This window comes from Pseudorasbora parva, chromosome 3 (genome assembly GCF_024679245.1).
Source record: "Pseudorasbora parva isolate DD20220531a chromosome 3, ASM2467924v1, whole genome shotgun sequence".
NCBI classification, from domain to species: Eukaryota; Metazoa; Chordata; class Actinopteri; order Cypriniformes; family Gobionidae; genus Pseudorasbora; species Pseudorasbora parva.
The window spans coordinates 4,540,256-4,783,349 of record NC_090174.1 but is presented as its reverse complement, the minus strand read 5'-3'; the positions used below and the strand labels follow the sequence as shown (position 1 = coordinate 4,783,349).

General features: G+C 37.7%; 16 protein-coding genes across 20 annotated transcripts in view; 6 read left to right on the top strand and 10 right to left on the bottom strand.

Annotated features, from left to right (window-relative positions):
* The window catches only part of tmem116 (transmembrane protein 116), a 34,890-nt gene extending 8,033 nt beyond the window's left edge, over nt 1-26,857 (bottom strand). The window contains exons 1-9 of the mRNA XM_067437603.1: nt 26,608-26,857; nt 26,274-26,320; nt 26,051-26,114; nt 25,835-25,963; nt 12,961-13,065; nt 12,806-12,855; nt 9,993-10,076; nt 4,027-4,162; nt 755-899 (exon numbers count right to left, since the gene is read on the bottom strand). Coding sequence (XP_067293704.1) covers nt 755-899; nt 4,027-4,162; nt 9,993-10,076; nt 12,806-12,855; nt 12,961-13,065; nt 25,835-25,963; nt 26,051-26,114; nt 26,274-26,320; nt 26,608-26,673 — 826 coding nt within the window. The 5' untranslated portion in view covers nt 26,674-26,857. The remainder of the gene's footprint in view (nt 1-754; nt 900-4,026; nt 4,163-9,992; nt 10,077-12,805; nt 12,856-12,960; nt 13,066-25,834; nt 25,964-26,050; nt 26,115-26,273; nt 26,321-26,607) is intronic.
* LOC137072155 (E3 SUMO-protein ligase ZBED1) lies at nt 5,111-7,186 on the bottom strand. The gene is made up of 6 exons (XM_067440372.1): nt 6,643-7,186; nt 6,402-6,546; nt 6,039-6,270; nt 5,778-5,900; nt 5,645-5,704; nt 5,111-5,482 (listed from the first exon to the last, which is right to left on the bottom strand). The coding sequence occupies exons 1-6, from the start codon at nt 7,184-7,186 to the stop codon at nt 5,111-5,113; spliced, it is 1,476 nt and encodes a 491-aa protein (XP_067296473.1).
* A 14,203-nt stretch (nt 26,858-41,060) lies between the features above and the next one.
* Nucleotides 41,061-49,293, bottom strand: zgc:153044 (uncharacterized protein LOC751678 homolog). 2 transcript variants are annotated; one of them, XM_067437601.1, is made up of 2 exons: nt 49,109-49,293; nt 41,061-41,766 (listed from the first exon to the last, which is right to left on the bottom strand). In XM_067437601.1, exons 1-2 carry the CDS (start codon nt 49,291-49,293, stop codon nt 41,217-41,219), a joined length of 735 nt encoding a protein of 244 aa, XP_067293702.1. In that variant the 3' UTR covers nt 41,061-41,216. The 2 variants fall into 2 exon arrangements, with proteins under 2 accessions (XP_067293702.1, XP_067293703.1); XM_067437602.1 differs by lacking the exon at nt 49,109-49,293 and adding an exon at nt 43,763-43,893.
* Nucleotides 49,294-50,807: 1,514 nt separating this feature from the next.
* Nucleotides 50,808-56,368, bottom strand: kiss1rb (KISS1 receptor b). Its single transcript, XM_067437600.1, has 5 exons — nt 55,853-56,368; nt 55,649-55,773; nt 54,540-54,675; nt 53,616-53,854; nt 50,808-51,162 (listed from the first exon to the last, which is right to left on the bottom strand). Exons 1-5 carry the CDS (start codon nt 56,136-56,138, stop codon nt 50,812-50,814), a joined length of 1,137 nt encoding a protein of 378 aa, XP_067293701.1. The 5' UTR covers nt 56,139-56,368; the 3' UTR covers nt 50,808-50,811.
* Nucleotides 56,369-65,000: 8,632 nt separating this feature from the next.
* On the bottom strand, nt 65,001-104,751 carry mapkapk5 (MAPK activated protein kinase 5). Its single transcript, XM_067437599.1, has 14 exons — nt 104,085-104,751; nt 92,455-92,528; nt 90,160-90,235; nt 89,847-89,944; nt 89,641-89,749; nt 88,535-88,624; nt 87,994-88,089; nt 84,960-85,040; nt 80,073-80,260; nt 78,070-78,190; nt 74,353-74,483; nt 69,795-69,910; nt 67,114-67,218; nt 65,001-65,857 (listed from the first exon to the last, which is right to left on the bottom strand). Exons 1-14 carry the CDS (start codon nt 104,118-104,120, stop codon nt 65,763-65,765), a joined length of 1,416 nt encoding a protein of 471 aa, XP_067293700.1. The 5' UTR covers nt 104,121-104,751; the 3' UTR covers nt 65,001-65,762.
* Nucleotides 104,752-106,348: 1,597 nt separating this feature from the next.
* On the bottom strand, nt 106,349-129,242 carry LOC137070452 (aldehyde dehydrogenase, mitochondrial-like). Its single transcript, XM_067437598.1, has 13 exons — nt 128,975-129,242; nt 127,513-127,617; nt 121,815-121,955; nt 119,906-119,985; nt 116,767-116,878; nt 116,539-116,667; nt 110,284-110,397; nt 109,585-109,687; nt 108,695-108,879; nt 108,004-108,168; nt 107,563-107,720; nt 106,986-107,100; nt 106,349-106,673 (listed from the first exon to the last, which is right to left on the bottom strand). The coding sequence occupies exons 1-13, from the start codon at nt 129,083-129,085 to the stop codon at nt 106,641-106,643; spliced, it is 1,551 nt and encodes a 516-aa protein (XP_067293699.1). The 5' UTR covers nt 129,086-129,242; the 3' UTR covers nt 106,349-106,640.
* Nucleotides 129,243-129,536: 294 nt separating this feature from the next.
* vps33a (VPS33A core subunit of CORVET and HOPS complexes) lies at nt 129,537-140,467 on the top strand. Its single transcript, XM_067437596.1, has 13 exons — nt 129,537-129,663; nt 129,897-129,962; nt 131,028-131,155; nt 131,442-131,625; nt 132,131-132,247; nt 132,467-132,638; nt 132,755-132,948; nt 134,013-134,139; nt 136,172-136,239; nt 136,391-136,528; nt 136,682-136,819; nt 138,044-138,212; nt 139,388-140,467. Exons 1-13 carry the CDS (start codon nt 129,562-129,564, stop codon nt 139,579-139,581), a joined length of 1,797 nt encoding a protein of 598 aa, XP_067293697.1. The 5' UTR covers nt 129,537-129,561; the 3' UTR covers nt 139,582-140,467.
* Nucleotides 140,468-140,933: 466 nt separating this feature from the next.
* eif2b1 (eukaryotic translation initiation factor 2B, subunit 1 alpha) lies at nt 140,934-149,584 on the bottom strand. Its single transcript, XM_067437597.1, has 9 exons — nt 149,307-149,584; nt 148,758-148,859; nt 148,136-148,272; nt 145,467-145,583; nt 145,277-145,389; nt 143,396-143,464; nt 143,110-143,185; nt 142,284-142,409; nt 140,934-141,233 (listed from the first exon to the last, which is right to left on the bottom strand). Exons 1-9 carry the CDS (start codon nt 149,317-149,319, stop codon nt 141,081-141,083), a joined length of 906 nt encoding a protein of 301 aa, XP_067293698.1. The 5' UTR covers nt 149,320-149,584; the 3' UTR covers nt 140,934-141,080.
* Nucleotides 149,585-150,447: 863 nt separating this feature from the next.
* gtf2h3 (general transcription factor IIH, polypeptide 3) lies at nt 150,448-159,360 on the top strand. 2 transcript variants are annotated; one of them, XM_067437606.1, is made up of 13 exons: nt 150,448-150,588; nt 150,715-150,794; nt 150,880-150,986; nt 151,196-151,326; nt 151,519-151,578; nt 153,656-153,685; nt 153,888-153,916; nt 153,993-154,067; nt 154,165-154,218; nt 156,007-156,075; nt 156,165-156,300; nt 159,016-159,052; nt 159,153-159,360. In XM_067437606.1, exons 1-13 carry the CDS (start codon nt 150,579-150,581, stop codon nt 159,220-159,222), a joined length of 888 nt encoding a protein of 295 aa, XP_067293707.1. In that variant the 5' UTR covers nt 150,448-150,578; the 3' UTR covers nt 159,223-159,360. The 2 variants fall into 2 exon arrangements, with proteins under 2 accessions (XP_067293707.1, XP_067293706.1); XM_067437605.1 differs by having other exon boundaries at nt 151,516-151,578; nt 159,153-159,357.
* A 100-nt stretch (nt 159,361-159,460) lies between these two features.
* Nucleotides 159,461-175,353, bottom strand: dguok (deoxyguanosine kinase). 3 transcript variants are annotated; one of them, XM_067437608.1, is made up of 8 exons: nt 175,306-175,353; nt 174,428-174,618; nt 174,095-174,201; nt 170,919-171,094; nt 168,872-169,019; nt 166,281-166,396; nt 163,203-163,302; nt 159,461-159,832 (listed from the first exon to the last, which is right to left on the bottom strand). In XM_067437608.1, the coding sequence occupies exons 2-8, from the start codon at nt 174,549-174,551 to the stop codon at nt 159,806-159,808; spliced, it is 798 nt and encodes a 265-aa protein (XP_067293709.1). In that variant the 5' UTR covers nt 174,552-174,618; nt 175,306-175,353; the 3' UTR covers nt 159,461-159,805. The 3 variants fall into 3 exon arrangements, with proteins under 3 accessions (XP_067293709.1, XP_067293710.1, XP_067293711.1); XM_067437609.1 differs by lacking the exon at nt 175,306-175,353 and having other exon boundaries at nt 174,428-174,946; XM_067437610.1 differs by lacking the exon at nt 175,306-175,353 and having other exon boundaries at nt 174,095-174,237; nt 174,428-174,943.
* Nucleotides 175,354-179,659, bottom strand: mob1a (MOB kinase activator 1A). Its single transcript, XM_067437611.1, has 6 exons — nt 179,467-179,659; nt 178,356-178,522; nt 178,179-178,272; nt 176,603-176,736; nt 176,353-176,516; nt 175,354-176,258 (listed from the first exon to the last, which is right to left on the bottom strand). Exons 1-6 carry the CDS (start codon nt 179,478-179,480, stop codon nt 176,181-176,183), a joined length of 651 nt encoding a protein of 216 aa, XP_067293712.1. The 5' UTR covers nt 179,481-179,659; the 3' UTR covers nt 175,354-176,180.
* An 814-nt stretch (nt 179,660-180,473) lies between these two features.
* Nucleotides 180,474-195,458, top strand: mthfd2 (methylenetetrahydrofolate dehydrogenase (NADP+ dependent) 2, methenyltetrahydrofolate cyclohydrolase). Its single transcript, XM_067439884.1, has 8 exons — nt 180,474-180,752; nt 184,512-184,696; nt 189,053-189,175; nt 190,581-190,733; nt 191,709-191,816; nt 192,146-192,238; nt 192,338-192,463; nt 194,535-195,458. The coding sequence occupies exons 1-8, from the start codon at nt 180,676-180,678 to the stop codon at nt 194,681-194,683; spliced, it is 1,014 nt and encodes a 337-aa protein (XP_067295985.1). The 5' UTR covers nt 180,474-180,675; the 3' UTR covers nt 194,684-195,458.
* An 865-nt stretch (nt 195,459-196,323) lies between these two features.
* arl6ip4 (ADP-ribosylation factor-like 6 interacting protein 4) lies at nt 196,324-209,425 on the top strand. The gene is made up of 6 exons (XM_067437595.1): nt 196,324-196,452; nt 198,093-198,244; nt 203,365-203,655; nt 205,743-205,860; nt 205,944-206,013; nt 208,932-209,425. The coding sequence occupies exons 2-6, from the start codon at nt 198,115-198,117 to the stop codon at nt 208,986-208,988; spliced, it is 666 nt and encodes a 221-aa protein (XP_067293696.1). The 5' UTR covers nt 196,324-196,452; nt 198,093-198,114; the 3' UTR covers nt 208,989-209,425.
* A 1,664-nt stretch (nt 209,426-211,089) lies between these two features.
* mtrfr (mitochondrial translation release factor in rescue) lies at nt 211,090-218,285 on the top strand. Its single transcript, XM_067437594.1, has 2 exons — nt 211,090-211,512; nt 213,812-218,285. The coding sequence occupies exons 1-2, from the start codon at nt 211,228-211,230 to the stop codon at nt 214,034-214,036; spliced, it is 510 nt and encodes a 169-aa protein (XP_067293695.1). The 5' UTR covers nt 211,090-211,227; the 3' UTR covers nt 214,037-218,285.
* A 149-nt stretch (nt 218,286-218,434) lies between these two features.
* On the top strand, nt 218,435-229,076 carry kmt5ab (lysine methyltransferase 5Ab). The gene is made up of 8 exons (XM_067437593.1): nt 218,435-218,575; nt 218,797-218,873; nt 219,480-219,600; nt 219,684-219,846; nt 219,938-220,028; nt 222,188-222,247; nt 222,319-222,509; nt 228,302-229,076. Exons 1-8 carry the CDS (start codon nt 218,566-218,568, stop codon nt 228,510-228,512), a joined length of 924 nt encoding a protein of 307 aa, XP_067293694.1. The 5' UTR covers nt 218,435-218,565; the 3' UTR covers nt 228,513-229,076.
* Nucleotides 229,077-233,013: 3,937 nt separating this feature from the next.
* On the bottom strand, nt 233,014-242,061 carry rilpl2 (Rab interacting lysosomal protein-like 2). Its single transcript, XM_067439883.1, has 4 exons — nt 241,626-242,061; nt 237,602-237,753; nt 237,287-237,409; nt 233,014-234,454 (listed from the first exon to the last, which is right to left on the bottom strand). The coding sequence occupies exons 1-4, from the start codon at nt 241,920-241,922 to the stop codon at nt 234,433-234,435; spliced, it is 594 nt and encodes a 197-aa protein (XP_067295984.1). The 5' UTR covers nt 241,923-242,061; the 3' UTR covers nt 233,014-234,432.
* Nucleotides 242,062-243,094: the final 1,033 nt, after the last annotated feature.

Here is a 243,094-nt window from a genome sequence, read left to right as displayed (position 1 = left end):
GTCATCAAAACTTTAGCCGTAGTTTCCATCAGAGCATCCTCCAGAGTAAACCATTATATTGACAAAATGACTAAACAACTTGACTGTCTTATCCGTACACAGTGACACAAGGACTCGTCATTCTGACGGCACTGACATGTTCATGAAGATGAACTAAGGATTTTGAGTAAGAGAGTGGCTTTATCATGGTGTTTTGCTATTTGTACAAATTGTTTGAGAAATGCACTTACTGTTTTGCAAATTGTGAGTTTGATTCGAGAAATGTACCAAAGTGACTGAGAAAAACTGTAATGTTATGTGTACAGGTGTTAAAAGGTAAAAATAATAAATTGTGATTAATCTCTTTATGTTTTTAGTAAATGTACTGACAAATACGATTCTTTGTTTAGGAAATTAGAAAAGTTTCCTCATTGGCTGCCTCTGTAAAGTTGTATTAACTTTACAGAAAAGTGTTTAACTTTTCAATTTTAACTTTTAAACCCCTGTTTCACAGACTAGATTTAAGATAGTCCCAGACTAAAATGCCTGTTTAAGCTGTTTTAACTGACTGAAAGCAACTTGCACTAAGATATCTTAAAATATGCCAGTGCCATTGTTTTGTCTCAAGATGCACACCAGTAATGTTTTTTTCTAAGGCACGTTTATATATGTTACTTAAATGTCCTAATTGAACTAAGGCCTAAACCTGGCCTAAGCTCAGTCTGTGAACCCAGGCCTCAATGTTTTAGCGTTTTGAGGTGTATTGTGTGCTCACCCGGGCCCCAGCAGAAGAAGAAGGCAGAGGGATACAGCAGCATCCGGCGCTTCAGGAGGCGCAGAGTCGCCCAATGATGGTCACCGAAAAAACCCTGAGACGTCACGACACGCTTGTACAGGGAGCAAGCTTTACACATCAGAGTCTGAAAGTCAAAGGTGGAATACAGTGAGACAATGATTGAGTCACGTGTTTTTGAGAACGGTTATACTGTATAAACTGTGAAATATTATTTCTATGTGAATATATCATAAAATGAAATTTATTCTTGAATTTTCAGTCTACAGTGTCACATGATCCTTCAGAAATCATTCTAATATGATGATTTAATGTTCAAGAAACATTTATGATTATTAAAGTTGAAAAGAGTTGGTTCATATTTTTCTGGATAGTTTTTTTCAGGATTATTTGTTGAAACGAAAGAACACATATTTTAAATGTGTAACTGTCACTTTTGATCAGTTAAATGTGTCCTTGCTGAATAAAAGTATTAATTAAAAAAATAAACTCAAACTTTTAGTGTAACTGAAAATACTCTGCATTAAATCTTTAGGAAACACTTTACAATGTGCATGGTTCAATTTCAAATTTCAATTATACGAGTTAATATATAATCAAAACACATTATAAACTAATAAACAACATATATATTAATGTCTTAATCTAGGATTATTTTAATTTATTCATGCAATTTGTTCATGTTCAATGTTAACTTGATATATCAACGATCATTTAAATTATAATTAATTTAAATGAACTTGAAATGTTCAAATATATGTAGAAATTAAAATGAACTAATTTAAAGTATAATGAAGACTAATAAACAATATAAAAGTATTGTACATTGAAATTTCATGATTGTGTCCACTCTCGTCAATCCTAATGTTTATACCGGCCGCGCCACAGCACAGAGACGAAACAAAACCTCGGAGCCGGGATGCGCTGCAGACGTGTGCAGTGTAAATATGGGGTGAGCGTCCAAACCCACATAGATAGAAAAGATGTGTAAAATATCAAATGTGTGGCTATATTTCACCAGGCTCGATGCCAACAGCAGGCAATGCAATATTCACAACAAGATAATCGCTACTACAACGCAAGACATCTGAAGCACTTGACATTGCATGGAATAAACTAAAGAGCAGAAAGTTTCTCTGTATTTGACTGCAAGAAAAACTGATCCGAATCTCAGCATATACTTTCCTCACAGACATGAGAAAGAGGCCTATAGAAAGCTTGAAATATTTATTTTGATATCTAAATATCTATAAACAAATCAAAAACATATACTTTATGTAATCCAAATGAAAGGTGCATTATTCTCTATCGGCGCGGGTGCGTTCACTACTGCGATGATTTCGAGTCAGCATCGCCAACTTCATCTTTGCAGCCCAACACGGACTCAAAAAACACTAGTTTATTAATAAACGATTAAAATTAAAGTCTCTTTGCTATATCTATACATATTAGGCAACTTTTGCCAGTGCTTTGCGGCAAGCTTTGTGTGTGCGTTTGAGCGCGAGGCATATACACTATTCTGCCCCCCAGTACTAACCTCTTTATGAGTCTTTGAGTCTGTATAAAAAGTCAACAAACTGAAAAAATAAAACCAAAGTTTTTTTTGAGGTAATGTAATCTTCTTAAAACATAAAAATAAATTTGGTATTGAAAAAAGTATCGTTCAGGAACCGTTATCGAAGTCAAGGTATCGGTATAATTTTTGAACGATACCCAGCCCTAAGCGCTGGACTGCATTTACTACGTCAACCGTAACAGACTGACACAGACGAGAAGAAACTGTTGAATAAAGTCGTTATTTTTGTTTGTTTTTGCGCTCAAAAAGTGTTCTGGTCGCTCACTATTTTAACGATGTCTTTACTACCTTTCTGGGCCTTGAAAGTGTTAATTAAAAAGCTCTCGTATTTCAACAAAAAGATCTTAATTTGTGTTCTGAAGATGAACGGATGTCTTACGGTTTGGAACGACATGAGAATAAGTAATTAATGACAGAATTTACCTTTTTGGGTGAACTAACCCTTTAACCCCTTAAGTGTCACTGGCCCACCTGTGGGCCCATTTGCCACTGCATGTTTAAAACAATTATATCCTATATTTATCCTGATCTAATGTTAACAAACTATATATCATTCGAAAGCTTACGAAATCAAGATTCATCCTGTGAATAATAATATAATAAATAAATTATTTTATAATAAACCACTTTATAATAAAAACCTTTTCTAATCTTGAGAAAACGCATATCGTCGGAAAGGTCTCACGGTTCTATATCTGCAAACTGTTTTGTGATATTTACACAAAAATATATACATTTGACACAGGAAATCGCATTTAAAAATATCAATGGAATTTCAATGACACCCGGTGGCTATTTGTGGTACAACGCCTAAACAAAACCTCAATTTTTGTGATATCAACTTCATATTTTGAACACAAAATTAGACATATGGCTTTGATTTGATAGTAATTTTAGAGTGCACATTATTTTGTAACATATATATTTATATTAAATATTAAGTATATTAGTACAGTATATTTGATTTACAGTACATTTAAACTTCCATAACTTTTTTAAACTTAAATTCTTTGAAGTGATTTCACTTGAGCAATACTCTGCTGACTGTCTTCTTTAAAATGAGACCAAACTTATGTCTATATTCCAAAGCATTCTTGAATTGCAACCATTTAAGTTTGGATAGTGAATTTTCATGTATATTTTTTAAAAAGGGGGGTGAAACTTAAGGGGGTCGCACACCGGACGCGGAGCTCGGCGGCGCGCCACGTCTTTAAAATTCGAACACATTGTTTTCAATGAGTGTACGCACACCGGTGGCGGCATTCGGCGCCTGTCCGCGGCGACTCAGGAAGTTGTTCTAAATCCTGCCATTTCAAGGCTTTATATTAAAAGTGTATTATCGTTAAGGTATACTGATTTCACCCTTTGCTACAAGACACATTTGTTTTACATTCTGAGTTCAACAGCTTGAATAAAGTCTAAACATATTTTGGGGAAATGTATAATAAACGTAGCCTTTTAAAATCCTTTTAGAATGTGCTCGTATGGTGTGCGATACCTGAGACGCTGCGCGGCGCGCTGCCGAGCTCCGCGTCCGGTGTGCGACCCCCTTTAAGAGGTTAAGTTATAAGCTATTTAAAATTGCAATAATATTCTACAATATTTCTGTTGAAATATTTGAACAGAGTGTACATTTAAATCATAAACTGCTCAGCTAATCATAAACTTATCATCTCACCATGATGGCGATGAAGGTGAAGAGGAAGGTCGCGAGGAAAATGGCCATGCAGTACTTCTGAATGACGAGACATGCGGTGACTTCTGTTGTCATATATGAGGTGAGATAAACAGCCCCTGTGTGCATCAGCAAACATCTGGAAGACAGTCGGCAACATATCAAACATCTGCTGGATTCTGATTGGTCAGTCGCATCATTCAGGCTATATTGTACACACAGACCCACACAAACAACTAAACTATACAGGAACTGGTCATATAATCAGAATATCATCATAAAGTTGATTTATTTCACTAATTCCATTCAAAAAGTGAAACGTGAATATTATATTCATTCATTACACAAAGACTGATATATTTCAAATGTTTATTTCTCTTCATTTTGATTATTATAACTGACAACTAAGGAATATCCCAAATTCAGTATCAGAAAATTTGAATATTGTGAAAAGGTTCAATACTGAAGACACCTGGTGGCACACGCTAATCAGCTAATTAACTCAACACACCTGCAAAGGCCTTTAAATGGTCTCTCATGCTGCGTCCCAATTCGCGTACTTATACTACGTCCTAAAAGTATGTACTCTTTTTGTGAAGAAAAGGTATACTTTTGAGTGTGTAGCAGAAAGTATGCAAGCTTTGGGACATACTACTTCACCTTCTTTAACGGACTCTGTCGATTAGTTACGTGCATCCCGTCATCACCGTTTATCTGCCCTGTCAATCATCATCAGATTCGTCACAGTTCAAATCCTCCACATTCAGATTAATCTCCTACCGTATCGGTAGGGTTGGGAATCGTCAGAAATTTTCCGGTTCCGGTTCCGATTCCGCCTAACGATTCCGGTTCCGATTCCGGTTCCATTAAAATTATTAAACAAATAGTGGTAAAGGAAAAAGGCACAATACGCCACTCAAACAATCTTTTTTGTGTTTATTACTTGCTCTGAAATTAAATTACAGGTTGGCAATGTCAAAAAAGTACTGCACTGTACATATATTAAAGTGTTAATTAAGCCTTTCTTGCAACAACAAAAGTACTGTACTGTAAATATTAATTAAGCCATTCTTGCAACAACAAAAAATTAACAATTTTTCTGCAGGAAAATCAACATGTCTGCTTTCTCTGGTAGAATTCGGGACCTCTCCTGGCTTATTGTATCTCCAGCAGTGGAGAATACCCTCTCTGAAGGGGTAGAAGAGGCTTGGACAGACATGTAAGATTCAGACAGGTGAAACAGAATAGGCAACGCCTCTCTCTTCTCCCACCACCAAAGAGCAGGGTCTTCATAGGTGGGGATTGAGGACATGTCTTTGTAGAAAATAAGTTCTCTGTCAACTCTCTCACCAACTGACAAGCCAGTAGCATTTGGAAGCACAATCCCCTGCAAAGCTTTATCCTCCTTTTCAAACAGAACTGCTAATGGACATGTTTTTACTTTCTTGCAAGGCACTTCCTAAAAAACAAGAAAATGTGGGTATTAGTTATATATATATATATATATATATATATATATATATATATATATATATATATATATATATATATATATATATATATATATATATATTTAAGAAAAGACAATGTCTCATCCTTTTGATTGCCAGTGTGCATTCACCTTTGAAGTGTTGTCTTGTTCTTGCTCTTGGCCTTTCTCCCTCTCCTGTTCTTCTGACACCTTTACAGAGAGCTTGCCATTAGAAGTGGATATTTATACATATCTCTTTGTATCTGTGTGGGAAAAAAAATACCTTGTTTTGTGCAATTAATGCAGCCATTCTCACCCTCTCCCAAATGTTGTCTGCAAGTAATTTATTTTTGAAGCGTGGATCCATCAATGTGGCCTCTTCAAGGAAGTGCCTGATGTCCTCATTCTGTAAGAAAATCAATTCAAAACAATTAATCTGTAAAGCAGTAATCTGTACTGGGTATTTCATGATTATTTATCATCATCATGAAATACCAAGTTGTAGCTAGCTGGGTAGTGTCTTTTACTGTTTGCTGTACTGTACCTGGTACCGCTTGGACAGATCTTCCCAAACCTTTTTCTTGATTCCAGCCACAAAGAGGGTGTCATTCTCTTGAACTTGAAAGTGTTCTTCAAGTTTCTGGAGGATAGGAAGGACTTGGCCACAGGTTGGAGTACTGTCACTCGATACACATAGAGTGGAAGTGTACATTACACTCATAAGCTTTGTAAACTCCTCTGCCTTTTTGAGGTCTTCATCAGTGATGCGCTCCAATCTGAAATTTGCAAACATTATATCTGGCATCAAATAAATATTGTGTGGGGCTGGGGTATTTGATAAATTGTCCATTATGCAATGAATCAGATTCATTATTAGTTATACTGCAGCCACATTAATTCATTCTACCTGTCCCTCTCCATTGGGCCTCTCAGCCTTGGGTCCATGGAAGCTGCTTGGATGGCAGGATACTGCTCAAGAAATCTGTCTATCATTAGATAGAGGGAATTCCACCGAGTTCGGACATCCAGGATGACCGTATGCTGTGGCAGGTCTGAAAAACAACAAATGACAATTTCTACTGCTGTATGTTTCTTTACATACAAGTACCAGAATTTTTTTTATCATTTAATAATATTAAATGACTTACTAAGGAGATGTTGCTTCTCTAGCAAAACAGTCTTCGCCATTGAAGATCTCTTCAGCCATACAATGACACTTCTGATCCGTGCACACCATCGAGAAACAGAGTCTATCGAATAGATTTTCTGTGCTGCAATGTTCAGTGTATGCGCAAAGCATCCCATTTTTTTAAGCTGAAGTCTACTAACAGCTACATTCATGTTTGCAGCATTGTCCACTGTGACGGCAACTATTTTCTCCCTAACTCCAAACTCTTCCAAAATTGTCTCTATTTCTTGGGCAACATTAGGGCCTGTCTGAACATCATAGACTGCTTTACTTTTTAGGACTGTTTGTTTCATTTTCCCCTCACTGACAAAATGTAATGTGACTGTAAGGTAGTGGTCCTGAGTAATGCTGGTCCATCCATCACTTGTAATTGCTGCACTGTTGATTTTTTTCAGAGCCTCGATAACATTCTGCTTTTCAATGTCATACCAAGCAGGAATAAGCTGGTTGGCTAAACTGTCCCTTGAGGGTGGGTGGTATTTGGGGTTAAGACACTTGGTCATCTCCCTAAAAGAAGAAAATATGGAACTTATGCTAATTAAAATTAAATATGTTCAAATGAACACCTCTAAACTGGTCAATTACATTTTCTGTCTCTGAATAAAGCCAAGTTATACATTATATTTATTAGTTATATTTAATTAGTTGTATATTAGTAATTTAATAGTAATTCAGTTATTCAGTGAACTTGTAAATAATACATGGTAAATCAGCATTTCAAACGTAATTGTGCCTAAACACTTACCTAAACCATGGTGACTCAACGGTGGAAAAAGGATGTAAGCCTTTTACTATAAATCTGGTAACAGCCCTGTGGCACTCATCTGTTCTCTCTGTCGTCATTTTCCCTTTACTTGCTAACGTAAACGGAGTTACCGTTTCCGACGTTCCAGGAGTGGCACATTGTTTTACATCTGAAAAAAACCCCGTAAATAATATTTTTATATAGCCTATATTAATGGTCTATAGTTTATTACTACTAAAATAATCTATTTACCCGTTTATTAATTCATACCTGGCGATGGGGAAGTGCAAGGTGCAGCGTTCCTCAAACAGTTGAAAACATTGCATGTTTTGAGATTTACTCCGTGCTGTAGCAAATGTTTAGACAAATTGCTAGTGCAGCCTCCTTTGCATGTTATTGTCTTTTCACATGCGTTACATTTGGCTTCATCATTATTCATTTTTTGGAAATGAATCCATACTTGTGACTTTTTCTTCGACATGGTGGTGGTCTGGTCAAGAAGAAAATATCTGACGCAAAACCGCAAATGTGTAGCGCGAGGGCTTTCAGTGCTGAACTGCTTTAATTGGTTGCTCTCCTAGAAGCGGCAGGCAACGTAATTAATATTCATGATGATGAGATGAGCGTTGCTCGCTATTAAAGGACACGCTCCGAGCGCTTCGCACACACATTGAACCAGAACCGTTTTTGGAACCGAAACTTATGAACTTCGTGCGGTTCCGGTATTTTTCAAAATACGTTTTCGGTTCTGCATAAGAACCGGTTCTCGGTTCCCAACCCTACGTATCGGAGAGAAATGTAGCCGCTCGTTGATCTGCCATGTGTTGGGCTTTAATGCAGAGACTCTCCTCGTGTGTTTGCAGTTTAAATATAATGACGCATTTAAAAGTTAATGGCCTAACGTGTCATTAAAAAAGTTCACAATGCTGCTGCAGGTGAAATATAATGTGGCCAACACTGAATAAATATATTTTTGTTAGGTTAAATATTGATAGGGTCACTCAAACCCCTTTATCTAAACTTCTCTACTTAACCGCCGGACTCGCACATCCGTCATGTTTGTAGTTTTTTAACGCTTTTTATCTGCGTTTATAGTTCTAATCGAATCCTCGTCCAACTCGCAATGGGTTGTGGTCAATATCAGCCGTTAGAGAGCCCATCGATCCATACTGTGAATTCGGACCGGCAAGACACAAAAGGTCATTGCAAAGGAAGCTTGCTGCTCACAGAGCTCTGTGTCCAAGCACAATAATAGAGAAGTGAAGGGAATGAAAAGATGCGGTAGAAAAAAAGTGTACAAGTAATATGCATAACCGCAACCTAGAGAGGATTGTGAAATAAAACCCATTCAAAAATGTGGAGGATATTTACAAAGAGTGGACTGCAGCTGGAGTCAGTGCTTCAAGAACCACTACACACAGACATATGCAAGACATGGGTTTTAGCTGTTGCATTCCTTGTGTCAAGCCACTCTTGAACAACAGACAGTGTCAGAAGTGTCTCACCTGGGCTAAAGACGAAAAGGACTGCTGAGTGGGCCAAAGTTATGTTCTCTGATGAAAGTAAATGTTGCATTTCCTTAGGAGGAAGAGAGGAGATGCACACAATCCACGTTGCTTGAAGTCCAGTGTAAAGTTTCCACAGTCAGTGATGGTTTGGGATGGTTTCATTTTCCTGTTGGAATATTAAATCTGCATCTCCATAAAGTTGGTCAGAAAACACAGTGGACCAACACCAGCAGATAATGCCATCTGCTGATGTAGGTCCACTGTGTTTTCTGAGGTCCAAGGTCAACACAGCCGTATACCAGGAAGTTTTAGAGCACTTCATGCTTCCTGCAGCTGACCAACTTTCAGATCCAGATTTCATTTTCCAACAGGACTTGGCACCTGCACACAGTGCCAAAACAAGAAGTACCTGGTTTAAGGACCATGGTATCCCTGTTCTTAATTGGCCAGCAAACTCACCTGACCTTAACCCTATAGAAAATCTATGGGGTATTGTAAAAAGGAAGATGCGATATGCCAAACCCAACACTGCAGAAGAGCTGAAGGCCACTATCAGAGCAACCTGGGCTCTCATAACACCTGAGCAGAGCCACAGACTGATCGACTCCATGCCACGCCGCATTAATTCAGGCAAAAGGAGCTCCGACTAAGTATTGAGTACTGGTCATACTTTCATGTTCATACTTTTCAGTTGGCCAAGATTTCTAAAAATCCTTTCTTTATATTGGTCTTAAGTAATATTCTAATTTTCTGAGATACTGAATTTGGGACTTTCCTTAGTTATAATCAACACAATTAAAAGAAATAAACATTTGAAATATATCAGTCTGTGTAAATATAATATACAAGTTTCCCTTTTTAATTGAATTAGTGAAATAAATCAACTTTTTCATGATATTCTAACTATATGACCAGCTAAATATAACTACTGAACTGAATGAAATGTTTTTTAATAACAATAAGCTCTTTCAAATAAGACTGAATGAGTTATGATGATGAAGTAATAAGAAAGTACAGTTTATTAATCAGTACATGAGGGAATACAGTTGGACTGACCTGTAGGGCTGGGTGAAGTTTGTGTAACAGTGAAACATATTTCCTGCCACAAAGACGGGCACCGTGAGCATTAAAGGCAAAAGACTGTGGAGAGATCAGGACAGACCAAAATACATTTTAATCATTAAATATGCTAATATCACATTTAATATCACAGAAACATAATAGTTAAATTGTGTAAGCAACAAGTTAGCGATGAGCTAAATAATTCTAGAAACATGCTAAAACATGGGAGCAATGTGCTAATTCATGCTAGCAATATATTAAAGCATGCTAGCAATGTGCTAATTAATGCTAGAAAAATGCAAACAACATGTTTAATCATGTTAGCAAACATGTTAAAACATGACAGCAATATGTTAATTCAAGCTAGAAACATGCTTGCAACATGCTATTCATGCTAGCAATACGTTGAAACATGCTAACAAAGTGCTTATTCATGCTACATGCTAAAACATGTTAGCAAACATGCTAATTCATGTTAGCAATATGTTGACACATGCTACCAATTTGTTAATCCACAATAGCAATAGCAATTTGCTATCAACATGCTAAAACATTTTAGCTATACAATAAGTCATGCTACCATAATGCTAAAACATTTTAGCTATATACTAAATCATGCTAACAACATGCTAAAACATATTAGAAATCTGCTATTTAATGCTAGCAACATGTTAAAATGTGGTATGTGTGCTAATTTATGGTAAAACATGCTTACAATATGTTCTAACATGTTAGTAATGTGGTTATTCTGCTATAAAAATGTTAATGTTTTGTTAATTTACGCCAGGAACATGTTAGCAAAACATGCTATCTTTTGATAGACTATATTGCCTTCAAAACCTTTAAACTTAAAGCTTTAAAACTACTTTAAATCACTTCAAACTGAACACCTTCAAACGTCACGCTTTTAAAAAGTCTTTAAACTTTCTGGTCAGGCTTTCTCAAATCATAATTAACTTTTTAATCTAGTACTACTTAATATTGTCTAATAGGGATAGTTCACCAAAAAAATGAAAATTATGTTAATATTTCCTCAGCCTTAAGTTGTTCCTAACCTGTAACATTGCTTTGTTCTGTTGAACACAAAGGGAGATATTTTGAAGAATGTGGGAAACTGAACAGTTATTTGGCACCATTGAAATCAATAGTTTTGAATCAAACGTTTATATTTTCCTTTGTGTTCAGCAGAACAAAGAAATTCATACAGGTTTGGAAAATCTTTAGGGTGAGTAAATAATGACAGAATTTTTTTTTATTTTTGGGTGAATTATCCCTTTAACTATGTACAAGTAAGCGCACTTACTGTAAAATAAAGTGCAATCAAACTTAAGCCCTATTTGCACGGGATTAGTATTATCTAGGGAACTCTGTGATTTAGAAGTTACTCCCCCACATCTGAGTTGCGTGGGACATTCGCACGGGATAAGCAAAGCCTGTGATTTTACTCGAATTTACTCCCGGATATGATGTCAAGACTTGTAAATGTTTTTTTCATTTTAGATATAGCTGTATGAAATCATAAATGTATCAATATCGTTTTGATTGTTTTATAGTAATAAAAATGATTTCATTGAAAAATGATTTCACAGTAATAATAATAATAATAATAATAATAATAATGCGTTCAATTTATATAGCGCTTTTCAAGGCACTCAAATCGCTTTACATTGAAGGGGGGGAATCTCCTCAACCACCACCAATGTGCAGCATCCACCTGGATGATGCGACGGCAGCCATATTGCGCCAGAACGCCCACCACACACCAGCTGATTGGAGGAGAGGAGACAGAGTGATGAAGCCAATCAGGATATGGGGATTATTAGTAGGCCATGATGGACAGGGGCCAATGGGCAAATTTGGCCAGGATGCCGGGGTTACACCCCTACTCTTTTTCCGAAAGACATCCTGGGATTTTTAACGACCACAGAGAGTCAGGACCTCGGTTTAACGTCTCATCTGAAAGACGGTGCTCTTTTGTCAGTATAGTGTCCCCAGCAATATACTGGGGCATTAGGACCCACACAGACCACAGGATGAGCGCCCCCTGCTGGCCTCACTAACGCCTCTACCAGCATCTACCTGGTTTTCTCAGTTGTTCTACCATCCAGGTACTGACCAGGATCAGCCCTGCTTAGCTTCAGTGGGAAACCAGTCTTGGGCTACAGGGTGATATGGCTGCTGGCCAATACAGTTAAAAACTGAACTGAGCTCAGACCAGCGGCAGGAGTCAGAGTTCATTCATCACGAGTGAGAAGCTAAATGTAAAAGCACCCATTTAAGCGAGCTGTCATTCTACTGTTCTGTTCTGTTTTTCATTAAGAATAGTATTGATATTAATATTAAACACACCATTCAAGCAATTTGCTCCCAAATTGGTACTCATTATAAAGTTAAAGTATAATCCGTGCAGGAATTCATAACATAATGCAGCCTCCATTCTTCATGAAAGATAAAGATAAAAATGTGCACAGTAAACAAAAACCTTGCAAAAATTATATACGATCCGCCTGATCCTGGCCAAATCACAGAGATGCCGATTCGCACGGGACTACTATTATCACAGGACTCGGTGTTCAGCGAAATATGGCAGGTCATTTGCGGAGGAATTTTAACTTTACAAATCACAGACTTCGCACGGGATTAAGATAACAGACATTCTCTGAAATTATAACAAATCACCAGAGGTCCCCAGATAATACTAATCCCGTGCGAATAGGGCTTTATTTTATAATTTCAGTACATGAATTATGTAGCTCCATCAATATTTAATATCACTTTCAGTGATGTTTTTGTTTCAGTGGACTTACCATGACAGTACCGGAGTCAGACATCTGCAACTTCTTGCTCTTGCTGGATTCTGAAATGAACAGGCTAGTCAGTATTGCCAGCATTTACAGTAAAATGATGATATTGTGCTGCTTTATTTCCATCATCAGCCTGTTGATAATGATGAACTGAGTACCTCGGCTGGCTGCCCATTTAGTCTCCTGTGATATTTCCGGCTCAGTCCGGCGTACAGCACCCAAACATAGTGCAGCGTGTAAAAGAAGGAGGCCATGTACAGCGTCTGCGGGATATGATAGTCAAAAGTTAATGAAGTTTATACATTCTAGTCTCAGAAAAGGCTAACCATGTTGTCGCAATACCGTAACCCATGTCTCTCACATTTATTGTGTGATGGCAGTGATTCCTAACCCATATGAAAAATATAAATGTCACGGTCTAATCACGGCAGTCGCTTTATTTAACAATACAAACATGCAGAAGAACAGAATAAACACAGGAGTAACACAACCAACTAAACAGACAAGAACAGACAAAGAAACCATGAAAATGAGGCCTATAAATACACAGACTCCGTCCACACGAAGCCAGAGCTTTCAAGAAATATCTGCGTACACACGAGAGCAATGAAACCGACTCAAAACGATGCAGTATACATGCCAGGCCAGTGTGTGGCGCTGAAATTCTGCCACAGAAATACACTAATAACGGAGAAGAAGAGTTGTGGCTAGAAGGGGTATAGCAGTGGTAGGAGGTGAAGCAAAATCTCACAATAAAATAACAATAAATGCATTTGCTACTTAACAGATGTGTTTTATTAACGCCTACACCTACCCCAAACCTACCCTTACAATAATGCAGATACGGTTATTAAATGACACGATATTGATGTGCGCATGCCCAATGCCCGTAGTTGTATCCCTTTTACTCTTTCACCATGCCGGACGTAGTGTGATGACATCACAGTTTCAGAAAATATACGGATTGGCTGTACACACGAAAACGTAAGAATGTAGTTTTCAGATTTATTCACTTTGGGACCCGGTTTCAGAAAATATCAGATTCATGCTTCTAAAACGCCGCATCCGTGTGGACGAAACGCTGATACGGTACAAAATGTATACGTGTACAGCTAAACGCGTCTCCGTGTGGACGGGGCCTCAGTGAAGGGAGGAAACAAAGAACAGGTGGAGTTAATCAATTAACAAATGAGTAACCATGGAAACAAATGGGAACATGCCTAGAACATTTACATTTATGCATTTGGCAGACGCTTTTATCCAAAGCAACTTACATTGCATTCAAGGTACACATTTTTACATTATTGTCAGTTCTTGCTTTCCCTGGGAATCGAACCAGGAAACCATGACAACTAATAATGAATGATGAAAAAAACAAGGACTGAATGGGAAATTGCCCCCTATATCCTCAAATAGGCCATCATTTGAAGGGACAGCCATTTGTAGTGGTGTCTGAAACCATAGTGGACGTTATTGAGTGCACTCATTCAATCCCATAATGCACCGCAATACACAACGGCTGTCCGAATTCATTCGCTTGTTTTCATTCACTCCTTCAAGTGAACTGTATTAGTGGACTAAAGAAGGGAATAGTGATTGAGAGTTTAGGAGGCGATTTTGGATTTAGCCAAGAACTAACACAGGTAAAACTGAAACCTCAGGTGACTGACAATGTATACTTTAGCATCCTTTGGAAAAAAAAACCAATATGCTTATTTGCAAACTAAATGCAATGTTTTCGGAAACTTTAAATACATCACCATATGTAATTTCATAATTTCATCATATTAATGCAGTCTCTGAAATATGGTTAAAGTGTACAGCTAAATGTACTGACACACATTTATGGAAAACTAAAATAAATCTAATGTCATTTCTTCATTCATGTCATTAAAACTTGTGTGTCTTGTGTGTAAAAAAAATAAAAAATCTGTTATATATATATATGTGTGTGTGTGTGTAATTATATATATATATATATATATATATATATATATATATATATATATATATATATATATATATACACTGTAAAAAATTTGTGGTGGTTTTTGTTAGTTTAACTTAAAAAAGTAAGTAACCTGGTTGCCTTAAAATTTTGAGTTTATTGAAATTAAAAATTTGAGTTGATACAATGAAGGAAATTAGTTTAATAAATAGAAACTCAAAATATTTTTGTATCTGAACCACATAAAAAATGTGATAAATCATGAAAATAGCACTATTTGGCATGTTTCACTGCGTCACCAGAAATAACACACACATTATTACCCAATATGCTTCCAAATCTTTTAATAATCTTTTAATAAAGGTTGTCGAATCTCAAAAAAAATTCATTGTATTAACTCAAAATTTTAATTTCAATGAAATTTTAAGGCAACCAGGTAACTTTTTTTCTAAATATTTTTTACAGTGTATATATATATATATAATTACACATTTCTTACATATTATGTAACAAATTATTATTTATATAACACATTTATTATATATTTATGTACTTTAATCGCATCCAAAATAAAAGTGTGTTTACATAATATATGTGTGTGTACTGTGAATAATTATTATGTATATATAAATACACACTCATTCATGTATATATATATATATATATATATATATATATATATATATATATATATATATATTATATTATCTGCAAGTATATATATATATATATATATATATATATATATATATATATATATATATATATATTTATATATATTGTATATATATATATATATATATATATATATATTGTATATACATATCATTTATATGATATATAAATATAACAATATTTCTTAAATATATACATGATTACAAAGTGCACGTTAAAGTGTACTTGTGTGTTAAGAAACAGTCATGAAAGTTCACTCTCTTTGAGTACACATACTTGGCCTTATTATATTATATTATCTGCAAGTAAAGTTTTTTTTAAATATACTTCTAAGATTTGAATTACACCACAAGTAAACATTCAATACAATTAAGCACATTTTTTTACACAAGTAACTAGGGTTGGAAAACACAGCGTTTGATGACATTCATGTCGAAGCATTCCTGAACGTCATTCCAGGATTGAGCAACTTCTTTATGTTAAAGTTAGCATATCGTTCTTCTAGAAAAGCCCTTTGAGCTCAGTTGACTGAAAGAGGATTATAGTTGTTAGTTATATTTGATCAAGGTGTGTTTCGGCTGATTTTAACAGTCACAAATCTATGTACACGATTGCACTATTCCACAATGCCTCAGCGTGCTTAAGTAGAGCCCTGTGTCATATCTGTGAGGGAAACACTTAAAGCTCATGCAAAGGTGAATGTGAATGGATGCTATTATACTCCAAAACTGACAAAACAGCAACATAAAAACACTATAAAAGAGTTCATACAACATACAACAAAATACGTCTTAATCCTGCTCACTTGATCTTGCATTGCGGTATGGTATGATCAGTAAGTCATGGAAAGTTTTTACATTACTTTAGCTCATCAAAATAATTAAAGCAATTTCAGCTTTTTTTAAATAAGTTATACAGGATTCAATTTTCAACTTGATTTATAAGTGAGTTTAAAATCATGTATTGGATTGCGTGTCAAACTGCTGAAATCAGGTGACATTGGCGATCCGAATCATGAATCAATACGCTGATTCATAACCGTTCGAATCTTTATTTGAGGTTCAAAAACAAACGCGGAAGAGAAGACAATGCTGAATAAAGTAGTTTTTGTTATTTTTGGACCAAAATGTATTTCCAATGCTTCAAGAGACTCTAATTACCCCACTGATGTCTCATTTGGACTACTTTGATGATGTTTTTATTGCCTTTCTGGACATGGACAGTATAGTGTGCATACACTTGCATACGCTTTCGGACTAAATATAAAATATCTTAAACTGAAGATGAACGGAGGTCTTACGGGTGTGGAACGACATTAGGGTTAATTAATGACACTCATTTCATTTTTGGGTGAACTAACCCTTTAAGAGTCTAGTCTTAGAATTTAAGAAAGTCATCACCAGTCCTCCTAACAACGCCTTCTAGTTTAATATTTTAATATTTGTGTCTGATGAAGCCAGTGATCATGCGTGGATGACCTCGCTGTTTCCTTGGAGACTGTATCCGTCACGGTGCCATCAAGATCGTAAACAAGCACAGAAATGGTGTCAAAAAAAAGTTTGCAACTTAAAAATACATTGGATAACTGGTATGGAGGAAAAACTGATTGAACTATACAATATAGCGTCGAAGGAATACCACAATAGAAACGATAAGGAAAGATTAAAATCTGCTCCAGTCTATAAGTGTGTTCATTTCAGTCAGCTGGTTGTTAAATGTGTCCCCGGCTTTACTGAAATACTACTATAAATCAGCTGTGGGCTACTAAAACTGTGTCTATTTGTCTGTCATTCACTACTTTAAGTAACGATAAAGGATGGAGCAATTGGAGGATATTGGAGCTTTAACTGTTTATTTCACACCAACATAATGAGTTGTTCTGCATCTGCGAGAATGTGGATGGGCTTTTGATATCGTGGCTCTACTTCCTGCTCTTTACTGCACAGACTCTGTCCCAAATCAGCACAAGATGTCAGAGCCATATTCAAATCTCCGGAGGCTTTACTTTTCTTCAGCAGAAGAGAATGGAGTCGCATCGTCCATAATTTCTTACGGTCTATGAGGTAAACCTGTTGTTGGAGACCTCCAAAACTAAATTAGGAAACTTTAAAATAGCATAATAGGGGCACTTTAGTAAAGTTTTACATATTTTTACACTTCTAGTGGTTCCCTAAGGATGAAGAAAACATGAAGACCAGATGATTTTGATAAGTCACTATGAGCTGTAAAACTTTAAATGATTAAAGTAAACTCATCCGGTCAGATGTGACTCATCGGTGAGTGTCACATGACCTCAGGCAGGGTTTTCCAAAACTCAGGGCGTTTCTCTGTATGGCGGATTGGCAAACACTGTAAAAAATATATATATATGTATATATTTACGTAACAATGTTGAATTGTTTGCTTGACAAATGCAGCCAACACTACAATATATGAAAAACTTGAGAAATTGTAATGAGATTATTTACTGAACTGTACAAATTTTGGTTGTTTTTTGTTGGTTTAACTTAAAAAAAGTAAGTAACCTGGTTGCCTTAAAATTTTGAGTTTATTGAAATTAAAAATTTGAGTTGATACAATGAAGGAAATTTGTTTAATAAATAGAAACTCAAAATATTTTTGTATCTGAACCACATAAAAAATTTGATAAATCATGAAAATAGCACTATTTGGCATGTTTCACTGCGTCATCAGAAATAAACACACACAATTACCCAATATGCTTAAAAAATATTTTAATAATATTTTAATAAAGGTTGTCAAATCTCAAAAAATGTTCATTGTATTAACTCAAAATTTCAATTTTAATGAACTCAAAATTTTAAGGCAACCAGGTGATTTTTTTTCTAAATAATTTTTTACAGTGTGTATATGGGGTAAAATTAAAGCACATCTAAAGGGACATGGTAATGGAAAATATTATAGGAGGAAAAAGTATATTTCAAAGCTTTTGCGTTCCCCGAGAAACGTATGCTTGCAAAGAAACTCAGAAGACATATGCGAGAAAACACATTCACTGCATTCATGCACTGACACTTTTTGTTTAAGAGTAAAACAGGTTTTAAAAAAATATTTATTTCATATATTCATATTTTTTTTCATAATAATAAACATGAAAGTGTCTTCTTTAAAGAGAGACAAAACTTGAGTCTGTGCTCCAAAGCAATATTTCCAATAGTTTAAGTTGGAAATTTCATTATTAGGTTTATGCTTAAAAAATATTATATATATATATAATTTAGTAATTAATGACAATAATTTATAACATAACAAGTACATCGGTTGCACATGTTTATTTTATGTTTTCTCATCAACATAATTAAAAGGATTTGTGCTTATAAATAAAAGGATTTGTGCTTATAATGCCTTAAAAGAAGATCTGCACGATTCTGGATCAATTGTGAATAATGATTTTTTGGTTTAAAATAGAGATCACGATTCTCACACGATTCTAAATAGACAGCTAAATAAAATAACATGCATTTTACTACAGATTCTGACAAAATGTTAATTGCTGCAGTCTATTTTTAATGCTTTTAAAAATCAGGGTGAATGAATGATTCAATGACTCACTCATAAATACTTAATTGTTTCATTACTGGATGAATCAGTGTTTTTGGCCGAATCTCTTGAGTGAATGATTCAATGACTCACTCACAAATAGTTCACTTGTTCCATTATTGGATGAATCAGCGTTTTTGAATGAATATCAAGAATAAATGATTCAATGACACAAAAATACTTAATTGTTTCATTACTGGATGAATCAGTGTTTTTGAACAAATCTGTTGAGTTAATGATTCAATGACTCACTCATAAATAGTTAACTTGTTCAATTACTGGACAAATCAGCGTTTTTGAACAAATCTGTTGAGTTAATGATTCAATGACTCACTCATAAAGAGTTAACTTGTTCAATTACTGGACGAATCAGTGTTTTTGAACAAATCTGTTGAGTGAATGATTCAATGACTCACTCATAAATAGTTAACTTGTTCAATTACTGGACGAATCAGCGTTTTTGAACAAATCTGTTGAGTGAATGATTCAATGACTCAGTCATAAATAGTTAACTTGTTCAATTACTGGACGAATCAGCGTTTTTGAACAAATCTTGCCACCTACTAGTGTAATGATGTAATTGAAATTATCAGTATTTGAAGCATCAAGTTACATGCAAAAGGAGATTTACTCTGTTTTGATCACTGCCACAGACGTCAGTGTTTTTATCCAATCTATAAACTTTTATCCCAGTACTTCTGTGATCATTTGAATTATTGTATAATGATACTGTGTGGTGTGTGAAGCTTTTCCATACCTAAACATGATAACGGCTCTCTCTGGATAAGAATGCAGATCTGAATGTTCACACGTACTTGTCAAAAGTGTAAAAGACGGAGCCCGAATCGCTGTCATTTAGGAATAAGAGCACGTGTGTTTGAATCCAGATCACGATTGTTCAGCAATTAATCATGCAGCTTTATAGTCCAGCCAATTCCAAACTACAGACTGAACTTTGCCTCCACGCATTACTGAGCAGTGACGACAATTCACCACTATAAACAAGATTGTGTGGAGTTAAAAGTGGGGCAGAACTAATTATATCTGGCAAAAGAATATGAACCAAATTTGCTGCTCCAGTTCCTTTTCAGATTCGTCCCAGTTCTGTATTTGTATTGTGATTTAGAACATAACGCTTTTAATGTCTGAGCTGAGAGCATCTCATCTTTGAAGTGAAACTGTCTAGCACAAATGCTTTTCTTCTCTGTCATATTTTTGCTAGATGCTAAACAAACAGACTTCAATAATGAGAGACACATGTTTGGACCTGCGGTGCACTGGCAGAGTCGAGAGAGGAATCACAGATTTAAAATGGACCCTCCCTCACTGGTGTTTCCTCAAACTTTTTTAGCAACATTTTATTGGCTAAAGACTGAGCATTTTTATGGTAATCTAGAAATCTTCAAAATATATCATATTACACGTCCAATAAACCATAGAGGCATATCCAGGAAACATGGTATTTTCGGTAACATGCTTTTACTTCCTCCAAATGTAAAAAATACCAGTCTGTTAAAACATTCCTTGAATTAAAAGGGACCAGAGAAAACAATGCAAGACTTGTTCAAATGCTTTCCCTTTAATGCAGTGCTGTTTGCGAATGTAAAAGGTCTGCAAAGTTAGGGGTGGGCGATATGATTAAAATCTTATATCACAATATAAGTAATTCATTAATTACGATAACAATGTACCGGTATATCACGATAGTTATTTTTGCTTTAATGCATCACTAGGTAACTTTTCAACCTTCATAATATATTTTCAAGACTCTTGTGATGATACATCGACTTACAATAGGTTGAATGACACGTCTGCCATAGCCTGATGGGGTCTGTATCGTTTTTAATCGTACTTTTAAACTTCGTGTTTTGGGTAGTAACCCGAGAAAAATAAGAACTACAAAATTCGACTGCTTTACGGCATATACGTCACTTCCACCAACACCCACACTTCCTTACATTCGGACGTTCAAGCCCAACTTTGTTCGTCAGATAATATAGTCATGTCCGAAGCAGCACAGACAATTAAGAAAGAAAAGGTTTTGTTGGAGGAAAGCAATAAGAGGAAACGAAAAAGTGATGGGATTAAAGGCAGGACGAGGATCAACATGTGACCAGCGTTTGCTCGTCGGCGTGAGCTGAAGGAGGCGTGCCCGACCGATGCTGTCCTGCTGGTTATGGTGATTATCTACCACTCAAACATTGAACTGAAGTATCATATAGATTCTGTAAAACGGTAACCAATAGACTACTATAATGACGCTGGCTTGTAAACGTGAGCATCGTGATTATTTGGCGTTTGAACAAAATAAAACCCATGAAATTATATTCATATGACATGCTGAAACATGCCACTGACTGTAACGTGACCTGGGATAAAGACATTTCACACGCGACGCCAGAAGAACACCTGCATGTGAACTCCTCTTGCAGTGTTCAGGGGAACTGTTAGTGCTGCACCGACCCGCGGGACGCTTTTATGAAGTTATTTGGCCCACCCCGCACCACTGTATATATTTTTACAACCCGCCGCGCACCCGCGACCATTAAATAGACATACGGAGTCCGCGGGTTATGAGACGAACCGCGCATCACTAGTTCAGGGCTATCAGGGCTGTCATGTCAACAAATGCACGCGCGATGGCATCCCCTGTTGTAGGATGACAGATCTTACGACAGTAGTTGAGGACATTATTTTTTCCCAACTGTAGGGGGACCCTGAGAGCAAAAGTTACCCAGAGCTGCTTTAAATAAGGTTTTTATGATATCAAACATTTTGATACCATTGAAATTTCAAAATCATTTAAAAATAAAAAAAACACTAATAAGCCTAAAAAAAAACTCTCAAGCTTACTGAAGACAAGTAAACTGGGATAAAGAAAGAGCAAAGAAAGCAAACTATAGAACAAAGACACAAATGAAATAGACCAACCGGAAAAATTCAAGAACTAGAAATACTACATAAAATGTATAAAGTAATCAAATGTATAAAAAAATAAAAAATTCGTAGTCTTTACTTTGTAAATTTAGGAATTTTAGGTAAATTTAGGAACTTTAATAATATTTATTCTTATTAAAGTAACAAAAGTGATTCAGTCAAGAGCAGTGAGAGATTTTCAGTCTTGTTGTTGTTTGATTAGCATTAATAATGACATCAGGTAAATTAGGCTGCTATCACTTTAAGACATCTAATATACTTGTGCGTTTTCTTTCTCAACGGTTTATGTTCACTTAAGACAAAAATGACTGGATTTACATGCAAATGCATGGTTACTTTGACTCACAGGTATGTGTATTTAACGTTCAAGCCCAATTAGGCTAGCCTGACAAGCCAGACCTACATCAAGATGTTTGGTCTGGAAACTCACCATAGACAGCTCAATCCGAGGGGCGGGATAAACGGTTGTCTTTCAAACTCCCTCTGCACGCGATAGGATAGCGCTACACCAACCAGAGCAACGAAGGTGAAGCAGAGCTCGCTGACAGATTAAACATTCACCATATCCGGTCGGGAAACCTCCGAACACATCTTCCCTTTTTAGGAATGACTTCAGTGCCGTTCTTTGTTCTTTTCTCAGAGAAAAGCTTAACTCCAAGTCTTCCAGAGTCGCGGTCAAAGCCGAATCGAAAGACCGCCGCCGTTCGCCAGTTTCTGTGTTTACTAGAAGCACGCAAACGCAACTCGGCCATCGTCCTAATGGCCCCGCCCGCCGACTCTATACACGATGTGATTGGCCTGGCAAGAGTTTGGCGAATACAGCTCAGAAGGGTATTGAGAGTTGCTAGACGACACTCGCGGGCAGATTAAATTTGCTGCCGCTAGGGTGCGTCTAGATTTCTAGGCTACAATTAGGCGGCAAAAGAACTCAGTTCAGTTCTCACACACTCTCTCAGAGAGTGTGCGTATATATACAGAAATGACTTGTCTTTTACTGCTAATTGCACTTCAACAGTTTAAAATCACCTGTTTTTAAACCACAATGCTTAAAAACACAAAACACGCACTTCTATGACACGCACTGCACTGTAAGTGGTAGACCAGTCACAACACACTGGGCCGTCTGACCAATCAGAGCAGACTTTTGGAAAGGAAGGTTTACAGACCAAATCCTTGATTGAGCTAATTCAGACACTAGAGAAAAGAGCTGATGCTGCAATGGATATTATGAGAAAATTAAAGTGTTTTTTGACCTTGGATGCATGTAAACCTGTTGTAGGAGACCTGCAAAATTAAATTAGAACCCTTTAAAATTGCATAAAAGGAGCACTTTAAACGTTTGAAAAGGATGCTAATCTTAGCAATATGATTGTTTTTTGATCCCAGATGCAGTCAACAGGGCCGGTGCTAGCCATTTGGGTGCCCTAAGCACAAATGCTTGGCGGTGCCCCCCCAATCCTGTTCTGAGCGGGGCTCGAACTCGCGGCCGTAACGTCATTAGCGCCATTCCGGCTGCCTTTATGTAAACAACATAACGGTGCATTTACGGCAAACACATTTAGCTTGCGAATGTACAACAAAGCATATAGCACTCATGGTAAATAATATATGTAAACATGTCTTGTAAATAATTATAGTACAGAGGAATACTCATTCTCCATCAGAATTGTCTATGCACGATTGTGATAGATAAGGATCTATGCTACTAATACTTTCAGTTCGCGGTAAACTATGATTTTAAACAATCATAGTACATTATTATGTACACATGACAGTCCTTAATATCAGCCTATATTACTTTTGTATATTAACATGCTTTTAGAAATATTTTATTTGTTATTTATACTGTAGCCTATTATGATGATTTTTTAACGACCCAGATTTTTTGGTGCCCCCCCAAGCACTTGGTGCCCTACGCGCAGTGCGTGATGTGCGTGTGCGGAGCGCCGGCCCTGGCAGTCAATCAAATATGACTGCTTCATTGTGGCTTTATTTGTGGAAGTATGCATTGTCAAAGGCATAAAGAGGAAGTATTGCTCTTTCACCTATGATGAGCATTATTTTAGCATGATTGTGTGTCAGTTTTATTAAAGTAACAGAAGTGATTCAGTCAAGAGCAGTGAGAGATTTTCAGTTTAGTAGTTGTTTGATTTGCATTAATAATGACATCAGGTAAATTAGGCTGCTGTCACTTTAAGACAGACTGCACAGATCCAGTATACTTGTGTGTTTTCTTTCTCATCTGTTTATGTTCACTTAAGACACAAACTACTGGGTTTACTTGCAGATGGATGGTCACTTTGACTCATAGGTATGTGCATTTAACCGTTCAAGCTCATATATGCGGCAAAAGCACTCAGTTCAGTTCTCACACACTCTCTATGAGCAGCGGCTTCATGTCGTGTGTCTCTCAGAGAGTGTGCGTATATACTGAAATGACTTGTCTTTCACTGCTAATTGCACTTCATCGCCTTAAAATCTCCTGTTTTTAAACTGCAATGCTTAAAAACACAAACGATAAGCTTTCGGTAAGCAAACTCACATGAACGTAACTGCGATAGAGACGGTAGTCCAAAATCTACGGAAGAGGATTAGGGCCAAGCAAAAAATAATAAAAAATAATAGCATCTCGAGATTAAAGTCATTATAATGCGAGATTAAACTTGTTAAATTTCACGAAAAAAGTCTAAATAAAATCTTGAGAATAAACTCATTAAATATCGAGAATAAAATCGTTGTGTTTCGAGAAAAAACTTGTTATATTTTGAGAAAAAAAGTCTAAATAAAATCTTGAGAATAACGCATTCGATCAGTGTTCATTGCATAGCATACTGATAGAGGACATTAATACAATTTTGTCATAATTAGCTAAAGTTGATAGTATTTTCTTTGTTACTGAAAGAAAGTCTGAAATATAGCTTGACTAAGTGATATCAGTATGCTATGCAATGAACACTGATCGAATGCGCTATTCTCAAGATTTTATTTCGACTTTTTCTCTCGAAACAGACCGACTTTATTCTCGATATTTAATGAGTTTATTCTCAAGATTTTATTTCGACTTTTTTCTCTAAATATAACGAGTTTTTTCTCTCGAAACAGACCGACTTTATTCTCGATATTTAATGAGTTTATTCTCAAGATTTTATTTCGACTTTTTTCTCTAAATATAACGAGTTTTTTCTCTCGAAACAGACCGACTTTATTCTCGATATTTAATGAGTTTATTCTCAAGATTGTATCTCGACTTTTTTTCTCGAAATTTAACGAGTTTAATTTCGCATTATAATGACTTTAATCTCGAAATGCTTTTTTTTTTTTTTTTTTTTTTGCTTGGCCCTAATCCTCTTCCGTAAAAATCTCTACCGGTTGGCAAATTTTTAGCAGTTAATCATGTTTACTGATATATTGACCACAACTACAACATGCACAGTAAGCGGTAGACCAATCACAACAGTCTGGGCCATCTGACCAATCAGAGCAGAGCAGAACAATCACAACAGACTGACCAATCAGAGCAGAGCAGGCTCTCGGAGAGTGAGTTTAGAGACAGAATCCTTGATCAAGCTGTTTCAGACACTGAGTGAAAAGAGCTGATGCTACAATAAATATTATGAGAAAATTGAAGTGTTTTGACCCGGGATGCAAGTAAACCTGTTGTAGGAGACCTGCAAAACTAATCTAGGATCCTTTAAAATAGCATAATAGGAGCATTTTTTTAAAAGAATGCTCATCTTAGTATTATTTTGTTCTTTTGATCCCAGATGCAGTCGACTGCTCCAATGTGGGTTTTTTTGTGGAAGTGCAAGTATGATGCAAAAACATTGCATGAACAAAGGCATAGAGAGGAAGTAGTGCTCTTTCGCCTATGATAAGCATTATTTTAGCATAATATTGAGTCAGTTCTGTACCTGTTCCACTATGTGAAGGTTGTAGCAGATGTTGTAAGAGTCGCAGTTCTGGGTGAAGAGAAGACCACCAACCATCCAACTCAAAGCTAACAGCAGGTCTGTCAAACTTAACAAGAACAACGGCAGCACCTGAAACATAGGGTTGTTTCTGTGGTCAAAATTACATTTCTATGAACATGTTATATTGTTAATAATTCAATAGCTATGGAGGCTTACCTCTGGTTTCTTTACTAGTTTTGTATAAATGGCATATCCGATTATGGAGCCAGCACCTACAATGCTGAGAGGCAAATTATCAACACATATTAATAAGTAGGCTATACAAGACATAAAACACGTGTCTATTTATCAAATGACTGTACATAAATAAATAAATAAATAAATAAATAAATAAATAAATAAATAAATAAATAAATAAATAAATAAATAAAATAGATACCTTAGCATGGCCATTGTCATTTGAATACATCGAACTGTAGAGTATACCTTTGAACAGAAAAGAAAAACAAAGGAAGAATAGTGCATTTATTTGGTGTGTTTATTACCATGGAGACTCATATTTTTATGAGTTTATGACAATGCATGACCTAGATACGAGGTGTCTGGATATACGTTACGGAAGTCAGTGATTAGTTTACTTGCTAAATAAGTTAGTGTTTGAATGTATTATTACTTCTCAAATGCCGTGTCATTTAAAAAGATAATTTAAAGAAAATCTTTTCCATGCGCGCCCGAAGCTTAACTATGCTGTAAAATGTTGCAAAACTACTTACATATGTCAAGTTGTCAGTCGGAGTAGTGGTGTTCATCTGTGAATTATTTTGTCCAAAATAGTCCATATTGCAATAATAAATAGCCAAGTAGGACTATTTAGTGGTCAATTAATTCAACTTCAGCCCTTTATTCCACTCGAAATCCTTTCTTGTGTAACAAAAGCAAATATCAGTTCTAATAAATGTATATGTGCTACCAAAACATGCCAAAATAATCATTTAATCACACACACCAGAGTTACAAAGTAACAAAAATGTGCTTTCGAACTCGAGTACTGTAAATAAAAACTGCGCGCCCCGCCCACGGCAGCAGAGCGCGATTTCGATTGGCTACCATCCGATTGCGTCACACATTCGTCATGTTTCAATGTACATACGGAGCTCAAAGGAAGCGACAGGCGCGCGTGCTTCACTAGGCACATGGCGAGATAGTGGCGCTTTGTTTTGGCTCGCACAATCATCTGTATTTGCAAAGACGTCCCTTTGTCTGTTGTACGTGAAAATGCTGTGTGAAAATCGAAAATAGGGTTGTAGTCAAGACCACCTAATCCGAGACCAAGACCAGACACTCCTTAAATTCATAAAGATCAGAAATGACTTATCTTTGATCAATACATATTACTATGAGAAACTATATAAAGCTGTTACCAATCAAATAAAAATCAATCAATACAATTCATTGCACTGCAGAGGTGGTACAGTAGATGCATATGAATTGGTAAATTACACAAACGCATGAATAATGTTGAGAATAATGTTTTTTTTTTAAATATATTGAATGCTTGTAAGGCAATATCATGTTTACAGTCATGCTTCACATTTGTAAAAACAGCTCTCTTGCTCTTGTGATATTGCTTAATTATCACATTATAATATAAAATTCCAGATCAAGTACTGTTTTTGCAACAATATCTTGAATTTTGTGAGGATTTGTATTAATAGTGGTGACCTTCTTGACACAATCCCTCATTCATTTCTGAACCGACACAATAAATAAATCAGTAGAAATAAATATTTATAGCATCTGAAGCAGTGAGTTTATATAAATAAATCAGACAATGCTCTGGCAGCAGTGATATCCCAGCAGTTGTGATCTTGACCGGTCTTGAAACTAAATCCGACGTCCTCTTGACCAAGACAAGACTTTCAAAAACTGGTCTTAAGACCGGTCTCAAGTACTACAACACTTTTTTTGGCATTAACAAATCATGCAACAAAACTGAAAGTTCCAGTAACTAACGCGTTATTTTATAAGCTATAAAGATGTTAAAATATGAGTTACTCCTATTTGTTAAAAAAAAGGCTTTACCATGAACTAATTTGCTTGCAGTGTGGCCTTATTATCAAAGGCTGCTGTTTAAGAATAATCTTTTAGACACAGACTTATGAAATATGAATTACAAGATCCACATACACTCTAAAAATTGCTGGGTTAAAAACAACCCAAGTGGGGTTGAAAATGGATATTGGGTTGTTTGAACCCCAGACAGTGAATGGACCCATTCAAACAACCCAATTTCTGGGTTTGTCCATTTTAAATTCTAGTTTTTAACCCAGCATTTTTTTTAGAGTGTAGATCAGTGTCTAATCTGAATCCAGGTTGGTTGTGCATCTATTTTCTGTGACATAAATATGCACATTGATTGCTCGGTATTTAACCTATCCCACAATACAATACAAGAGATTATCATTTCAAACATGTTCAGTTTTGTCCGGTTGGTAGGAATAGTTAGATCTGACTGATGTGCATTATGCACTGGCCTGTCAGTTCCCATGACCATTAGAGCACTACTTCTCTCACCATGTCTGGCTTCATTAACGGCAGTATGCGTGAGAACAATGAACACAAGGACTGCCTACGAAGGCTGTCTAATAGAGTTTACGTCATTTCTTCATATCAGTCACTGTGCTTCACATGGAGGTTAAATATGGCAGTGCACATACACTAGGGCTATAACCTTTTGACTTTTTTTCAAATAAAAGATGTCATAAATTGACAAATCGGTCCTATTATGTTTTTTCAACTTTAGTTAGTGTGTAATGTTGCTGTCTGCGCATAAAAAAGATCTGCAAGGTAACAAAGCTCAAAGTCCACTCTAAAGGGAGATATACACTATATTGCCAAATGTTTTGGGACGTCTGCCTTTACATGCACATGAACTTTAATGACATCCCATTCATAATCCGTAGGGTTTAATATGGAGTTTGCTGACTGTTTGCAGCACTAACAGCTTCTTCTGGGAAGGCTTTCCACAAGGTTTAGGAGTGTCTTTATGGGAATTTTTGACACTTCTTCTAAAAGCGCATTTTTGAGGTCAGGCACTAATGTTGGACGAGAAGGCCTTAAGCGCTCAGTCTCCACTCTAATTCATCCCAAAGCTGTTCGATCGGGTTGAGGTCAGGACTGTGCAGGCCAGTAAAGTTCCTCCACACCAAACTCACTCATCCATGTCTTTATGGACCGACGCTTTGAGCACTGGTGCGCAGTCATGTTGGAACAGGAAGGGGCCATCCCCAAACTGTTCCCACAAAGTTGGGAGCATGAAATTGTCCAAAATGTATTGGCATTAAGAGTTCCTTTCACTGGAACTAAGGGCCCAAGCCCAACCCCTAAAAAAACCCAACAACAACCAAACACCATAATCCCCCTCCACCAAACTTTACACTTGGCGCAATGCAGTCAGGCAAGTACCGTTCTTCTAGCAACCGCCAAATCCAGGCTCGTCCATCGACTTGCCAGACAGAGAAGCATGATTGGTCACTCCAGAGAAGATGTCTACACTGCTCTAGAGTCCAGTGGCGGCTGCTTTACACTAGCCTGGCTCCGCCCTCCTATGTTCTTCCGCTCAATTTTCATTTTCCTTCAGTACTAAGTCTGGGATTGCAGTATATTCTCTGTTTTTTTCCGGTCAAATTTTAACCGGTCCAATCAGTGAACAGAGGGAGTTGCTGAGAATGATGATGTTAATGTCGTGCGCTACAGTCTATGGTTTGAGATGACATACGTCACAACCAAATGTTAGTGATTGGTAATGGCAGATCTAGAGTGGCTCTGGGCAGATCCAATAGTTTTAAACTTGAACAGAGTTCCCGCCTTCAAGAATGTTAACCCTTGTCAATGGAGAGTGGCCAGACTCTCGGTACAAATGAAATGTAGGAGAGTCTGGTAGGACCAGGCTAGCTTTACTCCACTGCATCCCACGCTTTGCAATGCACTTGGTGATGTAAGGCTTGGATGAGCTGCTCGGCCATGGAAACCCATTCCATGAAGCTCTCTACACACTGTTCTTGAGCTCATCTGAAGGCCACATGAAGTTTGGAGGTCTGTAGCTATTGACTCTGCAGAAAGTTGGTGACTTCTGTGCACTGTGACCCCATTCTGTGCTCGTTTCCCATTCAAAGAGATAGGAGCTGCACTTCCATGCCCGAGAGGCGTTTTAAAGATGGCCGCCGAATGACTTAGTTCACTTGAAAATTTCCTGATAATTTACTCACACCCCCCATCTCATCCAATCCATGTTCATGTCTTTCTTTCTTCAGTTAAAAAGATATTACGTTTTTTAAGGTAAACATTCTAGGATTTTTCTCCATATAATGGACTTCAGTGGGAAGCAACGGGTTGACGGTTTAAATCAATGCAGTTTGCAGCTCCTATCTCTTCGAATGGGGAAATATCAAATTCTCCAAAATTGCTCACCAAACTTACGGTTAAATATCATATTTGAAATCACCAATGAAATCTGAGAACAACTGTCTCATAAATTTTATTTCTAAAGGCTTGAATCAGGACAAAAAAATAGCGTTTTTCAGCCTGGACAAAGCTAATGCGCATGAGCAATCCTAAACAAGCATCTCAGAACACTGCCTGTTCGCACCTTCTTCCATTCATAAGTGGAACGTCTTCATATATATAAGTCTTTGATATTGTTGAGTTGAGTTGTTTGCTCATAAAGCGCTCTCTCTCTCTCTCTCTCTCTCTCTCTCTCTCTCTCTCTCTCTCTCTCTCTCTCTCTCTCTCTCTCTCTCTCTCTCTCTAAATATATATATATATGCCAAGATTAGGATTATTCTGGAAAGTTCCAGAAAGTTCTCAACAGTTCTAGAAAGTTTTAGGAAGTTGTACTTACCTATAAGTAGTAACCTTTGTTCCCATTTTGAAACTTTAAGGAACTAGAGCCTTTTTATTGTTGTTTTGAGCAAAAGTTCATCAATTTATGATCCTATAAGAAATTGATTATTTGAAAAATAGTCAAAAGTTATAACTCTAACATACACATGATGCTAATGGAGTCCAGGCTGCATCATCACTTTCCTCTCTTTCTTCCACTGCACCCCTCTCTCTGTGCACTGTCTTATCCAATAAAACACACACACAAACATGCTCATTTGAGCTCATTTGAGCGTTCATGCAAACAAATGTATAGAAATATAAACAGTAAACTGGAGGGGAAAAAAGTATGGTTATAGTTGTCTATGACAAGGTGAACATGGTTCAGTGCTCTGCCACAATATAGCTTTCAGTCTGTGATTTACACTTTCATGTGCTTGCATACTGTTTTTGTGTGTGTGTGTGTGTGTGTGTGTGTGTGTGTGTGTGTGTGACAGAAATGAATACTTTATTTCAGCAAAGATACATTAAACTGATGTAAAGTGACAGTAAAGACATTTATAATGTCACAAAAGATTATATTTCAAATAAATGCTGTTCTTTTAAACTTTATTCATCAAATAATCCTGCAATATGAAGCAATCTAACCCAACATTGATAGGCTAATAATCATAAATGTTTCTTGAGCAGCAAATCATCATATTAGACTTTATGAAGGATCGTGACACTGAAGACTGGAGAAATGATGCAGAAAATACAGATTTGATCACAGGAATAAATTCAAAATCATATTTATCAATGCAAGATTGCAAAGTATTTGTCTTTCACCATCCACCAAACATAATTTTGATTCAGGGAAAAGATTCAGGGAATCCAGAGAAATCACAGTGTGTGTAGAGGGAGGCAGGAAACATGCTGAATGTGCCTGACCTTTGACCCCTTAGAAGGCATTGCATGAAAAACCGTCAAGCTACTGTGCTAAATACAGACACATGTGCTCACCTAACACAATCTACACCTGCAGTCCAGATCTGTCTATTATTGAACATGTACAGCCCATCATGAAAAATACGACCACACACTGTTGAGTAGCTGCGCTGTACAAGTGTATTTTCAAACATTAGAAATCTTTTCTTTGTACTTTTGCTAGTTAAATCAACGTAAAAGAGAATTAACAAATCAGAGTCTTGATTTTAATGCTTTGTACAAAATGTTTTTCTGGAAATGGTGTTGTACAGAAACAAAACATTTATTGAAAACAGGTATTTGAAATTATAATACTATTTTCACAATATTACAGTTTTAATGAAAGCTTATTTCATTTTTATGGAAAGCTTTGGTAAATCATAATTATGATATAAAATGTCTAAATTATGGCATACTAAGCTGGAATCATGATTTTTATTTAAAGTCAAAATTATGACTTTAAAAGTCAACTATATGATTAAAATCTCAAAATTAAGACTTAAAAACTAGAAATTATGACTAGAAATTGACATACTATGTCAAAGTTATAGCATAAATCGAAATTATGCCAAAAAAATTAAATATGACATTCTAAGTAAAATTATGACTTAAAAAATCATAATTATGACATAAAAGTTGAAATAACGACATACTAAAGGGAAATATTGGTTTAAAAATCCAATTTCTTTTATTTAAAGTCAAAATGATGGCTTCAAAAGTCATAATTATACAATAAAAAGTTGGAATTATGACATACTAAATCAAAATTACAACTAGAAATTGACATACTAAATCAGTTATAGCATAAATCGAAATTATGCCAATAAAAATTTTAATATGACATTCTAAGTCATATTTTGACTTAAAAATCCTAATTACGACATAAAAAGTCTAAATTACATAATAATTTTACCTTTTTATCTTATAATAATGACTTTTTAAATTATGATTTTGACATAGTGTGATAATTTTGACTTTTAAGGTCATAATAAAGACCTTTTACAAACATGACTTAAAAAAATCATATTTATAAAATGTCTTTATTATAACCTTTATAATTTCTATTCATAATTTCTTTTTGTGTCATAATTATGACTTAGTATATCATAACTTCCACCTTTTTATGTCATAATAATGATTCACCATGACTTTTTCTTGCATAAAAAAGTCCAATCAACTTAAATTGCATTAAACTGACTTATCTTATATAACATAAAAATAGTTGAAAATTGCTTAACTTATTTTGATGAAGTAAAGCAATGTAAAAACATATGTTGCCATAACTTATTGATCATATATAATTTTTACAGTGTGTGTCAGAAATGGGCTTTCACAGTTTTCACAAGATCTTTGATCAAATAAATGCAGCCATGAGAGTCCACCTGTGAACAGGAGTGTGCATGGACACATGCAGTCCCGGTCCCACTGACTGGCTCTTTTCTTTGAGTAATGACTTCTGTTCTTGATATGGTTGAGTAACTGCTACACATTTTGAGCTCTTTCAGAGCCCTCACTGGCCTCGCTGTTGCTTCTCTCACAAGTCTTCTCGTTTGTTTAGAGTCAGTCCAGTCTGTCCGAGTGATTTGATGCATCCTCTCCTTCCAGGTAAATGAGCCAAATGTGCTCAATGGATCAAGGGGGTTCATTCAGAAGTTCATATCAGACTTGTGCCTATCTTCTTTAAAAAATAAGTCAGCAATAAGGTTAAACTGCTATATTTGGCCTTGAGCAGTGGGGCATTATTGTGACATTTAGAATCCAAAACAGTTGACAGTGTGTATGAAACAGCAATACAAAACCCCCTTTTCTCTCTTCCCTTTTCAGTTTCCAGTTAAATAATTGTGCTGGACTCTCACAGCTTGTGGCCTAGGATATGTGGAAGCTTAAAGTATATAAGCAAAATAAAGTTTATTGGATGCTCTGAATAATAATTGTGCTCACTATTTCAGGTAGAACTAAGATTTGCAATGAAATATATACACCGATTAGGCATAACATTATTCCTAATATTGTTTTGTCCCCCTTTGGCTGCCAAAACAGCCCTGACCTGTCGAGAGATGGACTCCACTAGACCCCTGAAGGTGTGCTGTGGGATTTGGCACCAAGATGTTAGCAGCAGATCCTTGAAGTCCTGTAAGTTGTGAGGTGTGGCCTTTATAAATCAGACTTGTTTGTTCAGCACATCCCACAGGTGCTCAGTTTCCCAGCAGAACATTGGCCAAAGCATCACACTCCCTCCACTGGCTTACCTTCTTCCCATAGTGCATCCTGGTGCCATGTGTTCCCCAGGTCAGCCACACACACACACACACACCCGGCCATCCACGTGATGTAAAAGAAAACATTATTCATCAGACCAGGCCACCTTCTTCCATTGCTCTGTGGTCCAGTTCTGATGCTCACGTGCCACCGATAGCTCTTTCGGCGGTGGACAGGAGTCAGCATGGGCACCCTGACTGCTCTGCGGCTGTGCCGCCCCATACGCAACAAATTGAGATGCTCTGTGTATTCTGACACCTTTCTGTCAGAATCAGCATTAACTTCTTGAGTAATTTGAGCTCCAGTAGCTCCTCTGTTTGATCGGACCACACGGGCCAGCCTTCACTCCCCACGTGCATCAATGAGCCTTGGCCGCCCATGACCCTGTGGCCGGTTCTCCACTGTTCCTTCCTTGGAGCACTTTTGATAGATACTGACCACTGCAGACCGGGAACAGCCCACAAGAGCTGCAGTTTTGGAGATGATCTGACCCAGGCGTATAGCCATCACAATTTGGCCCTTGTCAAACTCACTCAAATCCTTACACTTGGCCATTTTTCCTGCTTCTAACACATCAACTTTGAGGACAAATGTCCACTTGCTGCCTAATATATCCCACCCACTAACAGGTGCCGTGATGAAGAGATATTCACTTCACCTGTCATAATGTTTTGCCTGATCATTATATTAAATGCACAGACCTCTTTTTTGTTTATAGATAAATTAGGCTATACTTAATGGAAGCTTTTTTCCTCAACATTAGACAAAAAACAAATTTTAGTAAAACACAATTATGATTTAGCGTTTGTAATCTCATCATTTGTTTTTTTATGTCACATTTTTTTCTTATGTGGCAGAAATGGACTTTCATATATAAACATAAAATTTGATAATAATTCATTATTTGCAAGCACTCCAAAACAATGCCAACAAGTTTCATAACTTTCACAATATAACTTTCAGTTCTGAGTGTGTTTTTCTGGTACAGGAAACCAGCCGCTATAAAAGTACATTGGACATTAATAATTCAGGAAGACGGAAAGCCCCATACAGCCTCAGGGGCTGGACTGCGGCCCTTTCCAGGTCAGACGTGGAATATTTGTCCAATGCCCAGGTCACGTGACCATATTTAAAAAAAAATAATAATAATAAAAAAAACAAGGAAGCAATCTTCATGCCGTTGTCACACGAACTATTGCCACATATCAAATATTTACCAGCAGGGTGTGTGTGAACTTCCACACGTGTCTCTAAAAATGCTGGTGGAAATACACACATTCCAATGCTAATAAAACAGTTTAGTTATATATAGTCACCAAAGGACATTTTTAAGATTTCAAAAATTAAAAATACGTAAATGTTTCAAATTGAGGCACCAAACAAGCAAATATCAGAACCAAAGCAAAACAAACAAACAAACAAACAAACAGACAAACAAAACACTGCAGTTCTCACGTTTTTTTACTTCAAACCGTTCTTCATTCACTGGTCTTTGGGGAAAGTATTGTGGTGTGATTACAGCATGTGGATAAGATGGTGAAGCGCATTTAGTTCAACCAGACAAAAACAATTGAGACAAGGCAGGGTCCAAAGCTGCATGAGACACAAGTAAATGTTTCATTAAATTTCAAGCAACAACAAATATCAAATTTGTAACACGCTGAGGAGCCGTGCCGATGCACAACCCACATAAAGACAGTAGTATATTCCTGCACAACCGGAGGCTGCAGTTTCAGGACCCCAGTTTCAGGACCGCAATTCTAGGACCCTCGTTTTTTGTGACAGCGCCACCTACAGAACTGGATGATATAGCGGTGTGCTGCAGTTTCAGGACCTCAGTTCTATGACCCATGTGGTTTAGTTAGTAGCCTACATAGTATCAAAATATTTAATCTCAGGAGTATATTTTGTGATTTTTTTTTTAATTCAAAATGCATCAGAGGTTAATTACAAAGTGTGTAATAATTGCTTTGAGTCACATTTTTAAATTTAAACTAAATACTTTACACAAAAAATAAATGGAAAAATGTATATAAATCTTTAAAAAAAAGTTGAGTACCTTAAAAATCTATAGAATTATACTGTATATTGATTAACCTCCTTAAGTTTAACTAATTAGTTCATTATCAGGTAAAATAAAGATTAAATAAGTATATGCAGTCACTTAATTACAGCCAGATATTTTAAAGGTTGTAGAGAGGCAAGACAAGACTCGAGAATGATTGAAGAATATATATTTATATGTCATTTTTGCAATAACAACAGCACCAAAAAGACCCCTTTTTTCATCAGTTGCTGCACAAACGGAATGGCTGGCTTCACCTCTGAAGAGAGAGAGAGAGAGAGAGAGAGAGAGAGAGAGAGAGAGAGAGAGAGAGAGAGAGAGAGAGAGAGAGAGAGAGAGAGAGAGAGAGAGAGAGAGAGAGAGAGAGAGAGAGAGAGAGAGAGAGAGAGATTATTTAGAGAATTAAATAAGAAACATTTGTTTAACATGTTTAACTGAAATATATATCTCTGATTTAACACTTATTGGAGTTGTAGAGAGAGAAAGCCAAACAGAATATTCATGTTACTCATGTCTAATTCCAAACTCCAAATTTGTAAGCATATATAAGAGCAATGCCCAATTGAGACCATGGTGCTATACAGTTGAAGCCAACTATTGTAAACATTTCCTATATACCTTACTTAGCTAAATGGATGACAAATGACAGTCATTATACTAATCTGGTGAACATGGTAATCTAAAAAAAATAAGTCAAGGAACAAAATTAACTGTAGATGAAACATCAAAAAGAAAAAATGTAATAAAAAACAGCACAAGGTATTAAAACCAGCAAGTGTTACAGAGAAAAATACAAATATATATTATGTAATACCCTTCTATTTTGTAGCGCTCCATCAGAAAAAGACACTTCCAGTTTTCAATGAAAGGCACGTCCAGCTGAAAGATGTGTGACAGTGACAGATACTATAGTATTATATACTTGGCAAAAAAAAACAAAAAACACTGAGACTTACCATAGCATGAAAATCCACCAATTTCCACAGTGATGGCGTGGCAATCCCTAAAAGCAACAAAAAAGGTAACATACATGTCAAAAGCCATTGCCATCTCGGTTACATTATGACATCTACATGATATGCAGAATGGAAAATATGCATTTATTAATCACGGCAATATCATGCCCAGTCTTTTCAGTCCAGCTCCAAGGATTTGTGCAAGATTCATACAGAAAAATAATAAAACCAATATATCAGCACAGGCTATAAGAACATAGCCACAGTATATATTTCTGAACTTGTCAAACATTATGCATCATTTAGACAGACTAATATTATAGTGCAACCAGGCAGTCAGCGCAGATGAAAGATATTTTATTCTTAACTATGGTAAAACAATGAGTATTCAGCAAGTTTGCCCACTAATACAGTAAGCTACAGGTAAATCTTACACACCCTTACTTCAACATGCTTTTGTCATCTTTTTAAGTTTATTTAATGTGCTGGCTAGATGTATTATAGTCATTAAAAATCAACAAGGATTTAATAAATCATATGGCCACGCCACGATCAAGAACATCATAGTAGTTAATAAAACTATTACACAAATTCTTTATTCGTCTGAATTAATTATTAATTCATAGTTATCAGCTCTCACTTTGGCTATTTTGTTTCGTTTAAATGTTATAAAATACAACTTAATTGAACATCGGTACTCACAGTCTGATCGGTGTCCATCGTCCATCTTAAATGAGTGTTTTGGTGATTCAATTCGGTAGGTGGTGCTGTTGTCACAAAAAACTAGGGTCCTAGAACTGCGGTCTTAGAACTGGGGTCCTGAAACTGCAGCCTCCGGTTGTGCAGGAATACCCTTCTCCATAAAGATGATGATAACTGCAATTGCAGGTTTCAAACAGAGATGGCGACAACGAGGTAAAATGTATGGACTGCAGCTTTAATGCAGTAAGGAATCTGATAGCATCGCAAATCGTAAGTAAACAATTTAATATGTCTTACATTTGGTAAATTATTGTTTTATATGGATAAAGTTTACAAAATACTTAGACACATGCAATGGACAAGTTGCACGAGTTGGCGTTTCTATATTGCCGCTTTCTTGAATGTATGCTTGTACACTTCCGGTTCCAAGATATGACAAGAGGGGAGATATGAATGATGGCGCTCTTCTACACAAGATGGAAGGTCAATCCCCTTTCTTTAACCCTGAATCCACTCATTTTACTTGCTTGATCTCAGTGACAATGTCAAAACTAGCAGTGCTGCTTAGCAGTGTGGGAAAGATTAAAGCCGAGGTACTGATCCGCACACTCAAATCCCGGAAGTTGATCGACGCCATCTTGTGCACCTAGTCCATAGCGAGTAGGCGTTGATACTGTTTTCTATGCAGTGACATTAGCCAATCATAACAGTGGCCGTTTACTGACGAGCCTTAAAGGAGCCGCACTTATTTCTAGAGGTTGGACAGTTAGCCTGACAAGCCAGACCCAGATCAAGATGTTTGGTCTGGAAACTCACCATTGACGGCTCAATCCGAGGGGCGGATAAACGGTTGTCTTTCAAACTCCCTCTGCACGCGATAGGATATCGCTACAACCAACCAGAGCAACGAAGGTGAAACAGAGCTAGTTGACCGATTAAACTTTCGCCGTATCTGGTCGGCTAAACTCCGAACACATCTTCCCCTTTTAAGAATGAATTCAGTGCAAGTCTTTTTAACTCCAAGTCTTCCAGTGTTGCGGTAAAAGCCGAATCGAAAGACCGCCGTTCGCCAGTTTCTGTGTTTACTAGAAGCACGCAAACGCGACTCGGCTGTCATTCTGTTAAGCCCCACCCACCGACTCTATACACGATGTCATTGGACCGACCAGAGTTTGGCTTTTACAGCTCAGAAGAGTATTGAGAGTTGCTAGACGACACTCGCGGCAGATTAGATTTGCTGCCGCTAGGGTGCGTCTAGATTTCTAGGCTAGTGGACAGTAGTATTTTTACTTTCTACTCAACTACATTAGTCAAGTATATGTACTTTGTCAGTGTTTTTCTTTGTAAAACTTTTACTTCACTACATTCCACGCATAATGTGGTACTTTTTACTGCACTACATTTCATAAATAAGTTTTTTTTTGTTTTTTTACCTTTAATATGTTGTAATTTCTTACTTGTTCTCAAGTAATTATTTATCAAAATATTATTTTTTAAATGTAATTAGGTATTAAATGATATTCAATATGAAACGTATTGCAGTATTAAAGTATGACATTATGGAATTTTGTGAAGTAAACGTTTTCCAAAGAAAACCACTGATAAAGTACATACACTTGGAAAATTTACTTAAGCAGAGTAAAAATACTCCACTACTATCCACCTCAGGTCATTCAGACTGCGTCTGAAATCTCATACTCTTGAGTAGGCACTTACTTTAAACAAGTAATTATTTCACGACCGCTTGAAAAGCATTATCTAAATAGTATGAATGTGTTTAGTATGAATGTAATTCGGATTTGTCATTATCATGTGACCTACCTGCGTCAGTTGCGTCGCTTCACTGCCGTTCACAGATCCTCTCCCGTGGCTTCATGGGATAGTAAAGTGTCTATTGCATGCACACTTCAGACTCGGAAGTAGGTCATATAGGTCCTTTTTTGCCGACTCTAGTACTATGAATACACTTTTGTCACATACTGTTTTTTGCCTACTGTAGGGAAGTGTGCGATTTCTGATGCAGCCAGAGGGTTGAAAATCTTGTTTTTCCGAATATATTTATTCTTGTGTGTGCAAACAACGTTTTTAACATTATAAGTTAACCTTAAGAAACATATATAAAAATAAAAAGAATTGACCCCATTTAAGTTACACACATCACTGACTGAACATTTTTGGAGGTAATAATTTTCTCTCTCAAAGCAATGATTGAAGTAGACAGGCTACATTTTCTTATTGTTTAATTTTTCATGTGAGGAATTTGCCTTCAGGCCTTGCAAAAGAACTTTATAGTTGACGGATATTGTTGGTACAAAAATCTTACATAACTTTTCAAACTTAATCCATATTGCAATGTCTGAATGCCATTGCACTGGCCAACAAATAGACTGAACCAGATGGCATCTGCAAGCAAGTGATGCTAGAGCTTTATCTGAACTAACATAATTTTTCTGAACCATTTTTGCATTGATTTTAATAAGCTGGTCCCAATATCGTTTTAGAGTATGTATGAAGTCAGTTCACACAGATGTGTAATTTGCAAGTCTGCTTTGCTAGAGAAGTGTGTGATTTCTCCTTAAAATCGACATGAAGCGGAAACCGCGTTAGTCTTTTCTTGGCCATTGTGATGTAAATGGAGTAAGTGGCTTTTCAAACAAGAACAAATGTAGAGCGGAGCTTGATTTTGACTTTGGGGGATTGATTGGATGGTTGAGAATTGCTATTGGTTGATCTCATGTGAGTGACAGGTGGCCCCGCCCTCGTCATCCTACACTGCAAAAAAGGCTTTTCTTACTTAGTATTTTTGTCTTGTTTCTTGTTCCAAACATCTAAAAATTCTTAAAATAAGAAGTATTTACTAGGCAAGCAAAAGTAATTGTCTTGTTTGGGGAAAAGATAACTCAAAATTAAGAAAGTTTTTGCTTAAAATAAGCTAAATAATCTGTCAGTGGGGTAAGATAAATAATCTTAAAACAAGATTATTTTGCTTATTTTAAGCAAAAACCTCTCTTAATTTTGAGTTTCTTTCCCCAAAACAAGACAATAATTTTTACTTGTCTAGTAAATCTTTCTTAATGTAAGAAATTTCTGAAATTTTGACTAGAAACAAATCAAAAAAACTAAGTGAGAAAAGCATTTTTTGTAGTGTAGAAGAGATGTCCCTGCAAGAGAGAGGGGAAGTTATTTAAGATAATGAGGGCACTACATTAAAAAAAATTATGATAAGCACAATAAAATATAAGAATAGTCAATTTAATATCATGGTGACTTTAAAATAAATAGTACTAGGCTTAATGTTTTGTTCTCCAATGCTATGTCATTCATTTTTAAGCATGGTTTAAATACACAAATATTTTGTGGGGTCACTGTACTTTAATCTACATGTGCCAAACTAAGATTTATTCTGCCATCTTCTGGTTGTTTATTGCATAACACGTCACAAACACTTCATTATAAAGAACATAAGTCACATATAATATTGAAACACTCTACAATATTTAAAAAAAAAAATCATTCAAATATGAATGAAATAACAAGAAACAACTTTCACATCCTAAAGTGGAATCAATCCCCTTGTTTCACGCTCATATAAATCTGGAATGTGTCCAACAGGCGAGTTTATCATTCTGACTGTATTTTTCCCATGTAATTTCCACTCATACTCGATCAGCTGCCTCCAGAAGCCGCTGTTGGGTCTGACGATGGGTCTCTGAGCTTTGAGCCGCAAATGTGCCTCCGCTAGTGTTAGATGGCAGTGCTTCATCAGGTACGCCAGACACAGCGTGGCAGAGCGACTGACGCCTGCATTACAGTGAACCAGGACACGTCCATGTTCGTCAGAGACCTGCTGTATCTTATCAGCAACTGTGTCAAAATGCTCAGTGAGTCTGGATTCAGGATCATCAGAGACAGACACGTGCATATAATCAATAGTGGGAATGTTTAAGTTCCTTATGTCCTGAGTTGCATTAATAATACATGTAATGTTGAGAGAGCTTATGACCGAAGAGTTGTTTGCTGTTTTGCCGTTGCCGATGTACAAACAGTCCGTAATCTGAGCAAACCCGCCAAGTCCCCCTCCTCTTTCTGGCATGGTATAAACACTAGGAACAAATGTGCATGGATTAATAGTGCAAACATCACAACTAAATAAATGATACTTTGTCAAGATAAACTTTAATGTTGGCTTGCCTGAAAGTAAAAGATTGACAGACAGACAGACTCTAGCTACTGAAAGAGATGCTTCCAGAGGTCATAGATCCTCTTCTTAATATCATTAATTAATCTTTATCATTAGGATATGTACCAAAAACTTTGGAATATTAACTTTGGCTATTATTAAACCGCTTATTAAAAAAACGCAACTTGATCCTACAGAATTAGTTAACTACAGACTGATCTTAAATCTACCTTTTCTGTCAAAGATACTAGAAAAGGCAGTGTCCTCACAACTATGTTCCTTTTTTAAGAAATAAATGGTGTCTGTGAGGATTTCCAGTCAGGATTTAGACTGTATGATAGTACTGAGACTGCTCTCATCAGAGTTACAAATTATTTGCTCTTATCATCTGATCGTGGTTGTATCTCTCTATTAGTTACTGGATCTAGACCTCAAGGCTAGATTATTGTAATGCTCTACTGGGTGGTTGCCCCGCACGCTAAATAAACAAACTCTAGCTGGTCCAAAACACAGCAGCTCGAGTTCTTACTAGTACCAGGAAGAATGACCATATTAGCCCAGTTCTGTAAACACTGCATTGGCTACCATTAAACATCACATACATTTTAAAATCTTGCCAATTACTAACAAAGCACTTTTAAATGGTTTGGGACCGGGAACACTTCTTGTAACATGAGATATGCAATGGCATACTTGAAATGAAGAATGGCACCCACGCAAATATTAGTCTCTCTGTTTATTCCGAGGTTTACCGAACTCAGCTATCTGTATTCAGATCAGATGGTGGATCTACACCTAGACACGACCACATCGCAACCCTGAATGTCAGCAGAGATTATGTCTACTCTTCCCTGTAAAGGCCTCCTCTACATGACAAAAGTTTTTCCTCTGTAGAGATGAAAACGTTATCAAAATGATTCCCGTTCACACGAATCCGTGGGAACGACTAAAAATACTGTAGGCTATTATGCATGCTAGACAAGTAGGCAATGTCACTTTGTAAAGAAAGACTACGTGCATGCGGTCAACGTTACTTATCACAGATTCACTTTTGGAAGTTTACACAGAAATTATAATAGTAGTTTTTTAAAACAAATTTTCAAAACTTGCACTTTGTAATTAACCCATTTCAGTTTGTGTTCCCAGGCCACCAAAACTACTGTTGTGTAAATTAACGGCCGGCCAGAATGCAGTAAGTTTTCCGGTTTTAGTTGAAAATTGTGTTGTGTAAGAGGCCCCTTTGCTAATAACTAATGTCATTTTATGGAAACGAATCCATCAGAAACGTAGGTAAGCTGGACAATGACACTTTCTTCTAAATCTGCTGTAGCTAACCCTACTTGATACATTATCTCCCGTATCACACTAAAGTTGCTTTGTAAAAAACGTTCAAAAAACGTTCGCATGTAACAAAGGCTCATTCACGTTTGCAGTTTTTATTAAGACTGAATAATTATCTTTTCAACACATGCACTAAGAGGAATTTTGATGATTTTTTTTAAACGCTATTAACAAGAAGGAGTTTTTCAACATGCACCAATGCTACATTTATTTTCTATATATCCTCATCATTGTTAACTCTTTACTTCCAAATGTCTCTGCCTTAAATTATTACATTGTTTATAATACATTGTTAGCTAACTGTGTGATTTGAATATGTAGGTTACTATTCTGAAATCCATAACTTGGACTCTCCTCTGATAACAAATCACTCTAATTTAAAGTAGACGCATGCATTTTCTGTAAAGCAGTTTCAAACGATATTGTGAAAAGCGCCATCCAAATAAATGTGAATTGAATTTTTAATCATCTATAATCTGCGACGTAAGTGTAGTTGTGGATATTTTACACACTGCATTGTAAAAGAGTTATCTTTGATTGTCTCTAACGCACTTATAAGGGTATACGACCACACACACCTGCGCGCGGCTGCTGTCATCTCGCCTGGAGATGGAGAGAGAGCTCTTCTTCTGCTCACTGCGGCTGCTCGGACAGTGAGCGCGCACAGCGACACCTATCGCTGGCCTGAGACTCTACAGCAGTGGTTTTCAAACCTGTCCTGGAGGATCCCCAGCCCTGCACATTTTGAATATCTCCTTCATCTAACACACCTGATTCAACTCATGAGCTCATTAGAAGAGACTGCAAGACCTGAAGTGGGTGTGCCAAATATGGGAGACATATAAAATGTGCAGGGCTGGGGGTCCTCCAGGACAGGTTTGAAAACCACTGCTCTACAGCACAACAAAACAACCTCCGAATCTGTCAATAATGACCATAAAGGGCTAGTTCTCCAAAAAATGAAATTTGATGTTTATCTGCTTATCCCTAGTGCATCCAACATGTAGCTGTGTTTTTTTCATCAGTAGAACACAAATGAAGATTTTTAACTCAAACCGTTGCTGTGTGACTGTCATATACTGAATGGGTAACAAATCTATGAGAGCAAAAAAAAAAAAAACATGCCTAAATAAGATTCACAAAGAGCCCTGTGGCTCTGTGTGAGAAATCAAGCCGTATTCATATCATTTTTTTTTTACCTCAAATACAACACTATAGCCTATATCCAACAGCCAAGTGTCACTTCCGGTAAGGTCAAAATACACACTCTGGCTCGTATATCTGCTCGAGCTACAGTATGGATACTGACCTTACCAGAAGTGAATTCACAGATCCTCTCCCATGTCTTCATGGGATAGTAAAGTGTCCATTGCATGGAGCAGATTTATGAGCCAGATCATGCATATTGACCTTCTTTACCAGAAGTGAAGCGCATTCCAGGCTGTTGGAATTAGCGCTGTATTTGAGGTAAAAAATTATATAATACGGCTCGATTTCTCACACAAACTGATTGTTTTGTGTCTTAAGATATAATGTGTCGTCATGAGCCACAGGGCTGTCTAAGCATGTTTTGCTCTCATAGAATTGTTACCCATTCACATGCATTACATGACTGTCACACAGCAACGGTTGGAGTTAAAAATCTTCATTTGTGTTCTACTGAAGAAACAAACACACCTCCATGTTGGATGCACTGGGTGTAAGCAGATAAACATCACATTTTCATTTTTGGGTGAACAATCCCTTTAACAACCAGCTAGAATAATACACTAGCAATGATTTGCAACCAGGAAGAAAACCAAACTTTATTAATGGTGATACAGCATTAAAAACATCAATCGGACTATAGTTGATAAACATGCTCTTAAAGGTGCAATATGTAAGATTTTTGTATTAAGTGTCGAAAAACCACTATAGGGCTAGGCCAATGTTATATATTTTGTAGGGCTGGATAATCGATATCTCGTTAATATAATATATATCACAATATAAAAATGTGACGATATGTATCGTTGATGTAAACTATATGATTTGCTATATATAGATATTTTACCCACACTGTAAACTTTTAGTGACTGATCACATCTAAATTTTTCAGTTGGGCGAATTGAATTTCTGTGTATTCAATTGCATCCATTCACAGAAGTTCAGTTTGGCCAAATGAAAAATTTATATGTGATCAGTCACTAGAAAATTTTCAACTGGAGATTGTTACAGTGCAAGGTTCAACTTACTGTTTTTATAAGGTATAATTCACCCAAAAATGCACATCTTATTTTGATGTGTTGACTAACAAAGTTTAATTACATTTAAAGTTAATATGTTAAACTTCATCATAACATCAATGTGTAATTACAAATATAAACACATGACACACAAGTATCAATATAATAACAGCACTGAAGTATATTTTACTTTACTATACTATAATTGTTTTGTAAGTACAGTCTTGTTCAATATAATAGCAGTACAATGTGACTAACCAGAATAATCAAGGTTTTTAGTATATTTTTTATTGCTACGTGGCAAACAAGTTACCAGTAGGTTCAGTAGATTGTCAGAAAACAAACAAGACCCAGCATTCATGATATGCACGCTCTTAAGGCTGTGCAATTGGGCAATTAGTTGAATTAGTTGAAAGGGGTGTGTTCAAAAAAATAGCAGTGTGGCATTCAATCACTGAGGTCATCAATTTTGTGAAGAAACAGGTGTGAATCAGGTGGCCCCTATTTAAGGATAAAGCCAACACTTGTTGAGCATGCATTTGAAAGCTGAGGAAAATGGGTCGTTCAAGACATTGTTCAGAAGAACAGCGTACTTTGATTAAAAAGTTGATTAGAGAGGGGAAAACCTATAAAGAGGTGCAAAAAATGATAGGCTGTTCAGCTAAAATGATCTCCAATGCCTTAAAATGGAGAGCAAAACCAGAGAGACGTGGAAGAAAACGGAAGACAACCATCAAAATGGATAGAAGAATAACCAGAATGGCAAAGGCTCAGCCAATGATCACCTCCAGGATGATCAAAGACAGTCTGGAGTTACCTGTAAGTACTGTGACAGTTAGAAGACGTCTGTGTGAAGCTAATCTATTTTCAAGAATCCCCCGCAAAGTCCCTCTGTTAAAAAAAAGGCATGTGCAGAAGAGGTTACAATTTGCCAAAGAACACATCAACTGGCCTAAAGAGAAATGGTGGAACATTTTGTGGACTGATGAGAGTAAAATTGTTCTTTTTGGGTCCAAGGGCCACAGGCAGTTTGTGAGACGACCCCCAAACTCTGAATTCAAGCCACAGTACACAGTGAAGACAGTGAAGCATGGAGGTGCAAGCATCATGATATGGGCATGTTTCTCCTACTATGGTGTTGGGCCTATTTATCGCATACCAGGGATCATGGATCAGTTTGCATATGTTAAAATACTTGAAGAGGTCATGTTGCCCTATGCTGAAGAGGACATGCCCTTGAAACGGTTGTTTCAACAAGACAATGACCCAAAACACACTAGTAAACGGGCAAAGTCTTGGTTCCAAACCAACAAAATTAATGTTATGGAGTGGCCAGCCCAATCTCCAGACCTTAATCCAATTGAGAACTTGTGGGGTGATATCAAAAATGCTGAAGCAAAACCAAGAAATGTGAATGAATTGTGGAATGTTGTTAAAGAATCATGGAGTGGAATAACAGCTGAGAGGTGCCACAAGTTGGTTGACTCCATGCCACACAGATGTCAAGCAGTTTTAAAAAACTGTGGTCATACAACTAAATATTAGTTTAGTGATTCACAGGATTGCTAAATCCCAGAAAAAAAAATGTTTGTACAAAATAGTTTTGAGTTTGTACAGTCAAAGGTAGACACTGCTATTTTTTTGAACACACCCCTTTCAACTAATTGCCCAATTGCACAGCCTTAAGAGCGTGCATATCATGAATGCTGGTCTTGTTTGTTTTCTGACAATCTACTGAACCTACTGGTAACTTGTTTGCCACGTAGCAATAAAAAATATACTAAAAACCTTGATTATTCTGGTTAGTCACATTGTACTGCTATTATTTTGAACAAGACTGTACATTCAGCATTACACTTTAACCATATTTCTAACATGTTATGAAGTTACATATAAAGTAAAAAAGCGCAATAATTAATTTCAGATATTTGCACTTAATATACATTTGAACACTTTGATTTAATTGCGATTAACATGACACAATTAAGTGTCTGAAAACAGTACATTCAGTTACACACCTAAGCATATTCTGTAAGTGTTCGTGTGCTATTAAAACACATCATTTTGTCCCTTTTACCTTTAAAGATTGCTCGGAAGGCATCTTCATCAAGGGCTATTGATTTGGTCCTTAAAGGGTCATGAAACCCTAAACCAAATTTTCTGAGATTTTAACAGAATTATGTGTGTTGAACATCATGGAAGACAATGTTACCATCTGTTAGTTTTGAATGTGGGAGAAAACTAGTTCATTTTAAACCAATTTGCTCTAATTTCAACTTCCTGTTTTAAATTCATCCTTATGTCAACATTATAGGCTGTGACGCTTTCTTGTACTATAATACGGCAATGACTCATCGGTGTCTCATAATTATTCATGAGACTGCGTATCTTTATCCTATGAGAAGCCCTGTTGTTTAAATCATGACAGCACGCGCTTAATTATTCATGACAGCACACGGATAGGCATTTTCCTCTGACTGGCGCTTCAAACAGTGATATCACATAAGTGAGAGATGCATTACTGGATCAAAAATGAGTGTTTTTTTTCCGCTTCGAATGAGTGTCTGGGTTGCCTACGTTCTCTTGTCTTGAGTCTTCATACAAACGCGATTCTTCCGCACTGAGTGTAATCGCTCTTCACGGCTATTTAACCGGCCAAACGGCACATATAACTCCACAAAATAAGCCTCAAAAGTTATTAAAGTTATGCAACATGTTCATATATATTTTCAAAGCAGAGAACAAATTGTGAACAGTTGTGCATTTAATTATAGCTGTCATGATATATGTCTTTGTGTTATGGTGAGTTTACAAAACCATGTGTACATTGTGTTGCCTGTAACTTAAAGGTTGGGTTGGTAAGAATTGGTTAAAAAACGTTTTTCCAAATTTGTTTTAACGTTCTTTATATATCAATACATAATTAAAATGTAAGTACTCTAAAAAAGAAAGTATAAAAATTTAGTGTCTGTAGACCTCTCCCTTCTGGGCTCTTTCCAAAGCCACACCCCCAAAACACATGAACGCGCCTCACCGACCAATCAGCTGGAAGACGCATTATTTACCTGAGAGGAGCGGTGTGTATGTAGTGACATCATGTCAGAATCACATGTAATAAAAAATCGAACTTTATCAGTATGAATATAAACAAATAAGATGTCTTTTAGTACTCACTATCAAGCTAGAATACCGATACTGGTAAAGTTTAAGATATAATTTTAATAAGCTAGTTATATTTATAAGGCAAAGCTAAAAACGGGTAGCATCGATACATGTTTTTCCAATAACATCAGTTATACTGTGATGAAGATGAATTTCGTGTAAGATCCATAACATATACTGTGTTTTGCCTGTAAGAGTTTCCATGATGAAAGCATTGTTGATTAGCAGGAGCTAAAGCTAACTTAGCTCTAAAAAAAAGTTCCTGGATGCAGTGTACTAGCTTTTACACATGCATTTTATTATCTAAAGTTAAATTTTCCGAAATTCAACACGACAGCGATCAACCTGAGCTAAACATATTGAGTATTTATCATCTCTACTAATGGCTAAGTGTATAACATTGTAACTTTATGCTAAGTAATGTTATGTTAGCTATATTAGGCAGCTACATGTGCTAGCGATACATGCTTCATTAAACCTTAAACCGAAAAAATGTTTAAGAAATGTTTATTTCATATAATCAAAATGAAAGATTACCTTTCCAGCAGAAATACAGCAGCAATGAGTCGTTTTTGAGGCCCTTTAGGTCCCTCAGTTCTCCATCGTTGGAAAGCCACGCCCATATTTACTCGCGTTTGATTTCTTTGTTTATCCAAAGACTTCTTGTGCATTGCCTTTACATGTAGGCCTACTGTCTTCCTTTTGTTTGCATTGTTTGCCATCACTGACTGCAAAACCAGGCACCGTGCATTTTGAATGCTTTTGCTCTTCCTAGGGGTGCGCGCATGTGGGCGGATCCTGTAGCGAAAGCGGTGGTTGCCATGGTAGCGAGAGAGAGTGACAGTCGTCCAAGCCAATCACTTGTTTCGTCCCGAATGAAAATAATGAGCAGTGTTTATTGCAGATTAAACAGTCTAGATTCACTCGGTTTTTATACTCTCCTTTTCAGAGTACTTACATTTGAATTATGTATTGACATATAAAGGAAGTGTAAACAAGTTTAGACAAAAGTGTTTTAGATCATTCCTACCTACCCCACCTTTAATGGTAATTTGCAGTGTCGTTTGTGGGAAGCTTTGATGTTTTTAATGAGATCGAAAGAAGATTGTCTGAATCAGAAGCCGTTGATGTAGAAAATAAACATAAACATCTGTACAAAGTCCTTTTAAATCTGTTTGAAAGCTGGGTGGTACTGTGTCTCGTTATTGTGAGGATTAAATTTGCTGTTACTATTATTAAGGTTACTTGCCTGAATGAACTAGCCTGACAAGCCAGACCCACATCAAGATGTTTTGTCTGGAAACTCAACATTAAAAGCTCAATCTGAGGGGCGGATAAACGGTTGTCTTTCCGTTAATAACTCCCTCTGCACGCGATAGGATAGCGCTACAACAACCAGAGCAACGAAGGTGAAGCAGAGCTCGCTGACAGATTAAACATTCGCCGTATCCGGTCGGCAAAACTCTGAACACATCTTCCCTTCTTAAGAATGACTTCAGTGCCGTTCTTTGTTCTTTTCTCAGAGAAAAGCTTAACTCCAAGTATTCCAGAGTCGCGGTCAGAGCTGATTCGAAAGACCGCCGCCGTTCGCCAGTTTCTGTCTTTACTAGAAGCACGCAAAAGCAACTCGGCGGTCGTCATTATGGCCCCGCCCACCGACTCTATACACGATGTGATTGGCCCGGCAAGAGTTATGCGTTTACAGGTCAGAAGGGTATTGAGAGTTGCTAGACGACACTCGCGGGCAGATTAGATTTGCTGCCGCTAGGGTGCGTCTAGATTTCTAGGCTACCGTTGATGTGCTTTCAGTCTCCACTCCACCACTAAACTACGCCCACTTTCATAATAATAATAATAATAATAATAGATTTTATTTATAACGCACTTTTCATTCCAAAGATTTCAAAGTGCAACAATGGAAAAGGGAAAAATAACAAAAATTAATAAAAGGTAAAAATATAGAATAATACAAACAATCAACACATAAAATATTTCTGAACAGAAACAGCAGATGGTGGAAGTCTCTGTAAGCTCCACAGTACACTGTGGTCCCCTCCATATTTTACATTTCTCCCAGCGCTAGAGGATAATAGCAAAAATATATAGAATTATTAATAAAATAATAAGCGTTATAGCATTTTTCAAGCCTGGTGTGAGAACTGACTGCTGCTGAAACAGGGGGTTTCATGACCCTTTAAAGATTATAATTATGCATAACCTGTCCAAAACATCCTTTGAGGTCAGGATGAAAGAAAGTTCATCTCCCTGTTATATGTGGGCAGCGGCTCGGTGGTTCTTGCGTTTCTTTTGAAGATCAGAGGGAACACACTTCTGAAGGCCTTTCTAAAGTTGGCTCCCATGAAGGCATAGATCACGGGATTTATGGAGGAATTGGAATAGGACATGCAGTGAGCCCAGATCTTTAGCTTGTAGAGTGTATAACTGTGACTGACATCTTCAGGACAGAACGCTTGCAGGAGAATCAGGATCTGAATTGGACCCCAGCAGACTATAAACAGCAGCACCATTACAACCACCATTCTGGACACTCTTGTTCGCACGGCTTCGACCCGTTCTGCTGGTGTCTGCAGCTGGAAAACAAACCTTCATTATGGATTATATATAACATTTTCTTCTATACCAAAAACCGAATCAGTTGACTGCATTCATTCGATGGAGTAAACCTGTTCCCTCTATTTAACCGAGGAATGGTTTAGGTTAAGTTCACTTTACTTGGTGTTCACATAGTGTACTTACAGCATTAGGTTCACTTTGTGCTTTTTTAGACTCTCCTTAAATTGCTAAGTTCACTTAACTTGGTGTTCATATACCCCCGGTTTTACAAACAAGGCTTAAAGGGATAGTTCACCCAAAAACGAAAATTTTATTTTTACCTTATTACTTCTGCCGAAGAAGGTCAATCTAACGGCGCGGTCATAGATGTGTGTACATAGATTCCTCATTCGACCGATCCAATGAGGCACTAATGAGGAATCTATCTATCTATCTATCTATCTATCTATCTATCTATCTATCTATCTATCTATCTATCTATCTATCTATCTATCTATCTATCTATCTATCTATCTATCTATCTATCTATCTATCTATCTATCTATCTATCTATCTATCTATCTATCATATATATTTATGATCACAGCAGGTTTTGACCGTACTTGGCGGAAGTAATGGCGCTGGGAATACTGGATGAGATTAGTCTGATAATAAATACTGTTGGGTTTCTCACAGAAACTGATCGTTTCGTAGCCTGGATGACAGCCGAATTTAGCCCCGCCCACAATATTTTTAGGTCTGGCAATTCGGTCTGGCCTCGCTCCATAGAGAAGTAATTATCTCCGAACAGAAACTGTTCGGACCAATGAAATCATCAGGGCGAGCTTTAGACGATGACGGACAGATGATCAACAGTTACGTAATCATCACGTCATCAAAGGAGCTTGGATTATATTTACTCGAATCCTAAACGGAGAGCTTGTTTGTATATGCATTCAACCTTCCTAATTTCTCTCAAAGATGATGGTCATGTTGGGTAAGTACTCTGTGTATCAATAAATTCTTTTATTTTTTTACAACACCGGCAAAGATCGTTTATTCCATCGCGTGTGCAGACAGGGTTGCCAAGTTTTTACAACAAAACCCGCCAACTACCAGCCCTAAACAATAGCTTCTCGGGGGGTTCTCCGTGGGAAAAAATGGTGTTTGGAGGGTAAAGTGTGTGTTATTTTGGCATGGTTGCCTGCTAAAATTCACACTCATGGGTCTATATATCACATAATAGTCGCTTCAACCCTTGGACATACATAACCGCGGAAAAAAAACGCGGACTTTGCAACACATTGCATTTAAGCTCTGTCTGTTGACATTTGACAATGCGTTGCTTTGTTGCTCTGATTGGTTTGCTCCATTGGGCTGCGATTATGAGGTGTGTTTCAACCGAACCAGGAAAGACATCAATTGGATAGACCTACAAAGGTAGACCTATCCATTTTTTTTTTTTTTTACCATGTTTAGCGGTTTTCCACTGTTGTAGCTTATTGCATTAAACTGCTAGCCTGACGTGGTCATACTCAATTCTAGTCAGAATATGAGTCTGAAACTGCTCCATTGGGCTGTGATTATGGGGCGTGTTTCAACCGAACCAGGAAAGACATCAGTTGGATAGACCTTTGTAGGTCTATCCAATTGATGTCTTTCCTGATTGTATTCTTTTTCTAATGCATTTGTTATCCCTATTTTAATTCATTTCTATGTAAAGCACTTTGAATTGCCATTGTGTATGAAATGTGCTATATAAATAAACTTGCCTTGCCATATACTGTACTTAAACAATTACCGGTAAGTTCACTTAACTTGGTGTCAATTGCTGCGTCCCAGTTCGCCTACTTATAATACGTCCTAAAAGTATGTACTTATTTTGTGAAGAAAAATCATTTAAACTGCTCTGTCAGTTCAGTTTAATTTCCTACTGTATGGGAGAGAAATGTAGCCGCTCGTTGATCTGCCATTTGTGGATCTTTAATGCAGAGACTCTCCTCATGTGTTTGCAGTTTAGAAATAATGACGCATTTAAAAGTTAATGGCCAAACGTATCATTACAAAAGTTCACAATGCTGCTGCAGGTGAAATGTGGTCAACACTGAATAACTATATTTTCATCAGGTTAAATACTGATAATTGATCACTCAAAACCCTTTATCTAAACCTCTCTACTTAACCGCCGGACTCGCACATCCGTCATGTTTGTAGTTTTTTAACACTTTATACGCGTTTGTAGTTCTAATCGAATCCTCGTCCAACTGGCAATGGGTTGTGGGCAATATCAGCCGTTAGAGTGCCCATCGATCCACACTTCGAATTCGGACCGGAAATAGTAAACCATCCGGGTATCTTTAGAATACTCTTTTCAGCATACTACGATTTGGGACATACTAATTCTATTCTCGAATACTATTTAGTATGGATAGCGTGCGAATTGGGACGCAGGGAATGTCAACTGTACTTAAATTGCCAGTAACACCTGTACCTGGTTACAGCCGTGAACAGGTCCCACTGTGGCTTGGCCCATGCGTTTGAGCATGAACGTATAACACATGCAGATGGTGATCAGAGGCAGCAGATAAACAGCCAAGAAGGAGTAAAGGATGTAAGCCCGCTTATGAATGTGCGAGGGAAAGGCCTCGGTGCAGTACGTCTGTGGACCAAACCAGAACGAAGACTCTGTTCGCTGATACAAAACGATCGGCACTGAAAGCAGCAGAGAACCTGAGTGAAAAGATATAAATATAATCATTTGTTTTACCACAGCCAATAAAAAGTATGAAAATAAAAGCCATTCAAACCAAAATAACCCAAACGGGTGCAGTACAAAAGTAATCATGAACTCCAAGAAATTACAATAATGTACTACGCTGTAAAAAAATGTTGTTGGTTTAACTTAAAAAAGTAAGTAACCTTGTTGCCTTAATTTTTAGTTTATTGAAATTAAACAATTTACAATGAAAAATGGTTTAAAATATAGAAACTCAAAATATTATTGTATCTGACCCACATAAAAAAAAAGATAAATCATGAAAATAGCACTATTTGGTATGTTTCACTGCATCATCACAAATAAAACACACAATTACCCAATATGCTTACAAAATCTTTGAATAATATTTGAAAAAAGGTTGTCGATTCTCAAAAATGTTCATTGCATTAACTCAATTTTTTAATTTCAATACCTCAAAAATTTAAGGCAACCAGGCAACTTATTTTTTAAATATTTTTTACAGTGTATTCCTGCTCACTTTAGCTTAGACTCTTAACAGTAAAGGTTCTTAACTGGACTCGATGGAAACGGAAAATGGATCTTCATGGCAGCTCTGTGAAAATCTCCTTTATTTTTAAGAGTGTATAACTTCATTAAGATGAGATGTACTTAAACTGATTGGAAAGATTTTCATACATATCCAAATAGTGGTGCATACAGTCAGAGCCATCTGTGGTGTGCGATGATGGAGAGACTGGAGTGGGTAGACGGTCACATAAAATCGATCGACACTCATTGCAGACAAAGTGATGCATGTTGCCTGTGCAGTTACCTGTGAGTTCATTCAAAGACACTTAAAGGACAAAACTAGATTCACATTCAGCATACTGTAGGTGTAGAATATAACAGTTTTGTGGCCATTCATCTCATTCAGTTATAAATGCCTTTTTTTAAACTAAGTTCCATTTTGACTTAAAGGGTTAGTTCAAAAATGAAAATTCTGTCATTAATGACTCAATCTCATTTCGTTCTACACGCGTAAGACTTTCGTTCATCTTCAGAACACGAATGAAGATCTTTTTGATGAAATCTGAGAGATTTCTGTCCCTCTATTGACAGTTACGCAACTAAATATAGAGTATAAAGAGTAAAACTAATCCATTTGAATTAACAGATTTAGCCTTTTTTCACATATAGAAACTGATCACCAAACATGAACAGAAGCTAAAACGTGATGCGTAACACGAGAATGAACCTCATTGGTTCTGCTGAAGCTCAAACGTGATGCGTAACACGAGAATGAACCTCATTGGTTCTCGCTGAAGCTCAACCGTGATGCGTAACAAGAGAATGAACCTCATTGGTTCTCGCTGAAGCTCAACCGTGATGCGTAACACGAAAATTAACCTCATTGGTTTATATAAAGTGTCCCTTCAGATTTTTTTACTAAACCGCTCAATTTATATGGATTATTTTTACGATCTCTTTTTGAAGTGTCACAGTGGTAATTGCGTAGCTGTCAGTGAGAGACAGAAAGCTCTCAGATTTCATCAAAAATATCTTCATTTGTGTTAAGAAGATTAACGAAAGTCTTACAGGTTTGGAATGACATCAGCGTGAATAATTAATAAAAGGATTTTAAATCGCTTTAAGGCTGAATCACATGACTTTTGCCCAGATTACTGCCCAAATTATATGTTGTAATAAATCATCTTATTAGTCTTTATTTACAATTTGGCATTTCATGCATGTAATTTGTCCTCTCTCCTACATAGAAAAATGAAACAGAGTAAAAATGCTTTCACCTGTTGCAGATAATTGACCAGCCGACACATGAAGTCCCCAAATATCCAGCTAGGAAGAGTGTATAAAGTGGCAGTGAAAGGAACACAACAAACCAGGAAAAGTATATCTGTGGTGGCAAGATTAACTGAAGAGAAAAAATATTGTTTATTACAAAAATGCGAACAGCACTTTGCATGATATTCTGAGAAACAAATCTTTCATACTTATGTAGAGGTTTGTAACCGTTTTCATCTGCTGGTTTTTGATGACGACATAGATGACCAATACGTTTCCCACCAAGCCTACAAACATAATAAGGGTGAAAAACACTGGGACCAGCCAGGCGTCCGTCAGCAGCATCGGGCTCTGAGATCTCATGGGATCGGATTGATTGCAATCATAAATCTCTGCTTCGTTATTACACAAGATGAGTTCTGCAACCGCATTGGTCCTGTTACTTTCTGCCATTAGATATAAATGCGTCACCATGCTAGTAATAACCTGAAACATAAAAACACATTCCAGTTAATTTTCTGAATAAATGTGTTCATCTTCATTATGCTATTTGCATATAATGTAAAACATGTCACAATTACACAGATTACCTCACAGTTTTTTTAATTTTTATTTACATGAACTTGGTTTTTAGTTCAATTGCATTGGATGGCATGCATTGAAATAATAGCATGTAGACTTTACTTAAGTTCACTTAACGTGGTGCTCATATGGACTGTATTTAAATTGCTAAGTTCACTTAGTTTCATGTTCAAAAAGTGTACTTAAATTGTTTGGTGTTCATATAGTGAACTTAAATTGCCAACTTCACTTAGTTTGGTGTTCATATAGTGAACTTAAATTGCCAAGTTCGCTTAGTTTGGTGTTCATATGGTGAACTTAAATTGCCAAGTTCACTTAGTTTGGTGTTCATATAGTGAACTTAAATTGTTTGGTGTTCATATAGTGAACTTAAATTGTTTGGTGTTCATATGGTGAACTTAAATTGCCAAGTTCACTTAGTTTGGTGTTCATATGGTGAACTTAAATTGCCAAGTTCACTTAGTTTGGTGTTCATATGGTGAACTTAAATTGCCAAGTTCACTTAGTTTGGTGTTCATATAGTGAACTTAAATTGTTTGGTGTTCATATAGTGAACTTAAATTGCCAAGTTCACTTAGTTTGGTGTTCATATGGTGAACTTAAATTTCTAAGTTCACTTAGTTTCATGTTCATAAAGTGTACTTAAATGGTTTGGTGTTCATATGGTGAACTTAAATTGCCAAGTTCGCTTAGTTTGGTGTTCATATAGTGAACTTAAATTGCCAAGTTCACTTAGTTTGGTGTTCATATGGTGAACTTAAATTGCCAAGTTCACTTAGTTTGGTGTTCATATGGTGAACTTAAATTGCCAAGTTCACTTAGTTTGGTGTTCATATAGTGAACTTAAATTGTTTGGTGTTCATATAGTGAACTTAAATTGCCAAGTTCACTTAGTTTGGTGTTCATATGGTGAACTTAAATTGCCAAGTTCACTTAGTTTGGTGTTCATATGGTGAACTTAAATTGTTTGGTGTTCATATGGTGAACTTAAATTGCCAAGTTCACTTAGTTTGGTGTTCATATGGTGAACTTAAATTGCCAAGTTCACTTAGTTTGGTGTTCATATAGTGAACTTAAATTGTTTGGTGTTCATATAGTGAACTTAAATTGCCAAGTTCGCTTAGTTTGGTGTTCATATGGTGAACTTAAATTGCCAAGTTCACTTAGTTTGGTGTTCATATGGTGAACTTAAATTGCCAAGTTCACTTAGTTTGGTGTTCATATGGTGAACTTAAATTGCCAAGTTCACTTAGTTTGGTGTTCATATGGTGAACTTAAATTGCCAAGTTCACTTAGTTTGGTGTTCATATAGTGAACTTAAATTGTTTGGTGTTCATATAGTGAACTTAAATTGCCAAGTTCACTTAGTTTGGTGTTCATATGGTGAACTTAAATTTCTAAGTTCACTTAGTTTCATGTTCATAAAGTGTACTTAAATGGTTTGGTGTTCATATGGTGAACTTAAATTGCCAAGTTCACTTAGTTTGGTGTTCATATGGTGAACTTAAATTGCCAAGTTCACTTAGTTTGGTGTTCATATGGTGAACTTAAATTGCCAAGTTCACTTAGTTTGGTGTTCATATAGTGAACTTAAATTGCCAAGTTCACTTAGTTTGGTGTTCATATGGTGAACTTAAATTGCCAAGTTCACTTAGTTTGGTGTTCATATGGTGAACTTAAATTGCCAAGTTCACTTAGTTTGGTGTTCATATGGTGAACTTAAATTGTTTGGTGTTCATATGGTGAACTTAAATTGCCAAGTTCACTTAGTTTGGTGTTCATATGGTGAACTTAAATTGCCAAGTTCACTTAGTCTGGTGTTCATATAGTGAACTTAAATTGTTTGGTGTTCATATAGTGAACTTAAATTGCCAAGTTCGCTTAGTTTGGTGTTCATATGGTGAACTTAAATTGCCAAGTTCACTTAGTTTGGTGTTCATATGGTGAACTTAAATTGCCAAGTTCGCTTAGTTTGGTGTTCATATGGTGAACTTAAATTGCCAAGTTCACTTAGTTTGGTGTTCATATGGTGAACTTAAATTGCCAAGTTCACTTAGTTTGGTGTTCATATAGTGAACTTAAATTGTTTGGTGTTCATATAGTGAACTTAAATTGCCAAGTTCACTTAGTTTGGTGTTCATATGGTGAACTTAAATTTCTAAGTTCACTTAGTTTCATGTTCATAAAGTGTACTTAAATGGTTTGGTGTTCATATGGTGAACTTAAATTGCCAAGTTCACTTAGTTTGGTGTTCATATGGTGAACTTAAATTGCCAAGTTCACTTAGTTTGGTGTTCATATAGTGAACTTAAATTGCCAAGTTCACTTAGTTTGGTGTTCATATAGTGAACTTAAATTGCCAAGTTCACTTAGTTTGGTGTTCATATAGTGAACTTAAATTGCCAAGTTCACTTAGTTTGGTGTTCATATGGTGAACTTAAATTGCCAAGTTCACTTAGTTTGGTGTTCATATGGTGAACTTAAATTGCCAAGTTCACTTAGTTTGGTGTTCATATACACTGCTCAAAAAAAGTAAAGGAACACTTTGAAAACACATCAGATCTCAATGGGGAAAAATATCATGCTGGATATCTATACTAATATGGACTAGGTAATGTATTATGAACAAAAGGATGCCACATCATTTAATGGAAATGAAAATGATCAACCTACAGAGGACTGAATTCAAAGACACCCTGAAAATCAAAGTAAAAAAATGATGCAGCAGGCTAGTCCATTTTGCTGAAATTTCATTGCAGCAGCTCAAAATGGCACTCAGTAGTTTGTATGGCTCCATGCATGCCTGACAATGTTGGGCCACGCTCCTAATGAGACAACTGATCACTGAGCTCCTGGACAGTCTGAGGTGCAACCTAGCACTGTCGGATGGACAGGAACACAATGTCCCAGAGTTAGGATTTAGGTCAGGTGAGAATGGTGGCCATTCAATGTCATCAATTCCTTCATCCTCCAGGAACTGCTTGTATAACTCTTGCCACATGAGGCCGGGCATTGTTGTGCACCAGGAGGAACCCAGGACCCACTGCACCAGCATTTGGTCTGACAATGGATCCAAGGATTTCATTCCCATACCTAATGGCTGTCAGGGTGCCATTGTCTAGCCTGTAGAGGTCTGTACGTCCCTCATTGGATATGCCTCCCCAGACCATCACTGACCCACCACCAAACCAGTCATGCTGAACGATGTTACAGGCAGCATAACCCCACTGCTTCCTGCTCATTTTATGTACACTACTTTCTTAACAAGGTTAGGTTTCTGCTTTTGACTTTTCACCTCGCAATTGCAATGTTACAATGCAATAGTTTTAAATTATTTTTGTTAATGTATATTGTTTATAACAATTAAACTTATTAACTTATTTGTAAGTTATTTCTATTGTTAATTCCATCTTATTTGGTTATTTATATTGTTAATTTAATATATTTTAATATAGTTTTATATTCTCAGCAAGAGTGTCAAGTCTTAGGATGTTATTAAACTTGATAGATTATGGATTAACTTGATAATGAAAAGGGTTTAACAAAAAAATACCAGCATGGTTTGTATAACAGCATGTCAAAATAAATAGTTTATTGTACACACACACACACACACACACACACACACACACACACACACACACACACACACACACACACACACGTTGTCCTATGTGGTTTACAGGGACTCTCCATAGGCGTAATGGTTTTTATAACGTACAAACCATATTTTCTATCCCCTTACACTGCCCCTGCCCCTAAACCTACCCATCACAGGAAACATTCTGCATTTTTACTTTCTCAAAAAAACATAATTTAGTATGTTTATAAGGCCATTTGAATTATGAGGACATTTGATATGTCCTCATAAACCACATTTATAGTGTAATACCAGTGTAATACCCATGTAGTTATACAAATTTGTGTCCTCATAAACCACATAAACAGGCTCACACACACACACACACACACACACACACACACACACACACACACACACACACACACACACACACACACACACACACACACACACACACACACACACACACACAGCCTCTCTATAATTCAATTCAAGGAGCTTTTGGGATGACAAAAAAAACATTCTATATTGTCAAAGTATTGAAACGTGTGTAATGTATGTATTGCGTCTGAACTCCGTGTTTCTCTACTGTCCACCACAGTGACCCTCAGCTCAGCTCAGTGTGTGTGTGTATATATGTATGTGTATATATATACACTGTAAAAAAATATTCTGAAAATAAGTTGCCTGGTTGCCTTAAAATTTTGAGTTCATTGAAATTAAAATTTTGAGTTAATACAATGAACATTGTTTGAGATTCGACAACCTTTATTAAAATATTTTGTAAGCATATTGGGTAATTGGGTGTGTTTTATTTGTGATGACGCAGTGAAACATGCCAAATAGTGCTATTTTCATGATTTATCCAATGTTTTATGTGTTTCAGATACAACAATATTTTGAGTTTCTATTTATTAAACAAAATTCCTTCATTGTATAAACTCAAATTTTTAATTCCAATAAACTCAAAATTTTAAGGCAACCAGGTTACTTACTTTTTAAGTTAAACCAACAAAAACCAACAATTTTTTTTACAGTGTATATATATATATACTGTAAAAAATTATATGTTCAATAAGTTATGACAACATATGTTTTTACATTGTTTTAACTCATCAAAATAAGTTAAGAAATGTGAATCTTGTTTTTATTAATTATACAAGATGTAACTCATTTTTTAAAGTCAGTTTAACATAATTTACACTGTAACAACGTCAGCTTAAAATAAAGTGTCATTTTTTGCACATTAAATAGTCACATTACTAAACAAACCTAAATACACCATACAGAAAAGTCTACAATTTCTTAAACAGTGCTCTTTTTACATTATTTCCCAAACTTTGAAGAAAAAAAACAATATATATAAAAACATGCAATATTAGCTTACCTCTTTTAAAAACCTTTGCTCTTTTTAGAGATCCTTTGTAAAACATCCTTGGGTCCTTTGTGAAGCTAAACCTTTCATTCAGTGAAGGTCTCACTCCAGCGCTGACAGGGGAGGAGCAAAACGGCAAGGGCTGTCAATCACTGCAAAAGGGCTTTTGAGATTCATTTGCATTATATTTTTAAAAAAGTTAAAAGTTCAACTTTATTGTCATGCTACCAATCCAGTAACACACATACTAAATCTTATTTAGCTTATTGTCTGTTCTGCAGCAGTCACTAGAAACATATTTCTATAAGTGATGTGTCTAGTTAACATTGTGCTTGCAGATATATCCAATGCAAGGGCTCAAGAATAAAGGTCGATCACAGCCTTATATGAAACCTAAATTCATTCAAAATCTTGCCTGATAGCCAGAGTCATCAGTTCTGTCAGACGCTTTATAGCCCAGTTCTCATCATGGATTAAGTTTGAATTAAATTCAATTATTTAAAGATGTTATGCATTAAACAGCTCATAAACATACTTAACTAGAAAGAGAAACTTAAATAACCTGTTAAAACTGTAATAAAATTATGATGCAATAATTTAAGACATTTCTCCTTATATCCAGCAGTCATATCACCCTGCAGCTTGTTAGGGGTTTATGTTTATGACCCAAGACCAGTAGTGAAAAATGAAGACCAAGAGTCCGGAGTGCAATTAATTGAAAGAAAGAATTTACTAGTTGATAGTTTGCAGTTTCATCAGCAGAAGCCAGCTTCAGGTCTCACAAGGAGTTCGTAGGCTGCGCTCCAGCTCTCACCGTCTGGTCCCCCCGCCTATCGTACATACAATTGTCTCAACAGTTATACCGTTTTCAAGGTCTATCCATGTCATTACTGCCATGTGAATGCTTCTGATTGGCTCAGAGAAAATGCACAGTCATGGTAAATGTCCACACATTGTCAGTTAATCTGATGCACGTCTCCATAGATCACCTGTTGAAGCTTTCACCCCGGGAATTAGGCTTGTAGCGACCTTTCAAATCTGGAGCAGGCGCCACGGTTGGAGCTGATTGAGCTCCAGTTCTGACCAGAAAGCTTCCCAAAACATACTGATAACGCTTGCTCTCAGTGAGAGATAAAGAAATATAAAATTAATAAAATATAATAAATTAAATGAAAGACTATTGATTAAGTAAAATCATAACTGGAAAGAATCATAATAATATAAGAAGATAAATATTGTTTAAGGCTTTGATTATGAATTTACTTAGGATATTTACAGGTATATTGAAGCAGCAGTGGATTTCAGAATCCACCTTTCAATCCCAAGACTGGTTTCCCACTGCAGGGCTGAGCCTGGTCAGTACCTGGATGGGAAACCAACTGGGAAATCAGGTAGCTGCTGGTAGAGGTGTTAGTGAGGCCAGCAGGGGGTGCTCAACCTGTGGCTTGTGTGGGTCCTAAAGCCCCAGTATAGCCATGGGGACACTATAACAACTGTAACAAGCACCGTCCTTCAGATGAGACGTTAAACCGAGGTCCTGACTCTCTGTGGTCGTTAAAAATCCCAGGATGTCCTTCGTTAACGAGTAGGGGTGTAACCCCGGCATCCTGGCCAAATTTGCCCATTGGCCCCTGTCCATCATGGCCTCCGAATCATCCCCCTCTCCTGATTGGCTTCATCACTCGGTCTCCTCTCCACCAATCAGCTGGTGAGAGGTGAGCGTTCTGGCGCAATATGGCTGCCGTCGCATCATCCAGGTGGATGCTGCACATTAGTGGTTTAGAAGATTCCCCCTTCTATATGTAAATCGCTTTGAGTGCCAAGAAAAGCGCTATATAAATGTAACAAATTATAACCTGACGTGTTCTTTAAAACTGAGGCAAGAACCCTTAGGTTCTATACAGCAACAGACCTGATTCAGATCATCGTCACACATCACAAACTCTCGAGTAGGTACTTATTTTGAACAAGTAATTACATCACGACTGCTAAAAAAGTATGTTTCTTTTCTAGTATGAATGTAATCTAGATGTAGGCCTACTATATCCGCCATGTTGTCATTATCATGTGATCTACAGCGTCAGTTGTGTTGCTTCACTGCCATTTATAAATCCTCTCCCGTGGCCTCATGGGATAGTAAAGTGTCAATCATATGCACACTTCAGACTCTCGTCGGAAGTAGGTCATCTAGGCACTTCTTGCCTACTATTTTATGACTACTGAGAATTCGGACATACTTTTGTCACCTACTGTTTTTCAGAAGTATGTATTTCAGATGAAGCCTCTATAGAGTGGTGCTGGTATGACTGGTATGTGCTGGTATGAATAGCTAAATATGTTAGCATTTTGGCACTTGTGGTTCCTACGTCCCGAAGTCAATGTTTTTTTTGAATGGGCTTTTGGTTAAATGGCTGAAATAAGGTCTGTGGTGAACAGAAGCTCAAGACACTTTCACGTTTTACTCTACAACATAAAATACTGAAATATTACCCCATTCGTGATTTTTTTTGAAGCTGTTGCATGTCTTGAAAAAGCTGTTTGCTAACCAGTGGCTAATGGGACTATATAGAGGCTGTCGGGGAGATTAAACATCATCACGCCAAACAGTCCGCTTTTACAGCCTCATTATGCTCATAACTGTGCTTTTATAAACTATTCTGACTCAAAGGTTATGGGAAAATGTTTTAGATAGAAACTAAGAGTTGAAGTTGAGCGACCGTGGTCAGTTTATAGCCTTTAGCCTTTTCCTTCCACCGACTGCACTTAAGCTTAAAAATTAATAAAAGTTGTGTTGATCTGTGATAATCATCATGATGGACAAAACGTGTAAGTATCATAAACTTTTGTTGACCACAGCTTGTTATTTTGGGATAATTTAAAGCCCATGGGAAAATCCTATTGGGTCTTTCGAGGAGCCAGTGATGCTAACAGCCGGTTGGCCTTCAAAGTCAGGCTTACCTGCACTGCTCTATAAAATCTCCCTGGTTTTCCCAGTGCATTATGGGACTTTTTAGGTAGCAAACGTTTCAGTGCACTGGAATGATTATGGTATTGTAGTACTCGAGACAAATGTCTTGGTCTTGTCTCGGTCTCAGAAATTGAAGACAATGGATTTTGTTTCAAGACCACAACTGCTGGGATATCTTTAAATTGCCGGTGCATTGTATGGTTTATTTATTAACAGCATTCATTAATGTGATTGATGTAAAACTCACATGCTTCAATGCTATCAATAACTTATTTATATTTTGATTTATTTATTGTGTAGGTTCAGAAATTAATGATGGATCGTTCAAAAATGTCACCAAAAATGAATACAAACACTTCCAAAATTCAAGATATTGTTGCAAAAAAAGTACTTTGGATATATCTGGATTTTTATATTATAACATGATATAATTAACCAATATCACAAGTATAAGAATGATTTAAAAATAATTTTTTAAACATTATCCTCAACATTATTTATGAATTTGTAATTCACCAATTTAGATGCATCACCTCTGTAGCGCAAAGACTTTTGTTGTTAATGATTTCATTCTTTGAAAAATTGGTAACAGCTCTATGTATAGTGTCTTATTCTAATTTTATTTATTATAAGTTCTGTCATTTTCCAGGTGATAATGTGGATCTCTCTTTATGAATTTAATGAGTGCTGGTGTTGTCTTGGTCTCAGCACACATTGGTCTTGTGAATCGAAATCGAATCGTGACATGTGGTATCTGTGTCTCTGTTGGATCTTAGTGAACCTTGTAAAACATGGCTGTCATTTTAATTACAAAATGACAAAAACAAGACCCAAAGCTGGAACTGAAAATGGTTTTGGATATTGCTATATTTTATAAACACATTGGCATATCGTTACAAAACTCAGTATGACTTCGGCATCATGCCATGAAAGTACTCAAAAAGTTGAGACAGCGCCACCTTATGATGAAATTTCCAATAATGCTGCTTTTGCAGTTTTTCCTGAAGCTCCCAGCCATGCTTACATGTCACCGTTCCTTTCTGGCCATGGCCCTGATAATTGCTGCTTGCAGTTATATTTACCATAACATTCAGTATGAGCCATATTCAGTTAAACATAATAGGAAATACATTTTTAATAATTTTTGCACCATTTTATTTGGCCCCATCAATGCTGCATATGTTTTTTTGTGATTTTGTAACAAAAAAAAGTTTTTCAGATATGCAATATACAAAATATATTTAATAACATTATGTAATTGTTTCCCAAACTGTGCATTACATCAATTTAGCATATTACATTTAAAATCATACTATGATCTTATTTACATACTTAAGAAGAATCTAATATAGACAGCATTATGTGCGATCCCTTCCATTTCTATTTCCCCAGAAATGAAAACGCTGCAATTTTTAAAACACATTTCTTTACTGCAGTCTGTAGTGAAAACAAATCATACCAACATCCACTTGGTTTCAGCTAGAGATATACAACAGACTACAGCATGACCATGGAAAAAGGTCTGCAATTTAATACAAAAAGATGCTTTGCAATCATATGCATAATGACAATTATAACGAACGGTACAAAAGAGTAAAATTTCAGCACTTGCTATTGGGAGTCTTGTAAATTTGTCTTTTCTTCAATGGCCTGTTTGACAATTTCAGCCAGCTTGAGGCGATCAACTTTTTCTGAAAACGATCTACCTGTAAAGGAAAAACCGGTAACAGATTGGAGCTGTGCTTGATTGATCGGTCAACTCATACAGAAATGATCATGGCCTTTGAGATCAGTCAAGGACGCAAATAAAATGGAATCAAATCATTCATTTCCTCATTGCCAAGTATTGGTTAGGCGTTTGATCAGTTTTCATCTTTGTTCACATTTCCAAGCACTTCCTTCACAACCAATTCACAATGACAAAGAAAAAGCATCATTAACACTTAAAGGTGCACTATGCAACTTTCCGTCCACTGGAGGGCGCCTATTCAAAACAAATGCGTAGATTGATGACGCAAAGTGTGAGCGCAGCATCTTGGGAGATGTGGTCTTCTCATCACAGCCGGTGGAAAATAGGACTCGGGCAGAAATCACGTTCATGCATGCGGTTATTAACGTTACTGTAGTGTAAAGCAGAGCAGGACCGAGTGTTGTGGAGCTGAGCACGGCCGCTGGAGCGATTGGTTATTAACGTTACTGTAGTGAAGCAGAGCAGGACCGAGTGTTGTGGAGCTGAGCACGGCCGCTGGAGCGATTGGTTATTAACGTTACTGTAGTGAAGCAGAGCAGGACCGAGTGTTGTGGAGCTGAGCACAGCTGCTGGAGCGATTGTTAAACAAATACCCGCCTGACGAATACCGGGACTTTTATTATGCTGGGACGGGACACAGTCGCCGGGCGCCTGCACTGATCCGCTCTTCCGGTTATGATTATGAGGTAATGCAGCTCTGTTTATCATATTAGATACATTTAAGTGTGTTTAAAACGATGTTATGACGTTACTCCGTGCGTTCAGTTGTTCACACTGCTAAGAGTAAAGCGCTCCTGCCAAATAAAAGCCGAAACCGAGGGTGAGGCAGATATGACGCAATTGACAGGCGACTCGCTCAAACGCTATCCTGACACGTCCCGGTCTTTAGTTAAAATAGCAATTTTCTCACAATTTACAAATAATTGGAAACATTTGGGATATTGTAGGGACTCAACTGAACAAAATATATAACACTGGCCTAGTAGTTTTTGGATATTTTACCTTTAAAGGGCTCATATATAAAGTAAAACACAATGCAACTAAGATTTTGAGAGGACAGATCTGCTCTGATGCTGCAAACCAAACCCTACGACCTCTTACCTGAATCTACAATTTTTTTTTATATTAATAATACAAATGAAAGCTATTGATAGGAGTGCTCACAATTTCAGTTTATTGTAAAAAGTACTGGTGGTATTCTAGTACACCTACCATCCCAGCTTAACCCTTGCAATCCATCTCTGAGAAGCTTGCAGTCTCGATTGAAGCGCCACGCTTCATGCATAACTTCATTTAACTTTTCATCCTCATTGTCACCTGTAAAAACAACAAAGATATCATAAGTACATAAAATAATACTTCATAGTCGGTTGTTTGAAACCACCTGGTCGACTAGGCTGTGTTAACACGGCAGCTTAAAGTCACTAATATATGATGTGAAGGGCATAATGCACAACAAGCAGTGGATTATCCCGATTATACCATGGTCATTTGCCAGCACTGACAACTTACATTTACATTTATGCATTTAGCAGACGCTTTTATCCAAAGCGACTTACAACTCAGGAGTACAGGAAGCGATCTGTCTAGAAGAGGCAAAGAAACGCAAAAAGTGCCCCAAATACCAAGATTTGTATACCGCTCAGAGTAGCAAAAACCAGAAAAGGGAAGAAGAAAAGAGAAATAGAGGAGGAAGAGTTTTTTTCTTCTTTTTTGTGATAAGATTAAGTGCTCATGGAAGAGATGAGTTTTACCTGTCTTTTGAATGTTGAACTTAAATCTGTAATTAATATTTGCAGAGCAATATTTGTGACCCTGGAACACTGGTCATAAGAGTCAATTTTCTGAAATTGAGATTTATACATCACCTGAAAGCTGAATAAATAAGCTAGGATCATTTGTTAGGATAGGACAATATAGGGTGCAAATTTTTTTTTGAGAAAATCTCCTTTAAAGTTGTCCAAATGAAGTCCTTACCAATGAATATTACTACTACTGCTAGGGTTGGGTACCGTTCACCGTTACCATTTTTCTGTATGTAAAGCGATACATCAATAACTGTGCAGAAACTGTAAGTCATTTATAGTGTTATTGAGATTATGCCAGAGCTGCCTTGGTCTGCCATCGTTTCTGATGTTTGTTCACTGTAATATTTACCAGTAAATAGTAGGCTAAAGCCACTTAATTGAATTCATAATATATATTTTTTCAATTCAATTTCTATCAAAAGATTTCCCACAAATTCGGTGATGTGTATTTTCTGGTAATCAAATGAAGACAAAACATTCATTTATCTTTTATTTTAATGAAACTTTGTCAAACAAAGCTGCACAACTGAGCTTCATACTGTTCAAATTAAAACATGGAAGAAAAATTTATATATATTACTTAAAAAATAATGATTTGATAGTTTATAATTATTAAATTAGTGTTAGTATTATTATTACACTGAGATGTCTCTAAGGCCCCGTCCACACGAAGCCAGCGCTTTCCCAATCCGATCTTTTTTTTTTCTCGTTTCAAGAAATATCTGCGTCCACACGAGATTACAAAAACTGACTAAAAACGATGTAGTTTGCATGCCAGGCAGTGTGTGGCGCTGTAATTCTGCCGCAGAAATACACTCAAAACGGAGAAGAAGAGTTGGGGCTAGCAGGGGTCGGAGGTGAGGCAAAATCTCACAATAAAATAACAAATGCATTTGCTACTTAACAGATGTGTTTTATTAATGCCTACACCTACCCTAAACCTACCCTTACAATAATGCAGATGCGGTAATTAAATGACGTGATATTGATGTGCACATGCCCAATGCCCGTAGTTGTATCTCTTTTACTCTTTCACCGTGCTGGACGTAGTGTGATGACGTCACCGTTTCAGAAAATATACGGATTCGCTGTACACTCGAAAACGGAAGATGATCGTTTTCAGATTTATCCACTTTGGGACCCGGTTTCGAAAAATATCGGATGCATGCTCCTAAAACGCCGGATCTGTGTGGACGGGGCCTAAATTCTACTGTACAACAGTGATATTCGGATACCCGTCCTTATATTCGGATACCCGTCCTTCGGATGAGACGTTAAACCGAGGTCCTGACTCTCCGTGGTCGTTAAAAATCCCCGGATGTCTTTCGGAAAAAGAGTAGGGGTGTAACCCCGGCATCCTGGCCAAATTTGCCCATTGGCCCCTGTCCATCATGGCCTACTAATAATCCCTCTCTCCTGATTGGCTTCATCACTCGGTCTCCTCTCCACCAATCAGCTGGTGTGTGGTGAGCGTTCTGGCGCAATATGGCTGCCGTCGCATCATCCAGGTGGATGCTGCACATTGGTGGTGGTTGAGGAGATTCCCCCCTTCAATGTAAAGCGCTTTGAGTGCCTTGAAAAGCGCTATATAAATCGAACAAATTATGATCTCATGTTAAACCAAACTTTTATTTTTTGACGGGTTGCCAGGAAGACCTTTGAGTTTCTGTGTGTTTATGACATGACTCAGAGTGGAGTGCCCTCAAAAGCACTGAGTTCGGTACCCAATTTTTGATATATTAATGGTAAGAAATTTACAAAATATTTTCATGGAACATCATCTTTACTTTATATCCTAATGACTTTTGGCATAATAGAAAAATGGATAATTTTGACCCATGCAATGTATTGTTGGCTATTACCACAAGTGAGACTTATTACTGGTTTTGTGATCCAGGGACACATTTGACCAGAATGGTAAACTTAACAGTTATTTGATAAGTTTTTGTGCTCCTGAATGCTTGTGTGTGCGCAGCGTGAACTACACTTTCTGTGTGCGAGTGACGCGTGTGTGTGTGTGTGTGCTTCAATGAAAACAGTGTCCAGCCTCAGAAGTGAGTGTGTATGCAGTGTGTTCATACGTACCAGCCTGTGGTAAGATGCACTGTGCGATTACATCCCTTAACTTTTCCAGAGCCACGTTGGTGTCCTCTGCCTCATTCTCTGGATCATTGATGAAAAGTTCATCACTAGGTTTGGTGCTGTATGAGGCAGAAATTAAGCATGTATCTATAAGTGAATGCTGTTAAAGGGTTAATTACAATGTACAATAACGATTAATTCACACAAAAACTAAAATTCTCTCATCACTCGCCCTCATATCACTCCAAACCCGTAAGGGTTCATCTTCAGAACACAAATGAAGATATTTATTATGAAATCTGAGAGATGTGTCCAGTGGCGTAACTTGTATCATGTGTGTATCATATGCACGCGAAAAACTGCGTAGCATGCACGACAAAACTAATTTTGACGAATACAGACCACGAGATTGCAGACTCATACTATTTATACGCATTTTCGTGAGACGGTCCCACCCACTTTTTAAAACAAAGTTACGCCACTGGACACATCTCTCAGATTTGTGTTCTGAAGATGAACACAAATGTAAAAAAGATTGCACACTCGTACTATTGATACTCATTCACATGTGATCGTGTTAGAGCAGTGTGTGTATGGGGGAGGGTTAGCATTGCTAATACAATGTACAATAACGATTTGAGAAAAAAATTGTATTAAGATGTGCAGAAATCAATTCAATAGCTAATTTATTGATATAGATCTCGTTTAATTCTTGCATCTAAACACAATAGAGCGTTAGTGCCAATATTTTTTACGTGAATAAAGGCATAGATTCGCAAACTTTGCTTGTAATCCCTAATGGTCTAGTTCACTAATGGTCCTTTGTTAAACTTGTCAGAAGTTCTCGATTCTAATCTGCCGTCGTATTTTTTTTCTCATCAAACCCGAATATCATTAGTGGCTGTACATCAAGAGCAGGGACAGTTTTTGTGCATTTTGTTTCGTGATTTCACCGGAACAAATAGAAAGTCTCTGCAACGGTGTTAAGCGTTAGATTAAAGCGCTCGTCTGTGTGAAGACTGCACAGTATGCACGAGCCGCGAGAGAAATCTGCAGCACTGATAACAGCGACGAGCGCCAGATCGTCTCTTATTTAACAAACGGATGAAATTAAGCTCTTCTAGTTATCCAGAGATGTTTTGTTTGTATTAGTGCTGCATTTGACACTGTTGACCACAACATACTTCTAGACAGGCTGGAAAACTGGGTCGGGCTTTCTGGGATGGTCCTCAGATGGTTCAGATCATACTTAGAAGGGAGAGGTTATTATGTGAGTATAGGAGACCATAAGTCTGAGTGGACGTCCATGACATGCGGAGTCCCACAAGGGTCAATTCTAGCACCTCTCCTGTTTAACCTGTATATGCTGCCACTGAGCCAAATAATGAAAAAGAACAATATTGCTTACCACAGCTATGCTGACGACACCCAGCTCTACTTAGCACTATCACCTAATGACTACAGCCCCATTGACTCGCTGTGCAAATGCATTGATGAAGTTAACAACTGGATGTGCCAAAACTATCTTCAGTTAAACAAAGACAAAACTGAAATCATTACATTTGGAAACAAAGATGAAATTCTCAAGGTGAACGCGTATCTTGAGGCTAAAGGTCTGATAACAAAAAATCAAGTCAGGAATCTTGGTGTAATTTTGGAGTCAGATCTGAGTTTCAGTAGTCATGTCAAAGCAATAACTAAATCAGCATACTATCATCTGAAAAATATTGCAAGGATTAGATGTTTTGTCTCCAGGCAAGACTTAGAGAAACTGGTTCACGCTTTCATCACCAGTAGGGTGGACTATTGTAATGGCCTTCTCACTGGCCTTCCCAAAAAGACCATTAGACAGCTGCAGCTCATACAGAACGCTGCTGCCAGGATTGTGAGCAGAACCAGAAAATATGACCATATCACACCAGTCCTCAGGTCTCTACACTGGCTTCCAGTTACATTTAGAATCGATTTTAAAGTACTATTACTTGTTTATAAATCACTCAATGACCTAGGACCTCAATACATCACAGATATGCTGATTAAATACAAACCCAACAGATCACTCAGATCAGCAGGATCAAGTCAGTTAGAAATACCAAGAGTTCAATCAAAACAAGGAGAGTCTGCCTTTAGCTATCATGCCAGCCGTAGTTGGAACCAGCTTCCTGAACAGATCAGATGTGCTCCAACAGTAGCCACATTCAAATCCAGACTCAAAACACATCTGTTTAGCTGTGCATTCACTGAATGAGCACTGAGCCACTGTACGTCCGACTGATCGCTCCTTATCTATGCATCATTTTTTAAATAATTTTTTATAACTGTTTTAGTTTACCTGTTCTTTTCTTTGGTTATCATCATTTTATTACTTTTAATTCTCTTTACATTGTATTCTTTTTCTTATGCATTTTTTAGCCCTATTTTAATTCCTTTCTATGTAAAGCACTTTGAATTGCCATTGGGTATGAAATGTGCTATATAAATAAACTTGCCTTGCCTTGCCTAGTTAGGTTCATCCGTGCAGCAAAAGTTTCAAAAAGTGGTGGGGACATGTCCCACCTGCAAATTACACCTATGGATGTGTCCCTCCACTGGAAGTGTATTTTATAGGGGATGTGATGAGACTTCTTGTGGAGGTGAAAAGCTGTCCCGCGCTATCTGACACACAAACACACCAAAACGTGAATAATTTGTTACATAAATGTTTGCTAAAACACTGCTGGTCACTTTTAGAAGTTGTAGCGATGCTTATAATTATTATATATAAATTAACTAATGGCCAAGATCGCAGACCTCTCTCTCTCTCGCCCTTACTGCGGATAACGGTTTAAATGAACAAACTCTGAGTGCTGATCAAGAGTTTTGTGCAAGCAATTTAAGGTCGCGAGACTCGCGACTCGTCCCAAATATAGCAGGCTTCATTCAGTGATTGAAACAAATATTAATAATATTAATTGAAGTTTTACAGCATATTGAGCGCTCCGAGCGAGCTGTGCTGTGCTAAACATGGAGCTTTTTCCTTGACATGGTAAATAATCACACCAGTGGAAGCAGTGCATTTATCCTTGATTCATGCAATATCTCTTCAGTCAGTACAGTAGCCTACAATTTAGTAATGTTTCTGTTTAACGTTAAATAAAATGAGGCATGGTATGCTAACAGTATTTTACATAGCTTGCATATAACTATCTCGCGGCTCAACAATTTTACCTCCTACCGACCAAAATCCAACGTACTTCCAGACATGGCTTTTTAGATTATGGAGTTAAAATCTCTTTCTCTGCTGCGGTCGAGTTGGGCTCTACACTTTCTGCCATCTTCCCTGCAAGACGCGTCCACTTCATAGACTGTAAAAAAATATGGACGTAGTGTCCGTGACGTCACCCATAGGATTCTGATAAGCCGTTCTGAAGCTTAAAGTATGGGCGAGCTGGGCGTTGCCATCTTGTGAGCGAGTCAACGCGTGTCACTCCCGGATAACAGAAAATGGGCAAAAAGGCGGGATGTGCGCGGAGCTGAGGTGACGCAATAACTATAGACAGCGGATAAATGGCCATCCACTTTTAACCACGCCCTTAATTATGCAGAACCTTAAGGCTTTATATAACGTAAAAGAATGAGTTATAAAAAAATTCACCCCCTCAGAGTTGTCATGAAGATCAAAATTAGCCTTATAAGCCAAAACCACAATATGTACCAGGCTGTAAACATGTTTTTTTCTGCTTTAAAGTTGAGAATTTTAACATGGGGCTCAATGAGATTCTGCTCCCTTCTGGAGCCTGTCCCTAGTGGCCAGTTGAGGAATTGCAGTTTACATTACTTCCGTATTGGCTTCAAGAGAGATCGCGGGAGGTTGCCGCTTGGTCCACTTTCAGCAGTGACAGTGCGACTCCTGCTGTGACCTGTCCCTGAACCCTCAGGCGCGCGCTCACTCGCCAAGCAGACAGCCACGCCTCTACTACCGGGGGGGATTTTTCCGCTTTAAAAAAAAAAAAAATTGTATTCGAAAATAAATTCACCTTCGAAATTCGTTTTTTTAAAAACTATTCGAATATATATATTTGAATGTAGAATATTCGTTGACAGCCCTAATCTTGTCACACCCATGCTATTTTAATTTTATCAGCGAACATAACCAGAAGCTCAATTGTACTTTCTTGACACGCAAGAACAAACCTCATTGGTTCTCATGGTTCAGCTTCCCTGACCAAATATGGATGTTGTAAATATTATTCACTGATCAATATTTATATGTGAATAAAAGTCTAAATTAAATCTGTTCATCTCATAAAGTGATGGTGTCTCAGAAGATGATTCACAATATGGATTTATTTTATAATCTCTTTTTGAACCTTATGAAGTGCCAGTGTTTCGGTTGCGTGGACTTTCAGTGGAGAGACAAAAATCTCTCAAGTTTCATTAAAAATATCTAAATTTGTGTTCTGAAGAATTTAAATCCTATTGGTTTGGAAACGACATGAGGGTGAGAAATTAATGACAGAATTTGGGGGTTAGCAGGTTAATAAAAACCACTGTCAGGATTAACTGAACAGGAAAGACTCACCCAAGTAGTTTTCTCTTTCTCAAAATGGGGTTGTTGACAGAGTTGAGTGGCTTTAGACTGAGATTGAGGTCTTGTATCCTCATGTTGGCCAGTTGCTCAGCATGTGCCTGTTGGATTCCAGCCACAACTGCCTGAATGAAAAAAAAATAACTAATATATTTATTATGCACATACAGCAGCAGCATGCATACAAGTAGTGCATCAGTGTATTATGATGCATTGCACTGCTTTGTTCAATGATTCAGAATAAATTCAGTTCAGATTTTAATCTCTTGCTCTGCTGCACGGTGAGGCACATATATATATATTTTTTTTTAGAATAATGAGACTATTGTCATCTGTAGAGCTGCTTTATTGCTGAATTGAATAGTTTCATAGTTGATGAACTATGCTCAAGTTAGTGTTGATTCTTGTTCAGTTCGATAACAGTGCCAATGTTGCACTACTGTCTGCTGTAGAGATGAAACTGAATTTGTTTTATAACTCATGAACTGATGAATTTTCCTGTTTATTTCTGTGAACCTGCTTTGAAACAATATGTGTTGCATGAAGCTCTATATAAATAAATGTAAATGTAACAAATGACAAAGCAACGTTTGGGAATACCAGTAACATGCGTAAACACACATTGCGCGATAGAGCACAACAGTCGGGTACCAGAAGTAAAAACTCTGTTCGTTTTCTCCATAGGGAAATTGTCTTTGATTTAAAGACAGCCCTACTGTGCTACAAGGTTGGTAATCGGTGGCATTTGCTGCTGTTGATCCATCAGCCCGTAACATTTCAATATAGTTTTAAAATAATCATGTTTAACGGTGGAATTCAGGGTAAAAAAACTACATTACCCATGATGCTGCACAGAAATGCACAGAGTCAAAACAAGCTAAAATGTCTCTTTAGCTCCGCCCACTCCCATGAAGCATTGCGAATGTCTCCCTACACTTTCAAAATACTTAAATATTTCAATAAATATGCACATTTTGCAACAAACCTTAAACTATATTGTTTATATGAATATAATAAACATTTTTAAATGCAGTTTTATATTTCTCCATCGTTTTTAATTCGATCATGCTGTTTGCAATGCTTCATGGGATTGTAGTTCTTAAATCACTAAAGCACAGTCTTATAGCCTTGTCTGATTTTCTAATACTTTTTTGCTTTCGCTTTTTAATGTTTTGATTCACCTCATAGCTGGTTAAATCAGTTCAAAGTATAACGCTTTAAAGCTACACTGTGTGATATTTTCCCCATCTAGCGGTGTAAAGGTATCTGACCATCCAGTGAATATTAGTTTCTGTTCCTCTCAATTCTGATTTCGGTTTAACTCCTACTGTGGCCGATTTAGTCCAAGATTAACATGGCGACCCCCCTCTTTACATTCAACACGGTGCCATCGAGAGTTAAAACGCTAAAGGCGAAGCTTGAATTTACGGGTATGTCCCTCTTTGGCTACTGTACTTTCAAGATGGAGGAGCAACATGGCGACCGGCATTCGAACCCCTCACCCGTATGTATTTTCAATGGCATATTATAAACTTACGATAATACTTTATTACTCGAAAGAAGTTAATATAAATTAATGAGCACATATATTTTTTAAACGAACTAAGTGTTTTTAGCTAAGAGTAAACTAAAAAATTTACACAGTGTAGCTTTAACAAAAACTTTTTTTGAAATCCCTATGGGAGAAATGAATGGGAAAAATACTTTTGCTGAAAAAGTGAGGCACTAATGCACTCAATTCCATTCAGAGCTGAAAAAAAAAAAAAAAAACCCCAAATAAAACATTTCAGTTCTGATTCCCGAACATAAAAACTGTCAAACAAATATCAAAGCTTCCACAAAAATCAGAAATTGACCGGGACAACCGTATGCTTCACTGGAATGCATTGCTATTAACCACAATTTCAGTGAGACAACAATTCCCACGCTCAACAGCAAGAATCACTCGTACAAGCACACTCTGTGACAGAAATAGAAGTGCAAATGTTGCTGAGCTATTGCAATATAGCCAAACAATGGCAGATCTCATGCACAGTGAGTATAATGTAATTGTCATCAAGAGTCTGCAGTCAAACTTTTGAAACACGGACTTGCCTGAAATAGTTTGCAGTAACAAACTCATCCACTTGGTGGCAAGTCGGTGGAGTCGGTCAGTCTTTATATCTAGGTGTCTTTAACAACTATGTACTTACAAAATAAAATCTCGCGGACAGTGTAATTAATGTATTCATATTGTATTTCAAAACACTGCTATTGAGGTGGGATACGGGTAAGGATAGGTACATGGTATGGGTAGGTTTAAGGGTGGGTTGAGGTGTAAGTTTAGATTAATTAAAGACGTAATTACATGCAGGTATTTAAAGGTCCACTGAAGTGCCTTGAAACGCGCCACATTATTCAATGTGTTGACGTGATTTCCCCTGAAAGGGCTTCAGCTGTTAGCAGCTCCTCCCCTTTTATGAAACAGCTAATAGCATTTTGTTAATACACAGTTTGACTAGAGCACACTAAATTTAGACCAGAGCCGTTGGGGTGTGTGCACTGCGCCGGTGTGTGAAACTAACGTGAAAACGTGGAGACTATTCGCCTCAAATAAAAGCATATTTACACTGAATCGTTTCCTATCACATATATAGTGTGCTATGTGGCTTTCACCATGTAGAAATGAGTAAATGTGTGTTAACTGACCGATTTCAGAGACAGCTTTAGCAGTGTAGGGGGCGGGCTTTAGATTCTAGAGCGCATTCCGATTGGACAGAAGATTTGACGAGAAAGTGAAGTCTGCGATGATGTCATCAAAATATGAGATTCATTTTAGAGGAAGTGAGAGACTGTAAATTTTGAATGCTTATATCTCCTAAATGCAAATTTTGTCATAGTTTTGGAACATATCAGCTTATTCTTAACTTTAAGGATAACAGTGTGATACTAAAAGCTAAAAAAACTTTAATTTTGATTTCAGTTGACCTTTAAAGCTGCAGTCCATAACTTTTTACGTTCTGGTGGTTAATAAACAGAACTGCATGTATCTTGCAGAAAAACATTGCAGCCAGATCTACTTTTCTGTTTATATCTATGGCGAGTCACGCAGGGACTGTGCTCCTCCGCAGTGGTTCCTACCAGTCTGGCCTGAAATAGTCCCAATATAAACACTTATTATAAGTGTACCATAATTATTAAGGATAAGACAAAAACACAGTTTGGAAAATGGATTCATGTTGTAAATTCTCATTATATAATTTTTGTAAATCTTGAACACAAAAAAAGTTACGGGCAGCAGCTTTAAAAAAAATACGTATAAGTACAATAAAAAAAATGATTATTTTAAATGTGCATACGTGGAAGTTAAAGACACTAAATATAAAATGGGACCGATGAGTCATTGCTTTCACAAAGCAGTCAAAGATGTAGTAAACAGAATTGCAACAGAAATATAAATGGACACCAGTAAGCAGGTTTCATTTAGCTAATTTTCCAACCGTCATTACAACACAAGCGGTGGCAGCAGCAGCACGTCTTTACAAGACAATGGATGGGCATTTTGTATAATGATGCTTTTTCTTTGTCTTTCAGAGAGGTAGATACTTGCCAAACCTTACATACTGTAACTTAAACTTAAAGCTGAAGTTAAGATGCTGAAGTTCAAATGATTCATCACCAAACACAACAAGTGTGAACACACTCTAAATCTCATCTTTCTTTGGAGCTCACCTTGTCCATCATCATTTGAGCAGAGGGAAGCACATTGTCCAGAGCCTCAGTGCAGTTGAGCCAGGGATGGGCTAATACTCCCTCTATGGTTAGTCTCTCCTCCGGCTTTACTTTAAGTAGCCTTAATGCAACACAATATGTTAGATCTTCTTGTTTCTACAAAATGTGAGCAACAAAGCATTGGCTTACACCACTAATACGGAGAAAGTTTATCTAATTTCACACAGTTATTTACAAGCCTAACCAATCATACACCAATTAGGCATAACATTATAACAGGTGAAGTGAATAACACTGATGATCTCTTCATCACGGCACTAGTTAGTGGGTGGGATATATTAGGCAGCAAGTGAGCATTTTGTCCTCAAACTTGACGTGTTAGAAGCAGGAAAAATGGGCAACTGTAAGGATTTGAGTGAGTTTGACAAGGGCCAAATTTTGATGGATAGACGCCTGGGTCAGAGCATCTCCAAAACTGCAGCTCTTGTGGGCTGTTCCTGGTCTGCAGTGGTCAGTATCTATCAAAAGTGCTCCAAGGAAGGAACAGTGGAGAACCGGCCACAGGGTCATGGGCGGCCAAGGGTCATTGATGCACGTGGGGAGCGAAGGCTTGCCCGTGTGGTTCGATCAAACAAACAGAGGAGCTACTGGAGCTCAAATTACTCAAGAAGTTAATGCTGATTCTGACAGAAAGGTGTCAGAATACACAGAGCATCTCAGTTTGTTGCGTATGTGGCGGCACAGCCGCAGAGCAGTCAGGGTGCCCATGCTGACTCCTGTCCACCGCCGAAAGAGCTATCGGTGGCACGTGAGCATCAGAACTGGACCACAGAGCAATGGAAGAAGGTGGCCTGGTCTGATGAATAATGTTTTCTTTTACATCACGTGGATGTGTAGCTTATCTGGGGAACACATGGCCCCAAAATGCACTATGGGAAGAAGACAAGCCGGCGAAGGCCGTACGATGCTTTGGGCAATTTTCTGCTGGGAAACCTTGGGTCCTGCCACCCATGTGGATGTTACTTTCTCATTTTACCACCTACCTAAGCATTGTTGCAGACCATGTTCACCCTTTCATGGAAACGGTATTCCCTGGGATGTGGCTCTTCCAGCAGGATAATGCTCCTGCCACAAAGCCAAAGTGGTTCAGGAATGGTTTGAGGAGAACAACAACGAGTCTGAGGTGTTGACTCGGCCTCCAAATTTCCCAGATCTCAATCCAATCGAGCATCTGTGGGATGAGCTGAACAAACAAGTCCGATCCATGAAGACCCCACCTCGCAACTTACATGACTTAGAGGATCTACTGCCAAACATCATGGTGCCAGATACCACAGCACATCAGAGGTCTAGTGGAGTCCATGCCTCGGCAGGTCAGGGCTGTTTTGGCAGCAAACGGGGGACCAACACAATATTAGAAAGGTCATAATGTTATGCCTGATCGGTGTATATAAGTGGATGCACTTTTGATCTCTCATTCCTTTTCATTCAGTTAAGGCCAGATTTTTTTCTCCCTCAAAACCGTAACTTTAACAATCTCAACTGAGAAAGCTGCAAGCAGCGTCATCACAATTACTCACAACTTTTAACCAACAAGTGGTGCAATCAACTAATTCATAACGGTATTCTGCCAATGACTGCCATGCTGTATGAAGGATTTTGTCAGTATGCTAAAGACTTGAACTCGACTAAGCATGACAAGCAATCACAGGGAAAAAACTACTGTTTTTACAGCATTCAACAAAATAAAATAAACACATTTACTTCAGATGTATGTGAAAATCTGAACTGTTAGTGGCACTAAAATGAAAATGACATTAAAAATGGCACAAAAAACAAAACAAAAAAACCCCTGATAATTGTGCCAAATTTCAGAACATCTTCCATTTGCTGTCATTGACTCCCAGCTAGAAAAGTAAAAGATTTAATACACGTTTACGCACATTCTATGTTTGGCACTGAATAAGGAATAAAATGTTTCAAGAAAATGAAAAGACTCTCACTTGCGGACAATGTCCTTGGCCATTTCGGATATTTGACTCCACTCCTCCTCTGGGAAGTCAAAGGTGCCAGTCATGATTTTTTTGCGCATGTCTTTTGGGATGGTGCGGCTATGGTGTTTGGAGTAAAACGGAGGATATCCACAGAGCATTACGTAGACGATCACCCCCAAGGACCAGAGGTCACAGCTCTAAGACCAACAATGAAAATGAAGTGAGTCGTCGTCTTCACAGCTTGTTAGCTAAACACCTTCAGCCAATAAATCTTGTGATTAGGAGGAAAATAAAAAACAAACAAAGACTGCATGAGTTGACCATCGCATTCCAAAAGTGGGAAATTTCAAGCTTGAACTTGTGATCTGTGGCAACAAACAGACTCTGCATATAGTTGAGAGAATATCCGTGGTTTATCTACACATTTACTGAGCGTTCTTGAAAATTAGGGATATTCAGATTGATTATCTAAAAGAGCCAAAAGACCAAAATAAAAACATGTGTGACCCTGGAGCACAAAATCAGTTAAAAGGCTAACGGGTATATTTGTGGCAATGGCCAACATTGCATTATATAGGTCAAAATGATAAATCTTTCTTTTATGCCAAAAATCCTTAGGATATTAAGTAAAGATCATGTTCCATGAAGATATTTTGTAAATTTCCTACCATAAATGTATCAAAAACGTATTATTAGTAATAAAGTGCTTTGCTAAGGACTTTATTTGGACAACTTTAAAGGCCATTTTTTTGTCCTAACAAACCACACAGCAATAGAAATCTTATTTATTTATCTTTCAGATTTAAATAAATCCCAATTCCAAAAACTGACCCTTATGAATGGTTTTGTGGTCCAGGGTCAGATAGCTTTGTTTGAGGAACAGACCCAAATTTAAGTTGTTATTCACTAACCCATTGAGCAGTTCAATTAAGATCAGTTTAATTAGTAAATCCACCTTATTCCTGACAAGCCTACTGCATTTTGAATTATGGGTGGCACTTCCGGTTTGGGGAACTTCCATTCAAAAAGCCTGAAACTAATAATTTCAAATCATAAGGTTGTGCAATAAATAAAGCTTATCCATCAATTTTCCTTCATGGATTATTTTTAGACCACACAAGAATAACTTGGTATATTAGCGTGTTGAAAGTATGTTAGGAGTATATGATTTGTGATAAGAATATCTATGCCAAGAGCTTTTTGCAGTCATTGCATTCTTTTCCTCATGACTATTTTCTTTTTACCCTTTGCATTTTGCTGTAATAGTATAAAAAAGGACTATATATACACCGCACATTTGTGGTCTATTCTCCCGACTTTATTTACAATATATCCCATTAATAATTCTGAAATGCATGAAGAAATCTCTTTTCAGGTTTGTTTTTTACAGGTATATTCTATCTATCTATGCATACATACATACATACATACACACACACACACATTATATATATATATATATATATATATATATATATATATATATATATATATATATATATATATATATATATATATATATATTACAGTGATATTTAACCCATCCGTTACTGCTGTGGAAAGAATCATGCTTTTGGGGTTATTAATGGTGTTGTAAGTATCTTAATGCTTTTACCCTTTTAAATGTTCACAAGTAGAATAGTGTCATCTCATTCGCCTTATTCACCTGGCGGCCATTTTGAAAACTCTAACGCCGTTGTGGGGTACACAAACCCGGAAGTTGGACTCCAATACAGTACTAATCAATAGCAGCATTCTGTGTCACTCACTTTCTGCCTGCAGTGTGTAACAAAATCATGTAATGCATCACTGATAATATGTTTTCACTGATAATATGTAATAAGTTTTCATTTGTTAATGTTTTTTAATTTTCCTCCTAATGTAATTTCTAATGTTCTGCCCTTTTCTGGTACGTTTTTCCATACTTACAATATACAAGCAGGCCATTTGTATTCCTCCATACCAATAAATGTACATAGTTACCATTTACAAACCTAGACCAGTATGCCAATCAATGTTTTTGGATGACTTATTTCTATCTGATGTTCTGACCAGTTGTAAAGTTATGAAAGACATCATCCATGTGTCATAAAATTGTACTTTATTCTTTAGATAAATGGACATTTTATTTTACATATATGAAGATCCAGTAGCTTATACATACACATATCTCCCACATGTAAATTAACTGTATCAACTATAATACTGATCTGCCCACGTTGACACTATATAATAGATTAAAAGTTGATAACATCACCGTTTTCTCCAGAATGACTACAGCCGAATCAAATTTTGTTGCAATATTGTCCTGTGTACACCGTGAAGCTGCTTTGGAACAATCGGTATTGTAAAAGCGCTGAATAAAGCTGACTTGACATGTCCCAGTCTTGCTATTGCTTGTGTCTTTCGAACTTCGTTTGTAGTAAAATGCAGAAATTACGACCAGGATCCCTTCTGATATTTTTTTAAATCCACTCTCCATGTAATCCCTTATCCTCCGGAAAACGGTGAAAGGTTTGTCCTCTGTAGGATTTTTTCCTGAATGACGAAGTGCAGTGAAACAGAATGCTGCTATTGATTAGTACCGTACCAGAGTCCAGCTTCCGGGTTTGTGTACCCCACAACGGCGTTAGAATTTTTAAAATGGCCGCCAGGTGAATAAGGCGAATTGTACCCAGTTAAAAAAAAACCTGAAATTTTTGATTGTTTACAGCTTAACAGAAGTTACACCCATAATTTGTGCAAAGTATCATGGGGCGTAGGAAAAAGGTGAATAGGATAAATAGTACACTGTACACAGAGTTTACATGATAATTAAACCAATTAATTGATAATGATGGTATTAAAGCTCTTCATTAGGCAATAGCAACCTGGTGAAAATTATGGTTACACTATTTTACAGTGTCCTTGTTACATGTACTTACTCTAGTAATAACAAATTATGCATAATTACATGCAACCAGCCCTAATTATAAAGGACTTATATGTATAGTTATAATGTAACAAGGACACCTTAAAATAATGGATAACACTATTTTAAAGTGTCATTGTTACAGTGCAGCTATACATATAAGTACTCAGGAATATTAATTAAGTACATGTATTTACTAATGGGGAAGGGATTAGGGTTTGGTTGAGGGTTAATTACATGTAATTATGCATCATTTACTGTTATTACTATGGTAAGTACATGTAACATAATAACGAACACTGTAAAATAAAGTGTATCCAAAACTGTCCTTGTAAAATCTGTAATACAGAGTGATTTAGTACCAGTTTTAATTTTAACTATTTTATGCAGTCTAACCAGGCCATAGGAAACCGTGTTAAAATGGGGAAATATGGGCAACATGATTGAGCCTTGAGTTTGAAAGGGTCGTGCTATTTAAAACTGATTACAATTTTTGTTTTTATAAAATTCATATCAGGTGTGGTTTTTTGCACACCTAGATGTAGATGGTCTTATTTATACCATGATTACTTACCAGCACGGACAAGTTAAAGCCGTCATTGACTTTTGAACAATGAAAATGATGGTAATTATCATTAGTTATTTTATTTCTGTGTCATTATTAGATGTAAAATTCTAAAGTGTGGAAATATTACATGTATGCAATGAATTCAAATGAATTAGTGAGAGAAGGATTGTATGTCAAATACCTGTGCATGTGCAGCGCCTCTACAATATAGAAAAGCTGTAAGTAAAATTACTTCAAAAACAGTTGTAACCTCGTTGCTGAGAAACATAGTATGAATTCACAGGCCATTGACTGAAAACACGTTTCTGTACTCCCAAATATTTCTGTCTCTAATTTATATAAAGCTTCTGAATATACCTAAATATAGAACTTTCTGCTTCAACAATTTTTGTATAAGCAGACTAAATGTTTGCCTATAGTTGTGAGTAACTGTAGATGACCAGACCATAACCTATGAGTAAGAAACACTGAAATTCAGATATTTTGAACTGTTCAAAAACTGTATAATAAGAATAAGATAGTGAGCAAAAATTAGAAATTTGCACTGTTACTAAAAATGACCATTGAACATCAAGTCAGTGTTTATAAATTATAAATAGACAACAAAAAGGATGAATCTTAAATGACATTTTCAGTAAGTTCAACTCTCTGGTGATCCTCACATGGTGGTTTGAAGTTGTTGGTTTTAAAAAAGAAAGAAATTAAATGTACTTTATTTTAGTTAAACCTTTTTAGGGGAATTTATGAAACAAAATTATATTTATACGCTAGTTATAATCTAGTTTATTATGAAAATTGCACAAAATACTGTAATTTTTATATGAATTTGAATATACGCCAGATCGTGTATACCGGAAGTGATGTCTATACACTTACACGACGCCAGAGCGTGTATATTGACCTTACTGGAAGTGAAGTGTGTTCAAGGCTGTTGGATATAGCGCTGTATTTAAAGAAAAAAATATATATATAAATACGGATTTCTCACACAAACTGATCCTTTTGAGTCTTAAGATATCAGTGTGTCGTCATGAGCCACAGGGCTGTCTAAGCATGTTTTATTTTGGCCTCATAGAATTGTTACCCATTCACATGCATTATATGACTGTCACACAGCAACAGTTGGAGTTAAAAATCTTCATTTGTGTTCTACTGAAGAAACAAACACACCTACATGCTGGATATGGGGGTAAGCAGATAAACATCACATTTTCATTTTTGGGTGAACTTTCCCTTTAACCTTTTCGAATCAGGTGTATGATCTTTGTTTGTGTTCACATAGCAAGTGCCAAAAGCTTTACCAAGTTTCGTGCCATTATAAAAATAAATAAAAACAAAACAATTGCCGTTCAAAATTGACTGAAGAGCACCAGAGGGTTAAAGAACAAGCCATAACACTGAGTAGCATGAGGTATACCTTGTTGTATGTGTACGGGGTGGGTGAGGTAGGTATAATTCCAGACTTTTCTTTCTGGTGGCGTCTTTGTGCCTCCAACACCTATTAAAGAAGGTTAGATCACATTCAATTCACATTTATTTGTATAGCGCTTTACACATTACACATCGTTTCAAAGGAGCTTTACAGAAAATGCATGTGTCTAGTGATTTGTTATTAGAGGAGACTGTGTCCAAGTTTTGGATTTCTGAAATGCACATATACAAAGCACACAGTTGGCTAACAATGTATTAATTTAAGGCAGAAACAATGAGCTCATTGAAGTAAAGAATACATGTTGTTAAAGCTGCTTTCTGTATCTTTTTGGGGTTAAAAATGATCCAAAATAAATTTGAGCGAGTACATAACCACCCAATGTTCAAAACTATCGGCTTACTTTAGCTCGATTTACATCTTGTTTAATGTTTATAATTCCAGTGGTACTGGTGGACTTCTGCAGGAAATTCAAGCATATCTTCACGTCATTACGTCACATCTGTACGCATAAAGGAGTCCCGGCTAGTCGGCTATATTGCGTATGAGGATGTTGGAGGTGGAGATTTAGAGGCTTTTCTCACAGCACTTGATATAAGTAAACTTATCAATTTGATGGCGGATCCAAAAAGGTTTGAAACGACAATCATTAGTGACAACTGGAGATTCACCCGCTGTAAAATGGAAAAGACTTTGGAGTTTCGGAGTGGCAAAAAAAAAGGAGACTTCAATCAGATTGATGCAAAAACAAGGATAAAAAGGTGGCGTGAAATCTGTGTTTTGAAGGGTTTTTTCAGCTTTTTTTCTGCTGGACAGGTAAGACATTAAAGGTGGGGTAAGTGCTTTCTGGTAACCGTTGTTGATATTTCAAATCACCAAAACAAACACGCCCCTACCCCCAAAAAGCTCTCGGCCCTATTTTGATAGCTCCGCCCCACACACACGTAACCCAGGCAACAACTACAGCAGAATCTGTGCGTCTCTAATCCAGGTTGAATATTCAATGAAAAAGTGAATCACCCCTTCCATCACAAAAACACAAACCGTTCTCATGAACAACTCGATAGAACACGAGCACGACAGTCCAGCTAACGACATATTACAATTATGACAAGATAAGAGTTATAGCGATCACAAAAACACAAACCGTTCTCATGAACAACTCGATAGAACACGAGCACGACAGTCCAGCTAACGACATATTACAATTATGACAAGATAAGAGTTATAGCGATCACAAAAACACAAACAGTTCTCATGAACAAATTGATAGAACATGAGCTGACAGTAAAACTAACGACATATTACAATTATGACAAGATTAGAGTTATAGTGATCACAAAACACAAACCGTTCTCATGAACAACTCGATAGTACACAAGCACAATAGTGCAGCTAACAACATATTACAATTATGACCGGATAAGGGTTATATAGATCATGAAAAGAGGAAACAAACATATATTAGGAGTATAGTATCTTACTTGTCGGACACATTTTGTGAGCTGATGATTGAAGCACACACGGAGGAGATTTAGATGCTCCATACGGTGTGGATATGAACGGGTCTTTATCGTCGCTGAAGTGAGCCACAATATGATCGCAAATGGACAAACAAATGAACATGACACACGAGCAGTGAAGCAAAAGCCAGCATATATTAGGCTAGTTGTCGGCTATTGTCTGTCATGCGTGACTCGTGTGTTTTGAATAATGACGTGCACGAAGCGAGAGCTCTTCTCATCATTAGTAGACACGCCCCTTACCTGCTGATTGGCAAAAAGTTTGTTATTCCACTCGGCCCGAGTCCTTTTTCTAAAACGGTTTTGAAATAAGACTTACCCCACCTTTAATGGTTAAATTAGGCTATGTAACAGTAGCACACTTGTTCGCTTAATTCATACAGTCACAGAGTTTTCTTTGTTGTGCCTTTCTTGTTTTGCAATGTGCATTATGGTAATCAATTATTTTGTGCTAACTAAGAGAGGGAGCTTCATCTCTACTCCACATTCATTTGTTGGTATATGATGATTAGAAATTAGACTGCAAAGCAATGAAAACTGAACTACAGGTAGCCCTAATACACCTTAATGTAGTAATGCTATGTTAATGTTAACATTAACAACTATAAAAATAAAAAATAAAGTATAATTTGCACGGTTTGACGTGATATGATAAGCGATCGTTGGACTTCATCGTTGCGATTTATTGCAATGCTTTTTTCTCCTTAGTTGATCAGAACAAATGTGGATGAGCTACTTAATTGTTCAGATGACATTCTTATGTCAGACATGCTTTCAAAAAGTAGAATCTGTGATTATGAATGACAGTATCCACACCACACATTCTCCACAAAACATTGGATTCATATTCATGCTGTGCCGAGGCACAACTCACGTTAAGTTGATCATTCTGCAAATTACTGCAAATGCAGATTTCGAACAGACATGGCGACAAAGAGGGAAAACTACAGACTGCAGCTTTAACGAATGATAAGAATATGGAAATAATAAATTTAGCATTAATAAGTTGAGCTGTTTATATATGCTGTAAATGTGCCGTTTATTTCAAGTCTTCTGAAGAGACTCAATTAAATCTGATCATCGTTTTATAAAAGAGGCTTTTAAATGTTCAACTTTCCAAATAACTATTAGGCAAATAGTGAGTAATAAGTAGGATAATGTACAGTTAGTCATTAACGAAAAATACACTTTATATTGATCGAATTATTTTGCAATAATGACCGGCTGATTGTATGTTATCCCTTATTTAGTACTTGATCACTTTGACTGGGTTGGACACTGAATAGACATTGTTTGTGTAAATGAAGTGAGGAGGCACGTGTGAATATTCATTACTTTGACATGTTTTTCCAGCCTATGCAGTTCAATAAGTGGAAGTTTTGGACCAGGTACAAAGTTACTGTTTAAAAAGGTTAAAAAGAAATGTGATTTGATGATATAGTATGCTCCGTTTAAAAGTAAGAGTTAAGAACAGTTTCCATCTATAAATGAGGTCTTACCTGCGGTGCTACGTAGTACGGGGTGAACTGTGGGGTCATTAAATCACCTTGGTCGATTTTGGCAAAACCAAAATCACAGAGTTTCACAGGGGCATCCTGAAGAAACAGGACTCCAAATAAAACACTGGAAAATATCCTTACTGATTATTAAAATAACATTTGCAGAGAGATCTTAAAGTTAAAAATCATTTAAGGATTTATTATTGTATATAGATTAGCGGTGTAACACTACATGCATTCTGGAAATTAAAAATGGACTCTAATATAACATGTTATACAAGTTATCTTTATTAATATCTTAATTCTGACCAGCAAAATATACTGTGGCATGATGAATTATTACAGTAGATACCAATAATAATGTGCTATGAATGCTCCATATAAAATCATATGCATTGAAAACATATAATTTTTATTTTTTAATAAGCAGCATTTCTATTCTGACCAAGACCAACCCTGGTGTAACAATTCAGTCACACTTTAATGAAAAAGAAAAAAAAGATGTTATGGAATAAAACATTATTTTGGCTTCACATCTCACCAGGGAATTATCCTTGAAGAGCAGGTTCTCTGGTTTCAGGTCTCGATGTGCAATATTTAATGAATGACAGTGTTGCAATGCAAGGCTTATCTGTAAAAATGACAGAAGTTTCGTCATAAATTATTTAATATAAATATGGGTCATTTAAATTGATGCCAGTGCAAGTTATGATGTTTATAACATTTAATTTCGGCCGGAAAAATGATTGAGCTCATATTTTTTAATGTGCGATTAATTGATTTATTGACTATCACGACAGGCCAAGTCGCAACGTCACAGAAATAGAAACTGTTTCTTAAATAGAGTCATTGCATGTAGGCGTCAAAACTGGTTAGGACAAAAACTATTTAACTAATTTCTACCTTTTATCACGTGTAGTTAGGACACGGTGCAACTGTGCGCTCACAGCAGACGTGAATGAAGTGTTAAGCGCGAGTGTTTTACATGTTGTCAAAGCAAAGACACGAATAGACATTCTGCGGCGCAATTTCGCACGAATGATACGGCTTGAATTGAGCATTTCGGGTGTTTGACGCGTGATTTGCACGAGTTGAAAAATCTGAACTTTGGTGGATATAAGCGCTGTGTTTAACAATCTGAAGCTCTAGTAGTGACAACAATGAGGACAAAATCATATGTGGATACTCGGAGCTGTACAAAACATCATCTGACTTTACAGAAACAGGAATAAAAAGGATCTTGCTTGGAAGAAAGTGAGTGAGGAGGTCGGACACTCTGGTAAGTTGTAAAAAAACGCTCTTTACTCAATTTGAGCTAAACATCAGGTGATTTCAGAGTGATTGGGACACATTTTGCCATTGAGATGACTTGGTGAAGTGTCCCAATCCCCCTTTATTCACCCTATTGAGACTACAAACTAGTTAAAGCCGACAAAATTAGATTATTCGCTGTATTTTAAAACAACTAATGTCAGCCATTTCGCAGAGACGAGCCGCTGGCAGAAGCCCCTCCCATGACACAAACTCTCGTCTGTTGTGAAGTGAATGTCACAAGCGAGTAAACTCAAAATGTTCACGCGTCCAACTACACACGAATAGTGTGATTTATTCGCTTAATTGGCCTCCTAAGGACTATCAGTGCTGTACCTGTTTTGTGACCTGGCTGGCCATCTTCTCTGTAAAGTGCTTGTGCTGGCTGATTCTGTGGAACAACTCACCGCCTTCCATCATTTCCATGACAATCAATAATCTTGCCCTATCAGAAAGAGGTACAGAAAACAGATTATTTATATCTTTAGGTAGTTTTATCATTAGAAATACTGTCTTAAAATGCACATGTTGGACTCCACTACCTTGGACTGGATTCATGAGGAAACTGTACACTGTTGGCATACACCTCCATTATTTTAACAATGTTGGTGTGAGAGGCACACATCATATGAAGCCGAACCTGCAAATAAAATCCCAGCATAGAATTTAAAGACGTTTTGTAAAGTCAACTTCACGGCCTCTGCTGGAGATGCCGGATGCATTAGAACAACACCAGGGTGAGTAAATGATGGCAGTCTTCCTTTTAGGGTGAACTACCCCTTTAAACTCTAACATGAGAAAAAAGAAAAGTTCTTCAAATAAATTAAATCAAATCATGCACAGGGTGCTCACTACCTCATTGCGTGCTTTGGGTCTGTCGATCAAGATCTTTAGGGCAAACCTTTCTTGTGACGATTTCTTCACGCATACCCTGAAAAGAACAGCAATACATCAGTCAATGTCTTAAACCTGTAAACTCTGACATATGAAATAAAAAGTAGTCCAAAAAAATCTTTTATTTTTTTAAAAACGGAATACTTTATTGAACCTTGACAAAACACTTTATTGACAACTAGAAAATAAATAAAAATGTTTGCATTAGTTTTTTTGTTGAGCATCATATTTGAGACAGACATTTAAGGCTCATTTATTGTCTGATATAGAGAGAATATGGAGCTCAAACTTGAGGAGGAAAAAAAAACAGGCCCAAACTGACCAAATAGATGCGATTTGGTGCAGCTGCTGATATTTATATGGCCAAAAAGGAAGCTTAAATTTTGTAATATCATTAATGTAAATCTCACATATGTACTTACTTTACTTACACAAAATGCATATAAATATCAGTCGTCACTATATCTACTAATAATATGTCTAAGTTGATTTGGTCACACTTTAGATTAGGGTCCAATTCTCATTATTGACAATGACCTTTTGTCTCGGTAAGGAAGTTGTTTAGTTTTAGGTATTGGGTAGATTAAGGGATGTAGAATATGCCTTAATATGTGCTTTATAAGTACTAATAAACAGCCAATACCCTAGTAATACGCATGATAATAATAAGCAACTAGTTAATAGAATTGGACCCTAAACTAAAGTGTTACCAATGATATTTAAATGTTTATGTTTTAAAACTACAGAGATTTGATCATAAAACTAACCAATGCAATACAATGTTTAAGAGATTAACAAAAAAACCTTCCTCATAGGCCTAAATGATCATATTTGATACTTCTAAAAAATTATGTATGGATAATCAAGTGAACCTGAGTGGCTTCATCTTGAAACATTACTAACAATATAAAAAGTTCTTATGTTTTCTTCATAAAAATCTGTAAAGATTTCACAGCGAAAGACGTGAACCATGAGCTGAAGGTGGACGTATTTATATTTAGCTAAATGCTTTCTAGTATTTTTGGCACTAGTTAAACCACCGTTTCAGGCTGTTTTCAGCCCTCCAAAGGCATTTTGGCTTAGCTAATTTAGAAAAATGCTGTTTCAGTCGAAAATTACATGAAGTTGTGGAAATTTCAGTGCATCACTACTACATTTAATACACATACAATTTGCAAACTGCCCTCGTTTCATCAACACTATACATTTTCTGTCTGAAAGTAATCGCAATTTAATAGTAGGAGCATAAAATTCATCATAAGCCCTATTTGGATGGTAATTGTTTCTCATGTCAAGTAAGACACTATATTTGAAATGGATTTCTCTTACATTTTATTTCAAAATTATGTCATTTCAAAAATGTGGAAATTAGCATAATTAAGTTAATGCAACCTCTTATTTACAGGAGTTAAACAAAGCTGCTTGAATTATATTTTTAATGTATATAGTACATATTTTAAAATTGTATTGCATAAAATTACTGGCACAATAACATCCCATTGCAAATGTTTGTGCTTTTATTCCTTTCTCCTTTTTGTTCTCAACAGCTCCCTCTCACTGAGGTGGAGTGGTGATGAAAGGCTGTTCTTTTAAATAGCCTACTTATTTTTCCGCATTTCAGTAATAAAAAAGTGTACACCGTTAAAATGCTAGCAAATTACAGTGACGCGCAACAGTTATGGTACGGTGCTCCGCAGCGGTCAAAAAGGATTTAAAAAGTGACTTTTGTAGTGATCATCTTTTGTAAATTCAGATGTGAATTTGGCATTGCAGTTAAATTACCACATGACCTTGGTGTTTGTAAAAAATTAAATTACTAGGTAATTCGGCAGACACTGACATTCTTGATTCAGATGGCAATAAAAATCACCAACTACCCCTGTTAATGTTGAAAATGTGAAAATTACCACAGTCCAAAAAAGGTTATATTTTAATTGAATCATTCATGATGAAATGTTAATGCTAGGTTTGTCTATAGTTATAATGAATTATAAATAAACATGTCAATATCAGTCTTGACCCATTTTAAGATGCTGAAGCAGAGGACCTCTGAACATGTTGAACAGATTAATCCAAAGTTCCCCCACTTTCGTAGTTGATTTTGTTCCAGTGCTCAAGAAACTGAGATGAGTTTCTATAGTGGGAACGAGGCTAATAACTACATCTGCTAGTGGAGGTTTATGGTGTTTACACATACAACTATTCTCCTGTTATTTTACACAAATATGACCTTGCAAACTGGACATAAGCACAAACCTCACAGGACCACTGATCCCAGCTCCCAGCTTCTGTGTCCAATTGATGTTATACTCTTCCAGGATGGATGTTTCCTTTAACAAGAACACAGAGATAATTTGGGAACAGCTCATTCAATTAACTCTATCAACATTATTTAAACAGTACATATATTATTATATTTGATGCATAACTTATAATTGATTATATTGCCTCAAGTAGTAGTTGCTTTGAAACGGTTGGTTTCTGCACTGTGCGTCTGGACCAATCAGACACACAATTATTCATTATTCTTAATGAATAATCGAACAGACGCTTTAAGACTGTAAAAAGCAAAGGCTCAAGCAGGCGCCGAGATGTCTGCTCTTCCACTGACCATTATCAGATTTTATTCCTCCTGGTTGACACTAGTCCATCAACTAGTGGACCTCAGAGACATTCCAGGTAAGGGAATGTGTCCACATGCAAAAGCACAGGCCAAAAGACACAATGCCCATAAAAAATGACTTCTTCCCATTAATTCACAGGCAAACCTTCTACGAATGAACATGCATCTCTCCAGGACATTGCGTGTATGATTATTACTGTCTTGTATAGTGTCTTTTGTATTGTACACTGTTTTATGCATGCTTTATGATAAAGCCACTAGTTAATGATGTAGACTCGTATATACTATGCTTTAGAGCTGCACGATTCCAGATAAATTGAGAATCACGATTTTTCTGTGTAAAATGGAGATTGCGATTCTTCTAACTAAATAGAGCTAGAGGATCTGACAAAATATTTATTGCTTTCTATTTAAAATGTATATTAATTTGAATGAAATAATATATAAATTATTTTAAGGGAGCCAATGTTTCATTCATCATTATTGGATAAATCAGCGTTTGTGAATCTTTTTCAATGAATGATTCAATGAAAAACACTCATTTATTTTTATTTAGTTTAATACACAGTGCCAAAACACTTTCAAAAGATAAAACTGTAAACTTCTGTCCCAGTCCGATTTTATCACGTTATTTAAATGTGTGTAAAACAAATAACGATAATGTGCGGTTGAAAAGATTGTTTGTTTGTGAAGTTGCATCATTCTGTACATTTTACATGACAGCTGCTCTCCCCAGATCAGTGACAGCTTTAGATTAGAAAGTTGCAGTGTGAAGATTGTACTTTCAAAGGTTAACCAAAGTCCCTAAAGTCTTTAGTGAAAACAGTTTCATATCGCAAGCATCAGCGAAGCACGAGCATCACGTGTTTTGTCGATGCCCATATCAATGAATGAAAGCGTTCACATTGGAAGAGTGACGACCGGCCCTTTCATTCATTAAAGCTGCGGTCCGTAAATTCTCCCTTTTTGTCGCCATCTCTGTTTGAAACGTGTAATTGTAGTTATTTGTGGAATTATCATCTTTGCATGGGTTGTGCATCTTCACAGCTCCTCAGTGCGGATGAATCTAATGTTTTGAGGTGTGTGTGTGGCTGTCAGTCACCACTCCGGTGTAGTGTTGCACGATATACCGGTACTAGAAAAGTATTGCGATACCCTGCTATTACAAACGGTACGATATGGACAGCTTTCGTCAATGTGTGACAGCAGGCGTCAGGACGCGTGTGCAGAGCTCTGGTTCTACCGTTCACTAAACATTGTAAAAGAGTTAAATATATATATGCGCAGCACATAATAAAGAAAGCAACAGAAATATGCGCACATGAGAAGAAAAAGCATGAGATGTGCTCGCGGTGCCGGACTCTGACCTGAAGCGCACACGCCTCCCAGACAACAAACATGCAATCGCCTTTCAGTTCTTTCGCGGATTATTATTTGGGTTTGAATGGTCCACAATATTTAAAAATGCACGGTCTGGCGAGTATTCAGGTAAACACAGTCGGATATGTCTTTAGTGAACATGTAGCCTACAGCTGGGGTAATTAGATCAGTGCAGGTCTCAAGCCAGAGCTAATATTCTGTGTGATAAATGTTAATCAAACACCAATGAAAAATTGGAAACCACCACATGCTTGGCTAAATAACTAAAATATATTTATTAAGAATCAGTGTAGAGTTAAATTATAGAGTGAAGACTACGCAAGCAGTTTTATATTTGATTATTTAATTTCTTTTTTTCTGTTAGCACTGTTTTTGTCATATTGTTTGTCATTTTCATTTTTTGCTTATTTTTAAAAAATAAATACAATTTAAAATCTATACTATAATTATAAGATTACATTTAAAAAATATTAAATAACTTGTATCATAAAATAAGATTTTGGTCATCCTAACCTGTTAGGTTAGTGAATGATAACATGATTGATAATGTGATCTCTGTAAGGATGTTCACACTGGCATGTAGTTATTATAGCAATAAGAGGGAATGGTCAAAAACCAGGGCAGGAACATGCTGGACAAGTTAAAAAAAATGTAGTTAAAAAAATAAATAAAACAATGAATAATAAGTTATGCTGTCATATTATTTATATTATCTGTTTTTTGTTTTTTTTAACCATGGTATCGATTTAGTATGGGTATCGAGGTATTTTAGTTTGGTATCGTATCAAAGTCAAAATTTTGGTATCGTGACAACACTATCACCGGTGTGGATAATACTGTACTTCAGAATCACAGATTCTACATCTTGGAAGTAACACCAAAATAAGAGTTTCACCGGAAAAAGTAATCTGAATAAGTAAGTAACATGCCTGCCACTTTTGTTCTGACCATTAACAATAAATTGCCCTACCGGTCTAACGATCACTTAGCTCATATCACATCAAACAAATTATTAAAGGGTTAGTTCACCCAAAAATGAAAATTATTTCATTTATTACTCACCCTCATGTCATTGGACACCCGGTGGGATGGGTGTCCAACGACATGACGGTGAGTAATTAATTAAATAAATTGTCATTTTTGGGTGAACTAACCCTTTAAGCATGTATTAGCCTTACCAGGAGATTTTAATTTCTGTACAGTCTAATCTTTTGCTTTGGTCTACGGGTGAATCTCCAGTTGCGCTGATGATTGTCGTTTGGTCCTTTCTGGATTATAATCTGCCATCAAAATGTTTAATTATTTCAACAGCTGTAAGAAAAGGCTATAAATGATCCGCCACCTGCAGCATCCTCACGTGATACCTCACGTGATCCTCATCCTACTAGCCAGACTTTCTTTATTACAGACGTGACGTAATGATGCAAAGACATTGAATTTCCCATGGAAACCCACCAGTACCACTCAAATTATAATACATTATTACAAGTTTACCATTATGAATCAGGCTAAGGTAAGGAGATTTGAACACTTGCTGGTTATGCATTTATGATTTTGGATTTTTTACCAAAAAAAAAAAAGTTATGGACTGCAGCCTTTAAGTATTAGGTCACTTTAAAACGAAATTTTCCCTAATATTTTACTCACCCCACATCTTATCCAGTGTTCATGTGTTTCTTTCTTCAGTCGAAGAAGATTTTTCTCCACATTATAGACTTCAATGGCAACCAATGCAGTTTCAAAGGAAGGGCTTCAGCAGCTCTGAATAGGGTCTTATCTAGCCAAACCATCAGTCATTTCCCCAAAGCTATATTTTAACTTAAAATGCTCATCTTCCACTACTCTGCGACGGCCACAGATTGCGTAATCCCATCGGAAAGTTCACTCTAGACGTAGGCGGAAGTACCGCCCCAAGTGAACTTGGAAAGACTAATACAAACTCCCTTTACAAAAAAAACATCTCCAATTTCAAAATCAACCGACATCGTCGTTTTAATTTTTTTGCTAAAGGATGTTTGTAAAGTCTTCGCACGAACGCTTTGAAAACACAGGGGTGGTACGGTACGCCTGCTTACGTCTAGCGTGACCTTTCTGATGTGATTATATGTCGCAGAGTAGCGCAAGATGAGCAATTTTGGCTGAAAACTATAATTTTTTTGTTTTTTTAAATGACAGATGGTTTCGCTAGATAAAACTCTATTCCTCGTCTGGGATCATGCAGAGCTTCTGAGCCCTTTCTTTGAAACTGCATTGATTTGGACCTTCAACACGTTTGTTGCCACTAAAGTTCATTATATGGAAAAAAATCCTGGAATGTTTTCCTCAAAAAAACTTAATTGGATGAGATTAGGGCTGCACGATATTGGAAAAAAATTACATTGCGATATTTTTTCCCCCAACGATATATATTGCGATATTGAGAGCCATCAATCCAGGCTAAAGTCAATAATTACCATTCCATGATATTAATAATTTCACTAATAAGCAAGCTTCATTACAAGTGACAAAAATAAACGTTAGAAAGTATGTGCAAACATGAAACTAAACCTCCAGTAGGTGGCAGCAGGTGACCGTCTTAATGAGTGAGTCACTGAGTCGTTCATTCAAACGATTCGATTCAGTAACACTTGTTGCTTTGAGTGAGACACGTTACGGGTCTGCTGTGAACGATTTTCTGCTGAAATAGAACAAAAACACTTAATATTGCATCTAAAATGTAAGTGACTTTAAGTTTATGTTAATTAGTTGTTTATGGAACTGTTATGTGAAATCAGTGTCATTTTCAGTCGTGATGGTCTTCAGGAAAACGCTCAAGTGTTGTAATTTCTCCTCGAAAGGCTGCACGAGCGTCAACAGCGCGACCTTATTATCGTCAGTTCATTATTATCCACTATCGATCGCCACTTACACTAATGCACACTCTTGCATTTTGGTGATTCGCTAGTTATTTTTTGTTTTAATCAGGCTCTTGTCCGTCAGGCAAGTAAAATTCTCTCTCACTTGTCCCTTCAAAAAATCCCCTTGTCCCGGACAAGCGTTAATGTCGAGCCCTGCTTTGTATTCGTCGTAAAGAGCTTTGTGGTGCTGTTTAAAGTTAAGTGATCAGACAAATTGGTGGTGTTTTCTTGTTTTGTGGCCACAACTTTCTGACACTCCATGCAATTACCTCTTTTTGGTCAACATCCTCCTTTTTGTAGCCGAAATAGTCCCAAAAAAGATGATTTCTGGTCCGAAACCTTTTTTTGTTGTTGTGGCGGATCTTCTTCGTCGCGCATTTTAGCAGTGAATGTTTGGCCGTGAGCGGTGAGCAGCGGCACAGCGAACCAATCAGTGTGCAGATACGTGGAACGTGCATGTCACTCCAGCAACAAACTCGTGTTTACTGTGTGCTTCCGTTCTTTTAATACACTATGGGCTAATACCCTTCGCATCGCATGTGCCGGCGATGTGACTATCGCTCGCGCACATCGCGATGTCGATGTTAAAACAGAATATCGTTCAGCCCTAGATGAGATGGTAAGATGAGTTGAGTAAATTATCAGGAAATGTTCATTTTTAAGTGAACAAATCCTTTAACACAAGCAGCGACAAAGCCCACGCTGTTCACGCTCTTCTGATCCATGCGATGTGTAACGCGTTGCGTGCCCAATTCAGTTCATTTCTATAGAAGTTGAGTAAGTGGACAGGCATGCATGGGGGTTCGAATCGAGATCTTTTAACGATTAATCGTACAGCTCTACTATGCCTTCTCCCAAAATAACCCTAATTTAAATGCCCTACACTTTGGTGTCCATCACCTCCTCATAACAAGCATTGTACTCTTGTTATATTAATTCAGAGTATGAAGGGACACAAACTGCCAGCCAAGTCTAATATGCAAAACACCATGCTCAAAGACAAAGGGTCCTAAACTTTCCCTCTGAAAGTTTAAGTTACCATTGGCTCACTGACCCCCAGGAGGAGCGACCTCCACAGACGTTAAAGGCCACTGTCCCAGTGACCCTTCTCTTCTTCCTTCTTCTCCTGGCTGCTGTTTGTGTGAAAAGACTGGAGACATCCAGTCCAACCATGGGACCTTTCCCCCGGTGCGGGGCCATTGAAACTCAGACCATAACACAGTCAAACTAACACCGCAAGTTCATCATCATTTCTTCATTCAACCCAGGAGTTTTGGCCGCATTGTGACAGGACACATACATGCACAATAGGCAAGTCCAGAGGAGGGCTTTGGGGGCTCGAGTCCCTGTCCTTTTTGAAAATTAATCAAAAGTGCCCCTCTTAAAGATGCCATAAACTGGGTTTTTTATACTGTTGTCTGAGGTCAACTAATGACATTTGTGTGTTTTTTACATTCAAAAACATCATAACTAATAAGTAATAGGCTATTTTCTACACTGGTTTTGAGGCTCTCTCCTGAACGCTGGGTTTTGATGGGCGTGCCGCACTGGAGACTTGGAAGTAAACGCCCACGGCTAGGATTGGATACGATTTGCATATTTAATGAGCTTCAACTCCCTTGTCAGTTCACGGGAGAGATTGTTTTGAAAGAGGCAACCGGTGGATATAAGAGTGAACCTCTTCAAATATCAAGTCAAGAGACTGAACAACGCAGATCAAGAAATGAATGTTATTTCACTATTTAAGATTCACCGGCCTGCCGACGGGCTTGCGTTTTGGTAGTCCGTCTGGAAAACACATAGCCCTGGGATGTTGGACTTTGCAAGCCCTGCCCCATACACGTCCGATCTGATCCCGAATCGCAATTAACCAACAAATGAAGGATTCCCCAGCCTTTGAAAGCATGCTAAGGTATGTTCAGTTAGACATGCCGCATATAAATAACATGTTTTACTCACATAAGTGTGCTGCACCATTTCTGTCGGATCCAATATAGAAGGCACAGCATTGTGTTTTAATCTCAATATGTCTGCAAATCCAGTGTCGACCTGTGTCTGATTTACAAACGATTATCTTGCTATCTTCGGTGTGTTTAATGCTCGTTTAGATGCACGAGTCGGTCAGCAGAGCTACAGAAGCAGGCGTACACATTTATCTGTAGAGGCGGCGTTTCCTCCTTCTAATTAGGAGTGTCCCCGACTAAGGATTTACACATTCGAATCAGAATTTTCGAATCTCTCTATGGTCGACCGATAGTCGAATCATCTATGTGTGTGTAAACCATAGACCGGAAAAAAATAAATGGTGTAAACGGGTTGGGAAGGGCAGGACACTAGTCAGCAGAAGGCTAAGACTATTTTTATTTTACTTTACACACGACACACAGCCACCACTTTTAATAAAGTGATCAAAACTAAGCTAACGTTACACTACACATTCGTAAATTAACCGTTCTCTCATAACATTTAAAAGCCGCGATCGAAACAGAACATCACACAATTATATGAAAGAACATTTTGATAAATAAACCTAAAAACAATACCTGCCTAGTGAGGAAAAGAACACTGTGCGTTTATATGCATGCTCTTAAGATGATTGTACCTAAAGGGGGGTCGCACACCGGACTGAAGCTCAGCGCCGTGTCTCAGGGATCTCACACAAGGCAGAAGTGAACATACGCGCAAGCTCAATTTTGAATCGACTTCTGACAGAAGAGCTGCACGATGAGCGTATCTTGTAGCACAGGGTGAAATCAGTATGTACTTTCACGATTTGAGGGAAATACACATTTAATCGCGGCTGGCAGGCGTCGAATGCCGCCGTCGGTGTATGTGTTCAAATTTTAAAGGCGCGGCGCACCCGTTGCGAAGCTCCGTGCCCTTATAAAGATGTGTCGCGCGAGTCCCACTACACGTCTTTATAACACTAATATTGAGCACCCCCATATTGCCAAAATGGTATGATCCTCGTTTCATAACACCCGCGAAGATTCGACCATGAGATCAGTGGTCGAATCCGGTCCTACATATCGATGCATCGAATCTTCGACTATTAGGGGTCATCCCTACTTCTAATACGTCATTGTTTTGACCTCCGTTCATCTTCAGAACACAGTTTAAGATATTTTATATTTAGTCTGAGAGCTTTTCTGTTCCTTCAATGCAAGTGTATGCACACTATACTGTCCATGTCCAGAAAGGGAATAAAAACATCATCACAGTAGTCCATATGAGACATCAGTGGGTTAATTAGAATCTCTTGAAGCATCGAAAATACATTTTGGTCCAAAAATAACAAAAACTTCAACTTTTTTCAGCATTGTCTTCTCTTCCGTGTTCCTCCAAAAAGATTCAAACGATTAATGATCAATGATTTGGTTCGCGTCAAATTGCCAAACTGCTGAAATCACGTGACATTGGCGACCTGAATATGATAATTTCGTTTCGTTTTCGTTTTTTTCGAACTAGAGCTTAGATCGGTTCAAAAAAATCAAGACCGACCCTACCCAAGCCAATGCACCCGAGAGACCGGCCCTGCCCGACACATTAACTGCAATTATGAGCCCCATTTAAACCCGACCATTTTTGAATACGTGGAGTTCTGTCGAGAACGAAACCCAATGACTAATGAGCGGAGCGGAGCCGGTGTGACTCAGCTCAATAATCCGCAGGCGCACTCATGAACCCAGCGGTAAAATTGTGTTTGTTCAAATCCAGCTCAGACATGACATAAATCTGTAGCTTACTATACTTGTTGTAGCCATTAAACAATGTTTTTAATTTATGTTTAAATATAACAGCCTAATATAATTTTTTTATTTCATCTAATTATGGTAGGCTATAAGTGCAAAGATGCGAGTGGGTCAGAAATGATTTTGGTGGTAATATTTAGTTTAATATTAAGTTTTCTTTCGTTTTGTACAAATTGTCTCTTAATTTAAATAACGGTTTCTTCGGCCAATTGCATGTATTTAATTAATAAGAAGCAATTAAGTAGCCTAGACTATGAGGTCACGGAAGCGATCGCTTTCAATGCTCATGAACTGGAGCACGTCTCAAATAAACTGAAACTCAGCAGGCTTGCCTCACAGACATGAGGAATATGTAGCCTAATGTGTAGAAACGAAAAGATTTAAATAAGCATAGTGCAGTGTTCAGAACTCACACGATAAACAACCAGCGCTATTAGGGGTGTCCATGGTTAACCGATTGACCGATTAACCGTTAAAAATTGCGTAACCGAGTGAAACATTTTGCTCGGTTAAGTGGCGTCAATGACGTGCTTTGAATTTAGTTGTAATATATGTTTGCACCCCTAGAGACCGCTACAGCGCTCGCAGACATTTGTAATATCCACAAGAAGAAGTCATGACCAGCTTTCTAAGTGGGCAAAGAAAGCGTGGGAGCACTTTAAAATTGAGAGTGACGGGGCAAAATGCAAGTATTGCAATGCAGTGCTTACCGCATTTTTCAGGCTATAAGTTTCTCCGGAGTATGAGTCGCATCAGTCAAAATATGTGTCATGAAGAGGAAAATAACATAAGTCGCACTGGACTAAAAGTCGCATTAGGGCAGAAGCAGAGCGCGAGCCGCGCGCGCTGTGCATAACGGAGCAGAAGAAAGAAAGTTTGAAGTGAGAAACTTGTGAATGACTAGAGAAAAGCAGACGTTACTTTAACTGTAATGAAGAAAACAAAAAAGCTGATCGCGGACTGAAAGCAAGATGGCCAGAGCTGAAGGGACGAGTCCACAGATGCTTGAACTCTCTGCCGGGAGAGGCTCAGCCGTGCGAGTCAAACGCTGTGTGAATCATTCTCCGCTATATATTTTACTAATGCCCTAATCATGCAGGCGCCCTTCCGGCCACTTGCATTGCTCGTGAACTGGAGCGCATCTCATCCTAATTTAACGAAACTCAGCGTACGCCTCGCAGACATGAAATAGATCTTAAGAAACTTGAAATGTCTTTTAACAATTTAAAACGAAAAGAAATAGGCTACTCTCTGATTATGTAGTCCATGATGTGCATTTTTCTCTATAGGCGCGTTCACTATACGGAGATGGTGGTCGTCAAATTAATAAGCTAAAAATAACCCTGACGCACACTATGGTTAACCGAGTATTAACCGCTAAGGGCCTCGGTTAACGGTTAATGAAAAACTTGAAAACGTGCAGCCCTAAGCGCTATACAGATGATCACGGCGATGGGCATGAGCGGGATGGTAAAGTTTAAGGGATTTTTTTTTAACCTCATACTGAATATGATCGGGTGAAAGCACATTTTAAACAGGCAGCACTTATTCACACACGAACTAATCGTTCTCTCTAAAGCATTCAAAAACATCTTGTAGTGCTTACCTGCATACAGTTATCAGTAGCTATACAGTTATTATATTCTATTATATGATTTTGAATGAGCAGACATCTGTATTGCTCCGTAGATAAAATAACTGATGAAAACGTTCATCTTTCCAAACATATAAACAAATTTGCACTGCAAAAAGCATCAATGATATATAACTTTTGAAAAAGCCAGTTTGGCATAGTGGGGGGGAAATGCACACATATGTTCCAATAAACCACGTTGAAACTAGGCTCTTAATCTCCTATTGTTTATTTTTTATAATTTTGTTCAGTTAATGCAGGCTATAAAATGAACTTTATAGTGATATTTCAGAGCTTACTAAAATACTTTAGAAGTTATTAGCCACAAATTTCCTCGGAGCGAAGACGGAGCGGTGTTTCTGATATCAGTGAGCGAGGCGAGGAGAGGGAGATGGTGAACCCGGAGCGGAGCTGGAGCGGAGGGATTCTTGAATGCTTAAAAAGAGCGTGGAGGGGAAATTGCCGCCGCTCCACTCCGCTCACATAGGCTACTCTGGTGTGTTGACTCGCAAGACTCGCAGCGGGGCGGGGGCAGGGGGCGTGGCATCACGATGGTGATGGTGTTTCTCCATCGTGATGTCGCACAGCGTCCCATCACCGTCCATCGGCACAACCCTACTACTTTGTAATCAAAATCTTTTCTAATCTTGACAAAACACATATCGTCGGAAAGGTCTGAGTCTCAAGGTTCCATATTTAATGACTGTTTAGTGATGCTGCACCAAAAAATCTCATGGAAACTTCAATTTTTGTGATATCAACTTCAAATTTGGAACACAACTTGGTAAAACATATGACTTTGAATTTATAGTAATGTAGTAATTTAATAGTTTTTTTGTAAAATATACATTTTATATAAAATAGAATACTTAGTACAGTATTTTTCACTTACAGTAAATTTAAGCTTCCATAACTTTCATACTTTCATTCAGCAATAATCTGCCAAGTGTCTTCTTTAAAACAAGACCAAACTTAAGGTCTATATTCCAAAGCATTCTTGAATTACAGCCTTAAAAAAGTGTGTGTGTGTGAGACAGTTAAGGGGTTTGAATCCAGTTTACACTGAGCGCAAAGTATAATATTTAAGTTATGCCTTTTTATAGGGAAAAAAAATTATATCTTGCTCTTTAATTTCATTTAAACGGTTATCCCTGGTTCAATGTTTGGTTTGTTCATGTTACTGCCTTTTTGTGTACTATTATATTTTTGTAGTTAAATTGTTTTGAATTGTAACTGTATTTGCTTTTATGCATGTTCAATAAAATAAAACCATTTAACTCAAACGCAAATAGCGCCATCACGCGTCTCACCGATGCACTGCAGTGAAAATGACCTCAAATGACATCCAAAATACTGTAATCTGCAAAACTAGAACAGTGGTCGATTGTTTTGTTCATTTAATGTTTTCCTTAGTGGACTCTTTCAGATAATATACAGATATATTAACACAAATTGATCAATCTTTAGATTTAACCATTTTGGTTAGTACCCGTGTGACATGCAACACAATGTACAGAGACAGCAGTTCATTAATGTAAAGACTACAGAAATGTAAAGGCTGAAGTGTTGACTTTGGTTGGTTGATTAATGAGCCAGCTTACCTTAATGAACCGGTCCACGCCGGTGTCCTCGGACATGATGCTAGTCGTGATCTCCTCTTTCTGGCTTCAACGGGCTCGTACAGGTGCGATCTTACCCAAATATTGACGTTGAATGAAGTTCACTAAGCGCTAAGATGCCGTCTCGTGTACAATTCCCATGCTGTCCGATGAACTTTCTTTGTCGGCATTAAAATCTAAGACACTATCAAACTCCACAAGACAGACGGAAAGGCTATGCGTGTTCGGCTAACATCTTACACATTCACAGTAGCGCTGACTAGCCAACGTAGAAGCAACAACCAGTATTAGCTACACTGTTGTTGACAACTTGGCAACTAAACTGATGAAGAACAAAAAAAGAGTTAACTTAATGCCTATTAGAAGCAGCTAGCTATGTAGCTTGCGTTCACAGCAGATGCTAATTCTCGCGCTCATCGCGTTACGTGCGCGTGGTGCTCTCTCTGCTATCGTCTCCGGCCTGTCCAGAGTTCAGCGCTTAACAGTGTTTTGAGAAGCACCATGGAGACCAAATACTATCTTAGTGTTGTTTGCTATGGTCCTAGTGTTACCTTTGATCCAAAGCTGAGGAGTATTTTTCTTCTTTGTTACACGCCACATTCTGCAAACGGTGATCCAGGCGCTTTCCGCCACCTAAAGGAGAGGAGCGCGTAAACGGCGTAACTGACCGTTTTTTACAGACGGCGCGTTTTAACGGTCATCAGCATCGTAAATTCGGCGTTTTTTTTAGATTTTCATCTTTTTTTAATCCATGTACATTCATAATTATATACTTTGAATTATATTGCCTTTGCATCCAATTACAAAAAACAAATGATGTGATATCAAAATGGCTTTTAGTATAAATATGTTGGCCTTACTGTTATTCAAAAATTACACTCTGCACATTACTGTGTTCCAGCCTTAAGACTTAAGAATGATGGCATCCCTCGACTTCAACTTCACATCAGATTTTCTGTCCAATCAAATGCTCTCTAGAATCTGAAGCCCCACCCCCCTACACTATAAATAGACTGAAACTGCAGCTAAAATCGTCACTTACTCATAAATTTACTACATAGTGCATGGCATATAGTGCACTATATAGGGAACGATTCAGACAGTGTAAATATGCTTTTCATTGTGACGAATGAAGTCTGGTTTCCGATCCAGATTCACGACAGCACAGAGCGGATGTTTTGCAAAATATACACAATTGCTTCTTTCCGTATGCCACTATGGAAATATAATATATATATATATATATATATATATATATATATATATATATATATATATATATATATATATATATATAAGAATATATATATATATATTAGGGCTGTAACGATATGCGATATGAAATCGAAATCGCAATACGCAGGTCCACGAACCTGTATCGCGATCTGAGAAGGCAGAATCGCGACACACCCCTTCCAACTCCCAGAATTATCCTTCCTGTCCAGGTCCAACTTTTAAGTCAGCAGTATGGCAACATTTCAGCCACCCGGTGGAGAACAAGGATGGCAATCGTGTAGTTGACAAGACCCACACAATTTGTCGTAAGTGTTTCAAGAAGCTTCCCCAACCGGCTGGCAACGTGGTGTGAGCGTGGCGTTTCTGTTGCGTGTCATCCGCGGGGCGGCTGCGTGGCGTTTTCTCTTTCTTTGCACACCAGAAGGGTGTCTGACGCGGCGCTTCTGTTGGTATTGATGTACAGGAGGCCCTATACTTCATGTTAAATATATATTGCCTATTGGTATCGCAAAGAAAACGTTGGCAGTAGCCTATTGACCATACAGATATATGGTATTGACGGCAAAATAGGCTACAGAATACTGTACAGAATAAAACTGTTTTGTCCCCCCCATATCGAGGTTTGTATCGTACCGTGGGTCAAAAATCGTGATACGAACCGAATCGTGGGTTTGGTGTATCGTTACAGCCCTAATATATATATATATATATATATATATAAGAATATATATATATATATATAAGAATATATATATATATATATAAGAATATATATATATATATATATATATATATATATATAAGAATATATATATATATATATATATATATATATATATAAGAATATATATATATATATATAAGAATATATATATATATATATATATATATATATATATATATATATATATATATATATATATATAAGAATATATACAATATTCTTAAATGTTTCTTTTTCTGGTCGTCAGATCAATAAACGCTGCAAAAAAAATCACAGAGACCCTTAATGTGTGATATTCATTTATTTTCATTTATATGTGTTATTACAAAAAAATATAATCAGAAAAAGACATTTTAATGCACATTACGAATTAATAAATGAATACAAATTAATAATAAAAAAAATTGGATGATTTGTTTTTTCATGGAATTGATTGTGGTGATTATGCCGATCTATTTAATGCTTGAATTTTCAGTACACATTACTTGTGTTAATAGAAGAGAATCAGAGTATGTTTCAATAATATCAGGCACAACTTTAATCGTTAGATGACGGCTTCTTTAAAATAATTTCTCTATTTATGAGTTTTTCTGAGGAACCTTAATTGTAACCTGTGGAGAAAAAAAGAGTTGGTAAATAAAATGGAGTGCATATTTAACTAGAAAAAAAAAGTTTGTAGACAAAAGTTTACAGAAAGTTTAAAATGGTTTTAAGTTTTAGTTTAGTATTATAGATTAGATAGATGGATATGGTCAGATGATAGATAGATAGATAGATAGATAGATAGATAGATAGATAGATAGATAGATAGATAGATAGATAGATAGATAGATAGATAGATAGATAGATAGATAGATAGATAGATAGATAGATAGATAGATAGATAGATAGATAGATAGATGTTTCTGATGGTAAAACCTTACCGTTTTGACCTCGGTGTAGTTGTCCAGTCCGTACTGTCCTAACTCACGACCAATTCCTGAGAACTTGTAGCCTCCGAAGGGAGCCTGAGCTCCGAACACATCATAACAATTAATCCTAATCAAAGCAAATGACAAGCACAAGCCACATATGAACACATTTTAGGATGCAGCAAGAGGTCTGATGATCCAATATGCAAGATATCGATTTTCTTTAAAGGTGCAGTGTGTGAATTTTAGCGGCATCTAGGGCTGAGGTTGTGAATTGCAACAGTCCATCGCTCACCCCGGTGTCATCTGAGAGAGTAGAGCGTGACTAGCGCTCTGTAGAGAAATGTGTCCCTTTAGGGCTACCATACAAACATGCCAGCGCAAAATGGCGACTTCACTGTAAGTGCGGTGTATGGGGATAGAAACGGCTCTGTCTAAGCTAATAAAAACATAACAGGTGCATTATGTAAGGTCTTTATACGCCACTGAAAACATAGTTATGTATATTATATTGCATTTCTTTCAGTAGATCCTCATAAATACTACACACACTCCACCTTTAAAGTAATAAGGCACCCCACACACTTACCACACAGTGCCAGCACGCAGGCCATTGGAGATGTAATGGGCCTTGTCAATGTTTTGGGTGAAAACAGCAGCTGCAAGGCCATATTTGCTGTCGTTGGCTCTCTCAACCACTTCTTCCAAAGATTTAAACTTGAGAATTTGCATTACAGGGCCAAAGATCTAACAGTAAAGAAAGGGAACAGTACGTCATAAACCAGCACATCTGGATCTAGATCCCACTAGAACTCGACTGTAAGTTTAATGAAATCTAAAGAGTAGATCATAATGCATGGAAAGGCCCATTCCTTAGTAATGCGTTAAAAGGTTAACCACACACACACACACACACACACACACAGACACACACAGACAGACACACACACAGACACACACACACACACACACACACACACACACACACACACACACACACACACACACACACACACACACACACACACACCTCCTCCCGAGCAATCGTCATGTTATCCTTAACGTCCCCGAAGATGGTCGGTTGGATGAAGTAACCGCGGTCAGCCGCCGCCCCGCCGCCGCACATGAGCTTGGCGCCCTCACGCTGTCCACTGCTGATGTAGCCCAGAATCTTCTGGAACTGTTCCTCATCCACCTTTGATTGAGTGATTCAAAGATTGTTATTTGTGCAAAAGTATAGCAAAAAATAAATAAAAAATAAAATCACACCCTCACACACACTCACTTTCTCGCGCACACAACCACTCTCTCGCACACACACTCACTCTCTCGCACAAACACTCACACACACAAACATGTTTTGTCTATGTGGTTTACAGGGACTCTCCATAGGCGTAATGGTTTTTATACTGTACAAACCGTATTTTCTATCCCCTTACACTGCCCCTGCCCCTAAACCTACCCATCACAGGAAACATTCTGCACTTTTACTTTCTCCAAAAAACATAATTTAGTATGTTTTTAAAGCTTTTTGAAATATGAGGACATTTGAAATGTCCTCATAAACCACATTTATAGTGTAATACCCATGTAGTTATACAAATTTGTTTTCTCATAAACCACATAAACGGGTTCTCTCTCTCTCTCTCTCTCTCACACACACACACACACACACACACACACACACACACACACACTTTTAGCGTGTTTATATGCTGTACCTGTGGGCCCTGCTCCGTCTTCAAGTCAAACGGGTCTCCCACAACCCTCTTCTTAGCTCTCTCGACACTCCGCTCGACGAACTCATCATAGATGCTCTCCTGTACGTATGTGCGAGAGCCCGCACAGCAGCACTGGCCTTGGTTGAAGAAGAGGGCGAAATGGGACTGCTCCACCGCCTCTTCCACTGCAAAGGCAAATATACTGGAAAGATTAAAAGGGTCATTATGTGAGTAATCAACAGTATGTGAGCACGGATAAGGGGAGTAAACGGATGTAAAGACAGTTTAGAGACTTTAACGGCACATTCACGCGGGGCGTAAGCGTTAACGCTTCCCATTTACTTTGAATGGGTGACATCATCCGTTGCCAAACTGAATTGTGGGTTCCGTCGCGGCGCTTCACTCGCGTTGCAAGCGGCAGAAGTTGAAGATTTCTCAACTTTTCAAGCGCAAGTGCAGGCGTCATCCAATCAGATAGCCGTATGCAAATATCCTAGAGCAGGCGCTAGCCAATTGCGTTCATTACTGCTCCGTGAACCATCCAGATGCAGCTCCCGGGCCAGTACGGGATATTCTTCCCGCTGTCTGCGCTTTTTTAGGATTGAATGTACCCAACAGCTTCGAGCACCTGTGCAGTGCACTGACAACAACTAAACGGGCAATCGCATTCGCACAAACAACCAAAAAAGGCGCTTTTTTGTGTTGTGTTGTGGTCCAAGCGGCAAGTAAGTTAATGTGATTGGCTGTTGTCACTATGAAGATCGCGTCAGCACCAAGCTTCAGCCGCGCCCTCCGTCAAGCGTTAACGCCTACGCCCCGTGTGTGAACACTTTCTATTGAAAATATCAGGCAACACTTCTGCAGGTGTCAGGATAAACGGGTGAACTCACTGTTAGCATCTGATAAAATGATGTTTGGACTCTTTCCGCCCAGCTCCAGTGTGACCTTCTTCAGATTACTGGTACTGGAGGCTCGCTGGATGAGGTGACCAACCTGCTCAACCATAAGAAGGCACTCCAGTTGACAGACAAAACTCATTTAAATAGCAAAATACTGTATAATATTGAAGTCTTGGGTTGTCACTATACCACAAATCTGTCATTAATTACCTTCATGTCTTTCCAAACACAACACAAATGAAGATATTTAACGAAACCTGTAAGATTTCTGTCCTGCCATTGCTCGTCTTGGACTTTAGGTTATAAAATGTAATGCGTTTTGGGTTTGGAATGACATGATGGTGAGTAAATAATGACAGATTTACATTTTTGGGTGAACTAACTATCCCTTTAAAACCTCTCCAAGATGGGCATCTCAACAAAAAGTGCATACATTAAATCATCCACACAGTAGATGCCTCAAAAAAAAAAAAAACATTTGCCAGTTATTTAAAGTATGTAAAGTTATTTATATATTTTGCTTTAGTGTGCCATATTTTAAATGTCCAAATATTAAGTATGCACAAGAAATCCTACAACATTTTATACGGCCCACAGTGAGATAAAGTATAATTTCTATTATGGTTATGCCAGGGTGTACAGTACTGTACATCTCCAAGAAATATCCATTACTGCAGAAAAAGCTCTTACGTCCGTGGAGCCAGTGAATGCTATTTTGTCTACGTCCATGTGAGATGCAATGGCTGCTCCGGCTGTGGGACCCATTCCTGGGATAATGTTGACAACTCCAGCTGGGAAACCAACCTAACACAAAACATTGATCAAGATGTTTTTTTGACACAAAACATGGAAACACTCAAGATGGTGATTACGTGTGTGAACAAAATACCAAAGATTTGATGGTGGTTTCAACCGTGCACTCACGGTTAACTACTAATATGGCTTCACTAGTATAATTTTCTTAACATACTAATTATACACTGTCAATAGTGCTGCAGCAGGGATGATGTATTTTTTGTAGGCCAAAACCTAGTCTCGCGTAGCCAGGCCATCAGACTGACGACAGAAGGTCTGGACTCCATCATAGCTTTTATTGCCCAGAGGTGGACAGTACTCAAGTATTTTTACTCTTTTACTTCTTCTTTGAAAAACTTTTACTTCACAACATTCCAAAACATATTGTACTTTTTACAGCAGTAGATTTCATATTGAATATTACAGTTTTTCTCAATTGTTTACACACAAATTCTGGTACTTGAGACACAATGACCACAACATGTAACTCATTCACCAACCCCCTGAAGCAATTCTGCTAAACTACAAGCACAGTTCCTGCTTTACACTCAAATTGCAGTTCTAAAACACACTTTTTTCAAAACACTACACACAAGTCTCTGCTTTTGGCACAATTTTCATGCAGAAAATATCTTGTTTTCAAAAGGAACACACTGCCATTCAAATATGCACAATGACTCAACCGTCACACAGTTTTACAATTAGCAATCAGAGCTTTAGCATAAATGGGCAACAGAACAGAACAGAGGATGAATTTTTAATTTTTTTACTGTAACTGTATACAGTAAATTCTTCTGCTGTTTTGTATGTAGTGTATGTGCAACTTTGTGTTGGTTGGAAATGGGATGTACACTGTGTACATTGTTTTTGCAGGAAAAATAAAATAAAATTTTACTGTGTATTTGTTTGTTCTGAGTATGAAAACAATATTCTCAAATATTTTACAACACACTTATGTTTGTACTGTCGGTAGTAAGTGTAACACTAAACCAAAAAAAGGCCCAAGTCATTATGATGAATGGAGAAGTGTTTTACATTGTGCACATCAGTGTTCAGCTGGTTCTTATAAATGTCTATACATATGATGGTTTGTGTGTGTCATTTGAAAACAAAATCCCATTTTGAGAAGGAATAACATTGTTTTGAATGTAAAGTTTCATTTTGCAGGAGAATTGAGGGGTTTTACCCGCAGAGGTGGAAAGAGTAACAAAATATTCTACTCAAGTAAAAGTACTGTTACTTCAATGAAATTTTATTTAAGTACAAGTAAAATTACTGGTCTAAAAATTTACTCAAGTAAAAGTAAAGAGTAGCTCATTTAAAATGTACTCAGAGTAAAAGTTACTTAGTTACTTTTTTAACAGTGGGGGTGGGTGACTCTACCCTGTAGGGTTGTGATAGGATGAGATTTTCACGATATGACAACTATCTCAGAAAACATCAATTAAACATTTACTGTACCTATTATTAAATGATGGTAATTATAACTAGTTAAAATTATGTTAAATGAATGAAGAAGATTGGTCTTTTTTTATTTGGTTGAACAAATGCTTTATTATAACAAACTTAAAACCATTTGTTTATTTTGTTTATCAAAATTTCAATAAAACATGTCTAATAAACTAAATTCAATAAATTATTATGAATTAGATTAACAACTTTTTATCATTAATTCGTTAATGTTTAAGAATAACAGAGTCCATATGTAGTAGACGGAGCAGCTCATTCACAGAGAGAGAACAAGCAGATCATATATTCATATAGCATTCAATGTGTAACGAGTAGAAATATAGTGTGGCCCCTTTAAGAGCTGCGCGCGCTCCCTGAAAACGAGTTCTGCATCTTGTGTGTGCGCACTGAGTTTTGAGCTCCCATGTGTGGGGATTATTCTCTGTTTTTCTGTTGCTAACAGTCAGTTATTTTGTTTTATTAAGTAATGCTGTGGACGGAAATGGAGTTTGTGATCAGAGTTCAGCGGGAAATAAAGCGCGATCTGTTTGACGTCAATCGCCTCCGTGTTTGCATCCACTCCAGATATATTAAGTGAGCTATCCGCATTTTTCACCCGGACACAAGCGTTACAAATGTTGTGCTTTAATGTTCACAGACCATGTCGCGATTTGATTTATTTCTAAGGCCTACAGCTCTACATTCGAGTTTTTCGTTCATCCACCAGTTTGCGTGTATTACACCAAATCTACGTTATAATGTAAAGTTAATGTTCATGACTGGATTCCGGGATTCGCTCTACGTCACAGAAATCAATCGGCCTAAGTTATAAACATAACGTTACCTTTATTTGCACAAAGGGATGTGTGCCCGAACATGTTCTATGTGTTTCTTCATTTGCATCCACCTTTTGTGCAAATTTGATATCCTCCAGGACAACACCATGTTATTTTTTTTCTATATCCAAAGTATTTCCACACTAGCCAGGAGTTCACGACGGCGTTTTGCTTTCACCTGAGTCTGCGTCACTGACACTGTCTTGTTCGTCTCCATCTGATATTTGCGCGCATGTTCTCTCCCGCGCCCCGCGCCCTCTATTCAATATTAGTCATTTCCGGATCGCGTTTTTTCCCCCTCCACTCTTTGCATTAATGATTTATTTTTACTCAGTAACGGATGTGGTTTAAAATGTAGCGAAGTACAATACTTTAATCAAAATGTACTTAAGTAAAAGTAAAATTACAGATTTTTTAAACTACTTAAAAAAGTAGAAGTACACAGAAAAACTACTCAATTACAGTAACGCGAGTAAATGTAATTCGTTACTTTCCACCTCTGCCATTGTGTGTGTTTTTTTTGGATTTGTGTGTAGAGTTCTGAGAATATGAGGCATGCTTTCAGAAAATGTGTGTAAACTATTGAGAAAAACTGTATTTAATACTTAATTACATTAAAAATTTAGTAATGTATACTTAAGAAAAAACATTCAAAGTTTTACTTGAGTACAAGAAAGAAAGTACTACCTTTTTAGTCCAATTAAGTATTAAAGGTAACAAGTTTTATTTATGAAATGTAGTGCAATGAAAAGTATGACATTATATATTATGCTTTGGAATGCAGTGAAGTAAAAGTTTTTCCAAGAAGAACACTGATAAAGACTTTACTTGAGTAGAAAGTAAAAATACTCCACTACTGTCCGCCTCGGACCGCTCAAGAGGGCATTTGACTGAGACGTAAAGCAACCAATCACAGTTCGTTTTGTTCCGCGTCATGTTTAGGGGCGTAAAAATGTAAAGTCGATGTCCTTACACTAACAGATCACTGCGCATCTATAAATTAATTATTCAAGAATGTTTTCTGCAACAATGGAGCCCCGATTTTCACATACTTTTACAAATCCAGCGTTTATTTGATCCCGGTAAGCGTTTATTGTCACAGCTTTAAACCGTAGACTGTAAAAAAAAAATTAACGTAGTGTCCATGACGTCACCCATAGGAATCAGAAGAGCAGTTCTGAAGCGTAAAGTAGAGACGAGCTGGTCTTGCTAACACAACATGTTAACACAAAAATGAATTTAAATAAAAATAAAGAGATTTGAAATAAAGAGGCAGGCGGAGCTTATGTGACACAATGACTAACAGACAGTGGATAAATGGCTATCCCACCTGTCACTCAAAGTGGCCGCGCCCTTAATTATGCAGAACTTTAAGGCTTTATATAATGTAAACGAATGAGTCATAAAAAAGTTCACCCCCCTCACAGTTGTCATGAAGGGCAAAATTAGCCGTATAGACAAAAAGCACAATTTGTACCAGACTGTAAACATGTTTTTTTCTGCTGTAAAGTTGGGCATTTTAACATGGGGCTCAATGAGATTCTGCTCCCTTCTGGAGCCTGTCCCTGGTGGCCACTCGAGGAATTTCGTCCATATTGGCCTTAACAGAAACTGGGGGAGGTTGCCGCTTGCTTTAAACACACAACGGCTTTCTTTTACCATGAGGGAGTTTGGCTTCACGACGCCTTTGCTTCCAGACGGACATTTAAAGAACGCGAAACACACACCTGCAGGACATCCTGTAGAATTCAACCATTCAGATGATGACTTTGAAAATGATGGGGGACATTAACAATCACACCGAACAGATGAACTCATCTACTCATTATTCGCTTTTACAGCCTCATTGTGTTTATAATCATGCTCTTACAAACTATTCTAACTCAAATTTTTTGGGGAAACTTTTGTAAAAGATGAGGATGATGACGTGATGTTGAAGTCATGTGACCATGGTGTAGTTCCTTTAGCCTATGTTTAACTTTTTACACCTGGTGATTGTATTTAGGCTTCAAAATGTATAAAAGTTATGTCATGATGAACATATCATAAACCTTTCTTGGTCGCAGAGCTTATTTTCTGCAATAACCCAAATGACAATGGAAAAATCATATTGGGTTTTTGTCGAGGAAACAGCAACTTCCTAGCCTGGAAGCCAAATTTAGCCCTGCCTACAACATTTGAGGTCGGGAAGTTCGGTCTGGACTTGACGCAGCTATGCTCAAATCAGAGCTGTTCGGACCAATCAAATTGTCAGGGCGGGCTTTATACGATGATGGACAGGCGCTTGGGTTGAATTCATTCTAATCCTAAACGGAGAACTTGTTTGTATATGCATTCACCTTCACTATTTCTCTCAAAAATGATGATCGTGTTGGTAAGTAGTACTCCATGCATCCTTCACATCATTTAGGCTGCATTTACACTGCAGGTCTTGATGCACAATTCTGATTTGGTGACTATCCATTTTTTTGACGACCCGTGATGCTTACATCATCTTTTCAAAAGCGACCCGTATCAGATATTTGCATTTACACTGTACACTGGCAAATCAACCCAAGACACTTTTAACCGGTGAAAGGAAGTAAAACAGCGCAATGTGCAATGGATGCAGACCAAATGATTGCACAATGTTTTGCGGTCTGCACTGTTCCACACATCTTTAAAGGTCGGCAAAACATTTATCTCTTAAAGCGGAGAAAAAGAGGAGAGGCCTTGACGAGGTTGCCAGGTTTTCACAACAAAACCCGCCCAATTGCAACTCAAAACTGTGTTAAAGTAGCCCAATTCTGCATGAAAACCGCAGACTTGGCAACACTGGCCCTTGATCGCAGTTCGTGCACCTGAGTTGACGTCATTCGCCTCCGTCCTTTTTTCAATGACGTACGACTCGCATTTACTGGGGAATATCCGATTTGACCGCTTACATGGCAGACGCTAATGCACGCATCCGAATCATATTGGATTTATTACCACATATGAGTGAGGCCTGAATCTGATCTGAGGATATCAGAATTCATGCGTTTTTTTACTGCTTACACGTTCACGTCATATCCGATCTGTGCCACATGAGAGGAAAAAAAAAATCGGAATTGGGTCACTTGAACCATGCAGTGTAAATGGGGCCTTAGACTCATCTTCTTCTTCTACTTCTTTCAGTATGCATGCAGTTGAGTTCTGTTGACAAATATGCACCACTCGTCATTTACTCCGTTGCTCTGATTGGTTGTATGTCTATCCAATTGAGTGCAGAGGCATTTTCTTTCCTGGTTCGGTTAAAAAACGCCCCATAATCACAGCCCAATGGAGCACTATCAGACACATATTCTGACTAGAATCTGAGAATGACGACGTCAGGCTAGCAACTTCCAGGTTAACCTAGAAAAATATCATCCCTTCTGCAATCTATGCATAACAAAAAGAGTTAAAGGAACTGTATGTAAGAAATGTATTTCAATGAATCATAAAATGGCCCTGATATGTCACTAGACCTTAAGAAATCATGTTAATTTCAAATACTTATATCACTGACAACAGTAGTCCGGCCAGGATATTGTCATTTAAAAGTTGTTGTTGCAGCCCTCAACTGATGTTGACATGTTGTGTTTTGGCCCGAAGCTCCACCCTCCTCCTATCGACCAATCACAAAGTCAGTAGTGTGTCTGTATCCGGGTTGCCAGATCTGCTCTAGTTACCACAGATGCAGCTACAACCGTTCCTGCTGATCCTGCAGATTATCTGGCAACCTCGAGTCAGGGGGAGGGGGAGAGGGGATACACCTTCAGTACCAGTTTTGGCCATAATCTTACATACACTTCCTTTAAATGTGTTATTTTAGGTGCAAATATACAGTAGGCATGGCAGTCACCTCCTTGATCAAGCTGGCAACATATAGGGCAGTGAGCGGCGTTTGCTCTGCCACCTTCATCACCACGGTGTTTCCTGTAGCCAGCGCAGGGCCGAGCTTCCATGCCTGCATCAGCAGAGGGAAGTTCCACTGCAGGACAGCGTGATTATTATTACTAAAATTATTATTACATGAGTATTACTTGGCAAATATATACTGCATTCTCAAATTCCAAAAGCATCTACTTACAGGGATAATTTGGCCACACACTCCAATGGGCTCATGCCTTGTGTAGCAAAAGTAGTTGCCATCAATTGGAATGGTCTTCCCTCCCCATTTGTCCGCCCAGCCAGCATAATACCTAAAAAAATAACCAACACAAAAAGATTTCTGAGCGTCTGATTAAATGTATCCACTTTATCAGATTTAAAGGTGCACTATGTAGTATTTTTGCAGTAAAATATCCAAAAACCACTAGGCCGGTGTTATTTATTTTGTTCAGTTGAGTACCTACAATATCCCAAATGTTGTAAATTGTGAGAAAATTGTTTCAACTAAGGGCCGGGACGTGTCAGCATAGCGTTTGAGCGAGTTGCCTGTCAATCGCGTTACCCTCGGTTTTATTCTGCAGAAGCGCTTTACTCTTGGCAGTGTGAACATGTAACAGCAGCGCCGAGAAAAAGCGGAAAAAGTGGAAGTGCAGGCGCCTGGCGACTGTGTCCCGTCCCGTCATAATAAAAGTCCCAGTGTTTGCGAGCCGTGTGTGTAACAATCGCTCCAGCAGCCGTGCTCAGCTCCACAACACTCGCTCCTGCTCTGCTTTACACTACAGTAACGTTAATAACCGCATGCATGAACGTGATTTCTGCCCGAGTCCTATTTTCCACCGGCTGTGAGGTGAAGACCACATGTCCCAAGATGCTGCGCTCACACTTGGCGTCATCAAACTACGCATTTGTTTTGAATAGGCGCCCTCTAGCGGACGGAAAGTTGCATAGTGCACCTTTAAATGCACGCTATAAGCAACCTTTAGAACTATGAAATCGGATTACAGATTATAAAGCTTAAAATGTGCACTATGTAACATTTTTTAACTAAAATATCCAAAAACCACTAGGCCAGTGTTTTATATTTTGTTCAGTTGAATACTTACAATATCCCAAATGTTTCCAACTATTTGTAAATCATGAGAACATTGCTATTTTAACCAAGTAGCGGGATGTCTGAGGGAGTCGTCCATCAATGGCGTCATATCTGCGTTACCCTCGATTTCCAGGCTTCATTTTGTAAAAAATGCTTTTCTCTTAGCAGTGTGTAATAAGTATCACAGCAGCCGCCAAACAAACGCACAGATTAACGTCATAACATCATTCTCAACACACTCAGATGTATCTAATATGATAAACAGAGCTACGTTACCTCATACTCATGACTTGAAAAGCGGAAATGGCGCTGGCGACTGTGTCCCGTCATAATAAAAGTCTGGCTACTTGAGAGGCGTGTTTGTGTAACAATCGCTCCAGCAGCCTTGCTCAGCTCCTCCACACTCAGTCCTGCTCTGCTTCACACTACAGTAACGTTAATAATCTCATCCATCAACATGATTTCTGCCCGAGTCCTATTCCGATTCTTTTCCACCAGCTGTGTGGTGAAGACCACATGTCCCAAGATACTGCGCTCAAACTTGGTGTCATCAAACTACACATTTGTTTTGAATAGGCGCCCTCTAGCAGACGGAAAAGTTACATAGTGCACCTTTAATAGTCCAACATATGATGCAGACCATGCCATTTCTGAAGGCAATGCCTAAAGGATTTTTTTGTATTGCTCAAAATTAAAGAATAACCATTTAAGATATTCATTATGTAATGCAACAAAGAAATAACTCACTCAAGAAAGATTTCGGCCTAAATTTAAGATTCCTGTATTTGAATTGCATATAAATTGCATCGCCATTCATTGCACATAAACTAATACACTTAATGGGATGCGTATTTTCTGTAAAGCTGCTTTGATACAATAATGTGAAAAGTGCTTTATAAATAATATTGAATTGAATATTTGTCAGTCATACATAAATTAATAAATTAAACGGATTAGATTTCAGAATTCAAAAAATCAGTTTATTATTAACTATTTGCATCTATTTGATTTTATTTCAATAATCATATTTAAAAAATGCATTTTTCAAATTGCTTAGAATCAGCATAAATCTGTCCATTGTGAAAACAATTACACTTATTCAGTTAAAAAGTATGAAAATAGTTAAAATATGACTAGGTGTAGAAAAACAATGCTTAGTTAGTTCAAATGTATGAGATTGTACCTGATAAATATATAAACCTGGTTATTGTGTATTTAAAACACAGAAATCATTATTACAGAAATCAATCAGAAATTAAGTTTATTAGTTTATGTTAAAATTAGGGCCGGGACTTTAACGCGTTAATTAAGATTAATTAATTACGTGACTTTAACGCGTTAATTAATTACGCAAAAAATTAAAAATTTAACCGCATTTATTTTTGCACCGCGGAACGTTTTTCAATGAATCAGTTTCGACGGACCGATTATACTGGAACACCAACTAGCGCTCCGGAGTCAAGACAACAACAAACCTTGGGTGCGTCTCATTCAGCTCCCTAGTTCAGTAGTCAGGGCACTGATCAGGGAGTCAGCCCATTGACTTATGTCCTGATCAGTGCCCTGACTAGGGAACTATGGAGCTGATTGAGACGCAGGGCATGAGTGAACATGAACGAAGAAGCTGATGAGACCGCTTTGCTCGGCCCCGTGGATGGGAAATTTTGTTTTAAAAAACGAAAGAATGGAAGCGTCGTCAAGAGCAGGGTTGTGAGCAAGCTATACAACAAGGAATTTGCATATCACCGCAGTACATCGAGCCTCAAATATCACAAATATGCTTTTGCTACACTTAATGGCAAACATTGCGCTGGTCTGCTGGACTGAAATAAATAAACAATATTTTGTTGATTAAGCTTATGTATTCAGTCATTATTCAATGGTATACTAAAAATACATGTGAAAAATTACTTCTCATTGTTCTCAGGTCAAATATTTATATGCGATTAAAATGCGATTAATTTCGATTAATTAATTACAAAGCCTCTAATTAATTAGATTAATTTTTTTAATCGAGTCCCGGCCCTAGTTAAAATGTATGGAAATTTTATATGGCTTCAAATACATAAATATTTTGGTGAGAGCTGTAGAACTGCTCAGCTGTGATTAGCAACTTGCATATGCAGGAGACTAATTTTGTAACCCTGATTACGGAGTTTCATTAGAAAGAATAAAATCCAATGTGATGCTAATGTAATGCAATCATTCAATTTCAACTAGAAAACACTGTGGACATAAAGTTCACCTCAAGCATTTGACCACCATGGGCACGTCCACGCTGTAGGAGACCGCATATGGTTTTCCATTGTCAAGAGTCTCTAGTTCCTAATGAAACAAAATATAAATAATATTATCATTTGGTGGTATCATTGTAGAAAGAGTGAATCTATACAGATATGTACAACTAATATGGATCAAACTGCATTTACCAATGAAAGAGTATTTTTAAAATGAGGTTGACAGGAACCATAAACTAATAGTGTGGAAATCATAGCAAGGAGCCAAAAGAAACATTTGGTTACACTTTATTTTACATTTATGCATTTGGCAGACGCTTTTATCCAAAGCGACTTACATTGCATTCAAGGTACACATTTTTTACATTATTGTCAGTTCTTTATTTTAAGGTGCCAATGTTATTTGAGCCATATTAATAAACTACATGTACTTACTTACTTACAATAGGATTAGAGTTTGGTTGAGGGTTAGTTGCGTGTAATTATGCATAATATACAGTCATTACTATAGCAAGTACATGTAACATGCAACAAAGACACTATCAAATAAAGAGTTACCTAATTTTGTCTCTAACTAATAATCCCAATGGATTTTCCAAAATAGTTTTTTTTTTTTTTACACAAGACTGTGTATCTTAATAATGAATTAGTAAACCTTATAATTATCACAAAGTGTTTCAACTCTTATTACATTTACATTTATGCATTTGGCAGACGCTTTTATCCAAAGCGACTTACATTGCAATCAAGGTTCACATTTTACATTATTATAAATTCTTAATTGTCAGTAATAATCTGTAATCAGGTTTGTTTTATCCTTTATAATATTTTCCAGTGCCCCATAAATGTTATCCTGTTTCCTTTTTTAAATGTTTTGGGATTTTGTACCTTTTCTAATGTTTTTAGTGTTTGAGGGTCAAAGTATACGTTGTTCACGGGCAGCCAATGAATACCATAGGCTGGCATTATGCAAATTTTCCAAGTTATGCTAAAAGGTTTGAGCAGTTCAGAATCGCGTCTTTCTTTGTTATTCTTTTAGGAGACATTAACTCCATTAATCCACCTTTTATCCGCATCTTTAAAACTTTTACTTTCCCAAACAGCTCTATTACACACTGCATGAAAGTCAAAGGGGTGGTTCCGTTTTTTTCCCCCAGGCTTGGTTGTGTTTATGAGGCGCAGTATAACATGACTTAATACTTCTTTTGTTTTGTTTTTACTGTATGTTACTTATATTTGACCTTTATTCCACACCGCTGTCCCTACTGTCCTTTGATTGGTCCATTTGCTTCCTGCTTTAATGAAACCCATCCCTCCCACAAACGCAATGGTCTTCGATTGGTTAGATGGCCAAATGTAGTTTCCCTTATTTTTATTAGCTGAAGTGCCAAGCACAGGTTAAGGCCACGCCCCTTCCCATTACGAGCAGAAGTCACATCTGTGGAGACTAGCGAGGGTATATGATGTCACCAACCCAGGAAGAAGCTCGTTGTAGTCCAAACCGGCCGTTTTTGTAGGCAATAAACTGGCATAACTTTAAAAGACAATATCTCCGTTTGCATTGAACTTTCAGCGCTGTAACTTTGCAGATACTGTTTATGCTCAAGCAGCGACATTACACACTAACTAAAGTTAAAAGAGTGAAATCGCATGCAACCACCCCATTAATATCAGAAAGAGCACAATAGGGGCACTTCTGCAAAACTGCTAGCTTTTTTGTTTTGTTTTTTACAGTAAAGAAGGCTTTACCTGAATTGATTAGACCAATCACTGGAAAACAATGAAGTCTTAAGCAAGCAGTGCATCTGATTTCTAGTCTTTGATATGCCAGAAGCAAGCTAATAATATGCTTTTATGCATTCAATAAATCAGATGAAAGTCTAGAAGGCAGCATACAGGACAAAGGTCGTGACTCACAGCTAAATAGGCAGAATCTCTCTCAATGCAGTCTGCTAATCGGCTCAAGAGCAGCCCACGGTCGGATGCATCCATGCGTCGCCAGGGGGATCCGATCTTAAAGGCATCTTTGGCAGCCTTCACAGCTTTTTCCACGTCCGCCTGTATGCAAAACAACAAACATGGGAGAAAAACACAGACTGAAAATGTAATGCAAGAATCCATCCACTTCCAAGGACACAATGCCAGTGCCCGAGTCTTTATCAAGTTATGCTTATTACATTATGATTGTGAGGTAACATCAGTTCATTTTAGGCAGGCCATCTGACCTGTTAAATAAATACGCAAAGCTATTTTTAAAGGGTTAGTTCACCCAAAAATGAAATTATGTCATGAATGACTCTTAACCCTAATGTCGTTCCACACCCGTAAGACCTCCGTTCATCTTCAGAACATAGTTTAAGATATTTTATATTTAGTCCGAGAGCGTATCTAAGTGTATGCACACTATTCTCTCCATGTCCAGAAAGGGAATAAAAACATCATCAAAGTAGTCCAAATGAGACATCAGTGGGTTAATTAGAGTCTCTTGAAGCATCCAAAATACATTTGGGTCCAAAAATAACAAAGGCTACGACTTTATTCAGCATTGTCTTCTCTTCTGTGTTTGTTTTCAAACCTCAAATAAAGATTCGAACGGTCATGAATCAGCGTATTGATTCATGATTTGGATCGCGTGCCAAACTGCTGAAATCACGTGACATTGGCGATCCGAATCATGAATCAATACGCTGATTCACAATCATTCAAATTTTTATTTGATGATTGAAAACAAACGCGTAAGAGAAGACAATGCTGAATAAAGTCGTAGTTTTTGTTATTTTTGGACCCAAATGTATTTTCGATGCTTCAAGAGATTCTCATTAACCCACTGATGTCTCATAAAGACTACTCTGATGATGTTTTTATTCCCTTTCTGGACATGGAGAGTATAGTGTGCATACACTTGCATACGCTCTGGGACTAAATATAAAATATCTTAAACTGTGTGTGAAGATGAACAGAGGTCTTACGGGTGTGGAACGACATTACACTGTAAAAAATTATTTAGAAAAAAAGTTACCTGGTTGCCTTAAAATTTTGAGTTCATTGAAATTGAAATTTTAAGTTAATACAATGAACATTTTTTGAGATTCGACAACCTTTATTAAAATATTATTAAAATATTTTTTAAGCATATTGGGTTATTGTGTGTGTTTTATTTCTGATGATGCAGTGAAACATGCCAAATAGTGCTATTTTCATGATTTATCACATTTATGTGGTTCAGATACAAAAATATTTTGAGTTTCTATTTATTAAACAAATTTCCTTCATTGTATCAACTCAGATTTTTAATTTCAATAAACTCAAAATTTAAAGGCAACCAGGTTACTTACTTTTTTAAGTTAAACCAACAAAAAACAAGCAATTTTTTTTACAGTGTAGGCTGAGTCATTAATGACATCAATTATAAGTAACCCTTTAATACCTGGCGTAGGAAAGACAAGCAGACGTATTATCATTACTGAGAGCGGGGAGGGTGTTTGATCAAGTCATGTTCCTGTCTATTCTCATTTACAGAGAACTAGATAACAATATACGTATAACAGATAGTGTGATTTTTTTATTTGAATGTTTTTAAAAGAGCTCTACATTCACTTCAACTTTATCTAGCGAATCCTATAGTTGAGTAATACTACATAATCATTTTTTACTTATCCCTTCCTTTGAAAAGAAATGCAAAAACCTAATTTGAGAGTCTTTTGTTTTAAAGGTAACTGTATGTAAGAAATGTATTTCAATGAATCATAAAATGGCCCTGATATGTCACTAGACCTTAAGAAATCATGTTAATTTCAAATACTTATATCACTGACAACAGTAGTCCGGCCAGGATATTGTCATTTAAAAGTTGTTGTTGCAGCCCTCAACTGATGTTGACATGTTGTGTTTTGGCCCGAAGCTCCGCCCTCCACCTAATCGACCAATCACGAAGTCAGTAGTGTGTCTGTATCCGGGTTGCCCGATCTGCTCTAGTTACCGCAGCTGCAACCGTTCCTGCTGATCCTGCAGATTATCTGGCAACCGCTAGTCAGGGGGAGGGGGAGAGGGGATAGGGATTGCAGTTTCAGTTTTGGCCACAATCTCACTTACACTTCCTTTAAATATTACTTTTGCCCTGTGTGAGATAAATAGTTCCCTATTATTGTTTCTATTCGGTACATACTAACACTAACCCGAATCATTAAGCTTCATCAACCTTCTTTCAACAGTTTTTAAACATATTTAAAAAAAAAAAATTATTATTAAATAATACAAATGCGTGTCAAAAGATGTTAATAATAAAAGACTGCACTGTAGATAATTCCGTAACACAGGTCCCCAAACTTTTTGATGCAGAATTGTCATAAATTAGAAAGAAAAGGCAATTTTCCCTGATTTTAGTCTCTGATTTGAAAGCTCTGTTTGAAGGGGCGTGTCTATGATTGGCTGCTGTGAGACTTCAGTGTAAACGCCCACTGCTGTGATTGGCTGCTGTGAGACTTCAGCGTAAACGCCCACTGCTGTGATTGGCTGCTGTGAGACTTCAGCGTAAACGGCCACTGCTGTGATTGGCTGCTGTGAGACTTCAGTGTAAACGCCCACTGCTGTGATTGGCTGCTGTGAGACTTCAGCGTAAACGCCCACTGCTGTGATTGGCTGCTGTGAGACTTCAGCGTAAACGGCCACTGCTGTGATTGGCTGCTGTGAGACTTCACCGTAAACGCCCACTGCTGTGATTGGCTGCTGTGAGACTTCAGTGTAAACGCCCACTGCTGTGATTGGCTGCTGTGAGACTTCAGCGTAAACGCCCACTGCTGTGATTGGCTGCTGTGAGACTTCAGCGTAAACGCCCACTGCTGTGATTGGCTGCTGTGAGACTTCAGCGTAAACGCCCACTGCTGTGATTGGCTGCTGTGAGACTTCAGCGTAAACGCCCACTGCTGTGATTGGCTGCTGTGAGAATTCAGCGTAAACGCCCACTGCTGTGATTGGCTGCTGTGAGACTTCAGCGTAAACGCCCACTGCTGTGATTGGCTGCTGTGAGACTTCAGCGTAAACGCCCACTGCTGTGATTGGCTGCTGTGAGACTTCAGCGTAAACGCCCACTGCTGTGATTGGCTGCTGTGAGACTTCAGCGTAAACGCCCACTGCTGTAATTGGCTGCAGTGAGACTTCAGTGTAAACGCCCACTGCTGTGATTGGCTGCTGTGAGACTTCAGCGTAAACGCCCACTGCTGTGATTGGCTGCTGTGAGACTTCAGCGTAAACGCCCACTGCTGTGATTGGCTGCTGTGAGACTTCAGCGTAAACGCCCACTGCTGTGATTGGCTGCTGTGAGACTTCAGCGTAAACGCCCACTGCTGTGATTGGCTGCTGTGAGACTTCAGCGTAAACGCCCACTGCTGTGATTGGCTGCTGTGAGACTTCAGCGTAAACGCCCACTGCTGTGATTGGCTGCTGTGAGACTTCAGCGTAAACGCCCACTGCTGTAATTGGCTGCAGTGAGACTTCAGTGTAAACGCCCACTGCTGTGATTGGCTGCTGTGAGACTTCAGCGTAAACGCCCACTGCTGTGATTGGCTGCTGTGAGACTTCAGCGTAAACGCCCACTGCTGTGATTGGCTGCTGTGAGACTTCAGCGTAAACGCCCACTGCTGTGATTGGCTGCTGTGAGACTTCAGCGTAAACGCCCACTGCTGTGATTGGCTGCTGTGAGACTTCAGCGTAAACGCCCACTGCTGTGATTGGCTGCTGTGAGACTTCAGCGTAAACGCCCACTGCTGTGATTGGCTGCTGTGAGACTTCAGTGTGAAACTTTTTCAAGCCTCCGAGTTTGGAGACCTCTGGTTTAGTCACTGGTTTGATTTACTGACACACAGACAAAGAACATCTGACTGTACACAAATCATTATATATCAGAAATCACTGGTCTCAGATCAGGCTTCAGAATTAACACTGACATGTTGTGGCATTACTGTCGAGTCCATATCATAAATGTTTGCAAAGCCTGTGCTGAAATTGCGACTGATTAACCAAAGGATCCAGTGAAATGTACCGAATACAAATATATTCGGTATAGCACTGCCCCTGCCCCTAAACCTACCCATCACAGGAAACATTCTGCATTTTTACTTTCTCAAAAAAACTCCTTCTGTATGATTTATAAGATGTTTTCCTCATGGGGACCTAAAAATGTCCCCACAAGGACAAGGATTTCAGATATTGCCATCTTTGTGTATTGCCATAATGTAGGGATTACCAGCACACACACACACACACACACACACACACACACACACACACACATTATCTATAGTAAAACAGAACGTAATAATAAATAATAAGAATGATTATTTTAAACTTTTGTCAGTGGAGGGACAGATTTTCACAGAATAACTTAAAGGAACACATCACTTTTTTTGAAAATAGGCTCATTTTCCACCTCCACTAGAGTTTAACAGTTGAGTTTCACCGTTTTTGAATCCATTCAGCCGATCTCCGGATCTGGCGGTAGCAATTTTATTATAGCTTACTGTGCGTTCACACCGCCGGCGGCGAGAGCGGCAAGCTGGCTGGAAGTCATTCATTTTCAATGGGAGCCGGGCAGCGAGCTCCGGCGAGAGCGGCGCGTCTTGGACGATTTGGGCGTCGAGGAGAGTTGAAATCAGCTATGATGCGGTTCGGCGGCAACAGGCGGCAACCAGTCAGAATGTAGAAGTGCTCCGCTTGAGAGAAATCCAGATAACGCAGGCCTGTAAACTTTGGTTCCGACCACATTAGTTCCCGAGCAATTTGTAGGAGAGGTTGATCATTGCTGTGCGGGGTTCCCTATCATTTATGACAAGATCATTCATAGTGATGTGTAATATGTTAAGAAGTCGCGCAACACTATTTTATAGGCGCTAGAACGCTCGTTGTTCAGCGGGTGTGCAATTAATTCTTACTTTCACATTTAAACGATTTCATGAAGTTAATTTATACCCTACTTGTGGTCAGTCTATCCATCAACATGCTTGTTTGATTTGCGGCCTCTTTAAATACAGTTTAAAAAAAGAAAAAACATTCGATCTACGTCAGAGCGGCAGCACGTCCACGGAGCTTTCCACAGCGTCGTTGTCAGGGCGGCAAGAGCGAATTTTGACGCTCTCGCCGGCGGCGGTGTGAACGCACGGTTAGCATAGGTCATTGAATCGGATTAGACCGTTAGCATCCCGTTAAAAAAATTACCAAAGACTTTCCGTATTTTTCCTATTTAAAATGTGTACTAAGTTGGGAAAGTTGTGATTTTCTAGACCGATATGGATAGGAACTATACTCTCATTCCTGAGTAATAATTAAGGAACTTGCAATGATATTAGCAAGGCGCAATGATATTGGAAATACTGGAAAATGTGCCTATTTTCAAAAAAAGTGGCATGCTCCTTTAAATGTAGGTCTATTCCTCACATAAAGCTATCATGTTGCTTCAAAAGACTTGATCCTGTTCACTGAATTGTAAATACTATGGAGAGAAAAAAAAAAGTTCAGCCGGTTTAACCAGACAACCTGACCAACTGAAAAAGTGCCCAGTTTACCACCTGGTTTAAGACATTTATTATTCTTTTAATATGAAATGTAAAATTCAAACAACTACCTTATCCCCCTCTGCGACTTGGCAGATAACTTCACCAGTAGAAGGATTGACGGTCGGAAAGGTTTTCTTGCTTTCTGCGTCGTGCCACTCATTGTTAATAAAAATCTGCAGAGGAAAATGCAAGTCATTTAAACAAATGTAATATCATTCACTTCATTGATGTCTTTACTCTACATTTGTGCAGTTTTAGAGGGATTTATGGTATTTTTAACATTTATATGAATAATCATTTATTCTTTCAAATGAGGTTTATACAATAGTTTATGTTAAATCTCTTTTAAAAAGATTGACACTTCTAACTGTAATTCATGAAGATAACATGGACATTGGACAATAAGCCATGGTTTAGTGGAAGATTGCTGCCATATATATATATATATATATATATTAAAAACCCACAACTAAAAATTATATTATTGTTTCCCAATTAATTTTCAATGTGAGTCTGGGGAAACTCACATTGAGCACTAACATACCAACAGATAATATAATTTTAATGTATTTTTTAGTTTGAACAGCTACGTATGGAGTGTAGACAAATCATGCCATTTAGATGAAGGGAACATTTTTAATTTAAGCAGTTAATTTCAGCTCGCCGTAATCATCTGGAAGGTGTGGCACTGGCAATATTAAAAGGTTCATAAAAGTAAAGTTATTAACAGCAAAGTTCACAATGGGTGTACTGTTGATAATTTTGATTGCGGGTCTATTGATTGTTTATTGCAAATAAAGGATATCCTCTCTACTATTCTGTAAAATATGGATGACACCACAAAAATTCTGTATTTTCACACAATTGTGACAATTTACACAATTTCATTACAATCTTAAGATGATATTATGCGGTGGAACACCATTTTAAAATGTGTACAATTAAAAATGCTAGTTATTGTAATGGATCGTTATTATAATGAATTGTTTTATGACAGTTTCCTAGGTATATTTTTCTTTACTTGTTTCTTCATACAAGCCTGACTTGCTTATTTTGAAACAATATTATGTATTTTAATAAAAATATTATATGTAGGCCTAGTTTTGTTTGGAGAGAGAGAGAGAGAGAGAGAGAGAGAGAGAGAGAGAGAGAGAGAGAGAGAGAGAGAGAGAGAGAGAGAGAGAGAGAGAGAGAGAGAGAGAGAGAGAGCTGTAAAGAATGTAAAGATAAGATAAGCAGGGAAAAAGGCAGACGGGGTTTAAAAACATGTCAAGTTTTTTAGCCTGTTAAACTAATGTCTACACACACACACACACACACACACACGCACGCACGCACGCACACACACACACTAAATCGCCACGATTCGACAACAGAGACGTGAGGATCATGCATTTATATAGGCGTAATGATAAGTAAACACTGAGTGAAGTAGTAGCTAGTTAGAATAATAGCAACACGAGACAAGTCACTACTACCTACCTGTGGGATTAAACATGTGATTTAAAGTCCAAGCCTTTTAAACATTACCTTGTTGTATCGAACGTCTGGGTGAATGTTCGGTGCAGGAATCGTTGAATGTTGGCATGCTGAAATACGAAACACTTGAGGAAAAGTTCGGGGAAAAACAATGCGCAGCATTTTTAACTCGCTCGCCTTGAACTGGAGATGAACTTTAGACACTCGTTCGCTTTGGCAGGGAGAGGTTGCCAGATATTTGACGATAAACTAATGTCATAACACCAGTCAAGCGTTTACGTAACCCACTATAATCATTCACGATCTCTGTATATTCCGTTCTTCAGATATATATCGGGATTACGTTAATTGTCGGGCTTCACAACAAATAACTCGGAATATCACACAACAAAAATGTCGAAAACTATTGGACATGGCAACAAACATGTCGTGCATGTAAAAGTCCTCGTGATTAAGCCAAAATAATCTTTAACGAAAACAAACTAATAATATAATTATATATATTTAAAAAATTACATTATATAAAATTATATAGGGAACTAGAGTAATAAAATGTACACCTGCTTGCTTTTATTTTGAAAGACGGATCACGTGATACGCCGAGCCCGTGAAAGTCATATGATTGCGCTTTAACGAACATGGCGTCGCATTTGTTTTGTGGCAGAGTAAACCTAAATATTTTGAGAGAGGCTGCACGAAAAGACCTGCGCGAATTTTTAGATAAATGCTCGGGAAGCAAGGTAAAGCCGTTTGCTCTAATAAACATCCAGATTAGTTACACTGTCATTCTCCTGCTGTCACACTATCATTTATTTAAACCTAACGTTACTTACCTTGTGAAGAATGTGATCTGCACTTTGTGTTATTGTTGTCAGTTGTTACTGCTGCAAATGCTGTTCATAGATACTGTCAGTCGACATGTGACGTATCATCATCCTTTAATTCATGTGTTATTGTTTTCTTTTTTAATAAGGCCATTGTTTGGGACGAGTATCTTACTGGACCTTTCGGGTTAATCGCTCAGTATTCCCTTTTGAAGGTGAGAAACTACACTAATTGTACCAAAAATACACACACAATGTAGTGAGTGCAAAACAAATATTATGGATGTGCTTGTTTGGATATACTGTGTGTGTGTGTATGTGTGTATATATATATATATATATATATATATATATATATATATATATATATATATATATATATATATATATATAGATAGTGATCGGGTCATGGAGCAAAGGCTGGCCCGTGTGGTCCGATCACACAGACGAGCCACTGTAGCTCACTACTACTGACTCCTGTCCACCGCTGAAAGCACCAACAGTGGCACATGAGCATCAGAACTGGACCACGGAGCAGTGGAAGAAGGTGGCCTGGTTTGATGAATCCCGTTTTCTTATACATCACGTGGATGGCCGGGTGCGTACACATCGCTTACCTGGAGAACACATGGCACCAGGATGCACTATGAGAAGAAGGAATGTGGCTGGAGGCAGTGTGATGCTTTAGTCAATGTTCTGCGGGGAAACCTGGGGCCCTGCCATCTATGTGGATGTTACTTTGACACGCACCACCTACCTAAGCATTGTTGCAGACCATGTCCACCCTTTCATGGAAACGGTATTCCCTGCTGGCTGTGGATAATGCTCCTGACACAAAGCAAAAATGGTTCAGGAATGGTTTGAGGAGCACATCAAGTTCGAGTTCGAGGTGTTGACTTGGCCTCCAAATTCCCCAGATCTCAATCCAATCGAGCATCTGTGGGATGTGCTGAACAAAATAGTCTGATCCATGGAGGCCCCACCTCACAACTTAAAGGACTTAAAGGATCTCCTGCTAACATCTTGGTGCCAGATACCAGAGCACACCTTCAGGGGTCTAATGGAGTCCATGCCTCGATGGGTCAGGACTGTTTTGGCAGCAAAAGGGGGACCAACACAATATTAGGAATTTTGTTAGGTCAATTAGGTCATAATGTTATGCCTGATCGGACGGACACACACACACAATTTCAACAACACTGGTCACATTTGCTCTTTTATTACTCATTTACATGGTTTAAATATGTCAAGAAGATGATTGTCTTCATTTTTTCAAAAAGGAACATGAAGTCGAGAAAATGTTCACTCTCAAAGGGGGCCGTATACCGTCCGCTGCCGTCAAGAATATCGTCTTTTTTGTTCGACCAAGGTTGGAACTGATGGACATCATTGCAGAAAATGTTGTGAGGTAAGTCTCATTTCTCTGAAGAACAAAACAATGTATCAAATGTGACGAATCTGAGTCCTTTTGGCAGGAGTGTCCAGCGTTAAACTGAACAAATGGCCTAGGACGAGTAAAACATGTTTTTAATAGTGTCAATTACCTGTATTATGAATATTTAAATTGAGACTATAGGTGGTCTGCAACAATAACATCCATAGCAGATATTCTCATTAGTTTTAATTTGGCGAAGTGCTTTCTGACAGTAGTCTGACTGTAATGCTGATGATACATTGTAAGATTTCAATTGCAGTGAGGATAAATTACAGCCACGAGATTTCCACATCCTGTTCGTGCCTCGCCGGAGTCTTCTGTGTGAGCAGCGGCTGAAGGAGAAAGGCGTTCTTAACTCTTTTACAAACATTGACGAGTACATTCTGGACCTTATACCTTATGATGGAGACCTTCTTTCCATGGAGTCTGAGAGCTCCTTTAGGGTAAGACAATGAGCTCATGGCACTTCTATTCTGGGTTTGTGTTCATATCCTGAAGGTTTTCTGATTGAGGATTAGTCGCAAGATACCGTCTGTGAACAAAATAATCACACATCAAATATTTTCTTATCTCAATATACTTTAACACTGTTGCCGCTGGCTGTTTTTCATGTCCGCGGGTTAAAGTGACCGCAATTATGTGATATTTAGCCCCAGAAATGCTAATTTTAGCAGGGAACCCTGTCTAAAAAAACATATATTTTACCCCATAGAATGCATTTTTTACCAGGGAAACCCCCCGAAAGGCGATTGGGTTTGTTTTGTTGTGAAAACCTGGCAACCCTCCTCAGGAGATCCAATGTAATTCTCATCCCAGATGTTCTGTACTAATTGCTAAGGGAAAAAAATAATTGCATTATATGACCGCGTTTTATATACAACATAGAACTGACATAGCCTTGAGCAAATGCTTTGAGATGTTCATGTAACTTGGTTTTGTTTTCTAAAGGAATGTTATTTAGAGAATGATCAGACAAGCCTGTATCACGCTGCCAAGGGCCTCATGACTTTGCAAGCGCTTTACGGGACGATACCGCAGATCTTTGGAAAAGGAGAGTGTGCAAGGGTGAGTAGAAAAGCCGCGTTTGTGTCATCTTTGCTATCTTGGCTGCTCTTTTTTAAACATTTGATGCCATGAATCTTGCAAACTTCATTTCTAGCATCTTGTTCTTCCTCAGTGATGCATATTTAGGGAGACTTGTTTCCACAGAATAAAAAAATATGAAAAAGGCGTTTGCGAAGTTTTATTCTTAACTTTTTTTCTTCGTAAATTTCACTCTCTCAGCACGTGGCCAACATGATGCTGCGGATGAAGAGAGAGTTTGCAGGGCACGCTCAAATCCTGCCTGTTTTCGACACCGTTCTCCTGTTGGATCGCAATGTGGACTTGCTCACACCATTAGCCACTCAACTTACTTACGAGGGTCTAATCGATGAGATCTATGGCATCACCAATGGTAAAGTGAATTAAAAAATGTGTGCAGACAGACACGAAATAAATACTTTAGAAGTACATAATTTAAAGCTTGTATAGGCTCTCGTTTTCCCAATAGTTCTGTGGTTGCTTTGACAGGTTATGTGAAGCTTCCGCCTGAGAAGTTTGCGCAGAAGAAACAGGGAGAAGGTGGGAAAGATCTCCCCACAGAGCCCAAAAAACTGCAGCTCAACTCCGCCGAGGAGCTTTACGCCGAGATACGTGACAAGAACTTCAATGCTGTCGGCGCGGCTCTCAGCAAGAAAGCCAAGATCATATCAGCTGCGTTTGAGGTTTGGGCTGCTTTTGTGTAAAATAAAGACACTGTTGGTGAAAAGTTTAGAATTGTTAATGTTTTAGAAAGAAATCTCTTATGCTCACTGCATTTATTTGATGAAAAATACTGTAATATTGGGAAATATTATTGCAATTTAAAATTTTGCAATCACACACCGTCATCGTGCCGCTCGCTCACGCACTGCAAAAAATAACTTTTCTTACTTAGTATTTTTGTCTTGTTTCTAGTCCAAACATCTAAAAATTCTTAAAACAAGATGTATTTACTAGACAAGCAAAAAAATTGTTGTCTTTTTTTGGAAAACAATACCTCAAAATTAAGAGAGTTTTTGCTTAAAATAAGCTTAATAATCTGCCAATGGGTTAAGCAAAATAATCTCAATTTAAATAGAAAACAAGATTATTTTTCTTACCCCATTGGCAGATAATTTTGCTTGCAAAAACCCTCTTAATATAGAGTTATTTTTTCCCAAAACAAGACAATAATTATTTACTTCTCTAGTATTAGTAGTGTTTCTAATCGTAAGAATTTTTGAAGTTTGACTAGAAACCAGACAAAAATACTAAGTAAGAAAAGCATTTTTTGGAGTGCGGCTCTCACCCGCCCTGCTTGTCGCGATTATCATTGATGAAAAAAAGTTGTGCTGCTTCATGCTTTTGTGGAAATCTTGGAGTAAGTACAAAAAATAAAAATAAAAATAAAAATACTTTCAACAAAGAAGCAAACTTTTACTTTTGAAAGTAAAAGTGAAAGTAAAGAATTTTATAATGTTAAATTTCATTTTCAAAAACATGCTGTTCCTTTGATATTTCTATTTATCAAAAAATTGTGAATTTTATTTTTTAGTAATAGATACTATTACTAGTTTTTTTTACAGATAGCTGAAAATTCAGCTTTGATATAATGATATACACAGGAATAATTTACATTTAGCTATATATTCACATAGAAAAGTTATTTAAAATTGTAAAAAAAGATTTTGTCTTTTTGATCAAATAATACATTGAGCAGAAGAGACTTGCTGTCATTAATACGCTGGTTTTCTTGTCTTTCTGATAGGAGCGTCACAACGCAAAAACCGTAGGGGAGATTAAACAGTTTGTTTCCCAGTTGCCTCACATGCAGGCGGCTCGCAGCTCACTGGCTAATCACACCTCCATCGCTGAACTCGTCAAGGACATAACCAGTAAGTCTGAGACAATCGTTCCTTGATAACCAATCACACCGAGGCCATTAAGACACATTCAGAGCAATATGTTATAGGGATAGTTCACCCAAAAATGAAAATTATCCTATGATTTACTCGCCCTCAAGTCATCCAAGGTGTATATGATATTCTTCCTTCAGACGAATACAGTCAGAAGCCCCGTTTCCACCAAAATTACCCGGAACAATTTGTACCAGGAACATTTTTACAGGAACTTTTCTCCCCCCAGACCTGCAGCTGTCTGCGTTTCCACCGCGCTCTAAAGTACCGTGAAGATTAGGCAGATTAGTCAAGTGATGTAGGACTGCGCGCGACTGCTCCAAGTCAGTGACGGACACTAATCATTTTTTGCTTGTAACGATTGAAAGATTTAGTGGACTGTTTACATGAGACGTTATCTAAACCGATCTGGTGTTTACATGTGATGACTTTCAATCGCAATCATTTTGTCACATGCAGTTTGTCTGCCGCACCAAAAATGTCGCCGCTGTTTTCTCCAGCAGCTGGAATGGGTTCACTGTAGCCATAGCAACTCTTAACGGCCACCAGGACTAATACAGTATTATATAAGCTATTTATTTGCTGTAAAGTGTAATAATCATCTCAGAAAAAAAAAATCTTCTGTCAGGCGCAGTTAAAGTAAAAACTGCCTGGGGCAATATACGCTGTGTCATTACTCCAACATTATCTTCATAACTTACGAAATAAAAAGTTAACCCCTCAGAAAAATTAGCTTTCCTCTCTTGTCAACATGAGCACGGCGCGCGCTGTCACGTCATGTAAGGACGCACACTTAAAAAGTAATCGGTCAGGTCGTTTACATGAAGAAAAAAATGAATTACGAGTATGGAAGAGATTCAAGCTGTGCTGCTTTTGCTGGTTATGTATAGGTTTACTAAAGAGGTAATTAACAACGACAGAAAAGAGCACTAATATGCAGATTCAGCAGCATATTCAGAAAGCTTGTAAAGCTAGATTTAAAATGACAATGTATATTATTATCAGCTATTACGGACATTGCACGTGAGATGGCTGAGACAAACGCGCGCCATCAGACAGAGAGCAAGACTGATATTTACTGAACGTAGACTGATCCTCGCAAAAGACTTTTAAAAATGCTGGTTGAAATAAAATGCTGCGTGAGCTCAACCAATCAGCATGTTCAGCGCCCAAGTCCCGTCCTCGAAAGTTCCTGAACTTTGAAAAAGTACTACCTCGCGAGCAGGGCCGTTTGGAGGGGGAAATATTTACCCGGAACTTCATTTAGACCCTGGTTCCTGCGGTCTAAACACATCGAGTACCATCCCAAAGTTCCTGGTTCCTGGGTAAAGTTCCTGTGGTGGAAACGGGGCTAGAGTTAAATAAAAAAACTTCCAAGCTTTACAATGGCAGGCCAAAATTTGAAGCCCAAAAAAGTGCAGCCATCCATTCTAAAAGTGCTCCACAAGGCTCCAGGGGTTAATAAAGGCCTGAAGCGAACCGATGTGTTTGTGTAAGAGAAATATCCATATTTAACACGTTATAAAGTAAAATATCTAGCTTCTGGCGGACTGTCTTCTGCGTAACTGACGTGACAATGACGTTGAACGTAGCGCTTTGAACTGCGAGAGGCGTTACAATTTCTGCGTAAGTTAGATAAACAGCATTTAGTGAAATTTTCATATTCTATAATTACATTAAAAGCTATTATGGTTTGCAGTGGTCCATAAATATAAAATTGATTTATTTAGATTAATAATTTTTGTATTTCAAGTAAATGTGATTCCATGTTAAATAATACAGTAACATTTTAAACACACATGGTGTTGTATGGCGTGCATTGTGTTTTCTTGTAAAGTTTTTTCCCCATTGATTTTTAATAACTTTTAGAGGAGGTAAGTGTGGTCTGTGGTAAATGATGATAATATGGGCTCGAGTTAACATTCAGTTAGCTTTTTACTTCTTACCAATTTTGATTTAATCTCAAAGTGCCTTCGATGTAGCATTCAATGAAGTCTTTCCTGTGTTTCAGCCTCAGAAGCCTTCTTTGACAGTCTGACGGTTGAGCAAGAGTTTATGACCGGAGTCGACACAGACAAGGTTGTTTTCTTTACGATTCCAATATAAGGCAGTGTCGTTTAAAGTCGGCATGAAGCACAAGTTGCGATTAGTCTTTTCTGGGGACAGAATATATTTTAGGATAATTTAATGTGTTTATCATCATGGTTATCGTGTGTGATTTCGCTCTCAGGTCAGCACGTATATAGAAGACTGCATCGCACAGAAAGACCCGCTGATTAAAATCCTGCGACTGGTGTGCATGCAGTCTGTCTGCAACAACGGCCTCAAACAGAAAGTCCTCGACTTCTATAAGAGGGAGATCCTTCAGGTAGGACGGAGAAACGTTCTTTATGGGGAACTATTTGCTTTTAGATACATTTTGTGAATGCATAATGGATCACATGTGCCTTGATAACCAATCACATTGAGGCCATTATGACAATTTAATGTTTAACAAAAAGCATTTGCCATGTTGGTTTAGACGTATGGATACGAGCACATTCTGACCCTCAAGAACTTGGAAAAGGTTGGGTTACTCAAGTCTCAAAGCACCATGAGGAACAACTACCCCACAATCAGGAAAACACTCAAACTGTGGATGGAGGATGCCAATGAACAGGTGTGTCCTGCTACTCATTATTAATAAGGTTCAGTGTTTTTATACAACTGAAAATAGTTCCGACACAAACTGAAGTACTGAACCTAACACGAAAGTTGAGCTGGTCAGGATGTGCAAACAAACAGATGTTAAACAAAATGACATATAGTGGCATTTGGAAACCATACATGATGTAATAAATTGTCATTACATTAACAAATAGCATATATTTAATACATGCAGTCTATTCCCAAAACATTATTTAGACTATATTACTATTAAAAATATTCTGATATATAAAATATACAGTGATATAGTTTCAATGCAATACAGCCTATTAAAATGCATCACCCAAAAAAGATTTTGTCACAAGCTGTTTTTCCAAAATATCCGCTTGCTATCAAATGTTTATTAAACTGATCAAATCAATATCACACGGGTACTATTGTAAGTGACATTTTAGACCCAATATTTTCTGTTTTTGCTCTGCTTTGGGAATGAAAATGGTTCCAGTCAAAGCTGCAACAGAGCCGGTGTGCGATTCTGAGCAACGCAAAAGTGGCGTTTCGTTATTGAATGAATCAATGATCTGTTCATAAAGACGATCACTTGTTTCATTCCTGAATGAATCAGCCATTTGGACAAATGAATCAGTTGAATGAATGATTCTATGATTCACTTAAGTCTTTCTGCCACCAGTTTCATATAGCCTAATAGTATATTTTATTTTTTTCTAACATTTCTGTATTCAAATTTTCAAAAACGAATCTATGTAATTGCTGTCATTTAGACTCAAAATGTATATATTTTTAAAACATTAATTTCATAGCCTTTTTTTCTCCAATTGTATGTAATTGCAGTGAAAATGCATCTAAATGTATTTTCTTGACTGATTTGGTAGAAAAAAAACAGTAATATTGTGGAATATTACACTGTAAAATATAGTTTTTCTATTTTAATATACTTTAAAATGTAATTTATTCCTGTGATCAAAGCTGAATTTTCAGCTTCATTACTCCAGTCTTCAGTCATATGATCCTTCAGAAATCAAACTTTTAACTGGTACTGTATATGTATATATTATTTTATACATGTTTACTGGATGTGATGTATGCACAAATCAAGTTCTTTGGTTTTTTTTCCGATTGCTTTTTTTAGCCGTTTAAATTCCTAGTTGACAGTGACTCATCCAACCGTGTTGCTCATGATTTTGGGAGTAACTAATGCGAGTTGACTTTCCCTCAGAACCCCAACGACATCTCGTATGTGTACAGCGGCTACGCCCCGCTCAGCGTGCGTCTGACTCAGGTGCTGGCGCGCCCCGGCTGGCGGAGCATAGAGGAGGTGCTGAAGATGCTTCCAGGGCCACACTTTGAAGAGAGACAGCAGGTTCCCACAGGCCTTCACAAGAAGCGTAAGTGATGACCATGACATGATTTACTTTGTGTAAAGATCAGTAACACAATATACACTATACACAACATCACAATATACACTATATTGCCAAAAGTATTGGTGTTCCAATAGGAGCTCAGTGAACTCAAGCGTGGTACCATGATAGAGTGCTACCTGTGCAATAAGTCCATTCCTGAAATTTAAACTAAATATACCACAGTCAATTTTTAGTGGTCTTATAACAAAGTGAAAGTAATTGGGAACAAAGCAACTCAGCCATGAAGTGGTAGACCATGTAAAAATTACAGAGTAGGGTCAGCGCATGCTGAAGTCGCCAACTTTCTGCACAGTCAATAGATAGAGACCTACAAACTTCATGTGGCCTTCAGATTAGCTCATGAACAGCATGAGGAGAGCTTCATGGAATGGGTTTCCATGGCCAAGCAGCTCATCCAAGCCTTACATCACCAAGTGCAATGTAAAGCGTTGGGTGCAGTGGTGTAAAGCACGCAGCCACTGGACTGTAGAGCAGTGGAGACATGTTCTCTGGATTGACCAATCCCACTTCTCTGTCGAGAATGGTACTTGCCTGACTGTATTGTGCCAAGCGTAAAGTTTAGTGGACGGGGGATTATGGTGTGGGGTTGTTTTTCAGGGGTTGGGCTTGGTCCCTTAGTTCCAGTGGAAGGAACTCTTAATGCTTCAGCATACCAAGACATTTTGGACAATTTCATGCTCCCAACTTTGTGGGAACAGTTTGGGGACAGCCCCTTTATGTTCCAGCATGACTGCACACCACTGCACAAAGCTTCAGTCCATAAAGACATGGATGAGTGAGTTTGGTGTGGAGGAATTTGACTGGTCTGCAGAGACCTCAACCCGATAAAACACCTTTGGGATGAATTAGAGCGGAGACTAAGAGCTTCAGGCCTTCTCGTCCAGCATTAGTGCCTGACCTCACAAATGCACTTCAACAGAAGAGTTGAAGCTGTTATAGCTGCAAAGGGTGGGCCAACTCCATATTAAACCCTATGGATTAAGAATGGGATGTCATTAAAGTTCATGTGCATGCAAGAGCAGGAATCCCAAAACTTTTGGCAATGTACTGTATGTAAATACATTTGGGGAAAGTCTTTTTATGCACATGGTTGTAATATTTCTCTAGGTAATTGCTGATGCCTTCTTCGTTTGTAGGTCAGCCAGGAGAAAACAGAACCACCCTGGTCTTCTTCCTTGGCGGTGTGACTTACGCTGAAATCGCTGCTCTGCGGTTCTTGTCTAATATGGAAGATAGTGGGACTGAGTACATTATTGCAACCACCAAACTGATCAATGGCACCAGTTGGGTAAAGTCTCTCATGGACCATCCTGAGGAAAACTTACCTTAAAGTAGCCACTGAATATTCAGAAGAACATCCTCCCATCTCTCCCCATCAGCTCAAATGCTCATGTTTTGTATACATATTGTATAAAACTGCCAATGCTGTATTTTTCAGATCATTTTTAATGATTATGAGGGGGTTGAAACAGCTGTTGCCTGTTACGATACTCATTTATTTACGTTTTTGAACCTAGCCGACTGCATGTGATCCAAGCAGCGAGATTTGTGTCAACAGATACAGTAAGTGTATAAACATACTAATGTGGTTTATATCCTCATTTGTCAGCATGTTTTCCCAAAAGCCACCATCAATTATTGTAGCAACTATTGGCAACTTTTTTTTTTTTAAATGGCTTAAGCACTTGTTTATTTAAATGAGTAAATTTAATTAAATGAAGTTAACTAACGATGGAATGTAATCGTCTATGTGTATTATTAATACACGCATATAGCAAGTATTTTAACATCACCTTATAACGTAGGGATGCACGATATGAACATTTTGGTCAATACCGATAATTCTTTATGCTTGAAAGCCGATAACCATATTCATCAGACTGCACTGGTTGCCAATGGCTGCTCGCATCAAATTCAAGGCACTAGTGCTCGCCTACAAAACAACCACTGGCTCTGCACCAATATACCTAAACTCACTTGCTCAGCCTTACACACCCTTCAGAAGCTTGCGTTCTGCGACTGAGCGACGCCTCGTGGTTCCATCCCAAAGAGGCATGAAATCGCTCTCACGGACATTTTCCTGGACCGTTCCCACCTGGTGGAATGACCTGCCGATCGCAATTCGTGCTGCCGAGTCTGTAGCCATTTTTAAAAAACATCTTAAGACACATCTCTTCCAATTGCACCTGACCAATAAAGAATAGCACTTAACTATCCATTAATTTTTGTTTGTTTGTCCAAAAAACAAAAACAAAAAAAAATTGTGTACTGTGCTAATTAACTGAGACTTCTTACAGCTCTTACAGGTTGTTGGCCTTGTTTGTTTCGTTGCTTCTGTTGTTTTATTTGAAAGCCGCTAACCAGTTTTTTTATTTGAAAGCCAATAAATACTTAAAAGCCGCTAACCGATCATTCTTTATACTTGAAAGCAGATAACCATTAACTCTTTATTTTAAAGCCGCTAACCGATAATCTTTATATTTGAAAACTACTAAACAATAATTCTTTATATTTGAAAGCCGATAGCTGATATATCAAACTTTTTGAGAGCCTGATTACAAAAACAATAGTCTTATATTTCAAACAATTCAAAACCATCATGGTGAACAGTGTGAGTCTTTTAAAATAAATGTAACCATTTTATAATGTGAGTTTTCTGAGAAAAGATGGGCACATGAAAATCATTTAAACCAGATAATTTAATCTTAAATTCAGGATTTGTTGGATGTGGCATACTTTCCATATACAGGATCTTTCAGTTTATGGTTCATTTGAAATCTCCACACTTGGGCAATGATTTAAATGCTTAATGAGGAGCAATCATCATCATCACAGGTATAGTTTGATGAGCTCGTCGCTGACAGCAGAGGGCGTCAGCACCCCGAGGTCAGTGAAGAGTAACGTGATGAGGGATGGAGGGGTGTAGTCAATCAGCGGGTGCTCTTGGTTCAGATCCACCGTTTTCAGGATGTCCGCTTTGTACTGAAAGACACAGAGAGAGATATTATGTACATAATATTCCTGTATAATAAGTGGAACTCAGTGTTTAAACGATCTTAAGGTGTAGGAATTACGAGATTCCAACTTGTGAAGCATGCATGTCCTCAGCTTTGAATTTTCTGAGAGATTGTACTTTCTGCTGGTTTCTGCAGGTTTTATGAAGTTCAATTTAAGACCAACTAAAGAATTTACAGAATAAATTGAAGGGAACATATCACGTCAGTAAGCACACAAGTTATATTAACGACACTTCAAAGTTTGAAAATACAATTTCATTTTTAATGATTTTTGATAAGAAAATGTAGACGAAAAAAAAACTTTGAGAGAAGAAATCTTGTGATCTTTTGATTAAAACAAGCACAAATCTGCCAATGGGTTAATAAAAAAAAACTTAATTCAGATATTTTTTTCTGGTTTTAAGCATAAACTCAATTTTTGTTCCATTTCTCAGAAAGAAAGACTTCATTTCTTCATTCTGCATGTCATTAAATGCATCTTGATCTAAGGATGTTTTAAGTTTGTACTAGAAAACAAAAATGCTATTTAATTTTGCAGTTAAATTTAGGTCTTAGATTGACTTACTTTCGTTCATCTTCTGAACATGAAAGAAGATCTTTTAGATGAAATAAGAGCTTTCAGTCCCTCCATTGACAGCTACGCAACTACAACTTTGACGTTTCAAAGAGGTCAGAAAGCGACCGTAAAACTAACAATTTTTGTGTGGACTATACACTTAAAGTCAAATTCTGTGCCATTCCGCATTAAACAGTAAATCCCATTTCTATGAATGGATTCTGCGATTCTGTCCAGATTTTCTACATTGCAGAAATCATGGCGCCCTAATTTAATGCCATGATATTGAATTTGAGACATATTTAAGGCCTTACATTTTAGAAGGTCAAATTGAGATTTAAGACCCACGGAAACCCTGATTTAGGTGTTGATGGCATAGAAAGGCATAATTCTCAGTCTGAGGACGTGAACAGCTTCAGAAAGTTACGTGTTGTCATCTCGTAATTACGTGAACCTTACCTTGAATCTATCGGGTACGTCTTGCTGGTTAAGTGGGTAGAGTCGCACAAACTTAAAACTTTCTGCCACCACATAAAATGGTTTGTTGTGTGCCTTGGAACACACGGCCATCTGATAGGTGCCAATCTAGGATATGAAAGAAATTATTTCATCAATCCAAGAAATAAATGGTAAGAAATAAATGCATTTTGTTTTAAGGCCAGACACTACAGGCAAATGTTTTGTCAGGCACTGGTAAATGTGGAGATTTGGGGCTTTTTTCTCTCCTTTTGTAACAGACTAGTGGGAAGAAACCACCATAATACACATTTAACCCTCTGGTACTTTTTGTAGCCTTATTTTTTTGTACACAAATGATTATGAGGTTCAATTATGTATTTCATTTAATATTTTTTGGGGGGATTTTATGGTACTAAATTATAGTTACGCAGTAATTATAATCCATTTATTTACTTTTTGAGCATAGACCTGAAAAGTCCATTTCCAACCTAAACGGTCATAAATCTTTGAATGTTTTGGATCACAGACTGACCTTTGGTCTCTTTTTAAAGACGACACCTGGCAGACTGAATGAATTTGGTTAATCCGCTTCAGTTATTTTAGCAGTACAAAACCGCTCATTATGCTCCTTGATACAGTTTCACCGTTTACTCCACTTTGTTATTCTTCTAGTTGTTTCCCTGTAACAGCTAATGAATCAGAAGTCTCACACGTTCACAGAAAACAGCTTACTTCCATGTTGCAAAATAAGGTTGATTCCCCTGTGGTGTCTCGCCTTAAATACGACTGCAAACATCAAGACAACAAAAGTGTGTCTATTTCTGACCTTGTTTATAACACCACCACTCTCCACAACGCCCTCAGCGCCGACAATCACCAGGTCTACCTTCTCCATGATGTACCTATAATCACACAGAAACAAGCAGATGTTGTTCATATAGAGCAAAAACTTCAGAGTCCCCAATATGATATCCAAAGTTTCATGCTGGAGCTTACCTTAACATAATAAAAATGCTTATATTATTGACATCTCTGGAATAACTCATTTTTGGACTGACCACTGAATTCAATGAACATCAGTTAAGAGGTTCAATGACTATTTTGACACTTACCCGACTGCGGCGTCAAGCACGACTGTGACGGGTATATTGAGTTTACGTAGTTTTTCTGCCATAAGTTCACTAAGGGACAACAGGAAAAATCAATCATGAAAAAAACTATATAAAAAATGTGCAAATACACACATACTTTAACAGGAAGTTGTTAGCCACTAAACATTTTCACTGGCCACAATTTTGACATTAAAACCATTGGGGGAAAAATGACATCGATTTTAAAAATTCTCTCATAAATAGGCAGCAGGTTTATTAGGCTGCTGTCACTTTAAGACCTGACACACAGATCCATTATACTGTTACACATGCGATTTCTTTCTCAACTGTTTACATTCACTTAAAACAGAACTGACTGTGTTTACGTGAATACTCACCAAAACCGTCACTGACATTATTTTGTTTATTTGACTGTTTAAGAGGAATAAACTGCACAAACAACTAATTTTAGTGCTGAGAGGCGGCTTTATGTATGCGCACTTTAGGAGTTTGAGCACAAAATCTGCAGGAATGAGTCAAATTATGTGGAATCCCATGGCAATATTCAAGCCCTGTGACTCCAACAATATTCACCCGGAGCAAATGAAACTAGTGAGTGAGAGGAGGCGGGTTAGTGTGTCACTCGCTGTCGGGGAGATGAGAGAAAGAGCCGCTTGTATCTTTATCTATTCAGAGGAAAATGAGTATCGATATGTATCGAAAAATCACAGCATTACATTGTGCTTAGTTAAATATTTCAGATGCATTTTTAAAATATTACATTTAAAAAATGTATACATCATATATAAAATTCAACTGCCAAAATGGCTAGTAAGGAGATACTGTGTTAAACGCCACTGCTGAAATACACACATTTTTACACACACGTCTTTAAAATATCTTCTCTTTTGTGTTCAACAGAAAAAAGAAACTCATACAGGTTTGGAACAGCACGAGAGAGTAAATGATGACCGTTTTAATTTTTGGGTGAATTATCCCTTTAACACTCATTAGTCATTCAAACAACCCACTGACTAGTCTGTTTTAAAATGATGTAGATTTATACTTTACTGTTTCTGGGAGTGTGGAGTGAAAACTGACATTCAATCAAATGTTAAAGGGTTTGAAACTTTGCCTCTTAAAGGGGTGGTTGATTATGATTTCAGATTTAATTTAGTGTGTAATGCTACTGTTTGGGCACAAACAACATATGCAAAGTTACAATGCTCAAAGTTCAACAAAAAGGGAGAGATTTACTTTTAAAGAAATCACTTTTTAAGGACTACAACAGGGTATTCACGGGTTAGTGACATCACTAACCCTGAAATTTGCATAAACCCCGCCCCCGGGAAAATGCAACACAGGGTGAGATTATCGTGACAGAATATGCTAATCAGTGACTTGAAAATAGTTAACTCATAAATTCATCCGCTAACCGTTTAGAAACGTCCTGTCTTTTTCTACATTTTGTCACTTTTTCTTGAGTCTTCCCATCATTGTCAGACTCCGGTTTGAACATAAAATGCTGAACAGTTTCTGACATTTTAGTGTCTGTCTGCGTGAGGTAATCTGAGCTACTAACACAAGCTCTTGAAGCTCCGCCCTCTTCTAGAAAGGGGGCAGGGAGCATCCGCTCATTTGCATTTAAAGGGACACACACAAAAATGGCATGTTTTTGCTCATCCTCAAAAATAGATAATTTTAAAATGCTATGAAAATGATCTCTGGGTATTTTGAACTAAAACTTCACATACACACTCTGGGGACATTAGAGACTTATTTTCCATCTTGTAAAAAGAAGCAATCAACCACCCCTTTAATTGCAGTGCTTCTGCATGTTGTCTTTGTAGGACAGTAAAAAGTTAACAGCCAGAGACACTCAGTCATGTGATGAAGACTCACCCTGCAGAATCCGGTTGTGATTCAGTGACATATACTCTAAAACGTTTGTTATCGGCTGCTGCATTTTCCAGGACCTTTAATACCACTCGGGAAGACGAGTGTGTGAGGATTTTCTGCAAACGGAAGGCAGATATGAGAGTGTTTCCAAAATAATCATGCTATGATGCCTTTTAGGAACTACTGTACTTACAGCTCCATCTTTGATGAAGGTGTGGCACAGTTTACCCACTTTGCCCCTAGAGAGGGATATTTTCTTCAGGAAGAGCTCACCTCTCTCTATCATCACATTCTTACACTGTGAGAGATCCTGTGATACAAAGGCAGGGAAGACACTCAGGTTCACTTGATTATCCATAACATCAGTTTTTAGAAAAATCATGAGTCTCAAATATGATCATCAGGCTTTAGAGGAAGGTTTATTTGTTCATCCCTCGATCATTATTGTATTGTGTTGCATCATATGTTTTAAAACAGCCCTAATTTAAAGGTGTCATGAACTGGCTTATATATATATATATATATACATATATACATATATATATATATATATATAGTTGTCTGAGTTCAACTTATGATGTTCATGTGGTTTTTACATTCAAAAACATCATAATGAATAAGTAATAGGGTATTTTCTACATTGGCTTTGAGGCGCTCTCCTGAACGCTCAGGTTTTGATGGGCGTGCCACACTGGAGACTTAGAAGTAAACACACACACACACACACACACACACACACACACACACACACACACACACACACACACACACACACACACACACACATATATATACATACATACATACATACATACATACAGGTCCTTTTCAAAAGATTAGCATATTGTGATAAAGTTCATTATTTTCCAAAATGTAATGATAAAATTTAACTCTCATATATTTTAGATTCATTGCACACCAACTGAAATATTTCAGGTCTTTTATTGTTTTAATACTGATGATTTTGGCATACAGCTCATGAAAACCCCAAAAATTAGCATATCATGAAAAGGTTCTCTAAACGCGCGATTAACCTAATCATCTGAATCAACTAATGAACTCTAAACACCTGCAAAGATTCCTGAGGCTTTTAAAAACTCTCAACCTGGTTCATTACTCAAAACCGCAATCATGGGTAAGACTGCCGACCTGACTGCTGGCCATCATTGACACCCTCAAGCGAGAGGGAAGACACAGAAAGACATTTCTGAACGAATAGGCTGTTCCCAGAGTGCTGTATCAAGGCACCTCAGTGGGAAGTCTGTGGGAAGGAAAAAGTGTGGCAAAAAAACGCTGCACAACGAGAAGAGGTGAGCGGACCCTGAGGAAGATTGTGGAGAAGGACCGATTCCAGACCTTGGGGGACCTGCGGAAGCAGTGGACTGAGTCTGGAGTAGAAACATCCAGAGCCACCGTGCACAGGCGTGTGCAGGAAATGGGCTACAGGTGCCGCATTCCCCAGGTCAAGACACTTTTGGGCTAAAGAGAAGGAGCACTGCACTGTTGCTCAGTGGTCCAAAGTACTTTTTTCAGATGAAAGCAAATTTTGCATGTCATTCGGAAATCAAGGTGCCAGAGTCTGGAGGAAGACTGGGGAGAAGGAAATGCCTTAATGCCACGCCACACTGAAGCAGTCATTTCTGCAAAAGGATTCCCGACCAAGTATTGAGTGCAAAACTGAACATTATTATTTTTAGATTGACTTTTTTGTATTAAAAACACTTTTCTTTTATTAGTCGGATGAAATATGCTAATTTTTTGAGATAGGAATTTTGGATTTTTATGAGCTGTATGCCAAAATCATCAGTATTAAAACAATAAAAGACCTGAAATATTTCAGTTGGTGTGCAATGAATCTAAAATATATGAAAGTTAAAAAAAAATTCATTACATTATGGAAAATAATGAACTTTATCACAATATGCTAATTTTTTGAGAAGGATCTGTATATATAAATGCATTAACTGTATCAAGCATAAAAGTTTGTAAGTGTAGGTATATGTACACTATGTATATACACTGGGCCTCATTCATGAAACACGAGCAGAACGAATTTGTGTGTAAATCGTTCGTAAAGCCGCTCTGATGTAAATTTTCGGATTCACGAAAATATTCGTATTTTCAAAATGTTAGTTGGTACGAAAGAAATGTACACCTGCTCCCTACTACGAGTAAATGGTGCGTAAAACATCTGAACGTTCTGTGATCTAATTTAGGCAAACTGATGACATTGCATTTTGATGCACTATGTAGGGCAGGCCTACCATAATTTTATTTCAGGAGTTGATTTACCCCGTCTTTTTTGTTTTGTTTGTACTGTTTAACGTTGGGTAATAAGCAGTGCTCGCCACTGTTTTTTTTTACTAAGCCGTCCAATCCCAGTGGAGGGACAAAATCTACACCGACCAATCAGCCCACTTGTACACGAACCGAACAACAATAATAGAGAAGTTAATATTGTTTTTTTTTACAACATTATGCTAATTATGAATAAGCGTGCACGCGCATCCTATTTACGCATGTTTGGAATTCACTAACATACACACGTTTAACTAACGAATCCGTGATATACAACGCGTTTGTGAATCTGGAGCAGAGTTTTCATAAAGGTCCATTTTACGTGCGAATTACTCAGAATTTGCTCATATATTTACGAGAGTTTTATGAATGAGGCCCACTATGTGTATATACATGCACATATCCATACATTTCCAAACCTTTGTGTTGGATGCGATTAATCACGATTAATTGATTTGACAGCACCAATTATTTCATTTGTCAGGCTTTACAGAGTTAATTCTCCAAACATCTGCAATATTGAACAGATTATCTCCATTAGATTGGCTCTAATGCTGAACTGACCGGATGTTCCAGTGAGGTCAGGCTGATGAAGCGCAGGAACAGCTCGCCTCCCGACGACACGGCCACGGATGAATCCGTCTCCTGAAGCCGAAGTATGGCCTGCGTCATGTTCTCTCTCAGGCCCAGGATAGTCTCGCCTAGAGGAGGAAAAACCGGGTCACATCCACAACATCTTCACACATCCTGAGAGCGAAAACATCAGACAAGACACTGCAAAAAAGGCTTTTCTTACTTAGTATTTTTGTCTTGTTTCTAGTCCAAACATCTAAAAATTCTTAAAACAAGAAGAATTTACTAGACAAGCAAAAGTAATTGTCTTGTTTTGGGACAAATAACTCAAAACTAAGAAAGCAAAACAATTTGCCAGTGGGGTAAGCAAAATAATCTTAATTCAAACGGAAAACAAGATTATTTTTCTTACCCCATCAGCAGATTATTTTGCTTATTTTAACCAAAAACTCTCTTAATTTTTAGTTATTTCCCCCCAAAACAAGACACTATTTTAACTTGATTTTAAATTTTAAATGTTTCTTAATGTAAGAATTGTTTGATATTTTGACTAGAAACAAGACAAATGTACTAAGCAAGAAAAGCATTTTTTTTTTTTTTGCAGTGGACTCACTCTGATCCCTCTTCAGGAACTCCAGCAGTGATCGTATGGCAGCCACCGCTGAAGCCACGTCTGGGTCTTCCCGGATCTGCGCTCGGAAGTATTCCACCAGTTCTGGGAAGAAAAAACTTTTCATTTTAGAGTTGCCAAATGAAACTCGCAAGAAAGCATTAAATTCCCAATCTAAAGGCACATTGAAAAACTATAATTAAGATATATATATATATATATATATATATATATATATATATATATATATATATATATATATATATATATATATATAAAACACTAGGGAAATGTCACCTTAGGCTGGCATTTAAAATCAGTCGTTAAATTATAGTTTTTACTGAAATTGAATTGTTGATATCAAGAATTCATCTCCCAATGAATAAAAGATAAAACGGCTTGCCATAGACTTCATCAATTCATGTAGTTATAGCAAGACAGGTCTAAAATCTACCTTTCGAAACATTACAGAATGATAAACATAACATCACTCTAACATGCTAACAATCTGACACACAGCATCATTGAATTGAATACCTTCTCAAAACTCACCTTTTTCTTCCATATTAAAAAAAAGTACAAAATGTGTTTGAGCTGCGACTGATTCCTGTCTCTCTCTCACGACGCGTTGCTGATGCAATGATCTCTCATTACACTCTTGAAACTGAACAGAAGGACTGTTTTGATCTACTTCTTTTCAGATTAGCGACTTTGCCAACAGAATAGTGTTTATTTTATTTTTATTATATTTCATTCACATTAGCAGCGTTATACAGTGAACAAGTGTTGCACTTTCTTCTTCTTCTCCTTTCGTCTGTTATAACTGATGGAGCATCTTTGAGTAGTGTCGCCACCTACAGGAACTGATGGACGAGCTCATTTTTGTAATGCTTAGTTTTTCTAACTAAGAAGTTTAGCTAACTAAACTGACACACAGAGAGCAAAACCTCTACTCGAGTCTCCTAAAGTCTAAACACATTTTCTGCTTTACACACAATTTGCAATTTGCAAACTCTCTCTCTCTCTCTCTCTCTCTCTCTCTCTCTCTCTCTCTCTCTCTCTCTCTCTCTCTCTCTCTCTCTCTCTCTCTCTCTCTCTCTCTCTCTCTCTCTCTCTCTCTCTCTCTCTCATATATATATGATCAGTTTTATACATTTGTACACATTTGAATTATACATTAGCATAATAAAAATTGAAAAATAATATTCTATTATTGGCCTTTTAGCTGAGTAATCCATGGAACAAACAAAACAAGCCCTAAAAGTGATAAAAGAACACATATTACACAGACACGTGATATTTAATCTTTTTAAATGATTAGTTAACTGCATTTGATAGATATAACGTTCAATAAAACATCTGCAATGTTTGTAAAAGTTGATTTTATCTTTGGTTTTTATCGGTTTTTTTTGTTGCTTTAAACTGTTCTGACCAGCAGGGGTCGCCAGCGTGTGGAGTTTCGAATCAGTGAATCATTTTGCGAATCAGTTGGTTCAATTGATTCGAAGCTTTGTACGACAGAAACGAAGCTTACTACCTACAGTACTACAGCAAAACAACTAGAATAATTTATTTATACTCTAATAATGCAATTTAAAACTATTAAATAAATAAATAAATAAGTACAAAAAAATAACAGCAGCCACAAGCTTAATATTTCTCGCTCCAGCACAGGAGGTGGCGCTATGCACCTGCTAATTTAGTCCGCATCCTTCCAGGGAAGCCCCAGAAGAAGACGTCCGAACTGCACAATTTTTAACATGTTGATTATAAATATCAATACAATACCGTTTACAGCAATGTAGAGACATAGGAATCATAGCAATGGCCTCAGGTTTGAACATAAGTTTAATAAAAATAGGTGGAAGAGTCTTAATTCTGAGCTGTGAAGCTCTTAATAGACATGTAACATGTAATTCGTGCTGTGTATGACAATGATAACAATCACTAATGTTTGCAGACGACGAAATTAACATTCTGGTCCTGGTGCTGGATGTCAACCCTGTTTGGTGGGGTCAGCAAGCTCAACGCGAACCGAAGGTAATCTGTTTTTATTCAATATGATTTTCTCCCCTATCCAAAATGTTATCCAGATCATCCCATTAAAATTAACCTTTTCTTTCAGTTCACTCTTTCAACATGTTTGGACGCTTTAATGGTCCTGGCAAATGCCCATTTAGTGATGTCAAGAACCAACAAACTAGCCATCATTGCAAATCTGTATCAAGAGAGGTAAACAATGAGCTGATCATTCATTGATAAACTTCATCTTAAAATCAACCCCATTATTTAGTCTTAAGATGCACACCAGTGATGATTTTTCAAAGGCATGTTTAAATAAACGAACAGAACTAATCCTGGTTTAAACTAAGACCTGTCTGTGAAACCAGGCCATAGGATACAAACTATACTAAAGCTATATTAATTTTTTTGTCACCAAGCCACTTCCTATATCCCAGTAAGCAGTGGAAATCCGGGGATGAAATATCTGTAAGTACCGATGGCAAATATGAGCTTCTGTCAGCTACCAATGATCTCTTTGCCGAGGAGATTAGGAAACTGATGGACAAGGGTAAGTTATGTAATGATTTATTTGTAATTACACAGAATTAACAAAACTCAAATGACTTTTTTTGTGGTGATTGGTTTGATGCATTAAGCCTAATATATATCTAATGCCCTTTTTTGACTGTTTATGTTGCAATATATTTTGTGTGACATTACAAGAGGATAATACTGTTTTTATTTTCCTTACTAACAGCAGAGGTCAGTGGAAACCAGACAGACTCCCTGCTGGCCGTCTCACTCTCCAAAGCTCTGTGCTGTATCCTGTACTATAGCAGATCGCTGGCTCAGATTCACTGTTTCATTCCAGTTTAGTCCAAAAGACAGTTTTTTTTGTGAATAAGATATGTGCAAACTTATGAAAGCTTGTTTTCGGCAAGGATTAAAACAATATAAAAGATAATTGCAACTTTTTATCTTACAATTCTGACTTATTTTTTCTTGAATTGCATTATATAGTCGGAATTGCGAGATGTGTAAAATCAGAATTGCGAGATGTAAAGTCGTAAAGACGTGATATAAAGTCGGAATTGCAAGATGTAAAGACGGAATTACGAGATGTTAAGTTGTAAAGATGTGATATAAAGTCGGAATTGCGAGATGTAAAGTCGGAATTTCAAGACGTGTAAAATCAGAATTGCGAGATGTAAAGTCGTAAAGACATGATATAAAGTTGGAATTGTGAGATATAAAGTCGTAAAGACATGATATAAAGTTGGAATTGTGAGATGTAAAGTCGGAATTGTGAGAAGTGTAAAGTCGGAATTGCGAGATGTGTAAAGTCGGAATTGTGAGATGTAAAGTCGTAAAGATGTGATATAAATTTGGAATACCAAGATGTGTGAAGTCGGAATTGCAAGATGTGTAAAGTCGGAATTGTGAGAAGTGTAAAGTCGGAATTGTGAGATGTAAAGTCGTAAAGATGTGATATAAATTTGGAATTGCGAGATGTGTAAAGTCGGAATTGCGAGATGTGTAAAGTCGGAATTGCGAGATGTAAAGCCGGAACTGCGATATTTGTAAAGCCGGAATTGCGAGATGTAAAGCCGGAATTGCGAGATGTAAAGCCGGAATTGCGAGATGTGTAAAGTCGGAATTGTGAGATGTGTAAAGTCGGAACTGCGAGATATGTAAAGTCGGAATTGCAAGATGTAAAGCCGGAATTGCGAGATGTGTAAAGTCGGAAATGCGAAATGTAAAGTCGGAATTGCGAGATGTGTAAAGTTGGAATTGCGAGATGTAAAGCCGGAATTGCGAGATATGTAAAGTCGGAATTGCGAGATATGTAAAGTCGGAATTGCGAGATGTGTAAAGCCGGAACTGCGAGATATGTAAAGTCGGAATTGCGAGATGTAAAGCCGGAATTGCGAGATATGTAAAGTCGGAATTGCGAGATGTGTAAAGTCGGAATTGCGAGATATGTAAAGCCGGAACTGCGAGATATGTAAAGTCGGAATTGCGAGATGTAAAGCCGGAATTGCAAGATGTGTAAAGTCGGAATTGCGAGATGTAAAGCCGGAATTGCGAGATGTGTAAAGTCGGAATTGTGAGATGTAAAGCCGGAATTGCGAGATATGTAAAGTCGGAATTGCGAGAGATGTAAAGTTGGAATTGCGAGATGTGTAAAGCCGGAATTGCGAGATGTGTAAAGTCGGAATTGTGAGATGTAAAGCCGGAATTGCGAGATATGTAAAGTCGGAATTGCGAGAGATGTAAAGTCGGAATTGCGAGATGTGTAAAGCCGGAATTGCGAGATATGTAAAGTCGGAATTGCGAGATATGTAAAGTCGGAATTGCGAGAGATGTAAAGTCGGAATTGCGAGATGTGTAAAGCCGGAATTGCGAGATGTGTAAAGCCGGAATTGCGAGATGTAAAGCCGGAATTGCGAGATGTAAAGCCGGAATTGCGAGATGTGTAAAGTCGGAATTGCGAGATGTAAAGCCGAAATTGCGAGATATGTAAAGTCGGAATTGCGAGATGTAAAGCCGGAATTGCGAGATGTGTAAAGTCGGAATTGCGAAATGTAAAGCTGGAATTGCGAGATATGTAAAGTCGGAATTGCGAGATGTAAAGCCGGAATTGCGAGATGTGTAAAGTCGGAATTGCGAGATGTGTAAAGTCGGAATTGCGAGATGTGTAAAGTCGGAATTGCGAGATGTAAAATCGGAATTGCGAGATGTAAAATCGGAATTGCGAGATGTGTAAAGTTGGAATTGCGAGATGTAAAGTCGGAAATGCAAAATGTAAAGTTGGAAATGTGAGATGTAAAGTCGGAATTGCGAGATATAAAGTCAGAATTGTGTCCTTCCAATTTTCATTAATGTTTGACTCTCAGACATTCATCGAGTCTCGAAGGATGTGCAAGGTAAACTCATCTTCTCCTGAACGTGTCATCATCTCTTCCACAGAGCAATGAAAACCCAAAACACATGATTGATATAGTAGAGCGGTAGTTCTATAAAGCAATGTGAACAAAGATTTCCTAATGGTTTGAATTAAAGAGATCTCATTATTTTTATTTAGAGCAATTAATAGTTGGACTGAATTCTCATGTGCTTTACTTCCAGCTGGAGAGGACATGAAATCAAGGATCTTGGTGAGCACTTCTTGAGGCAAACATGCAGCAGTGTTTAGATGTATAACTGCATTAACATGTTTGATTATGATTTCAGGTAATAAAAGCTGCGGAGGATTCTACATTACAGTACATGAACTTCATGAACGTGATCTTTGCAGCACAGAAGAAGGTGAGGGGAGAACAACTGAGAGTCTTATGTTTTCTTTTAATTGTATGTTCTTCTGATATTGATATATTTGTGCTTCCTTTATTCTCTGTTGATAAAGAATATCCTGATTGATGCCTGCGTGTTGGACACCGACTCGGGATTATTACAACAGGTATGATGATGATGCCACAAAAATACACCAGAGTAGTAGTTAATAAGTCAATAATTGGGTACTTAAAAGTCAAATGGTCAAAGGTATGTGGGTTTATACTAGGGCTGTAACGATATCCGATATGAAATCGAAATCGCAATACGCAGGTCCACGAACCTGTATCGCGATGTGAGGAGGCAGAATCGCGACACACCCCTTCCAACTCCCAGAATTATCCTTCCTGTCCCGGTCCAACTTTTAAGTCAGCAGTATGGCAACATTTCAGCTACCCGGTGGAGAACAAGGATGGCAATCGTGTAGTTGACAAGACCCACACAATTTGCCGTAAGTGTTTCAAGAAGCTTCCCCAACCGGCCGGCAACGTGGTGTGAGCGTGGCGTTTCTGTTGCGTCATCCGCGGGGCGGCTGCGTGGCGTTTTCTCTTTCTTTGCACACCAGAAGGGTGTCTGACGCGGCGCTTCTGTTGGTATTGATGTACAGGAGGCCCTATACTTCATGTTAAATATATATTGCCTATTGGTACCGCAAAGAAAACGTTGGCAGTAGCCTATTGACCATACAGATATATGGTATTGACGGCAAAATAGGCTACAGAATACTGTACAGAATAAAACTGTTTTGTCCCCCCCATATCGAGGTTTGTATCGTACCGTGGGTCAAAAATCGTGATACGAACCGAATCGTGGGTTTGGTGTATCGTTACAGCCCTAGTTTATACAAAACTATAGTCATTATGACTGTCAATAGTCATATGAGCCTATTTTACTATGTATATATTTTTTTATTATATTAAAAATGAATGCAAGTTAAAAAAAAAATTTGTAGAGTGTTTGTATGTTTAATCAGATCAGACTGCTTTATATTTAAAAAAAAAAAACTTTAATTTCCATAAATGTTATATTAAAAAGTAAAAAAGAAATGTACTGAAGGTTTGTATGTTTAATCAGTGCTTTATATTATAACATACATTTTCATAGCATTAAAGTAAGTCATTTGAGCATATTTATAATTTTTTTGTAACAATATTAATGAATCCAAGTTAAAAAAAAACTATATAACGCAATGAAGGTTTGTGTTTGATCAGACTGCTTTATATGATAATTTATATTAATTTATTACATTGCAAGTCATTAAGTCAAATTAGCCTATTTTATATATATATATATATATATATATATATATATATATATATATATATATATATATATATATAAACAATAATGAGGTAATGAAGTTAAAAATGTAAGGAAGTTTTGTAGATTCAATCCGACTGCTTAGTATTTTATTATATTATAATATTGTATTCATAGCATTAAAGTAAATCAAATGTGCCTATTTTATTTTATTTTCATTTTTATATTAAATATGATTCCAAGTAAAACAAAACAACAAATTAGACTAGCATTGAAAGTCAGCACAACATTCATGACTGTGACCGGCCTCGTGTGAAAATGAAAAATAACTCAGATGATGCGACAGTGATTGTTCAGACAACATGAAGAATAAACTAAATGCGTAGTCCAAATGTCAATGTTCAAGTAAAAAGCACTGACGATTTTTCAAGGACATGAAAGTTGTTCATAGTGATTCTTAATTTGTACTTTAAACTGAATTCATGAGACAGTCTTTCAAAGAACATGCCGTTTTGCATGGCATTCATTAGTGCTTTCTCCTAAGTGCTCATCTGGGAACAAAACAATTTACTGACAATTTACATCACCTCGTGCTATTTTTATTCCCATTAATGAATCATTTGATTGTGAACCTGTTGCATTTGTCTTTTAACAGGCTTGTGACATCACTGGAGGCTTGTATCTGCGTATTCCCCAGAAGATTGCTCTGGCGCAGTACTTGTTGGTGAGATATTAATGCTTTGGTGAACTTGAGCGTCTCGATTGAGAAGCGCAGGTTGTGTACTGTCGTGTCACACTTCTCTCGTGTGTCAGTGGGTGTTTTTACCAGACGCAGACCAGCGCTCTCAGCTGCTACTGCCTCCTCCGGTGCACGTGGACTACAGGGCCGCTTGCTTCTGCCACCGCAACCTTATCGAAATTGGTTACGTCTGTTCAGTGTGCCTGTCAAGTATGTTTCCATCTGCTCTTTATTGCTATTATCAGTTTACTCATGATTTATTTATCCTCAAATCATCCTATAGGCGTATGTGACATTCTTCTTTCAGACAAACACAATCTGAGTAATATTAAAACAGTCCTGGCTCTTCCAAGCTTTATAATGGCAGCCTAAAATTGAATGATATAACTGCTCCACACAGCTCCAGGGGGTTAATAAAGGCCTTCTGAAGCGAAGCAATGCGTTTGTCTAAGAAAAATATACATATTTAAAACTTTATCAAGTAAAATATCAAGCTTCCGTATTCAGCTTACGGAAAAAGTGTCACTGATGAAAGGCAAGAGGCGTTACACTTTCTGTGTAAGTTGAATATGTAAGGTGGCTGGAGGAAGCTAGATATTTTACTTTATTATTTTTTTATTTTACTCCATAAAATTAGCATATTGTGATAAAGTTCATTATTTTCCATAATGTATTGATAAAAATTTAACTTTCCTATATTTTAGATTCATTGCACTCCAACTGAAATATTTCAGGTCTTTTATTGTTTTAATACTGATGATCTAAAAAAATTAGCATATCATGAAAAGGTTCTCTAAACGAGCTATTAACCTAATCATCTGAATCAACTAATTAACTCTAAACACCTGCAAAAGATTCCTGAGGCTTTTAAAAACTCCCAGCCTGGTTCATTACTCAAAACCGCAATCATGGGTAAGACTGCCGACCTGACTGCTGTCCAGAAGGCCATCATTGACACCCTCAAGCGAGAGGGGAAGACACAGAAAGACATTTCTGAACGAATAGGCTGATCCCAGAGTGCTGTATCAAGGCACCTCAGTGGGAAGTCTGTGGGAAGGAAAAAGTGTGGCAAAAAACACTGCACAACGAGAAGAGGTGAGCGGACCCTGAGGAAGATTGTGGAGAAGGACCGATTCCAGACCTTGGGGGACCTGCGGAAGCAGTGGACTGAGTCTGGAGTAGAAACATCCAGAGCCACCGTGCACAGGCGTGTGCAGGAAATGGGCTACAGGTGCCGCATTCCCCAGGTCAAGACACTTTTGGGCTAAAGAGAAGCAGCACTGCACTGTTGCTCAGTGGTCCAAAGTACTTTTTTCAGATGAAAGCAAATTTTGCATGTCATTCGGAAATCAAGGTGGCAGAGTCTGGAGGAAGACTGGGGAGAAGGAAATGCCCAAATGGCTGAAGTCCAGTGTCAAGTACCCACAGTCAGTGATGGTCTGGGGTGCCATGTCAGCTGCTGGTGTTGGTCCACTGTGTTTTATTAAGGGCAGGGTCAATGCAGCTCGCTATCAGGAGATTTTGGAGCACTTCATGCTTCCATCTGCTGAAAAGGTTTATGGAGATGAAGATTTGGTTTTTCAGCACGACCTGGCACCTGCTCACAGTGCCAAAACCACTGGTAAATGGTTTACTGACCATGGTATTACTGTGCTCAATTGGCCTGCCAACTCTCCTGACCTGAACCCCATAGAGAATCTGTGGGATATTGTGAAGAGAAAGTTGAGAGACGCAAGACCCAACACTCTGGATGAGCTTAAGGCCGCTATCGAAGCATCCTGGGCCTCCATAACACCTCAGCAGTGCCACAGGCTGATCGCCTCCATGCCACGCCGCACTGAAGCAGTCATTTCTGCAAAAGTATTCCCGACCAAGTATTGAGTGCATAACTGAACATAATGATTTGAAGGTTGACTTTTTTTGTATTAAAAACACTTTTCTTTTATTGGTCAGATGAAATATGCTAATTTTTTGATATAGGAATTTTGGGTTTTCGTGAGCTGTATGCCAAAATCATCAGTATTAAATCAGCACTAGGTAACTTTTCAACCTTCATAATATATTTTCAAGACTCTTGTGATGATACATCGACTTACAATAGGTTGAATGACACGTCTGCCATAGCCTGATGGGGTCTGTATCGTTTTTAACGTACTTTTAAACTTCGAGTTTCGGGTAGTAACCCGAGAACAAAAAGAAAAGAACTACAAAATTTACGGCATATACGTCACTTCCACCAACACCCACACTTCCTTAAATTCGGACGTGCGAGCTCAACTTTGTTCGTCGGATAATATAGTCATGTACGAAGCAGCAGAGACAAATAAGAAAGAAAAGGTTTTGTTGGAGGAAAGCAATAAGAGGAAACGAAAAAGTGATGTGATTAAAGGCAGGACGAGGATCAACATTGGACCTAAAATAATGAACTTTATCACAATATGCAAATTTTTTGAGAAGGACCTGTATTTATATAATTAATATCACAGCATTTATGCTTTCATAACTGCACATAAGCCAAATCGCGATTACTGTTCGATTTCGATTAATCGCGTAGCCCTAGTTTTCTTACACAAACGCATTGGTTCGCTTCAGAAGGCCTTTATTAACCCCTGGAGCCTTGTGGAGCACTTTTATTATGGATGGATGCACTTTTTTAGTCTTTAAATTTCCGGCTGCCATTATAAAGCTTGGAAGAGCCAGGACATTTTTAATATAACTCTGATTGTGTTTGTCTGAAACAAGAACTTGAACTTCCTTGAAATGCCCCTTAAATCTAGAGGCTGTGATCAAACAACGTTTTTTCTCTTCCCTTTACTTTTGCCTTTTTAGTGACCTTTAAATATATCAGAAGATCTTATATAGCAGGATAATGTTTCAACATGGTTTAACCTTGTTTTGCATCTTTTCCTCTACTACTTTCAACAGTATTCTGTAACTTCAGTCCAATCTGCACAACATGCGAGTGAGTCTTTTTAACATCATTCATTTTGAAACATGTCTAATAGATAACGTGTGGTGTCAGGCGACCTTTAACAGACGGTCTTGTGTTCTTCTGTTTATAGGACTGCTTTTAAAATGCCACTGCCTCAGGTGGCCAAAACAAAGAAGAAAAAGCTTAAAACTGCAAACTGATCACATCCAGGTTTCCTCATCAACAAATGTGTTGCATTTTGTAGAATTTGAGCTTTGGGGGGAAATTGTTAAAGATTTTGATGTTTATTTGAATGACATGTTTTGGTATCGCAGCCTACGCATTAAATAAATGTGTTTTTTTTTACAAAACAATCAAAGCATATGTAATACAGTGTCTACTTTTCAGTGTGGCACATTCACACATGTCAGAAATGAGGTGAAATCCAGTCGATTCAAACACATTTAGGCATATAGGTTTATTAAAATAAGTTAAATAGGTCTTGAGCTGAATGATATAAAACAACATTTATATATGTCACAGTGCAGTTTTCATTAACCAACCGTGCAAAACATCTTATTACTGCAGTTACTAACAAACCTCGGCATAACCCATTATTGGTCATGGTGTATATTTCTGTGCCCTCCTGCCAAGAGCAAACAACAAACCAACTTCCTCTCCACTGTAAACATTGAGAAAACCACAGACTAAGAACATTCAGTTGTGCGATTTGATAGACATTCACTGTCCTAAAGAAATGGTCCATACTTATACAATCCTTGCTCTTCGGTCCCACGATGCCATTTATAATGCATTGAAAAAATTTGTAACCTACAGCAGGAGAAAAATATATATTCAGTCTGTTGCTTGTGTAACGTGTATCATATGGAAGCTTGTTTCCGGGGGAAAAATGAAAATAAATAAATGTGATTGCGACTTCATCCCATAATTCAGACTGAATTTACACCTCGCCATTTTGTCTCTCCAAATTCTGAGTTTATGTTCTCAAAAATAAATTAAAAAAGTAATAGCAACTTTTTCATTTTACAATTCTGACTCAAAATTGCCCCTATTTGGTTTGCGAGCAAAGAAGTGTGGTTATTGTGTATGGAGGGATTTTTCAGTCAGATTATAAACTAAAAGTCTAAAACTAAAAGTCTTAAACCAAAACTAAAAATCTAAATTTGAAACTTAAAGTCCAAGTCGAAAATGAATTTGGTATTTAGGATTGGGCATTTTCTATTTAGGGTTGGGCATTTGGTCATTTAGACATTTAGGATTGAGGATTGGGGATTTGGGGATTTAGGATTGGGAATTTGGTATTTAGGATTGGGCATTTAATCATTTAGCCATTTAGGATTGAGGATTGGGGATTTGGGGATTTAGGATTGGGCGATTGAGGATTGAGGATTGGGGAGTGTATGCAAATTAGGAGGCATGGCCCAAATACTGGAGGCTGGGTTTGAAATGGCTGGTGCGCAGATGCACCTTATGGACAGCAGAGGGAGCTCCCAGTGCTAAGGAGCACACTTTAATGAAACCAAACGGAGCGAGTGAGCGGCTTGAGCGAGGACTGTGCGATAACTTCAACTTAATGACAGCTTTGTAACATTTGTGGCCTCAAACACAAAGTCACCAGTGAAAGGAGTGCTATTGGTCTGACGACGAGAAAGCAGCAGACAGTGCAGCAGGTAAGATGCTAACATTAGCTACTAGTTACATAAGCTGATATTGCTAATATGCTTTAGTAGGGAATTATTATATTGGGACATGCTGCCTTGTTTTTTTAAACTGCGGTTAACCCCTCTGACATTAGTAGATACACTCCTTTCCCATTGCCACTAGATGGTCTTGTTTATGTTTTTTTCTTTTTTGCTATATAGCCTAAATACATTTTATTAAGATTGTGAGAGAAAAGAAATTAGGCTTGTTCGACTTGAACGCTGCACACTGCAAGACCTATCGGTTTATGACATCAAAGTACTGCGATGCAAAAGCATAAGGAGCCTCTACTCTCTTTGATGTCATATGTTGTGTGTGTATGTATGTATACGTTAAGACGATGTCAGTCAGAGCATAATATAGCAATATATTGCGGTCCTTTTTACACTGCACAAAAACCCTGCTGTTACATCGTCACTGGCCTTCATGATTGCTTTCCTAACCTTGTTTATATATATATACACACACACACACACACACACACACATACATATACACATACATATACATACAACATATGACATCAAAGAGAGTAGACGCTCCTTATGCTTTTGAATGCCAATATAATAATTCCCTACTAAAGCATATTAGCAATATCAGCTTATATAACTAGTAGCTAATGTTAGCATCTTACCTGCTGCACTGTCTGCTGCTTTCTCGTCGTCAGACCAATAGCACTCCTTTCACTGGTGACTTTGTGTTTGAGGCCACAAATGTTACAAAGCTGTCATTAAGTTGAAGTTATCGCACAGTCCTCGCTCAAGCCGCTCACTCGCTCCGTTTGGTTTCATTAAAGTGTGCTCCTTAGCACTGGGAGCTCCCTCTGCTGTCCATAAGGTGCATCTGCGCACCAGCCATTTCAAACCCAGCCTCCAGTATTTGGGCCACGCCTCCTAATTTGCATACACTCCCCAATCCTCAATCCTCAATCGCCCAATCCTAAATCCCCAAATCCCCAATCCTCAATCCTAAATGGCTAAATGATTAAATGCCCAATCCTTAATACCAAATTCCCAATCCTAAATCCCCAAATCCCCAATCCTCAATCCTAAATGGCTAAATGACCAAATGCCCAACCCTAAATAGAAAATGCCCAATCCTAAATACCAAATGCCCAATCCTAAATACCAAATGCCCAATCCTAAATACCAAATTCATTTTCGACTTGGACTTTAAGTTTCAAATTTAGATTTTTAGTTTTGGTTTAAGACTTTTAGTTTATAATCTGACTGAAAAATCCCTCCATAATTGTGTGTGTGTGTCTTTAAATGCAAAAAAGCTGCTGTTCCCCCCCCCCCCCTTCCTGAAGAGGGCGGAGCCTATAGATGAGCTTCAGATACTCCAAAAACAAAACAGGCAAATCTCACTCAGCCAAAATGTCAAAATAACCAGATGTGGAGGGCAGCCTTACATGTTTAACCGGAGTCGGACACTGATGGAGAGACTCAGGAAGCACCTGGACGTTTCTGAATGGTTAGTGGACATATTTATGTAACGTTAGTTGTTGGGGTGTTACGTTTATTCAACTCTTCGACTAGCATGTACTGTCATGTTAATCTATTACACTATTAGTACAATTCTCTTATCTTTACAGAAAGCATAAAATAGTCTGTCACCTGGCTATACAATGCATAATAAATGTGTGTTTATGAATAACACAGACGGTGAGCGGATTCGGGGTAAAACTAACGACATAGCTCTAGTCTCTGTGACTACAGTCAGAGATTATGGTAACTTTAGCCATATCAGCCGTACAGCATTCAAGAAATTTCATTCAGAAAATAAATTTACAAACTCTCGCAAAATATGAAGTGCTATCCTGACTTGTTCTGGATATACAGTTAGAACACGAAGCGTTGGTACTGACCAATTCTTCAGAAACTACTTTTCCACAAATCCAGCGTTACTGACCCTTGTTGGGGAAGCAGTCATGCGTAAAATAACAGTGACATTTTACCTTCAAAAACTGAAATTTAACAAGCAGCTCAGATGCCGGGAGTCAATGGAGAAGTGTGTGTTCATTGGTACATCCAACAGCAGAACATTAGTAATGTTTTTTGAGTAGACATTGTAATACTCTAGCGCTGATACAGCGAGGAAGCATTATTAAGGGGCGTGTCTATGCTAAAAGAGCCAATCATCAACAGTCATGGGCGGGGTTTCCCTACACATACGTATGAGTAGAGGAAAATATGAAACTGTGTGTGTTATGAAAGATTGATAATAAGTATTGGGTGGCTTTTTACCATTATAGGCTGGTTGTTTACACACTGTGGACACATCTGTGTTCAACGTGATTTTTGCTTAAAAAGTCCCTTTTAACAACTAGAAATTCAGACTATTTCCCTCCTCAGAATTGAGATAGTCACAAATGCTTTTATTTTGTTATTCCACGGCAGAAGCAAGCATCCATAGTGTCGACTTATATAGAAATAAAATGAATTTATATAATGCAAAGAAAAATCTGCTAAAAATGAACCTTTGTTAGGAGCTTATCCTGCACCTCCGGGTCCTTCTCAAACTCCACTCCAGCATCTACAACTAACACAGGCACCTTCGCCAGGTGCTCAAAATGAACCCTGTGTGAAAGACAAGAAGAGCGTAAATCCAGAAACAGTCAGAATGCTTGAAACACGAAGGGAAAAAATACCATATTTTGATTTAAAAACTGTAATGTTTTCAAAATACCAAAACAACGAACAGTCAATGTCAGTATTGCATGTTTAAATCTTGATTTTTTAAACAGAAGCTGTTTTCCAGATTTGGAATTTAATAATTTTTTACAAATCAAAGCCATATATCTATGTTTTAAGTCTTCAGTGTCACATGATCCTCCAGAAATCATTCTGATATGATGATTTGATGTGGAAACCGTGATAGAGTATATTTTCAGGATTCTTTGATGATCATAAGGTTCAATAGAACAGCATTTATCAGGACTAAAATCTTGTGACATTATAAATGTCTTTAACTGTCACTTCTGATTTAGTGCATCCTTACTGAATAAAAATATTTTGTTCAAAAAAGATCTGGCCCCAAGCTTTTGAACGGTAGAGTAACAGTATTGTTACACATGCACTACACTGTCAGAGAAGGTTAGAAGAGATGCTGATAATACAAGCAATCTGTATTATTTATTGTATTGTATTTGTCTGGATATAACCAGACCAACTCAATCTTTTAAAGGGTTAGTTCACCCAAAAATGTGTCATTAACTCCTCACCCTAATGTCGTTCCACACCCGTAAGACCTCCAGAAAGGGAATAAAAACATCATCAAAGTAGTCCATATGGGACATCAGTGGGTTAATTAGAATCTCTTGAAGCGTCGAAAATACATTAGGGTCCAAAAATAACAAAAACGACGACTTGATTCAGCATTTTTATTCCCTTTCTGGACATGGACAGTATAGTGTGCATACACTTGCATACGCTCTCAGACTAAATATAAAATATCTTAAAACTTTGTCTGAAGATGAACGGAGGTCTTACGGGTGTGGAACGACATTAGGGTTAAGAGTCATTAATGACATCAATTTCATTTTTGGGTGAACTAACCCTTTAATATGAACACTGGTCTGGGGAGTCTGCTCCTGTATTTTTACTGCACAAGAGGCGTGATCAATGGGCATAGTTCACATGTCTCTCTCTGTACGCAATTGGATAGTCCTTCAACCAATCAGACCAATGATCCATTGCGTCACTATCCGTCATTGTGTTAAACCCACAAATAGCGCGCCAGGTGGATAAGCACCTGCAAACCAGCAGCCATATCACCCTATAGCCCAAGACTGGTTTCCCACTGAAGCTAAGCAGGGCTGATCCTGGTCAGTATCTGGATGGGAGACCAACTGGGAAAACCAGGTAGCTGCTGGTAGAGGTGTTAGTGAGGCCAGCAGGGGGTGCTCACTCTGTGGTCTGTGTGGGTCCTAACACCCCAGTATAGCGACGGGGACTAGGGCTGGGTTTCGATTCAAATTTCAAGAATCGATTCGATTCCGATTCTCAAGGTCTTGAATCGATTATCATTATGTAATTCGATCCGATCCGATCTTCGAAAGCATTTTTTTCCAGCTGTTACCTGAATTACAGGACTGTAGTTATGCAACATATTGATACTATTATCATAGACATTCAACTGCAAATTAATGGAGTATTGATGGTCGTAAAGAACAATCCCCCTTCCAGAGCTGTGCTGTCGCGCGCCGTCATGACAACGCAGCCATCACAACTTCCTTGGCAGTAAGAGCGCGCTGCAGTGAGAACGGCTGTGGTCTTCAGCACGGTGACGGCGGTATAACGTTAGGCTGTGTGTCCACCAAAGCGTTTTTAGCCAGCTGAAAACTCCTCACTGTGAGCACTTGAGAGCGTTTTGGCAGGCAGCGTTTTTTCTCCTCAGTTGAGACTTGCTTGTTGTTATGATACGGAAAATCCGCGGAGGTCTTTCTAATATCACAGGTAGTTTGTTCCTGTATTGATTCTATATAAAATTGCAGATACAATGTAAAGTATTTTCTCTGGCATTTGTTTTAAATCATTTTGTTTCGTTATTATTGCTTGTTGTCATCTGATGACGACACGCAGAATGTGGAAGTTGGTCTGTGTTGTGTTTGTCCCGCCCCTCCTCCACTGTGATTGGACGGCTGAGTGAAGAGTGACAGTGATGAGCGCTGCGTTTTACTCAAAGTTGAACATGCTTCAACTCTCGGCGACCAGTAAAACTCGCTGATCGTTCAGCGCGTGAGCGTGAAATACTCGCTCAGCGCCTCGGTGCGCTCCAGGCGTTCTTAAAACCCGGCGCTCTCTTTGAAAACGCCAGCCAGTATTCTCTGTCTGCAGCGTTTCTGGAGTTTTCAAAGCTGCCATGTTCGTTGTGTTAATGTCCTTCGACCTCGCGCGCATGCATGAATCCAATGACGTGGCAAATTAAAATTCAATAAAGGCCTATTATTAAATCGATCCTCTGAGTTACGGATCGATCTTTAGAAATTAATATGAAAATCGATTCAGAATTGGTGAATCGATTTTTTCAACACAGCCCTAATGGGGACACTATACTGACAAAGAGCACTGTCCTTCGAATGAGACGTTAAACCAGGTCCTGACTCTCTGTGGTCATTAAAAATCCCAGGATGTCCTTCGGAAAAAGAGTAGGGGTGTAACCCCGGCATCCTGGCCAAATTTGCCCACTGGCCTCTGTCCATCATGGCCTACTAATAATCCCCATATCCTGATTGGCTTCATCACTCGGTCTCCTCTCCACCAATCAGCTGGTGTGTGGTGAGCGTTCTGGCGCAATATGGCTGCCGTCGCATCATCCAGGTGGATGCTGCACAATGGTGGTGGTTGAGGAGATTCCCCCCTTCTATGTAAAGTGCTTTGAGTGCCTTGAAAAGCGTTATATAAATTCGAACGCACTATTATTAGTATAAGCCGGTTTGTGATTGGTCCCTGCAAATTTGTAACAGAAGCAGGATAGAAATATGTACAGATTTCCAGTGTGAGCTGCAGATTGGGCTGGGTTTACCCAGTCTAGTATTGTACTGTAAAGGACTCACTTTGTCGTCTTGTTGATGAGCCAGTCTTCGTGTCGTGTGTGGAGTTTCTCAAGGTAGTCGAGCTGAATTCCCTGTTCCTCCTTTCGATCTCGTCTGCTTAACCTCTCCATGCACATCTGCAGAATGTATTTTGAAATGTTTTACTAATCATCTTGTAATGAATGTCAGAGTATGAATTATCATATACAGTAAAAGACAAAACAATGCAAGCTCTGTAAAAGGTTTGGCCACAAACTCAACTCTGTCCTTCTGATATCGCATTTTACCTCAGTGAAAAATATCGTCATGTTTTAATATCGCGATCACACCCCTAATAAAAACACACATTCCTAACATGTAAATGAAGCTTCAATTCTGGCCAAGAAGCTGTTCTGAATCATTAGTTGTTAATGTGGCTGTGTCCGAGAGCTGAAAGATTATTTTACAGGCAGGAACATATTTGCATAATTAAAGGCATATTTCACCCAAAAATGAAAATTAGCCCATGATTAGTAACCCTCAAGTCATCCTAGTTGTACAACCCCAAATCAGAAAAAGTTGGGACAGTATGGAATGTGCAAATAAAAAAAAAAGAAGTGATTTTTAAAATACTTTGACTTGTATTTCATTGCAGACAATATGAAAACAAAATATTTCATGTTTTGTCTGGTCAACTTCATGTCATTTGTAAATATGCATCCTTTCCTGTCATTCAGACCTGCAACACATTTCAAAAAAAGTTGGGACAGTAAAGCATTTTACTTTGTACATACACTTTGTAATGTTGCCATTCCTTTTCACAACACTTAAAAGACGTTTAGGGACTGAAGACACCAAGTGATGAAGTGTTTCAGGTGTAATTTTGTCCCATTCTTCCTGCAAACAAGTCTTAAGGTGGGCAACAGTACGGGGTCTTCGTTGTCGCATTTTGCGCTTCAAAATGCGCCACACATTCTCTATTGGAGACAGGTCGGGACGGCAGGCAGGCCAGTCAAGTACCCGTACCCTCTTCCTCCGCAGCCAGGACTTTGTAATGTGTGCAGAATGTGGTTTTGCATTGTCTTGTTGAAATATGCATGGACGTCCCTGGAAAAGATATCTTCTTGAAGGCAGCATATTATGCTCCAAAATCTCTATGTACTTTTCAGCATTAATGGTGCCTTCACAGAAGTGCAAGTTACCTTTGCCAAGGGCACTGACACAACCCCATACCATGACAGACCCTGGCTTTTGGACTTGTTGCTGGTAACAGTCTGGATGATCCTTTTCTTCTTTGGTCCGGAGCACACGGCGTCCATTCCTCCCAAAAAATACCTGAAATACTGATTCATCTGACCACGGTACACATTTCCACTGTGTGATGGTCCATCCCAGATGCCTCCGAGCCCAGAGAAGTCGACGGCGCTTCTGGACACTGTTAACATAAGGCTTCCTTTTGGCACAGTACAGTTTTAACTGGCATTTGTGGATGTAACTACGTATTGTGGTACTTGACAAAGGTTTGCCAATGTAGTCCTGAGCCCATGTGGTGATTTCGCTTATAGATGAATGACGATTCTTGATGCAGTGCCGCCTGAGGGATCGGAGATCACGGTTGTTCAGCTTAGGCTTGCGGCCTTGTCCTTTACGCACTGAAATTCCTCCAGATTCCTTGAATCTTGTAATAATGTTATGCACTGTTGAATGTGAAATATCCAAATCTCTTCCTATCTTTCTTTGAGGAACATTGTTTTTAAACATTTCAATAATTTTCTCACGTATTTGTTGGCAAACTGGCGATCCTCGGCCCATCTTTGCTCCTAAAGGATTAGATCTTTCTTGGATGCTGCTTTGGTACCAAATCATAATTTCAGTCACCTGTTGACATCATCTGTTTCAAATCACATCATTATTTAACCCTTTTACCTCATTACTAGCCCTAAATTGCTTCTGTCCCAACTTTTTTTGAAATGTGTTGCAGGTCTGAATGACAGGAAAGGATGCATATTTACAAATGACATGAAGTTGACCAGACAAAACATGAAATATTTTGTGTTCATATTGTCTGCAAAGAAATACAAGTCAAAGTAAATTTAGAAATCACTACTTTCTTTTTTTATTTGCGTTTTCCAAACTGTCCCAACTTTTTCTGATTTGGGGTTGTATATGACATTCTTTCAGACAAATAAAATCAAAGTTATTTAAAAAAAAGTCCTGGCTCTTCCAAGCTTTATAATGGCAGTGACTTGTTGGGTCATTTTTGAAGTCCATAAAGGTGCATCTGTCCATCATATAACTGCTCCACACAGCTCTGGGGGTTAATAAAGGCCTTTTGAAGCAAAGTGGCGTGTTTGTGTAAGAAAAATATCCATATTTAAAACTTTATAGAATAAAATAAAAAAGAAAAATGTCATATACACCTAAAGGATGATTTGAGGGTGAGTAAATCATGGGCTAATTTTCTTTTTTGGGGTGAACTACTCCACTATCGCAATGACGTATCCTTTGCTGACTATGATATCCTCATAATCCTGTTGGTGCAAATAAAACAAGGCCTGAAAGCACTTCAGTTGAATTGACAAAGTGTGCATGTTTGACCATCATCACAATGAACGGATGAAAGCAGAGCAGACCTGTGGAGATGCCCGGAGATATATGATGCCGTCCAGTTGAATTCGATGACCAAACTGCTCAACCAGGAACGAGTGCCAGTCTTGATACACGGCCCACTCTGTCGAGTTTATACAGCCGAGCTCAAACATATTTAAAGCAAAGACGTACCTGAGAGAGAAGGAGATACACACTGAACATCTAAATGTGACCGTGATAAATGAACATTATTAATCATAATACACTTGTCAAAAAGTGTGTGCTTAACTGTTTTGAATGCGTACTTGTAGTGTATCTCAAATCTTAAAAGTATTTAAAAAAATAAAAAAAAACTATTTGCAGAAAAATTTAAATAAAAGGCCACTTGGGTGGACTTAAAGAAATTACACTTTGTAATCGTGTCACGTTATTTAAAGTAATCATTATGCTTTAATATGTTGCTGTGCTTTAAAGAAGTACATTTATTTATTTTTGCATTATAATTAACATGTTTTAGTTGACACATCAAAATAAATGTACTTTAAAGCACAGCAACAACATATTAAAACAATGATTATGAAATAACTTGATATGATTACTCAATATTACATTTAAAGTTAATATATTTTTGACTTGTACTTAAAAATCTTTATAATTACACATTTGTAGTGAAGTTACATGACAGTCAAGGTTCAACAGAAATGACATTAACATAGATTTTAGTTTGCCATAAATGCTTGTCAGTACATTCAAAAATACACTTCATAACCATATTTCAAAGGCACTAGATGACATTACATATAAAGATGTACTTAAGTTCAAAAAACACTCTCAGCTAATTGCATTTAATATACATTTAAACTAACATGTCCAAAAACATTACATTCAGTTCACACTTAAAGGGTTAGTTCACCCAAAAATGAAATTGATGTCATTAATGACAAAATAATATACATAAATGACCCTAATGTTGTTCCTCACCTGTAAGACCTCCGCTCATCTTCAGACAAAGTTTAAGATATTATATATTTAGTCCGAGAGATTTTCTTTTCCTTCAATGGAATAACAAAAATGTCAATGATTTCAGCAGTTTGACACGGGATCCGAATTATGAATCAATACCCGGATTCATAACCGTTCGAATCTTTATTTGAAACAAACGCGGAAGAGAAGACAATGCTGAATAAAGTCGTAGTTTTTGTTATTTTTGGACCCAAATGTATTTTTGATGCTTCAAGAGATTCTAATTAACCCACTGATGTCTCATATGGACTACTGTGATGATGTTTTTATTCCCTTTCTGGACATGGACAGTATAGTGTGCATAGATTGCATATGCTCTGGGACTAAATATAAAATATCTTAAACTGTGTCTGAAAATGAACGGAGGTCTTACGGGTGTGGAACGACATTAGGGTGAGGAGTTAATGACTTAAATTTCATTTTTGGGTGAACTAACCCTTTAATATAATTTTTTAAAGTATATTATTACTGCAATAAATACTCTTTTTGGCCCCACTTTATATTAGGTGGCCTTAAGTACTATGTACTTACATCAAAAAATAAGTACAATGTACTTACTGTGTTCAAATTGTACTGCAAAACACCTTTGCAGATATTGAGTTGGGATACGGGTAGAGTTAGGGACAGATGTGGTGGTGTGGGTCAGTTTAAGGGTAGGGTTAGGTGTAAGGGAAAAGCCAACTGTGTAATTACAAATGTAATTACAGAAATTAATTACAGACGTAATTACATGCAGGTGTTTTTTTAAATGTAAGTACAATGTAAAAACATGTATGTACACAATAAGTGCATTGTATCAAATGATTAATTAAAGATTAATTACAATGTTAGTACATAGTAGTTAAGGCCACCTAATATAAAGTGGGTCCCTCTTTTTAAATAATCTAAATTGTCCCTTTTTTGCATTTAATAATAGTGATAATATTTATTCTGATTTTAAAATGATCATCAAAAGAAGTAATGTAATTTCTGACAAGTATCAATAATAAAGTTAAGCCAGCTGAATTTTTTAATAACTCTCTCTCTCTGAAAACGGTCCATCATCATCATCATCATTATCGTCCTCACCTGTCACTGTAGACAGAGCGCTCGTACACCAGCACCGACGAGCCTGACGACTGCTGTAATCTGGCAGGAAGCGGCTGCAGTAGTGTGCGCAGGCGGCTCATGCAGGAGAAGGTCTGGAAAGTGTAGGACCAGCGTTTTGGATCACCATACATCATCTGTAACAGGTTACTGTTTGACTGCGGAGGACACAGAAAAGAAAAAGCACATGACATACTGTCAGTTAAACTGTGATATCTGGACACTAAAGGCTTCACTGCATTAGATAGAAGAATATTAAACCAAGTGGCATTTTTCTGTGAGAAACAGTATTTTTTTTTTTTTTTTTTACCTCATATCAGACGACTCTCATCTAGTGTCCCCATGCGTATTACATCCGTCTGATAAGGTCAAAACTGGCGCGATTATAGATATATTATGTAGATGCCTCATTCAGCCAATCCGCAAAGGCACTAATGGGGATATATATATATATACATATATATATATATATATATATATAAATAAATGAATTATCGCACTGGTTTTGACCTTACCTAGACGGAAGTAATAGCGGATGGGAACAGTAGATGAGAGTCGTCTGATATGAAGTAAAAAACCAAAAAACAACATAAATATTGTTGTTTCTCTCACAGCAACGGATCGGTTTGTGTCTTAAGACGTCATTGTGTCGTCATTACCAGCAGGGTTTTGTGCATGTTGTCTAAGCATGTTTTTTTTTTTACTCTCATAGACTTATTACCCATTCACATGCATTACGACTGCCAGACTGCAACGGTTGGGGCAGGGACAGGGACAATGCACAATTAATAGTAATTGCTAGCCTGACGTGGTCATACTCAATTCTAGTCAGAATATGCTCCATTGGGCTGTGATTATGGGGTGTGTTTCAACCGAACCAAGAAAGACCTCAATTGGATAGACCTACAACCAATCAGAGCAACGAAGCAACGCATTGTCAAATGTCAACAGAGCTCAACTGCACTGTGTTGCCAAGTCCGCGGTTTTTTCCCGCGAGTTGTTTTCTATGTCCGCAGGTTGAAGCGACTATTATGTGATATATAGACCCATGAGTGTGAATTTTAGCAGGCAACCTTGCCAAAATAACACACATTTTACCCCCCAAACACCATTTTCCCCCTGGAGAACCCCCCGAGAAGCTATTGTTTAGGGCTAGTATTTGGCGGGTTTTGTTGTAAAAACTTGGCAACCCTGTCTGCACACGCGCTGAAATCAGGCTGGAATACACGATCTTTGCCGATGTTGTAAAAAAATAACAGAATTTAAAAGTGCACTATGTAGTATTTTTGCAGTAAAATATCCAAAAACCACTAGGCCGGTGTTATACATTTTGTTCAGTTGAGTATCTACAATATCCCAGATGTTTCTAACTATTTGTAAATTGTGAGAAAATTGCTATTTTAACTAAGGACAGGGACGTTTCAGCATTGAATTTGAGGGAGTCGCCTGTCAATCGCGTCATATCTGCATTACCCTCGGTTTCGGCTTTTATTTGGCAGAAGCGCTTTACTCTTAGCAGTGTGAACAAGTGAACGCACGGAGTAAAGTCATAACATCATTTTGAACACACTTAAATGTATCTAATATGATAAACAGAGCTGCATTACCTCATAATCATAACCGGAAGAGCGGATCTGTGCAGGCGCCCGGCGACTGTGTCCCGTCATAATAAAAGTCCCGGTATTTGCGAGGCGGGTATTTGTTTAACCATCGCTCCAGCAGCTGTGCTCAGCTCCACAACACTCGCTCCTGCTCTGCTTCATACTGCAGTAACGTTAATAACCGCATGCATGAATGTGTTTTCTGCCCGAGTCCTATTTTCCACCGGCTGTGATGAGAAGACCACATCTCCCCAAATGCTGCGCTCACACTCTGCGTCATCAAACTACACATTTGTTTTGAATAGGCACCCTCCAGTGGACGGAAAGTTGCATAGTGCACCTTTAATGATACACAGAGTACTTACCCAGCATGATCATCATTTCTGAGAGAAATTGTGAAGGTGAATGTATATACAAACAAGCTCTCCGTTTAGGATTCGAAAAAATATAATCAAAGCCCCTTTGAGGACGTGCATGATTACGTTACTGTTGATCTGTCCGTCATCGTGTAAAGCCCGCCCTGATGATTTCATTGGTCCAAACAGTTTCTGTTCGGGGATAATTACTCCTCTAAGCGAGTCCAGACCAAACTGCCCGTCCTAAAAAAAATTGTGGGCGGGGCTAAGTTCGGCTGGCATCCAGTTAGCTAACAGCTAATTTACATCTGCTGTCCCAGTTATTTTATTTGTTTACCTACATGGGCAGGTAAACAAATAAAATAACTTACAATAACATACACACATACAACATCACAATAACCTACATATACATGATGCAATTTATAAAACAAGGAATTTGCAAACAGTCATTAATGGTTGCAAATTTGTTCTAATAGTAGCCACCGCTTAAGCTTAATTTTAAAAATGTTGAAGCTGTCAATACTTCTGATGTCTAAGGGTAAGGAATTCCATATCCTCACTGCTCTGACCAAAAAGGCTTTTTGACCAAAGGCTGTTTTTCTAAACTGTGGTACCAAATCTCCCCTCACAGAAGCTCTAGTCCTTCTGGCACTACCGGTCTTATGGGTTTGGAACCATCTATGTTTGGAACCACATGACGCAGGGTGGGAAATTAGCACCCGCCACCAGCCAATGGCGGGTACTTTTTCAAAGTGGCGGGTGACTTTGCTGTGTATACCAGCCACAGTGGCGGGTGAATTGTAAAACATATTTTTACTGGTTACTACTTAAAACATTCATTGTAACGGATTGGACAGCTTTTGTCAAAGAATGATGTTGCTAGTAACAATAATGCACCTTTGCCGAGTAACTCATTTCATGATTCTGACCGTTTCTGCCATTGAAATGACTGCGGAAAAATGTCCCAATCAACCCAAATTCACCTCATACTATGCTAATGCACTTTCTTTTAAATTTGAATTCTGTAAAAAGTGGCTGGTAAAAAATATAAGTGGCTAGTAAAATTGGACATCCACCAGCCACTGTGGCTAGTGGCCAAAAAAGTTAATTTCCAGACCCGGCACATGAGAGTGAATAATTACAGAATTTTCATTTTTGGGTTAACTATCCCTTTAAGTTTACGTAAGGGTACACTAACCTGGTTGCTTTGGTCCACATTTTGCCATTTGCTGACGGGCTCTTCTATCACTTCCCAGTCCTGTTCTGTATTCTGTAACAGTTTGGCAAATGTCGTCTTCCCGACAGCTTGGGATAGTCAGAAGACAAACTAGATTCAAGAGGCTTTGTTGGCAGGGTAAAAAAAGGCTTTATGTTACCAAAGAATTGGTAACCACAAACCCCAGTCACATTTATACACAATTAAAACACTCGGACTTTTTTTATATATATTTTACAAATTATGAACCCCACATAACCACCAATATAGACATTAATAATGTAAATAATAATAATATAAACAAACAAAACATACCAATGTTTCCTTCGATCGAGACCCTCTTTATTTGATCGCTTCTACTCATGTGTTTGTTCGCCAAACGGTAAAGAGAAGAGGTCGAAAAAAGACGTTTTATCGTTCTCACACCCATCTCTAACATGTCACAGAAAAATAATATTTACATAATTCCTATTTAAGATCGTTGACCATTTTATTCGCAAAGAGCATAGACAGTAAAAGAAATGGACGGAGCGTTCCCATTGACGTCTACGGCGAAAGAATGAAGTCAACCTAGGGGCACTCACTTCCTGATGGCTGAGCGAACTGCGCAGGCTCAGACTGAGCTTGACGACGTAGATGTGACGTGAGCCTCCTGTCTGACAGCTGTGAGTCTTCTAGTAGATGTGGAAAGCGAAAGCTGAATCACGTTGTTTAAATATTTTCTCCCGTTGCTTTTGGCTCACTATGGGCTTCTCCCCATTCTTCCCCCTTGACTTTATCAGACTAGTCTCCAGGACATGTCTCCACGTCCCCCCGATTGTCTCATAGACAGTAAAAGATTGCCTGCGAGCGTCTCTTCAGGTCTATACGGTAATTTCTCAACTGTGCGACAGGGTCGCGTTGGTTATGACGCAATCGTTAGCCTATTTTTTACAAAAACAGCTGCTGCGGGGCGATAGTGTAAGATACAAGGTAATGGAGCCTTTTATACATTGTCATGTTTCTTTAGAAATAAACAATGGACAAATGGAGTCTTTAAACGTCTCAGATGTAAAGTTATTCACTGTCAAAGTGACTCAAAAATGAATGGGAGTCAATGGGATGCTAACAGCAGGTGATGGCTTGGTTAGCAATGGCAGCCCCTAGGGGTGGAACGCTTTCCGAGCGCTAGATTACCCCCTTGGCAAAGAGCAGCTTAGCAAAACCTTACTTCCGGTCAAGGAACGTTGTGGATTTCAAAATAAAAGTTCTTTACTTTTATTGGCAAATCGCAAAAATAAAAGTTATTTTCCCCTTTTCCTTAAAACAATGTTAAAAGAAAAAAAAATCATTTACTACAATACTGGTTACAGTGCACATGTTGTAATATGTCATAAAATACCAATAACACAAAATATAATAAAATAAAAAGTTAAGAATTAATGACCATTTCATCGTTTAAAAAGCATTTGAGGATCTTTACCAACTTCATTGGCTAGACTTGAAATATTAAAATGCTTTTCTAAAAAATCATGAACATGGTAGAAGACCATTATTGTGGCAACAAATAAAATCACAAAAGAAAAACAAACTTTTGCATAAAACACTGCTGAAATATCTAGATATAAATCTCACGAAATCTACCAATTACTGACAAAGGTCTTGTGATAATCTTCACGGTTGAGCATCCAATCTCATAAGAAATGAAAACATAAAAATTTTCAATGTTCCTTGTACAAACAAATAAAAATAAAAAAATGTAAAAAATAAAAATAAACATCTCTTTCACCCCAGAACATTACAAAAGCATTGACTTATAAGGCAGATATATCCCTATAAAACTAAACTCTGATATGGTTTTATATCCCAGTCCATCACCAATACATGTTAAGAATAAGGGCTACAGTGTAATACTGACAACACACATCAAATGTTTTCAAAAAGACTCCTATGAGCTTTCGGGAAGCACAGCTGAGATATTGCATAGACTATCAGTGTGCACTAACAGCTATTTCAAATTCCAAAAAGTGAACCCGGAAAAAAAGAAAGGCTTTCTGGGATATGCCAAATATTGTATTAATAACAGTGTCTATCTATCCTTGCTGGTTAGTTTCTCAATAAGGTCCTGCAGGGGTGCCAGCTCTCTGCGATCGATGAGATTGAACTCCTAAAAAGAAATAATCAACAATTGGAATCAGTTCAAGAAGAGTCAATTTAGAAATGGTCTCAGGTCCCCTATGCATGTGTGTTAATGCACCGACCTGTACAAAGAAGATAAAATGCTTGAAGGAGGTGTTAAGGTGAGCTTCCTCCTGAAGCTTTATGACCGAGTCAAAATGCTGATGGTAAATATGCGCATATACTCTGAAGAGACGCTTCAGAATAGTCTTAGCCACGGACATGAAGTTCTTGGGAAACGGAACACCTGGAAAGAGTAAAGAAGTTCTTTATTGGCCCAAGCCTGAATGAAAAGGTTGCACATTCGTAACAAATGGAATGGATCAAACCAACCGATCTTAGATGGGAAGAGGGTTTCATCATCCAGCTGATCCTGAACCCAGGTCATCAAGTAGTCAATGTACTTGGGGGCAGAACACTTGATGGGTTTTTTGATGTTGGTCCCATCTGCCCAGTGATATTCATACCTATTGATTTATCAGGCAAGACAGAGATTTTTCAGACACAATATTTTTTTGCATTTTTGCATAACATTAATACTCTTTATATTAGAGCTGTCAAATCAATTAATGGAGATTAATTGCACCTAACACAAGTTTGCAAATGTGTGTGAGTATATATATATATATATATATATATATATATATATATATATATATATATATATACACACACACCAATCAGGCATAACATTATTCCTAATATTGTGTTGGTCCCCCTTTTGCTGCCAAAACAGCCCTGACCCATTGAGACATGAACTCCACTGGACCCCTGAAGGTGTGCTGTGGTATCTGGCACCAATATGTTAGCAGCAGATCCTTTAAGTCTTGTAAGTTGTGAGGTGGGGCCTCCATGGATCAGACTTGCTTGTTCAGCACATCTCACAGATGATCGATTGGATTGAGATCAGGGGAATTTGGAGGCCAAGTCAACACCTAAAACTCATTGTTGTGCTCCTTAAATCATTCCTGAATTTTTGCATTGTGGCAGGAGCATTATCCTGCTGGAAGAGCCACAGCCACCAGGGAATACCATTCCCCAGGTAAGCCACGCACACACACTTCGCCATCCATGTGATGTAAAAGAAAACGTGATTCATCAGACCAGGCCACCTTCTTCCATTGTTTCGTGGTCCATTTCTGATGCTCACGAGCCACTGTTGGTGCTTTCGGTGGGGTCAGGGGTCCGCATGGATGTCCTGACTGGTCAGCGGCTGTGCCGTCCCATACGCAACAAACTGAGATCCTCTGTGTATTCTGACACCTTTCTATCAGAACCAGCATTCACTTCTTGAGCAGTTTGAGCTCCAGTAGCTCGTCTGTTTGATTGGACCACACAAGCCAGCCTTCGCTCCCCACAAGCATCAATGAGCCTTGGCCGCCCATGACCCTGTGGCCGGTTCTCCACTGTTCCTTCCTTGGAGCACTTTTGATAGATACTGACCACTGCAGACCGGGAACAGCCCACAAGAGCTGCAGTTTTGGAGATGCTCTGACCCAGGCGTCTAGCCGTCACAATTTGGCCCTTGTCAAACTCTCTCAAATCCTTACGCTTTGCCCATTTTCTTGCTTCTAACACATCAACTTTGAGGCAAAATATATTCACTTGCTGCCTAATATATCCCACCCACTAACAAGTGCCGTGATGAAGAGATAGGTGAAGTGAATAACACTGATTTGTCATAATGTTTTGCCTGATTGGTTTATCTGTGCCAAGCAGCTGAGCAAAAGTGTGCTTCTGCTGAGGACTGTTTCAGTTTTAAAAAACAAGTTAATTTCCCCTTTTCGTCTTTTGAAATGTACCAACCTCACAACAACGATAAAAACTATATTTTACTATAATAATTAGTTAAAAACAGTATATAAACATACAAGTATATAAACATTGAAGAGACGCTGTATTATTTTACCTGGGCCCCGCAGACATAACAGAGCAGCTGATTTCTGTGCAGAATTCAGTAATCGTGCCATAGAGCATGTTGATCTGGTTGAAAAAGTCCACAGCTGAAATAAATGGGTACGGATTAAATGGTATAATCATGATTTAAATCAAATATTTCCACAAACATACTTCCATACACACTCACTATTGACTGCAATCCATTCATTAAGGTCTTCTCCCTCTGGTAACATCACAGCTGCTCGAAGATTGCCACTTCCTAAGGTGGCCTCCGCATGTTTCAGCAGTTCATACTGGTGAGAGCCTTCTGGGATATTTTTCTTGGGTTTGAATGTCTTTGATGAACGGTTTCCACTACAATAATAAGAAAAAGTCACATATTGTATCAAGAGGGGAAAATGCAGAGATGTGGTTAAAACTGATTACACAATATAGATCAACAAAACATGAGGGTAAGAACTAAAAAGAAGATGTACAATTCAAAACACGCTGAGTCAAACTTTTCATGCTTTTTTTTTTTTTTTACAGAAAATATGAAAAATTTGAACAAACATATACAACTCACAACAAATATGAAAACATGTATGAGTGCATAAGGGAAAACAGTTAATACCATAAGTTAGTGACAAATGCGTTGTAAGTCTTTTTTATTTTTTGTTTCTAATACTATCTATAGTGCCATATTGTTTAATATCTTTTATAAAATGTTCACAATTAGGCTTAGCTTTATCCTATTTCTTGTGATATTTTTGGACCTTATTTAGTCAAATAAAATATTGTATGAGAAAATAAGATATATATATATATATATATATATATATATATATATATATATATATATATATATATATATATATATGTGTGTGTGTGTGTGTGTGTGTGTGTGTGTGTGTGTGTGTGTGTGTGTGTGTGTGTGTGTCACCACACAGATCAATTTGATTTAATGTTCCAAACAGCCTAGAAATGTAGTTAGAGACATCCAACCCCACACATTCTCAAATATACACATTCAAAAGATGGATCACAGATTCTTTAGCAAAAAATCTTCCATATCAAAATTGAAGGAACTTTTCATGCTGTATATTGAACAGAGCATATGTTTACGCCATATTCCGAACAGAGGAATAGACATGTCGACCGGAAATGTTGTTAGTCTAAAAGTTTAATGTTATCAGAACGAAATCGGAAATGTTATTTGTTTTTTTGTTTTTCTTATGGTTGAACTTTTATATTACATATATCTGCAATATGCGGTTATGGAAAGAAAGAATAAACCGTCGCATCGGCTAAATACTTACAATAAGAAACTCATATCCGCTTCTTTTCTTCTTCTTAAAAAACTTTTAGACGGTGATACGAATTACTACTGAGGTAAAGTTAATTCCTTAAAGGCCTTTAAACACCATTCAGAAGAACTCTTCGAAGTTCGATGTTTTACAGAGGAAAGAAGATAGGCGTAACGTTAGTGGACAGATTCAGGAAATGTCAACGATTGGTTCCCTATAAGTGATATAACGAAACCATAGAAATAAAGCGCTCAGTTACTTGCAGACTCATGGAAAACCTCCTCATCTATACGGATCGGATATTGTTACAATTGTTCGGTACTTATTATTATAATTACCTTAAAATTATTAGTAAAACTGTAAGTCAAAATCCCCCTGGCTGCTAAAACCATAGATGTATAAACGTAGAAACCACATTCGACCACTTCAGACACGTCGGCGCTTCCGCCATCTTGCAACGGTCAGCGTGCCGTCACTAACAGTAGGATTCAATGATGCCACAGCTTCTCGTTGTGAAACTGTCAAGATTTAAATCCCCCAAGAAATTGGATACTTTTCTTCAGAGGTGGAAATGTGCTGTTTGTGATTTTATATGTATTAACTAACTACGTGTTTTTATTATTGTACTTTTAATGTTTTTGTTTTTACTATGCTGTGGTCTGGTTTAATGACACGTTAGCTGACACCTTATTGTATTGTGTTAGATTAGCAAAATAATTTGCTGAAGTTTTTTTTTTTATTAAACAAAGATTATAGATGCATATATTACCCCCCCCCCACACACACACACACACTCACAGGAAACGTGACGTAGAGAAAGCCAATAAATATATATTTTCATACAGATATGGTAAACAGAGAGTCTAAAACGAAATGGTAATTCACAAATTCATAAACATAAATTAATAAAAAAAAAAAAATCTGCAGAAGCCTGTTTTGACCGTTCCAATATGGCGGATGAGGTTTCTATGTATACATATCTATGGCTAAACCGTTATAGTTAAACTGAGCATGCGCGTTCGGATAGAGAGGGCGGTAGTTTCTCATCTGGGATCATGTAGTGACGCTATAGCCACGCATAGGGGGATTGGGGATAAAATAGGACACTAAAATTGAGTCTGTACACATTTCTGCCTTATTTTCACCTGGTCTGTTTTGGGCCACGTACGTACGTTTTAGCTGTTTTCAGTATTAAACTCTTATTTATTTATTTTACGCACCATGGCTACACTCCGGGCATTGCGGAAACTATGCCGGCATTCTCATCAGGCATGCAGTTTTCATTTGTCATCTTCAAGGTAAGTGTCTCATTAGTTTATAGAATAAGCTCGAGTTATTAATGTCGCTGCGTTGATCCGCTCTACATAAACTGATTGTCATGTTGCTGTAACTCTTTATTGTTTAGCTTTCTCTGTTGTAACGTTACTTCTCTCACTGTTTCACGTGGCTTCTTTCTAAAAAGCATGTCATCTGCGACTTTCTCTCCATGGTTTAGTTATGTAACAAACGCCGGTTTAATTGTTCACTTCATCTGCGCGCCCCCGGAGCGCGCGCGGCTGATGTAATGTCACAAACTGCTTGCAAGCAGCCCGGCATCAAGTTTCGACAGAGGGACCCCCCTCTCTCTCTCTCTCCTTCTAAATTTAGTGCCCATGTGCTGATGATTTAGTGATCGTTTATGCATGATTGCTCAAATTGAGCACATAACGTTACCGTTCACATTGATGCTGCGCGTCGTCGGTGATTTAGTGGACATAATTTAGCGGGGCTGACAGAATACGCGTGACTGAAACGTCTTCAAGTAATCAATTAAGTCACCATGAAATTATAGCCACCTATGAAATCAAAATCGGCTTTTTTTATTTGTATAGATAGATAGATAGATAGATATAATTTGTAAAAATGTATCCGTGCTTTTAAAAAAACATGTCCCCTTATAATATCAATAATAATAAAATAATAAAACGTTAATTCTTGCAATGACATCTCAGTTCTGATGACGTGTTGACTGGCGCAAGGGCGGGACAACCTGTCACTCACATTAGATCCACCAATAGCAAACCACAATGATCCAACTGGGACTCTTTTTTTCTTTTTTCCTTTTTTTTCTTCTGAGAAGCAGTTTTACTCTTATGTATGGTTAATATTTTATATTTTGGAACCGGTTCCAAATTTCCCAGAACCGGTGATTTCTGCATTTCGGTTCCTGTTTACACATTTTAATGTGAGATGGGTTTTTTTGTTTGTTTTTTCAAGCTCAAACGACTGCCGCTGTTTTCTGTAATCTGCACACATCCAAAATGTGCGCACAGAAAATGTGATTTTATTGTGATTTTAAACATATTCGAGCACAAAGTTTTCTGCGTTACACACACGTGAGCACAGAATGGGTTCTATGCAAAATAATGAGTTCTCTTCCTCGTATCACCGCACACAAATGGACACATACATAAAATATGTCAAAATATTCTTGTAAGCAGTCGGTTATGCCTTAAGACAGTTGAAAATAAAAGATAATGCGTGTGTAACAGTATGGGATCCCTGCAGCTCTTAAAGTGACGGCTGATTTTCCTGACACCATCTCCGATAATGTTAATCAAACAATAAGATAAGAATTCACTTGCTGTTCTAGACAGAATAACTTTTGTAACTATGTTAATAAAATTAATTAATAGTATATCAATAATTAATATTGAACGTTTTTGTACCTTATTTTAATCAAAATTAGGTGATGTTAAAGGACAACTCCGTTGAGAAATGACCCTAGGGGTAATTAACAGATGGTTACCGAGTAGATCGCTCTCTGGGATGCGTTTTCTTGAAAATCGAATGTAAAGAGTTTTATCTCTAAAAACAGATTAGCTTATAACGCTAGTCTATGGGGCACAGGGTCGACACAGTGTGGTACAATTAAATCGCTAGTTAATACCACTAACAAGGCTCAAAATAGCCTCACACTAACACGGTAGCATAATGAGGGTCCCTACATGCAAACCGAAGCATTGAGAACTTTGTAAGAGTTCAAACACTTTAATAAGAAGATAATTTATAAACATAGTGCCTTACGCGTTCACGGACAGGCGCCATCTTGGAAAACAGTCTCAACGAATCAATCCTCAAGCTCTGTTCTAAGTGAGCTGGTCGATAGGAATTAAGTTTGTGAAATGTAATAACATGGATATTTTTATTTTTATTTATTTATTTTCTCTGTTGTGTTCAGCGCTTTCTTCCGGAAACAACGGACCACATGAGATTCCAAGTCACAGTTCATCACTTAGCAGAGCTCTCGTCGCTCGATGAGTTGAGACTGTTTTCCAAGATGGCGCCTGTCCGTGAACGCGTAATGCGCTGTGTTTATAAAGTATCTTCTTATTAAACTGTTTGTACACTTACAAAGTTCTCAATGCTTCGGTTTGCATGTGCGGACCCTCATTATGCTGCCGTGTTAGTGTGAGGCTATTTTGAGCCTTGTTAGTGGTATTAACTAGCGATTTAATTTTACTACTGTGTGCCCCATAGACTAGTGTTATAAGCTAATCTGTTTTTAAAGATAAAACTCTTTACATTCGATTTTCATGAAAACGCATCCCAGAGAACGATCTACTCTGTAACCATCTGTTAATTACCCCTAATGTCATTTCTCACCGGAGTTGTCCTTTAAGCAGACTCGAAATGATTAAAATTCAATTGATACCCAATCCCAGTGTTGTTGTTTTTCATTAGTTGTTTAATCATTTTAATGAAAACGGACTCGTTAGGCGGAACCAGAAAACATTCTTACAATTCCCAACCCTAGTCACTCACATAGAGAGAAAAAAAGACTATCACTACTTTTGTTTCATGCTTTAAAAGGGTTTTCTGTGTAATAAAAGCTGTATTTATATATTTATAAAGTAGTTTTAGTATTTATATAGCTTATAGTGATAGCTTTTGTTTTTTAATTACTGTCATTTCATTACTTTCCCTTGAAAAAACTGAAGTAAGGGATAAATCGTAATGTTTCTGTAATTACAATTACTTCTAATGTAATTGCATTAAATACTGTATAGACTAGAATCATTTAATATAAAAACAACAGTGGATTTAATATAAATTTGACTGTAATAACCTTCCCCCTTTAAATACTCAGTTCAAGAATAATTTCTGCAATTGTATATTGTTTATTTGAACTAATTAAAAGTGCACTTTCGTGTCTATCCTTGTATTGTTCAACTGGTCGTGTTGATCTGGGGTTTAGAAGGTAACACGATATGTTTTAGAGAGAGTGATTGGTACAGTAATCTAATTACTCTATTAAAGATGTAATAAATTACTTTACCCAACACTGCTCCAATCCAGACTAAGAAAAAAACTAGTGAAAAAACAACAACTCAATCTTGAGATTTTTTTTTGTGGTGTGATCATGGGAAAAGCAATTTTTTTTTGTCATAATCATGAGAAAGCAATTTGTGGATTCTTAGATCTTCCATGGTTAATGGTTGTCGTTTAAGTTAAAGATAAGCCATTTAATGTTTACATTTACTTATTTGGCAGACGCTTTTATCAAAATCAACATAGATTTCAATCAAAGTATGCATTTTATCAGTTGACACATTCTCCAGACCGGTACTAGAACCCTTGACTTTGCGTGCCGTGTCTATCTACCGCTTTTCATACAGTTTGTAATGTATGCTATAGAGCTTATGCAGAGCAATTTTACAGCCTTTCATTTGAGAAATAACACAAATGCCATCTTGTGCTACTAACTGATCAATCGATGAAGGTTTTCACAGGGAGGGAAATAATAGTTTAAAAGTCTCTCCTTACGAAAAGAGGGGGAAAACAAGAATCTGCTCTGGCCTGTTATCTTCTGTTATTGTCTGTATGTCTTCATTTAGACAAGCTTTTCTGTGCTGGTGTGATAGACTAATCTTTACACCACAGCTTTGACTCCCAGCGTCAATCGCTGGTATCTGGGTTGTTGGAGGACATTGTATGATCAGATCAATTCCACTGGAAAACATGCAGTTTTTTGCAGTGAAATTTTGCCCTCCAATCCTGGACCTTTTGTTTTGCAGACAGGAGGCTGTGATCATCTCCGGCAGGAAACTGGCTCGGCAGATCCGCAACGAGGCGCGTGATGACGTGGAGGAATGGGTCGCGGCTGGAAACCGACGGCCTCACCTGAGTGTAGTTTTAGTAGGTGACAATCCAGCCAGTCACTCTTACGTCCTCAATAAGACCCGTGCAGCAGCAGAAGTGGGTAAGACACAGTCTCTGAAAGAATCAGAAATCAGAAAGAGCTTTATGGCCAAGTGTGCTTTCACACACAAGGACACACAAGGAGCTTCCAGTGCAAATAAACAATACAAATACAACACAGTAATAAAAAAATTCTAAGAAGAAAAATATAAACAGTATAAGGTCACGGTTACGTTTAGTCAGAAATACATAGATTATGAGCATTTACAGTATTTGGGTGGTTAGAATAAATAAATATAAATAAATAAAATAATATACGTAATCACCTGAGGTTACTCCCTAAACTGCACTAAACAGTGGGAGTAAGTGCACTTACAGGCGTTTGCCTCTGAGGAAGGAAGAAACCTCCACATCACGGATCTGCATGATATGGATTTACGGCTTTAGTAAATGGTTTTCGTGTAAACGTGCCTTTATATTCACATTGTCTATCCTCACACCTGATACATTGCAAAAAGTGCTTTTCTTACTTATTTTTTTTGTCTCGTTTCTAGTCAAAATATCTAAAAATTCTTACATTTGGTAGACAAGTATTATTGTCTTGTTTTAGGGGAAAATAACTCAAAACTAAGAGAGTTTTTGCTTAAAATAAGAAAAATAATCTGCCAATGGGGTAAGAAAAATAATGTTGTTTTCTGTTTGACTTAAAGGGGGGGTGAAACACTCAGTTTCAGTCAGTGTCATGTCAATCTTGAGTACCTATAGAGTAGCATTGCATCCTGCATATCTCCGAAAAGTCTTTATTTTTTTAATAATTATATAAGAAAGATCCGCTGTTCCGAGTCTTTCCGAAAAAAGCCGAGCGGGTGGGGGCGTGTCGTGTGAGCGGAGCTAAATAATGACGTGTGCGTGTGCTCGCTGCTGCTATTGTGTTGAGTCGAGTGCGTCGTAAAGCTGTGTCATCCCTAACAGCGGGAAAAAAACTTTATTCAAAATAAAAATATGGCTTTTAATCAGATACAGCCATACATCTATGATCCGGAATCAGACCCAGAGGCTGCAGTTGAACAGGAGCAGCAGCAAAAACGACTAGAGCAGGACGTCTCTATGTGGTACAAGTTATACACTAACTGTATAATATGCTTAGCGGCTTGTGTTATTTACATATTTATACTTGAATTATATCGTCGTATTTTTGTCTCTGAAGGTGTACATGTGGGAAGTGCAGTTGTGCACGTGTGTGTGTGTGTGTGTGTTTACGCGTGGTTTGTGTAGACAGTAAGCGGACTGGTTTTGCACGGCAGGTTAGGTTAGTGTTTACATAGAAAGACACGGAATAGTAGCGCATTTGAATGAAGAAGCGCGCTTATTTAGTTCAACATATATCCCCCCTCTTTGTGTATTGTTGTTTGGAGTGCTTTTACAATACACAAACATAAAGTTACACATATAGTGGCCAGCTAAACAAATGTACACGCACTACACATCGCATGCTCCATTGATCAATTAACTATACGTGATCATGTTTGGGCTACTTGATGAGCATAGGCAAAAACACAGACATTTGAAGCAGTCTCACTCACCGCCTGCGGTTCTAACGTTGGGACCTTTATCGTTGGGACTGCTCCATCCTTCAGCATTAGGCGATTGGAAAATCCGGCGTCGAGCTGGGCCTTGTTTATGAAACAGTCGGCACCGAAATGCAGCGAACAGATATAAACATTCGCGCAACTCAGTTGCTGATCCGGAAAAGCAAATTACATCCACTGTTGCCTTAACGCGGGGGTTTTGGGGAATCTGTGCAGGACTGTCTTGGTCTGGCAACCAAAAACCCACTTTTTTGGTGACATTATGTGCACATCACCTGTGCAGCATCCTACAAGCCAGCGCTTTGATGGGCGTAGGCTGTTACTTTCTCTCTCTCCCTCGCTCTCTCTCACGCGCTTCCGGTAGAATTGTCCGTACGGCCCATACAAGGAAATTCCGCCCCCATTAACGTCAAAGGGGACGCATGATCTCAAAAAACTTGCCGAAACTTATGACTAACCGGAAGTAGTATTTTTGACAAAGAAATACTCCCATCAAACGTCCACCTTAACTTTTGAAACTTTTTCTATGTTTAGTATGGGATTCCAAGTCTTTAACAGTGTAAAAAGATCAGTATGCATGAAACAGCATTTCACCCCCCCTTTAAGATCATTTTTCTTCCCCATCAGCAGATTATTTTTCTTATTTTAAGCAAAAACTCTCCTAATTTTGAGTTATTTTCCCCCAAAACAAGACTTGCTTGTCTAGGTAATGTTTATTAATGTAAGAACTTTTTGATATTTGGACTAGAACAAGACAACAATACTAAATAAGAAGTAATAATTTGCAGTGTAAAAAACAAGGGCAATCAGCAAACTAAACAATTATTCAACGAGCAGATATAAGACGTCAAACAGTTACTAAAAGGGAAGACATCTAAAAATACACTTAAACATAATTCAAATAATAATAAAGCACCCTCCCCAAAACATTCAATAAACAAATACACTACCAGGATAAAGTCTGCACACACTTGTCTGATTTTTCTTAATCTTTTGATATAAAGTCTCAAAGGGTTCATTCACCCAAAAACTCTCCTCATTTACTCACCCATGTGTCAATCCAAGCCTGTTTTCATATTTAAATAATCAATTAATATTTTTAATGAAACCTGTGGGATTTGTGCCTCCCTTTAAAGTCCACACAAACTAAAATGTCATAAAAAAGGTTGTAAAAGTAATCCATATGAATCAAGAGGGTTAATCAAAGTCTTCCACAGAGCACATCAAATATGGTAAACTGAAGCGCTGGTGTTTCCAAGCACATTTGAGGTTCAGATAACAATATTTGATGTGCTCTATGTACAATCACTGATCAATGTTATATGTTGTTACAACGTCTCAATATTGCAGACTGGGCCTCTAACAATGTGAATAAAAGCCTGAAAAATCTGTTAAAGCGGTCCCGCCTCTTCAGAAGACTTGAATTAAACTGCTCGATACGTTTGGATTCGTTTTTCGATGTCTTTAAATTGTCAGTTTTAGTTGCATGGACTTTAAATCGAGTGACCTGAAATGACTCTCGGATTTCATTAAAAATATCTTTATTTGTAGTGAAGATTAACAGGTAACACTTTATTTTAAGGTTCGGTTATTAACTATCAACTAGTTGCTTATTAGTATGCATATTACTAGGATATTGGCTGTTTTTTTGCACTTATAAAGCACATATTAATGCCTTATTCTGCATGACCTTATTCTACATCTCTTAATCCTACCCAATACCTAAACTTAAATGCTACAAAAACTACCTTACTAACTATTAATTGTTTATTGAGGCAAAAGTTGTAGTTAATATTGAATATGTGTTACCGATTAACAATAGTCTTATGGGTTTGGAATGACATGAGGTTGAGTAATTTTGTTTTTGGTGATCTGTCCCTTTAATGCTTGAAATGCTTTTTAATTTTTTTAATTAGAACGAATTCGACCCGTGAGTCTTGCTGAGCTCAGTATTGCTGTAGCTCGTAAGCGACGAGTGTCACATTCAGCCTTCGGCTGTATACAGTAAGCACATCTATTTTTAGTGTACATATGACTCTTGACAGGTCCTTACACTGGCGACGGGCTTTTTCTGGAGCCCTGTTGTCATTAATACGTTCTCATTTTCTCATCAATGCATGTGTTTTTAGTATTAAGCCTGGAATACACTACACAGCTTTTCACCACACAGATTTTAAAACGCTATGCATGCATCATACACTTACCAGCATTGTAAGTGGTTCATTATACTTTATTTTACCAGGAAATAATCCCATTGAGATGCAAAATCTCTTTTTCAAGGGAGTCCTGGCCAAGACAGTAGGAAAAAAGAAAATGCATATTCACACAATTAACCGAAGAAGACAATTAGCCATTTAACATAATCTCAACATTGGTTACAGAGGGAAAACTAGGCGTCATGCACCAAAGACACACTAGCAGTCGTTCCAAACGCAACGAGCTCATGTAGAGACATGCGTCGGGTTGCTAGAAGAAGTGAAATAAATATTAACAAAATCAGTGTCCGAAATCAAATACTTCCCCTACTACGTGGTGTGTGTAAAACAGTACACACATAGAGTAGCCTATGTGTTCTGTGAGAGAAGTTTGATTTCCTCCAACTGGATGCAATCATAGACTAAATCTAAAGCATCAAAGTGTGTGTCTGTCTTAAACTACGCTATTTTATCTGCAAATGTGACAACTGGGACTGTCCAAAATCGGCAGGCTTTATCTGAGTTTTGACGACTAGCATCAACTCAAGGCAAAATTCATGTTATCCAACATTTTGCCCTTATTGGTCTTTGCGTTACGTTCTAATGAATCTCTGTCTCTTCTCGTCTCTGTAGGCATTAGCAGCGAGACCATCTTGAAGCCTTCTAATACCAGTGAGGAGGAGCTACTTGACCTCATCACGAAACTCAACTCAGACCACAGAGTCGACGGTCTGTTGGTACAACTACCACTTCCTGGTAGGTTAACAGAAGATTACTGCCAATAACCAGTGTTTATTTTAGCTTTATTATAGATTTATTGATGATATTAGATATTTTATTTAAATAAGCTTTTATTTTTGTTTTTATTTTTCATGTTAATTTTTGTAACCCCTGCCCCCTATTAATATTTTTCTTTTATTTAAGCTTTATTTGAATGTTTTTAATACTTTTAGTTTAAGAGCTGCACGTTTCTGGATAAATTTTTTTGTGGGGTTTAAAACAGAGATCATGATTCTGATTAGACAACTAAATGAAATTTACCTCAAATTCTTAAAACAGAAAGCGTGATACATCAGACCAGGCCACCTTCTTCCATTGCTTCGTGTTCCAGATGCTCACGTGCCACTGTTGGTGCTTTCGGCGGGGTCAGGGGTCAGCATGGGCAGCCTGACTGGTCAGCGGCTGTGCCGCCACATACAGAACAAACTGCGATGCTCTGTGTATTCTGACAGCTTTCTATCAGAACCAGCATTAACTTCTTGAGCAATTTAAACTCCAGTAGCTCGTCTGTTTGATAGGACCACACAGGCCAGCCTTCGCTCCCCACGTGCATCAATGAGCCTTGGCCGCCCATGACCCTGTGGCCGGTTCTCCACTGCTCCTTCATTGGAGCACTTTTGATAGATACTGACCACTGCAGACTGGGATCAGCCCACAAGAGCTGCAGTTTTGGAGATTCTCTGACCCAGTCGTCTAGCCATCACAATTTGGCCAAACTCGCTCAAATCCTTACGCTTGCCCATTTTTCCTGCTTCTAACACGTCAACTACGAGTACAAAAATGCTCACTTGCTGCCTAATATATCCCACCCACTAACTAAAGCCGTGATGAAGAGATCATCAGTGTTATTCACTTCACCTGTCATAATGTTATGCCTGTTTGATGTATATCGAAAATAGAAACTTTTTTCTTCCCAGTTCTTCTTTGATCATTTGAATTATTGTAAAATGATTCTATTTGGTTGTTTCATACCGAATCATTACATCGGCTCTCTCTGGATAAGAACGCAGATCTGAATGTTTACTGTGATCTGGCTTGTCAAAGGTTTAATAAACCGATGCCGAATCGCTGTCATTTAGGAAAAGGATGCATCTCTACATATAGTTTTAATTTTAGATAATGATAATAACATAGCCTATATAAACAGCCTCTTTAGTTGTTAGACATGTTACATTATCAGCGCTGTGTTCTGGTTTTAGAAATAATTGCATTAGGCCTAAAGCTGAATAGTGACTTGATGGTAATTTCAAACCTGTTTGTTTTTTAGTTCTGTTTAGTCCAGAGTTTCTGAAAAGTACATATAAACTTTATCCAGACTTGGATATTTCCAGTTCTACTGTGTAATTGACACATTTTTTAAATCGTTCCCTCTCACACACAGATCACATCGATGAGCGACGAGTATGTAACGCCGTCTGTCCAGGAAAAGATGTTGATGGTTTCCATGTGGTCAATGTCGGTCGCATGTGCCTGGATCAGTCAACCATGTTACCTGCCACTCCCTGGGGGGTTTGGGAGATTATAAAGCGGACAGGTGAGAAACACATTATGGATCGCACATCATTATTTGAACTCCAGCAGCTTTTAGACATTGTATTTTAAAACAACGGATTGTTGATGTATTTCACCATGTCCCTTCAGGACCTCTGACGGTTTTATTTTCAGCTGGCCGATACTAAAATGAGTGAACATATGACATAAACGTGCATTGAAGGAAAGACCTGAGTAATCATAGACTTGAGCCAGTAAGCAACCATCTTTAAAGCACCCTAACAACCACTAAGATCTAGTTTATTAATCATAGTTTTAGGGGTGCGCGATATAACAAAAATATTACATCACGTTTTTTAAAAAGAAATCCATGTTTTTTTCTTGATTCCATTTCATGTTGGTTTTATTATTTTGCAAGTTACCAAAGATACACTTTACATATACACAACATTGTGTGCGTGTATGTGCAAGAGAGAGAGTGTGTGTGTCACGAGAGAGAGAGTGTGTGTGTGTGTGTGTGTGTGTGTGTGTGTGTGTGTGTGTGTGCGCGCACGCATGAGGTAGTGCGTGCACGAGTGTGTGTGTGTATGCCCTTGCGCATAAGAGATTGTGTGCACGAGAGAGAGACAGTGCGTGTGTGTGCATGTGCACGTGTGAGAGTGCACGAGAGTGAGTGTGTGCATGAGTGAGTGTGTGTGTGTGCGCGCACGAGAGATAGAGACTGTGTGTGTGTGTGTGCGCGCATGAGTGTGTGCGAGAGACAGAGAGAGAGTGCATGAGTGTGTGTCGAGTGCATGAGAGAGTATGTGCACGAGAGAAGGTTTGTGCGCATGTGCATGTGTGTGTGCGCGAGAGAGGGTGTGTGTGTGTATGTGTGTGTGCTTTTAATATAGAATGGTGATTAAACTAACACTCTAACTGTGCATTAAGTTGTTTCAATAACAATCAGGATCAAGTATTCAGACATTATTGATCCTGCCTGTAATTTCTCATGTTCTCTGAATCTTTTTTCCCGTAGGCATAGAGACTCTGGGTAAGAATGTGCTGGTGGCCGGTCGCTCCAAGAACGTGGGAATGCCCATTGCGATGCTGTTGCACACAGACGGAAGACATGAGAGGCCTGGAGGTGTGTCTGCGTGGAGCTTTTCATGTGCTCTTCTGATGATGTTTGGTTAGGCAATAGCCCTATTCACAGGGATTAGTATTATCTGGGCACCTCTGGTGATTTGTAAAGTAAAAAATTCCCCCGTAAATGACCTACCATATTTCGAACTGAATGAAATCATTTTTATTACTATAAAACACTCAAAACGATATCGATGCATATTAATGTTTATGATTTCATACAGCTATATCTATAACGAAAAAACATTTACAAGTCTTGACATCATATCCGGGAGAAAAGTCAGTAAATTTGAGGAAAGTCACAGGCTTTGCTTGGCTCTTTTGTTTCAGGTGATGCCACCGTGACCATTTCCCACCGTTACACTCCCAAAGAACAGCTCCGTCAGCACACTAAAATCGCAGACATCATTGTTGCTGCTGCAGGTTCGCACATGACATTTATCTTCTTGTATGTTTACCGCCATGCAATCCTGGCTGGTGCTCACAGAGAGCCAGATTGACGAACACTATTCACTCCTTCAGGTATTCCTAACCTCATCACTGCTGATATGATAAAGGAGGGTGCAGCTGTTATAGATGTTGGTATCAACAGAATATTGGACCCCTTGACTGGGAAAAACAGACTTGTTGGAGACGTGGACTTTGAAGGTAAAAAGGAAGCCGTACTAGTAGTGTGATTTTATGTAATTGGTCAATAATAGGCCAAATCCCTCAGTTAATTTAATCTTTGTGCTTGCAAGGCAACAGTGATGATTCTAAACCGTAAATATCTGGGTGTCTTCGTTAAAGTTTTTTCCATGTTCATCTTTCTTTATTGTGTAATGTTGCGGTTTGAGCATGAAAAAGCTCTGCAAAGTTACGAAGGCGTTTCTACTCTATTTCAGTGTCAGTGTTTTTTAATTTTCTGAAATGTCTCCATTGTAGTCCTGAGTTTTCTTCCAGGAATAAACACTAATTTAAATAATTAATACGCAGAATGAAGGGGCAGAGCCTGGTTGAGTTAGTTAGTAGTGTGTTGAATCTGCCGGTTATGGAAAGAGGCGGGACATTTCCCAAACACGCTAAAAGCGCTTGACCAATCACAACACACTGCTCCAGCTGACCACTGAACTAAGCAGAGCATTACTGGGAAGAGAGGAGCTGCAACAATGGAGAATGCAGGGGAATTAATGTGCTTATCGAACATTAAAGCATTAAAAACTATTCTAGTAGAGCCAAAAACAAAACCAAGACTTTGTAAAAGGGCATAATAGATCCTCTTTAAGAAAATGTAATAAATGTAATAGTATTGTTTGAAAATCTCCCATTGACTTGCATTTATTGGAAAATTGTCTACTACATTACGCAATGTTAAATATATCTATATAGCAATATAACCACCTTTTACCCAGTGTTGATTCTTGTGCATGGGTAAAAAGAAACAAGACACTGAGTTACATCATGAAAATTGCATTTTCTTTTAGTTTAATTTAATTTTACCAAGCATTCATCATCTAACAAATACTGTAACTGTCATTTTAATATGTCCATTCTTCTTCTAAATGTATTTTAAAGGCACAATATGTAAGATTTTTAGATTTAGAATACCCAAAAACCACCAGAAGAGTGTATGTTTTTTGTGTGACTTGTGTAGTTATCACAAATGTGTCCAAGAATGTTTAAATCCATAGAAATAAGATATTTTAACCAGGACTCGGACTATCCGTCACCTATCAGTGACATCATAACCGCGTTACCCTCGTTTTCTGACATGGAAACACAAAAGAGACACTTTAATATATTATGTGTTTTATTAGACAGGTGAACAACTGTTTGGATCATTCCTGGACAGAAAACTAACTGTGTTGAGCTGTAGAACAATAATCAGTCTTATTGTTTAAATATGGTTTTCCTGATTTACCGTGTTTACCGTGCCTAATATCCTTCGGATGAGACGTTAAACCGAGGTCCTGACTCTCTGTGGTCATTAAAAATCCCATGGCACTTCTCGTAAAAGAGTAGGGGTGTAACCCCGGTGTCCTGGCCAGATTCCCTTGATTGGCCCTTACCAATCATGGCCTCCTAATAATCCCCATCCACTGAATTGGCTCTATCACCCTCTCTCCTCTCCACCTATCGCTGGTGTGTGGTGAGCGCACTGGCGCAGTTGTACTGTGGCTGCCGTCGCATCATCCAAGTGGAGCTGCACACTGGTGGTGGTTGAGGAGAGACCCCTGACATGAGTGTGAAGCGCTTTGGGTGTACAGTAGTACATTTGAAAACGCTATATAAATGCCTCATTCATTCATTCATTCATAATATCGATGTAGCTTCTGCAGTGTGAACAAGTGTCTCATAGTAGCCGCAGAGCGAACGCACAGAGTAGCATTATAACAACTCTCAACACACTCACATGTTTCTAATATGATAAAACAGCGCTGTGTTACCACACACACACACGAGCAGAAGAAGCGGAAGTGGCGACTGCGGGAGAATTAAAGCTTGGTGAAGTCAAGGCATCATCAAACTACAGATTTGTTTTGGATAAGTGACATTTAGCAGCGAAAAATTACATATTGAGCCTTTAATCAAGGCATGAGTTAATGGAACAACATGAAGAGGGATTTATTTTCTGATAGCATCATTTTTTTTGTTAATGCTTGCAACTGGATCTGAATTCATTAAGACGGACTCTGGGTACAAGGAGCTTTTTGAAATGATTTGTAATGTGTCTCCACAGGCGTTAGAAAGAAGGCCAGCTTCATCACTCCGGTTCCAGGCGGTGTTGGACCAATGACTGTAGCCATGCTGATGAAAAACACCATCAAGGCCGCAAAAAATGTCATTTTAACCCCCCCTCAGCGTGTGCGGATGGTAGCGTCCTCATAACGTCCTCATTTTCCGCTCGCTTCACATTCCTCACTCCAACTTTATTCTGAGGGTCTCCGAGTGGAAAGGCAATCTCTTTAAATGCTATTTTTGTTTAGATATACATATATAAATTCAAGGGTTTGAGAAAATGAATGTGCTTTTTCATTCAGATATTTTAAACAAAATATATATTATTTAGTGTATATTTTTTTCAGTTGCCTCGCCAAGAATTAGACACACATTTCGCTTTTGTTTATGAACTGTTACAGTTTTGCTTTTTCAGCATTATGTTTAAGTATGAAAATAGGATATTGCCAGATGTTTAAAAGCATATTTATTAAGAGGAAATAAGAAACGGATCAGAAATGTTCTATTGCAGTGGTGAGAGAGTATTGTTGCATTGATCATTGGTTCCTGCGGCACAGATATGAATGTGTGGAATGAGTCAATGCTGGTCAATAGTTGCAAGATAATGACCAAATGACCATTGCAATGACTGATTATTCATCTAGGGAATATGTGTGACTGAACTGACCCATCACTTCTTTTTATTTTATTTATTTCCCCCATATCTGGCCTTTGGGGGTGCAAAGAGTGATGATGATAGGGAAATGCAGAACTTGTTTACACTCAGAGAATGAGAGAAAATTCAACTGATGGATGGAAAATCTTGCCAAGATGGTGCTTTTTTTTTTTTAGCAGTATGTTCCGGTGTTTTACCCGAAATCATAACTGTTTTGCATACTAACATGTAACGCCTTCCAGACATAAAATTAAAAGCATCTTATGTAAACTCGTGTTTTATTTGAATCCATAAAGTGTTTTGGTAAAATGTAGGAATTGGTATGGTTGTATTTTTATTTATAATATGATTATGGAGTTTATTGATAATAACAGGTTGTAGGTTTAATATCTAGGGCATGCATGAAATTGTAGTGTAATTTTAGACTAAATACATCAACTAAATGCATTTACAAAAGCAAATTTAAAGCACATTTTTAAATATGTATATAATAGTTTTTTTTTTTTATATACATACATTACTGGTCAAAAGTTACTGGCCGAAACTACTAGTTTTTGTCTTTCAAAAGATGTCTCGTGCTCACCAAGGCTGCATTTATCTGGCCAAAAATACAGTAATATTGTGAAATATTATTACTATTTAAAATTATGCTTTTCTATTTGTATATCAGAAAGAGCTTTATCAGAATCTGAATATCCTCTAAAATATAATTTAATTCATAATAAAATTCATAGCTGAATTTTCAGCATCATGACTCCCGTTTTCAGTGTCACAAAACTACAGAAATCATTCTAATATGAGGATTTTATATTATTACTATGAGGAGAGTATATTATTAATATATATATAATGTTTTTCTTCGAAAAATCCTGAAAAAAAGAATATACATTGAGCACAACTGTTTCAGCTTTGATCGCACAAATAAAACATTTTAAATAAAACACTGTTACATTTTTATTATATTTTATTATATTACTGTTTGCGTGTTTTTTCCCCTGTATTTTTGATTAAATAAATGAAGGCTTGATGAGCATAAGAGACTTCTTCCTAAAACATTACGAATTTCCCAACTTTTGACCGATTTATTGTATATATAATATAAATACAATTTATTTAGTTTGTACGCCTGGAGCTTTAATTTTGGAAAATCAGGATACCGGATATCCTGAATATTGTTGTTGACACTGCAGCGTGCACGATTACTGCTCTCTTCGGGTCTTATTAGAAAGCAGAAAGAAAATATACATTCTGGAGTGACGGACGAGTAAGTATTAATGAGCGTTATTTATTGGGTAAGATGTTCATTTCATATAAGATTAGTTGAAGCCGGAAAACATTGTAATTCTCAATTCAGGGCCTCTCCTACACGCGCACTTTCTGCGGCTTTATTTAACGTTACGCGTTCCTCCCTAAACACTCGAGGAGGTTAACTTATAAAGATGAACACGCAGTTATATTGTTCTCCAAAACGACAGGTGGCAGCGTACAGGAGAAATCGGATAAACCAGCTAGAAAGTGCTTTATTGAGTTCTACAGTTATAGTTACATAGTCAGATTATTATAATTTTAGATCTTTTTCACAATTTTACTAAAACGAGGGTCTGCTTAGCGTATTTATCTTACTTTGCCTGCTCACACACTTATGTATGGAAGCCAATTTCAGCATGAAATTATGGGTTAAAACATCATAATTAACGTTACATTAAAAGGTTGAAATTATACAATGGCTCACCTAAAAATGACAATTGTCATTAAAATATTAGTTCACTTTAATATAAAAATTACCCAAGATTTACTCAAGCCATTCATTATATGTATATGACTCCCTTCTTTCTGTTAAACATAATCGGAGTTATATTAATAAAATATCCTGACGCTTCCAAGTATGTTAGTGAATGGGCCAATTACGTTACGATTTTGAAGCTCAAACAAGTGCATCCATCCAGTATAAACGTAATCCAAACGTTGTTAATAAAAACCCATGGTGTTAATAAATACCTTCTGATGCGTTTGTGTCAGAAAAATATCCATATTTAACACGTTATAAAGTAAAAAATATCTCTTGCGAAAAAAGCGTAACTGACGTCGGACTGCGTAAGGGTTTTGAACTGTGAGAGGCGAAAATGTTGCCATACACATGTAATCTCATCATTATTGCTGACAGTATGCTATTTTTATGTCATAATTAAAATGCACCGAAGCATTTAAAAAAAAAAAATATTGTGTTATGGAAGTAAAACTGTGCCACTTGATTTTGAATTCTAATTTTTAGCACTGAAATTTTTTACATCGAATTTTTAACACTGAATTTTATTTTGCATCTAAATCAGACTTTGAATTTTAAAAGCCATCAAATTTCTAGCACAGTTTTTTTTGCCTATGACATTTTTTCAATGTTTAAAAAAAATTCAGTGTAAAAAGAAATTCAACGTCTCAAAAAATTCAGTGTAAAAAAATTCAATGTCTCAAAAGATTCAGTGTAAAAAAATTCACATTTTTTTTTTTACACTGAATCTTTTGAGACGTTGAATTTTTTTACACTGAATCTTTTGAGACGTTGAATTTTTTTACACTGAATTTTTTGAGACGTTGAATTTTTTTTTACACTGAATTTTTTTAAAACATTGAAAAAATGTCATAGGCAAAAAAAAAAAAACAGAGCTAGAAATTCGATGGCTTTTAAAATTCAAAGTCTGATTTAGATGCAAAATAAAATTCAGTGTTAAAAATTCGATGTAAAAAATTTCAGTGCTAAAAATTAGAATTCAAAATCCAGTGGCACAGTTTTACTTCCATATTGTGTGGGCTTAATAAAACCTGCACTTTTATAGCAATTGCATTTGCATTTTTGTTCAAAGATCATATTGCTTTATAACAGTAACCAAACAGGTACTTTCCTGACAGCTTCACAAGTCGATTATTACTCATGGGAGGCAGTGATGCTGAAAGCCGATCGAAGAGCGGACCGAAAGAAGAGAGCAAAACCCGAAGCTTGTCATTATCAAGCGCCAGGAGACCCAGTCCAAGCCCAGAAAAGAAGCATGAACGTTCCTCTGGTAAGAGAAAGTGCTGCAAATTAAAATCACACTCAGTTTCTCTTAATCTCATGTTAAAGGGTTAGTTCACCCAAAAATGAAATGGATGTCATTAATGACTCACCCTAATGTCGTTCCACACCCGTAAGACCTCCGCTCATCATCACACACAGTTTAAGATATTTTATATTTAGTCTGTGAGCGTATGCAAGTGGATGCACACTATACTGTCCATGTCCAGAAAGGGAATAAAAACATCATCAAAGTAGTCCATATGAGACATCAATTCATCAGCATCAAAAATACATTTTGGTTCAAAACTAACAAAAACTATGACTTTATTCAGCATTGTCTTCTCTTCCGGGTTTGTTTTCAAACCTTAAATAAAGATTCAAACAGTCATGAGTCAGCGTATTGATTCATGATTCGGATCGCGTGTCAAACTGCTGAAATCACGTGACATTACCAATCCGAATCATGAATCAATCCGCTGACTCATGACTGTTTGAATCTTTATTTGAGGTTTGAAAACAAACCCGGAAGAGAAGACAATGCTGAATAAAGTTGTAGTTTTTGTTATTTTGGTATTTCCGATGCAAGAGACTCTAATTAACCCACTGATGTCTCATATGGACTACTTTGATGATGTTTTTATTCCCTTTCTGGACATGGACAGTATAGTGTGCATACACTTGCATACACTCTCGGACTAAATATAAAATATCTTAAAGCTACACTGTGTGATATTTTCCCCCATCTAGCGGTGTAAAGGTATATGACCATCCAGTGAATAACAGTTTCTGTTCCTCTCAATTCTGATTTCGTTTTAACTCCTACGGTGGCCGATTTAGTCCAAGATTAACATGGCAATCCCCTCTTCACATTCGACCAGGGTCCCCGCGGAGTCTTAAAAAGTCTTAAATTTCAGAATCAAAATATAAGGCCTTAAAAAGTCTTAAATTCGCGGAAGCATTGCGTTCTAGGTCTTAAATAGTCTTAATTTTCCTACGTCCATGTAACGCAACCTCATTGAAACGCTCTCACCTCCCGCAGCACGCGCGCACGTGTGTGTGTGTGTGTGTGTTTGTTCCGTGGTGTTTGTAGTTCTTTCTTTCGCTAGACCAACTATTGTTCGCTCTATTACAACTACAAATTAGGCAAGCATGCCACGTGTATTGCAGCCAATCACCTTTCGTGTTATTGGCACGAGCCTCTTTCTGATCGTATCCCACAGACGCATAAAACAGATTTTATTCTTCAGCTGAATCTGACGGTTCTTGCACTTCCGCGATCGTGAACGCGAAGGCGAATCTTTCTCACCATCTTGCATAATGACAACATAAAAGTATAATATACTCGATTGCACTAAATAGAGTTAATAACAGGGATGTAAACGCCGAACTCCGATGTCAGGCTGTGTGTGTTTGCTGCCTGTCAGCGCTCGCGCGAGTGTATTGAATGTGTTATTTTTAGGCTCATTAGCCTAACGTTACTCTTGAACGATCAAATATACACATTATGCACATATGTCTATATCCTGATTTGAGTTAAAACGTTTGGGAACTGTCAGTAAGTACTGGATCTGGGCATTAAGCTCACAAAGTGAAAGCAAACTAGCTTAACAACAACACAAACGGGGAAAACAGCACTTACACTTAAAGGAACACTCAAACTTTTTTAGAAATCGGGCTTATTCTACTTTGCTACATTTAGATATGTGGGGAAATGCATTTTAAGCTAAGCTAGCGGCGACCCTGCCAAACTAAAACAATGCATGCACTGAGACAAATGCAATTGCCAAAATATCTAAATGGGGTTTATCCAAAAGAAGTTGAATAAGTCCTATTTCTAAAAACAGTGGAGTGTTCCTCTTTGTATGCATCTTTATGTTGTATTTATTTGTCCTATTGTCATTTGTTTATAAGTATTACTGACCGATTACTTGATTACGTTATTACAACGTTTTACTTATATTAAGCAATTGCTTATTGCTGTGGTTTACTTTTAAGATGTTGGTCATATTTCCCACCCCAAGCGATCGTGTTATTAAAGATAGATAGTGCACTACTGGAACAGCCTTTTTTGTTTTTGTAATATGCCTACCAAACAAGATTCATGCATTTTGTTAGTTTTATTGCCATGTGTGATCATTGTGCATCTAACATAATAATATGGTTAATGTTGCATCCTAATTATGAAAAAATAAAAATGTATGAAAGTGACCACCACAAAAAAATTATATATATATATATATATATATATATATATATATATTAGGGCTGGGTATCGATTCAGATGTTCAGATTCGATTCGATTTTGATTCAATAGTCCTAAAAAAGATTCAATTTCGATTCTCAATTCGATTTTCGATTCAACTCAAATGAATATAGATTTAATAAATACTATAGGTATTTATAAAAAAGAACAGTGAACATAAATGTGTAATTAAAAAGAAATGAAGAGCCACAATCATGTATGTAAAACTTTTTATTTTAGGTACACCTGAGTACATTAAAACAGAACGCATCTCTATATTTAAAATCCATACAATTGTTAAATACAATTTTGATGCAACTTTATTTAAAAAATGTATCTGAGAAGTATTTTATGGATGTTTTGATATATTTATTCTAAAACATAAAAAGCTAGGATATTGGATGTTTTTTTTTTTTAGAAATTTTCAGTACACGACAAGCTTTTCTTGCAATTTTGCTGCTCATGTGTGCAAATTTACTTTTCATACATGAGAAATGCGTTCATTATTTTTTTAGTCTATGGGTGAGTAGTTGTCGTGGTAACGGACAACAATACCTGTGGACTAACTATTATTAGAGGAAATCTGTTTATAATATAAGCTAATAGGGTTTGAATTATTGATCCTGCGCTGTATATGGACTATAATTTGAATATGTCTATAATGGCTAACGTACGTGCTTAAGTGACTGCTCAAGTTTGATCCTAATGCAAGGCAAGCATTCGCGTGTATGTAATTATTTTTAGCAGTTGTGTGATTGGCTGTGTGTGTGTGTGTGTGTGTGTGTGTGTGTGTGTGTGTGTGTGTGTGCTCGGCTGTGTGAGTGTTGTCACATAAAATGGTTCCGCAGATTTTTAGTATTACTACAGCATTTTACCTCAGCTTTATAAAAGTCGACAACGCACCGGAAGCTGCCATTTAAACACTGAATGGATAAATGATGTGCGCCTGTTGCTCCTTTGTAAGATCACGCAAGGCAAATGGGTGACATCTAGTGGAGAAGACTAGTAATTAGATTTCAATGTTAGCGGAAATAAATATTTTAAAAAATCGATTCATGGCATTTGAGAATTGATTCTGAATCGACCAGATTTTAAAAACCGATTAATCGAAAAATCTATTTTTTTTTTGCCCAGCCCTAATATATATATATGCTAATCCTGGTGGGATTGAGCTATGAATAATAAGTTCACTAATACTTTGTTCAATTTAAAATAAATTAAATAATATAAGTTTAAGTAATTGAGTGATTCTGGATTTCTTATGCATGTTTTTTTATTGCGCAATATAGGTCTTAAATTTTATTCATAATGGTCTTAAAAAGGTCTTAAAAAGTCTTAAATTTGACTTGGTAAAACCTGCAGATACCCTGTCGACACGGTGCCATCGAGTGTTTAAACGCGAAAGGCGAAGCTTGAATTTACGGGTATGTCCCTCTTTGGCTACTGTACTTTCAAGATGGAGGGGCAACATGGCGACCGGCATTCGAACCCCTCACCCGTATGTATTTTCAATGGCATATTATAAACTTACGAGAATACTTTATTACTTGAAAGAAGTAAATATACATTAATGAGCACATATATTTTTGAAAGAACTAAGTGTTTTTAGCTAATGGGTCCTGCACACTGTGCGATTTTTCAAAATCCTTTGCGAATGTCCCTTGTCAGACTGTACGAACATGATCGCCATGTCACACTGTAAGATCTCAGTTGTCATTAATGTCAGACTGCACGATAGTGAAGGCGCGCTAAAAACGGACCCGCGCAAGAAATCTCACCCGGAGTTTTATATCATCAATGAATGACGCGTTCGGTGACAGTGAGCTGCATTACACGCGGGACTGAAATGCTGGCTACAAATAAATTTCTAGCTCTCGTTTTGGTCATAGTTTGTCTTGAAAAACGGAGATATTTGACTGTCGTCGTAGGAGAAGTCACACTGCAGGATTCTGTGCCAAATCTTCTGACACTGCCAGAATTTCGTCTGAGGTAAAATTTGATCGCAGCGCTCATTAATCTGCGGCCGCTGAACATGTCAAACTAACGACCAAAGACGTCAGATTTTAGCCTAGGATCAGAGGAATCTTTTAGGATTTGCTAAATTTGTCTCAGACGGCCAAATCGTGGCCAAAATCGCACAGTGTGCACCCGGCTTAAGAGTAAGATAAAAAAGTGACAGTGTAGCTTTATACTGTGTCTTTAGATGAAGGTCTTACGGGTGTGGAACGACATTAGGGTGAGGAGTTAATGACTTAAATATGATTTAGGGGTGAACTAACCCTTTAATCTTGAATAACTATAGAGTAGTATTGCATCCTTCATATCTCCAAAAAGTCTCTATCTTTTATTAAATCTACTTACGCGCCGATAGCGATTTGAAGCAGTTTTACTCAGCGCCTGCGGATCCAACACATGACTGTGAACCTTTATCGTTGCGACCGCTCCATCCTTCAGCTAGGCATAAGCCGGTATCACATTTTCATGTTGTGATTTAATTGCTGAAGCTTTTATCAAGGTATACGGTATTATCACGATATTGAAATACGTTGTAGTAAAGTGTTATCATACTATAACCAGTTTAATAATTTTCTTATCACAAAAAGAACTGAACATTTAAATACAATAAACCAATACACAAAAATGTATAAAGTAACAGTGAATGCATGCATGACAGTGAATGAAATAGCATTAGACCCCCCTTTAAACAAATGGGTTTTTATTATACCTAAAATGATTACTGTCATCATTTACTTATCCATGTAAAGTCAGACAAGAAATATTTGTCAGAATTTTTATTTTATTTTTTAAATGGAAGAGTTTATTGAACCTTTAGACAAAATATGTATACAGTATAACATATCACTCATCTTCTTGTCCGAAATTAGAGAAGAAAAAGATGAAAAAGAGAAGCCACTCCAGCTCCTCATCATCTTCAAGCTCGTCTTCCCCATCCAGAGAAAAAAAGGCCAAGAAGAAAATGAAACGTCGAGAGGTTAAGAAACTGAAGCGTGAAAAGAAAAAGGAGAAAAAGGAAAAGAAGCGGCAAAAGAAGTTGGCGTTGAAAGCCGAAAGAGCGGCGGCGGCGGCAGCTTCTGTACCAGCTCCTGTTTCTGACGAAACGCTTCAACCATCCCTGCCGATCTGGCAGAATGAAGAAGCTAAAGAACAGGGTCCAGGTATGAGCTCACAAAATACACCTCAAGGAAACAATGATGCCACTTTACAGTAAGGTTTGCATGCTTAAAGGATTAGTTCTCTCTGGAATTAAAATTTCCTGATTGATGTATAAATCTCAATGGAAAAAAATTGTCCCTTATGATTGGTTTTGTGTTCCAGAGTCACATATTACTAGTACTTTCTTAGGTGAGTAACACTGTAAGTGCACATACTGTAAAGTAGTGCAACCGTTACAGGTGTAACGCTTTTATTTCTGCGGTTCCGTAAAAGCGCCACCTACGGTCAGAGACTGAAATTGCATTTTCTTTCAGCCCATCTATCGTTTCTGATCAATGCAAATCAACTCAGCAGAATTTTTACACAGCATAAATGAATATAAATATAATGATTTATTCTTTAGAATAATCTCTTTTCTAAAAAAAAAAAATCAAAAAATGTATGGTTTATAATTTTATAAAACAGTTTTTGTGAAAACCTGTATTGTTTGAACTGTAAAGTTGTTTAAATCATGGTTTACATATTAGAAATGTTTCCATAGACAGTGCACTAGCACTCCAAAATGGTATTTGTGCAGGTTTTGGAAAAAGGTCATAACACTCTCAAAAAAAAAATGCTGGGTTATTTCAACCAATGTTTGGGTCAGATGTGTGACAACCCAACCGTTGGCTAAATTATTATTATTTTTAAATACAATTTTGAACCCAACAGATGGCTTTGTCCATATTTTACCCAAACATGGGCCTTTTTAAAACCCTAACAAAGCCTTTAAAAGCCATGAGGATACCGTGAGTTAGTTCATGTTAGCGCTGGTCCATTACATAATATTCCTCCAGTTTCACAGACAAAGCTTAAGATAGTCCCAGACTAAAATGCATGTTTGAGTGTTTTTAACTGAAAGCAACACTGAGATATCTTAAAATATGTCTCTGTCCCATTGTTTTGTCTCAAGATGCACACCAGTAATGTTTTTACTGGTACATTTATAAAAGATAATAAATGCACAAGTTGAAATAAGGCCTAATCCTGGTTTAGTCTAAGCCTCTCTGTGAAACCAGACCATTAAAGGGTTACTTCACTGACTTTTCTTATTAAACTATGTTATTCCCTTAACTTAAACGAGTTGACGACTCTCTCGTCTCAGTGCGCGCACTTAATCTCTCTGACACGCAGTGACGATCTGATAGCATTTAGCTTAGCTCCCTAAGCCCAGTTCATTCACTATGGAACCAAACAGAGATCAAATTAGAAGTACCAAACGCCTCCATCTTTTCCCCTATTTAAATACAGTTACACGAATAGTTGAACGATCAAGTATGGTGACAAAATAAAACGTGGCGCGTTTCTAATCGGATTAAAAAGGAGAACTATAATGAATGGCGGATTAGCACTTCTGAGAGTACTTCGGCTCGGCGCAGTAAAAAGTCCCGGCCAAAACATCTTCCCTCACATCTCCCTATTGACAGAAATGAGAGAGTGAGGGAAGATGTGAGGAAAGATGTTTCAGCCGGGACTTTTTACTGCGCCGAGCCGAAGTACTCTCAGAAGTGCTAATCCGCCATACATTATAGTTCTCCTTTTTAATCCGATTAGAAACGCGCCACGTTTTATTTTGTCACCATACTTGATCGTTCAACTACTCGTGTAACTGTATTTAAATAGGGGAAACGTGGAGGTGTTTGGTACTTCTAACTTGATCTCTGTTTGGTTCCATAGTGAATGAACTGGGCTTAGGGAGCTAAGCTAAATGCTATCAGATCATCACCGCGCGTCAGAGAGATTAAGTGCACGCACTGAGACGACAGAGGTATGTATCAACTCGTTTTAGTTAAGGGAATAACATAGTTTAATATGAAAAAGCAGTGAAGTAACCCTTTATCAGGTGCAACTTTAGATTTAATAATGTGTTGGTAAAATACTGAGATTCACAATAAGTAAGATAAATAAGTACTTGTCGTAATCAATTCATGTTAACTAGTGTAGTTATCTATCGGTGATATTAACAAATTAAACCTTATTGTAAACTTTTACTGAAATGTGCGTTTGGAAACATTTGCGGGAGATAAATGATGTTTCTCTCTTACTGTAGTCATGACTGAAGAACAGAAGGCCAGTTTTTGCACCAAGAGGCCGATGACGAAGGAAGAATATGATGCTAGGCAAAGCATCATCCGCCGCGTCCTCGACCCCGAGACAGGGCGCACCAGGTGAAGTGTTAAATCCCTAAGTTTCTATCAACCCGCTACATTTACAAGCCAACGAAGCGTTAACGTAATGCTTTTTTACACAGGCTTATAAGAGGCGATGGGGAAGTCTTAGAAGAAATTGTCACCAAGGACCGACACAAAGACATCAACAAGGTGCATGCCTTTCTGTTTCTGTTCTTTGCAGATGGTGAACATGTTTGAATTAAGGCCCTTTCACACCGGACACGTAACGAAAATACTAAGCGAATATTTTGCGTCAAAAAAAACATTCGCATCAGCCAAAGACACGAATTTACGATGTTTCAGAGCTCCGACATTCCAAAACATTCGCAGTGACAGCTGAGAAAACATGGACACTTCATCATTCAGTGAAGACAAGCTTTTCATTTTATTTAAAAGACCGAAAAGAAGGTTTTGGGTGCACCCACTCTTCAGAGAGTCTGAAGGGGAGTAAGTTATACTAATCTTGTACTAGGGATGCGCGATATACCGGTACTGGAAAAATACCGGTATATATTTTATTTAAAACGGTACGATATCATGATTTGGCACATTTCGGTATATGCTGCTTTTCCGAAGTTCACCGCTAGATGGCAGCGCACTACCCCAACTGACCCGAAACAACCGGCTAATGTGACAACAACAGAGACGGACAAAATGGATAAAGCAGTTGAATCTCACTCAAGATGCCCAAAACGAATGAATAAAGAGAGGAGTAGAAGTGACATTTGTAATGACTTTGCTTATAAAACTGATGAAGAACCATCAAACCTAGCCAAGAAGCATCTGTCACTATCCTGACTTTAGGACTTCTTAAGAGATCGACAGGTCAGTGGATCATTCAAACCATCTCATTTAGACATTTTTGTTTTTTTAACACTGATCAACGCACACACACAGCCTAACATAAGATCAAATATCACAATCTCCAGCGTTCGTTTCAACCAATGACATTTAGATCTCATTATATTTGCACGCATACTATTGCACTGTTTACATTCGCGTTAGACACCGCCGACTGTGTTTATGTGAATACTCACTAAAGACGGACATTTGTACATAATTCTGTGCATTTGACTGTTTAAGGAAACTTAATGTGTAATGTGCGAGCGTGACTAAGTGACAGGTGTGTGTGTGTGTGTGTGTGTCGTATGAGCTCATATCTCCTGTAACTTATTACGAAATGCTATAAAATCTCTTGCGTGTTCAAATGATTTCCGTTATCCGCCCCGAGACGAGCGTGAAATGTTGAATCGGATTATGCAGATTGCTTTAGTGTAGTGCGATGTCTTTTGAAACCAGAAGCAATTTGCTAATTTTGAGAGATTTTTGCTTAAATTATTTCTCACAAGAAAGTTTTCAAATGACTGATTTGATGTGATAAGCTTCGCTGATTAATTTACTAATAAACATTTGTGGTAATTTCCCACTTTATAAACTCAAAACTTGCATAATTGTTCTCATTCGCGTGCAATATACCCGCGCTAATATCAGACCTTGTGGTATCGATTTAATATCGGTACTTCGGTATTAGATTGTGGTACCGTACCGAAGCCAAAATTGTGGTATCGAGCCATCCCTATCTTGTACAGGAGCCTAAACTTTATCATGGCCGGTTCTGCACTTACTTTCCAAAGTCTGTGGGACGATTAGAGGAGCTCCTCCAGAGACAGCAGCGCATCTGACGAGACAAACACACACTTCAGGGAATAAATCGATCCAGAGCAGCTGTTTCTAGTTGAGTCACAATGTATATTTTTTTGTGTCACAGACGTACTGATGGCAACACATTCACTTTCCATAATCGCAGACACGGTTTGGGAATTAGGCATGTGCCGATATCATTTTTTCATGTTGCGATTAATTGCTGAAGTTTTATCACGATATACGATATTGAAATCAGTTGCAAAAAAAAGTGTTGCCATAGCATAACAGCTTTAAGAACTATTTTTGTAATAACAAAAATAACTGAATGTTTAATACAATAGTGCACCAAATATATATACAGCTCTGGGAAAAAAATTAAGAGACCACTTAACATTGAGAAACAATGAGAAATCAATGTTAAGTTGTCTCTTGATTTTTTTCAGAGCTGTAAAAGTACAATTTTCAAATAGATTAAAGTGTAATCTCATGAGAAATGCCATACCTGGCAAATGTTAAAGGTGCACTTTGCAACTTTCCGTCCGCTAGAGGGCGCCTATTCAAAACAAAGGCGTAGTTTGATGACGCAGAGTGTGAGCGCAGTATCTTGGGACATGTGGTCTTCTCATCACAGCTGGTGGAAAATAGGACTCGGGCAGAAATCACGTTCATGCATGCGGTTATTAACGTTACTGTAGTGTAAAGAAGAGCAGGAGCGAGTGTTGTGGAGATGAGCACGGCCGCTGTAGCGATTGTTAAACAAATACCCGCATCGCGAATACCGGGACTTTTATTATGACGGGACGCGACGCTTCCGCTTTTCCGGTGGTGAGTATAAGGTAAAGCAGCTCTGTTTATCATATTAGATAAACAGTTAAATGTCAGTTTTTACTTACATTTAAGTGTGTTTAAAATGAGGTTATAACATTTCTGCAGAATAAAACCGGGGGGTAACGCAGATATGACGCGAATGACAGGCGACTCGCTCAAATGCTATGCTGACACGTGCCGGTCCTTGGTTAAAAAAGCAATTTTCTCACAATTGACCAATAGTTGGAAACATTTGGGATATTGTAAGTATTCAACTGAACAAAATATATAACACTGGCCTAGTGGTTTTTGGATATTTTACTTCAAAAATACTACATAGTGCACCTTTAATGTAGATTAAATAGCTCGTGACATCAACTGGACATTTCGTCACCTTTGTTTTCATTGTATGTGATTGGTTGAAGCTGTTTCTGTCGCCGCTAGAGTAAAAAAAAATTGACATTGAAACGTTAAACATTCATGTTCGTTGTGGAAGCACTCATTACACTAACAGCGGATCAAAAAATAAAACCATCGTAAGGATTATTCACGCGTCAAAATCGCATCCAGTGTGAAAGGACCTTTAGTGAGATATATCTTTGTTGTCTTTCACACAGCAAGCCACGAAGGGCGATGGTGATGCCTTCCAGAAAAGATTGGGGATCAACAGGTAGCAAAGTGGCCCATTTAAGACAAGTCCTGGCCAATCCAAAGCCTTCTGCGTTTCTACAAGAATTCAACAGTTTCTTAGTCCTTTTGTATTTCTCTTCTGTGACAAAATGTCAGAAATGTGGTGTGTGCGAATGACATTTTGCTCTCAGATGTTCATTTTCCAGGTTAACTACGGACTATGTCGGAGTTGAATTCTTAGTCTTGACAGGGAATTGTCAATGAGGTGAATCGAGCCTATTCAATTTAAGTAACGCGTCTTCAAATCAGGAAGAGACTGTATTTTATCTCTGACTTTCTTAATGGCTTATTTATTTGTTAATAATGTCATTTTGCTGTCTGATTGTATTCAGCATCTCTCTCAGGTGTCGGTTAATGGTGTTACCTTTAATGAGACCAGAGGACTGCTGTGACAATAAAATCAAATATCTTTAAAACAGGATCTGACTGCATCCAGACTGAGTTCACTACATAATAAAATGAATATATGTTTAGGCATAAGTGCATTATCTTGAACCTGTAAGTTTATGGCCAGAAATCGTTCAGATGAGTGTTTCTACTGTAGATGACCCTAGAAAATATAGTTCTGTATGCAGGAAATATGAAGAATATTTCATCTGGGATTATTAACAGAAACTGATTAGAATACAGTAGATTTTTACAATGCACACCTCATATTGCATAAATTCAAGGTCTGGTATAAAATAATTAAAAACTGATGTAATGCATATTTCTTTGTGTTTAAACAAGTTTCAGTAAAGTTAAATAATATTTCAAATAGTTTAAATTCATTTTTTGACTTCTTATGTCAGATGGTATAACCAAATAATTGTATGTATACTGTAGTTGAGCCAACCTATTTGAAATGAGGAGTTTTTACCAGTATTTGAGAGAGATCTTCAAACCTTTTCACTCTACACAAGGATCAGTTGGGCTCCTAGATTATGTATTATCATATTTACTTATATTACCTTGTAAAATCATAATAAAAGAACTGTATTTGCAGTTGTGCTACCCTGGACAAAAGGTTTGTCAAATATCTCAACAGCTTTAAAACTGCTGATATTGTTCAAATGTGTTTAAAAGAAAGGTTACTAACCTAACATGGCATTTTTTTATTGTCAAGACACAGTTCTGACTGTTGCACCTGACATTTTGGAGGTGTAAGATAACAAAAAATAAAATATGTATTGTTTAAATGTAATAAAATGAATTCAAACTAAATAGGGTTTAATAGAATAAAGCGATATATATATTCTGTGCATTTATTACATTCCCTGTAACGTCAAAATTAAGTACGTGTTCTGAGTTTGTCACACCACAGAAAAATATGTTATTAACCACCCAGCCAAATTTGAAAAAATAAAAAATGTAGCTAAATAAATAAAGTAAGAGATTAAAAGGAAATAATGCACTAGGACACAAAAATATGCATGTCATGGCTTTGACCCATATAGTAATTATAATTTTGTTTAAATAAATGTGACCCTGGACCACAAAAGCAGTCATAAGTCTCACGGTTATATCTGGCAATAACCGTCAAAATTATACATTTTTCTCTTATGCCAAAAATCATTAGGATATAAAGATCATGTTCCATTAAGATTTTTGGCCAATTCTTTACCGTAAATATATATAAAAAAGTATTATTAGTAGTAATATGCGTTGCTAAGGACTTCATGTGGACAAATTTAAAGGTGATTTTCTCAATATTTCGAGATTTTTTTTCTGCACCCTCAGATTACAGATTTTCAAATTGTTGTATCTCGGCCAAATATTGTCCTAACAAACCCCACATCAGTGGAAAGCTTATTTATTCAGCTTTCAGATGATGTATAAATCCCAAAAAATGACCCTTATGACTGGTTTTGTGGTCCAGTGTCACAAATCTTATTTGAAATACTGTTTAAGTCATTATCTTTTTGATTTGATTATAAACAAGTTAGTATACGGATAGAAGCAGTATTTTCTAACATGTAACATAATTACATAACCACAGTGAATAACTTTATTATTATATTTATGACAGTAATATAACCCTTATTGTATAACTGCCCAGAAGGTGGCAGTGTGAACATTTGCGAATCAACATCATAAAGAAAAAGAAGAAGAAATGTTGTTTATCGATAGGACAGTGCTGTATACTTCTGTAGTTTATTTTCAGGGCTGTTTCTTAAATATGTGTATTTGTTGTATATTATGAGTGTGTGTCTCCATGTGTCGTTACAAGGGAAACTTTGAAGGATGACTTTAACTTTAGTCAGTCAGCGGCTCTTCAACGCCTGGACGTTGAAGTGGGGGATCATGAACATTAGACACACACTTATTTCTCCTCAGCCCCACTGGCGATTAACAGGATGGCCGTTTGTTTTGGCTGCTGGGAAGAAATACCAGATTGACCTGCCCGTTGTGCACGAAGAAGACCTCGAGGAACAGTTTGTTCGTGGATCTGGACCTGGAGGACAAGCCACAAACAAAACCAGCAACTGCGTCGTGCTGAAGCACATTCCCACGGGGATCGTCGTAAAAGTGAGCCCATGTATATCTTAAAGAGACAGTACACCCCAAAATTACAATATTAAAGGAACTGTATGTAAGAAATGCATTTCAATTAATCATAACAAAACCCTGATATGTTTATTAAGAAATCATGTTAATTTCAAATGCTTATATCACTGACAACAGTAGTCCGGCCAGGATATTGTCATTTAAAAGTTGTTGTTGCAGCCCTCAACTGATGTTGACATGTTGTGTTTTGGCCTGAAGCTCCGCCCTCCACCTATCGACAAATCACGAAGGCTACGTCTACTCTAATCCTGATAAATTTAAAAAGTTTTCATCTAAAAACGCGCCACGTCCACACTATCATTTTCAACCGTTTTCGAAAAAGTGTTCATCTACACTGAAATGTCTGAAAACGCTTACATCCCCGTACTGTGCATGAGCAAATCCAAGACGCTTCGACTTGCGTCATTTCCGCTACTCGTTTATATACTCATTTTGCGACAATGTCGAGAAAAGGCACTGAGTTTTTTAACAGTATGTACAAACTGACATTAATATTTAACAAGGCTGTCAAAACAGAAAGCATACAAAACAACTGCTGTACAATGTCGTCCACCATCTTGGCAGAATTGGTCATATGGCTGCATCACATGGCTAATGGCTAAAAATGCGTTATTGTATTAAAAAGCCTCCGTTTTCACTGTCCACATTACTACGCGAAGACGGCGTTTTCAAATTTATCCGCTCTGGAGAGCGTATTCAAAACAATACGTTTTCATTAACTTAAAATGCTGTCTCAGTGTGGACGGAAGGCCAAAACGGAGAGAAAAATATACGTTTTCAAATGAAAACATATTAGTGTGGACATGGCCGAAGTCAGTCGTGTTTCTGCATCCTGGTTGCCAGATCTGCTCTAGTTACCACACCTGCAGCTACAAACGTTCCTGCTGATCCTCCAGCCAATCTGGCAACCTCGAGTCAAGGGGAGGGGGATACACCGCTCTACAGTAATTTGAAAGTGATTGCAGTACCAGTTTTGGCCACAAACTTACATACACTTCCTTTAATTATTCACCCTCATGTTGTTCCAAACCCATAAGACTTTAGTTCATCTTCAGAATACAAATGAAAGGTCTTTTTGATGAAATCTGAGAGCTTTCTGTCCCTCCATTTGACAGCTATGCAACTATTACTTTGACGGTTCAAAAAGTTCATAAAGAGATCATAAAACTAATAATCAATATGAATTTAGAGGTTAATTCCAAATTTTCTGAAGAGACACAATCACTTTATGTGATGAAAAGATTTAATTAGGCCTAATTAGATTACATTTTTTTCCACATATAAACATTGAGAAGCAAACAAACAGAAGCTCAAATGTGATGCGTAACACGAGAATGAACCTCATTGGTTCTCTGAAGCTCAAACGAGAGAGTGACTGGTTTTGTGTTTGTTTGTTTTTCATCTCAAAACCTTGGTGATGATTTGTTATGGGAGGCCGTTTCAGCATAAAAACTTTTCAGCGTTACTCGTCGTAATTATATTTTTACTAGTAACAATTCAATTAAAGAGCTCTATAATCCAATTATTACTAGTAACAATTCCAATTATAGAGCTCTACAATTCATTTATTACTAGTCATATGTCTCCATTGACTTCCTTTCATTTTTATTTATAGAGCTCTCTAATTCAATTGTTACTAGTAACAATTGAATTACAGAGCTCTTCAAATGATTTATTACTAGTAAAAACTCACATTAAGGATATGTGTAATTGCAGAGCTCTATAATTAAAAATGAATGGAAGTCAATGGAGACATATGACTAGTAATAAATGAATTGTAGAGCTCTCTAATTGGAATTGTTACTAGTAATAATTGAATTCGAGAGCTCTACAATCATAATTCTTACTAGTAAAAATTGAATTATAGAGCTCTGTAATTGTTACGAGTACAAATTAAATTATAGAGCTCTTTAATTGAATTGTTACTAGTAAAAATATAATTACGACGAGTAACGCTGGAACGTTTTTATGCTGAAACGGCCTCCCATACAAACGGCCTTCCATAGATTTGTAGATAAAAAGTTTAGTTGTTTGATCATGACATATCAATGAAGAGAAGAGAGGAATACATTTAGCCCCATGCAGTTATTCAAAAGATATTTAAGCAATAAAAGTGTACATCTAATTGCAATTTCTTGACTATCCCAGATCCCTCAGGGAATGTTAAAAATGATGCCTATACATGTCAAACCAACATAGTCTTGTGTAATCAGACCGTTTTTAAAATATTATAATAAAATGATCTCATATTCTCTTGCAGTGTCACCAGACCAGATCGGTGGATCTGAACAGAAAACGAGCGCGAGAGATTTTACGTGAGAAACTGGAAGTCGCGTACAAGGGAGAGGAAAGTGAACTGCTGAAAATGAAACAGGAATCCATACAAAGAAAACAGGACAAACGGAGGAAAGTGAATGAAAACACAGAGAAAAAAAGACGATTCAAGGAGATGCTCATCTCAGATAAAGCAGATGAGAAATGCTGAGATGCACATGATTTCAACCTATGTTTTTTTTAAATCTTGAATTATGGACAGAAGCACTTAAACTGTAGTCTGTAAAAAATGGGGGCAGTGAAACATTTTGCTCACAGCTCAAGTTATCTCTTGTCCCCGTTTCGTTGAAACGAAAACTAAGGTTTCTGTCGTTGAGTGCACAAGGTTTTGAAGTATTAAACTGGTTAATATACAAATATCAAACAGCAACGAAAGGCTGATTTATACATCTGCTTCCAATCTTCACCATACAGTGAATAAGTTGTGAGTTTTGTCATTTGTATGTATGGGAAACGCATCCTAATTCAGCTGTAGGTCCTCAGTTCATCACAGGTCGCATCCATTTTAATAAAGGTGGGTTCAGTTATCCTCATAGATAGCTATGTATCGTCTATGAAAATATCATAATTGTTGTTTTAATGATGTGTGAGCTGATATTACCAAAATTCAACTCTTTGAACTCTAAGATCTAAGACTTTTTTACTGTACACAAAAGGTCTATTTCTCTCAAATATTGTTCAAAAATCTGTCTAAATCACTTCTCCTTTGCCGAGACAATCCATTCACCACACAGCTGTGGGATATCAAAATGCTGATTAGACAGCATGATTATTGCACAGGTGTGCCTTAAGGCCATTACATACTCCGCAAGAACAGAGAAAAAAGTTCCCCTCTCCCAGGGCTGCAAGAAATAAATGACGGCATTTTGTTCTCACAGCCCTGGTTTGGGAGTTCTCGGAGCTTGGGGTGGGTGTGGTCCAGGCCGGGGAGGTCCTGGGGGTCCATAAAAGTAAATATCTGGTGTGACCACCATTTGCCTCAAGCAGTGCAACACATCTCCTTGGTATAGAGTTGATCAGATTGTGGCCTGTGAAATGCTGGTCCACTCCTCTTCAATGGCTGTGTGTAGTTGCTAGATATTGGCAGGAACTGGAACACGCTGTCGTGTATGCCGATCCAAAGCATCCCAAACATGCTCAATTTTCAGCTTCCAGGAATTGTGTACAGATCCTTGCAACATGGGGCCGTGCATTATCCAACACTCCACAGGCCACAATCAACCAGAGCTGGACAGTAACTAACTACATTTACTTGAGTATCTGTACTTTACTTGAGGATTATTTTTTTCTGGAAACTTGTGACTTAACTTCACTACATTTGAAAGACAATTATCATACTTTTTACTCCACTACATTTCTATTAAAGTCCTGAAAGTTGAAAGTCGTTTTTGTAGCAGCTTTGAAAGTCAGTGGATGATTTCTTTCTTCTTTAAAAGGTGTTTGGGTTTTTGTAGAAAGCCTTTTAGGAAATACTCTTGTAGAGTCACGTGAAGTTCAATGATTTCCCAGCATTTATTAAACACTGATTTGTAGTTTATAGCAAAATGGAAGAAGACGGATGTCAAAATGCTCATTTTGGCGAGTAATCACATAAACAAAGTTGATTATGTCTTAAGTGAAGGTGAACAGTTGGGAGAATATCAGATGTGTATCAGTGTATTGGATCCGTGCATTCGGCCTTAAAGTGACAGCAGCTTCATAAAGAGCTTTGTAACTTATATACAAGTATTTAAATGAGTTTAAGTTAGTCGTATGCTAGTATGTCAGATGGAGCATCACTGACTGGCTTAAACCATGACGGCAAAATGTGCATTTATACAATAATAATAAAATAATGTGTTGACATTAAAAAGGAAATTTACTTTTGATACTTAAGTACTTTTAAAAACAAATACTTCTGTACTTTCACTCAAGTAAAAATCTGTTTTTACTACTTTCACTTGTAACGGAGTAATATTTGACAAGTAGCACTTTAACTTTTACTCAAGTAATGAAGTTGTGTACTTTGTCCACCTCTGCAATCAACATCCTGATCAACTCTATGCAAAGGAGACGTGTTGCACTGCGTGAGGCAAATGGTGGTCGTAGGCCTTTTATGTACATAGAAGAAGTCTAAGATCTTTAAGTTCAGCTCATGAAAAATGAGGGCAAAAACAAAAGTGTTGCGCTTATAATTTTGTTCAGTGTATGGGCAAAAATATGATATAATCAAGCGATATCACTTTTTTATGTTATTATTTTAACATTAATATCATAGCGTTATTGTAACTGCAGTGACAATTCATCTTTAAAAGAAGCTTTTTGTTGATACTGATTTATTTGATTGGTAACAGACTATACTCTTATCATAGTCCTAGTATACTAATTTTATTTATTGATTTAATGCAAGAATTTGACATAAAAGATAATGCGTAAAAACCTAATAATTGCTCTTACAAAGGTAAAAACGCCCCTGAAAATCTATTTAATCTGGCAGATATTGCCCATTATGAAAGTTATTTTCTATCACTGCTGTGAACTGACCACTGCACAGAATATGGAGAACATGAAAACGCCTACACCATTGTAAAATGGATTTAAAATACGATTCATCCATTCATAAGGTATTACCTCCCAAAACTTATTTTTGAGCAGTAATTCATTTAAAGGTGCACTGTGTAAGTTTATGAGTCAATACCATAGACTGTAAAAAATATGAACGTAGTGTCCTTGACGTTACCCATGTATTCCGATAAGCCGTTCTGAAGCTTAAAGAGACGAGCTGGCCGTCGCCATCTTGGAGCGAGTCATTGCGTCACTCCCGGATAACACAAAATGGGCAAAAAGGCGGGATGTGGGCAGGGCTTAGGTGCAAAATGACTATAGACAGCGAATAAATGGCTATCCATCTGTCATTCAAAGTAACCACGCCCTTAATTATACAGAACTTTAAGGCTTTATAAAAGTTAAACGAATGAGTTATAAAAAAAATTCACCCCCCTCACAGTTGTCATGAAGGTCAAAATTAGCCTTATAAGCCAAAACCACAATTTGTACCAGGCTGTAAACATGTTTTTTTCTGCTTTAAAGTTGAGAATTTTAACATGGGGCTCAATGAGATTCTGCTCCTTCTGGAGCCTGCCTCTAGTGGCCAGTCGAGGAATTGCTGTTTACATTACTTCCTTATTGGCTTCAAGAGAGACCGTGGGAGGTTTCCGCTTGGACATCTTCAATCCTTCTTCCAAAATATTTTTTAGTCTTCCCGGATTTACTATGGTAAACTAATGTTGTAAAAGCGATGAGATGATTCTGTTTTTTATTACTCAGCAGTGAGTTAGGTATTTTATTGTAGCTCTCTAATAGAGTTATTCATCCGCAAAGCACAACCAAAACAATGTTCTTCCGAAAAATGCATTCATGTTTTTTTTTTTTTTAAAGTTGCACAGCGTACTTTTAAATTCTATTTCTTGAATTTATTTCCAATTTCTAACATGGATGATTATTTACCATATTATTTTCTGTCCTCACATTTAATAACCAACAATAAAAGCATTGATCGCAAAAACAAATAAAAAAAGTTTAGTTTAAAATTGAATTTTGTTGATGACAATTATATTTGCAAAGAATACTCCTATCATTAAGTGCCCATAAAGAATCCCGCGACTGTATATGCTGATTAAACAATTATTGAATGTATATTGAATATACTGAATTATTTAACAATTATATAGTTACAAGATAATATTAAATTGGAAGTCATAAGGATTACAGGTTAAAAATATATATATTATTAAAGTCTCTGGAATGCACAGTTTCTAAATAATTACTGAGAAGAGACTTCACAGAAAAATTTAGGTAACTGGAAACTATTGAACAGCAGTATATTTTATATTGGAAGCAAGCAATAAGGATACACAAAGTGCTTTTTCTGTCTTTTCCTGCAGTTTTCTGATTCTGGTATTCTTTATTTGGTAATATCTCTTGGATCAAAGCATGAAAATTGGCAAATATATCTTGTGTTAATAAAAAAATTAAAGAAGTGTCTTACAAAATATGTTACATAATTGATCATGTTTTGGAAAGATGTAAGCTTAATATTTCATATGCCTATGATTTATATTTTTTCTTTTTTTTTCACTGTATTTGCTCAAGATTATTTTGGAAAGATTTAGAAACCTTTATTAATGGAAAACTGAATTGTATGATAAATGTGTGTTGTTGATGTGCTTTTTTATAGCAAGAGAACAACTGTATAAAGATCAAAATACTTATTTTATTTTATCAAAAGGATACAATATAGTGAACTCCGTGCAAACTAAAATTTTCACATATTTATAAATGACTAAATTACATGTAAATCTTTTGGAACAGACTAAAAACAAAAAAAGAGCTGAAAACATGCAATGCTTTGAAAGCACTGGATTTATTTTATTTATTTCCTGGCAGCTAATGTTAATGTGAGTATGTAATATCTCTTGTTCTTGTGTAAAATAAATTAATAAACAAAACAAAATCATATCGGAAGTACGTCACGAGGCATGGCGTTCTTTAAACCAATGACACGCCTTCTCTACAAGAGTTTGACCAATGAACGTTACGATTGATTTTTAAAAACCCCGTCTGCCTGACGTCCAGTTATTTATCTCAGCATGTTGTGCTGTTTATAACCCTTTACGTTTGTCGTTGGAAATCTAATCAAAGATGGGGAAAGGTAAAATAATAAGGTTATACGTGAGCATGTAGTCCGTTTAGCGAACTTCTATGGTTGTGAAAAACGATGATTATTTTTAATCGATCTGGCATTTAGTGGCGTTTTTACCTGATGTGCGTGTTTTCTGCAATCAAGTTTTTTTTGCAGCTTGAATCCTGACGTTATTTGCAGCATGCATACACAATACTTTGTGAAATAAGCTTTATTTATGTACTTATTAGGCAAAAAGTCGACCAAACGAAGACCTGCGGATGAGAAAGCTGAACAGGTTAAAGAAAACAAACACGGAAAGCCAACGGTAACGTAGGAGAGATGCGTTTGTATTTATTAATCTAACGTTATTTTTCTTGACTCCTTAAAGGGAGTGCACCTAATAATGAAACTGTACATTATTTATTCCAAACCTGTATGAGTTTCTTCTTTTTGAGATATTTTAAAGAACATTGGTAGTCAAACGGTTGTTGGATTGATTTCCATTGATGCCATTGATTTCCATACTATCCCCCCCCCCCCTTTAGTTATGAGTTAAGTTATCCCTTTAAACAAGATAATGCATATTGCTTATCAATAAATTTGTGATCGAATGCCTATTTGTACCAAGGTCAGCTAACAATACAAAGTTGGCATTTGCTCAACCTCATGTTCTTCCAAACTATAGTTTCGTCTGTTGAACATAAGATATTTTGAACAATATTGTTAACTAAGCCATGTCTGGTCCCCAATAACTTCCATATTATTTTTATTTCCTACTATGGAAGTCAATGGGAACCAACAACCATTTAATTACCGACATTCTTTTAAATATCATCTTTTGGGTTAACAGAAGAAACCCATGAAGGTTTGGAACATTAGGGTGTGAACATTATAATACATTGATTTTATCATATACCTATTTGTGTCTCAGACAAGCCAAGGTCAGCTAACAATACAAAGTTGTCTAAAGCCAAACAAGCCGTCTCGGATTTGCCCACTCGCCCCAATATTAGAAGACAATTCTGCAGCGGACACGAGCAAACAAAGTGAAGGTATTTGTTAATATCGGAATAAAGATGCATATTTGTTGCGGTCAAAGTTGTTTTGCTTACTACTTACTACTTTCCCTGGCTAGTCAAAGATGCAGATGAGCTCAATGCACCGAAACAAGGAGACTCTGGCAAGCCGATCCTTAACTGTGCACATCACGATCGGATTGAAGTGCCTCAGAAAGACTCTGGGATGAGGAAGCAAACAAAGTCTGGGCAAAGAATGAATGGTGAAAAGTCAGACCGGAAGTATGTCTAATAAATTGTCTATGCGAGTGCTGTTTTATTATTTGCAGAGCAGTATCATCTTACCATGTGTATTTTTTTGTATTTCCTTCAGATTGAAAGGCAAAGAGTCTGAACTCAATCGAAAGGTCACAGATTATTACCCTGTTAGACGAAGTTGCAGGAAAAGCAAAGCTGAGTTGAAGGTTGGTAAAAGCTTCCAGAATTTAAAGTGTTTAAGGCAGTATTAAATGAAGATATCTGTTTTCTAAATGCATGTTATATCTCTTGTTGTGAGCAATTCATCCATGTATAGACTTCCTCTTTTCTTTCACCTGGTATTCTTCTATCATAATGTCATAAGTGGATTTCCAAAGGACAGACTACTTTTTTGTCTGTCTGTTTTTTTTAAAACGGATGCAGGATTCTCCAATCACTTGGTCAGCTTAAAGGAATAGTTCACCTAAAAATTAAAATTAGCCCATGATTTACTCACCTCAAGTCATCCTAGGTCATGACATTCTTCTTTCAGACGAACACAATCAGTTATATTAAATGTCCTGGTTGAGAAGGACCTAAGATTTTTAAGCCCCAAAAAGTGCATCCATCTATTATAAAAGTGCTCCAGGGGTTAATAAAAGCCTTTTGAATTAAAGCATTCATGAACGTGACTGTGCAGAGGATAGAGCAAAACTAATCAACGGTCATAAGTCTAACGCCTGTTTCACACCGCAAGCGTGAGCAGCACTTCAGCGTAACTACACCGTGACTGCAGCTGCAGACGCGCGAGAGTATTCACACTGGAAGCGTTGGTGCAGCGTCACCGCAGCGGCTCCCACAGTGCTAGAGCCTATACCTGTCTGAGTATTAAATACTAAACTAAAATATATTTTATTATATTTCTTGGCTAGTTTACTTTACTTTTTGTAATACTTTCACCCAAACTGAATAATTAAAACAAGTTTAAATGGGTAAATCTTCTACAGAGGATTTTTATTCTTCGTTTTCTTTAATTACACACTCCAGTTATTGTTCAAACACACCACATGTGCTTCTTGTGTGCATTTTGAGCGCTTTTTTGTGATATTATATTTATTTTGTCCATCAAAGGTGTGCTTTCGCTTTACACTGTGACTGCAGCGGCAGACCGAGAGCCTTTACCTGTCTGAGTATTAAATACTAAACTAAACGAAAGTTTGTTATATTTTCTGGCTAATTTACTTCATTTTTTATACTCATAACCATACTTTCACCCAAACTGAATAATCAAAACAAGTTTAAATTGGTAAATCTTCAACAGATATTTTTTATTCTTCATTTTCTTTTCTGACATACTCCAGTTATTGTTCAAATACACTACACGTGCTTCTTGTTTGCATTTTAAGCGAAATCATATTTATTTTGTCCTTTAAAAGTGTGCTTTCACTTTAATGGAGCGTCAGTAGCGCAGCAAAAATAGGCTCGCAGCCGAAACCCCCGCTTCACTGCTGCTCACGCGACGCTCCTGCTTGACGCTCAAGCGCTGCTCCTGCTCCTGGTGTGAATGCAGTCATTGATTAACATGGGCGCCGAAAAAAATACACGCTGCTCACGCTTGCGGTGTGAAACGGCCATAAAGCGAAATATGGAAGGAGGAGCTTAAGTTTGTTGTTTGAACCGCGAGAGGCGTCTACTCTCACCCGAGTCAAAGGTCACTCTTCCGTCTGAACTAGACAATCATACAGCTCTTACTGGGAGCCTGTGATTTTAGTGTATAAAGTTATGACCGTTTTGTTTCTTTTTGTTACAAAAACACATGGCTTCACTTCAGAATTCCTTAATTAACCCCAGGAGACGTGTGTGGAACTTTTATCATAGATGGCTGCATTTTTCTTTCTTTCCTTTTTTTTTTTTTCTTGGCCCATTCCCATTGTCTGGTTAGTTCCCATTCACTGTCATTATAAAGCTTGGAAGAGCCAAGACATTTTTTTTAATTACTCAGATTGTGTTTGTCTGAAAGAAGAAAGTCATATACACCTAGGATGGCTTGAGGATGAGTAATTCATGGGCTAATTTTTGTTTCTGGGTGAACCTCAACATCCAATCAACAACCAATGCCTAGAACCAAGTCCATGTCCCTGAAAGTCTGTTACATTCATATTTACGCCACAACATAATGGAAGAGAATATCTGCGTAACTTCTGTTTCATAGAAACTAAAACATTACAATTTGGCATTTATGGCTCTCTGAATGGCCTTTTGATGAGGATGATACAAACTTACAATAGATTATTCCGTGTTCAACATGCATTTACTTTACCAGTGTGCCAAGCAACACTATTCTATCATATCAAGAGCTAAATATAGGCTTGTTGTTTTCAAACAGTGTGAAAAGCAGCAGCACATTGAGGATCTCATCAGAAACGACGTGGAAGAGGGGCTCAAGGTAAGCCTTTAACAATGTTGTATCGCAAAACCTTTCATTCCTTGTTTTAAGCATCTGCTGTTTCCAATCAGGTGAAATGTATCGAAGGGAAAGGAAGAGGAATTTTTGCAGACCGAGCGTTTCAGAAAGACCAGTTTGTAGTGGAGTACCATGGGGATTTGTTAGAGATGGCTGATGCCAAAGCAAGAGAGTCTCAGTATGCTCAAGATCCCTCTACGGGCTGCTACATGTACTATTTCCGCTATCACGATAAAACCTACTGGTGAGTATTTGTTTTATTCTTATAATTCAAACATCTAGCTTCTGGTGTAAACCTCTGAAATCTCAATGGCCATTTATGGTCCCTTTCTTCACGATTCCATCTTTCAAACTTTAGTTAGTGTGTAATGTGTCTTTTAGAGTATAAATAATACCTGTAAAATTATAAAGCTCAAAGTTCAATGCCAAGCGAGATATATTGTGTAATAGAAGTTCCCTTTCAAAGCCTACAGTGAACAGCCGGTTTGGACTACCTCCCTGCATTAACCCTCCGCCCACAAGAATATGCACAAAAGGGGGTGTGGTCTTGTTGCTGTTGCGTTTGTAAAGTGTGTTTTTTCGCCATGCCGTCGATACGCTGTTATTTTTATCCCAGAGACAAATCACCTTTGTTTGGCCTTCCCACTGACGCTGTTTTTAGAGATCAATGGTTCCAGTTTATGTTTAACATTGAGCGCGTGTTATGGTAAGAGGCGGGACCTTTCCGGGCAAAGTGCGCTAAGCTGCTGTCGAATCGCAACACGGGAATCGCTGGCACAATCAGAACTCGTTGCGTGTTTCTGAAGGAGGGACTTCATAGAACAAGGAAATCATCAGGCCGTTTTTAGGATTGAGAAAACAGCGGTATACAGATAAGTAAATTGTGTGAGGTTTTTTTTTTGTTTTGTTTTTTAATACACGCGAAACATGAGCTTGTTATATTGCACACTGTAAAAAACAATCAAAGCTTCAAAAACGCATGAAAAACGGTACCTTTAAAGGTCCCATGGCATGAGAATTTCACTTGAGGTTTTTTTAATAATTTTTTTTTTTTTAATGAACATTGAGTTCCCCTAGCCTGTCTATGGTAGTTTACACTGAAGTCTCACAGCAGCCAATCACAGCAGTGGGCGTTTACGCTGAAGTCTCACAGCAGCCAATCACAGCAGTGGGCATTTACACTGAAGTCTCACAGCAGCCAATCACAGCAGTGGGCGTTTACACTGAAGTCTCACAGCAGCCAATCACAGCAGTGTGCGTTTACACTGAAGTCTCACAGCAGCCAATCACAGCAGTGGGTGTTTACACTGAAGTCTCACAGCAGCCAATCACAGCAGTGGGCGTTTACACTGAAGTCTCATAGCAGCCAATCACAGCAGTGGGCGTTTACACTGAAGTCTCATAGCAGACACACCCCTTCAAACAAAGCATTCAAAACCAGAAGGCTAAACATTTTTATGACATTATGTAAAAATCATACTAACAATATAAGTACACCTCAGGAAACATAAAATATATATATTTTTTTTTAAATCTGTGGAACCTTTTAGGATTTAATGTGAGCTGTGGCCCTGTTTACACCTGGTATTAAGATTTGTTTTGGTCGATCAGATCACGTTAAATCCGTCTGTCCTTTTCACCCACTTCTGTCCTGATTTCTCAGAGGGGAGGGTCTATGAGCGGGTAAATGTATGTCTTTTTTGATCTAATGGACAAAAGCTCACAATTTACAATGAACGCTTCCGAAAACCGACAAACACACAGAGAGCAGAGCCTTTAGTTTCTGCTCAGCCGGACACAAGATCATGCCGAACACTGAGTGTGTGTGTTAGAAATCAGGAAGATGGAGAAAACATTGTGCTGGGTATGTATCTCATCTTTAAACCCAAATTGGGTCTTCAGTAGACTGTTTAAATCCTGTCTGGCTGGAGTGCTTCCTCTAATGTCTGGTCAGTTGGCGGAGAGTAGACGGTCTTTTTGCCGCTCTTCGAACACATTTGACCACATGAGCATTTGGACTATGAAAGCAATCTGGTCAAATGAGTTTTCAACAACCTCTGGAAGTGATTGAAAGTGGACAATCTCAAAACATTTTAGACCCCATTTACACCTGTATTTAGCGTTGTCCATTTTGTGATCTTAATAACAGGTGTAATACGAGCTGATGATGTGTTTTGGTCGAAATACAGGTATAAACGGGGTCTAAAATGTTTTGAGCATTCACATTCAACCACTTCCAAAAGAAGTCAAATGCATTTGACTGGATTGCTTTCTAGTGTAAATGAGCATGTGGTCAAAGGCATTCAATCAGCCACAAAAGACTGTCGACTGACCTGAGCCCAGTTGCATAAAGCACCTTAAAGGGATAGTTCACCCAAAAATGAAAACAACCCCATGATTTACTCGCCCTTAAGCCATCCTAGGTGGATATTACATTTTCTTTCAGACTAATACAATCAGAGTTATACTAAATGTCTTGGCTAATCCAAGCTTTATAATGGCAGCCCAAAAAAGTGCGTCCATCTATTATAAAAGTGCTCCACACGGCTACAGGGGTTCATAAAGGCCTCCTGAAGGAAAGCCATGCATTTAAGAGAAATATCCATATTTAACACGTTATAAATTACAATATTTTACTACACTATTCAGAAGTTGAATATGGAAGGTGGTTATTTTCTGCTAGACACTTAAGTTTAAGGGCGATCTTGAGGGGAAAATGAAGCTTAAGGTGCTTTATGCGTCCGGGAACTAATGTGTAAACATCATGGGAAGTGCGCTAGCCAGACGGTGCTTAAACTTTGTAGACTGAAGACCCAACTTTGGTTTTGAGATGAAAAATGTACCAAGCACGATATTATTAATCGCCATTCCTGATTTCACACACTCGCAGCGTTTGGCTGGTTTTGCAGCTGTGAGAGCAGAAACTAAAGCCGATGCTCTGCTCTCCGTGTCGTCTCTTCATGTTCATATGTAAATTTGCATAATCTTATTTTGTCCATTAGCTCAAAAGATATGAGAGTGCAAAGTCGACCCTCCCCTTGAATACATCAGGACGGAAGTGGTTGAAATTTGACAAGAAACGGATTAAAACCCCAGGGGCCGTATTCACAAAACATTTTATCTTACCACTAAGAGTTCTCCTAAATGGCAGTAAAAGTTTTTCGTTCCGAGTTTTCTCTTAAAAACCTATTCACAAAGCTGCAGAGAACAACTTTTAATAAGGAATAAAGAGAAGTCTTAAACTAAGAGTGAGGGCAGGGTTGACTTCGTTAATATGGATGATGTCATCACACTTGCTAACTACGAGCACAGTGATTGGCTGATAGGGGAGGAGTCTGTCAAGGATTTAATAATAGAAATATTTTGTTGAATGAGGTTTCATGTTGCTATATTCAAATAAAATGTTTAAAATAAGTGCTGCCATATTCAAATAAAGATTTTAAAAAGTATGGTAAGTGTCGCTAGTTGAACTAGTAAATGTTACGCTAATTATACGTCTCTTACAATTGTTTTATAAACAAAGTTTGTGATGAGTCTTTTACCATTGCGAGAGGGGGTATACACAGCAAATACTCTTGTATTGTTTTACTTTATTCAATCGTTTGTAAGTGTAAACTCATAAAAACAACTGCCACAGGTAAGCTGACATAATTAAATGTTAAATGCCTCAGTGTTGTATAGTGTCTTTAGGCGGATTGCTGCAGCGGCCATTTTGATTGTTTTAATTTGGTCTTGGTAACTTAGGAGTCCTCTTGACTACTCCTAGCGTTTCATTGATTAAGGAGCTAGTTTTAGTGCTAAAATGCGTTGTGAAATACTCTTAGAACGCAAATGTAGGAGTCAAAAAATTAGGACACCCATTATTTTTAAAGGGGGGGTGAAAGTTTCAGTCAGTGTCATGTCAATCTTGAGTACCTATAGAGTAGCATTGCATCCTGCATATCTCCGAAAAGTCTTTATTTTTTTTATAATTATATAAGAAAGATGCGCTGTTCCGAGTCTTTCCGAAAAAAGCCGAGCGGGTGGGGGCGTGTCGTGTGAGCGGAGCTAAATAATGACGTGTGCAGCAGCGCGCTGTGTGTTGAGTCGAGTGCGTCGTAAAGCTGTCTCATCCCTAACAGCGGGAAAAAAACTTTATTCAAAATAAAAATATGGCTTTTAATCAGATACAGCCATACATCTATGATCCGGAATCAGACCCAGAGGCTGCAGTTGAACAGGAGCAGCAGCAAAAACGACTAGAGCAGGACGTCTGTATGTGGTACAAGTTATACACTAACTATATAATATGCTTAGCGGCTTGTGTTATTTACATATTTATACTTGAATTATATCGTCGTATTTTTGTCTTTGAAGGTGTACATGTGAGAAGTGCAGTTGTGCACGTGTGTTTGTGTTTACGCGTGGTTTGTGTAGACAATTGTAACGTTATTAAGCGGACTGGTTTTGCACGGCAGGTTAAGTTAGTGTTTACATAGAAAGACACGGAATAGTAGCGCATTTGAATGAAGAAGCGTGCTTATTTAGTTCAACATTTTTCCCCACTCTTTGTGTATTGTTGTTTGGAGTGCTTTTACAATACACAAACATAAAGTTACACATATAGTGGCCTGCTAAACAAATGTACAGGCACTACACATCGCATGCTCCATTGATCAATTAACTATACGTGATCATGTTTGGGCTACTTGATGAGCATAGGCAAAAACACAGACATTTGAAGCAGTCTCACTCACCGCCTGCGGTTCTAACGTTGGGACTGCTCCATCCTTCAGCATTAGGCGATTGGGAAAATCCGGCGTCGAGCTGGGCCTTGTTTATGAAACAGTCGGCACCGAAATGCAGCGAACAGATATAAACATTCGCGCAACTCAGTTGCTGATCCGGAAGAGCAAATTACATCCACTGTTGCCTTAACGCGGGGTTTTTGGGGAATCTGTGCAGGACTGTCTTGGTCTGGCAACCAAAAACGCACTTTTTTGGTGACATTATGTGCACATCACCTGTCCAGCATCCTACAAGCCAGCGCTTTGATGGGCGTAGCCTGTTACTTTCTCTCGCTCTCTCTCTCTCTCTCTCACGCTCTTCCGGTAGAATTGTCCGTAAGGCCCATACAAGGAAATTCCGCCCCCATTAACGTCAAAGGGGACGCATGATCTCAAAAAACTTGCCGAAACTTATGACTAACCGGAAGTAGTATTTTTGACAAAGAAATACTCCCATCAAACGTCCACCTTAACTTTTGAAACGTTGTCCATGTTTAGTATGGGATTCCAAGTCTTTAACAGTGTAAAAAGATCAGTATGCATGAAACAGCATTTCACCCCCCCTTTAAGAGTTTCTCCTAAATCGGCAAGTTAGGAACTACTTTAATGGGTCCTGCACACTGTGCGTCTTTTCTTGTTTTTTTTTTTTATCCTTTGCGACAGTTACTTGTCAGGCTGTACATGATCCCAGATGTAAGCCATGTCACACTGATCTCAGTTGTCATTAATCTTAGACTGTACGATAGTGAAGGCGCGCTAAAAACAGACGCACGCAAGAAAACATGTCTGGAGTTTTATATCATCAATGAATGACGCGTTCGGTGACAGTGAGCTGCATTACACGCGGGACTGAAATGCTGGCTGCAAAGAAATCTCTAGCTTTCGTTTTTGTCATAATTTGTCTTGAAAAAAGGGAGATATTTGACTGTCATCGTAGGAGAAGTCACACTGCAGGATTGTGTGCCAAATCTTCTGACACTGCCAGAATTTCGACTGAGGTAAAAATTTGATCGCAGACGTCATTAATCTGCTGCCGGTGAACATGTCAAACTAACGACCTAAGACGTCAGATTTTAGCCTAGGATCAGAGGAATCTTTTAGGATCTGCTAGATTTGTCTCAGACGTAAAAATCGCACTGTGTGTACCCGGCTTTAGTCTTAAGATGTTTATGCGGCCCCTGGTGTTAATGGTGGTGTTAAGTTTTTGCTCTGAACTGAGACTAAATATTTGCCATAGAATCAAAGTCTAATTACTTGTGCACTTTTCTAGTGTGGATGCTACCAAAGAAACCAGCCGTCTAGGCCGACTGATCAACCACAGTAAAAATGGCAACCTTCAGACCAAACTGCATGATATAAACGGCACACCTCACCTCATCTTCCTGGCTTCCAGAGACATCAAGGAGCACGAGGAGCTGCTTTATGATTACGGGGACCGCAGTAAAGAAGCCATCGCTGCTCATCCTTGGCTCAAGTTATAGTTGTGTTTTGCTGATGGTGTCCAATAGAATAGTGTAATGTAGACATGACCTGTTGCCAAAATTGGTGACTGTGACAGATGGCACCATAAAATGAATTTCTCACAAAGTTTAGTTTTTAAACAAATGCACATTGGGTTAAGGATGAATGATGTGAACCTTTTGAGCTAATTGTGTAACCACTTAATAGTTCACTCAAATGAAATTTACTCACTTGTTTCAAACTTTTACGACTTGCTTTTCTTGAGAAGAAAACATATTTTGAAAAATGTTTTAGCTGTTTTTGTCCAATCAGTGGAGACTATTTTCAAGCTTAAAGAAATGATTGGATTAAATGTCATCATTGGTGTTTTGCACAGGAATGATCGCTGTAGATTTCCAAATGAATGACATGAGGGTGAGTAAAGGACAACTGTTTCTTGTTTTGGGTGAACTATTATTTTAATGAGTAATGTTTGAGAATATCAGAGACGGACAAAGCGACTATTTAAATGGGTATAGTTACTGTACATTTGTATAGGCAAAGTGTTTATTTGTGATTTGTAATTATACCACTTTTTTATTTGATGGTTTTGAGTCTTTTGTCTTAACTTGAGTGAGTTTTAAGATTTGCAGCATTACAGAAGAAAACATACGATTATTAAATGAATGTGCAAAAAATGTTCAGCTGCAAATGCACTTTGTATGATTGTCATTTTCAGGTAATTAAATTTAATCATGAATCCATTCCAATTTATTATTAAAATAAAATCTAGTGCAATCTTAATTAAAAGAGAACTGGCAGGCACCAACGTAAGGGAGCGTGATGCTAGAAAACAGCTCTGTAAATGCGCTTTATAGGAGTAAAATAAAATTTTGAATTACTAATTATTAAATAGGCATTTATATTTTTTGTGAGCAAAGATTTTTTTAATGCATTTTAAACAAAGTATATATGAAACATCCAATAGGAAAAAGGCAAACAACAGACACCAGTTGGATTTATGAGGAAAGGAAAGAAAAAAAATCTTTATTACATACACAATTCCTCACATGCCAAACAAGTAATTTCTGGACCTTCTAAAAACAAAAGGTGTGTGTGCGCGCGTATAACTGGTACATCGTATTTAATTAGGGCCCAAGCCCTGAAAGGGCGCAGAGCCCTATTGTTCTTCTAAGGATTATTATTATTATTATTATTATTATTATTATCTTTTCGCCTTTTGGGCATTTTTGGGGCCCTTCCCATGCTCGAAAACTCTTGAAACTTTGCACATGCATCGGAATGTGCGGCCAACAGGGTCTGGCAGAGGCCTTTGACCCGGGCGTGGCAGGGGGGCTCAACAGCGCCCCCTTGAAAAACTGGGTCTATATATTAAACACACTTGCACGTACATGTATGAAACTCGGTACACTTATAGATCTCATCGGGCCAAACAACTTCCGCACTCATAGTCATAAGCTTCGCCCAACAGGAAGTGAGCTATTATGGGTTGTTCGGAAAACGCATGCTCTGGAATTTGCGGTACTCCTCCTAGACGATTCACCCGATCAGCACCAAACTCGGTCAGCATGAAGTCAAGACACTGAGGATGCTAAATTGCGAGCGACTTTTTGATATCTCAAACGGTTTGGCCGTGGCGAAGAGACAAATTTATGGCGAGAAAAGGGAAACAGGAAGTGTGTTATAACTTTTGCATACATTAATTCATTTTGATGAAACTTCAGCTGTGTGTTCGTTGTAAGAGGCCGATTACATGGATATGACTTTTGTGAGTCAAAGTTATAGCGCCACCAACTGGCAGCAGGAAGTGTCACTTTTGTCCAAAGTGGGGGGGTTAGTTTTATCTACATTCACCAAACTCGGTATATATATTGTACATTTCGAGCCGGACAACTTTCTAATTTACAGTCATTAGCTCTGACCAACAGGAAGTCAGATAATTTGGTTGGAAGATAACAAGAAGTGGCAAAGCGAGCTCTGAGTTTTTACCTTCTCCTCAAAAGCGATTCATTCAATCTCCTCCAAACTCGGACAACATGAAGTAAATATACAGAAGATGCTAAAATGTGAACGGTTATTGGATATCTCAAACGGTGTCCCCGTAGCAAAAGCCTAAAAAACACAAAATAAGAACACAAGTGCCTGGTTCATAAATAAGGCTATACTCCCACCTGCTGGTTATTCTCTATATCACACTGTTTTTTTTTTTTTTCAACACTTATGCTCTCACTTAAATGACCAGTAGAGGGCAATATTGTATAAGTTTTCAAGCAAAAAAACATTACCTCTGTGTGTGTGTGAATGGTTTTCTAGCCTGGTGGGGACTTAAACCTGAATGCACACAGACTCATGGGGACTTCCCAATGGGTACAAAAGCTTATAAATCAAACAGAATGAGTTACTTTGAAAAGGTGAAAATGCAGAAAGTTGTGTGATGGGAAGGTTTTGGGGTAGGAGCAGTGTAGGAGGACAGAATATATGGTTTGTACAGCATAAAAACCATTACAACTATGGTGAGTCCCCAGAAAAAGATAGTGAACCAGACACGAGTGTGTGTGTGTGTGTGTGTGTGTGTGAGGGGCAGGGGCAGGGGTGGGGGGGGGGGGGGGGGGTGAAGGGGGGTGTTGTGGATGGGGGGATGGGCTGAGCTGATTTGAGTTGCCTGCAGCATACTTCAGCATTACTACTGTGTGTGTGTGTGTGTGTGTGTGTGTGTGTGTGTGTGTGTGTGTGTGTGTGTGTGTGTGTGTGTGTGTGTGTGTGTGTGTGTGTGTGTGTGTGTGTGTTGTTCTAGCCTGGTGGGGACTTCAACCTGAATGCACACAGACTCATGGGGACACATGTCACTGTAGGGGCCTAAATTGAGGTCCCAATGGGTACAAAAGCTTATAAATCATACAGAATGAGTTCTTTTGAAAATGTAAAAATGCAGAAAGTTTTGTGAAATGGGTAGGTTTAGGGGTAGGGGCAGGAGGACAGAATATATGGTTTGTAAAGCATAAAAACCATTACGTCTATGAGTCCCCAGAAAGATAGTGAACCAGACATGAGTGTGTGTGTGTGTGTGTGTGTGTGTGTGTGTGTGTGTGTGTGTGTGTGTGTGTGTGTGTGTGTGTGTGTGTGTGTGTGTGTGTGTGTGTGCGTGTGCGCTAAAAAGATTACCTCTCAATGCTGTGCTTTGGCCTGCATTAAAGGATAAAACATATTATTCTGGGTTTGAATAAAAAAATAAATGTATAAAACCAGTTTATTTGTAGGGCATTGACAATATTGTTTTATATAATTAGTTAAATAATTGTGTTAATACAAATAATTATTAATAAAACATATAAATATTTTAAAAAAATTACTAACAAAGGAAAAAACACATTTAATTGTCTTTTTCAACAAAAAGTAATTGGTGTGTGTAACTTAAAAATGAGAAGATTAATGTTTAAGGACAAAAATGATAACCAATGAGCTACCGGTATATAGAATAACCAGAAGTTGGGAGTGTAGCCTTATTCAGTAACCAGGTTGGATATGTCCTAGGGAACACCGTTTTGAAGATAAAACTATTGTTGTTATTGCAAAACAGTGTTTTCAGACAGTGAAATAAAAACAATGTTCGCTCACTGTTTAGATTTTGTGTCTGTCATTCCCCCTCCCCCCTCCCTCTCCCTCTCTTAGGATCACTATGTGTGTGTGTGTGTGTGTGTGTGTGTGTGTGGAGGGGGTCTCTCTCACTCTGTGTGTGTGTCACCTTTTCTCTTGTGTTTTCATAATTTAACCCTTTCATATCATAGGCTATCACAAATATCTATCACTTTATTGTGAAAAATAAGTAAAAAACAAAAACATATATTATATCTTTAATTAAATACTGGTCTTCTGAACTTACAAAATTTTGAGCTGCAAAAAATATATTTGCACATAATTGAAAGTGATGTCCTAATACTTTTAATTGTTTTCTATAACATGGGCTTTAAAGAAGGTCATGTGCTGTGTTTGCAAAGATCATGTATGACACCTCTTTAAACTAATTATTTATTGATAGAATTCAAATGGATAAAAAAAGTTAATTTCACATGATCTTATTAAAGTGCCTGTTTATAATAAACTTCCATAAATTATATGCACGCATATTACTCTTACCTGACACTGATATTAAAATAATTGTTGCGGTCTCTGTGATTTGGCTTAATTTAATTTTTAAGAGAAGTGTAAGGATAATACAACTTCAGCATTTGGACAGTATTCTGCACTCATTTGAAATTGACATTTGACATCATCTGACATAAAATTAATGAATAAAATGTAATTGATCTCATAGATGTGACTTGTGGTTCCTGGTCATAGCAGCACCAGTTGCTGCAGTTAATGAGGTGAACTCAAATGACTTTGACATAGTCCCATTATTTATTTTTCCCATATTAAATGCCTATTGCCTGCTGTGCACAGGTAAGCTGATGCCACCGGGGTGGCGGTGCCACCGGCTTGGGCCCGTCATCGCTGCTCGCAGCTTTAATTTACATTGTCATTCCTCTTAGATTTCAACAGGTTGTAGGCCTACATGTTAATTTCATTGTTGGATCAAACAAGAAAAAATAATGAAAGTCATTATTTGATTTCTTCTTTAAGAGAGCAAGATATACTTCTAATTTTAGTTTGCGTTTTAATTTAAATCATTTTAATATGCATGTGGCTGTGTTAAGCAGACGGAACAGTCAAAATGATCCCCGTTCTCACGGATCTGAGGAAACGACTAAAAATGCTGCTTTCTGCTGCCAGGACAATAGTTAATGTCACTTTGTAAAGAAACACACACACAAACTGAACACAATACGCATGTCACCGTTTTCACAAATGCATGTTTTCGTAGTTTACATGGAGATGATAACGGTACTGTTTTCAAAAGTTTGTGTTTTAAGGACCCAAAAATGTTTGTGTGAATGGCCAACACGCATAAAATAAAAACCCTAAAAACTGGAAATGTATGTTATGGCCATTTTTTCCCCCGTTATCATCTCCATGTAAACTACAAAAATAAAATTTGTGAAAACGGTGATCTACTGGCCTGGCAGCAGAATACAGCGTTTCCCGTTTTAGTGCATTGTTATGAAAGCGTACCATCAGTATTTCACGTACAAACGACAAGGTCAGTTACGAAGAACAGCATTTCTTAATATCTATCAATGTAGCAAAAAATTGTCATAAAAAGTGTCCAGGGGTTCTACAACTAGGTTCATACTTCAATCCAATAAAAATATACAGTTTTACATTCATTTGGCCTACAATTTACCACTTCATATACCTTAAAGAGCTTTATTACATAGTTACACCTGCTACAGGTGCCTTAAAGAAATCACAAGTATTTTAGAGTAAGTACCTCTTCATTTGAACTTTGCAATCCCTGGTGTTCCCATATTAAAATTAGGACTAGAAAGTGATATGCATAAGGTCATATGGATAATTTCTGTCCAAACGCTTGTTTTCTTATACAGTAAGATCATCAACAAAGTCAAGTTTGTGTGGGACAAAGAGCGCAAATTTAAGATAATATGCTTAGTATTGTCACCAAAAGCAGTCCCAGAATGTGTCTTTGTGCTATTTATAACATGACTAAATTAAAACACATACACATAAATTAACACATACTGGGGGAATGGTGGAGTGGTGATGAATGGATATTAACTACATTTGTGTTTTTCACGTCCACTCATTGTTGGCTTCACGCTCAATACTGAACTAAATGTGAACTGCGAACACTTATAAACACCAAGTTAAAAACGTACTCATTTAAAAACTAGTGGTAGGAGTTAGGAAAAAGATTTCCAGTCGCCAATGGGTCCGTATTGTTAAACTTCTTCCCATCTCTGCTCGCTCTGTTGGAAAGGGCTTAGCTTGTCTCAGATGCGTTTGGTTTGTTGTATTAAATCCTGGTTAGGTTTTGCAGATGGACTATTTTTGTCGAAATGAGAACCTGAAAAAGAGAGAGAAACAAGCAAAACAATATTGACACAGTGAGCCAAACAATATGAAGACCTACACTAGATCAAGAACAGCAATATTCTTCAGAGCATTCAGAAAAGAAGGTGAAATCTTCAACATAGGTGCAAACTTTCACCGATGCTTTAAGGAGGAAACATGATGCAATAACCTTTTTGAGCTTTACACCACAGGATAAGTTTTTATTTTTAATACGTTTATGTTGCGTTAGAATAATATTTTGAATGTAATACCACAAAAAAACATTTTTCCATGGTGTGTTTTGCTCGTATTTATCAAGGCAGCGGCAGCCAAACATCATTGACTGAAATTATACTTATTCTACACATTGAAGTTTTAACTTAGTCTTAATTTGAACCTCCACAATTTAAGCCCTAACATTTTCTTAAATTCATAATCATAACATTAAATTTGGGCCCTATGATTTCTGTGTTCTTTTATTATTTTTATTCCATTAGACATGCTTTTTGACTAATAGAAAATTTCAAATAGAATTTATTTATATTTATCGATTTCATAGGGCCCTAAATTTAATTGCATAAACTGCAAAAAATGAATATCTACAGATATATATCATGGCAGATATTTGTCCTTGTTTTAATCATAAAATCACAAGATTTCTTATTCCAAACTTTATTTGTAAAACTGAATTTAGTTGTGATCTTTTGAAAATTGTATTTTCAAATTTGAAAGTGTTGCTAAAACAACTCATTGTGTGCTTCCTATATACATTTATATTTAACATATTGATGTGTTATGTTCCCTTCAATTTATTCCTTGAATTTTCATTAAATGGTCTTAAATATCCCTTCATTAAACCCTGATCATAGTAATTTGGATAAAGCTAGATTTTGTACCATTTTTGTAATATAATGTAGTTATTTCTAGTAATATTATTGAACGTATTTGAATTGCATTGAACTTAATTATATGAATTACTTGATTTATGTATTGCTGTTTTACTTAATGTTATTGTGGAATATATACTATATTGTATTTTTTTTTTTTTTTCTCCTTCTCATTTGATATGTATGTATGTGTGTGTTTGCGTATGTGTATGTATGTTTATATATATATATATATATATATATATATATATATATATATATATATGGGTGTATATATATGTATGTATGTATGTATGTATGTATAATATAATTTTGTGTTTTTTTTTCTTCTTTTTTTCTGTCTCTCTCTCTCTTTCGCTCTCTCTCTCTCTTTCTCTCTCTCTCTCTCTCTCTCTCTCTCTTTCTCTCTCTCACACACACACACACACTGAATGACCAGGTGTCTGTAATTAGATCAATTAATGGCTGGTTAGAAATGAGCTTGAGATGTTGTTTGTTATACACACCCTGACGAAGGCATGTAAAGCCGCAACGCGTAGGTGTCTCTGTCACCAATTTTTAAATGTTTAAGCCATGAAAAAATAAAGGCTTTTTAACTTTCTCAATACACCCATCGAGTGCCTTGGACTACTTTTGCATTTAGACTTAACTATCCTACACAACCAAAGAGCACCGAGATCTTACACCCTGTGCAGCACTTCCTGCATTCCTTTGCATTGATACATAGTAATTTGGATATTTGTTCCCAGAGGAGGATGGGTTCCTCTCAAGGTTTTTTTTTCTCCATCTTGAGGACTTTTTCCTTGCTACAGTTGTCTTTGGTTTGCTCAATGGACACGACTCAAAGACATGAGTGCAATTTCTTATGAAGCTATACTGACAGTATCTCTGTTAAGCTGCTTAGAAACACTATCATAATGATTCAAATGAACATGACTAACTCGAGACAGAAGGGCAAACTCCAGTGGGCAGGACTCCAAAACTCCCACAACTGGTAAAGCCGCTCACAAACGGCTTCAATAAATGATAAAAGGCTAAAAAAAAATCTGCAAGACTTTACAGGTACACACACCTGTCCTGCAATACTGGCATGTGTATTTCAAGCCAATTAGTACATAGTGGTCAAAAGCTTGTTTAAATTTGTAAAGAAAGAAATCCTCATATTAGAATGATTTCATTTTGACAGCACTGCAGCCTGTGCACGTCAACTCATTCTACTAACACTCCGGGAGTTAGTTTACATGTAGTTGCAAATGAATGAGAGTTAGTTGACATGTTACTTATATTTAATAGAATGTCTAAAGTGGTCTATCAAAATAAAGTGTATCCCAGTGGCAACCTCCCCCAGTTTCTGTTGAAGCCAATACGGATGTAACTTAAACAGCAATTCCTCAACTGGCCACTAGGGACAGGCTCCAGAAGGAGCAGAATCTCATTGAGCCCCATGTTAAAATGTCTAACTTTACAGCAGAAAAAACATGTTTACAGCCTGGTACAAATTGTGGTTTTGGTCTATATGGCTAATTTTGGCCTTTATGACAACTGTGAGGGGGTGATTTTTCTTTATAACTCACTAATTTACATTATATAAATCCTTAAAGTTCTGCATAATTAAGGGTGTGGCCACTTTGATTGACAGGTAGATAGCCATTTATCCGCTGTCTGTTAGACATCACGTCACCTTGGCTCCGCCCACGTCCTGCCTCTTTGCCCTTTTTCAGTTATCTGGGTGTGACGCGCTGCTAAGATGGCGACAGCCAGCTTGTCTCTACTTTACACTTCAAAACTGCTCTTCAGAATCCTATGGGTGACACGGACACTACGTCCTTTTTTCTTCTTCCATAAAATAAAAAGACTTACTTTTGGTTGAATAAACTTGAGTATAATATAAGTGTAATTATTTGAATTTCAAAATATGTTTGACATGTGTCATCGTGCGGACATTGGCAAACACTCACAGTCTCTGAATAGTGCTCTTCTCCTTGTTCTCCTCTATAATACTGGAGGGCGCGGGTTCTTCTGACTGAGGAAGTGTTTCCAGGTTTACTTCCACCATGCTCTGGTCTGACTTGAGGACCCCACTGCAAGCACATCAGATGCTACACGTGACCTCATGTAAATCCAAACCTATATGCATGTCTTTCTTCTGCAAAATAATTTGTGTTTTGAGGAACACTGGACCTTACTGACTTTAATTTTCACATGTAAAACAACAATAAAAGTCTTTCTTTTTGCTCTGCAACCCAGTGAATGTGCATGAATCCACTCTTTACCTCTTGTAGAGCTGTAGCTCCTCTTGAGCCACCATGAGCTGGGCTTTGAGTTTGTTTCTCTCCTGCAGAACCTCTTTTAACTCCTGCATGGTGAATCGTGGTCTGTTTGGGTCTTTTAAGTCCACAACTAGTTTGTTTGGCCCAATACTTTGCTATAATAGAATAATAAAAACAATCATATATTGCATAAATGTTTGCACAAACAAAAAAAATTAATATATGTATGGATGTTCACAATAAGACAAAAATGTATTAAGAAGAAAATAAATAGGATGCCGACTTTCAAAGATTTCAGCTGAACAATGTTCAGGCAGGTTTGCTTTAGAGCTGCTGTACAGCCGAAATTAACTCTGAATCATTCCTGTTTATTTTTGTCTTGTTTTCGGTCCAAATATAAAAAAAATCTTAAATCAAAATGCATTTACTAAAGTAGTCAAGTGCCATAAAATATTATGTCTTAGCCTAAATATCTAGCGGCAGCAAATATATTTTCCAGGCAGGATACCAGCAACTCTCCGTTGGTTTGCGAGCTTGAAAAACCAAACTCTGGTCCGGCCAATCACATTGTGTATAGAGTGGGTGGGTGGGCTTAACATAATCATGGCAGAGCTGTGACGGTTCTGCGTGATACTTGAAAACAAAGAAGCTGGCAAAAAGCGGTCTTTCAAATCTGCTTTGACCGCAACTTGGAGTTAAGCTTTTCTTTGAGAAAAAAATCAAAGAACGGCAAAAAAGGAAGATGTCATCTGAGTGGACTGGATACGGCAAAAGCTCCGCTTTACCTTCTTTGTTGCTCTGGTTGGTTGTAGTGTTATCCAATTGCGTGCTGAGGGAATTTGAAAGACAACTGTTTATCCCGCCTTGGATTAAGCCCTGCCAACGGTGAGTTCCCAGACCCAACATTTTGATGTGGTTTGTCAGGATAATTATGTCTTGTTTTCTGGGAGAAAAATAGAAATTAAAGGCACAATATGTAGTTTTTCGCCTCTAGAGGTCGCCTATTGAAAACAAAGGCGTAGCTTGATGATGCCGAGATTGAGCGCAGAATCTTTGGAGTCGTCGTCTTCACCTCACAGCCGGTGGAAAAAAATCAGGTCAGGACGCAGTAGGGCTGTAACGATATGCGATATGAAATCGAAATCGCAATATGCAGGTCCACGAACCTATATCGCGATGTGAGAAGGCAGAATCGACTCCCAGAATTATCCTTCCTGTCCAGGTCCAATTTTTAAGTCAGCAGTATGGCAACATTTCGGCTACCCGGTGGAGAACAAGGATGGCAATCGTGTAGTTGACAAGACCCACACAATTTGCCGTAAGTGTTTCAAGAAGCTTCCCCAACTGGCCGGCAACACAACCAACATGCAGATGCCGGAGACACACTGATAGATTATTTTTATCCCCTCAAAATATCTTTTGAACTGTTTTGTTTCCCCCCCACATCGAGGTTTGTATCGTACCGTGGGTCAAAAATCGTGATACGAACCGAATGGTGGGTTTGGTGTATCGTTACAGCCCTAGGACGCAGACAAAAATCATGTTCATGGATGAAATTATTAATGGTACTGTGTGAAGCAGAGCAGAACCGAGTGTTGTGGAGCTGAGCAAGGCTGCTGGAGCGATTGTTAATGATATGAACAACACACACCTCGCGAGCAGCGGAGCTATTATTCTCCCGCAGTCGCCGTTTCAGCTTCTTCCGCACGTGTGTGTGTGTGGTCACGCAGTGCTGTTTTATCACATTTGAGATATTTAAGTGTGTTAAAGTGATGTTATAACGTTACTGTCCGTTCGCTCGGCGGCTGCTATGAGACACGGTCACACTGCAGTGAGCTAGTTGGTTGGCTTGTGTTGCTAAATGGCATGCAATTAAAGCGGTACTTCAGCGCTGGGAAGATGAATCTGTATTTAAACTGGGTCATTAATGTAGTAGAAAGAAATGTGAAATTATTTTTGAATTTGGTGATTTCTAGACTGAGAAAAGACAGAAAATGTGTTTTTGTCTCATGGGAATGAAAGACTACAATTCCCAGAATGCTTCGCTGCCCTGTGAGGCCATTCCCAAAAAAGCCACCACTACAGAATCACTTTCACTTTCCCACCACTGCGTTCATCGTCATAAAAAACGTTTCATTTAGAGAACAGACACTACAATTAAAAACTGAACGTGTCTGTTCAATATATTGTGATTTAGCCGCAGAGGAAGTGTCAGCACACACAAAGCAGGAGTCATCGTGAGGAGCTGAATGAGCTCTCGTGATGAGAGCCGAGGTAAACGCGCTCGCAGCAGTTCTCAGCGCGTGTTCAGTCTGCGGCATTTTCACTTCATGCCTTTGGAAGATTAACTTTCATAGGAATTAACTTGAGTAGTTAAAACACTCCCTTTGCTCCGCCGGCCGCACCGTTTCCATTAATGCCTGAGCCGAGCTGAGCTGTGAGTGTGACCCCACTCCCCATGTGCGAGTTGAAAACATCCGGAAATAGCTCCCTCTGCTTGCTGTAGTCTTTAGCGTCTGGCCAAGCATTTTACGGATGATGCAAATTGACGATATTTGCGTCACCAGAGTAATTTTTCCAGAAATAAAATGCATAAATCTCTCGTCTCAGGGGGATATAAGAGAAGGAAACACGATCATTTGAATATACTCCAGGGTTTCTACTGATACAAAGCCATATGCTAATCGCTGAAGTAACACTTTAATTTTAAAACATTTTGTATGACAAAGAAATGCTTCATTACTGTACAACAATTAGCCTAGTTTTATGTTAATAAATGTATCAAAAGAGTAGTTATCTTGTCTAATAAAATATATAATAGCCTATACTAAACCCTTTTTTGTGTTTATAAAATAAATCGCGGTAACGCGAGTATGACGTCACTGATAGGCGATGCACGGACACGGTCCTATACTGGATAAAATCGCTTACTTCTCTGGATTTATTCATTCACGGTAACATTTGTAATAGTGTAAGTACACAAGCCAACACAATATTGTTCTAGTGGTTGTGGGATATTTTAATCTAAAAATCTTACATATTATGTCTTTAAAGATTCAGTGTGTAGTATTTGATGATCTGTTGACAGAAATGCAATATAATATTCATAACTATGATTTCAGTGGTGTGAAGACCTTACATAATGAACTGTTATGTTTTTATTACCTTAGAATGAGCCATTTCTGTCTCCATACACCGCTGGTCACCTTACAGTAAAGTCGACATTTTACAGCATCATATTTCTACCGTAGCCCTAAACGGACAAACTTTTTTTCATAGCACTAGTCACTCTTAGCGGTCTCAGACGACGAAATCTTGTCCTGTGTCGGCCACCGTAGCTTCTCTATGTGCTTCGAAGGTCCTGTCCCAAATGGCATCCTAAACCTTCACGGTCTTCCTCTGAGTCTGCACTTTCACAACGTAATGCCGCTTTGACTGCCAGGTAGAAGTCCTTTGCATAGCTCGAAAACTTGTGGGCTCAGCTGAAGTGCACATCGAGGCAGCCGCAAAGGGGGGTGCTCACGAGTTTGAGCTTAAATGACAAATGGGACGTCCTACAGTCTTAACATGCGCACGCAGTGGCCACTGTAAGTCCACAAAACGGACTTGTCCCAAGACCTTTGGGACAGGGCCGAAAGGGAGGGGTGAGCTTTGAAGGATGCAATTCCCAACCTCACCACTAGATGTCGATAAAATTCACACACTGCACCTTTAAGTGCGTTTTTGCTTAAAACCAGCAAAATTATCAGCCAAAAGAGTAAGAAAATCTTGTCCCTGAATTAAGATATGTTTTTTACCCCATTGACAGATCATTTCTCTTGTTTTACTCACTTAATTTATTTCCCCAGAAAACAAGACATAAATGTATTTTTACCCATCTAGTAAGTGCATTTTGATTTAAGCTGGAACATTTTTTTTTTTTTTTTTGCAGTGAATCTGTATTGTATAAGGCGCTATAGAAATAAAGGTGACTTGATAGGCCTTTTGTTGCACTCAATTCTTCTGAACTTTACTTGAACCCACTCACATTGTTAGTATCTCCACTTGAACCTTCTGCTACCACTCTGTCCATTTCTCTCTTCATGTTGTCCAGCTCCATCCTCAGCTCCTCCATCGACAGATTGTACTTGTTCACCATGGTCTCAAACATTTCCAGCACACGAACGATCTTGAATTGTAAATCCGAGAACTCCCGGCCACCTGTGTTGACTTTTAATAAATCTCTGCCGATCACGTAGGAAATGTCATAGACATCTTCGGCAGTCATTTCCAACACGTCCTTGTCGAAAGCATCCATGGGTGAACTGTCCTGCCGCCCTTCCATACGAATACAAGACGAACCACTGCTCAAAACACAGCAACCTTTCCGAAGAATAAATGGCGAGTTCCAGCTGAGCTGAGCTCACTGTCCCAGTAAATCCACAAATTACCCGACAACTTCCTCTTCCAAACTGGCTCCTCTACTTTACAGTAACTTTGAGCGTTTGATTGACGTGCTGACCAGCCAATGAGGGCGTCGCTCCACGAACACGACGGATGATCAAGCACAAGCGATTGTTATTCAGCTCCATAGCAATCACGTGAAACAATTATGTGCATGATTTTCTTTGAAAACGGTTTAATGTTGTTAATGCCATGAAAATATATCGGCTGTTCTCAGAGCTTATACTACACAAGGCGACCAAAGAACCCAACTGGCAACAAATATTTAGATGTTCGTTTAAAGGGATAGTTCACCCAAACATGAAAATTACCCCATGATTTAGCTACTCATCCTCAAGCCATCCTAGGTGTACATTATATTCTTCTTTCAGACGAATACAATCGGAGTTATATTCAAAAAAATGTCTTGGGTAATGCAAGCTTTATATTTATTAATGGCAGTTTAAAATCTGAAGCCCAAAAAAAGTGCATCCATCCAACATACTCCACGCGGCTCCATCGGTTAATAAAGGCCTTCTGAAGAGAAGCAATGGGTTTGTGTAAGACACATATCCATATTTAACATGTTTAAAGACATTTAAAGAACCAGTGTGTAGTATTTATGATGATGACAGAAATGCAATATTTATATGAATAGCTAACTATGTTTTCAGTGGAGTATAAAGCGTTTTGAGCTGCGAGAGCCATTACATTTTCCGCAAATGTCTTCGCCTTTACTAACCCCTTGAGCCATGTGGAGTGCTTTTATAATGGATGGATGCACTTTTTATGGGCTTAACTTTGGTCTGCCATTATAATGCAATATACCTAGAATGGCTTGAGGGTGAGTAAATCATGGGCTAATTAATTTTTGGTTGAACTATCCCTTTAAGGACAGTGTGCGTTTACTGCTAAATTACAACATACTGCTGATGGCATGTGCCGTCAAAAGTGTTACATGGCTAAATAAATGGAAACATTTGTTAATTTTGTTTTTGTACAAACGTGAAAGTTGCGAAAAGGTGCCCCACTATTTGTCTCATCTAGCAGAATAGCCTATAAATCCTATAAAAT

Excerpts from the sequence above, each read along its gene's own strand:
- mthfd2 (XM_067439884.1), top strand. The coding sequence starts at position 180,676 with ATGGCTACACTCCGGGCATTGCGGAAACTATGCCGGCATTCTCATCAG. Across the intron at positions 184,697-189,052 it reads CCGTGCAGCAGCAGAAGTGG|GCATTAGCAGCGAGACCATC; the intron begins GTAAGACACAGT and ends TCGTCTCTGTAG. Across the intron at positions 191,817-192,145 it reads AAGACATGAGAGGCCTGGAG|GTGATGCCACCGTGACCATT; the intron begins GTGTGTCTGCGT and ends CTTTTGTTTCAG.
- zgc:153044 (XM_067437601.1), bottom strand. The coding sequence starts at position 49,293 with ATGGCAAACAATGCAAACAAAAGGAAGACAGTAGGCCTACATGTAAAG. Across the intron at positions 41,767-49,108 it reads GCTGTATTTCTGCTGGAAAG|TGTTTATACCATGCCAGAAA; the intron begins GTAATCTTTCAT and ends ATTTGTTCCTAG.
- mob1a (XM_067437611.1), bottom strand. Across the intron at positions 176,737-178,178 it reads GTTATGTCTGCGGGGCCCAG|GTATGAATATCACTGGGCAG; the intron begins GTAAAATAATAC and ends ATAAATCAATAG. Across the intron at positions 176,517-176,602 it reads CCTCTTCCCATCTAAGATCG|GTGTTCCGTTTCCCAAGAAC; the intron begins GTTGGTTTGATC and ends TACTCTTTCCAG.
- kmt5ab (XM_067437593.1), top strand. Across the intron at positions 219,601-219,683 it reads CACGAGCAAACAAAGTGAAG|TCAAAGATGCAGATGAGCTC; the intron begins GTATTTGTTAAT and ends TTCCCTGGCTAG. Across the intron at positions 222,510-228,301 it reads TATCACGATAAAACCTACTG|TGTGGATGCTACCAAAGAAA; the intron begins GTGAGTATTTGT and ends GCACTTTTCTAG.
- gtf2h3 (XM_067437605.1), top strand. Across the intron at positions 150,795-150,879 it reads AAGCTCAACGCGAACCGAAG|TTCACTCTTTCAACATGTTT; the intron begins GTAATCTGTTTT and ends CTTTTCTTTCAG. Across the intron at positions 153,686-153,887 it reads AGTCTCGAAGGATGTGCAAG|CTGGAGAGGACATGAAATCA; the intron begins GTAAACTCATCT and ends CTTTACTTCCAG.
- rilpl2 (XM_067439883.1), bottom strand. The coding sequence starts at position 241,922 with ATGGAAGGGCGGCAGGACAGTTCACCCATGGATGCTTTCGACAAGGAC. Across the intron at positions 237,754-241,625 it reads CAAGTGGAGATACTAACAAT|CAAAGTATTGGGCCAAACAA; the intron begins GTGAGTGGGTTC and ends ATTCTATTATAG. Across the intron at positions 237,410-237,601 it reads GAGCTACAGCTCTACAAGAG|TGGGGTCCTCAAGTCAGACC; the intron begins GTAAAGAGTGGA and ends ATGTGCTTGCAG.
- LOC137070452 (XM_067437598.1), bottom strand. The coding sequence starts at position 129,085 with ATGCTGCGCATTGTTTTTCCCCGAACTTTTCCTCAAGTGTTTCGTATT. Across the intron at positions 116,879-119,905 it reads ATGGTGGTCAAATGCTTGAG|GTATTATGCTGGCTGGGCGG; the intron begins GTGAACTTTATG and ends TTATTTTTTTAG. Across the intron at positions 110,398-116,538 it reads TTGCCAGCTTGATCAAGGAG|GTTGGTTTCCCAGCTGGAGT; the intron begins GTGACTGCCATG and ends GTTTTGTGTTAG.
- dguok (XM_067437608.1), bottom strand. The coding sequence starts at position 174,551 with ATGTTAGAGATGGGTGTGAGAACGATAAAACGTCTTTTTTCGACCTCT. Across the intron at positions 163,303-166,280 it reads CTCATCAACAAGACGACAAA|GGTTCATTTTGAGCACCTGG; the intron begins GTGAGTCCTTTA and ends TCTTTCACACAG. Across the intron at positions 159,833-163,202 it reads AGGATAAGCTCCTAACAAAG|GTTACAAATTTTTTCAATGC; the intron begins GTTCATTTTTAG and ends CTCCTGCTGTAG.
- mapkapk5 (XM_067437599.1), bottom strand. The coding sequence starts at position 104,120 with ATGTCCGAGGACACCGGCGTGGACCGGTTCATTAAG. Across the intron at positions 92,529-104,084 it reads GCGTGGACCGGTTCATTAAG|GAAACATCCATCCTGGAAGA; the intron begins GTAAGCTGGCTC and ends TTCTTGTTAAAG. Across the intron at positions 89,945-90,159 it reads GACCCAAAGCACGCAATGAG|GTTCGGCTTCATATGATGTG; the intron begins GTAGTGAGCACC and ends TTTTATTTGCAG.
- arl6ip4 (XM_067437595.1), top strand. The coding sequence starts at position 198,115 with ATGGGAGGCAGTGATGCTGAAAGCCGATCGAAGAGCGGACCGAAAGAA. Across the intron at positions 198,245-203,364 it reads GAAGCATGAACGTTCCTCTG|AGAAGAAAAAGATGAAAAAG; the intron begins GTAAGAGAAAGT and ends GTCCGAAATTAG. Across the intron at positions 203,656-205,742 it reads AGCTAAAGAACAGGGTCCAG|TCATGACTGAAGAACAGAAG; the intron begins GTATGAGCTCAC and ends CTCTTACTGTAG.
- mtrfr (XM_067437594.1), top strand. The coding sequence starts at position 211,228 with ATGACTTTAACTTTAGTCAGTCAGCGGCTCTTCAACGCCTGGACGTTG. Across the intron at positions 211,513-213,811 it reads CCACGGGGATCGTCGTAAAA|TGTCACCAGACCAGATCGGT; the intron begins GTGAGCCCATGT and ends ATTCTCTTGCAG.
- kiss1rb (XM_067437600.1), bottom strand. The coding sequence starts at position 56,138 with ATGTTTCAGGTTATTACTAGCATGGTGACGCATTTATATCTAATGGCA. Across the intron at positions 55,774-55,852 it reads GGTTACAAACCTCTACATAA|TTAATCTTGCCACCACAGAT; the intron begins GTATGAAAGATT and ends TTTTCTCTTCAG. Across the intron at positions 54,676-55,648 it reads TGGTCAATTATCTGCAACAG|GTAACTGCACAGGCAACATG; the intron begins GTGAAAGCATTT and ends ATGAACTCACAG.
- LOC137072155 (XM_067440372.1), bottom strand. The coding sequence starts at position 7,186 with ATGACCAAGTGTCTTAACCCCAAATACCACCCACCCTCAAGGGACAGT. Across the intron at positions 5,901-6,038 it reads ATCTGTCCAAGCGGTACCAG|AATGAGGACATCAGGCACTT; the intron begins GTACAGTACAGC and ends ATTTTCTTACAG. Across the intron at positions 5,483-5,644 it reads AACAAGACAACACTTCAAAG|GAAGTGCCTTGCAAGAAAGT; the intron begins GTGAATGCACAC and ends CTTGTTTTTTAG.
- eif2b1 (XM_067437597.1), bottom strand. Across the intron at positions 143,465-145,276 it reads TCACAACCGGATTCTGCAGG|TGAACTTATGGCAGAAAAAC; the intron begins GTGAGTCTTCAT and ends GTTGTCCCTTAG. Across the intron at positions 143,186-143,395 it reads GTGCTTGACGCCGCAGTCGG|GTACATCATGGAGAAGGTAG; the intron begins GTAAGTGTCAAA and ends GTGTGATTATAG.
- vps33a (XM_067437596.1), top strand. The coding sequence starts at position 129,562 with ATGGCGTCGCATTTGTTTTGTGGCAGAGTAAACCTAAATATTTTGAGA. Across the intron at positions 132,639-132,754 it reads GATCTATGGCATCACCAATG|GTTATGTGAAGCTTCCGCCT; the intron begins GTAAAGTGAATT and ends TTGCTTTGACAG. Across the intron at positions 134,140-136,171 it reads ACTCGTCAAGGACATAACCA|CCTCAGAAGCCTTCTTTGAC; the intron begins GTAAGTCTGAGA and ends CCTGTGTTTCAG.